Below are 288,358 nucleotides of genomic sequence, written 5' to 3' on the forward strand. Positions count from 1 at the left end.
AGGAATGGATCTTGAGGGCTCTGGACTGGTGGAGACATTCCATCAGACAGGATAGGGAACATTTACTGACAGGAAGTTGCTCTTCTACAACTCAGGAATTAATGACTTGTCAAGAACACTTTGGAGTCAGTCCTAATGTGCAGGGGGGACAGTTTCTTTAAGTTTGATTTTTTTTAAAAAAATGGCCAATAGTTAATAAAGTGGAGAGGTTAAAACTGCCTTGACAGAACATAAAACAAAACAGCGGCACAAAGATCAGTGTATATATACACAGAAAACATCAGGTGCCTATATTAACTGGAAAAGCTCAGAAGATATTCGCTTTACTACAACAAAGAGCAGTGTACTAGTGAGGGTGCTGCCAGCATCACTGAGGTCAACACTGGGTGTACTCTGTGAGCCAGGGTTGAACCTAAGGGATATTTTAATGGAAACGGGCTCTCTAGTGTCACTGAGTGTGATAGGATTGTGGAATAATAGAGGTCAGTTACTGTGTTGTTGTTTAGTAGCTAAGTCGTGTCTGACTCTTTATTTTCAGCCCCCTGGACTGTAGCCCACCGGGCTCCTCTATCCATGGGATTTCCCAGGCAAAAATACTGGCGTGGGTTGCCATTTCCTCCAGGGGATTTTCCCCACCCAGGGATCGAACCTGCATCTCCTGAATTACAGGCAGATTCTTTACCTCTGAGTCACCAGGGAAGCCCATTAGAGGTCAGTAGATAACACTTAACTGTCACAGGCCAGGTGGGTGCAATTTCCATATGAGTTTGGGGGCAAAAAGTGCCAAGTGGCATCTAGGAAGTTCTGACCCATGATGTCTGAGACTATGGAATTCCTAAGGGGGAGATGGTTGGGTAGCCAGTGAGAGCATTGTCTGATATTGATACATAACATACAGACCAAGAGTGAATGAGCAGAAAGCAAATGATGTCAGTCAGAGCAAAAATAGAGAATGATGATCCCTTGCTCAATTTTCAGTCTTGAGCTTGTTCCTGATCCAAAGCCCACCAATTAAAAGGGAGGGTAGGGCCACTTGAGGAAAGACTTGCAATGTTACTGCAGGTTGGCATAGTAATGACTGCCCCATTTCTTTCCCAAAGGACTATGGCCATTTATCAGAGTAATTGTATATTATAGAGAAAAGGATATCCAAATCATTTAGGGGATGTAGGATATAATACATGAATTAACACATACCAAAAAACTCACCCACCATTGTTAGAACAGGGGTGTGTGGAAGTCAGCTGGAAGATGTCCTGGTTCAGATGTATCTCACAGTGTGCCCAGTGGGTTCCTAAAACCACTTGTTGTTTTCCCAGTCCCTGAGTATACTGTCAAGATAGACATACTCGGCAGCTCATATTCTGTGGTAGATTAAGTTATTGTTCAAAGATGTGTACCACTTCCCTTCCTTATGCCTTTGCCAAGGCAGGCAAAGTATACCTGCCTTGGCCATGAAACTTGCTTTGACCAGTGGGATCTTAGCCAACATGATACAAGCAGAGACCTGAAATGTTAATATGCGGTTGGGACTGTTCTCTTTCACTTTTGCTATCACCCTGAGAAGAGGTTTTTCTATGTTGTTTCTGCCACTTCAGCCAGAGAGAAAGAATGAACTAATATGGAATGAACCCAAGCCCAGCTAGACACATAGAACTTGATGCAGAGCTACCCAGCTCATCCCAGCCTAAATCAGCTGAACCCCACGCAACTCACAAATTAAAAAAAAAAAAAATAACAATTGCTGTTTTAAAGTACTAAGTTTCTCTGGTGGCTTCTTTGATAATGATAGATATGATTCCTAAAAATAGATTCCTAATACTAGTTTTATAATGTTGAGAGTGGGCAGTATATAAATGGTAGGGAAAAAATGGTAATGAAGCTGTCTTATAAGGCTCAAAAAATGGTGGCCTCTGTTATGTGGCAGCAACATTTAAAACTAGTGCCTGCAGCGGCTCAGCTGGTAAAGAATCCACCTGCAATGTAGGACACCTGGGTTTGATCCCTGGGTTAGGAAGATCCCCTGGAGAAGGGGAAAGTCTACTCATTCCACTATTCTGGCCTGGAGAATTCCATGGACTGTATAGTCCATGGGGTCGCAAAGAGTCGGACACCACTGAATGACTTTCACTTTCATATCAGTATAGGGGCTTCCCCAGTGGCTCAGATGGTGAAGAATCTGCCTGCAGTGCAGGAGACCCGGGTTCAGTCCCTGGGTCAGGAAGAGCCCATGGAGAAGGAAATAACCCACTCCAGTATCCTTGCCTGGAGACATGGACAGAGGAGCCTGGTGGGCTACAGTCCATGGGGTCAGAAAGAGTCGGACACAACTGAGTGACTAACACTGCAAAATACATGCACAATGAACTAGTAGAGTTAGGAGAAGTCAATGAAACTTTAAAGAATGAGGTGGTTGCTACCAGCACATTTGACAAGGTACTATAAGAATGAGGTATGCTTAGAAAAGAATTGGCTACTTCCCAGACTCATTTTAAAGAGGCTATTGAAACCCATAAACCGCAGCACTGAAAATTTTAACTATTTCCCACCAGATAAAGGCTATATATCCTTTATAATACAATCTCACCAAGTCCAGGAGTTTCCAAACAAACATAAAGAGTAGGACCCTTTGTTAAGACTCGTGACAGAATTAAATTGGAGCCTTGTTAATTCTCTCAGCTTAATGAAAGAATTCCTAAGATGATTTAGGGCATGGTCTCACAGAATCCTAACATGTCTAATAAATACATAATTGAATCTAGAAGAATTATGTCCCAGAACCGAATTGTATGAGTCAGTGTAACATATATATAAAGTACAAAATTCTTGAGAAGTCTGTACTTATTAAAACACTGTCAACATGGACTAAATGTTATTGAGACAGAAATGTAAAAAGACCTTTTCAGTTTACAACTTTCTGTTGTAGTCAAGAAAAAGATTGAGAAAGTTGCCTAGCCATAAAAAAAAGCATTATTCTATCTTGCTTTCTTCAGAAATTATAGAGGGGGATACTAGTAAATAGCTTTAGAAACCAGAGCTAATAACAGATATGGAAAATAACAAAACTGGAAGCTACTTCCAGGAAATAAAATCACAGGCCAAACAAAGCTACATCCTTGTATCCTTGGGAAAGGTTCCTGACACATTTTTTTCTCAGAAGAATTTAAAAAATGCTATAAACTATTTAATTTGTCTTACTATTTTTCCATTTTCAAATGGGGATTTTTTTTTGGTCTCTCCTGCCCCCACTTCACCACTGTGTATTGAGTATGCATGGATCACATAATTTTTTAGTTCATTGTTCTCCAGATCAAGAGGAGCCACGTCTGGATGATAAATTCCTGGTGAAGCTCATGCCACAACTAGCTAAGAGTTTGGGGAGTATTAAATGGGGGTGACTGTATTTAGCAGTTGGGAGGGATAAAAATATTTATGAACAAGAGAACAGACTGTGGTATATTAAATTATTCTACCCCTTGACTCATGGCACAACTATGTGAATAACTTGGCATGAGTTACAGAGATATTATCAACATGAAACTAGCAGAGAATGAAAATGTGCTTGCACAGTTGAGCTTTCCTTCTTGCACTCTGCCATTACCATGAGAGGAAGACTGTAGGGAGGCTGCTACCCTTCAGCCTGGGCCTAGGTGATAAAGTTACTTGAAACAGACCTCAGCCCAACCAGCACTGGGGGGCCAGCAACTCTTTCAAGAGCTCACAGAGTGTCTGCTTTATTTTCAAGAGCCTTCTTGTAATATTGCCCCGGATAAGCCACTCACTTTTTGTTGAAGGAAATTCAACAGTTGGTACATGAATACAGAGTCCACTATAAGTGGTGGGGGGGTGGAGCACTACCTGATATAGTCTCATAGAGGTATGATTAAGGGATTAGATTGGGCATAACACCTCGTATAGTTCTGCTATCCTTTAAGATGTATTATATGCATTAGTCATGGCAAACAACCTCTTCCAACAACACAAGAGAAGACTCTACACATGGACATCAGGAGATGGTCAACACCAAAATCAGATTGATTATATTCTTTGCAGCCAAAGATGGAGAAGCTTTATACAGTCAACAGAAACAAGACCAGGAGCTGACTGTGGCTCAGATCATGAACTCCTTATTGCCAAATTCAGACTGAAGTTGAAGAAAGTGGGGAAAACCACTAGACCATTCAGATATGACCTAAATCAAATCCCTTATGGCTATACAGTGGAAGTGAGAAATGGATTTAAGGGACTAGATCTGATAAGAGTGCCTGAATAACTATGGATAGAGGTTCGTGACATTGTACAGGAGACAGGAATCAAGACCATCCCCAAGAAAAAGAAATGCAAAAAAGGAAAATGGCTGTCCGAGGAGGCCTTACAAATAGCTGTGAAAAGAAGAGAAGTGAAAAGCAGAGGAGAAAAGGAAAGATATACCCATTTGAATGCAGAGTTCCAAAGAATAGCAAGGAGAGATAAGAAAGCCTTCCTCAGCAATCAATGCAAAGAAATAGAGGAAAACAAGAGAATGGGAAAGACTAGAGACCTCTTCAAGAAAATTAGAGATACCAAGGGAACATTACATGCAAAAATGGGCTCAATAAAGGACAGAAATGGTATGGACCTAGGAGAAACAGAAGATATTAAGAAGAGGTGGCAAGAATACACAGAAGAACTACAGAAAAGATCTTCATGACCAAGATAATCACGATGGTGTGATCACTCACACTCACCTAGAGCCAGATGTCCTGGCATGTGAAGTCAAGTGGGCCTTAGAAAGCATCACTATGAACAAAGCTAGTGGATGTGATGGAATTCCAGATGAGCTATTTCAAATCCTGCTGTGAAAGTGCTGCACTCAATATGCCAGCAAATTTGAAAAACTCAGCAGTGGCCACAGAACTGGAAAAGGTCAGTTTTCATTCCAATGCCAAAGAAAGGCAATGCCAAAGAATGCTCTAACTACCGCACAGTTTCACTCATCTCACATGCTAGTAAAGTAATGCTCAAAATTCTTCAAGCCAGGCTTCAGCAATATATGAACTGTGAACTTCCAGATGTTCAAGCTGGTTTTAGAAAAGACAGAAGAACCAGAGATCAAATTGCCAACATCTGCTGGATCATCAAAAAAGCAAGAGAGTTCCAGAAAAACATCTATTTCTGCTTTAGTGACTATGCCAAAGCCTTTTACTGTGTGAATCACAATAAACTGTGGAAAATTCTGAAAGAGATGGGCACAGCAGACCCCCTGATCTGCCTCTTGAGAAACCTGTATGCAGGTCAGGAAGCAACAGTTAGAACTGGATATGGAACAACAGACTGGTTCCAAATAGGGAAAGGAGTATGTCAAGGCTGATATTGTCACCCTGCTTATTTAACTTCTATGCAGAGTACATCACAAGAAACGCTTGGCTGGAAGAAGCACAAGCTGGAATCAAGATTGCCAAGAGAAATATCAGTATACCTCAGATATGCAGATAACACCACCCTTACGGCAGAAAGTGAAGAACTAAAGAGCCTCTTGATGAAAGTGAAAGAGGAAAGTGAAAAAGTTGGCTTAAAGCTCAACATTCAGCAAACTAAGATCATGGCATCCGATCCCATCACTTCATGGCAAATAGATGGGGAAACAGTGAGAGACTTTATTTTTTTGAGCTCCAAAATCATTGCAGATGGTGATTGCAGCCATGAAATTAAAAGACACCTATTCCTTGGAAGGAAAGTTATGACCAACCTAGACAGCATATTAAAAAGCATAGACATTACTACCAACAAAGGTCTGTCTAGTCAAGACTATGGTTTTTCCAGTAGTCATGAGAGTTGTACTATAAAGAAAGCTGAGCGCTGAAGAATTGATGTTTTTGAACTATGGTGTTGGAGAAGACTCTTGAGAGTCTCTTGGACTGCAAGGAGATCCAACCAGTCCATCCTAAAGGAGACCAGTCCTGGGTGTTCATTGGAAGGACTGATGCTGAAGCTGAAACTCCAATACTTTGGCCACCACATGCGAAGAGCTGACTCATTTGAAAAGACCCTGATGCTGGGAAAGATTGGGGGCAGGAGGAGAAGGGGACAACAGAGGATGAGATGGTTAGATGACATCACCGACTCAATGGACAGGGGTTTGGGTAGACTCCGACAGTTGGTGATGGACAGGGAGGCCTAGCGTTCTGGGGTTTATGGGGTTGCAAAGAGTCGGACACGACCAAACGACTGAACTGATACGCATTGTACCAAAAGTCATTATATCTTGAGACATCCCTGAAAATTAAGAATCAATAGAAACAAATAGGAGTGCACCTCTCACCATCAATCTCAGAGACCCAGGAGGAAAAATATGCTTCCATGCCTACAAATTTGGCTTTTCTTGATCATCGGTCCTTATTCCAAGCAAGAGATGTTTAGGGACTTTTATCAGTGAACAGAATAAGGGTTCCACTAATCTTAAGGTTATGATTACCACATGATCATTTGATAGACCCTTCATGACAGGGAACTATATCCAGTCTCATTGGATAAACCATAATAGAAAACAATGTAAAAAAGAATATATATGTTTGTGTGTTTGTATATGTATAACTAAGTCACTGTGCTTTATAGCAGAGATTGACACAACATTTTAAATCAGTTATAACTGATTTATTTATAACTGATAATTATTTATAACTGATAAATAATCAATAAATAAAAGATCTTGTCATCTGCAAACAGACAGTTTTACTTCTTCACCTCTGATTTAGATGTCTTTTATTTCATTTTCTTGGTTAACTGCTCTGGCTAGAATTTTCAGTACTATGTTGAATAGGAGTGACAAGCATGGTCATCCTTGCCTTGTTAAAAGTCAAATATTGTGTGGTAGCTATCCCTCAAGATGGCCCCAGGGATTCTTGTTTCTGGTATTCGCACCCCTTGAGTGTGGACTGATTTAGTGATTCATTTTAAGCCCCTAGTGATTCACATCCCTCTCACTTGCAAAATGCACTTAACTACTCCCAAGGCTCTTAAAAGTCTTCTATTATCAGCTCGGAATTCCTAATATTTTTAATTTAAACTGGGTTCAAGTGCAGATGGAGTAGCCAAAGTAGAACTTCTCTTGGTACGTGGACTTGTGAAACTAAAAACTGTCTGCCCCACATACACCGAACATCCAGTAACAAAACAGGCATAGAATAACTGCTCTGTTACTTTTCCATTGCTGTGTAGCAAATTGCCGCAGGTTAGCTACTTGAAAGAATGCACATTTATTTAAACCTCAGAGGTGAGGAATCCAAGCATGGCTTAGTGGGACCCTCTGCAAAGCCACTAATAATATATTGACCAGGGCTAAATTCTTATTTGGTAGCTCTACTAGAGAGGGATCTGCTACCAAGCTCACTGAGCTACTGGCAGAGTTCATTTCCTTAAACTATCTGACCTTAGGACATGCTTCTTGCTGGTTATCAGCAGGAGGTCACCCTACACTGCTAGAGACTGCCCACTGTTCCCTATTGCATGGCCCTCTACACAGGCAGCTCGCAACATGACAGGCTGCTTCTTCAAAGCCAGACAAAGAACAAGAGATAATCTACTAGCAATATAAAGTATTTAAAATGTTACTTAATCACAGGAGTGACATCCCATAAAATTTTCATATTCTGTTGATTGGAAGATAGTCACAAGTTCTTGCACTCCAGGGCTTTACAAAAAGGTATAAATACCCAGGAGTTAGGGATCATATGACCACTTTTGAGTCTATTCACCACAACAGCTGTAGACATTCCTGTTCAAAAATGGGGGAAATGGTAGCTCAAAGGAGTCACTGGTTCTTAGCAATTCCAAGTCCAGCTGAAAAACATTGGTTAGGTGTCATGGCCTGGAAATAATTCTCCATGACAGCTCCACCGTCTGGGCTCTTGGTTCTACATTGTGAGTCATCCTTCCTTTTCAAAGAAAGTGAGGACATGTTTGAAAGACCCTGATGCTGGGAAAGATTGAAGGCAGGAGAAGAAGGGGCAACAGAGGATGAGTTGGTTGGATGGCACCACCAACTTGATGGACATGAGTTTGAGCAAGTTCTGGAAGTTGGTGATGGACAGGGAAGCGTGGCGTGCTGTAGTCCATGGGGTTGCAAAGAATCCAACATGACTGAGCAACTGAAGTGAATTGAACTGAGGACATATTCATGGCTGAGTAATTTTCTCTGCTTTACTCCTATAAGAAGTTTCGAGGTCCAATGGCCTCTCTTTTATAGTGTCTATTTTATACTGTCTCAGTCCCTGTTAGTCCAAGCTGGCAGCATTTATCCAGATATATCAAACAAAAGTTAGCCAGGTCTACTGCATTGCCAAAAAAGCCACACCCAAAATCTCTACATTTAAAATAATTTTCACATAAAGTTAAGTTCCATACACTTTATTTTTATTTTACACATGAGTCAGGGATCTAAACTAGCAGGACCCTCAGGTGTTCACTTACATGGATATTTTCCATGTGTTTAATCATGGTCCTGGACTACCTCAAAGGCAGAGGGAGTAACTAGCACTTCAGGGATTTGTATATTAGTTAAAGGAATAAGAGAAGGAAAATGTCTCACATAGTGGTTTAATGGTCATTTGTTCATCCCAGTTTGTGGAATCATCTATTCCTAACTTAATCAAATGTGTTTATAATTAGAGCAAAGATAATCTTGGCCATAGAGGAAGGGGGAGAATTGCAGATAAACAGTTGACCCCTGGTGAATACTGTGGGTTTGAATTGCACTGGTTCATTTAAACGTGGGTATTTTCCAACAGTAAATACTATGGGACTACACTGTCTCTAGTTTGTTAAATGCACAGATACAGAGGAACTGGGGTTACAGAAGGCCGAGTATAAACTATATGCAGACTAACCACTGCATTGCTCAGAGGTTAACTATAGTGCGGTACAGGGTTGCTTGGGCTCAAGATGCTTTACGTTTACGTCAGTAACCTGGATATGATAATCTGGTCATGAAGTTTGGATCAGGATTTGAAACTTCACCTTCATGGTTGAGCATGAGGATAGAAGAATTCACCCAGTGGTGAGGGTTGGGTAAAACCAACTGGGAATCAAAATTAGGTTCACTTCTGTTAGGGATGATTTAACATAATCCTACCTGAAGGCAGGAGTTTTATGAATCATTTCCAATTCTTTGATCTAAGATTTAACAGGAAGGGGAAACTTTGAAAAAAAATAGGGGGTATAACTTGAAAGGCTGTATATTTGGACTGATAGAAAATTTTACCAATTCATTTCAAATATACAAGTGTTTAAAATGTAGTATTAATAGGATTTGTGAATATCTAAATTCTCAAATACCTGCAAGTTTATTTTTAAATACAACCCTTCTAATTTCTAAGGGTTACAGGAAACTTTAGGAATGAAGGATGTGTTTGATGGTCCAAACCCAGCAAACTGTATACAGTAAACATGTGCAGTTTTTGTGTACCCATTATACTTCAATAAATCTGTTAAAAAATTTTCTATTGGACCCACACAAACTGCTGCTGCTGCTGCTAAGTTGCTTAAGTCGTGTCCGATTCTGTGCAACCCCATAGACGGCAGCCCACCAGGATCCTCTGTCCCTGGGATTCTCTAGGCAAGAGTACTGGAGTGGGTTGCCATTTCGTTCTCCAACCCACACAGACTACTTATTCATAAACATTTCGCCTATTCTTCCTGCATTTCCTTCTTCCTTCCCAAGTGTCACAGACTTAGCAGAGATCAAGGAAGTGGGGGACCATGGCATGCCTAACATGATCCGTGTTCAATGGTCTTTTTTAAATTTTTAGATAAATTTCGTAAAGTGCAGAAACATCTCTGTTGTCTAATTTATTTTATCAGGAGGGCTTTGGTCCAACTAGGTTTGGTTTAGTAAGTTCACCAAGCATGAATCATCAGGCAGGCCCTGGTGAAGATCATAAGGATTGGAAGTTCCTTGTCATTGGAAAGCAGAAAGGGCAGAAAAACATTATTTTTTGAAACTTTGAAAAGAAATGTATTTGATGCCACATAAGTAATTTCAGATGATTTATAAAATACTAACATAAAAGAGAAATTTAGTCACGTTGAAACCCCACCACCCATAGTAACTACCATTCTTAATTTATTATATCTTTCTCATTTTCTCTATGCATATTTAAGCACATATTTACAAAAGTTATTTTGTAGACACTATTTTGTTGTCTGCCTATGTCAACAATATTTTAGAATCATTTTCCATATCGATAAACATCTTTTCTATATTGATTTTAGTGGCTGCATACTATTTCATGCTGCATATTATGAATGAGCCTTAGTCTGTTGAACTTTATTTTCTGAAATCTGGCTAGTCAGCATTTTACTACTGTAAACAAACATCCTTCATTAGCCCTACTTTTTAATAAAAATGAAATCCTGGTTTTAAAAAAATATGTCATGTTTTTAAAGCTTTTACTACATCTTCCCAAACTGCACTGTTGTTCTTGTGATTTTATAAAATTACCCAATCCTAATATACTCATTCAGAAAACTAAGATCATGGCATCTGATCACATCACTTCATGGGAAATAGATGGGGAAACAGTGGAAACAGTATCTGACTTTATTTTTGGGGCTCCAAAATCACTGCAGATGGTGATTGCAGCCATGAAATTAAAAGACACTTACTCTTTGGAAGGAAAATTATGACCAACCTAGATAGCATATTAAAAAGCAGAGACATTACTTTGCCAACAAAGGTTCGTCTAGTCAAGGCTATGGTTTTTTCAGTGGTCATGTATGGATGTGAGAGTTGGACTGTGAAGAAAGCTGAGCTCTGAAGAATTGATGCTTTTGAACTGTGATGTTGAAGAAGACTCCTGAGAGTCCCTTGGTCTGCCAGGAAGCATTTAACTAGAGGCTTCCTGTGTGCTGTTTCGGCTCTGTCAGGAACCCTCTGGCCCTTATTAATTCCTGAATATTCAGGAATTAAGAGGAGAGGCACGCCTTTCCCCGGGGCTGAGGAATCCAGGAATTTCTCATTAGGTGATAAGTACCCTCTTCCTTTTTATGAGCCATACGGTGAAAGGTGATTGTTTGCAACTCTCTCTTTGATGCGGATCGTCTTATGTTTTGTAAGCCTGGAATTTTAATCTTTATCTTTGCTGAGAATAACCACCTTGTAAGACAGTATATATGCCGACACCATGTTGATTAAAACACCTTTGCTCCATCAGAGCTTTGGTCCCCGTGTCTTTCTTTCTTTCTTTCTTTCTATTCCTTCTCTCTCTCTCTCTCTCTCTCTCTCTCTATTTCTGGCTAATTCCTTGGAGCGCGGAGGCCCGCTGAGCTCACTTTCTTGCCCGGGCTTCTAAGCCCCTCTGGAGAAGGCGCGCTGCGCCTTCACCCACTCGAGAGGGCGCCCGGTGCCTCCGCGCAGCAGCGCCACCCTGAGAACACGGCTCTATTGGCTTTCTGCGCCAACCAGGGGATACCAGCCTCTTCTCTCTCTTACTCTCCAGACCACCAGGTTCCGGTCCGTTAAAGGACCAACATTGGACTGCAAGGAGATCCAACCAGTCCATCCTAAAGGAGATCAGTCCTGGGTGTTCATTGGAAGGACTGACGCTGAAGCTGAAACTCCAATACTTTGGTCACCTCATGCGAAGAGCTGACTCATTGGAAAAGACCCTGATGCTGGGAGGGATTGGGGGCAGGAGCGGAAGGGGATGACAGAGGATGAGATGGCTGGATGGCATCACCAACTCGATGGACATGACTTTGGGTAGACTCTGGGAGTTGGTGATGGACAGGGAGGCCTGGCATGCTACGATTCAGGGTGTCACAAAGTTGGACACGACTGAGCAACTGAACTGAACTGAACTGAATATATTCATTGGGCTTCTATGGCAGTAAAGAATCCACCTGCCAGTGCAGGAGATGCGGGTTCGATTTCTGGGTTGGGAAGATCCCCTAGAGAAAGGAAATGGCAACCCACTCCAGTGTTCTTGCCTGGGAAATCCCATGAATAAAGATGCCTGGTGAGCTAAAGTCCATGGGGTCACAAAACGGTCAGACATGACTTAGCAACTAAACAATACACTCATCATAATAAAGACAAATACTCAGAATAGTATTTCCTGAAGGATGCTGGGCAGTCTTGCCTGCTGTCACTTGGTGCTGCCTAGGAAAAGAGTATGGTTCAAAGAAGTTTGGGGAACATGATACTTCCTGCATAGATATTCACAGCCCATAGTAGCATTTCAAAGGCTCTGAGAAGTCCAGCCCTAAAGAAACAGATTCAGTGCTGCTGAAGTCAACATTATTAGCCAGGGCGCACACTGTTTGGTGTAATATTTACTGACATGCTTTGGAACATCCCTTGCTGCTATAGAAAGTAATTTGGAAGTGCCCAAGTTTAACACTCAGATTTTTACTAAGAAAAAGCAAAATTTATATGATTTACTTAGTGATTAGCATTTGAAAGACAATTTAGGATAATTATAACCATAAAGAAATAAACTGGTACCCTTGAGCATTATGGAATGTCTTAGTCTAATTTTGTTTCACATTTTATTGACCACTATACTTCAGAACAATATTGTTACTATTTCTGAATCCACATGGAAGTCAGTTATATTTCAGTGAGATTCTATAGTATATCTAAAAATTGGATCAAGTCTGGTAGCATAAGTACTTCAACAGCTAAGTACAGCTCTCATGTATGATACTTAGAAGGTGCTCTAAAATGAATCCTAAAGTAAAATTAATTTCATGACCATTATATATTAACAAAAAACACATTAAAGTATAATCAAATGATTGCTGACCATCTTTCACTGCTTTTTGATATTATCAACTTACATGGAAATATATAGATATATTGATTTTTTTTATGTCAATCAAATACTAGTTAACATGAGTAAAACATCACATTCATGTGTAAAAAACTGCCTTGCCAATCAATATCTTGTTGACACAGGTCTGACATCAGATTTAAGTATAATGAGGCATAAGATTGACAACTAATTAGTCAAACATGAAAAATAAATCATCCTTTGTTTTCCTTTTCTTTTTTAAATGAAATATTCTTAGCTTTTTATTCACTTATTGCTAGTCCAATTTGTAACATTTCAGTTTTACTGCAGTGCCTGTGCCATAATTCCCTTTAATCTTTTGTGCCATTTTTCATACATTATTGGCATGTAGATACACGTGATCTACACTGATAACTGTGGTATGAAATAAAGGTCACATATTAGTGGCTATACAGTTATATCAAGAGAATTTTAAAAAATTAGACAATGCTTCACAGATTATTCTGAGGAATAACAGCAATAACTGAAGAAAATTGCACCCCCAAAGAATACACAAATGTTTAATTTTTTTACATTTACTACCAAAACTCAAGCAAGGAGAGATGAGAAAGCCTTCCTCAGTGATCAGTGCAAAGAAATAGAGGAAAACAAGAGAATGGGAAAGACTAGAGATCTCTTTAAGAAAATTAGAGATACCAAGGGAACATTTCATGCAATGTTGGGCTCAATAAAGGACAGAAATGCTAGGGTTCTAACAGAAGCAGAAGATGTTAAGAAGAGGTGGCAAGAATACACAGAAGAACTGTACAGAAAAGATCTTCATGACCCAGATAATCACAATGGTGTGATCACTCACCTAGAGCCAGACATCCTGGAATGTGAAGTCAAGTGGGCCTTAGAAAGCATCACTATGAACAAAGCAAGTGGAGGTGATGGAATTGCAGTTGAGCTGTTTCAAATTCTGAAAGGTGATGCTGTGAAAGTGCTGCACTCAATATGCCAGCACATTTGGAAAACTCAGCAGTGGCCACAGGACTGGAAAAGGTCAGTTTTCATTCCAATCCCAAAGAAAGGCAATGCCAAAGAATGCTCAAACTACTGCACAATTTCACTCATTTCACACGCTAGTAAAGTGATGCTCAAAATTCTCCAAGCCAGGCTTCAGCAATATATGAACTGTGAACTTCCAGATGTTCAAGCTGGTTTTAGAAAAGACAGAGGAACCAGAGATCAAATTGCCAACATCTGCTGGATCATCGAAAAAGCAAGAGAGTTCCAGAAAAACATCTATTTCTGCTTTAGTGACTATGCCAAAGCCTTTTACTGTGTGAATCACAATAAACTGTGGAAAATTCTGAAAGAGATGGGCATACCAGACCACCTGACCTGCCTCTTAAGAAATCTGTATGCAGGTCAGGAAGCAACAGTTAGAAATGGATATGGAACAACAGACTGGTTCCAATAGGGAAAGGAGTACGTCAAGGCTGATATTGTCACCCTGCTTATTTAACTTCTATGCAGAGTACATCACAAGAAACGCTTGGCTGGAAGAAGCACAAGCTGGAATCAATATTGCTGGGAGAAATATCAATAACCTCAGATACGCAGATGACACCACCCTTATGGCAGAAAGTGAAGAGGAACTAAAGAGCCTCTTGAGGAAAGTGAAAAAGGAGAGTGAAAAAGTTGGCTTAAAGCTCAACATTCAGCAAACTAAGATCACAGCATCTGGTCCCATCACTTCATGGCTAATAGATGGGGAAACAGTGGAAACGGTGGCTGACTTTATTTTCCTGAGCTCCAAAATCACTGCAGATGGTGACTGCAGCCATGAAATTAAAAGACGCTTACTCCTTGGAAGGAAAGTTATGACCAACCTAGACAGCATATTAAAAAGCAGAGACATTACTTTGTCAACAAAGGTCTGTCTAGTGAAGGCTCTGGTTTTTTCAGTGGTCATGTATGGATGTGAGAGTTGGACTATAAAGAAAGCTGAGTGCTGAAGAATTGATGCTTTTGAAGTATGTTGTTGGAGAAGACTCATGCGAGTCCCTTGGACTGCAAGGAGATCCAACCAGTCCATCCTAAAGGAGACCAGTCCTGGGTGTTCATTGGAAGGACAGATGTTGAAGCTGAAACTCCAGTACTTTGGCCACCTGATGTGAAGAGCTGACTCATTTGAAAAGACCCTGATGCTGGGAAGGATTGAGGGCAGGAGGCAAAGGGGATGACAGAGGATGAGATGGTTGGATGGCATCACCAACTCGATGGACATGACTTTGGGTGGACTCTGGGAGTTGGTGATGGACAGGGAGGCCTGGCCTGCTGCAGTTCATGGAGTTGCAAATAGTCAGCCATGACTTAGCGACTGAACTGAACTAAAACTCATAGCACTCCCATGTGCCAACAAATGTCATTAAACTTATACTTATTCTCCTTATCTTCTAGGACTTTCCTGGGCATAGCAGGATGGATCTCATCTACTGTGGAACTTAGTGTCCTGTTTTGGCTTAAAACTGTCCTAGCAGCAATTTTGTGAATGTACGCTATTGGTGACAGTTCTTTAGGTTTGCATAAATTGAGAAAAGTTCAGTAGTCTGGAAAGAGATCAAAACTGTGCCATCACCTTGGTCTTATAACACTCCCAGTGTTTAAAGGAAGGCAACTATTAGGTGATTTTTTGGAAACAGAAGCATTAAGTGCTGTGAACTCAATGTCATGGATATAGGACTGAGTCAGGGAAATTAATTCAAATAATAATCTATTAAGTTCTCTCCTATTGCAAGGCACAGCACTAACATTTTAAGGTACAAATAACAATCAGTAGGGCAGAATGCCTGACTTCAAACTGTTTATTCTAATAGGAGGTTGGGACAGGAGATGAAAGAGATACATTTTTTAAAAAAAGCAAAACCTTACATATACCTTCAGAGAGGCACCACAGATATCATGAGAGATTGAAGAAGGAAGAGTTCATATTCATGGCTGATCATGAAAATTTATTACTTGAGCTAGGTCTTATAAGGGAGACTATATATAATTTTGAGTCAGAAAAAAAGGGGAAGACCAAATATCATGGTTTGTAAATTCCAATGTACTGATTTATGGGGACCAGGGAGAAGTTTAACTTTAGAGAAAGAATTTGAAAAGCTGAAAGATAAGTTGTTCTACTCTTGTAAAGGGGCTGAATGAAAGCTGAGTTCAAGCTGAAGGCTGCTGGGTTCAGTAGGTATTCAATAATAAAGTAACGCTTTTTTCTGTTGATTTCAGTTTGTTTTGCTTTGGACAATGACAATAAGAAACAGAAAGGCCTCTGGGAGGCTGCTGTATCATTCTCAGGAGGTGGTAATGAAAGTATAAATGAGAACAGCCAAGAGGAAAGTCAAGGAGAGAGAACAGAGATGAGAGGTATTTCAGATACTAGACGGAGCAAATAACTGGATGTGAGAAATAGGAGAGGGAGACAGCAGAGATTGTCTCAACCCGTTGTAGTGAACAATAGAAAATGAAATGCCGAACAGAGAGCTGGAGAAAGAATGTAGAGAGTTAAGACTAGGAGAAGATGGAAAACACAAAAATTAGTTAGAGAAGGTGATTGTGCAGGTGATGAGAGTAAGCTTAGAAAAGTTAAGAGATAGACTAGAGATAAAAAAGTTGAAAAGGAAGAAAGCAAAATACCATACATAATTGAACGTATGACATATGACAGATACAGAAATGAAATAAAAATAAAACTTCACACTCTACTAGCATTTCTTTACCTCTAGTGAAGGCACCACAATCCTTCATCTAGAGGTAAATGGTTGCCTGCAGATAAAGATGCCTTCCAGCTCCAGCAAAGGGAATCATACTCCCTTTCCTTTTTCCCCTCGCAAACCCATGGTGTGTGAATGGCACAACCAATCCCTCAATTCAGCCATATTCATTTTCCTCTGGCAAGATTATAAAGCTGAAAATAGAAGTTTTCAATGGAATATGGAATAAAAAGCTAATCTTTACAGCATCTTGTGAACATGACACCCAGACTATATTATGGTCATGAAAGACTTTTTCATACAGGACAAAGATGTGTTTTCTCAGCCACACTCATTGTGACATCCTGGGACTGCATGTCACAAGAGTATTTTTTGGTAGAGCCTAATCACTTTCTAACAGCTGCATGCTCTAAACAGTTTTTGAAGGCTAGTACCTAAAAGAAAATTTTCACTTAAATCTGGTAAACATTACATTGTAGCAAAGATATCTTTAAATGTACATAGCCATTTATTCTGGCTTACCCTGTAATAATCTTTTCTCAGACTAGACGGCATTCCTTAAAGTAAAGAACTGAATAATGTTTATTAGATTTTAGTTAAATGTATGACCTGGTCAGGTAGAGTTATTCTGGCAATATAAATATGGAGAAAGAGAGAGTGAACTGGAAACTGGCAGAAAGCAATAATCTATTCTGACATGTGACTTTATCAAATTTATAAGTTTATATATATCAAGTCATCATTGTCATTCACATGTTCTGTGAAGAGATGATTTGTTATTTTAGGAGACTGATTATATTTATTAATTGAAAAAGCTTTTGATGAACTGGTAGAAAAGAGAATTTATAGAAATAGGAAGGGAGCACAGACAGAGGTATTTGAACAAACACCTACAAATTGAACCTTGAAATCCAAGTGCTTAATTGCCATTTAGTCTACTTGAATACAAATTGAGGGCATGCAATCACCGAATGTAATTCTAGCTTTAAGAAACTGTCTGTCCAAATGTTAAACATATACTCCCACTTTCTTTGTATTTTGTACACTAGCATTTTGCTTCAAAATAATTTGAGTAGAAAGATTAAAATAAAATTATTTCTCCTTTTTGATTAACAATAATCTTGCTTTTCCTGTATTACTATATGATATGCACTAAGTAATACTACATACAGGTTTAAAGACACCATTTTTCCTAGGCCTTGTGATTATAAAGTTAATTCAGTATTTTCATTTACTAAAAAATGTTATTATTACATGGAATTTTATAATTCTGGTAAAAAATTACCTGAAATTCCACCCACTATTTCTTAGCATTTTTCAACTGAAGGCATTTCAGTGTTACAGATCTACATTGGTCAGATAAATATTTTGATTTCTGAGCTGAAGAAGTTCTGCTGAGGTCCCTCAAGTAATAGTACATCTGTTTTGTTGGCATGGAATTAAAAAATTTAATATGCATCTATCTAGCAAAGGTATTTGGGGTTATAGGATATACATGGAAGGGTCTGTTTCCAGATTTATACAGGAATTCAAAGAATATTTATCTGCCAGACTCTATTCCAGGCAACAGGAACACATTTGGGAACAAAATAATCTAAAATCCCTGTCCTCGTTGTAGATGATAAAGTGTCAACAGGAGGTGAGGACTAGAAAAGAGTTAGGGATGGGCCATGCTGGGGGTGGGGCTTGGAGAGTTCTGTTCTAAAGAGCGATCAGGGCTGTCTTGGGCACGTTATTATTGGACACAGCCGTGAAGATGGTGAGGGAGGCAGAGGAAACAGTCAGTGCAAAATCCCTAGAATAGGAACATGCCTGGCATATTCAGGAGACGGTAATGAGTGGTTAAAGGAGAGTGAGCAGGTGAGGGAGGGGAGAGAGAGTGTGAGAACACAGAAGATGGGGGTACGGGATTCTATTTCTCTTCTATGTCACTGCATTCTAAATGAAGTGGGGAGCATGGCAGAGGGTTAGAAGAGAGGTGACATGACTTGACTTAACATTTTTAAAGTTTCACTCTGACTTCTCTGGTGAATTGTGTGGAAGAAGGCTAGTTTAGAGACAGTCGCTCTAGTGTGGATAAATGACGATGGGAGCTCAGAAGAAGGTAAAGCCAGTGGGTTAGTGGATCTGTTTGGGATAGTAAAAGTTACTGATGGATGGGGAGGTGTTGGGGAAAGAGAAGATTGAAGGATAACATCAAGTCTTTTGTCCTTTTCCTTGGAAGGATGTAGTTGCCATTTACTTTCTTTCGGGAGGTCTGCTTTCAGCTTGTACATAACAAAACCAAATTTAATACATAAGAAAATAATACTTCTTTGGGGCTATTTATTGAAAATGTGTTGACAGGCTCAACTAGTTCAGAATTTATGATGACCCATCAGTGTTAGACTGGCCAGAGACTTCCTTTGTGTTCCCTATAAAGGAAAGATACTGTCTGTAACATTTTAGGGAAGGAAGAGGGAAACATTATATTAACTTGGAAAAGAAGCTGTTTTTTAGAAGGAAATTTATATAGGAAGATTTTTCTCTGAATGGAAATCCTTAAAGGAAGGCTCTGTGAAACCTGAGCTTGGCAGCACATATTTTTGTGTAGCTGTGAACAGCTGCTTTGCCTGAGTCAGCCATAGAGCTAATCTGTCTCCCCTAAAGTCTTCCCATATACATGGAAGAGTAAATTAATAAAAAATGTTCAGACTTTCTAGTAATCAAAGCCATATGAATTTAATCAACAATATAATTCCATTTGGCATCAAATTAGTAAAAGTTTGAATTTTTCAAAAGAAAATCTGATCTTCAGGTTCAGAATTAATTGAGTGCTTGCATTTGTCTATCCGCTCAGCCAAAATCCCACCGAAATTAGAGCTGAGATGTATACATACAAGATGTATAATGATAATACCAAGGGTAGTGAGGACTATAAACAGATAAGAAATTTGACAAACTTCTAGAGGATAAATTTCAGATAGGATAATTTTTAAAGATATTCTGTAATATAGAAAGCAGAAGTTCAGAATGTGCATATGAGAAGACATGGAAGGTGAAATACAACATTTCCATCAATGCCCTGGAGAGGTTCCAGCCTTGTAGTTGGCAGATTTGTAGAACAGCCATGAGCTCTAGAGCTGAGATTAGTATAATCAGTAATGAGATTACCTGCAGAACAACTGGAAGAGCCCTGGCCACAATACCGTCCTCTGTACGTACAAAGTGCTGTCCTGATGACATTTGGCCTCTGGACAGAAACTATAGAACTCTTCTCCAAAGAAATGTGACAGTATTGGGAGATAGTGGGGGAAAAAAGTATGAATAAATTTTAAATAATGTCCTATTATTCACCGAGAAATGACATCCATGAGAGGGTAGTTTTTTCAGCAATGTATGCTCATCTCAAAAATACTTAATTTCGGATACTCAGATACTAGTGTATTGAACTTACTATTGATAAAGAAAAAAACTTTAGGGGATTAAAACTTCTCAGGCTTAAGTGTTCACATGATTACTGAAGGATCAAATTTTAAAGTTAAGTACAAGTTCCAGAAAAATTCAGTAGGTTGGCAGTGGGACCTAGGAATAAGGGTTTTGGAGAAATACTAGTTGTCTATGATGTAGAGAGTGGAGAAAGAATACAAAGGAAACAAATAGCAGACACATTTCATGTGCTCTTTGTATGAGTATCTGGGTCCTCAGTATTCTCTTTTTATAGAAGACGTTCCGTATTAGTCTGTATTTATTCATCTCCTTTCCATACTTCAAATCCAGCTAAGAGTCTTCACCTGCCTCCGCTGAAATCCCTCTCCTCTGAATGCCCATACTGCTCCCTTTTTTCCCAACCATACAGCAACTATGCACTTTTTAAACATTATATTGTATCATTGAAATGTCACTGATACATTCCCATGTTTATTAATATAGTCTCGCTCATAGAAAAGCAAGAGGGTTCCAGAAAAACGTTTACTTCTGCTTTATTGACTATGCCAAAACCTTTGACTGGATCACAACAAATTGTGGAAAATTCTTCAATAGATGGGAATACCAGACCGCCTGACCTGAGGAAAAAAAGATGCAGGTCAAGAAGCAACATTTAGAACTGGACATGGAACAACAAACTGGCTCCAAATCTGGAAAGGAGTATGTCAAGGTTGTATATTGTCACCCTGATTATTTAACTTATATCCAGAGTATATCATGCAAAATGCCAGGCTGGATGAAGCACAAACTGGAATCAAGATTGCTGGGAGAAATATCAATAACCTCAGATATGCAGATGACACGACCCTTATGGCAGACAACAAAGAAGAACTAAAGAGCCTCTTGATGAAAGTGAAAGAGGAGGGTGAAAAAGTTGGCTTCAAACTCAACATTCAGAAAACTAAGATCATGGCATCCAGTTCCCATCACTTCATGACAAATAGATGGGGAAACAGTAGAAACAGTGACAGACTTTATTTTCTTGGGCTCCAAAATCACTGCAGATGGTGACTGCAGCCATGAAATTAAAAGACGCTTGCTCCTTGGAAGAAAGGCTACCACCAACCTAGACAGCATATTAAAAAGCAGAGACATTACTTTGCCAACAAAGGTCCATCTAGTCAAAGCTGTGGTTTTTCCAGTAGTCATATATAGATGTGAGAGTTGGACTATAAAGAAAGCTGAGTGCTGAATTGATGCTTTTGAAATGTGGTGTTGGAAAAGACTCTTGAGAGTCCCTTGGACTGTAAGGAGATCCAGCCAGTCCATCCTAAAGGAAATCAGTCCTGAATATTCATTGGAAGGACTGTTGTTGAAACTGAAACTCCAATACTTTGGCCACTTGGTGCGAAGAACTGACTCATTGGAAAAGACCCTGATTCTGGGAAAGATTGAAGGCAGGAGTGGAAGGGGATGACAGAGGATGAGATGGTTGGATTACATCACCGACTCGACGGATGTGAGTTTGAGCAAACTCTGGGATTTGGTGATGGACAGGGAAGCCTGGCGTGCTGCAGTCCTTGGGGTCACAAAGAGTGGGACATGACTGAGCGACTGAACTGAACTGAATGTTTCTCTTTTGCTTGCCATATAGTGTACTTAGCCAAGTGCTTGGAATATGTTAGCAGTACCAATATTCATTCAGTAGTGATTAACTTACTGTCTTTATAGTCTAAATTAAGTTGCTACTTCATCCCTCCTATGCTTTCTATCATGTTGAAAGGTAAATCCTTGGAACCCGTGAACCAATATTGATCCACATGTTTTTCCAAAGTACTTACTACATATAGAAATACAGAAAACAACAAATACCTATGTCTCCCCAAACTTATATCCTGAGGGAAATAACATACTAAAAGATAAAATTCAACATTAAGTTCACTAATGAGAATTTAGAAACCTAAATACACAAAGCATTGGTGTATTTTTTAATGTAAATATCTTATCAACATGATTAGATTTTCAAAACATTTAAGACCATAATAATATTGAATTTGAAAATGTTTTATTTTGATTTTTAAAAAGTGATTGTTTAAATTGCAAAAGCAAAACATACTCATGTTACTGAACAAAGATACTGAAGTCTAATAAGTAATAGGGCTCCTCAAATTCCTCATCGTCTTCCACTCGTTACATTCCTCTTCCCAGGGAAAACTACTATTAATAATTCATGTATATAAATTATACCAAAGTAGTTTACTATACAGTCACACAATAACAGTGATGACATTCGTGGGGTGTTTTCTTTTTGCAGAGCACCTGGCTGTGTGTTTTTCTCAAACTATCTCATAGACTTTCATAACTGCTGTCTGAAATACAGACCATTCATATCTCCATTTTGCTAGTAAATAAACAGAGACTTGGAGAAATTAGCTTTGTCCATTAGGCATGAAGCTAATAATCAGTGAAACCAAAATTCGAATCAAAGTAGAATGGCTCCTACCTCTGACATCTCCACACAATTATGTAACTGCCAAGATATATACCAGATCATGAAATACACTTAAGTGTATGTTACTTTTGTTACATACATGAAATCATCATATATATGATTATGAGGATTAAATGGATGGGTCAAAAAAGTACCAGACATGGTATATGGTACATAGTCTCAAATAGTCTCCCATCTAACTTCTAAATACAAGGAGGCATTGAACTTGAAGTTATTTCTGTTCGCCACAGCACATATCACTAAGTGCTCAATAAATATTTCTTTCAGCATTGCTTCACTTCAAGACAGTCTTCAATCTAGGTTTTAAGGAAAGACTTTTTCCTTCCTACTTCTATGGCAAACAGTTATTGATTTTGTTTGTATACATTAACTTTTAGAAAATAAGTTAATCTAGGATCTCATGTTCTGAGTATTAGCCTTGAAGCCAATTTATTATTCTCTCTCTCTCTCACACACACACACACAAATATGGCAAAGAACTTAATGATGACATCAAGAAATAAGAACTGATGGCACTATGGTAATAGATTTTTGATACTCTGTAGTAAAAAAAAAAATGTGTGTGTGTGTGTGTATGAATGAAGGTAGGAAGTTAAATGTCCATATGTTCTGCCAGGCTTTAGTTTTTAAAGAGAAGGGATAATGAAGAAAACTGACCAATTGGAATGGATCAGAGTTATTAAGTGAGGTGCAGGAGTGGTTTCTATTTGTAGTAATTTTGACTTAATTTGTAATTTTGAAAAAAATAAATTGGTGACCATGTTATTATATTACATCTCTTTCAAACTAGTCTTGGCTAAGAACATCTTTCTATATAAATTGAAACTGATCCCATCAAAGCTACATTAAAAGGTTGACGGGAAGATGGGTGATAGGAACCTGCCTGCCCCTTCAGATTCATCTCTAATGGAACTAGAGGCCTCCCAGGTGGCACTAGTGGTAAAGAAGCCACCTGTCAATGCAGGAGACTGTAAGAGAAGTGAGTTCAGTCCCTGGGTCAGGAAGATCCCCTGGAGGAGGGCATGGCAACTCACTCTAGTTTTCTTGCCTGGAGAATCCCATGGACAGAGGAGCCTGGAGGGTTATAGTCAATAGGGTCGCAAAGAGTCTACACGACTGACGTGACTTAGCCCAGCACACACTAATGGAACTAAAGAGATTTTTGGAAGCCCACACTTCCGTCCCATTTTCATGAGGCCACTTTTAATAGCCACTGCTATAACTAAGAAATGACAAGGTATTTAATTAAGGGTGATTTTGTTTTTTTTTTAGTAGATCCAGTGGTCTTAAATTTACGTGCATGTCTTATAGGGAATTTAGTCTGTCTCCAGGAGTGGTTCATACACAACCTATAGCAGGATCACCTGGAGTGGTTGTTAAAAACGATCATTTCCTGGGCAGATGTAGAATATCTCAAGTGTGATCTAGAAACTTGCATTTTTAATAAGCATTCCACTTAAGCTTATGTTCCTGAAATTTTAAGAAGCATTGATTCAGATTTTACAGTAGAACTATGTTGCTGAGAGTCTCAAAATACATTGAAAAAATGTTTAAGCCAAATTTTTCTAATTTTTAATGCAAAAATAATAGAAATATGACTTTTGCCAGGAATCTTCCCGTTGAATGAATGACTTCATTGAAATGCCTTTGTGTGTGGATATAAAAGGGCGTTAATATACATTTTGATGCAACATGTCACAACTCCTCATGTCTGGATAATTTTGCCAGCAAAAGCAAGTATAGCCTTCCTTGAAGAAATTAAATGTTAGATTTTTCACACTTTGTTTTGGTTTCCATAACAGGCATCTTCTCTGCGCAGGGCGAATTATCAAGTCTTCACTGGTTTGTGTTTTCCTCTATGATAAGAAATTGCAGTTTTTGCCTCTCTTACTTTAGAATGTGTTAAATCAAGTCCAATTTTTTTGAGGAAACAGTATACAGAATGAATTTGAACTGAGTCTATAAGCAGGGAGGAAGCCCAAATTGAATCAGAACTGAAATTACACTTTGATTTAGTTATCTCACTCTCCCTAGAAAAAGTGTTCCACAAATGGTGGAAAACAATGCTTCTAACTTAATTTGATTTCCTGCTTAAGTTTGGTTTTGTGGCATATGGGTCCACTGAAGGTTTGAGAAGTAAGGCATGGTCTCTATTCTCTGTGTGTGCATGCGCACTCAGTCATGTCCTACTCTTTGCGACCCCCTGTACTGTAGCCATCCAGGCTTCTCCGCCCATGGAATTTTCCAATAATGGAGCAGGTTGCCATTTCCTACTCCAGGGGATCTTCCTGACCCAGGGATCGAACCCATGTCTCTTGGGTCTTCTGCATTGGCAGGTGAATTCTTTACCAGTGCGCCATCTGGATTGTACTCTGTAGGGTCAACAGTCGGTAAGTTGAAGAAAAGCATGATATGACATAGATGGTAAGAAAGGTTATAAAGCAGGCATGGGTAAAATGAGAGGGAATTTCATACAAAAGCAAGATTGTTTTTGAATGCAAAAGCATTTTCAAAGTCTTTACATAAAGTTGACACTTGAAATTTATTTTGAACAATTAGAAAATGGAATGAGAGGGAATTCCCTGGAAGCCCAGTGCTTAAGACTGCATTTCCATTGCAGGGGGCACAGGTTCGATCCCTGGCTGGGGAAATAGGATCCCTCAAGCAGTGCAGTGCAGCCAAATTAAAAGAAAGAAAATAGAATGAGAGTCCAAAGTATAGGGTTTTGACAACCCTACTTCCCCTAATATTTTTGGTTGTGCCATAGGCGTCTTGGTGTAAGAGAAGAGCCAAGCAAATAGAAACTTGCCACAATAGTTTGCAACTCAAGGCAGTTATAAAAATTCTTACACTGAATTAGAATAAATTATATTATTGCCCATTCATGGGGCCTCTTGCCCTACATCAATAGGCAGTAGGTAGAAGAGGTATCACAGTAGAGATATAGCAATATCCAGATGTTCATACTATCAGTGGGAAACACTATCAGGTCTACTGAAAATCTACAAGCTCATGGGAAATCAGTATTACAGATGAACTACAACTTTTCTCCTATGAAATTCATCCTTTGCCTGACACAGTCCTCTCCTAAAGTCCTCCCAGACCTTTACTGAAAAGAGCTTTTTAGATTAGGTGTTTCTCCTCCTGGATTACTGTTTACTTTGTACACATATGGTTTAGGTCATTATAAAAAACAAACAAACAACAACAACAAAAATACGGTAATCTGGAAAGGGGTTCTATCACCTGACAGTGTTTGTATAACTCAGTTAAATAGTATTATAGGTACTATCTGGTCAAAGTCCAACAAAGATATTGGCCCATCAAGCTCTCTTGATAATATGAATGTAACTGTTTTTCAGACTTCCGCTCCGGGTCTTCCCCCACCTCCCCACAGTATCTTTCTGACCTTACACTATCCCCTTAACCCACTAATTTGTTATAATAAAGCTAAATAACAACCCGTTATAAAACCTTAGTAGCACAGGACAATGTGTATTTCTTTTGCTCCTTCATCTGTGGGTCAAAGAGCTAGGCTCAGCTGAGTAGCTCTGCTGGTTTTAGCTAAACTTGCTCACACATCTTTCATCCTCCTCCTGGAACCAGCAGGCCTACTTCAGGCATGTATTACTCATGGAATGGCAGAGGTGCACAGGAGCAGGTAGAAACGTTCTGGTCTCCTTAAGGCTGAAACTGGCGTTCTGGTACTTCTAGCGTATTCTCTTATCAAAAATAAGTCACAAGTCTCATTCTGTTACCCAAAGCAAATCACAAGGCCAAACCCAAATCTACGAGGGAAAGAAACATGCACTCTCTCTTCAGTAAGAGGTACTGTAAAGCCAGATGGCAAAATGCAGAGATATACCCTACACATGACTTAGGTTTTTCACTTATATGTCCTTAACACTCCATGCTTTCTGCTAACCCAGCAGTGCAACTTAGTACAGTTTGCTTCCTCCCAAAAAGGATGATCTTCAGGGCGAGTACTCTGCCATATTCATCATCAGCATATCTTTAGAACCTCAGATAAAGTCTGACATGTAGACACTAACATTTCCTGATAGATGGTGGGGAAGGGGGGGCAGAGAGGAAGGAATCTAGATTATCCCAAGCACAAGGTATAATTGCCATTAAACAACTACCCTAAAGGTAAAACATGATTCTATTTGCCAAGTTTTTTCAGTCTGGTACCACTTTCTTTTGTTCGTTTTTACTCCCTCAAGAATATCTGCAAACAAGTTCTTAATAATACCCAAAATGATCAGTGATGAACAGACTATACACTTAATTTTTCCTCCTGAATTTCCTCCATGAAAACTTGGATCAAAATACTCCCTCAGTCTTTAAGTCTTCCCCAGATCTTGGAAGGATTACTATCGATAGTCATTGCCAATGTTATTGGATATGAGATATGGCAAGGAAAGGCGCTCACTTTATCACTTGACTGCGGTAAGAAATTACGTATTTTTAAAGGCCACTAATGTAACCAGGTTTGATGTATTCAGAGGTCAGGATTTGTTGAGAGAGTAGGACATTTAGGATTAAGAAATGCGGATTTCTTCACAGATCAATTTGAGTAAGCTTCTTAAAATTAAACCTCCTTAAGGCTCCTCCAAGCTTCAGTTGATTCCATATGTACAGATTCTATTACTAATAATGGTCACTTCTTTGTATTAGTAGGGTATCTTTTTTTTTTAACCCAAAAAGTTCAAGTTACTTAAAATTAATAGTAATTACCAGATAATAGTACTGCTGACCAAATTTAGAGTCTGGATGGTGTGCCTGGCAAAGTGCTAGGGGATTTACGTACATTATTGTGGTTTAATCTGTAAAGTAACCCATTGAAGAAACATCTTTTATCCTTCTTTACAGGAAAGGAAACTGAGGCTTTGAGAATTTGTGACATGCTCAAAGTAACAGGAAAAAACACTAGAGCCAAAATTTAAAAACAGATCAACATAATTCTAAGGTTTGTAGGTTTTCTTTATGATACTTGGTTATAGTCTGCAATTTAAAGCAGTGTTACTCATTTTTTAAAAATCACAGAAACAAAATACCTTTTAAAGAAATACAGAATAAATCCTTGAAGTTGCAGGTAATGCTGAAGTTTCTAACTTGCTTCCTGTCTGACAACCTGTGGGTGCTAAGCTCACACGTAGTTGTCGGTACTCATACAAAATGATAACTGCTTCAAAGTATTTGGATTGAGACATGCTTGGAAGACAAAGCACACTGACAGTGCAGAAGCCCCTGAAGTCTAAGGTAAGACCCCATATACTTTAGCCACAGTCTTAGGGCTTTAGGTCACATTTTTGGTGCCTTTATTTTTAAAGTTCTACTTATGCTTATTAGGAATATAAGGGAAGATGTGACAGAATGAAACAGATCTGGAGAATGTGATTTTATTTCAAATGGCAGATTAAGAAATTAAATGGATAATGAACTCATATCAATTTCCAGAGTTCTCAGATATCAAAAAAAATTCCTGTTTCTTTTTCTGTTACTCTGTCCCCTTCCTCCTTTCCTTTTGCTTTTAAGAGAGGAAGGAAGAACAATCGTTTGATTTTTAAAGTTCATTTATTTTAACAACATTCATGAAGTTTTAAATAAATGCTGAAAATCATAATACACAATCCCATCTTTTCTCTCCCAAGCCCTGTTAGAGGTGAGGAGAAAATGAGATGACATGGGTAGACTGGAATAAACACCAAATAATTATCTCTCTAATGAATTGTTAAAGTGCACAGAAAGGACAGTGCAAGTCAATGAATATGTCTTATCAACACAGTAAAAAGGCATTCAAAAGTGAACTGTGATCTTTCGTCACCATTGCTTCAGAATTGCAAATAGCAAGATTAGAAACACAGGGCAGGAGGTGGCATTAAACTGAAATAAAGAGAAAGATTGGCACTGACTGTGTTTTTGTTTGTTTTTATTTGAATCAGGGCTGCCCTGGAAGGCATCAAACATGTGTAAATACACACACTGCATTCCAAAAAGGATTAATGACTGTGTAATCGGTGGTGTTAAAAATGCCTGAGTCCACACGTAAGGTCAGGAACCTTCACACAAAAGGCAAACTGGAAAGGACCCAGATGGGAAACCTGAGTGGCAGAGCAGTCAGTGACTTAGACCAAGGTTACTTTGATAGACAGTGACTGAACCATCATCAGACACCATACAGATAGAGAACAAGTCCAAGCAGCAAATAAGCACATGCTGTTTTCCTGTGTGTCATTTTAATCCTAAATACAACTCCCAGTGACACGTAATACTAAGCAAAAAAAAAAAAAAAAAAAACCCACAAAAAAACACAAAACATATTTCTCTAAAGAGACAGTGAGTATGCAGCAAAGATAGGATTCTAGCTATGTCTGTCTGTCATAGAATACTATGCCTCTCCAACATCATCTTCCTCTTTTTGGAACTTTATTCTCATCATCCATTGTATTAGTAACTCCTGATACATGGTTACTTTCTGCCAATCTGACGCCTGAAGTCTTAATTCCTTTATCTAGGATCCTATCAGAATTGTCACATATGGTGAATTTCTGACCTGAATACATAATATCATTGCTGGCTATACTACTGCTCCTGGTTGCCTGATTTGCTTCCTATAATTACTACCCTTACACTGCCTATAAAAATGGACTGTAGTCAGCATTATATTTCTTGAATGTGAAACTAGAAAACAGACTGGAATCTGAAATAGAAATAAAAGGATTCTTAAATAGGCAGTTACAGAAGTAATGATGAAAACAATAGGAGATGAAGAAGTGTACTACTCAATAGCATGACACGAGCTATGCAAATATCACTTGCCTGAAATTCAAAGGGTAACTTTTTCCTTTACAAGTAGGAGAAAAGAAAAACTGTGTCAGGATTTCGAGATACGAAAATACTCTGCTAGGAAATTCAGCTGTCTCCCATTCCTCTCTGTAGAAGAGGTATAGAAGATAACATTATTCTCTGTTAATAGACAAGGAAAATGAGGATGAGAGAGCTTAGTTAAATTGCCAGGGTTATGGGGCTAATAAAATAGAGAATTTGGATTTCTAAAACAAAAGTGATGTATGTATGCTACATTCAGATAAGAAAATTAAATATAGCCACACCAAAATGAGAAAATACCTTCTTACACCTGAAGGAAAAATCACAGAAACAAAAACAAGTTGGGGTAATCATATCTTTTGTGATGCCTTTTTTAACCTCCAAATTGGTTTGAGTACCCTTCCTCCATTGATTCCTTCCTTACAGCATTCACACTTTACAATCCATTATCTGGATTTTGCCTTTCTCATTTTACCAAACTACAGGAAGCCAGAGACCAGTGAATTTAGGATCTTATTTACCTAAAATTGTTTCTAGTAAATGAGCTCACTGACTGAACTAATTGAATCATCCCCGTTGGGATCTGCAATTTTGCCAGCATTTTGAGAAATTTCAACGTTTGTTTAGTCCATGATGAACTGGAGGACCTGTAACACATTATCCAAGGGACGGTGTGGTAGTTTTCTATCCGTTGGTCACAGCATCCAGTGGTATAGTAGTAGCCATCTAGACACTGACACTCCCCGAAGTGAATTAAAGCACCCTTCTCTCTCTTTCATGGTTATCCTCTCATAAAGGAAGGCAGGGATGTTGGGAAATATTCACGCATATTCACGCCCCGTTTACCAGAACAAAAGGGTCTCCGTGCACCGCTCGGGCAGTGGGGCGCAGGTACCCTCTGCTCTGGCTGCCATCACAGCATCTCTGCACAGGCTCTTCGAAAACCAGAGAAGATACAGAGCCTCAAGGCTCACCCTCACATCACAGACAGATGTGAAATATAACCACCAGCCTCCTGAAATAAGTTCATCAGCTCAGAAAAGAACGAATGAGACTTGACAACACTCTTGTCAAGAGAATTGATAGGAAAGGCCAGGGCTTTGCCACATGAGTACACGCTGATTGTTGCTCGGGGCTCAGAGGATGATGAGCAAGTGGAGGCTCTTTGCAAGGAATGTTAGCCTCGAACATTTAGAGAAAGAAAAGGGTGATTAGAGGAGGAAAGTTGTGCCCTCTTGGATGCCACTGTACCTGAGAACAAGCTAATTCTGAGTTGTTTTTTTTTTCGTTGCTAACCAAAAATGAAAAAAGAAAGAAACCTGCACATTTTTTCCTTTTCATTTGTGATACTGTTTCAATGCCAAAGAGAAAATGTGATGAAAATGCCAAAGAAAAGAACCATGGAATCTATAGCATTCATTGTGTTTATATAGAGATTATGCTTCTGGTTGTTAACAGCCTCCAGAAGGTAAGCAAGTACTGTATCTATGCATTTAAAATAGAGGAGAGCAGGCGCCCTTCCCAACTTTCAGTAGAGCAAAATGATTTGGGAGCTGAATATAATTTCCTTCTCCATAAAATAAAAACTTGACAAGAAGTTACTGAGTTCCTTTAATATTTGTCTCTCTCCTTTCTAAAAAGTCTTCATTACAGAAACCCACAACCAGGCAATTTTGAGTTTTCACTGCAAGATTACAACTTGAAACTGTGATGCAGTTAGAATCTTGGAAAGGATTAGCAGAAATATATTCTTGCTCTTGTCTGTCTGCTCTGTTTATCGCCACAAGTTACTCCCAACCTCTCCTCAACCCTCACCACACACGTGTGTGCATACTGGGACATATATGCCCATCCATTATTTCAGGCTTGAGTATAAGTTTATGCTTGATGCACTCAGAGCAAAACATAATGTGTTCTATTTCTCAGGGCTGCAAATAAATCAAGTTGGAGAAACAGAGTAAATGCAGATATGAATAAATTATTTCAAGTAACTCCACTTACCATATCCCCAATATTATTGCATCAGGAATGTACCGGCTGTACTGGTTAAATGAATTATGGCACAGTCATGCAATGGGCTACTATTGAGGCCATTAATAATGGTGTTTTAGAAGAATATATAATGGCTTTCAAAGATGTCCATGATGTATTGCTGGTTGAATAAAACAGACTACAAAACACCTACAGTTTATTCCCAATTTTGAAACTACAAACATATGAGATTATTTTACTACTAGTCTCATCAGCATCTAACAGCGCAGAAAATATATAGTCTGACCTGAAACTTTAGAAAATATGTATTTTGACAAAAGCTTGAAAGGAAGGATATTCACAAAGAATAAGGTGTTTTTTTTTTTTTCTTTAGGTGGTAGAATTATCTTCTTATGCTTATCTAGTAAGCTAAAAATGACAAACAGATGACAAAGAGTAAGACTGCCTTTTACCAAAATCAGTGAGTTTGAAGATTTTTTTAAAAAATAACCAGACAACAAGCAAACTATCATTAGATATTTTTAAACTGAGCTATCTTTTAGTTACTCAAGAGAAATTTCTTACTGATCTCATCTACCTTAAAGAGTAAAGTGATAAAATACATAACCTAGCCAAAGCCCTATTAAGCACCATCAATACAATTGTTAAAATAGACAACAAAGTGCAGAATTTTCTGTAATTTGGAGTGGTGAGAAATAGGAAAGGAAAATATGAGGCTAATGGAAATCAGTAAAAAATTTATCCCCCTACAACCTATTTTCCAAGTTTCAACTTCCCTGTTGATATTTTAAAATGAAATTATTTCAAAAATAATTACATGAAAGATAACATGTAAAGATAAATCATTTATGGTTCATAACATTTCTACCTTCTTCTTTTGTGAGCAGGCTGAATTCTCATCTACTGTGCTTTTCCATTGTCCACCTTAGAATAACTAAAAATGACTAATACAGTTACAGGGGAGTATTATCTGATGTTAAGTTCTCTAATTTTTTTTTTCCCTTCAGTGAATTTGAGCCTATACTTTAGTGCTCATGCTGATTTAGTATTCAACAGGCCCTAGAATCCAAACAAATAATAATGATAAACCATCAAAGCCACAAGAATAATCAAAGCTTCCATGGCTTTATCTGGGCTTTTCTTGGGCTCCAAAATCACTGCAGATGGTGACTATAGCCATGAAGTTAAAAGATGCTTGCTCCCTGGAAGAAAACCTATGACCAACCTACACGGCATATTAAAAGGCAGAGACATCACTTGGCGGACAAAGGTCCGTCTAGTTAAAGCTATGGCTTTTCCAGTAGTCACGTATGGATGTGAGAGTTGGACCATAAAGAAGGCTAAAGCCAAAGAATTGATGCTTTTGAATTGTGGTGTTGGACAAGACTCTTGAGAGTTCCTAGACTGCAAGGAGGTCAAACCAGTCGATCCTTAAGGAAATCAACCCTGAATATGCATTAGAAGGACTGAGGCTGAAGCTGAATCTCCAATACTTTGGCCACCTGATGTGAAGAGTCGACTCATTAGAAAAGACCCTGATTCTGTGAAAGATTGAAGGCAAGAGGAGAAGGGGATGACAGAGGATGAGATGGTGATGGTTGGATGGCATCGCTGACGCGATGCACATGAGTTTGAAAAAGCTCCGGGAGATGGTGAAGGACAGGGAAGCCTGATGTGCTGTAGTCCATGGGGTCACAAAGAGTGGGACCCAGCTGAGTGAACTGAACTGAACATACACATATACACATATTTGTGTGTTGTATATATACACACATAATATATGTGCCTGTTGTTGTTCAGTGTTGTATGTGTATATACATACAACACACAAATATGTGTATATGTGGAATGAACACTGACCTTTTCCAGTCCTGTGGCCACTGCTGAGTTTTCCAGATTGCTGGCATATTGAATGCAGCATTTTCACACCATCATCTTTTAGGAATTGAGATAGCTCAACTGGAATTCCATCACCTCCACTAGCTTTGTTCATAGTGATGCTTCCTAAGGCCCACTTGACTTCACATTCCAGGATGTCTGGCTCTAGGTGAGTGATCACACCATCATGATTATCTGGGTCATGAAGATCATTTTTGTAATGTGTATTCTTGCCACCTCTTCTTAATATCTTCTGCTTCTGTTCAGTCTGTACCATTCTGTCCTTTATTGTGCCTATCTTTGCATGAACTGTTTCCTTGGTATCTCTGATTTTCTTGAAGAAATCTCTAGTCTTTCCCATTCTATTGTTTTCCTCTATTTCTTTGCTTTGTTTGCTGAGGAAGGCTTTCTTATCTCTCCTTGCTATTCTTTGGAACTCTGTATTCAGATGGGTATATCTTTGCTTTTCTTAGCTGTTTGTAAGGCCTCCTCAGACAACCATTTTGCATTTTTGCATTTCTTTTTCTTGGGGATGGTCTTGATCTCTGCCTCCTGTACAATGTCATGAACCTCCATCCTTAGTTCTTTAGACAGTCTATCAGATCTAATCCCTTGAATCTATTTGTCACTTCCACTGTATAATTGTAAGGGATTTGATTTAGGTCATCCCTGAATGGTCTAGTGGTTTTCCCTACTTTCTTCAATTTCAGTCTGAATTTGGCAATAACAAGCCCATCATCTGAGCCACAGTCAGCTCCCAGTCGTCCGAGGTCAGGGACAGCGGCCGAGAGGAGCTACCCCACTGCCCGAGATTGGGGGCAGCGGCCGAGAGGAGCTAACACAGGCCCCAGGTAAGGGGGCGCCCGAGAGGAGCTACCCCACCTCCAAGGAGTGGTGGCTGTGTGGGTGCAGGAGTGCTGAGAGGAGCTACTCCATGTTCAAGGTCAGGAGGGGCGTCCGTGAGAAGATAACCCTCGTCCAAGGTAAGGAGCAGTGGCTGCACTTTGCTGGAGCAGCCGTGAAGAGATATCCCACACCCAAGGTAAGAGAAACCCAAGTAAGATGGTAGGTGTTGCTAGAGGGCATCAGAGGGCAGACACACTAAAGCTATAATCACAGAAAACTAGCCAATCTGATCACAGGATCACAGCCTTGTCTAACTCAATGAAACTAAGCCATGCCATGTGGGGCCACCCAAGATGGTCGGGTCATGGTGGAGAGGTCTGACAGAATGTGGTCCACTGGAGAAGGGAATGGCAAACCACTTCAGTATTCTTGCCTTGAGAACCCCATGAACAGTACGAGAAGGCAAAATGATAGGATACTGAAAGAGGAACTCCCCAGGTCGGTAGGTGCCCAATATGCTACTGGAGATCAGTGGAGAAATAACTCCATAAAGAATGAAGGGATGGAGCCAAAGCAAAAACAATACCCAGTTTTGGATGTGACTGGTGATAGAAGCAAGGTCTGATGCTGTAAAGAGCAATACTGCATAGGAACCTGGAATGTTAGGTCCATGAATCAAGGCAAATTGGAAGTGGTCAAACAGGAGATGGCAAGAGTGAATGTTGACATTCTAGGAATCAGTGAACTAAAATGGACAGGAATGGGTGAATTTAACTCAGGTGACCATTATATCTACTACTGTGGGCAGGAATCCCTTAGAAGAAATGGAGTAGCCATCATGGTCAACAAAAGAGTTCAAAATGCAGTACTTGGATGCAATCTCAAAAATGACAGAATGACCTTTGTTTGTTTCCAAGGCAAACCATCCAATATCATGGTAATCCAAGCCTATGCCCCAACCAGTAACACTGAAGAAGTTGAGTGGTTCTATGAAGACCTACAAAACCTTTTAGAACATACACCCAAAAAAGATGTCCTTTTCATTATAGGGGACTAGAATGCAAAAGTAGGAAGTCAAGAAACACCTGGGGTAACAGGCAAATTTGGCCTTGGAGTATGGAATGAAACAGGGCAAAGGCTAATAGAGTTTTGCCAAGAGAATGCACTGGTCATAGCAAACACCCTCTTTCAACAACACAAGAGAAGACTCTACATATGGACATCACCAGATGGTCAACACCGAAATCAGATTGATTATGTTCTTTGCAGCCAAAGATGGAGAGCTCTATACAGTCAGCAAAAACAAGACTGGGAGCTGACAGATCAGATCATGAACTCTTTATTGCTAAATTCAGACTTAGACTGAAGAAAGTAGAGAAAATCACTAGACCATTCAGGTATGATCAAATCAAATCCCTTATGACTATACAGTGGAAGTGAGAAATAGATTTAAGGGACTAGATCTGATAGAGAGCCTGATGAACTATGGATGGAGGTTCATGACATTGTACAGGAGACAGGGATCAAGACCATCCCCATAGAAAAGAAATGCAAAAATGAAAAATGGTTGTCTGAGGAAGCCTTACAAATAGCTGTGAAAAGAAAAGAAGTGAAAAGCAAAGGAGAAAAAGAAAGATATTCCCATTTGAATGCAGAGTTCCAAAGAATAGCCAGGAGAGATAAGAAAGCCTTCTTCAACAATCAGTGCAAAGAAATAGAGGAAAAAAAAAAAACAGAATGGGAAAGGCTAGAGATCTCCTCAAGAAAATTAGAGATACCAAGGGAATATTTCATGCAAAGATGGGATCGATAAAGGACAGAAATGGTATAGACCTAACAGAAACAGAAGATATTAAGAAGAGGTGGCAAGAATACACAGAAGAACTGTACAAAAAAGATCTTCATGACCCAGATAATCATGATGATGTGATCACTCACCTAGAGCCAGACATCCTGGAATGTGAAGTCAAGTGGGCCTTAGAAAGCATCACTATGAACAAAGCTAGTGGATGTGATGGAATTCCAGTTGAGCTATTTCAAATCCTGAAAGATGATGCTGTGAAGTGCTGCACTCAATATGCCAGCAAATTTGGAAAACTCAGCAGTGGCCACAGGACTGGAAAAGGTCAGTTTTCATTCCAGTCCCTAAGAAAGGCAATCCCAAAGAATGCTCAAACTACGGCACAATTGCACTCATCTCACACGCTAGTAAAGTAATGCTCAAAATTCTCCAAGTCAGGCTTCAGCAATACATGAACCATGAGCTTCCAGATGTTCAAGCTGGTTTTAGAAAAGGCAGAGGAAACAGAGATCAAATTGCCAACATCCACTGGATCATTGAAAAAGCAAGAGAGTTCCAGAAAAACATCTACTTCTGCTTTATTGACTATGCCAAAGCCTTCGACTGTGTGGATCACAATAAACTGTGGAAAATTCTGAAAGAGATGGGAATACAAGACCATCTGACCTGCCTCTTGAGAAACCTGTATGCAGGTCAGGAAGCAACAGTTAGAACTGGACATGGAACAACAGACTGGTTCCCAATAGGAAAAGGAGTACGTCAAGGCTGCATATTGTCACCCTGCTGATTTAACTTATATGCAGAGTACATCATGAGAAACGCTGGATTGGAAGAAGCACAAGCTGGAATCAAGATTGCTGGGAGAAATGTCAATAACCTCAGATATGCAGATGATACCACCCTCATGGCAGAAAGTGAAGAGGAACTAAAAAGCCTCTTGATGAAAGTGAAAGAGGAGAGTGTAAAAGTTGGCTTAAAGCTTAACATTCAGAAAACTAAGATCATGGCATCTGGTCCCATCACTTTATGGGAAATAGATGGGGAGGCAGTGGAAACAGTGTCAGACTTTAATTTTTTTGGCTCCAAAATCACTGCAGATGGTGATTGTAGCCATGAAATTAAAAGACTCTTACTCCTTGGAAGGAAAGTTATGACCAACCTAGATAGCATATTAAAAAGCAGAGACATTACTTTGCCAACAAAGGTCCATATGGTCAAGGCTATGATTTTTTAAGTGGTCATGTATGGATGTGAGAGTTGGACTGTGAGGAAAGCTGAGCACTGAAGAATTTATGCTTTTGAACTGTGGTGTTGGAGAAGACTCTTGAGAATCCCTTGGACTGCAAGGAGATCCAACCAGTCCATCCTGAAGGAGATCAGTCCTGGGTGTTCATTGGAAGGACTGATGCTGAAGCTGAAACTCCAGTACTTTGGCCACCTCATGTGAAGAGTTGACTCTTTGGAAAAGAGACCCTGTTGCTTCGAGGGATTGGGAGCAGGAGGAGAAGAGGACGACAGAGGATGAGATGGCTGGATGGCATCACCGACTCGATGGACATGGGTTTGAGTAAACTCCAGGAGTTGGTGATATACAGGGAGGCCTGGCGTGCTGCGATTCATGTGTTCGCAAAGAGTTGGACATGACTGAGCGACTGAACTGAACTAATAGAGCTTCTTAATCTTTGGCTGAAAAGAATAGAATCAATCTGATTTCAGTTTTGACCATCTGGTGATGTGTGTGTAGAGTCTTGCGTTTTTGGAAGAAGGTGTTGGCAATGACCAGTGCATTCTCTTGGCAAAACTTTGTTAGCCTTGACCTGTTTTGTTTTGTACTCTAAGGCCAAATTTGCCTGTTAGTCCAGGTATCTCTTGACTTCCTATTTTTGCATTCCAGTCCTGTATAATGAAAAGGGTATCTTTTTTGGGTGTTAGTTCTAGAAGGTCTTGTAGGTCTTCATAGAACCGTTCAACTTCAGCTTCTTCAGCATTACTGGTTGGGGCATAAACTTGGATTGCTGTAATATTGATTGGTTTTCCTTGGAAATGAACAGAGATCATTCTGTCATTTTTGAGATTGCATCCAAGTACTGCACTTCAGATTCTTTTGTTGACCATGATGGCTACTCCATTTCTTCTAAGGGATTCTTGCCCACAGTAGTAGATATATTAGTCACCTGAATTAAATTCACCCATTCCAGTCCATTTTAGTTTGCTGATTCCAAAATGTTGATGTTCACTCTTGCCATCTCCTATTTGACCACTTCCAATTTGCCTTGATTCATGGACCTAACATTCCAGGTTCCTATGCAGTATTGCTCTTTATAGCATCAGAGTTTACTTCCATCACCAGTCATATCCACAACCAGGTGTTGTTTTTGCTTTGGCTCCATGTCTTCATTTTTTCTGGAGTTATTTCTCTGCTGATCTCCAGGATTTTGGGGCACCTACTCATCTGGGGAGTTTATCTTTCAGTGTCCTATTTTTTTGCCTTTTCATACTGTTCATGGGGTTCTCAAGGCAAGAATACTGAAGTGGTTTGCCATTCCCTTCTCCAGTGGATCATGTTTTGTCAGAACTCTCCACCATGAGCTGTCCTTGGATGGCCCTACATGGCAAGGCTCATAGTTTCTTTGAGTTAGACAAGGCTATGTTCCATGTGATCAGTTTGATCAGTTTTCTGTGATTGTGGTTTTCTTTCTGTTGGCCCTCTGATGGGTAAGGATAAGAAACTTATGGAAGCTTCCTGATGGGAGAGACTGTGGGGGAAACTGGGTCTTGTTCTGATGGGTGGGGCCATGCTCAGTAAATCTTTAATCCAATTTTCTATTGATGGGCAGGGCTGTGTTCCCTCCCTGTTGTTAGACCTGAAGCCAAAGTATGGTGGAGGTGATGAAAATAATGGAGACCTCCTTCAAAAGGTCCCATGCATGCATTGCTGCAATGAGTGTCCCTGACACTGCAGCGGGCTACTGCTGACCCATGCCTCTGTCAGAGACTCCTGGACATTCACAGGCAAGCCTGGGTCAATCTACTTTGGGGTCACTACTCCTGTCTCCTGGGTCCTGGTGTACACAAGAGTTGTTTGAGCCCTCTGAGTGTGTCTGGTGGGTATGGGGTTTGATTCTAAATGTACATGTGTATGTACATATACATATATGCATGTGTGTGTGTGTGTGTTTGTGTGTGTGTACACACACACATAAAATCTTAATTATACTTGTAAGGTATTTTTATACCTACTAAAGATTAAAAAAAAAAAAACAACTTGAGGCTGAGGCTCATTCCAGTTCACCTAAGTTCTACTGGCAACCCAGCAGTGGAACCTGAATCAAGTGCAAGTTTGTCTAACTCAGAACCTATGCACCACACATTGATTTCTACCGTACTTCAGGCAGCTCTTTGAACAGTACCTGGTGAGTAATTCACCCTCCAAAGTGTCCTGTAAGTTTAATTACTGATTCTCCCTTAAGTTGCACAGAAGATACCATTGGGTGTACATTCAAATTATAATAAACAGCTAAACATGAGGTCACAGTGATTACCACCTTAATTTTTCTGGTCCTAATCCATTGTAACTTGGTTCAAAATAAGCCCAATATCCATGTTTTTGAAAGTAGAATGCATGCCACAAGTGGATACTAAATGAAAGCATTTATGATTAGCAATTTAAATGGTGTATCTCTATGAACATTTGCATTTAAGGTGGTTGAAATATAGCTGTTATGCTTTGGGAGAAAAAGAAGTAGAAAAAAAATGAGGCAGGAAAAGAAAAGATAATAGGGAGATTCATTTTTCTTTCCCTCTGCCTACAGCATCCAGTTCATTAATTTAAAGTTTCTGAGATGTGATCAGTTTTTTAAAAAAATTCAGATTGTCAAAAGTGCAAAATAAATCAACACTGATGTAACAAAACAAATCAGAAAACGAGAAAAAAAATGACATCTTTCAAGATCAAGTGTTCCACAGAGTACAGAACAAGCTGGCAGTCTGCAGAACATCATACATTAACTAGGATAAGCACTCAAAAAATATCTGACAGTCAATGCATATCAGAGTTAGGAGGCAAAAGAATCAGTCCTCCCTGGGGACTGATGTGTTGTGATATCTCTGACTGTAGGAATTTCATAACCACATCCAAAGGTCTTATATTATTGTATCTACCATAGTACACATTTACTGTGTTTCTTCCAGAATAGTATCCACAGCCATGGGCAGAAAAAAAAGAAAAAAAGAAAAAGATCACATAGAACAGTATAAATAAGAGTTTAAGAAATCCAGAAAATCTGAAAGTGCAAATCACTTTTGCCCATTTATGAACACTTTACAGAATAATTCAACAGTGGGTATTATGGACAGGGGAAAAAAAATCTTGGAAACTAGGTAAAACATAATCACTTGCATAATGCTCAGTCAAAAGGTCATCATTTGTTTCTTTCCTACTATACAAATCTTCTTTGCATTATTTTCAGTGTTTTTTCAACAAATGTGTATTAGATAGTCATGTACTAAATATTAAACATTTGATAGGTTTTAAAGAACTAGTGATGCAGTGATAACATAGATTCTACATCTAAGGGGCTCAGTTGAGTGAGTAAAATTTTTGATGCAAAAATTTTTGATGCAAAATGTTGATTAATCTTGTAAGAAAAAAGTGTCTTAGAAATTTGGCTCAAAAGCTTCTGAATGAGAGTCAAGAAGAAAGAGCAAAGACAGGATGCGAAGGTGAGAAGTTGAGAACAGGAGGGAAGGAAAGAAAAGAATAAGGAATGGGAAATAGGGCCATATAGAGGAATAGGAAGGGCTTGGCACAGATAGCACTGATAAGAGAAAAATCACACATTGGAAACTAAAATAAGGGACACAAGAACAGACATCAGTGAGAGATAAAGGAAAAATACAAGAATGAGACAACAAAAGATTCAAGGGAGGATGCATGAAAGACACTTAGTGAGGGAATAAAAGAGGCATAATGGATATGGTTGAAGAAATTAAGAAGAAAGAAGTGTGTGAAATAAAGGGACTGTTGATTGGGCATGAGACATTATGAGACTGAAATCATCTTTTTTAAAAACAAGTATTTATTTTATTTGGAGGCTAATTACTTTACCGTAATTGTGGTGGTTTTTGCCACACATTGGTATGAATCAACCATGGGTGTACATGTGTCCCCCATCCTGAACCCCTCCCACCTCCCTCCCCATCCCATCCCTCTGGGTTGTCCCAGTGCACTGACTTTGAGTGCTCTGTTTCATGTGTCAAACTCGGACTGGTCATCTATTTCACATATGGTAATATACATGTTTCAATGCTATTCTCTCAAATCACCCCTCCCTCGCCTTCTTCCACAGAGTCCAAAAATCTGTTCTTTTTATCTGTGTTTCTTTTGCTGTCTCATGTATAGGCTTGCCATTACCATCTTTCTAAATTCCATATATATGCATTAATATACTGTATTGGTATTTTTCTTTCTGACTTACTTCACTCTGTATAATAGGCTCCAGTTTCATCCACCTCATTAGAACTGACTCAAACGCGTTCTTTTTAATAGATAATATTCCATTGTGTATATGTACCACAGCTTTCCTATCCATTTGTCTGCCGATGGATATCTAGGTTGCTTCCATGTCCTAGTATTGTAAACAGTGCTGCAATGAACACTGGGGTACATGTCTCTTTCAAGTCTGGTTTCCTCGGTGTGTATGCTGAGCAGTGGGATTGCTGGGTTGTATGGCAGTTCTTTTTCCAGTTTTTTTTAAGGAATCTCCACACTGTTCTCCAGAGTGGCTGTACTAGTCTGCATTCCCACTAACAGTGTAAGAGGGTTCCCTTTTCTCCACATCCTCTCGACCATTCATTTTTTGTAGATTTTTTTGATAGCAGCCATTCTGACCGGCGTGAGATGGTACCTCACTGTGGGCTAGTAAAGTAATGATTAAAATTCTCCAAGTCAGGCTTCAGCAATACGTGAACCATGAACCTCCAGATGTTCAAGCTGGTTTTAGAAAAGGCAGAGGAAACAGAGATCAAATTGCCAACTGGATGATGATGATCCACTGGATCATCAAAAAAGCAAGAGAGTTCCAGAAAAACATCTATTTCTGCTGTATTGACTATGACAAAGCCTTTGACTGTGTGGATCACAGTAAACTGTGCAAAATTCTGAAAGAGATGGGCATACCAGACCACCTGATCTACCTCTTGAGAAACTGGTATGCAGGTCAGGAAGCAACAGTTAGAACTGGGCATGGAACAACAGACTGGTTCCCAATAGGAAAAGAGTACGTCAAGGCTGCATTTTGTCATCCTGCCTATTTAACTTATATGCAGAATACATCATGAGAAATGCTGGGCTGGAAGAAGCACAAGCTAGAATCAGGATTGCCAGGAGAAATATCAATAACCTCAGATATGCAGATGCAGATATGCAGAAAGTGAAGAAGAACTAAAGAGCAACTTGATGAAAGAGAGAGAGGAGAGTGAAAAAGTTGGCTTAAAGCTTAACATTCAGAAAACTAAAATCATGGCATCTGATCCCATTACTTCATGGCAAATAGATGGGGAAACAGTGGAAACAGTGGCTGACTTTATTTTTCTGGGCTCCAAAATCACTGCAGATGGTGATTGCAGCCATGAAATTAAAAGACGCTTACTCCTTGGAAGGAAAATTATGACCAACCTAGATAGCATATTAAAAAGTAGAGACATTACTTTGTCAACAAAGGTCTGCCTAGTCAAGGCTATGGTTTTTCCAATGGTCATGTATGGATGTGAGAGTTGTACCAAAAAGAAAGCTGAGTGCCGAAGAATTGGTGCTTTTGAACTATGGTGTTGGAGAAGACTCTTGAGAGTCTCTTGGGCTGCAAGGAGGTCCAACCAATCCATCCTAAAGGAGATCAGTCCTGGGTGTTCATTGGAAGGACTGACGCTGAAGCTGACACTCCAATACTTTGGCCACCTGATGCAAAGAGCTGACTCATTGGGAAAGACCCTGATTCTGGGAAAGATTGGGGGCAGGAGGAGAAGGGGACAACAGAGGATGAGATGGTTAGATGGCATCACCGACTCAATGGACAGGGGTTTGGGTAGACTCCGACAGTTGGTGATGGACAGGGAGGCCTGGCGTTCTGGGGTTCATGGGGTCGCAAAGAGTCGGACACAACTGAGCAACTAAACCAATAATGACTGATGCTGAGCATCTTTTCATGTGTTTATTAGCCATCTATATGTATTCTTTGGAGAAATGTCTGTTTAGTTCTTTGGCCCATTTTTTTTTTTTTTTTTTTGACTGGGTCATTTATTTTTCTGATATGGAGTTGCATGAGCTACTTATATATTTTTGTGATTAATTCTTTGCTGGTTGCTTTGTTTGCTATTATTTTATCCCATTTTGAAGGCTGTCTTTTCACCTTATAATTTCCTTCATTGTGCAAAAGTTTTTAAAGAAATAGATGGAGAAATACACTATGTTCATGGGTTGGAAGAATCAATATTGTGAAAATGAATATATTATCCAAAGCCATCTACAGATTGAATGCAATCCCTATCAAGCTACCAACAGTATTTTTCGGAGAACTAGAACAAATAATTTCATGATTTGTAGGGAAATGCAAAAAAAAAAAACCTCGAATAGCCAAAGCAGTTTTGAGAAAGAAGAATGGAACTGGAGGAATCAACCGGCCTAACTTCAGACTATACCACAAAGCTACAGTTATCAAGACAGTATGGTACTGGCACAAAACCAGAAATATAGATCAATGGAACAAAATAGAAAGCCCAGAGATAAATTCACACACCTATGGACAGCTTATCTTTGACAAAGGAAGCAAAAATATACAATGGAGAAAAGAAAATCACTTTAACAAGTAGTGCTGGGAAAACTGTTCAACTACCTATAAAAGAATGAAACCAGAACACTTTCTAACACCATACACACAAAAAAACTCAAAATGGATTAAAGATTTAAATGTAAGACCAGGAACTATAAAACTCCTAGAGGAAAACATAGGAAAAAAACACTCTCTGACATAAATCACAGCAAGATCCTCTATGACCCACCTCCCAGAGTAATGGAAATAAAAGCAAAAACAAACAAATGGGACCTAATTAGACTGAAAACATCTTACAAAGATGTTAAACTAGCAACATTACTGGCTCTCCCCAAGGTCAACTGCAGAGTAATATATAGAGATATCTAATTTAAAAAGAAAAAGTTTTAAAGTCTTGTGGAGGGTAGAGGTGATATTGTATTAATTGGTTTTCTGAAGCTGTGACTCTGGGTTGGAGAAAAGGGAGCTCAGCGTGGATATCATGTGTTAGTTGCTCAGTCGTGTCTGACTCTTTGCAACCCCATGGGCTGTAGCCCACCAGCTCCTCTGTCTGTGGGATTTCCCAGGCAAGAACCTGAAGCGGGTTGCAATTTCCTTCTCCAGAGGATATTCCCTGACCCAGGGATGGAACCCAGGTCTCCTGCATTGCAGGAGGGTTCTTTATTGTCTGATACAAGAGGAAAATATAGGAGTTGTTGGCATTCATTTTTGTGTTTCCTCCACCATTGCTTTGGATAACTTGTAATTGTTTCCACAATAGAATTTCAGACCTATAGTGCAAATGTCAACAAGAGAAAAATCAGGAAGAATAAGAGCCCTGTTTTTATTAATAAGTTGAAGGAATCAAGGGACAGAATGGCCTAGGGTAGTTGCTTCCCCATTCTGTCCTCTTCAAATCCCCAGACATAAGAATTTTCATTTAAAAATTTCCTTCTAATAGTGCTTCTGCCTGATGGGGCTAAAGTCCTGACCTGAGGAGTAGTTCTGGGGAAAGAGCAGTAATTGAAAGTGTTTTTCAAGGCCAGGTCTCTCTTTGCAAGGTCTTAAGTATCTCTTAGGTCAATTCAACACCTCCCCCTGCCCAGCTCATGTGGTCAAAAAATGAGCCCCCAATTTCCACCCCTGCATGCACATTGCCTGCCACAGGGGAGAAAGATCTTAGGAGAAGGTGGGCTCACAAATCCAAAAGCTAAGACAATTGATGGAACAACTGTTTTGAAAGAAAAGCCATAACCTGGATTATACATTAGAGATATCAAAGTCTAAAATCAGAACAGGTGCACTAGAATTTAAAATAAGTAATAAGCATGCTAAAAATGGTAAAAAATATTAAACCTATGAATAAAGATAAATCTTAACCAGATAGAAACACAGTCTGGAAAAAGTATTATTGATACAAGAATTATAATAGATACCATTTTATTGCTTATCCTACAAATGGGAAACAAATTAGTAATTTGGAGATAAAACTGAAAAACTTTCCAAGAAAGAATATGTGTAAGAAAAAGAAATAGAGGATATAAAAATAAGTTTAAGAGGTAAAGAAGATAGATCAAAAGTGCTAGGATCCAGAATACAAGAGATTCAGAAAAATGGGATTTAAAAGCAGTGAGAAAGATATACTTGAAAAATAAGAGTAATTTCTCATAATTCAAAAGAGATTAAAAAAAAAAAAGATTTGATGGGTCCACAGAGTTCCAGGGCATAGGGCTTAAACTCACATGTATAGAAAATTTTAAACTGTCACAAAATTTAGAATTAATTTCAAGAATGAAAAAGCAGGGCACATGAAAAGGAATAAAAACACTGGAGGAAATAAAAAATGGAGTAATGTTTTCAAAATACTGAGTAAAGAATTTGAATCAAGAATTTTCTATTTGGCCAAACTGTCATTCAAACAGAGGGTAATGATAAAAAAAAATTCTCAGCCATACAAGCTTTCAAAAATTTGCCACATAAATACCTACTTGTAAAACAGTCTTGGATTAAGTACTTAAGATGGAGGAAAAATAAATACAAATTATGTAGGAGATATATGAACCAAAAGTGAAAAAAACATTAGGTAATGTTTGTTGTGGTCTTTTAAAAGTAGATGAGACTAAGTAAAGAAAAAAAAGTAAATAGAAAATATAGTTATAAAAACTCCAAGTCACAACATAATTTTCAATAAAGTGGGGTGGAAGAGAAGACCAAGAAATGTGAGAGCTTTCTAAATTCTTGTCTTATTATTCAAAGGTTATAGATTTTAATTTTTTAATGGGTGTGTGCATGTGGAGATTTAAAAAAAAATAAAGTGAGTCGCTTTCTCTAAAAGTTGACTGGGTGAGGTGAAGTGATGTCTCATTGAGAACCACCAAAGAACTTGGTCAAAAGATATTTTAAATCTGTTAAAAGATATTGCAGAGTTTAAAAGGCAATTAGGAATTAGAGGACAACAGTCTGGGGAAAAAAAGAAATGCAGAAAGATGAACTAGGCATTTGGAACCATTTTTTACCTCTGTAAATATCTGCCTGTTAGAGAAGAGGAATCTGAGAGACTTGAGAAGCACAGCAGAACATCAATGAATTTGGGCCCAAGAGCCCGCAGAGGGAGGTAAGGTCAAACCTTAGGCTTTGAGTCAGGAATTAAAAGAACTTGAGTTTAAGAGTGAATTAAAATAGACTGGACAGCATAAAGTCCAGAGCCCTCAAATAATTTTCAATACCTAATTGAAATAAGGTAATCCCTGCTGAAAATAACATAAATCCAGCTGGAAAAAGAATTAATTTCTAGTCCTCCTTGCCTTTGGTCAAAAGCAAACCTAAATTTCTCTGATGAAAGATAAAGTGAATGTAGGTTTTAAATTGTCTCTACACTTTTTATATACAGTATCCAGCACACAGTATAAATAATCAAACATGGAATTAGAACTCAACAGGATCATAAAGCAAGAGGAACATTAGACAATAGAAAATCACCCAGAGTGATCTAGTCCATTATAAGACACAAGATGATTAAAAGGAAAGAAAATGCTGTCTGTATATGACCAAAATAATAATAGATAATAATACATGTGATTAAAACATATAATAGGACAGAGTCATAGTGTTTTCAAGTCCTTACATTTTCTGGGGAAATGTAAAAATATACATTTATGTTAAGTATGCAAGCTGTAATATAACTATTGAAACAAAGAATACTAATTATAAAGGTAAAGGACAATTGGAACAATAAAAAATAAGTCTAAAGCAAGTATGAAAAGAGAAAAAGTGACAGAAAAGAAGTGAAACAAATAGGTAGGTAATAAGAGGATAGATATAAACCTCTCATAACACTGAAAAGTGAAAGTTGCTCAGCCATGTCTGACTCTTTATGACCCTGTGGACTGCAGCACACCAGGCTTCCCTGTCCTTCACTATCTCCTGAAGTTTGCTCAAACTCAGGTCCATCGCGTCACTGATGCCATCCAACCATCTCAGCTTCTGTCACCCCCTTCTCCTCTTGCCCTCAGTCTTTCTCAGCATTAGAGAATGAGTGGGTTCTTTTCACCAGGTGGTTAAAGTATTGGAGCTTCATCTTCAGCATCTCTCCTTCCAATGAGTATTAAGGGTTGATTTCTTTTAGGGCTGACTGGTTTAATCTCCTTGCTTTCCAAGGGATTCTCAAGGGTCTTCTCCAATACCACAATTCGAAAGCATAAATTCTTCAGCGCATTGCTGAATGTCAAAAATTTCAGCATCTATATAGAACGTATTTTTTCACCATTCTATTAATTATATTCACAGGTTGCTTAGTGCTGACCATCACTTTTATTCCTAGGATAAACACTAATTATCTGAGGTATAATAATTTTTAATATACTACTGTATTTGATTTTTCAATTTTGATATTTTTAAAAAGATTTCTTGTGAGACCTAACATACAATATCGTTTCTACTTTGTGTATTTTATTTATTTTAAATTGTCCTTTCACCAGTTTATGGTGAAGATGACAGTGTCCTCTTAGAATGACTTAAGGAACTTTCTCATTATTTTATGTTCTAGAATAGCTCTGAAGCATTTCAGTCTCTTCTTTCAATGACTGTTGTACCTTTCACACTTGGCTGCTGGTGATGACAATGAGAGGTGTCATATATCAAGTGTCATTCTGTATCTGTATCTGTTTTGGACTCTACTTGTTCTATTTGCCTATTTGTGTACTGTTGTGTAATTATTGTCTTAAGTCACCTAACTGGAATGCAGTTTTCTATTCCATGAACGTGGTGTGAACATAGCATCTTTCCATTTATTTAGACTTGTTTTGTCTAATAATAAATATGGAGTCTCATCTTTCATCAATTCCTACATAATAATTTTGATGATATTTTAAATGGCATTATTATATACTACTTAATTTCTGATTGTATGTTGCAGGTATATAGGGAAATCATTCATTTATTATATTGGTCTTATATATAGCAATCTAAATTTACCTAATTCTAATATTTTATTGGATTTTCTATGTACAAACATTTTTTACAAATAAAAACAATTTTGATTCTCTCAGGGTTATGCCTTTCCTTTCTTCCTTTTCTCCCTCTCTCCTTCTGTTTTCTCTTTCTTAATCCGCTTCCTCAGATCTTCAGTATAATATTGAATAAAAAGGATCATAGGGGACATCTTTATCTGTTAGTGACCTCAGAGGGGAAAGGGCTCAATATTTTACACTGAGTGTGATGTTAGCTATCAGAAATTTCTTAATAGACACTCTTTATTATATAATTCACTTCTATTCCTAGTTTGTTGAGAGTTTTACCATGAACAGATAACTAAAGTTTAGTAGATGCTTTTTGGCCTCTATTGAGATGACATTTCCCCCCCTTTATTCTGTTAATGGGGTGAATTACATTGGTTAATTTTTGCATGTTAAACCAAACTTGCATTCCTGGATAAACCCCAGTTGTCATGATGTTGTCCCCTTTACATGTATCTCTGGACTTTTGTAATATTTTGTAATATTTGATCTAGGCTATTTCTACACTCACGAAGATAATGGTCTATATTTTTCTTGTAATGTTTGGAAGAACTAAATCAGCAGTCATCTGGATCTAAAGATTTCCTTAAGCAGCTGTTTTAAGTTACAAATATTGTATTTTTGTTTAATCAGATATTATACAATTCAGATTGTCCTTTTGTATGTTTTGATACTTCTTTCAAAAAATTTACTCACTCACAGAAGTTGTGAAATTTATTTTTATGTGATCTGAAGTGGTGCCACTCTTTGTGTTTATTTTTTTGTGAGCAGTCAGTCTTGCTAAGGGTTTGCCAATTTTATTAATCTCTGTAATGAATCAACTTGAGGGAATTTAAGGTTTTATTTAACTTATGCTTTCTATTTATTTGAGTCCTGATTTAATTTTTACAATTTCTTTCCTTACAGTTTCTTTGGTTTTGATTTGTGTCTTAAAAGCTAAGTTAGATAATTAATTCTCAACATTTCTTCTTTTTAATATACACATTGAAAGCTACACATTTTTCTATAAATACTGATATAGATATATCCACAAATACTAATCTGAAATATTTTATCACTTGTTCAAAATAGTACTTAAATTTTCCTTGTGGTTTCTTCTTTGAGCCATGATTTGTTTAGGAATATATTTAACTTCCAAGCATGTAAAGTTTTCATTCCAATCCCTAAGAAAGGCAATCCCAAAGAATGCTCAAACTACCACACAATTGCACTCACCTCACATGCTAGTAAAGTAATGCTCAAAATTCTCCAAGTCAGGCTTCAGCAATACATGAACTGTGAAATTCCAGATGTTCAAGCTGGTTTTAGAAAAGGCAGAGGAAACAGAGATCAAATTGCCAACATCTGCTGGATCATTGAAAAAGCAAGAGAGTTCCAGAAAAACATCTATTTCTGCTTTATTGACTACGCCAAAGCCTTCGACTGTGTGGATCACAATAAACTGTGGAAAATTCTGAAAGAGATGGGAATACCGGACCACCTGACCCACCTCTTGAGAAACCGGTATGCAGGTCAGGAAGCAACAGTTAGAACTTGACGTGGAACAACAGACTGGTTCCCAATAGGAAAAGGAGTATGTCAAGGCTGCATATTGTCACCCTGCTTATTTAACTTATATGCAGAGTACATCATGAGAAACACTAGGCTGGAGGAAGCCCAAGCTAGAATCAAGAGTGCCAGGGGAAATATCAATAATCTCAGATAGGCAGATGACTTCACCCTTATGGCAGAAGGTGAAGATGAACTAAAAAGCCTCTTGATGAAAGTGAGAGAGGAGAGTGAAAAAGTTGGCTTGAAGCACAACATTCAGAAAACTAAGATCATGGCATCTGGTCCCATCACTTCATGGGAAATAGATGGGGAGACAGTGGAAACAGTGTCAGACTTTATTTTTTCGGCTCAAAAATCACTGCAGATGGTGATTGCAGCCATGAAATTAAAAGACACTTACTCCTTGGAAGGAAAGTTATGACCAACCTAGATAGCATATTATAAAGCAGAGACATTACTTTGCCAACAAAGGTCCATCTGGTCAAGGTTATGGTTTTTCCAGCGGTCATGTATGGATGTGAGAGTTGGACTGTGAGGAAAGCTGAGCACTGAAAAATTGATGCTTTTAAACTGTGGTGTTGGAGAAGACTCTTGAGAGTCCCTTGGACTGCAAGGTGATCCAACCAGTCCATCCTGAAGGAGATCAGTCCTGGGTGTTCACTGGAAGGACTGATGCTGAAGCTGAAGCTCCAATACTTTGGCTACCTCACGCGAAGAGTTGACTCATTGGAAAAGACCCTGATGCTGGGAGGGATTGAGGGCAGGAGGAGAAGGGGATGACAGAGGATGAGATGGCTGGATGGCATCACCGACTCGATGGACATGAGTTTGAGTAAACTCTGGGAGTTGCTGATGGACAGGGAGGCCTGATGTGCTGTGATTCAAGGGGCCGCAAAGAGTCGGATACGACTGAGCGACTAAACTGAACTGAACTGAAGAATTTTCTATTTTTGTTCCAAACACTTGGGAATTTTCAGTTATCTCTTAGTTGCTATTGCCACATTAATTCTTCCATGAGCAAAGACCATATTCTGTAAGCCCAAGCCTTTAAGACTCGTTTCATTACCACATATATGAGCTATTAAAAATGTTCAATAATGCTATAAAACACTGTATGTTCTATAGTTAATTGAGCAGTATTTTATATATACAACTGTATATACTTTATTACTTATCATTTCTATAGTTTCTGTTTACTGACTTCTGTGGGATTATTTGTCCAGGCACTGGGCATACACACACACATACATGCTGCTATGCTGTGCTTAGTCACTCAGTCCTGTTTGATTATTTGTGACCCTGTGGACTGTAGCCCAACAGGCTCTCTTATCTATGTGGATTCTCCAGGCAAGAATACTGAAGTGGGTTGCCATGCTCTCCTCCAGGGGATCTTCCCAACCCAGGGATCGAACCCAGGTCTCCTGCATTGCAGGCAGATTATTTACCATCTGAACCACCAGGGAAGCCCATGAATTCTGAATTGCATAGCCCATCCCTTCTCCAGGGATCTTCCTGACCCAGGAATTGAACTGGGGTCTCCTGCATTGCAGGCAGATTCTTTACCAGTTGAGCTAGCAGATAAGCCCACATAAATATGTATATTACAGTAAATATATATACAATAAAATCAACTTTAATATGTGTTTTAAACCTTACTCATCCTTCCTGAGTTTTGTCTGTGTATTCCATTGTGTGTGCAAAGACAAATCTCTATGACTAAGGAGTTATCTATTTTACTTTATATTCTGTCAGATTTTATTTTATATATTTTGAGACTGTGTTAATAGCTGAATACATATTTAGGGTTTGTTTCATGATTGGTAGACACTGTTATTATGGTATATCCCTCTTTATTTCTACTTGCTTCATGTTTGAAATATACTCTGATAACTGAATTTTTTCTGTTTTCCTGATACGTCTCTATTACATTTATTGATCCTTATTCTTTAAATAGGTCTCATAAGCAGCAAGTTCTTTTTTTAATTTGAGCTGACAAGTTTTGGTTTTAAAGATTTTTTACCTTTACTGTAATTATTGTTAATATATTTTTGTTTGAATTTACCATCTCACTTTCTGTCCTGTTAGTTTAGTTGTCTTTTCCATTTTTTCCTTTTCTTCTATCTTGGTATTAATGAAGTATTTCTTTAGTGATAACTTTTGCCCTGCTGCTACTAGTCTGTTGTAAATATTTTTATATCTCCAATCATAAAGATTTATATCTGAAGATTTAAATAATCTGCTTAAAAATATTAGAAATATTGAACATTTATAAAGTGTAGCCAAAGAATGGAATAGTATATAGCTATTATGAGTCCTAGGCTTCCTGGTGGCTCAGACGGTAAAGAATCTGCCTGCAATGCAGGAGACCTGGGTTCAATCTCTGAGTTGGGAAGATCCCCTGGAGGGGGCATGGCAACCCACTCCAGTATTCTTGCCTGGAGAATCTCCATGGACAGAGGAGCCTGGTGGGCTTCAGTCTCAAAAGAGTCAGACACAATTGAGCAACTAAGCACAGCACATTATGAGTCCTGGTTAAGATAGGGAAATTTTTATATTGTGAGCAAAAATAAAAAATATATGTATGTGTACATATGTGTGTATTTTTCTGTATTCTCATAGACATATGTAAAAAAGTGAAAAATTGGAAGTAAATACCAAAAACATGAACATGATTGTATCCGCAAAGTATATATTTTCTTGTTAAAACTTTCCTGTATTTTTTATTCTGGGAATAGTACATTATTTTATATGTGTATATTTTATATATATTTACACACACAGACACAGAGGAGGAGAGACAGAGAAACAGAGAATAAGAACTCAGGGAATTAATTTCCAGTCCCTAGAACTGAATCCGCCAAATTTTTCTAAATAAGCAACACTATCTTTTTTAAACTTTGCCCTTTTACCCACTCATATGGAGTTAAGTGTTTGGAGAAGAGCTCTAATTCACTCTTATACTATACATTTAGAACATTTGCTAAGACATCTTTGTGGGGCCATCACAGTCCAGCCTAATTCCCTTTAATAAAATCAAAAACATTTCTCCTCCCAGAAAATCTCTCATAAAAGAAATCTAGCATTTACTGCCAAGCCCTTTTCCTCAGTAACACTGAGAATGAGGTCTGTGTAAGAGCACCCTTCAGCAACCCCAGCAAGGAGGAGCAGTCCTGGAATTAAGCTGGCAGAGCTAAGATTTACACCAGAGGTAATCATGTCCCAAACTCATTAGAGAATGTGAAACACCTACTGGGTCATAAGCAGAAACACTGTACAAAAGAAGTATCACTCTTTCCATCCGGGGAAGAATCAAGGAATAAATAACTTTGGTTCATAACATCTAAAATGTGAAACAATCAAATAATCATTTCCATTTACTAATTCAGGCTATATAGATGGTCACATATTACACATATTCTGACTCTTGACAGTAAAGCCATATCTGAAGTGTTATATGGTGTTATCTTTTTACACCTTTCTTGAAATAAATCTCAGAAATACCTACAAAACTAAAAATCGAGATCATAAACTTTAGTTCTCTCACAGCCTCTGCATATAGCTTGACAGTTCTTCAGCTTCTGAATTTGCAGAACCAGCACTTCAAAATGATAGGTAAATAGAGCCCCCAGTGACACTCCGTGACAAGCTCATCCTTCACCCAAAGCATAGCCAAGGGAAAAATCACTGTGACCCAAAGCTTATGCATGCCAGTTGAGACATACATCAGAAACAAACGTCTTTCTCACATAAACCAGTTTTAGAAGAACAAGTATCTATTCAAAATCAAAGAAAAAATCAAGAGATGAAGTAAACATCCAACTAATCTCAGTAACAAAGCTATTTGGGGTAATTTTTAAAGTTTAGGTTTGCATTTTCTTAAGCCTGGGTTTTCCAGATGACAATCTCATTCACTCATCTATTGTAATGATAGTGCTAGATTAAAACCACATTAAGAAAGGACTCACGAATACAGATAAATAGACAGACCAATGGGAGATAATAATGAAAATATGAAAATGCATAAAATACAAGGTCATGAATCAGTTTAGAAAAGACATATTATTCACACAGTAGGGAAAAGACAATTAGATAATTATTTGGGAAACAAACTTTAATTCCTATATCATAAAATATTTTAAAAGGAATTCCAGATGGATTCTAATTATGAAATACATAAAGTATTAAAATATAGGTTATTAGTCTCATAATTGTGACATGAAGGAGATACATGTGACACAGTATCTAACAATGACACCAGACATTTAGTTATAAAATATTGATAGGTTTGACTACACAAAAATATGCAATATTCTCAAAGACAAAATCGCCTTCATAAATAAGCAAGTCTATTTAGTAAGTTAGCTAGTTAATGATTCAGCTAAATATAGCTTTCTACCAAGTGACATTTGAGGTAACTCAAAAAAAAATATAAACCTCTATGAATATTTCACTGTTTTAAAAATACACACATGAAAAATGATAGAAGTTAAAAAAATGAGGGTTGAAAATATGGCGGTTTAACAAAGTCACAAAACACACCGATGATTATGGCCTAGGTCATTGCACTGTCCTGAACTGTCCCTTTCTGGAGCAACATCAGCTCCCATATATTTTAAATGATCCCAAATCTCCACTGTGACTTAAAAGAACTTGCACTTGAGAGTAGCATTAAAACACATACATCATCATACGTAAAATTAGACAGCCAGTGGAAAGTCATTGTGCAAGGCAGAGAGTTGCTGGTGGCTCAGACAGGAAATTATCCGCCTGCAGTGTGGGAGACCTGGGTTCCATACCTGGGTCGGCAACATCCCCTGGATGAGGGATAGGCTGCCCACTCCAATATCCTTGCCTGGAGAATCCCATGGACAGAGGAGCCCGGCAGGCTATAGTCCACGGGGTTGCAAAGAGTCAGATACCACTGAGCAACTTTCACTTCACAGGGAGCTCAAGTCTGGTGCTCTGTGATAAACCAGAGGAATGGGATGGAATGGGAATGAGGGGCCATATGTATACCTGTGGCTGATTCATGTTGATAAATGGCAGAAACCAGCAAAACATTATAAAGCAATTATCCTCCAATTAAAAACAAAGTTTTTAAAAGATATGAAAAGAAAGATGTCCAAGATGACACATAGTTAAAACACTGATGTCTACATCCTTACAATGCATTCCATTTTGGCTAAGACACTAACATGGTTTCAAAACATATTTCATGTATGATTAGATCTATAAAGAGTTCTTCTAAAACCAATACCTGCTGGGGAAAAGGTGAGTGTGTTTTTGAGAAAAATTATTGTAATATTTTCAGCCATATGAGATAGAGTAAGAAAAACTGTGGTGATAGAACAGTTTTCACTGTATATTTCAATTGTCTGCAAACAACTCAATAGTCCAGAAATACTTTAAAATACCCCAAAGTTTTGCCCATTTTGTTTTTCTCAATGTGTTTTCATTATAAAATAATGCAAACACATTATATAAAAGTGGCAAAAATGAAGGGAAATTACATATAATTCCACCACATAAACACAACCAATTTCACTTCTTCTCATCCAGTATCTTTCTCCTTTTTATCTGTTCAGATTTAAGAATTTCAGCATCCATTTTACAATCTTTTCTATAGTTACTTTTATGAGAGAATTTTCTGAGTTAGCATCACTTTCATTAGAATGATCACCAATTCTAAACTAGAAAAACTTCCAAGGTACTAAAGTTTTACAATATCATAGAGAAAATCTCTGGCTCCCTAAAGTACAATACTTTTGAATAGAAAACACCTTATAGGATAAGCTGAACTTAACACAAAGAAGTTAAAGTAGTTAACAAAAAATTAAGGTCTCCTATTACATTTCCCCCTCTTCTGCATGTCAGTGCTATCTGGGCTAATTTTTAAAGAAACTTATGTTTTTATTAATCAGCAGCATCACAGATTAGTCACTTAATCAGGGCAATGTGAAGAACATTTTTTAATTAATTTTTTAAATTGAAGGATACTTGCTTTACAGAAATTTGTTGTTTTCTGTCAAACATCAACATGATTTTTGTGTGTTTTAAGTTTCACTTTCCTATTTGCCTAGTTTGGGTGACACGTGAAGAAAGTGAACCTTTAAAAAGTGTTTATAGGCAGGAAAACCCAAGATACTCAACTTAAAGCTTCCGAAACTTTTGGGCACTTAAACAGAATTCGGTTTTCAGTGTATGAGATCTGCATATAACTAGTAGTGACATTTTACAAATGCAACATGGTCCAAATGTTATAAAAACTGATCGTAAGGCTGTGTTAGTAAAATATTCAACTTGGTGTGAGTGAAATAACATGTTTTTCCCACATAAAAAGACAGTTATACTTCTTCCAATACATGAGGGACTATATGCAATTTCTGACTTTGAATAGAAAAAATATCTATTTCTTATAAAATTGCTACTTTTACCTTTCCAACATAATTTCACTTGCACAGACACATGAAAATTGGGTAAACTGCATTAATTTGTATCAGTATTTCCTAGAAATTTGACTCCCCCTATTTTCACATGATTAATTTCCTAGTGTTATCAACTAATTAGCTGAAATTTTTTTTCTATTAAGAATTAGCAATTATAAAATATAATCAGTGTTTCATAGCTATAAACGGAATATAAACTTTAGATACTGTGAATCACTATAATGTACACCTGTAACATATAATATTGTACATCAACTAAACCTCAATGAAAAAGAACAATTCATTCTAAAATTTCCTGTCATATCTTAGGCATCAATCTTGATTGATTTGAAAGCTCAGAGACTAGATTAGAACACCAAGTTGTGCATAAGTATGCAAATATGAAGATGTCTTGCTGACATCTCATAATTCCTTATTCATAATCACTGGGAACCTAGCATCAGAGAGTACAGAGAGGCCCTGGCAAAAGCTCGGGCACACACTTCACATAGAGTTGCTGGGAGAAAGACCTCAGTCCACCGTGGCAATGATATCACAGATGTAGCCCTGGTTCTATTGCTGACTATCTGAATCTGATCTTGGACTAGTTCTTTCACTCTCTGAGCTGTGATTTTATGAAAAAGTGCTAATGCTACACAGATTCAGGAATGAGTCAAGTAGAAGAAAAATATAAAATATTAATGGCATCAAAAACTTTGAAAAGGGAAAAATCTTACCCCCAGATGCCTTGGGGTAAGCTCTCTCTCAAGTAATAGACAGAGCTTGTTATTTTCTGACTTGTGAGCAGCTCTTGAAATGAGATGGCTTGCCAGTATTTTTCTGGGCTGGGGCAGGGGGTGGGTGGGTGGATGGTTAACTGTCTTCCAAAGGTGAAAATCTCTCTAGAAATTACTTCCGTATCTTCTTTATTTTGACTCAGGTTCTTTTCTCCATTTTTCCTTTTTTTTTCCTCTTTTTAAAAATCACTTTCGCTCCAACTTATTTTCCTCTTAATTCTTCCTAGTAAAAACATAAGTTAAACCCCTACTCTCTCAAGCCTGATCTTGTACCCCTGGTTTCATCCCTGTCTCCATGTTTTTCTGCTTGATGATGAGCTGAAGTTCTAATTCTGACCCATCTAGAAGAATGAAGAAGCTGGGAGAGCCACGTGGGCTAGAGAGAGTTAATCCTCCCATGAAGATCCCTACCTTGAGTACTGTCTGGGATATTTTCCTGATATTTCTATGTTATTCTACTTGACAAGAAACTTTCCCCACTCTTCCACCCCAGAAACAAAACAAAACAAAACAAAACTCTGTGAAGTAGTTTGTCAGAGTTTGAACAATTATTACCAACAGAAATGGAAAAGCCAGCTACCCAGTTTTCTATTCTTCTTTTGCTGAGATTCTGTCTAGGCAGTTGTGTTTCTTAGAATGTACTTCAGAAAATATGCAGATAATTTCTTCACATTCAATACCATCAATTAGCTCCTATTTAAAAATGGATTTTCCTGCCTTCCAAAATAGTAAATGTTCATTTACTTTGATCTCTTTATAGTTGTCCTTCCTCCTTAGCTAGAAAGTCTTTCTTTCTTGTTAAGTATAATATTTGCCAACTTGGAAAGCTAAAGTACCCAAAACTGGCAGAGATACATTATTGTCATCCCTATGCTTCACTTTCCCAGAACCTAGCAGAAGAGGAAAAAAATAAAAAATAAAACCCTATTTTCACATGCAACTGACACTAGCTCGGTTGCTGAGATTAGCTCATGAGGGTGGGGAAACGTGTACCAGTCCCCTTTCATATATGTATCCTTTTTATCCTCTTCCATCTGTGACTCAATGGATAGAAAATGTGATGGGTTGGAGAAATCTGTTCATCCTGGTAAACTGTTTGGAGGTGTCAAGGCTAAGAATAGTCACGGGCTGACATTAAATAGTAGGGACACATGCTGAGCTGGCTCACCCAAAGCTGGTGTCTACAGCAGCACACCAAATTAGAATTTAGATGGGAGACCTTTTTTAGAATATTCTTGGATCTGATTGCTCAAAGACATTTTAATTTAGAAATGCGATGTGACCCTTGGGGGCATGAGTTCCCATGGACAAGACTGATTCAGGTGCCCTTAAGCTAGAACACAGAGGCGAAAACTATCGCAACAATCCCCCACTCCCTCATATTTAGGAGGAGACTCTCCTCTGAACACATACAAGGGCAAGCAGGTTAAGCCACAAACCCAATCTAGGAGAAATTATAATGCTTTTTAAAATCAGGGAACAGCCCATACTTGGATGTTTTCTAACTCACATTATCTGTCTGAGAGCTTAGCTGATTCACATCTTGGCAGCATCCATATTCAGCGAGGTTAAATACATGTCTAAATCTATGTCACTATAAATGTCATGATTATGGTGAAAATATCAATTTCCTTTAGAAGCCATGTTTCACTTCCAGTCACTGCTCCTTTAAATCACTTGCACATGTTTAGACTCAGACAGCGAAGTGGTTAAACTGGTAGATTTTGAAAAGAACAGGTCATTCTTTAGATCATATTTGGGAAACTGTTTGTGAATGTAACTGTTCTACTCTAGAGATTTTTCTGAGTTCTCTATTAAAAAATGAGTCTTTCACATGCCTTCAAATTTCACCAAACTGCTCTTTAAGTCTGTTTTCTTTCACAAACTATCAAACAAGTTTGTTCAAAGAGATGTGTTAATTCACAGACTCGCAGGGCAAGGAGCCTGAGGCTTGAGAGCGCATGTGGCATTCAAGTACATAACCATGTCTCCAGGCAGGACCCTGCCAACAACCTATCAAGAGAACTGAAAGTGTAACCTGCCTTCTAGAGCTGGCGGGAAGAAATTTTCAGTGATTCCAGTGTTTAGACACCCCATGCTGCCCATCTACATGCCTGAAAGGGATTCCCATCTTGTTATTTAAAACTATTCTTCACATTTTGTTCACCGGAGTTAGAACGCTAAACTGATAACCATGCTATTTCACAGACATTAGGTCACACAACCCCCATAGCTTTCCCCCTGTTCTCAGAGCTCCACATACTAATATTTTAGTCAGCTTCATTGCTTTGTGTCCTTACATTGCTATGGCAAGAATTAGAAAAAACTACATTTTTCTAAGCGAATGAAGTACATTTTGGATTCATCTATTCATTTTACAAACATTCCTAGAAAGGTCCTATGAGTTGGAAAAGTTCTAGGAACTGATATTACAGGGGTAAACAAAATAGAATTCCTATCCTCTTTAAGTGAAGAGCCAATCTAATGAAAGGAGATAGACAGTCAACAAAGTATATGAGAAAAAAAAATATATAGGTGACAACTTTTCTTAATGAGAAGTGAAAGCCCATGGTGAGTAAAGGTTTAGGAGACAAGTCAGGATTTGGGCTTTGGATATATTACTTGAAATGCCTGTTAGATTTCCATTAGATTTGTCAAGTAAACAACTGGATATAGAAATCCAGTGCTGAAGGAAGATATCTAGTAGATATAAATTTTGGAGTCAACTGTTGACTAAGATTTCACTTAGGATGAATTTACTCATATCATTTATTTTGTAATAAGAAAACTATCAGTTCCATTTCAACCAATCTCCCCATTCTACACTTCATTTTTCAGTCAGAACAACTACTTAATTTCATCATTTTTTCTAATTTTCAATTTGACAAGTATCTACTGACTATATTTAATTTCTAAGCTTAATGAGAGATTTCACCCTCTGCCACATTATATTTTTATTAAAAGTTAAGTGTTGACTTTGTATCTTGTATTTTATTAAGCATTTACTGTGTATCATGTCATTTAACTTTCCAAAATCTTTATAAAATAGGTATTACCACAATCTATGTTTATTAACGAAGAACCAGAAACATTAAGCAAGTTGCCTCAGGTGATAAAGCCAGTATCTTAGAAAAAATGTTATACCAGTTGTATAATATCACAACAGCTGGAAATGTTACCTGACACCAGATTATTCCACTCCTTAGATATACGTGTGTTAAGTCTACAGATAAATACTGAGAGCTCTTTCAATGCAATATAGTTGTACTCAAGATAAGCAGACATCCAGAAAAGGACTGCTTAAATGAAGAGGGGTGAAAAATTATGTATTGCTAAGTGTCTTTGAAGAATTACCTTATTCAGTCTTCACAATAAACTAGAAGAAGAGATAATATTATCCGAAGGCTCAAACAGTTCAAGCAACCAGTCCAATTCTTAGAAAATGTGCAAAGCTGGATTTGATTTAAAGCACATCCAACTCCAGGGCCATATTCTTCCCACTGTGATTAGCTGCTGCACCACGGAAATAACAGTGGGTCTTTGTAGTCTTCTACTGGAAGAATCCAAACAGTAGGCTGAGTATGAAGGATGGTGAGTGTAAAGATTAAAATCTCTTTTCTAGGGCTTCCCTGGTGGTCTAGTGATTAAGAATCTGCCTGCCAGTGCAGAAGACAGAGTTTCAATACCTGGTCCAAGAAGATCCCACATGCCACAGAGCAACGAAGCCTGTGCACCACAGCTATGGCCCGTGCTCTAGAGCCCGGGACCCACGAGTACTGAAGCCCATGTGTCCTAGGACCTGCTTCCCACAGTAAAAGAAGCCATCATGAAAGCCTGTGTACCGCAAAGAAGAATGTGTACACACATTCACCACAACTAGGAAAAGCCCATGCATAGCAATGAAAGAAATAAATATTTAAAAAACTTTTTTCACTACTACAATGGTGAGCTTGTGAGATAACAGAAAATGCATGTATTGATCTCTGTCCCTGTTGCCAGCACATAGCTCCTGCAATTCCTGAAGTGAGAAGAACGCACTTTGTTCTAATGTTTGGTCTTTGACCCTGTCCCTGACACAGGGCTCTGAAACTCTTCCTAAAGGGAAGGTAACTTCCTCAGTGGTGATAGTACTAGGAGGCTTCCCTGGTGGCTCAGAGTTAAAGAATCCATCTGCCAATGCAAGAGATGTGAGTTTGATCCCTGAGTTGGGAAGATCCCCTAGAAAAGGAAACGGCAACCCACTGAAGTATTCTTGCCTGGGAAATCCCATGGACAGAGGAGCCTGGAAGCTACAGTCCATGGGGTCACAAAGGGTTGGACACGACTGAGCGACTAAACAACACTAGGAGCATCCTTTGTTCTCTTGGGGATGCCTCTGGGTGGGTTCCTAGATGGCTCCTGGATGGGAGCAGCTCACCAGAAAGACCAAGATATGATTAGAAACTTGAAATTTTCAGCCTTATCCCTTATTCTTCAGAAGGGAAAGAGGGGGTGGAAATGAAGGTAATAATTGATTGTGACCACATGAGGAAGCTTCCATAAAATCCCAATAGTATGGTGAATTCCCCAGTAGGTGAACACATCTACATACTGGAAGTTAATGTGCCTCAACTCCATGGAGGTAGGAGCTCCTGTACTCAGGACTCTCCAGACCTCATCTTACTTATCTTTTCTTCTGTGTCCTCTAACATACCCTTTAATAAAGTACAAACACGTTTCCCCTGAGTTCTGTGAGCCCGTCTAGCAAGTTAATCGAATCCAAGAAGAATCATAGGAGCCTTATATTGATAACCAGTTTTGGCCAGAAGCCCAGGTGACAACCTGGACTTATGGTTGGCATCTGAAGTGGAGTGAGTGTAGTGGGACTGAGCCCTTAACATGTGGGATCCAATGCTATCGGTAAAGTGAACGGTATCAGAATTGAGTTACATTGTAAGATACCCCATTTGTCTCAGAATTGCTTGGTATAGGGGAAAAAATCCACACATTTGGTGACCAGATGTATCAGAAGTGAAGTTTTTTATGTAAAGACACACTGGAGGGAAAAAATTAGGTTTTCCTGAAAAACACCATTGCTCTGTGGATGATGGAAAATAGCTACTGCTTACTGAGAAGATAAGATATATATACTCAACTAGAAAGAAAGCTCAAATGAAGAGCAATTAAGTGACTCACCCCATGTAGCACACAAAATTAAGGACAGGACTGGGAATAGACACAGATGTTTTGCCTCTGATCCTGTTTTGTATGCTGCCATCAGTTCAGTTCAGTCGCTCAGTCATGTCCAACTCTTTGCTACCCCATGATTTGCGGCACGCCAGGCCTCCCTGTCCATCACCGACACCTGGAGTTTACTCAAACTCACGCCCATTGAGTCGGTGATGCTATCCAACCATCTCATCCTCTTTTGTTGTCCCCTTCTCCTCCTGCCTTCAATCTTTCCCAGAATCAGGGTCTTTTCTAATGAATCCCTTCTTTGCATCAGGTCACCAAAGTATTGTAGTTTCAGGTTCTGCATCAGCCTTTCCAATGAATATTTAGGACTGATTTCCTTTAGGATGGACTGGTTGGATCTCCTTGCAGTCCAAGGGACTCTCAAGAGTCTTCTCCAACACCACAGTTCAAAACCACCAGTTCTCCAACTCAGCTTTCTTTATAGTCCAACTCTCACATCCATACATGACCACTGGAAAAACCATAGCTTTGATAAGGCAGACCTTTGTTGGCAAAGTAATGTCTCTGCTTTTGAATATGCTGTCTAGGTTTTAATATGCTGCCATATATGTATATTAAAAAAGCCATTTAACTCAGGTTGTACAGCGAAACAGGAAACCATGAGAACTAAATTAACTTTATTTTCTCAAAGCCAACATTAGCCTCTCTGCTCCTTTCCTCAGTTAGGTCCTGAAAGAAGCCCAGAAAACAGGTTAATTTCTAAAATGGATTAATTTGTGGAATTTATACACATAACAAAATTATTTGGAGTGCAATATGATGTTTCTTCTTCCCCTCCCCACATCTTACATGTTCTTTCTAAAATAAATACACATATTATGTAATTACACTAAATTATTATAATATTCAGAATTGCTCTATTTCTGGGTTTTCTACTGTGAAGACAACTTCCAGGGAAGTTTATTAATAATTGGGTCATTTTAAAATCTCAGTAGCTAATCCCCTTAGATAGGTTCCAAGATATACTTGTCTTATGGTGAATTTTTCTCTCTCATGAATAGAATCCCAGAATATGGCAAGGTTGGGTTTAATACATTACTATTTCAAGGCATAGAAACAGATGAATTGAGACTGGACTTTTATATGATAACTAGGACCAACATTTTTTCCCCAAGCTGTGAAAAAGGAAAAGGAAACTGATTGTGAGAACAAAGTCTCTTTTACAGAAAAGAAGTGATGGAAAGTAGTCTACAATCATTTATAGCAATATATAACTGCAAGTGCCTTTATTACACATTCTAATGTTTGGTCCTGACAATAACCCAGTGAGATAAGCAGGAAAGGTACCAGGTACCATTATGTTCAAACTACAAATGAGGAAATTGAAGCCAAAAGAGATTGAGTGGTTCACCAAGAAGACCCCAAGGTAGGATTAGAATTTATGAGATGTGATGGCAAGGATGCAGCAAAAGTGAGGCGAGCCTTCAGAATGCAATGCAGGTCTGTCACTTATGGCAAGAGAACGAGGGAAGGACGGTTGGGTAGAGAGACGCTTGAACTTCAACACCACGCTCTGTCTTTGGCTGAGAGCAACCCATAGGAAGGATGGCCTCAAAGTAAACGCAGTGGTGGGTCCAGAGGAGCAGGAGCTGGGAGTATTAATCAATTATCTTGCTCATAGCTGGAGATCTGACCAGCACATTTTCATGACTGCCACAATCTCTGATGATCACCCACATAGCAAGTAGAAATGTGATCCCAGAAGTCTCTTGACATCTAGTATTTTATACAGTCTTTTTGTTTTCAACTGACATGTAATTGGCTTAAAATTTTGGTTTCAGATGTTCCAGTAGTGATTTGGTATTTTATACATTACAAAATGATCACCAAGTCTAGTTACCATACAAAGTTACGACAATACTACTGACTATGTTCCCTATGCTGTACATTATATCCTCATGACATTAAGTTTAGAACTGGAAATTTATCCCTCTTAATCTCCACCCCAATTACACTTATTTCCCCACCTTTTCCCCTTTTGGTGACCACCAGCTTGTTCTCTGTATCTATGAGTCTGTTTATTTTCTTATATTTGTTTTTTTTGGATTCTACATGTAAGTAAAACCATACCATAATTGTCCTTCTCTGTATGACTTATTTCACTTAGCATAGGTACATAGCACATAGGTACATGTGCTCAGAGATGGCAAGATTTCATTTTTTTTTATGGCAGAGTAATATTTCATTATATTTACATGCCACATTTTTTTTATCCGTTCACCCATCATTGGATACTTAGGTTACTTCCATATGCTGGCTATTGAAAGTAATGCTCCAGTGAACATGGTGGTGGTGGTTGAGTCACTAAGTCATGTCTGACTCTTGTGACCCCATGGACTGTAGCCCGCCAGGCTCCTCTGTGCATGGGATTCTCCAGGCAAGAATACTGGAATGGGTTGCCATTTCCTTCTCCAGGGGATCTTCCAGACCCAGGGATCAAAGCCAGATCTCTTGCACTTCAGGTAGATTCTTTACTGACTACGCTACCAGGAAAGCAGTGAACATAAGGGTACATGTATCTTTTCATTAGTGTTTTTGTTTCCTTAAAAAAAAAATACCCTGAAGTAGAATTAGTGGATTGTATGATATATGTATAACTTTCTGAGAAAGCTCCACACCATTTTCCACAGTAGCTGCACCAATATACATTCCCACCTACAGTGCATGAAGGTTCTCTTTTCTTCACGTCCTTGCCAGCACTTGTTTTTCTTGTCTTTTTGATGATAGCTATTCTGACAGGTGTGAGGTGATATCTCATAGTGGTTCTGATTTGCATTTCCCTAATGATTACTGATGTTGAGCATCTTTTTGTATGTCTGTTGGTCATCTCTATATCTTTTTAAAATGTCTAGTGAGGTTCTCTGCCCATTTTTTGAATTTTTTTTGAAGCTGAGTTTTATGAGTTCTTTGTGTAGTTTGGACATTAATCCTTCTTAGATATACCACTTACAAGTAACTTCTCCCCTTCAGTAGGCTACCTTTTATTAAAATTTTGTTGATAGTTTCCTTTGTTGTGGGAAAACCTTTTATTTTGGTGTAGTCTGATTTGTTTATTTTTGCTTTTGTTCCCCTTGCCTGAGTTGTTCAGTTGCTAAGTCGTATCTGACTCATTGTGACCCCCATGGACTGCAGCACACTAGGCTTCCCTGTCCTTCACCATTTCTTGGAGCTTGCTCAAACTCAAGTCCACTGAGTCAGTGATACTATCCAGCCATCTCATCAGCTGTTGCCTCCTTCTCCTGCCCTCAATCTTTCCCAGCATCAGTGTATTTTCCCTAGAAGTTGGCTCTTCGTTTCAGGTGGCCAAAGTGTTGGAGCTTCAGCATCAGTCCTTCCAATGAGTATTCAGGGCGGATTTTCTTTAGAATTGACTGGTTTGATCTCCTTGCAGTCCAACGGACTCTCGGGCATCTTCTTCACCACCACAATTGGAAAACATCATTTCTTCAGTGCTCAGCCTTCTTTATGGCCCAACTCTCACATCTATACATGACTACTGGAAAAACCATAACTTTGACTATAAGAAACTTTGCCAGTAAACTGATGTCTTTGCTTTTTAATATGCTGTCTTGGTCTGACATAACTTTTCTTCCAAGGAACAAATGTCTTTTAATTTTGTGACTACTCCTATGTTGGGACCATATATATTTACAAGTTTTATATCCTCTTGTTGAATTTATCCCTTATTTGTTATACAATGTCTTTGTCTCTTGTTTACAGTGTGTTTTAAAGTCTATTTTGTCTGATATAAATATAGCTGCCCCAGCATTCTTTTTGCTTCCATTTACATTGAATACCTTTTCCATCCCCTCACATTTTTTTTAACGGTTTAAAATCCAGTATAACATGGTCATACAAAAGCATTTGTTACAAATATAATTCACATATACAAAACAGGCTATTTTATTTTTTGTCCCTTTATATTTTAGGCAAAATGACAAAACCAAGAAAGTATTGTTTTTTTCACACTATTTTATAGTGAAATTGTAAAAATACAACTTTTGATGATTTGTGCTTTTATGGTATGTATATAACCTTTTATTTTCCAACTGGTGATTCACTTAACTTTTTCACATTTACATAATTGCCAAAAGGCTTGCAAATCTGTATTTAATTATATTTTAATTGCCAAATTTTATATGTGGTATCCAGTTGAATTGTACAAAGAAAATCCATTTAAGCATGTTTCTAAAGTTTTAGATTTTATACATTTAATAATTTTTCACCTTTTGGCTTTGTACTGCATAAACTTCTGTTCAACAATTCTGAACCTTTTGGTATTTTATATAATAGTCCAAAACAATGTTTTAAAGTTCAGTGCATTTCCTTTTAATATTGTCTGGGCTTTCTTTTTTTGAATATTTCTTTTGTATGAAGTGTTCACACTTATGAATAATTTTATGTACTCTTTCTACCTGGATTTGTAACTACTTACAATGTATGATTCAGATGAATCACACAAAGATTTATTTAAGTTGATTCTAAAAGTATAGTTCAATAAGCCTCATTGTTTAGAATTTGAGAGGGAGTATAGATGATTGGATATATTTCATTTATAAAATTCTGCTTACTTTTAGTCTGTCTGTGTTTTAGATATAAGTGAATCTCTTTTAGATAATATATACAGGTCTTCTTTTTGTATCCTTTCAGCCACAATATATCTTTTGATTGGAGCATTTAATCCATTTACATTTAAAGTAATTATTGATTGGTATGTACTTATTGCCATTTTATTAATTGTTTTCTGGTTGTTTTTGTAGGTTTTGTTGTTCCTTTTTTCTTGCTTTCTTCCTTTTGATGAGGTTTGATGATTATCTTGAGTATGTTACATTTGAATTCCTTATAGATTCTGAGTCATAATTACATATATGAGGTTCATATATAATTATTTCAAGTTGATGATCTCTTAAGATCAAATGCTTTCTAACATCCATATATTTTATTACATCCCACACATTGATAGCATATTTTTCATCTTTTTGTTTTGTATATCCCTTAAATACTTATTACTAATATAGCTGCTTTTACTACTTTGGTCTTTTAACCTTCCTACTAACTCTGTAAATGATTGATCCTCTACCTTTAATACAATTTTGATTTTATCAATGAGATTCCTCATTTTTTAATTTTCAGATTTCTAGTTGTGATCTTTTCTTATCTTCTTAGAGAAATTTCTTCAGCATTTCTTGTAAAGTCAGTTTAGCAGTGCTGAACTCTTTTTTTTTTCTCTTTTCTTTTTTTTTTTTCTTCCATTTATTTTTATTTGTTGGAGGCTAATTACTTTACAACATTGCAGTGGTTTTTGTCATACATTGAAATGAATTAGCCATGGATTTACATGTATTCCCCATCCCGGTCCCCCCTCCCACCTCCCTCTCCACCCCATCCCTCTGGGTCTTCCCAGTGCACCAGGCCTGAGCACTTGTCTCATGCATCCAACCTGGGCTGGTGATCTGTTTCACCCTAGATATACATGTTTCGATGCTGTTCTCTTGAAACATCCCTCCCTCGCCTTCTCCCACAGAGTCCACAAGTCTGTTCCATACATCTGAGTCTCTTTTTCTTTTTTTGCATATAAGGTTATCGTTACCATCTTTCTAAATTCCATATATATGTGTTAGTATACTGTAATGGTCTTTATCTTTCTGGCTTACTTCGCTCTGTATAATGGGTTCCAGTTTCACCCATCTCATTAGAACTGATTCAAATGAATTCTTTTTGATGGCTGAGTAATATTCCATGGTGTATATGTACCACAGCTTCCTCATCCATTCGTCTGCTGATGGGCATCTAGGTTGCTTCCATGACCTGGCTATTATAAACAGTGCTGCGATGAACACTGGGGTGCACGTGTCTCTTTCGGATCTGGTTTCCTCAGTGTGTATGCCTAGAAGTGGTATTGCTGGGTCATATGGCAGATCTATTTCCAGCTTTTTAAGGAATCTCCACACTGTTTTCCATAGTGGCTGTACTAATTTGCATTCCCACCAACAGTGTAAGAGGGTTCCCTTTTCTCCACACCCTCTCCAGCATTTATTGCTTGTAGACTTTTGGATAGCAGCCATCCTGACTGGTGTATAATGGTACCTCATTGTGGTTTTGATTTGCATTTCTCTGATAATGAGTGATGTTGAGCATCTTTTCATGTGTTTTTTTGCCATCCGTATGTCTTCCTTGGAGAAATGTCTGTTTAGTTCTTTGGCCCATTTTTTGATTGGGTCATTTATTTTAAGTTTTGAAAGTGAAAGTCACTTTTTGCGACCTCATGGACTATACAGTCCATGGAATTCTCTAGGCCAGAATACTGGAGTGGGTAGCCTTTCCTTTCTCCAGAAGATCTTCCCAACCCAGAGACTGAATCCAGGTCTCCCTCATGGCAGGCAGATTCTTTTCCAGCTGAGCCACCAGGGAACCCCAGGAATACTGGAGTGGGTAGCCTATTCCATCTCCAGCGGATCTTCCCAACCCAGGAATCAAACAGGGGTCTCCTGAATTGCAGGTGGATTCTTTACCAGTTGAGCTACCAGGTTGTCTGTAAAACTCTCTCCTTCAAATAGGATTGTAGTCTTGCTGGGGAGAGTTTCTTTGTTGTCGACTTTTTCCTTTCATTACTTTGACTGTAGTGTGCCAGTCCTTACGGCCTGCAGAGTACTGTTGAAAAGTTAGCTGTCTTATGAGAGTTCCCCTATATGTAACTAATTGCTTTCTTCTTCCTGATTTAAAGATTCTTTATATTTAATCTTTGCCATTTTATTTATAATATGTCTTGGTGTAGATCTCTTTGGATTCATCTTGTTTAGAAATCTCTCTGCTTCCTGCACTTGGATGTCTGTTTCCTTTCCCAGGTTAAGGAAGCTTTCAGCTATTCTTCGGATAAATCCTCTGCCCCCTTCTTTCTTCTCTTCCTGGGATACCTATGATATTAAAGTTAGTGTGCTTGATGTTGTCACAAAGGTTTCTTAATCCTTGATTTTTTTTTTTTTTCTGTTCAGCTGGGATAGTCTTCTGGTTCACTGATCCATTCCTTTGTGTCATCTAATCTACTGTTGATTCCTTCTACTGTGTTTTCAAGTTAAGTGTTGTATTCTTCAGCTCCTTGATTTCTAATTTTTGTTAAACTTCTCCTATATTCAATCATTCTTTTGAGTTTGTTGAGCATCTTTATAATCATTACCTTAAACTCTTTATCTGATAGTTTGTGTATCTCTACTTTGCTTAGTTCTTCTGGAGTTTTGTCTTGTTCCTTCACTTGGAACTTATTCCTCTGTCTCCTCATTTTGCCTGGTTGTTTTCTATGTATTAGGTAGGTTGGTTAATTTTCCAGTTTTGGAGAAGTGTCCTTGTGTAGAAGATATATGGACCATAAGTTCACTCTTCCCTGGTTACTACAGCTACATGCACCAGTGGTGTCCTCTGTGTGAACCCTTCTGTTGAGGTGGGGCCAAGGACTGTGGGCAAGCCAGTAGGCGGGGCTGGCTTCTGGCCTTGTTGGTTGCCAGGCCCTGGCTCACGTGGTAGTTGACAGCTCTCTGGTGGGCAAGCCTGTATTCCGGTATAGGTGCCTGTGGGGTTCTCAGCAGACCCATTATTGGGCAGGGCCAGGGTCTTTGGTGGTAGCCGACTGCTCATCCTGGAGAGTCGTAGAACTGGTCCCAGTAGGCTAGAGGGAGGGCTCTAAAACAGAACTTTTAAGCACCCACATCCTTGTGGTAAAAAGTTTCCAAAAATAGCTGCTACCCATGTTTCCATCCTAGGGGAGTCTTAACTGCCTCCTACCACTCTAGGAGGCTCTCCAAGATGAGCAAGTTGGTTGACCCTGGCTTTTATCAAGCTATTACCTTTTTGCTAGGACTCAAGAGCGTATAAGATTTTGTGTGTGCTTTTGATGAGCTGAATATCTGCTTCCTATAGCTCCCTGACTGTACTGGTTTTCAAAGGCAAACATCTTGGTATAGGTCCCCTGGGCTGGGAGCCTGATGTGGAGCTTAGTCTCCTTGCTCCTTGAGGAGATCTTCTGCAATTGTGATTATCCTCAGTTGTGGGTTGCCTATCCAGGGCTGTGGGTCTTGGCTACATGACATCTCTCTCCCTCCCACTCATTTCATTGTGTTTTCTTCTTTATACTTTTAGTTGTAGAAAATAATTTCTGCTAGTTTTCAGGTCATTCTCATAGATAGTTGCTCTGTAAATAGTTGTAATTTTGGCATACCCATGGGAGGATGTGAGCTCAGGGTCTTCCTACTCTACCATCGTGGCCACACCTCTATTTATTCAGCTTTTAATGCAAATGATATGTGATACTAATAAATATTTTTGCTACTACAGTCAAATGAGGTTGAATACAGTTAAATTGTCATATTCTGTTATTTTTTAAAGCTGAATCTATAATAATTATGCATGCAAGCACTAAATTGTAGAGAGAATCTACTGAAAAGTTTCAGATGCAAAAAACTATCTCAAATACAAGGGGAAAAAAATCATTTGTCATAATTTTTGAAAAAATACTATCATAGATTAGTTTTGTTGTCTCCCACTATAAATTGTGATTCGAGTGTCTTTTACTCAGTAGTAGGTGAAACTTTGATGGATACATAACACTTCAAAGCCAATTTACTATCACTCATTTATTTAAGTGAATTTATGTAAATGTTATTTAAAATGAAAAGTCATTTCTCATAAAAATATATTTATATTTATCAAGCCTCTGGGATAGCCAGGAGATCAAACCAGTCAATCCTAAAGGAAATCAACCCTGAATATTCACTGGAAAGATTGATGCTGAATTCTTTGGCCACCTGATGTGAAGAGCTGGCTTATTAGAAAAGACCCTGATGCTGGGAAAGATGGAGGGCAGGAGGAGAAGAGGGTGACAGAGGATTAGATGGTTAGATGGCATCACTGACTCAATGGATGTGAGTTTGAGCAAACTCTGGGACATAGTGAAGGAGAGGGAAGCCTGGCATGCTACAGTCCATGGGGTTGCCAAGAACTGGACACGACTTAGCAACTGAACAGCAACAACAGTATTTATCAAGTACCACCTATTTTGGCATTGCAAGGAAACCATCCTTTTGTCCTGAAAACAAGTCTGTAGATATATATATATCAATCTTTCAAAATATACATGAAGAAATTGAGGCTTAGGGACATTAACAACTTGATTAAGATCTAACAGAGAATGCCAAAGTCTTAATTTGAATTTGATTTCACTGCCTACCAAAGAGAGGGGCAATATAGCCAATAAAGGGCTTCCCAGGTGGCACTAGTGGTAAAGAACCCGCCTGCCAAAGCAGGAGACATAGGAGATGTGGGTTTGATCCCTGAGTTGACAAGATCACCTGGAAGAGGGCATGGTAACCCACTGTAGTATTCTCTCCTGTAAAATCCCATGGACAGAGGAGCCTGGCAGGCTACAATCCACAGGTCACAAAGAGTTGGACAGGCTGAAGCAATTTAGCACACATAGCCAATAAAAATACAGATTAAAATACTGTAGCCTTATATACATCAGTTTGATTGCTTAATGTTCCTTATTACCTGACTGATACATACAGTTTATTTTTTTTAAAGTAGACCATGAGAGATGGAAATAGTTTAGAAGTGATACATTACCATGATTATTTTTATAACATGGAAGAATCCTTCTGCACCTGTCCCCACTTCCTGATAGGAAATCTTCTTGGTATTATAGATCAAAAAGAATCCTATTGAATTATATTTTTGTTTGGACCTACTTTTTGGAGATTGCAGAAGAAATCAGGTAATTTTTTTTACTCGAATGGAGTAAAATTTTTCTCTGTCCACAAAGATGTAGAAGGTTGGATGAAAGAAATCAAATATAATTTTCAGTTTTTCTCCCATGTCACCATATCCATGCCACTGGATGCTTATTTTTGTGCCTATAATACTCTTTCAATATTTCTACCATTAAAACCAGTCTTTAGGATTCCCTTTAAGTCTTTCTTTTTCTTTCCTGTGAAACCCCTGCACTATTCCTCAGCCCGCCCTTCCTTATCCTACCTGGAAGATGGTTGACTGTCTCTGCAATACCCCAGTGGTTTGCACAAGACCTGCATTACAGCTGGCATCAGACCTCTGTGCACATAACTTGTCTGCCTTAAGTGGCAGTCAAAGAGTCCCTCGAGCACTGAATCTCTCTTTTGTTCAGTTTTCTGGTTTTGGTGCTTAACATTGAAGAAATATTTGTCCATTGAAGGCATGACTACATGGTAGAAAGCAAATGATATGGAGAAATTAACTATAGATCTCAGGAATCTTAATCAAGTGATGCTCCTTTATACCTAATCTTCTCATTTTTTTTTTTACAAGTGTAATCATGTAATTCTTGCAAGGGAAATTTGATGTTAAACTTTTGTTCATTTTTATGTTATTATTATCAAGACAAACCATAGGGAATAAGTCATAATTACATTATATTCTTAAGATAACACTCAACATAATACATACAAGATAGAAGGAGAGGTATCTAGAAGGATAAAGTATGTCAAAAGCAAATATTTGTAACACTCCCCCAAAATAACCAAAATTTTGAAAAATATTGAATGATTTCATATGAATAGAAATGCCATACTGAGTACAGCTTTAGTATTAAGCAAACTTTCTTATTTGCACTAAATATTTGTTAACAAAACTCAATTACAGCAAAAATGAATATTGAAAGAGAAAATAAATATATTTAAAACAAAAAACAATGAATTTGGAGTTCTCTTCAGCCAAATAAAAACCACCATGGGTCTTAAAATAGCCATATACTGGTTTCATCATTTCTGCTGATCACCAAAAAGGCTTCATTCATAGAGCATTAAGCTCATCTGAGTATTACCTTATGAATCTAGAGATATAGTATAGAAAATTGATATGACTTGCCTTCTGATAATATCCTTGAAGAAGAACAAAACAACCTGGTCATCAGTTAAAATGAAGTCATAAATATTTCTGGGAATCAGAAGAAGGAAATGTTTTATATTAATTCTTAAGGAAGCATGACTCAGTGCAGTTATAAGTTTATGTATTCTAAATGTGTTTGTATGGGAAACAGATTGTTTTATGGTAAAAACAGACTGTTATATAGTAGAAATGCAACAGAGTTGGATAAGGCAAGTCTATTGGTGTTACCTAAATGACCTCACATATGTCCATTAATCTCAGGTTCAATTTCCTTTTCCATGGATCTCTACCTCACAGAGTTTTTCTTATGGAACAAATGATATAATGCACATTAAACTCATGTGAACTCTAAACTAGAATCCTTGGAAGCTATTACTGTATTCTGTTTATAAATTCACATAAACACATAGACACACAGTATTCATAGGGAATTAAAATATATCCATTGCACGAGCATATGTGCATTCCACAAGTAGCGCCATGTCCTAACAGATTGCTGTCACATTGCATTTGTACCCATAAGCATTAGTGCCATTTTCACATACCTGTTAAGCAATCTTCTGTTATTACTTTGCAACACATCATTTGTGTCTCTCTCTTTACTAACATAAGACCATTATCTTGCCATTCAGCAATGACAGAAAATTCAACTATGATTCCAAATGACACTTTTGTGATCTAAGGGGGGAAAAAAGAAACAACTTTGTTTCTTCTTTTTTTAAAAAAACAGATATATTCTAGATGTACCTTGGATTAGTTTCTGAGGAAAAGTCACAAAACTTATTTAGTGGCACAAACTACTAGGGATTCATTATGTAGGATAGAGGATAGAAGAGACATTTTCTTAAGAAATTTTCATTACTTGTAAATTTTAAAAATATAGACTGTGCTATATGGAGAATTCAAATTGGTACAAGTTTGCCTAGGGGAGGAGTTTGGGAGGAGGAGTGAAAAAATTTATTAATTTAGTAGCACAATATAAATCTAGGGTTCATTTTTCCAGCTTGTCATCAGGGCAAAATCAGAATGCCTAACAGGCAAAAGGGGTTTTCCTCTAGGTTTTGATGTGGTGGTCTTACTTTCTGTCCCAAGTTACTATTTACTATCTAAGTGTGACTTCTTCTTTTATTTGTAAATTTTATATGAATATTTATTATCAATTATAGCTAACTTGCACTGAATGATTATTACTAACCATAATACCATCTCATTTGATCATTAAGAAAAACTTTACACAGCAAGTAAATACAAGTGAATATGTCTTAGGTCACATTGATGATTAGGGAAAAAGCATGGATTCAAATCTAAATGTATATGAATCCAAACCTTCGGCTCTTAACTACTTTATTTGGCCAATTAGGGTAAAATGGAAAGGTTAAATCATAGAAAGCATGAAATTAATCAACACTTACAGAATTCTCCAGGCACAAATACTGGAGTGGGTGGCCATTCCCTTCTCTAGAGGATCTTTCTGACCCAGGAATTCAACCCAGGTATCCTGCATTGTAGGCAAATTCTTTACCATCTGAGCCACCAGGAAGCCCAACACTTAAGAATACAATTATCAAATACTGTAAGTTCCCTACATAAATGAGTTCTGTTTCAAAAGCTTGTTTGTAAGATCAGCAAAGTTAACCTAGGTATACAACTAACACCATCGGCTATACGGTACTGTACTATAATAGGTTTATAATGCTTTTCACGGAAATAATGAATGAAAAAACAAATACAAAAAATAAAGAAAGCATTTTTAATCTTACAGTATAGTACCTTGAAAAGTACAATAGAACAGTACAACAGCTGGGTATGTTTGCATCTTTGAAAGTTCCCAACTTGTAGGTTCATATGTAGTGGACTTACTGTACCCTTTATTGAAGAGTTTCTTTTAAAAAGGGAGAGGGTTCTTGTTATTGCCATTCCTTTGTAAATATTGGGGCTTCCCTGGTGGCTCAGCTAGTAAAGAATCCTCCTGCAATGTGTGAGACCTGGGTTCAGTCCCTGGGTTGGGAAAATCCCCTGGAGAAAGGCAAGGCTACCCACTCCAGCATTCTGGCCTGGAGAATTCCATGGACTGTTTAGTACATGGGGTTGCAAAGAGTTGGACACGACTGAGCGACTTTCACTTTCATTTTGTAAATATTAACCTCATAAGTACTCTTAAACTTTGTGGATACAAAGTCACCATCTATTAGCAAATCTGTGTATGTAGGAAGACACACATGGGAACAAGAAAACAAAACAATACATACAGCCTGATATACAGAATAAGGAAAGCATGCTCTGGTTCCTGTAGGAGCACAGAGATGGCCAAACCATTTGGTGGGGCTTAGGAAAGCCTCCAAGGAAATCGATTCAGATCAGAATTGTGAAAGGAAAATTTTCTAGAGGTGTGTAGTAGAAAGGGGAGGTTTGAGAAGGCAGAAAGCACTTAAGGCAGAAGGAACAGAATGTGAAAGAATGGAGGTATGAAAAAAGCAAGGTGCATTTAAGACTCGTGGCATGAAGCTCCCTCAAAAGGGAATGAATGGAGACAAGATTTTAAAAGATGGCTGGAGCCAAATCATGGTCTTTATGTCATGTAAAGAATTTGGAATTTAGGTTTCAGGCAAGATGGAGTTGTTGAAGGATTTTATATAGCTCTATGAACTGAACAGACTTGTATCTTAGATAGATTATTTAAGTCTTAGTCTAAAAGTCTAAAAATATATGTAATGTTGAGATCAAAACCGTAGATAGGGAGACAAGGTGACCAAAGTTGCTCAAAGCAGACTAGATTTTAAAAGTAAATGAATTCTTAAACATCGAGAGGCTTAAAAGTAAAACAAGAAAATAATGTTTTGAACATATGAAGGACAATCTTATATCCAGGTACTGCCTTGGAACCCCGTTGTTGCATTTGTATTCTTAATGCCAAAATGACAACAAGGTGTCAGGCACAATCCCATATTCCTATTGTTCTTTTTACAAGTTAATAAGATAAAATTCTCTTTTGCCATTATAATTCTCAGCTGAAAGACATTTTTCATAGAATAAGGCTTTAGTTTCTTAAGTTATTTAATAAAATGAGACTTAGATTTGATATCATGAGAATGAAGTAATAGACAAATTATTTATATACTATCTTCATTGTCTTAAGTCAAATAATAAAAGAATGAAGACAGATTTTTAAATGATGAATTTTCAAATGAGCAAAGGTGATAAGAAAATTTGATTATCTGTAGCATATACTTTAATAAACACAAAAGATGCAGTGCTGTAGCATCAAAAGTACAATTCCTATTATCATACATACCAGTTAGAAGGTTATCAGTAAACATACAGTAAAAGAACTTTCTATTACATTTTGATAGTAATTAACTCTGTGATACACCATTAAGTTGATAGACCTATTAAGATAATTATTTAGTCATTAAGGTACCATTGTTTAAAAGGTATCTAAAATGATCATGATGAGAGTGACTATGATATAAAGCACAGTTTATTGTTAAAGTCAAAAGAATTAATTGGACAATAAATAAAACATGGACCTTTATAATACATTTTCAATAGTAAATCTAACTTTGGCACCTTGGTTTAAGCAGGAAAAAAAGGCCTGTGACACTATATAAATGTTATCTTAAATCCTATTGTTTTGCTGTTTTATTTGTATTTAATTTCTACATTTGTTTTGATTTGAGATTTAATTAGAAATTATAAGCATAAGGGATTTATGTTTAGTGTTATCTAATGTGATAAAATTTTAAATAAACACTTGGTGTTTGTAGAATTTTTTTCCCTGGAAGGAGACACAAACTACTGACATTGTGCAAAGCAGTGTTTCTTATGATGAGGTCTTAAACTGAGATATTTATGGAAAAGTCGGTAATGATCTTGTTTTATTGCTTGGAAACTGAATGGATAAATTCAATTTTTTACTTCCAGCAGAGAAAAATCTCTCTCTTTGGCCACCCATAGTATAGCCACCATTATTTTCAGTATGAAGAATATAAAGATAAAAGCGATAGTCCTGCTCTGGAAAAATACAGAAGTTCTGTGTGCTCCGTGTTCACAGTATGAAGTGAAGCCCGTGTTGCTCCAGGATTTTATCCCAAGGTTGCTTCAGAAATCCCAGGTGATTGGAAGCTCAGAAGAGGTGTTTTCATCGTTTCTCTCTAAATCAGCAAAAAATTTTCCCTGCTAGTCACTATTTCCTTTATAATATTAAAAATACAAGAGGCAATAGCCTAAAACAGCCTTCAGGCAACTTGAAATATTTACTAAGCCCTAACACTTTGTCCAATCTTGAGTATTACTAGGAGAGACACAGGTAGCCAAGTACAGAAGAAATCACAGCTCTCTCTTAATCAGCCAAGGAGAACTGATGACTATGCTCAGATAAATGGACAAAACCCACCACAACTTGTAATTAGCCTCCAATTAAAATAAATTAATTAAAAAATACAAGTAATAGTTAAAATTGTTTCTTCCAATTTTGAAGCCAAAGGAGAAAAATAAAAGATTAGAAAAATGGATATTTGTCTTAAAAACTGATTTGGTTTATGGTCACATGTAACTTATGTTTATTTTAAATAATACTTTTAAATATATCTATTAAAGGTTTTGGATAAGAACTATTTTCCCTTTCTATTTTAGTAAATATGGGCTTTGATAAACATTTTAAAGTATAACAAAGGAATAAAGAAGAGAGGGAAGAAAGAAAAATGAGAGAGGTAGGGAGAAAAGAGAAGGAAGGGAAGAAAGAGAGGAAGAGCCAGAGAGAGAGGAAGAGTGATACATATCAATAATAGGAATGGCTTATCTCTAAATAGACATATCTTGAAAGTGTAATAATATAAAATCCCCATCATCTTCATCTTTAAATTGACAGAGCAAAGAGGAGCACAGTTACTTGTTTTAAGCTATCACTGGAGATGTTTTCCTGGAGCTCATATCCAATCTTATTCCAGTTCTGGTATTTATTACTTGCTCTTAATATTTCTGTTTTCAGTTTCCTGATCAGAAAAATGGGCATGGAAAGGAATCTAACTCATAGAAAGAATAAGAGGATTAAGAGTTAATGCATGTAAAGTGCTTCAACTGCCACCTGGCATGCACATAATGAATAAAAGTTTATTATTACCATTATGTTATTTATTGAATGGCCATTATGAACAGAACACCATCCTGGTGGCTAAATGGAGCTCCTGGAAAATTGGCAGTCAACCTCCCCACCCTCCAGGGCCAAGACACACTGCTTTGGAACCAACGGTGTGATGAAATGTTTTACAGGGTAGATCTAGCTGAACTAATTACCACCTACACCCATCTGTGCCATTTGGGTCCTAGCCAAAAACTCACATGTTATTGTGTAGATATGGGCATATTCTGTCATAGGTTTGATTTAAAATAGCTGTTTCAGAAGCTTATCTGACTAGTAACTGCATCAGAACCTCCTGGGGAACTTAGGAAGAACGTAAATATGTAGGTCCCACCCACAAAGAATATAGATCTGGAATCTTTAAAGATTGTACAAAAATGTCATTTATGTGCATATTACTCATCCCCAGACATAGAGCATGTGGGATAGTGGAAAGCATTTCGATTTACATGCTAAAGAAGACCCAGAACACACATTCACATTTAAGTGGAAAGGAAATAACTCCGTATCATTTTATGACTCACAGGGCACTGCTTGGCCCTGACATTAAAAGGCAGCACCTTTTATTTTATTTTATTTTTTTTAAGTTGTATAGTTTCTTTTTTTTTTTTAAGCTGTTCTTTCTTTTTTATTTTTTTTTCCCATTTATTTTTATTAGTTGGAGGCTAATTACTTTACATCATTGCAGTGGTTCTTGTCATACACTGAAATGAATTAGCCATGGATTTACACGTATTCCCCATCCCGGTTCCCCCTCCCACCTCCCTCTCTACCCAATCCCTCTGGGTCTTCCCAGTGCACCAGGCCCGAGCACTTGTCGCATGCACCCAACCTGGGCTGGTGATCTGTTTCACCCTAGATAATATACATGTTTCGATGCTGTTCTCTTGAAACATCCCACCCTCGCCTTCTCCCAGAGTCCACAGGTCTGTTCCATACATCTGAGTCTCTTTTTCTGTTTTGCATATAGGGTTATCGTTACCATGTGTTAGTATACTGTAATGGTCTTTATCTTTCTGGCTTACTTCACTCTGTATAATGGGCTCCAGTTTCATCCATCTCATTAGAACTGATTCAAATGAATTCTTTTTAATGGCTGAGTAATATTCCATGGTGTATATGTACCACAGCTTCCTCATCCATTCGTCTGCTGATGGGCATCTAGATTGCTTCCATGTCCTGGCTATTATAAACAGTAAGGCAGCACCTTTTAGTGAAAGCTCTGCAACCAGGCAGGCAGGGTTAAATCTGACTCCTCCATTTAGCAGCTGTGTGAACAAGGGCACGGTCCTTAAATCCTCTGTGTCCCAACTACTCCTGTGCAAGAGAAGCACTATAATCATAGGGCTTATCTCACTGGTTGTTGTGAAAAATTAAATACAATAAATATAAAATACTTGAAACACTACCTAGCTATAGTATACCTTAAATAAATGTCAGATATCATTATTAATATCAGGAATTACTATTATTAATCTAATAATAGTAAGTCCAGGACAAATAGCCAGTGTGTGCTTGGCAGTCAGGGGTTTTCCCTCTTCTATTTATATTTTCAGTAATTTTATGAACTAGGAAGTCCTTCTTTTGTAGCTGTTCCTGAAAGTAAGCTTACCAAAAAAAAAAAAAAAAAAAAAAAGGAGCTAATATGGAAAAAAATTTTCAGTAGCTCAGGAATTGATCTTTCCACATATTCTTTTTAATCTGGCATGTTTTAAAGCAACATAGGAGAGAGAATTGCATAGCAAATACCAAGCATTTATTATGGGTAATTTAAAAAAAAAATCAAAGAAAAACACAAAGAAATTATCCAAAATGGGTAAAAGTAGAGGCAAAAATCAGTGGAATGGAAAAGAAATGAATCAATAAATCACTCTTTAGAATGAATTCCATTTTCTCTATGTGGATTTGTATTAAAAACAAAAAAGGGAAACAATCTGTTTGCTAAAAGTACACAGAAAGTCCGATTCATCCCTGCCTAATAGACTCCAAAGAATTCACATATCCTCTTTGTTAATATAGAAAATCCCTTGATTAATCTCTGCCTAATAAACTAATGTGAATCAGAAATTGGGGAGTTACTTTAGTGAGATTACACTTTGTGAAATGCTTCTTCACAAATACCCTTCACACTTCAGGCCCCCTTCACACTTCAGGCCCATAAATTATTAATGTGTGTTATGGTTGTTAGGGGCAATGTACAGAAATATATCCAGATTCCAAAATCTCAAATAAAAGGAAATGGTTAAAAATGAAAGTGAGAGAAAGGAGGAGACCATTATATTGGTTTGGAGAGAGTTGATGCAGTTCTATCTCTCCATCTGCACGGATTTGAAAGATCTGAAGGACATACAGATGGATGAATAATTCGGATTTTATTTATTAGTCCACTGACCCTAAACATGGCTTCATAAAAATGAAAATAACGTTATTCTCCCACTTCATCCTCTGTAGAATGGAATATGTGTATGTATCTGGGTAGAATTTTTGTGATGTAGTTTGCCCCAGCACATTGTATATGCATATATTTGCATGTCATACATTTGGAAGAAATGTTGAGACAAGCAATTTCAAGAACATATATAAAGGAGCACCTTTTGCCTCTTACAGGCAGATGACTTGGGCCTGTGGGGAAAAAAAAACAATGCTGATTATCATGTAACAACTGGTTACCTGGCAACTAGAAACTAGACAATGTAGCAATACAGTTCTACCTCCTTAGTCTAGGATTGACACAAAGGGAAGTGTCACCAATGCATCTGCAGAGTTATATTCTGGAAGATTACGAGTTTTCTTCCATCGTCTGTTCTAAGAGCTTAAAGCATTCACACTGCATTTTCTAGCTTGGGAAATAGAGTAGTTCGTGATGCTACATGCATGCTCAGTCATGTCAGACTCTGCAACCCCATAATCTGTAGCCTGCCAGGCTCCACTATGCGTGGCATTTTCCAGGCAAGAATACTGGAGTGGGTTGCCATTTCCTACTCCAAATTGGTGATGCTATTAACTTAAATAGAGATTCTAGGAAAAGGAATACATTTGTTTGGTGTAAGATAAAGATCATTCTTTGAACTGGTTGAGTTTGAGATGTCTCTGGGGCACCAATGAGAAGACTATTAGGAAGCTGAAAATTTTGCTGTTATGGGGGTAAAAATATTAACATGTATACTACTGTGACTGTTCATTTGAAAGTCATTTTATCTACAGTAATATTAGGCAATCTGTTATTTCCTTTATTGGTAGGTTCTGTCTCACTGCCTTCTTTGGGTTAGTTCTTCTTTCCCGATGTTCAAGTGTTTTTCAATAAATTAAATAAACTGAAATTTTGGCTATGACCCTTTGAGAATAGATAACTAGCTACCAAAGGCATTTGTAATATAGAGTTTCCTGTGAGAGTTTCAAAAATAGATGTGTGAAAAATATATGTAAGACTCTTGTGTAAGAGAATTCTTACTTCCATTTTAGTTGTATAAAAGGGCTGAAAACAAAAACTGCCAAAGAATTGTGCATGAAACTCTTGTTTTGAGAGGGTGCTACTCTGGTTTCTATTGCGCTCCAGTGGGTGACCTACAATGTGGGTGGGGAATTTAATATGTGTCTCCTATAGAACAATGCACTACTAATTAGGAGGCTGAGCTAATGAGCTAGTGATAGCAGACTAAAGGACCAAGACATAAATAACTACACTGTAGAATTTTCTGAAATAAAAGATCTGTATTTCTGTGGGCCAGACAAGGCCTTCAAACCCAGCAGAAAGAAAGCTGGTGGGCTTATCACATCCTGTCCACATAACTCTTAAAGGACAAAAACTGCTGTCAACAGAAGGGTGTTAAAGGTATCCTCAGATTCCCAGGGAATGAAGAAGGAATAAACACGAAGCTGAAGATGATTTTATCACCTCAAAAGAGCAATGCAAGTGAGAACTCTCTCAAGATAAACAACGTGCCTGTGGGATGCGCCTCATCTAAGAAGTGTCAAAACCAGATCACCACAACTATCCTAGGCAATAACTATGTCTCAGCTCTCTTTACCTCATTACTCTCTCAGCTTTCATTCCAAGGAAGCCAGGAATCTTGATTCATAAGATGGGTAAGGAGAAGGAGAATGGTGAGCTAATGGAAAGATATCGAATCTTTCCCCTCTAAAGTCTTCCCCTTTGCAACAGGCCCAACACAGAAGAAAAGAGGCAAAGCCACAACCTTCTATCACATTTGCTGTTATAACAAGGAACAGAACATTGTAATTATGGAATTGGAAATTCTTTTCTGCAACTAAAAATTACTGCACTCCTTTGTATTTCCTGGTGGCTCAGATGGTAAAGAATCTGCCTGCAATGCAGGAGACGCAGATTGGATCCCTAGGTTGGGAAGATCCCATGGAGCGGAGCATGGCTCTCCACTCCAGTGTTCTTACCTGCAGAATCCCATGGACAGAGGAGACTGATGGTCTGCAGCCCATGAGGTCGCAAAGAGTCAGACACGACTGAGTGGTTAACACTTTCACTTTTCACTTTTTTGTATTTCCTTAAGAGAAATCTAACTGTCTACCCAAATGCTCATTCAGGGTCAGGAGCGAATTTAGCCCCAGTGAGCAGATATACAGGAACTGTGGAAGACCAAATAAGTTGCAGTGCTTGTGCGGTGTCCTTGTTACCATGACAATCTCCTCACATGATCAGAAGTCTGAGGATTCTTGAGTGATCGGGTCCACGGCCCACCCCATGCCGTATCTTCTCCTCTAGCTTTCTGATTTACCCAGTCTCTGCCCACATACAAATGATGCAAGATGAGTATTTTGCAAGTGTGCCCTTTCCATTTTTTTCAGTTCCTATTAAAAAATAATCCTTTAGTGAATTTAAACCTACTTCCCTGAACCTTCTATCATGTTGCCCTTATTTCTGCCTTTTCTAGTTACACACAATAAATTAAGTGCCTCTTTCATATGATAGCTCTTAAGGTTCTTGCAAAGAGCCATCATTATACAATTTTTTTCCAGCCTGCTATTCTCCACATTAAACAATTCTAGTTTCCCTGCTCTTGCTCAGTACTTTTCATCACTTTCACAGACAGATGTCAACAGGTTAGAAAGCATGCCGCCTCTCCCAAAGACAAATGAATAGCACTTGTTCTGCAACTATGAGCTATAGTGGACATTTTCATAATGATATACTGATATGCCTTACGAATTTAAGATTTTTGATAAAATGGTAGATCTCTGGAGTTAATAGTCAAATACTTATTTATGAGAACTAAATGCCAGTTCTTCATTTCCCCTGTTCTGTGTGGGCCTTCCTAGAGTAATGCTCTTGGCCTCTTGCCCATCTCTTACTCATGCATCCCAGGAGGATGTGAGCTGCCAATTTCATGAGTGATGACCATTGCTTTAGTTTTTATAACAGTAATCTATTAATAGGTCATAGGCAGTGGGGATTAAGTCTCTTCCCTCTCAGCCCAATACTAGGAAAAGACAAGGACTTGGAGAAAATCAAATTTTCCTTGGGGTAAACAGTGCTAAAACATAGACTGACAATAAGGCAAGAATGAGAGCTAGCTGGTGGGGAGGAGAGAGACTAGAAATAACATTTTATGATCACTTTCTAAGCCATATTTTTCAAACAGAATTAACTGTGATACTCCCATCAAATTTTATTAATTACTAGTGAAGAAAGATGGAGAAGGCAATGGCACCCCACTCCAGTACTTTTGCCTGGAAAATCCCATGGACGGAGGAGCCTAGTGGGCTGCAGTCCATGGGGTCGCTAAGAGTCTGGCATGACTGAGCGATTTTCCTTTCACGCATTGGAAAAGGAAATGGCAACCCACTCCATGTTCCTGCCTGGAGAATCCCAGGGATGCAGGAGCCTGGTGGGCTTCCATCCATGGGGTCGCACAGAGTCAGACACAACTAAGTGACTTAGCAGCAGCAGCAGCAGTGGAGAAAGAATGGGCATTAATTACTGTTCTTGTTCAGTTGCTCAGCTGTGTCTGAGTCTTTGCGACCCTATGGACTGTAGCATGCCAGGCTTCCCTGTCCTCCATTATCTTCTGGAGTTTGCTCAAACTCATGTCCATTGAGTTGGTGATGCCATTCAACCATCTCATTCTCTGTCACCCCGTTCTCCTGCCCTCAATCTTTCCCAGCATCAGAGTCTTTTCCAGAGAGTCGGCTTTTCCATTAGGTCACCAAAGTATTGGAGCTTCAACTTCAACATCAGTCCTTCCAGAGAATAATAGGACTGATTTCCTTAAGAATTGCCTGGTTGGATCTCCTTGCTGTCCAAGGGACTCTCAAGAGTCTTCTCCAGCGCTATAGTTCAAAAGCATCAGTTCTTCAGTGCTCAGCCTTCTTTATGGTCCAACTCACATCTATACAAGACTCTTGGAAAAATCACAGTGGGTTTTTATTAGCCCCTAAAAACTCAGTATTTGGCCCTCTGATTTGGTGTTTAGGAAAAAAGACTATGAATTGTATTTGGAGAATGCTTGGACCACAGGGACTTTGACAAGGACTGACCACAGTAGCTAATTGTGGCTAATACTTATTAGATGGGGGCTTCCCTGGTGGCTCAGTGGCAAAGAATCCACCTACCAAAGCAGGAGACGAGACACAGCCTCAGTCCCTGGGTCAGGAAGATTCACTGGAGAAGAGAATGGCAACCCACTCCAGTATTCTTGCCTGGGAAATCTTGTGGACACAGGAGCCTGGCAGGCTACAGTCCGTGGGGTTGCAAAAGATCAGACATGACTTAGCAACTAAACAACAGCTTATTAGCTGAGGTTATTTTTAATGGGTTAGAATGTTTTGAAAATTCAAGATAACAAAGCATTAATGTGTGATCCTCAGCAAATGACCTTGAAATATACAGGTATAACTTTTATCTAAATAGCACAGCTGAGGCAGATTTAATTATATAGCAAAGAGTGTTTGTATAAATGGGCTTTTTAAGAATTAGGAGAATGACTTTTTAATGACTTATTTTTCTCAGTGTGATTTGCAGACAAGAAGGCCAGACCTGCAAAGGCAGTTGAGTTATGCTAATGTCACAGAGCACTAATAAGACTGTAGGTTCACACTGCTAGTGCCATGCCTAGGTAGAGCACACCATTAGCTGGAGGCTTCCCTGGTGTCTCAGTGGTTAAAAAAAAAAATCCACCTACCAATGCAGGAGATGAGATACAGCTTTAGGCCCTGGCATTAGCAGTGTGAACCAGAAGAGTAAGGTACCCAATAGGTGAAAGATACCCATGGTCCACTTTTCTCAGTTCTTAGAATTTAATCTATTAAAAGAACAAAATGTCAATGATTTGGTCTTTTTCATTCCCTCTCTGCCTGTGACCATGAGAACATGATACTGGAAAATGAATCTTTGGGGAATCAAAGCTTCTCTCAGATGTGCTGTTTCTACAGCTAGAGGGAAAGTAGAAGGGGATAAAGAATTAATTATTGTATCACCTGGTCCTTTTGTCTAAGCCAAAATGAGGGCAAAATAAACAAACTAAAAAATGAGAAAACATGTCCTCACTAGACATGCAAAAAGGAAATGATAAAGAGAGTTCTTCAGACAGAAGAAAAATAACCCCTAATTTAGAAGCATGTAAATTCAGGAAGAAATAGCAAGCAATGGAAATTGCAACCACATGGGATAAACCAAAATAAATCAACTCAAAAAAATGTGTCACAGTATAATTGTTATTGTTTTTTTGTCACTAAGTTGTGTCCAACTCTGGCTTCTCTCTCCATAGGATTTCCCACGCAAAAATACTGGAGTGGGTTGCCATCTCCTTCTCCAGAGTGTCTTCCCAACCCAGGGATGGAAATCCATGTCTCCTGCATTGACAGGGGGATTCTTTACCACTAAGCCACCTGGGATTGAATATTGTTGTACTGAAAGCTGCTCAGTTGTGTCCAACTCTTGGCATCACCATGGAATTCTTGGAATTCTTGGAATTCTCCAGGCCTGAATACTGGAATGGGTAGCCTTTCCCTTCTACAGGGGATCTTCCCAACCCAGGGATCCAACCCAGGTCTCCCACATTGCAGGCAGATTCTTTACCAGCTGAGCCACCAAGGAAGCCCAAGAATACTGGAGTGGGTAGCCTATGCCTTCTCCAGCAGATCTTCCTGACCCAGGAATTGAACCAGGGTCTCCTGCATTGCAGGTGAATTCTTTACCACTGAGCCACCTGGGAAGCCCCGCATTTTTAGACTGGATAAAATAGTAAAATTTTATGACATGCTGTTGTAAGAAAACCACTTTAAATATACAAATTACAAAAAAAGTGAAAATAAAAAGGATATACATTAACCAATAATAAACTTGTATAACTATTAGTAATATCAAAAACAATTTTGAGGCAGTGAGGGAGAAAAAGATATTTCTCAATGATAAAGAACAGTAGACCAGGTATTATTTTCATCTGCATCAAGTAAACCAAATACATAGAAATAGATCCAAAAATATATTCAGTAAAAAATTTAAGATCTCATTGGGAAGAAATTTTTAAATCTAAATAAACAAACATAGGTTGCTCACAGAGTAGAAGCCTCAATATTATAGAGATATCAGTTCTCCCCAAATGATTTTTAGATCCAGTGCAATCCCAATCACAATCCTGAAAGTTTTTTTTTTTTTCTTTAAGACAATGACAAGTTGATTCTAAAACTTGCATGGAAAATAAAGGCCAAGAATAGCAAACATGGTCTTGAAAAAGAAAAAATTTATAAGATTTATCCAAATATCATGGCTTACCATAAAGTGGTAGCAATTTAAATAGTATGCTATTGCTAAATGCAGTTAAAAAATACCAGTGTAATATATAGAAAGATAAAAAGACACATGACATAGAAGAGAGAGTACAGACACGTACGTACATAAATGTGATTCTCTTGCCTATAACATAGGTGATGCTACAGTGCGGTGAAGAAAAGATAGTCTTTTCAGTAAATCATCTGGGTCAGTATATGTTGAAAACTAAAGTTAATCTTACACTAAACACAAGTATCATTTCCAGATGGATTATAAACCCCACTGTGAAACAGTGTATTGTATTAACAATAAAGATTTTAGAAAAATATTTTCAAGAATTTGCATACTCTTGCATTTTACTTAAATTACTTAATAAGGACACAAAACAGTAACTGTGAAGGAAAAAATAATTGGACTATGTTAAAGCTTTGATGAGTTTAATAAGACACATTTAAGAGAGTCAAAACTATGCTACATGGAAGCAACCTAGATGTTCCTTGACAGATGAGTGGATAAAGAAGGTGTGGTACATATACAATGAAATAGTACTCAGCCATAAAAAGGAATAATTTGAGTCAGTTGTAGTGAGTTGGATGAACCTGGAGCCTCTTATGTACAGTGAAGTAAGTCAGAAAGAGAAAAACAAGTATCGTATATTAACACATATACATGGAATCGAGAAACATGGTGCTGATGAACTTAGTAGAGAACGGACTTGGGGACTCAGTGGGGGAAGCTGAGGGTGGGGCCAATTGAGAAAGTAGCATTGACATACATACACTATCATGTGTGAAACAGATAGTGGGAAGTTGCTATACAACACAGGAAGCCCAGCCTGATGCTTTGTGATGACCTAGAGGGTGGAGTTGAGGGGACGGGGGGAGGTTCAACAGGGAGGAGATACATATCTATCTATCTATATGACTATTGTGTGTATGGCACAAACCAAGAAAGCACTGCAAAGCAAATATACACATGAAACTAATTTACACATCCACCAATTAAAACATCAAAATAAAAAAGTCATGCTACAAAGTAGGAGAGAATATTTGTAAGACATATACTGACAAGATTAATATACAAAAATATATAGAATTCCTATAAATCAGTTAAGGCAGTGGCAGAAATGTGTACAAGACTTCACAAAAGAATCTCTCTAAATGGCAATAAACATACAGAATAGTGCTAAATATGATTATGTATGAGGAAAAATAAAAATAACCGCAAAACATTCATGGCCAGTTGATTTTTACCTAATGGGCCAAGAAAATTCACTGGGTTGAAAGAGTGGTCTGTTGAATAAGTGGTACTGAAACAATTGGATATCCACAAGCAAAAGTATAAAGTTGGAACCCTACTTCACACTGTATACAAAAATTAGCTCAAAATGGATCAAAGATCTAAATGGAAGTGCTAAAACTATAAAATTCTTCAATTAAAAACACAAGTGCAAGGGGAATTGATCAAGATCATGGAGGAGGATGATATAGTTCCTGCCACAAACACATCAAATACATCTACACATGGAATAGTGCTCACTGAAAACTGACAGAAACTGCAACCAAGGCTGTAAAAAAGATTGACATGAAATCAGATAGGAAGTGAAGGGAAGGGATCAGGTTGGGACCTGTGCTTCTGGGAAGGGACTGAGAGGAACAAGGAGATCTGCCCTGGGGAGTAAGCGGTTCAAGCCACACACTGGGCATTGCAGTCCTGGCATCTAACCCAGGGAAGACAAGTCCCCTTCGTTGGTTGGAGGGCTACAGGGATGAACAAGGAGGCTGTAGGAAGCCTGCCCGTGAAGAGGGCATGAATGCTGGCTGGCTCCTGAGGCAGGGCACAGAGGGTGGTGGACTGAGGACTATTCCAGCATCTGCCTGGTTTCCCCTGATGGCCCTGGCACATGCCCAGTCTGAGCTGAGCAAATGCTCCAGCCCCGCTGACTTCGCCTCACAGCTGGAATTAGCACTGCCATGGACGGGGAGAGACCTTGGCCACGGGACGCAGGGGTGACTTGGACTCATGGTGGCATCTGAGCACAGCAGGGGCAGCCATTATGGGTGCTTACAAGCTCACCAGGATGGGTCCCAATCTCTGATGCTGGCTGGACCACCACAGTCTCCACTGACACACATCAAGAGCCCACGCAGGCCTTGCCTGCCCGGCAGCAGGATTTCACAACAGGATGGGGTGGCGATGGCTGGGGGAGTGATTGATTGTGAGGGACCAAGGAGACTCAGATGCAGGAGGGGCTGGCGCCTGCACAGGTGGCACATTGGAAGCAGACCAGACATCTGTCTGGCCAACCTGCTACAGCCCACGTCCCCTCATGAGCTGAGAGTCTTCATGGGCTCCTCTTGCTCTAGTACTGCTCCCCTTGATGCTTTTGAACTGTGGTGTTGGAGTAGACTCTTGAGAGTCCCTTGGACTGCAAGAAGATCCAACCAGTCCATCTTAAAGGAGATCAGTCCTGAGTGTTCATTGGAAGGACTGATGTTGAAGCTGAGACTCCAATACTTTGGCCACCTGATGTGGAGAGCTGACTCATTTGAAAAGACCCTGATGCTGGGAAAGATTGAGGGTAGGAGGAGAAGAGGATGACAGGGGATGAGATGGTTGGATGGCATCACCGACTCAATGGACATGGGTTTGGGTGGACTCTGGGAGTTGGTGATGGACAGGGAGGCCTGGCGTGCTGCAGTTCATGGAGTCTCAAAGAGTCGGACACAACTGAGTGACTGAACTGAACTAAACTGGGACAAGAGTGCTGGTGCTGGGAGAAGGGAGACCACATACTGAAAGGGAATCCACCCAGTTACCCAACCCTCAAGGCTACTGCTCCATCAACTTGGGACCTGTCCTGCCCGCTATAGAGCAGTGATGGCCACTGAACAGAAGGGAGGCCCCATCTCAGCTGGCTCTGGCCTTAGCTCCTTCATCTTTGGCCCCACCTCATACTAAGGTGAAAGTTGCCAGTGCACCCTGAGGAAAGACATGACTTCTGTTCACATCAAATCCATCTCTCCCACCTAAGGTACTGGGTATACACAGACTGGGCTTCCCAGGTGGCTCAGTGGTAAAGAACCCACCTGCCAATGCAGGAGCCACAGGAGATGCAGTTCAATCCCTGGGTCGGGAAGATCCCCTGGAGAAGGAAATGCCAACCCACTCCAGTATTCTTGCCTGGAGAATCTCACGGACAGAGGAACCTGGTGGGCTACAGTTCATGGTGCTGCAGAGAAGACACCACTGAGTGACTAACATGCACATCATTTCCAATACCTCGGCCACTGATGTCAAAAGACTCTTTGGAAAAGACCCTGATGCTGGTAAAGATTGAAGACAAAAGGAGAAGAGGGCGGAAGAAGATGAAATGGTCAGACAGCATCACTGACTCAAAACTCAAACGCTGAGAGACAGTGAAAGATAGAGGAGGCTGGTGTGCTGCAGTACATGGGGTTGCAAAGAGTCGGACATGACTTAGCAACTGAACAAAAATAATCAATCACTTGATGACATTTTTGGACCAGAGATGACAACAATCAGACTTTATGGGGAAATTTATTAAAGACTATCCCTTCAAATTGAGAAAAAAAATTTAATAATATACTCTTGTAATAGTTGACAATTAATTTCAAATGTTTTTAAGAATATTGGTCATTTGGTCATTTGATTTTTTTCGTTACTATCTATGACCATGATATTCAATGTCACTAATCCTCTCCTGCTAAAAAACTTAGCAAGTCTCCAAACTGGAAATGAGAATAAAGAGACTTTTCTTAGTGAGTTGATGCTGGTCCCTGGGGATTACCAGTCTTTTTCTAGACTTTCTCATAGAACTCCAAATATTAAAGAGACTGAGTTCAGAATTATTTGCCTAAAGTTTTAAGAATCTACATTAGCCTATGTGAAAACTTGGAATTTACTCATCTCCAGCTTTGAGGGTGTTTCCAAATAGTAATAATCAGCATGTTTCCATGTTAATCTGTATATGTGCAAAGGAGTTTAAAATTCCGTTTAATCCCTGTCTTTATAATCAGCTACTACCTCTGATCATTCATGCTTATACTAAAATAAATAATTTTGATATTTATAATATTACAAGCTGTGCATCTCCTTAAGGGGATTAAAAAATCTTTTTATTAGCTACTAAATTTTTTACACTCATAACAGTCCACAACATTTTTCAAGGCTGAATTCAATTCCAATTCCCTGCCTTCACATTAAAGCCTACATAAACTGCTCCATATGAATAGTTATTTAATATTTTATTAGAGCTTTTAATTTTACTATCCCCCTCAGTAAGTTATTCCCCTGCTTACAAACGTTATGGTCAAAAAATTCTTCCCAAGAGCTAATATGATTTTCCATTCTGTGTTTCCTACTATTCTAAAAAGACTAGTTACATCTTTCCTAGGCCCCTGCACATTCTTCTCTAACAAATACTATTTCTTTATGTCCCCCTTCCCATTTCTAATACCAACTGTTCCCATGAACTCGCAAGCAGAACCTGCCCTAACTGAGCAGAGCATATATGCTAAGATCATCAGTGTAGAATCAGAAAACCGGGTTTCAACCTAACTCTTGAGTATAATTTTAAATTACTTAAATTCTGGTATCATTATAATAATATTACAATAGAGATAATATTTATTATCTATTCTATAAGGTTATCATGTAGATTATATGATACAGAATATGAAGTCAATACTTACTTGTACTAAAGCTCAATAGTGTTATAGTTATTCTTGTAGTAGTTAAAATGTTGTTGGTGGCAATAAAATAGCCAATATTATTAGTCAATAAAATAGCTAGATTAATTAAAAAGGGGGAGGGAAGGGAAGAGTATTTGAATGACACAGTGGAAGAATTTGAAAATCGGTGCTTTATATACACAGCAATTAGGGCCACTTAGGGGCCACAGCTTCAGGGGTCTAGTGCCATCAGCATTAATGGCACACAATACCAAATGTGTTCTAGGTCTTCATTCTAAGATTCAAATTTGAGGAGATAGCATCTTATTGCTCCAATATGGTTCAGGATATTTAGTACTCCTGCATCCATGCCCCTAGAACAGGAATACACAGACATCATCACTAGAGATCCACTCCTCTGTATGAAGCTAGCACCAACAAAGGGGGCACTGGGCAGCCACCCCTCCTGCTACTGTCTTCCATTATATATGTAGTCTTCTATTATATGTATATACATATAATGTAAAGAAATTGAGGAAAACTATAGAATGGGAAAGACTAGAGATCTCTTCAAGAAAGTTAGAGATACCATGCAAAGATGGGCACAATAAAGGACAGAAATGAAAAAGACCTAGCAGAAGCAAAAGAGATTAAGAGGAGGTGGCAAGAATACACAGAAGAACTGTAGAAAAAAGGTCTTAATGACCTGGATAACTATCATGGTGTGCTTACCCACCGAGAGCCAGATATCCTGGAGTGTGGAGTCAAGTGGGCCTTAGGAAGCATCACTATGAACAAAGCTAGTGGAGGTGATGGAATTCCACTTGAGCTATTTCAAATCCTAAAAGATGATGCTGTGAAAGTGCTGCACAAAACATGCCAGCAAATTTGGAAAACTCAGCAGTGGCCACAGAACTGGAAAAGGTCAGTTTTCATTCCTAATCCCAAAGAAGGGCAATGCCAAAGATTCTTCAAATTACCACACAGTTGCACTCATTTCACATGCTAGCAAGATAATGCTCAAAATCCTTCAAGCTAGGCTTCAATAGTATGTGAACCAAGAACTTCCTGATGTACAAGCTGGATTTAGATAAGGCAGACAAACCAGACACCGAATTGCCAATATCAGCTGGATCATGGGAAAAGCAATATAATTCCAAACATACATCTACTTCTGCTTCATTTGACTATGTGAAAGCATTTGTATAGATCACAACAAACTGTGGAAAATTCTTAAGGAGATTGGAATACCAAAACCACCTTACCTGCCTCCTGAGAAACCTGTATGCAGGTCAAAAAGCAACAGTTAGAACCATACATGGAACAATGGATTGATTCAAAATTGGGAAAGGAGCACGTCAATACTGTATATTGTCACCCTGCTTATTTAACTTCTTTGCAGAGTACATCACGCAAAATACCAGGCTGGATGAAGTGCAAGCTGGAATCAAGATTGCCAGGAGAAATATCAATAACCTCAGATATTCAGATGACATCACAATAATGGTAGAAAGCAAAGAGGAATGAAAGAAACTCTTGATGAGGTGAAAGAGGAGAATGAAAAGCCTGGCTTAAGACTCAACATTCAAAAAACTAAGATCATGGCATCTGGTCCCATCACTTCATGGCCGGTAGATGGGGAAACAATGCAAACAGAAAGAGACTTTATTTTCTTGGGCTCCAAAACACTGCAGATGGTGACTGAAGCCATGAAATTAGAAGATGCTTGTTCCTTGGAAGAAAAGCTATGACAAACCTAGACAGCATATTAAGAAGCAGAGATGTCACTTTGATGACAAATGTACGTATTGTCAAAGCAATGGTTTTTCCAGTAGTCATGTACAGATGTGAGATTTGAACCAAAAAGAAGGCTGAGAACCGAATAATTGATGCTTTGAACTGTGGTATTGGAGAAAACTCTCCAGAATCCCTTGGACTGCAAGGAGATCAAACCAGTCAATCCTAACAGAAATCTTTCATCAGATTAGAATATTCATTAGAAGGACTGATGCTGAAGCTGAAGCTCCAATACTTTGGCCACCTGATGTGAACAGCTGACTCATCGGAAATGACCCTGACGGTGGGAAAGATTGAGGGCAGGATGAGAAGGGGTGACAGGAGATGAGATGGTTGGATGGCTTCATGGACTCGAAGGACATGAGTTTGAGCCAACTCCAGGAGATGGTAAAGGACAGGGAAGCCTGGTGTGCTGCAGTCCATGGGGTCATGGAGAGTCAGACACAACTGAGTGACTGAAGAAATACAACTACTAATTTTACAAGTTTTACTACTCCTGGTGCTACATCTCATTTTATTATCATTGGCAAGCCATTCTCACACTTTATCTAGAATCAATTAAAAGCCAGATAGTAAGTACTACAAAAATGCTTGCCCCACAGATCATGCTGGGCTGAAAAACTGTCATTGTTGTCCCTTGTGACAGAGTAAAGAAAGAAAAGAAAATCACATTAAAAGATTTATTTGGAAAAATTTATCTCTATCATTTTAAAGAACAATAATTCTATTCACAGATGTGAATAAGGCTAATGCACCAAACCTGAAAAAATGCATAACAATGATAACTAGCTTTTAGAGACTTTGCTATGCCCTCTAATTTGCACATTATTTCTGACTTTACCTTAACAGTCTAAACAATGTTAAATTTATGCATCATTTCTGCCTCTACCTGACATAGTATTGCAAATATGTGTTTATAAAATAAGACAATTAAGGTAGGTTTAAATGATCCAATTTGGATTAAATTATTTATTTAAATCATTATTTACTTAAACAAGTAAGTTGCCATGGCTATTACATTTCTTTGGGTAAATATTGCCAAGCACTTTCAGCAATATTTACCAGAATAAGTATTGATAAATAAACATGTACCTGATAGATAACTATAAGGTATAATTATAATTAGGAAACTATAACTAGAAAATAGGAAATTAAAATGATTGATCTAGTATTGTCTTTACTATTTCCCCTAATTGAAGGCACCTTGCTGGTACACTAAGGAAAAAAAATCCTTTTTTGATGGATTAATCCTATTAAGAGTAGCGGCTAAAATGCAAGGTGGGGGGAAGAATTAGCAGGTGAATAAGAAATTATTCACAATTGAGTATACACATCTTCCTTGATTTATGATGGAGTTACATCTCCATCCTAAGTTGAAAAAATCCTAAGTTCAAAAAGTTTTTAATACACCAATTACCAAACATCATACTTAGCCTAGTTTTCCTTAATTTTGCTCAAAACACGTGCATTACCCTACCTACCTACCCTACCTACCCTACCCTACCATTAGGGCAAAACCATCTAATACAATGCCTATTTTATAACAAGGTATTGGATATCTCATGTAATTTATTGAATACTGCACTGCAAGTAAAAAGCAGAATGGTTGTATAGGTACAGAATGGCTGTTAAATGAATCAGTTGTTTACCCTCCTGATTGTGTGGTATGGCTGACTGGGAGCTGTGGCTCACTGCTGCTGCCCAGCAACAAGAGAGAATAGCATACTGTGTATTGCCAGTCCAGAAAAGATCAAAAGTCCAAATTCCAAGTACAGTTTTTTTTTTTAACTGAATGGATATTGCTTTCACATTCTTATTAACTTAAAAAAACCTAAGCCAAATTCTTATTAAGTCATGGACTGTCTACATACGTGGTAGTGGAAAAAGCAATGACTTTGGAGTCCAAAAGCCCGGGGTTCAATTCTACCTCTGCCATTCAATTGATGTGCATTCATAAATTCATTCCAAAGTTTATTTGATCCCCAGTGTCTTCATCTGAAAAACAGGCACAATAGAACCTACTTCAAGTTATTACTCTGAGAGGACAATGCATCAGTGGTGCTCAGGGTCTAGAATGGAGCATGGCATCCACATATTGTTGGATCACTTCTTTCTCCAAGGGAAAGTGGAAACCAACTTATTTAGCAGTTAAAGAAGGTAAAATAATACATGGGGCTTCCCTGGTGGCTCAGATGCTAGAGAATCTGCCTGCAGTGCAGGAGACCTGGGTTCAGTCCCTCTAACATTTACCCAAAGAAATGTCATAGCCATGACATTTACCCCCAAAACGGTGCAAAAGACCCCTGGAGAAGGGAATGGCTACCCACTCCAGTATTCTTGCCTGGAAAATCCCAGGGACAGAGGAGCCTGGCGGGCTACAGTTCATGGGGTCACAAAGAATCGGGCATGCCTAAGCAACTAAACACACACAGCACATAAAATAATACATACAATTTAACCCTTTCAGAAGCACAGAACACGTTATATTAAAAGAGCACTCAAGCTTTTTATTAAAAATTGTCAGGACTTCCCTGGTGGTCCAGCGGTTAAGAACCTGACTGTCAATTCAGGGGACATAGGTCTGACCCCTGCTTCAGGCAATTCCACATACTGCTGGGCAACTAAGCCCAAGCGCCACAACTACCGAAGCCCGCACGCTCTAGAGCTCACACACCACCGCAGCTACGAGCCCAAGTCCCGCAGCTACTCATGCCCGCGTGCCTAGCGCCCATGCTCTGTATCAAGAGAAGCCACTGTGCATTGTAACTAGGCAGTAGCCCCTGCTCGCAGCAGCTAGAGAAAACCTACACGCAGCAATGAGCACCCACAGCAGCCAAAAATAAATAAATAAATGTCAGGCATGGCATCTCAATGAGAATGCAAAGTACAGCCGTATTTAAAGACTCAGATTAGTCAAGAGATTTGCTCAAGGCCAGATGGAAATCTGTGGTCAAGTCAGAACAAAGGCCAAAGTCTACTGACTTTAGCTAGGTGCTAAAATGTACACTTTGCTGAGCTGCAGGTCGCATCTATTCCAGGGTTTGGGGTGCTAGCCACACATTAGCCCTCCTCTCTGTCCTTGAATATCAGAGCAGCAGCAAACACAAGTAGGTAGAAAATCAAAGATCTGTGTTGAGAGCATCCACAATGTGTTGCCTGTGTAAAAAAACAAAGTTACATCTGTGTAAGCAAAAAGAACAAACAACATACTGAATAAAGGAATCTTGGTTTGGGGAAGAGGAAAAAAGGATGATGTGTATGGAGGAAAAAAATACCCACTAGTGTAGTTTACCTTGCCAATTCAGCAAGGGCCAATCACCTCTCTATTTGGATGCCTTTTTACCACCTCATCCCATCCTCTCTCAAAAGAATAGCTTAGTTATAACTAAAGAAGCCAGTAGACTCAGGGTAGCTTCTAGATGAAAACATACAAAATGGGGAAATGAAGGAAAAAAAAAAAAATCTAGGCTATTTTGCCCAAAATATTTATGGAAATCATGCTGCAGAGCTCCTCAAGAAAAAATAAAAGAGGATTATGCTGAGGTGAAAGGAATCAGGATGAGGATGAAAGAAAAATAAGCGTGGAGAAGAAAGGCCTTTCATGGGATTTGTACTGCACATGTGCACTTATTTTATTCAGAAGAGTGTTGCTGCAGAACCCAGCAGGGGTAACTGTTATTTATCTCTGGTTATTAGCCAAGCCTAAATTGTGTAACAAAAATAACAAAAGATTTTCTTTACATCTAATTAGACATAAAGGCTAGAACAATGTTCTTGTGAAAGGATGCTTTTAAGATGCTTTTTTGGAATTGAAATAGTAACAACATTTGTTTTGTGTGGTAAACAGAAGCCTTTTGGCAGTGCAGTTGCTTTCATTTTGAAACTGCCAAGAATTATTTGCTTATCTATGGAATTTCAACTACTTTCTGTGCCTGTGAGTCATGTGGATATTAGAATAAATGGGGCTACAGAGAACATTGGGGTTTACTGTGGCCATAGGCAACTTCCCCTACAGACACACAAACATACACACACACACACACCAGGTACCCACACTACCCCTCTAGGAGCAGAGGGTAGAAAAGATAGAAGAGAATGTAAAAGAAGAGAAAGAAGACAGACAGAAGTATCACCAGAAAAGAAATGCAGTGAAGGAAGGACAGGTGAGAGAAGGAAGGAAAAGCAATGTCAGGGAGAATGACAGAATTCCTAGATGCAACATTAAGGTAGAAGGGAAAAGTGTCAAAAATGAATAAAAAGGAAGAACAGAAGGGACAGATGGGAATATCAAGACGGAACATAGACAGCGAAGAGAGTAGTAGGAAAAAAGTGGGAAAAGGCTTGGAAAGACTTCATGAGGCAAGAATAGCCTAATACAATTTGAAAAGAACTGTGGAGTTCTCTAAATGATAATGGTATTTGACAGTATGATATTTATAGCTGTTTCCAGCTCTCTCTGAATACTATATAGGATTATCCAGATTTTCTGGGGTTTATCACCACAGGCATGTAGGATTAACAGCCTGATGAAGTAAAGAATTATTTTCCAATCCAGTTCTTAGGCTTGTATAGCACTCTTCCCTGACTTTGGTACATAAAATACAATAACTGAGGGAAAGGAAGGGTGTATAGCTGTATATAGACATTCCCCAACTTACAGTGGTTCAATTTAGGGTTTTTTGACTTTATGATGGTACAAATTTGATATGTACTCAGTAGAGATCATACCTCAAATTTTGAATTTTGATCTTTTCCCAGGCTAGATACAATACTATGTGGTGATACTCTCTGGGCCACTCCTAGTCACCTTCTTGGTCAGGGATGTCAACAACTGATAAACATTTGCAACCATTCTGTACACATACAACCATTCTGTTTTTCATTTTCTGTATTCAATAAATTACATGACATATTCAACACTATTATAGACCACATTTTGTGTTAGATTATTTTTTCAGCTGTAGGCTACTATTACTATTCTGAGCATGTTTAAGGTCAGTCAGGCTAAGTTCTGATGTTCAGTACATTAGGTGCATTAAATCAACCTTTGATATTTTTAACTTAGGATGGGCTTATTGGACATAATTGCATCTTAAGTTGAAGAAGATCTTTAAACGAAAAGAAGAAATTCTTTAAACTAGGTTTAATAACTACGAGGTTCAGAGAAATCCACTAAATTAACAAGCATTATGCAGCACCTACTGTGTGTCAAGCTTTGTGAATTCAGTGGAAAAAAATGTAGACAGCCTCTGCCTCCCAGGGTGAGAGCCCAGAGTGTGTAAATGGCATCTCAGAAGAAGTACGTAGCCATAGGTAGCAGGTAACCAGAGACTCAAGTCAATTCAAGTGGAAAGTAATAAAACTGAGTCAAAATTTACAAAAATAGATAGCTAGTGTGAACCTGCTATAAAGCACAGGCAGCTTGCTACTCTGTGATGCCCTAGGGGTGGGATGGGAGGAGGATGGTGGGAGGGAGATCCAAGAGGGAGAGGATACTTGTAGTTGACTCACTTCATTGTTCAGCAGAAACTAACACAACAATGTAAGTAATTATGCACCAATAAATAAAATAAAATGAAATTAAAATATACCAAAAGTGCCCCCCCTCCGCCCCCGCCCCAAAAGATGGTTGAAAGCTAATCAGGCAAAGACTAAAAGGAAGGGAGGGGCGTTGTGAGGAAACAAAGGGAATGTTCAAGGTGGAAGGATTAACTGAACAAAAGAGTGGTCTCTTTGCTTTATAAGAAGTCTCTATCTGCATCCATTGGCATGATGTATGATGTTGAGTTACGATGCCGTAGGGAAAGCAGAACCATGTTGTGAAGGGACTTACTTGTTTGCTATGAATTTAGGACTTTATAATAAGGACAATAAAATGCTATTGAAACATTGTTCAGTGGGGATTAACACTACAAACATTTTTACCTTCTAAATATCATTCTTTGGAAAGTAGATGAGAAGTAGCCAAGACTAATGTCTAGTAGTTCAGTTAATAAGCTCTTACAATAACCCATAAAAATAGAAGAAGGTAGTCTAGACCAAGGCAGGAGCAATGAGGTGAGAGAGAAGGATCTGGATTCTCAAGATAATAATCTGCACTATCAATGAAATTCAGTAATTCACTAAAAGTGGAGAGATCAAAGTGAAGCCCAGAGTCAGTGTAAACAGCTCTGAAAATGGTGTTGCTTTGTATAAAAAGGGAGTTGTTAGTAGAGAAGTTAGAGGAATGTCAAAAATGACAGCAAGAGGCATTCATCATCCTTAGCGATTTGTTAACAGAACTGAATAGTCCTGTGTCGAGTTTTTCCTTTTATAGACGTATATTCATTAACAAATTCAATAAAGGTTTACTGAATGACAGACTGAATTCCAGGATGGATGTGAGGGAATAAACACATGAAGAAATACATGAAGAAATGACGGAGTAAATAGATGAGAGAAAATTCACAGAAGGAGGAAGACAAAGGGCACAGGAAAATATTTTTATTCTCATTAGCAAGGGTGGTAAATCTTACACTAAAATGGAGTCAGTCCCCCAGTTTCAGGTAATCTAATATCCGTGATACTCAATGCAGAGCAAAAAATAAAATCCACAAGAGAAACACTACTGAGGCCTGATGAAACTTCATTTAAGAATGCAAACAGAGGTTTGCATACTTTATAGGCATTGATTTTACCCAAGGAGATGAACAGTTATAAATAATGGTATCCTTGTTAATGCTTTCAAAGAAGCCCAATTTAGACTTCAGACTCTGGCATAATGAGTGTTGACGTCTATCTCACTACCTCCTCAGATGTGTACATGCTTATTTAATGATCATTTTTAGTATGATTTATAAAAGACAAATAAGATAGCAACATGGTTTCATTTCACCCTCTGGAAACAGAACTCTCTGGGAGTTTTAAGGTCAAAATGGTGAAAACAAACAGAAAGATCTAATAGAAATTAATTCTTGACTTGCTGCATTTTAGCACCTCTCTGGCCACACATACTTGCACACATGTATAAGTCAGGGTGGAGAAGGGGCGTCAGCTAGTGTGTGTGGAATTATCACATCATCACCTGAATGAACCCTTCCATCCCTTGCTGTCAGTGCCACTCAGACAAACTCAATCTCTCTCAACTGTCAGCACACTTAAGAATTCAGAATGCAGACAGGCCTACTACTAAAGGATAGGCTGCTTTCACTGATAGCAACGTCAGTATGTAAGAACTTATAAATCTGTCAGGAGAGTGCATAATCTTAGGAGCTCGTGACAGAACATGTGGCCATGAGTCAAAGCAGAACAAACATGACTGTTCTTATGCTTAAATTATCCTGGAAATTTCTACATAAGAATTTCTATTAATATGGCTAAAGTTCCAGTTTGTTCAAAATTTCTCCCCCAAATAAAACTTTTTGTTCTTAAATTATTAGCTATTAGAGAAAACATTCAAAACAGAAAACTCTAAAAAGGATTTACCCTTATTTCATCATGATATGTTATTTGACCTTTACAAGCCTTTTTTTCCCCTCATTTATTTTTATTAGTTGGAGGCTAATTACTTTACAATATTGTAGTGGTTTTTGCCATACCTTGACATACAAGCCTTTTTCCTCTTCATTTTAAAGTGGCAATTCTTATTTTAGGGGATTATTGGAATTGATAAATGCTTTAGCACACGTAAACACTTAACAAATGTGATATTGACCCGTATGAAGTGTGCAGTAAAGGCTGACATAAATGATATATATTTTTTAAAAATCAAGCTAAACACTATGGAAAACAATCCAGGAACACTTTCCCCCCCAACTACTGCCTTAAAAACGTGCTGGGCTAGATTTCTTTGCTGGTCCTAGATAACACCTGGAGTGATTCTTTTGGCTTTCTGGTCACTTTCATTTACACAGAAAAAAAATCACACTTTGGCAACAGAGAATTTCGGCTATTACACAGCCTAGTCAAGTCTGAACCAAAACTGCAGTTTCATACCCAATTCAGTCTCTCCTCACATCAGTTTATATATGACACAGGCTGAGAAACCTCTACGGGAAAACAGGTTTTTACTCTTTTTGCTCTTAGACATTTTCTTCCCTCCTTTTATGTGCCCCTCCTTTCCTCTCAGATGCTATTTGGTCCTTTTCCTCCTGCGTTATATCAGGACGCAGGAGGAGGCTGGGTTTGGGAAATGAGCATAAAGGGTTGCTGTTACCTGACCACTCGTTCTCTTAGAGTGGCAGATGCCAAACACCTGTTTTCTTACCAAGCACATTCTTGGCTCTTTCATAGGCCCCGCAGTGATCTTCTTCTGACACAATTTCCTCAAACAAACAAAGCAATAACCACCTGAACTCTTGCCACTGTTTATCTCTAGCTTCCAGCTGATAGCCTAGAGCCTAGAGCCAGGTGCTCCTTGCCCAAGCAGGCTATGCTCATGAGCATAGTTCCATCAAACAATTTTCAACTCAGTTACCTTTTAAGGTAGAAAACTCAAGTCTTCCTGTCAAACCAAAACTTGAAGATTCCATCTGCTTCTCACTGCCTTCCTCCCTTGGCCTGTTGTCACAGACCTCTCCACCCATTCCCAATTTAAGAATTCTCCAGGCAGGAGCGAAACTGCCTGTATGTACTCATATACTCTCAAGCTCTCCGAATGCATGTCAAGCACTTCTAAGAACCTCGTCCCTCTCTCTACTCCTGTCTTAGAAGCGAGTAAGTAGACTCGTCTCTCGCTCAGCAGACATTCAACTCGGGTGTGAGATGCCATTTCCCCAGCTTGCCACTACTTCCAAAAACTTCAAGAGATTTTCTTGGAGCCTCCATCACTCAACCTGGGGTAAAGGAGAAGACAAAAACAAAAATACTTTATGCCTAAGCCTATTACTCCTAACTTCTACAACTTTTTTATTCATTCTCTCTCTGTTCATCATATCGGTTGAACAGTGAGAGAGAAAAGAAGTTAAAGGATTTTCTTAAATCTTAGAGGTAATTTCTAATCTATAGCATTATTAACACTCTGGATAAGATCTTTGTGGAGGCAGAGCTGTACATTTTAGGATATTTAACCAGGTTCCTGCTTCCTACTCACTAGATGCCAGAAGCTTTCTTCCCAAATATGTCTCCAAACATTGCCAGATAGTCTTTGGAGGCAAAATTCCCCCTCGTTGAGATTCACTGTCTTAGAGGCATGGCACCCAGTTGCATCTGTGTGTTTTCTCAGAGATTTTTTGCTTGCTTTGGGGTTTGACCTAAAATTCTGAGACAACAGAAAAAATCCATATAGTTATACTACTTTCCCAACTCCTACATCCATTAATTTAGTGGAAAGTCACTTTTTACTCACTAAATAAATCTTCATGTTCTGCTAGGTACCAGGCACTATCACAGGCATTAAATGAGTTAAGACTCTGGCTTCTGGGAGCTTACAGATTAGAGATACTAGAAGCAAAAATACAGCATTCAGCAGATGGATAATATGATCAAAGTGGTTTCTGAAGGAGACTACCTGGGCATCATTATGTATGATGAGAACAGAAGGAAGTTTCAAACCTGGAAAACCAGTTAGGAGGTGGTTGCTACAATAAAACAAACAAAAGAATTTTAAAGGGAATAATGATCTGGATATGACTCCAGGTCATGAAGAGCAAAGAATAAAAGAGTGAAGTTCGGAAAAAGTGATGGCATTTTATAAAGTGGTTGGTTAGATGGAAGAGAAGAAATAGATACATGTCTTCATTGGTTTCCTTCATAGGAAATTATCAGAGTTTTCCTTGCAGATATGGGATTGCTGGGATGAAAAAAAAGCAAAACCTGCAAGGCAGATGACTGTGGAAAAAAACAAGAGTTTTCATTGGGTTTTTGGATATTTGTATGTGGTAATTTTGATTTGAAGGCAGATTATTCAAGGTTATTCTGTAGACAGAAATTCAAAGTGAGGACTTCCTTAGCAGAGATGTGTTGGTCTTCACCTCATTTTTCTCTGAAACCCCTAAGATAAATATAAATGAACTGGCTGATCTTTCAACTCTGTTTTGAGAAAAATAACTTATTGCCAATTCAGATTCACAAAGTAGCATCCAGGCCATCCAACAATAAAATCCAATCTTTAAACCATCTCTGATGACTTTACCTAAGCAGAAGCAGCCTATTCTGCACAGATAGGAGATGTAAGTCTTCAGAGGCCCTTAACAGGACAGATATTTTAGAAACAAAGACTAGTAAGAAATGTAAGAAGCTTTCATTTTAAATAATATAGTCAATGGTGAGCACTTGTTAAAGTGGAAGCTAAAGTCGCTCAGTCGCGTCTGACTCTTTGCCACCATGGAATTCTCCAGGCCAGAATACTGGTTAGTGGGTAGCCTTTCCCTTCTCCAGGGAATCTTCCCAACTCAGGAATCAAACCCAGGTCTCTTACATTGCTGGCAGATTCTTTACCAGCTGAGCCACAAGGGAAGCCCTGTTAAAATAAGCAGGTTCCAAATATAGTATAAAAATGTAACTCCAGTAGCTATAGGATTGTTTAGCTAAAAAATATTTAAAAATTAAAAATTTAATAGAACTAGACTTTGACCTATTTCTTCTTCCTGTCACTTCTCCCTTTGCTCAACTGCATTTTCTCAAATTTTAGATCAAGATGGTTAAATTGAAGGAATTTTTGCTCTTTGGATATGAACCCATTATCTCATTATCCTCTCATCCTTCTGCCAGTCATTCTCCAACTTTCATTCTGGTTTCTTCATTCTTTATTTCTCTCTTGCTTCTGTTGAGAAGTTTAAGAACATTTTTAGGAGTTTTGTAGTCCTGGGTTCAAATCTCAAGTATACCTTTAGAAAGTTATTCTATAAATTCAGGCAAGTCTTTCTCTAAGATTTCTTTGAGATTAAGAGAACATTTCCTTACAAGGCTTTATGTTAATTAAATAAATTAAAGATGCACAAGTATAGAATTCATTTTAGTTGTTTTTTTCCCCTTCCCTTCTTCCTCTGCTAAGTGATTGGTAACAGGAGCTACAAAAGGCATGACATGGCTATTTTGTACTTGCTTTTACATGAAGGCTTCCCTGGTGGCTCAGATGGTGAAAAAAAGTCTGCCTGCAATACAGGAGACCTGGGTTCAGTTCCTGGGTGGAGAAGATGCCCTGGAGGAGGAAATGGCATCCCATCCCAGTATTCTTGCCTGGGAAATCCCATGGACAGAGGAGCCTGGTGTGCTGCAGTCCATAGGGTTGCAAAGAGTTGTACATGACTGATCAACTTAACATTTTCACATGCTGGAACAATAGTAAAGCTATAGGTATTTTATGTGCAATCTGAACAATGTCAAGCCTACAAAACAATAAAAATATGTATAGAAAAGAAATGCAATAATGCAAACAGTTATTAACAGTGATAATTCTGGATGATGAAAAAACAGATGTTTATCTTTTTCACCATTCTGTTTCCCTATCTTTGTATAATTAATATTTAATTTCCTAATGAAAACCATAAATGAACTTCATGGCAAAAGAAAGGAAGTTTCTAGAGTAAAAGAAATTCCAATATTCTCATTAATGAAAAGAGAGGTTATTGGATTAACTAGTAACTCAGAGAAATAAGCCTCACACTAAATAAGATAATGTTCTTTCAATTTTCTCTATACTATAAGTGGAACAAATACTAGTACCCATGGAATATATCCTCAATCTCTGTTTATGGTACTGACTTTGGGCTTTTTAAAAAAAAATTAAAATAAGTATTTTCCAATCAAGATAACAGCATTAATCTAATCAGATTTTAATATATCAATTTTTCTTATACAGATAAATACTAAATAGTATGATCATCGTTGTTGTTGTTCAGTTGCTCAGTCATGTCCGATTCTTTTTGAACCCATGGACTGCAGCATGCCAGGCCTCCCTGTCCTCCCAGAATGATCATCACTGTGGCTTAGACAAGTCTTCTTTTATAACACAAGTACAGAACAAATCTCGATAGTTAGGAATATATATCCACCACTCTCCAGCTCAATTGTGTCTTCATTTTGCTGACTTCCGAAGAGGTACTCAAAATGTCTAAGTACTGCAGCAATGGAAGTCTAATTTACATACTACTTTATAATTTTAATTCAGAATCACATGGACTCTATTTAAATTACTGCCTCTCTCCCCTGCTACCCCAGCAATGACCTTCAAAGAGAAAAATGAAGACTTCAGGAACTTTCTTACCATGTTGCAATTACTCATTTACTCATCTATTTTCTTATCACAATTCATTCTCCTTTAAGACAAGGGAGATGTTTCAATCTTTTTTGTTTCACCCCCATCAGTTGACAAGGCTGTATATTGTTACCCTGCTTATTTAACTTATATGCATTGTATGTCAAGCAAAATGCCAAGCTGAATGAAGCACAAGCTGGAATCAAGATTTCTTGAAGAAATATTAACAACCTCAGATATGTAGATGACCCCATTCTTAGGGTAGAAAGCAAAAGGAACTAAAGAGCCTCTTGATGAAGGTGAAAGAAGAGGTTGATAAAACGGGCTTGAAACTCAGCATTAAAAAAACTAAGATCATTGGATGGCATTGGATCCCATCACTTTATGCAAATAGATGGGGGAAAAGTGGAAAGTGTCAGATTTTCTTTTCTTGGGTTCCAAAACCAGTTCAGACAGTGACTCCAGTCATGAAATTAAAAGACACTTGCTCCTTGGAAGAAAAGCTATGATAAACTTAGATAGCATATTAAAAAGCAGAGACATTACTTTGCAACAAAGGTTTATATAGTCAAAGCTATGTTTTTTTTTTTTTTTTCCCAGTAGTCATGTACAGATGTAAGAGTTGGACCATAAAGAAGTCTGGGTGCCAAAGTATTGATTCTTTTGAATTGTGGTGCTGGAAAAGACTCTTAAGAGTCTCTTGGACTGCAAGATCAATGCAGTGAATCCTAAAGGAAATCAGTCCTGAGTATTCATTGGAAGGACTGATGCTGAAGCTCCAATACTTTGGCCACCTGATGCAAAGAACTGTCTCATTGGAAAAGTCCCTGATGCTGGGAAAGATTGAAGGCAAAAGGAGAAGAGGGCAGCAGAGGATGAGATAGATAGCATCACTGACTCAGTGGACATGAATTTGAGTAAACTCCAGGAGATAGTGGAAGACAGAGGAGCCTGGCATGCTGCAGTCCATGGGGTTGCACAGAATCAGACATGACTTAGTGACTGAACAATACCACCACCAACACATCGGTTGCTGAAACAAAAGATATGCTCGCTTATAAGTACTTGATGAGTGAATGCATCAAAGAATGAATATTTTAAGTGGAGAAAACCTTAAATATCATACAGCCCTAGTTTCCACAGACTTTTAGAACACTTCCCATAGCACAACCTGACAGGAAATGATCTGTCAGATTTTCTTTGGCTCTCATTATCCTGTGACAGGACTATAAGACTGTGATCCTCTTCACTCAATTTCAGAATCCAGGTCCATCTTATGCCTGCTTTTAACTGAAATATGTGATTTGTTGATTATCTTTCACTGGCACTTCCTTTATTTGCCTCCCCTTTGTTTTTCTTAGACTAAAAACATCACAGTAGTGTAGCTCTCCCTAAAGGATTCTTCTATACCACAATTCTAAAGAGCACCACTTTGAACATATCTTGTCCCTATTTGGGTTTCCCTGGTAACTAAGTGATAAAGAATCTTCCTGTCAAGCAGGAGACGTGGGTTCAATCCCTGGGTTGGGAAAATTCCCTGGAGAAGGAAATGGCATCCTATGCCAGTATTCTCGCCTGGGAAATCCCATGGACAGAGGATCCTGGTGGGCTGTAGTCCAAGGGGGTTGCAAAAGAGTCAGACACAACAACATCTCTATTTAAACTGGTTTTAATTTCTCAGAAGGCAATGTCCAAACTACTCAGTCTGCAAGTTAGGAAACAACTGTCAGTTTCCACCTGCCTGCCTTGCCATTTATTATTTTATTTTTATAATCATGAAGAGCTTGTTGCACATGTATTACATTCCTGCCCCTGGATCCTGGGGAGTAATTTTGACCTGCCTAGAGCATAAACCCCAGAGACACCACGTAACAGAGCTTTAGCATAATGCTGTTCCTGATTTCACTTCCAACTGAGAAACAAAATGGATAAGAGGTTACCAACATAAAAGTATGACAGATACTCCACCATGCGCAGAATTTAATCAAGCATATTTTAAAAGTCAGTTTTCCACTTCTGACTGTGATAAATAAGTGGTACAAGACTTGCCCTCCCACCATAAACAACCAGAAAAATGGAAAGACTATATGAAATGGCTGTTTTCAGTTGGTGGAAAATAGGTAGCAGAGGACTATTACCCCCGAGAGAAGAGAAAGACAAAATGAACTCTAAGATCACATCAGCTTTAGGAGGCCTAAAGGTACTTTTTAGACTGCAGTCTGGAGAGCAAGATTCCAAGCAAAGCCCTATGGCTTTGCTGAGTTAAGGGGACAAAGACTGGAGTTTAGAAAAGCTAAGGTGGCTTCAATTTGCAGGGCAAAGTACCAGAAAGAAGGGAATTATGCACAGAAAGAGCTCTAGATATCTTCATAGGGATCTACTTAAATCTTGGCTGAATATTATGCTGTACTTATATAAAGGAAAGGCCTGTGAGACAGGAAACGAACAATCAGAGAGACTTGAGCTGAACACCCCTCAGAGCTTACATAGGGCTAAGTGGTATTAGCACTCTGACTAGACAAAGTAAAGAAAACTGTTGAAAACTAAGATTCAGGAGAAACTCCAGAAGGGTCACATCTTAATAGTGAACTAAGCCTGGAATACAGGTTACTCTAGAGATAACAGAAGAAACCCTGAAGAAAAGCAAGACTCAAAATGATCACACTAAGCCATAAGTTACTTAGCTGTCAGGAAAACAAATTTTAGCACTCTTTAAAAGCTGATAACAAATAATAAAATCAACAATGTGAAATTCACAATGTACAGCTCTCATAAACAAATGACATCAAGATTCTGCTTCTACCTGTGAAGGAATAACTGCTACAGGAATGTTTCCACAGTAAACTACTACAAACAGTGAAAAATATATGAAACAACTGTTTTTCAGTATTTCCAACAAAATACAGGATGCTGAGTTAAATTTGAATTTCAGACAATTTTAGTATGAGTATGTACCATGCAACTTTTCAGACACATACTGAAATTCAGATAAATTGTTTATTTGAAACTCAAATCCAACTAGATGCCTTGTATTTTTATTTGCCATGTTTAGTGATTCTATGTACACTGGAAAACAGTCACAGTACAGTCACAGTACTGTAGAATGTTGAAAGGAGGGAAAATAATGAAGTTGGCATTTCTAGTTTTCAGGTTAGAGACAATTCTGGACTATGGTTCTGGATAGGGAAACCCAAACAGAGCCAGGAAAATTTGCACCAAAGTGAACCTGTAGACAAAAGTTGGATTTCAGGGAGATCAATGTGGCTGAACATAGGCCAACATACAATACTGGAAAGAGCTATGTGGAAACATCTCTACAAATCCAATATCCATTGAGTCCTTGGCTGTGATTGCTTAGGATAAAATTTCATGAGGCAAGGAATATAACAACTTCTGAAGAAAGAAAAATAACAAGGGACTGTAAGCTAAATAATTCCCAGAGCTCACATAGGACCAGAGTTTCTATCAGTCAGGGTAGAAAGATTCCACTAAGTACATAGAACTTTTAGTAAAGACTTTGGAAGGATAGACTCTTAATAGTGGGGATGAACTAACACTAGACTAAATGCTACTCTAGATATATCACAAAAAGATAAATGACAAGCTTCAAAAGAATGAAGCTCATCTATAAGTATCTTAATTGCTGGCCGGACTGAAGTCCAACACTGAATACCCCAAAGTTTACTCCTCAGTGTAGTAAAAGTTTACTACCCAGTGTATAATTGGGCTTCTCAAGTGGTGCAGTGTTAAAAAACCTGCCTGCCAATGCAGGAGGCACAAGAGTCCCCAGATCCCTGAGTCGGGACTATCCTTGGAGTAGGGAATGGCAATCCACTCCAGTATTCTTGCCTGGAAAATTCCATGGACAGAGGAACTTGGGGGGCAACTGTCCATAGGGTCACAAAGAGTCGGACAAAACTGAGCACCACCACCCCACCCAATGTACAATTAATAATCTTGGGCATCTGATCAAATATTCTTAGACATGAAAGAAGCAGGAAAATATCCACCATTAGGAGAAAAAAGGCCAATAGAAACAGACTGGAAAATGACAGAGATAATACAATTAGCAGGCAAGGACCTTTACAAAGCTATTGTAAATATGTTCAGTGTACACAAGGATATAACAATAATGATGAGAGAAATGAAAGCTAAGGAACCACATGAAGCTTCCAGACCTGAAAAATATAATGTATGAAAAAAATTCCTAGATGTGATTAACAACAAATTAAATCCAACAGCAGAATTAAAGAGATTAGTCAACTTGAAGATTTAGCGATAGAAAATATCTAAACAGTTATAGGGAAAAAAAAAAAAGAGAATGGGAAAAAAGGACTCAGTGGCATGTGCAACAATTTCCAGCAATTTAACATGTAAGTAGAGATTCCCAGAAGGAGAGAAGCAATTAGGGTTACAGGGGGAAAAAAGATTTGAAGAAATTACAATTAAATTTGTCCAAACTTGATGAAAAATGTAAATCTGTGGCGCTTACAAAGAGGAGAACCACTGAGAAAACCATATTTAGGTACATCATAATCAAATTGCTGAAAATTAGTGATAAATAACAGGTCTTAAAATCAGCAAGAGGCAAAAGGTAACACAGCACATGGGGGGAAAATAGGTAAGAATTCTCCCTGATTTTTTTGTTATCAAATGAAAAACTTAACAACTTTAACATAATGAGAGGATAAACAAAACTTCCAACTTCTATTTTAAAAAGAAGAACTCCTTCATGAATATAGATAACCAAAGTTTTTTTTTTTTCAGAAATACAAAAAGTGAAAGAATTCATTATTCAGCAAAGTTGTAGCATGAAATCTATTAAAGTTCTTCAGGTAGAAAGAATCATGTATCAGATATAAACTCAGACCTATATAAAGGCATTAAAAGCACTAAAATGGTAAATATATGGGTAAATGCAGACAACATATTCTCATATTTTAATTTCCTTAAAGGATTATTTGAGAAAGAGAAACTCCCAAAATGGTAGAATATCAAATCCTCTCCCCAATAAGCAATAATAAAACTGGATAAAGTTGTCAAAAAAATCCCCAATAATTTCAGGGCTCTGGAAATCAACAACAGGCCTGCAACAAATTTAGAAGTGTTTGTTCAGGAAAAGCAACTGGACCTTGGCTAAGAACCATAGGAGTCTGTGGTGTTTTAATGTGGGAGACAATCATACAGCCACCCTCCTAGCTTCATCAGAATGGTAATCCTACCACAGCAGAATAAGCTCTGATAAACAGAAGCTTTGCTGCCAGAGGGGGCTGAATTGATGTTTAAGTAGACTGTAGGAAAATGACATGTTCCTGAATATAGTTGGCAGCCAAATGGGAAGGTCATTCATATCTAATGTGCAAATGCAATCTTGATTTTGGCAAGCAGCAGACCAGCTTAATAGCTGGAAATATAGTAGAGAGATCCATGGAATGAATGGGAGAGTCATCGTAGGCTTTGAGAAGTTCCCATACACTTTGGTGGTCTGGAAAACTGTGAATTTACAAGGTTGTTCACAGGATCAGTGGAGAATGTGTGTGTGTCGGGGAGGGGGGGGGCGGCTAGTCAGCTACACATACCCTGAATGAACATAAACATTTACGTGTACATAGAAGAGATAAGAGAGCAGAAAATAAAAGTTGGGCCAAATTTGTAAATTGCCTGAACTTTGAATATTCTCCCCTAATATAAACACAGATCCATAGGCAAAGTGGCAGAAACCTTACTGACTCAATTTATGTTGTATTTGAGTACAACCTTGGACTAATTAATGGTTGATCACTACATTATGCTGACATAGGGTTGACCCTCCCACCAGAAAACTGGAACTTAAAATTAAAACGTGATTTGTTTTTTTAATCTGAGCAAACATCTACGGCTACACACCATCACACACCATGGGGGGAAGAGCGTATCCACAGTATTAGTACAGGCAAGTCACTAAACAAAACCCAAACAAACAGCAATAACAAAAATCCTGGGAGGATTCAGATATAGAGTTGCTAGAAAATATTATCTAAAATATCTAACTTTCAGACAAGAAAACTGTAAGGCATGAAGAGAAATAGGGAATATGACCATACTCAGAGGGAAAAAGTCAATAGAAACTGTCTCTGAGAGGGCACAGATGTTGAACTAAGAAATCAAAGACTTCAGAGGAACTATTATAAATATGGTTCAGGAACTAAAGGAAGCCACATGTAAAGAATTAAAGGGAAAGTATTACAACTGTGATATAATAGAGAATATCTATAGAGATATAAATAATTTGAAAGACTCAAGTTACACAGTATTTTTTAACCTTTATTTAGATCTTCCTCAATTTCTTTTATTAGTGTCTCATGGTTTTTCCCATACAGATCCTGTACATATTTTGTTAGACCTATACCTAAATACTTTATTTTTGGACACTATTATAAAGGCCATTTTTTTAAAGTCTCAAATTCCACATGTAATTGATGGTATATGTAGGGTCACGGCTGACTTTTGAATATTGACCTGGTAACCTGTGACCTTGCTGAACTCATTCGTTTCAGAAGTTTTTGGCAGATTCTTTGGAATTTCCTATATCCAAATAGTATAAGCATTTTCACTGTCATCTTTATAGTGTTGCTGATAAAAATTCTTGGTTTACTTTTTCTTTCTTTCAGCACCTACTACACTTTGGCCATCATTTTCGGTGAGAAGTTGGCTGTTAATAATATTGCTCTTCCTTTATGAGTTGTTCTGTTGCTTAAGATGTTCTTGTTATGGTTGGCTTTGAATACTTTGACTATAATATTGCTAAGTGTGTCTGTCCTACCTCAAGTGTGTTGACCTTATTGGAAATCTAAATTGATGTTTTCTTCATATTTGGGAAGTTTAAGCTATTATTTTCTGTAAGTATTTTTCTCCCATTTTCTCTTTATCCTCTCTTAGGAGTCCTCTATGCATATATTCATAGTTTCTTACAGGTCTTTGAAGCTATTTTTAAATTTTATTCCCTCTGTTCAATTGTTTTTCTTCAAGTTTGCTTTTTTCTTTTACTATCTCAGACCTGCTGTTTATCCCTCCAGTAAATTTATTTGTTTTATTTTTTTATCTCCAAAATTTCCATTTGGTTCTTTTGAGTAGTTTATATCTCTCAGATTTAATTTACTACATTAATTTTAATTTACTACATTAAAAGAATAACAAAAGTATACAAAACATTTTAAGACACACAAAAATATTTGGAAAAATTAAATATCTATGCTAGATAAATCTCTAAACAAACTAGGAATATAAAGAATTTTCCTCAACCTGGTAAAGCATCTATTAAAAATCTATAGTTAATATCATATTTAATGAGAGAGATGGAACGTTTTCTTCCAAAATTATAAACAAGTTCACTTTCGTCATTATATTCAACCTTATACTGGAAGTCCTAGCCAATGTAATAAAGCAATATAAATAAATCAAAGAAATCCATGTAAGAAAAGAAAATCATCTTTACTTGTAAGCAACATGACTTTGTATGTAGAAAATATTAAGGGAAAAAAACACATTTGAATAAAAGAGTTCAGTAAATCAAAGGACCCAAGATAAATACAGAAACATCAATTAATTTTATGTATCAGCAATGAACTATGCATATTTTAAAAATAGGATGACAATCTGTATACCAAAAACGAGACATTGCTGAGAGAAATGAAAGGATATATAAAGAAATATTCTTTTTTCACGTTCAATACTGCTACAGTGGAAATTCTCCTCAAATTGACCTATAAATTCAAAGTAATTTCTATTGAAATACCATCAGGTTTATTTTCAGAAATTGACAATCTGTATTTAGAACGTATGTTGAAGTGCAAAGGACTGAAAATAGCCAAAATCAGTTTGAAAAAGAACAAAGTTGGAGGACTTATACTTTCAATTTCAAAAATTACTATAATCATACAGTAGTCAAAATAGTGTGGCACTGGAAAAAGATATATAAATCAAAGGAAAACATTTGGGAATCCAGAAGTAATTTCTTACATTTCTGGTTAATTGATCTTTAACAAATGTTCCAAGACAAATTCAATGGGGAAAAATAGTCTTTTAATAAATAGTGCTGAAACGATTGAATATTCACATATAAAAAGATGAATTTAGACCCTTACACTTCATACCAAACACAAAAATTAACAAAATGAATATTATACCTAAATGAAAAAGCAGGAACTATGACATTTTTAAAAGAACATATAGGAAAGATACCCTCGAGACCTTGGGTTAGGCAAAGAGTTCTGAGATACAAGTCCCAGAGCATGATGTATGAAAGAAAAAATTGATAAACTGGACCTGATCAAATTAAAGATTCTGTGCTATTAAGAAAATGAAAAAATTAGCCACAGATTGAGAGAATTTGCAAATAAAATATTTTATAAACAACATGTGTCCATGATACATAAAAAACCACCAGTCAATAATAAGATAAACAACCCAGTAAAACAAAAAAAATGTTGAATAGACATTATACCAAAAAACATATGAATTAGATAATAAACTCTTCACACTTTTATAAGCCTGAACACCCTTAGGAACACCCTCAAGAATCTCTTCCTCTTCAAACTCTTCTTCTATATTTGTTTGCCATATTATTCATTAGCACCCACTGGCTATCATGTGTTGTTACCTGTCCTTACATATGCATGCCTTGACTACTAAACTGGTATATAGATTTGGAAATGTCACTAAATAGTATGTTATAAATCTTTCAGGAACCCAGATTGGTTCCTCAAATGTACTGTGGCACAGTACATTGCAAAGAGTAGCTGTTAAATACTGATGATTAGGGAATCAGAAGACTGCCAAAGACCTTTTCTTCCATGGAAGATCAAACATAGCTATTTTTTTTTCTCTTCCTATCTACAAAGGGGAAGTTTTCAGAGCTTCCTTTGCCTGTTCTTCTGAGTGTTAACAACTCTCACCATCGACCAGTATTATACACAGTTGGTCTGATACTTTTAAGTTTTATTCCAGTTGATGTATGTTCTTTTTAAAAAAATAGCAGTTTAATTTGGTCGCTTGACCAAGGTTATCATCAGCTTCAAATTCTGTTCTACCATGCTGAACTGCTGAGACTATCATTAAATTCACAGAGCCTGGAGAAATACCAGACAAGAGCTGGATATTCTTTAAGTCCAATATCTTCAAGATAATATGACATCCTAGGAATTCTAGTGGTATGCCTAGGTGTGTGGTCTATCAATAATTATTTTTTAATCAAACAGTAAAAGACACTGCTTTCCTGAACTGAGTACAAATATAAAATAAATACCTAATCCTTAATTATGCATGACATTATATACCAATTATTTGTGAAGAAGCCTGAGAGTGTTTTAAATATAGTCTCATTAGTTTTCTCAAATTTTCCCTAAGTTTGAGAGGTAGTCACTATTATCTCTATATTTAACACGTTACTATATTAATAAAAACTAGGCTCCTTACATTTTATAATCACATTTACGTTTGTCATTCTACTAGCCCTTTCGTGAAAGATACTGTTATCTTCTCTTTTCAAATGAGTAAACTGAGGTTAATCACTTCCTAAGATCTTTGCAATCGTTAATATCATTGAGAGCTAATCTTTACTTCTGAGGAAGTGCGCCTGATACAAAGCATCATCCTAATGTAAACAAGAGTGGGAGTATCGGATTTCGTATTAAGAAATGGGACAGTAGGGGCAGAAAGGGAAACTTTAGGTACCAAGGCTAAATGCTTTAATCAGCATTTCCGTTAAGGTCAAACACCTGTTTTGCTATTACTGTCCTGGGCCTTCCCATCAAAACTTGAACCTATATGTTTAATCCTTAACAGTACATTTTAGAATAGAGAAAGTATGAGTAAAAAAGCTACGTTGCCTCAAACAATCATTGAATGGAGGGCACACATAGCAAGGTTAACAGTCTTCAAACTTCCTAAAATGGTCTTCCTATTTGCCATTCAAAAGGCTACTCCCTCCTAGTGGCAGATATGAACAGATGCTACGGAACGCTACTGGAGCAGGCAACCAGGGTTGAACTAGCATATAGTAACTAGTGTATCTGTCCATATGAGTTAGCTCCTTCTTCCCTTTTATGCTTAGCACCCCAGCATTGCTGTTGCATTGTGACACAGTGACACTTTGGGGGTTTTAATATTTATATTTGAGTCTTAGTAGTTCAGGCAAATGCTAATTATTATAGCTTAAAAAAAAAGGCAAAAAATTGAAGAAGAAAACTGATAGCATGATATCTTTTGCCAGAAATAGTCTCTGGTCATGCAACTCCACAGGAATTGCTAATCAAAGAAGAAATTGAGAAGACAGCAGAGGCAGTATCTAAAAAGCTCTGCTACTACATAACTTCTAAGCCCAACTTGTGAGGTTGAACAAGCTATAATTTATTGATTTGTACAATAGGAATACTATTTTTATCTATTGCATTCATATTTAATAGGAATATAATATTTTGTATATATAAGCTTATAAAAATAGTTGATTGCAGTATTAGAGGCAAAGGTCTGTGGTTAAGATTCAGTTGTGCCACTTACTCATTATACTGTGGGCTTTATGAATCAGTTTTCTTAAATGAAAAGTGAAGCTAGTTGTGTCTACCAGCCTCAGTTGTCTGATTATGTTTTTATTTAGAGAAGTAACTGAGACATTGCTGGCAAACAAACTATATTGATGACAATGCAAAATTCGAACTATGGAATTATAAGAATTTGTTAATCTCTTGGTATCTGATGGAATCTGGCTTCCCAGGTGGTGCTGGTGGTAAAGAATCCACCTGCCAATGCAGGAAATGCTAGAAACACAGGTTTGATCCCTAACTGGGAAGATCCCCTGGAGCAGGTAATGGCAACTCACTCCAGTATTCTTTCCTAGAAAATTCCATGGACAGAGGAGCATGGAAGACTGTAGTCCATGTGGTTGCCAAGAGTCAGACACAACTGAGCATGCACACATCTGGTGGAATCTCTCACACTCAATCAAAACATTTACTTCCTGTTCTGCCACCATCCTCTCAGTGCCATTCTTGTTATGATCGTTATAGAGAGGAGGTGTCCTATTCCCCTTAAATCAAAGATAGAAGTCCTAAGAAGTCCACCTGTACTACAAAATCAGCATGGAGGAACAGGAAAGCAATGATAACATGTACATTAGAGGATTTATTTTGAATTAATTATTCCACACACTGTACTGCATCCTTAACAATCCATTAGATGACCACCACATCTTTCTCTATACTCTCATACTCTTGGCATTTGCCACATAAACCAGATGTTGAAGCATAATAGATTCAACCCATGTTGGGTGAATAATATTATGGGATTTTGTTAAGTACTATTCAAATATTGGATACATGCTAGCATTACTATCTATATTAACATCATCAAAATGTTTATAACATGTTTCCAGGTCATGTTTACAATCAAGGTAGGGGGGGCTTTCATTTGTTCTTTAATTTGCTAAAAATTATTTTTTAAGTGCCTATTGTGTTACGCAATTAGTTAATTTTTAAACTCACTGATGAATCAAGCATAGCTCCTGCTCTTATACATTTAATAATCTAGTGGGATAAAGATAATAAAGAAATGAAACAAGCAAGTTAGTATATGCATTGATCAGGATGTGTCAGATTATGCTGGGGCTAATGAGAAACCACCAAATCTCAACCACTTGACACCAGCAAAGCTTGTTCCCTTGCTCATGCAGTTTTCTCAGTGCAAGTCTATAGGAAGGGTCTGAACATCTTTGTCACTTAGGGACTTAGGCTGACAGAGGCTTTGTCTTATCATGTGCTCCCCATAATCTCCACAGTAGTGGGAAATGAGAGTGGCAAATCCCACACTCATTCTTAAAATTTCTGTTCATGAGTGACTCATATCCCTCCCTGCTTATGATTCCTTTTCAAAGCAAGTCACATGTACATACTTAAATTGAAAGAATAAAGGAGTACAACCCTACAATGTGTCCAGATGAAAGAAAGTAAAAAATATTCAATGAATAGCTTTACATTATGATTTCCACAATGTAAAATTTCAAATGAAGAGAGTCTAGAGAAAGAGACTATAGCAGTAAGATAAGAAAAAAACAAACAAACAAAAAACCCAACCCTTACACGTGGGCTGTCTGAATATTCTTTTGAGTCTCAAACAGATAAGAATTCAGCCAAGTAATGAGCAAAAGAAAAAAACTCTATCAACATGGGTAAAAATTCTGAGGTTGGCAAAAGTTGGACCATTACAAGGAAATGAGAAAGATCTGGCATAATTGAAGCATGATAGGTAAGGAAGGGACTATAAAAAGGGGCTGGGATGAGGTTTTTAGGGCTCATATGCCACAGTTACGAGTGTGAAGTCAAGGAGAGCTTTAAGCCATGGAGTTACATCATCATAGCATCACCTGATTTATGACTGCCATGTGGGGCATAATGCTGCAGGTCAAGAGTAGGAACTGTAATGATGCAGGGTTGTTAAAAGTGGAAGGAGCCAACAGTGATTGTGGCCCACCTACACTAGCTGGCCATACAAAGCTTACACAGGGGATTGCCCGGGAACGCCTGGCTCTGGGGGCCAGGCGGCATTGCAACCTGGGTCCCATAGGACACCTTACTTCTTCATGAACAGGAGATGCAGCTGATATACCTAGTACATAGGAAAAAAAACAACAACACAACAGGCAAGTGAAGAGACAAAGGAATACCTTCCAAATGAAAGAATAAGACAAAACCTCAGAAAAAGAACTAAAGGAAACAAAGATAGGCAATTTATCAGATAAAGAGTTCCAAGTAATTGTCATAAAGTTGCTTACTGAACTCAGGAAAAGAATGCATGAACAGAGTGAGAACGTCAACAAAGAAACAGAAAAATATAAAAAAAGAACAAATCAAAAGAACTTCAGAACACAGTAACTGAGATGACAAATGCACTAGAGGTAATCAACAGGATGCAGAAGACTGAATCAGTGATCTGGAAGACATGGCAGTAGAAATCACCCAATTAGAATAGCAAAAAAAAAAAAAAAAAAAAATTGAAAAAAATTAAAAGAGGATAGCTTAAGGGATCTCTGGGATAGCATCAAACAAATGAACATTTGTATTATAGGGATTCCATAAGGAGGAGAGAGAAAAGGACAAAAAACTTACTTGAAGAAATTATGGTTGAAAACACCCCTAAGCTGGTGAAGGAAACAGACATCCAAATCCAAGAAGCCTAGAGAATCCCAAACAAGATTAACCAAAGAGATCCATAACCAAAACATACTCAAATTAAAATGTCAAAGATTAAAGATAAAAATAGAATCTTAAAGCAGGAAGAGAAAAACTATAGGTATACCTTAGAGATACTGCAGGTTCAGCTTCAAACCAGAGCAACAGAGTGAATATCCCAATAAAGTAAATCATACCCAGCAAGCAGAATACACATTCTTTTGAATTGCACTTGAAATATTCTCCAGGATAGGCCATATGCTGGACCACAAAGCAAGTCTCAATCAAGAAGATTTAAATCATATCAAGCATCTTTTCTGAACTTAATGGAATAAAATGACAAAATGAAGCATTCATTTATGATAAAATTTCTCAGAATGTGTATAGAGGAAACATACCTCAACATAATAAAGATCATATGTGACAAACCCTGTGAAAAACTGAGAGCTTTTCTTTTAGGGTAAGGAACAAGACAAGGATGCCCACTCCCACCACTTATATTCAACATAGTCTCAGCAATCAGGCAAGAAAAATAAACGGCATCCAATTTGGAAAGAAGTAAAGCTGTCACTATTTACTGATAACATAATACTATTATATAGAAAATCCTAAAGATGTCACTAAAAAACTACTAGAGTTGAGAAATGGATTCAGTGAAGTTGCAGAGTACAAAATCAATTCATAGAAATATATTGCATTTCTATACACTAATAAATTTTCAGAAAGACAAATCAATAATCCCATTAATAATTGCATCAAAAAGAATAAGACACTTAGGAATAAATTTAACTAAGGAGGTGAATTATTTGTACTCTGAAAAGTATAAGGCACTGATGGAAAAAACTGAATATGACGCGGTTGGATGACAGAAATAAAGAGTGCCCGCTTAACTAAGTCACCTTGACCCTAAAAAACAAAGCAATTGATCTTCTTTTAAAGAGTAACTTACTCACAGGGTTATGATCATACGGACAATGATCACAACTGCACGCCACACCACTTATGGGCCATTGAAATGATTATATAGTTACCCTAGAGTATGATGGTAGGTGCTTTGAAATAGGATGTGCTTTCCTAAGTCAAAATTTATGAATGAATAACTCATCTTGTGGGTACCAGGAACACATTAGTGAAGGTTTTAATCATTGCTTGGGGACTAAGAGAGCATAGAGGCCACCTGGTCCTAATGATTATTTAACATACTTATTAAGTACCATCCTAAAGGAAATCAGTCCTCTTGAATATTCATTGGAAGAACTCCAATACTTTGGCCACCTGATGCAAAGAACTGACTCATTTGAAAAGACTGTGATGCTGGGAAACGTTGAAGGTGGGAGGAGAAGGGGATGACAGAGGATGAGATGGTTGGATGGCACCACCAACTCAATGGACATGAGTTTGAGTAAACTCCGGGAGTTGGTGATGGACAGGGAGGCCTGGCATGATGCAGTCCATGGGGTCGCAAAGAGTCGGACATGACTGAGTGACTGAACTGAACTGATTGACTACCAGGCTGTTGATGACAGAATGATAATTTACTGCACAGTACAGTCCTGTATAGCATCAGCAGAAAGACAGAAGTAAGGACTCAAGATAGTGGCCATTATGCTAACAACCGTACATGACACAAATAAATGGAAAATTATACTGTGCTCATGGGTTGTAAAAATTAATATGTTCACAATTTCCATATTACTCAAAGCAATCTAGAGATTCAATGAAATCTGTATCAAAATACAAATGAGATTTTTCAAAGAACTAGGACAAACAATCCTAAAAATTGTATCAAACTACAAAAGACCCCAAATGCCAAAGCAATCTTGAGAAAGAGGATGGAAGTATCACACTTCCTGATTTCAAGCTATACTACAAAGCTATAGTAATCAAAACCTTATAGTACAGGCACAAAATAGACATATAGCTCTGTGGGATAGAATGGAGAGCTCAGAAACAAGTCCATGTTTACATGATCAATTAATTTACAACAAAGGAGCCAAGAATATACAATGGGGAAAAGCTGATCTCCTCAGTAAATGGTGTTGGGAAAACTGGACAGCTACATGCAAAAGAATGAAACTGGATTACTTTCTTACAATGTACACAAAACTAAGCTCCAAGTGGGTTGAAGACTGAGATGTAATACCCCAAACCATAAAACTCACAGAAGAAAACACAGGCGGTATACTTTTTGCTATCAGCCTTAGTAATATTTTTTGGACATGTCTCCTCAGACAAGGGCAACAAAAGCAAAAATAAACGGGACTACATCAAACTAAAAATCTTTTGCAGAGTAAAGGAAACCATCATCAACAAAATTAAAAGGTAACCTCAATGGGAGAAGTTTTTTTGCAAATAATGTATGTGATAAGGGTTAATATCTAAAATACATAAAGAACTCACAAAACTGAATATACGAAAACAATCAGATTAAAAAATGGGGCAGAGGACCTGAATTTTTCCAAGGAAGACATACAGATGGGCAACAGACACATGGAAAAATGCTTAGCATCATGAATTATGAGGGAAATGCAAACCGAAAACCACACTGAGATGTCACTTCATACTCATCAGAATGGTTATTACAGACAACAAATAGCAAGTGTTGGTAAGATGGTGGGGAAAAGGAAACACTTCTGCACTGTGGGTGGGAATATAAATTGGTGCTGCCACTATGGAAAATAGTATGGAGCTTCCTCAAAAAATTAAAATAGAATTACTATACAAATTAGCACTTCCAATTCTGGGTATTAAAAAAACCCCACTAATTTGAAAAGATAATTACCTCTATGTTCACTACAGTATTGTTTATAATATTTACAACCTAACGGTCCAACTATGAATGAATGGATAAAGAAAATGTGATACAAACACACACACACAAAATGGAATACTACCAGCCATAAAAAAAATGAAATCTTGTCATGTGCAACAACATGAATGGACCTAGAGGGTATTATGCTAAGTGAAATAAGTCAGATAAGGACAAATATCATACAATTTCATTCACATGTGGAATCTAAAAAACAAAAACCCCAAACAAAACAGAAAGAGACTCATACAGAAAACAAAATAATGGATGGTCAGAGGGAATAGGGTTGGTGAGTTGGGCGTAATAGCTACAGGGAATTAAGAAACACAAACTTCTGGTTATAAAATGAATAAGTAATGGGTATATAATGTACAGCACGGGGAATAGAGTCAGTAATATTTTAATAACTTTGTACTGTGACAGGTGACTTACCATGATGATTAATTTGTAATGTATATAAATTTTAATTCACTGTTGAGCCTGTGAAACTAATATAATATTGTATATAAATTGTACCTCAACTTAAAAAAATGCTTTTAGTTAAAAAAATAAAAATGGAAAGAAATCCACCTGTAGTAGAGAAAGAAAAGAAAATTTCCAGATAATTTTTGATGGTAGAGACCATAGGACATTCAGATAGAGTAGCTATGTGAGTTACGGAAAAGATGACTCAAGAATGACTGGTAAATCTCTCATCTGAATTATTGTGTGGGAAGAAGTTTCATTCACAAAGTTAAGACAGGGAAAAGAGGGTTTTGTTTTTCCATTTTTTCATTCACTGGCTTGTGAGTGAGGGTGGCTACATGATAGTTTAAGAGTTTGATTTAAAAGTTAATTTTAAGAAACCTGAGACATTCAAATGCAGATCAAGCAGGAAGTTGTCTATTCAAGTCCGGAATCCATGAGAGACATCCTGGATGGTTATATATTTGGGAGTTGTCAGTATCTATGGGGTAATTTAAGCCAAGGAAAGAGATATTTCATGGAGAGAGTGAATTTAAGAAAGAGAGAGGGCTCAGGACAGAGTCCAGGAGAGCTTAAATATTTAGAGGTCAGGGGAGGAAGACTGGCAGAAGCATTTGAAAAGACAAAACGTCTTATCATAGAATCCAAAGGCAGCGTGAGCTTCCTCATGGAAAGGATGATAAGTTATTTCAAGAGTTCTGGGAAAGGCAAATCAGACTAGGACAGAAACAGCAGCACTGGGTTTATTTGTTGATTTATTTGTTCAGTTCAGAACAGTATTTCTAGCTTTGTTTCATTACTTCATTTAATCAAATATTTATTCTATGCCTACTGTAGACCAAAAACTATTCTAACTTCTTAGAATATGATGGCAAGTAAGACAGCCGTGGTTTCTGCCACCAAGAAGCTTACATTCTGTTAGCATAAACAAACAATAAACAAGGTAAATAAATTAGATAATTAACTAGATAGTAAACTAACAAGTGCTGTGAAGAAAGGCAAATGTTATATAGTATTATCAGGCTAACTGATTTAGTTTTAGGGAAAAGACAATGGACATCAAAGTGTATTGTAACATGATTATAAACGAAGTGTGCTATCTCCTTGAGTTCAGTTCAGTTTAGTTCAGGTGCTCAGTCAAGCTGAGTGCCGAAGAATTGATGCTTTTGAACTGTGATGTTGGAGAAGACTCTTAAGAGTCCCTTGGACTGCAAATAGATCCAACCATTCCATCTTAAATAAGATCAGTCCTGGGTGTTCATTGGAAGGACTGCTGCTGAAGCTGAAACTCCAATACTTTGGCCACCTCATGCGAAGAGTTGACTCATTGGAAAAGACCCTGATGCTGGGAGGGATTGGGAGCAGGAGGAGAAGGGGACATCAGAGGATGAGATGGCTGGATGGCATCACCGACTCAATGGACATGAGTTTGAGTAAACTCCGGGAGTTGGTGATGGACAGGGAGTCCTGGTGTGCTGCGATTCATGGGGTCGCAAAGAGTCGGACATGAAGCTGGATGATATCAAATATGACTTAGTTCAAAACTTCATAAACAATATAAGTAGAGACAATAGTGGGAAATTCATTCATTAACTGGAAGTGACACTTTTAATGACCTTAACATTGGTGCTAGCTCTGTGAGGAAAAAAGCAGGGTGTTAGAAGGCAATTCAAAGGATACATTTCATATTCATAGGATATTCCCACCATATCACAAGAACTCTGAGGTTTTTCAGATTGATGTTAACATGTTTTCTGTAATGTGTTTCTAAAGAGAAGCAAATATATATTCTGGGTCATCTACAGATGTGCTCCATATAATTAAGCCGTGTGACAACTATCTAAATGTATGTGTTCCAAGAAGGCAGTCTGCCAGGAAATACAAGGAAGAAAATGTCATTTGTTCTATACTCTGACCATAACCCTCCTCCCAAATTGGCTATTTCTGTCCCTGCTTCAGGGAAGACCATTCAGTTCACCGAAGAACCTAGAGGCCCAGGGAAGGGAGATATGACAGTGAAGTCGTCTGAACCTTCTCTTTGGTGGAGCAAATTTGCAAAACTCCTCCCGTTGACCACTAGATGTGAGCAAGTTTTCCAGAAATCAAGTTATACAAGTGCTTCTCTTGCAGGACAAAGCTAGTCTTCTTGGAACCATCTGAAGAATTGCAGAATGTAGGGCTCTATCCTAGACCACTTCCTAAAAGCAACTGGGGTTTGAATTTAAATCTGCAGCAATTAAAATTGTTTCCCCTATTTTGTTTGGAACTGGATAATATAAACATCTCTGCCATGTAGTCTTAAGAAATTTCAGGGCTTTAATTTTCTTCATTTACTAGAGAGCACTAACTCATGATAACCTGTACTCCCTTATCACTTCTGATGATTTTTACCTTCCTAGAGCAGATAACTGAAGTTTAAGTCATTTTAGTGTTCATCTGATCTGTTAGCATTGCCTACAAACTGTACAGTTGCTGCTAAGATATTAAGAAATACCTATTTCTTATGGGCAAGAATTTAACGTTAGAAGGTACCTGGAGCTTGTAAGGAGAACACGCATGGGGGGACTTGATAGGGTAAACAGGTTCCAGTGAAAGTCTAAATCACTGACTCCTCTTGTCTCTCCTGTAAGTATTTTCCTTCATGCCACACCCTCTCAAGTAACCACATTGTCTGGAAGCTGAAATATTTATGTAAGACTAATTTAATAATTGATTTCTTTGATCTACACTTGTTTTCTATCCAACAGACATAGTTTTCAAATGGTCTTATCTAGTTGCCTATCTCTCATGAAGCGTGTTTGCTTCAAATTATAATAGATTTTCTTAAGCTTCTGAAAACCAAGTTGGTCTTTTTCTTTGTTAAATTACCCCAGAAACTCAAAGGAATGTGAACAATGAATTGACATCATAAGTACTAGACACCAATTTTTTTCCATTTCACCCAAGCCCAAATCTGCATGTCCCTGTGGGGGACGTAGGATAGGAGTGAAATTTGCCATCATGCTTCTTTTTATTCCTCCTCCCATAATTGACAGCCCTCAACCAGTTCCTTTGAATATATGCTGTCATCCTGTCAACTGTGAGAAAACCATAGCCTAGAATTATTTCATTCTTATAAAATCTAAGTCACCAAGTGGTGAATGCCATCAGCTCACCACAACACACAGTCTGCATGCTCAGTTGTGTCTGATTCTTTGTGGCCCCATGGACTGCAGCCCATCAGGCTCCTCTCTCCATGGAATTTTCCAGGCAAGAATACTGAAGCAGCTTGCCATTTCCTGCTCTAGAGGATCTTCCCAACCCAGGGATCAAACCCATGTCTCTTGTGTCTCCTGCATTGGCAGGTGCGTACTTTACCCCTAGTACCACCTGAAGGAGAGAAAACCACTGCTAAACGACACAGCTTATTTGTTTTATAACCCAGTGGTGACCTATAGTGTGAACTTCAAGCAGGGGTGAGAAGGGTACCATACCAAGCAAGGCAGAACACTTAGGAGTACGTTAGAGTCCAACCTAGTCATCTACCTTACATGGTGCACGACTGTCTCTGAGATGGGAACCAGAGCAACAAGCCAGATGCTTCTCATTAAATCTTCATCTATGTCATCTCAAAATTATCTATTTGTATTAATAAATATTCTACAGGGCAATGATGATAACATTATGAACAATTTGACCAATATTTGCAGTTATCTAACCTCATGTACTCTTGCCTGGAAAATCCCATGGATAGAGGAGCCTGGTAGGCTGCAGTCAATGGGGTCGCCAAGAGTCAGACATGACTGAGCGACTTCACTTTCACTTTTCACCTTTATGCATTGGAGAAGGAAATGGCAACCCACTCCAGTGTTCTTGCCTGGAGAATCCCAGAGATGGGGTCACACAGAGTCGGACACTTCTGAAGTGACTTAGCAGTAGCAATCTCATGTAAAACACACATAATAAACATGGAGAGGATCCCACTCCTAAACATCTATTCTTTGCATTGCCTAACTATGTCTCATTCTCACTTCTCAGGTGTGAAATTCCACAACATCAAGATTCATTTTGGTTAACAAGACCATTTTGAAAGGTAAATAACTAACAGAATTAGTTTAACAATTAGGTCCTTTATGGAGAGTGCACAGTTGCCTTAAATTACTTCCCTCCTAAACTCCAGTTGAGATATCCCCAGAGTAATGAGCACTTTGATAGCAGAGACTTAGAAAACAGAAGAGCAATTTTGGAATATGAGTAGAAGGGCTTATATAAAGACATGCTTAGGTTGAACTTAAAAACTGAGATTTAGAGCAGTCAGAGAGAGGCGTGATGAAGTAGGGACAGAAGTAAAGAAAAAAATAAAAGGAGGAGGAGGCCCTAAAAAAAGAAGGGATAAATACTAATACTTCAGAAATTTGTCCTGAACTTGACATACTCCCAGTTTTCAGTGTAATATTGACTCTTGACTATTCAGATATTAGACATAACAGTCTATTTCCCTGGTGGCTCAGATGGTAAAGAATCTGCCTGCAATGCAGGAGACCTGGGTTTGATTCCTGAGTCAGGAAGATCTTCCGGAGAACAGAATGACTACCCACTGCAGTATTCTTGTCCAGTATTCCATGGACAGAGGGGCCTGATTGGCTATAGTCCATGGAGTCACAAAGAGTCAGACATGACTGAGCAATGAACACCAAATGGTAACTGTTAAAATCAGCCTTCATCTCCTCAGATGCCATAGCAACAGATATATCACCTCAAAACTCATTATTATGTGATTTTAAAAATCTCTATATAAATTTATATTCTAAATTTTGATAACAGTTAAGAGGCACAAGGTCTTCCCAGGTGGCACGAATGGTAAAGAATCTACCTGCCAATGCAGGAGACTTAAGAGATGTGGATTCAATCCCTGGGTTGGGAAGATCCCTGGAGGAGGGCATGGCAACCCACTCTAGTATTCCTGCAAAATCCCACGGACAGAGGTGTCTGGCGGACTACAGTCCATAGGGTCACACAGAGTTGGACACAACTGAAGTGACTTAGTAGGCAGGCAGACAAGACGAATAAAAACTTTGATGTTTTACAATAGCCTGGCTGATTTAAATGAAAAGGAAGTCAAAAAGCCTAGCAGTTTATGCAGCTGGGTTGTCAAATGTGGGAGTCACATATGAGGCATTGTCTTAATTCTCCATCTCTTGCATACATTTCTCAGATCATCATGCTAGTCATTCAAGGCCAGAAATTAACATATTTTCACTCAAATACAAACTATCTTTCCTTGAATATTCTTGAGTCTGAAAGCTCTCCAGAGAAGTTATAAACCAAGCACAGAGGAGGCTTAAGAAAACTGTTTTCTTTACCAGACTTGAGTCAAATAAAGGCATTTTTTACTCTGTTACTTACTCTGCAGCTCAAATATATTTTGCCAAAAGATTATTTATAGTTGTGGACATGAAATAGCTGATCTGTGAACTGCCTTTGGCGAGAGTCACTTTAAGAACCACAGACCTCGCTTGGGGAGGGCAGCGCTGGGACTCCGTGGGCTGAGCGAGGCCCCCAGGGACTTATATTTTCATACCAGCTCTGCCCCCACAGCCTTGCCACAAGGCCCTGGGCAGTGTGTTACCCTGTTGCAGCTGTACTTTCCTCCAGAGTTTGTGAGTTAATCAGCAGCCCTCCAGAGGAAAAACTAATTTAAATAATGTGTAAACAAAAGGTCTTGTAGAGTACAGTTAATAATAAATAGCCAAAGCTTGAAGCCCTTGATTGCACCAGTAAATCGGTTAGCCCCTTATCCAGCTCTATCAGCAGCCATCATCTGGCAGTTTTTACAAAATGTTCACATCTCCTGTCAGACCAAGACTGCCCAGCCCTGTAAAATCCAAGGATTTAAAAATTACCACCTGAGTCCTTCTCCTAAGTCCTTCAAAGAGGTAAATCTAGAAATTAGCAACTTTGTTTAGGGCCTACTGACAGTGGTCACTTTGTACCTTCCTTGAGCAATAGACCCAGAGCCAACAAGAGCCATACCCAGGGGTTGACTGGGAATCCCAACCAACCAACACCAAATGAGATCCTGAAACAGTTCCAAAGGACATGACTGAAGCAACTTAGCATGAATTGCACAGCCTTTTTCATGAAAGTGAAAAGTGAAAGTGTTAGTTGCTCAGTCGTGTCTGACTCTTTGCAACCCCATGGACTGTAGCCTGCAAAGTTCCTCTGTCCATGGGATTTCCCAGGCAAGAAGACTGGAGTGGGTAGCCATTCTCCTCTCCAGGGATCTTCCCAACCCAAGGATTGAACCCAGGTTTCCTGCATTGCAGGCAGATTCTTTACTGTCTAAGCTACCAGCCTTTATCATATCTACCCATTAATAGCCGACTTGACCTACATTCTTATCTCTGCCAGTCATTCCATCTACCTTCACAGGTCCCCAACATTGGTGCTAGGACGATTGCTATATCTGCTTTTGCTAGGTTTTCAATGTGTATCACTGAGAAAGGAGCACGCTGAGTAGAAACCACAATAGCTGTTAGTGCCCACCTTGTTTATCCCACTGAGATCCAGAGCCTAGATTTCAGCCATCAGTCAAGTGTGCACATTTCAAATACCATCTATATCAATACCAAAGGTGATTGTTGTAGTTGTTGTTGGTTGTTTTTTTTTTTTGTTTGTGTTGTTTTTGTCTGTAACTAAGACTTCATGAAAATGATGAAGACATTTTTTTAAAAACATCATGTACATGGAATGAACACTATACGCAACTTATTGCCTAGCTAACTCGAGCATCATTGTTCAATCATGGGTCAATCCTCATCTCAATTCCCAAGAAGGGCACTACTAAAGAATGAACTAGTGTACAGACAATTGCTCTCATCTCCCATGCTAGTTCAGTTCAGTTCAGTCGTTCAGTCTTGTCTGACTCTTTCATGACCCCATGAATCGCAGCACACCAGGACTCCCTGTCCATCACCAACTCCTGGAGTTTACTCAAACTCATGTCCATCGAGTCGGTGATGCCATCCAGCCATCTCATCCTCTGTCGTCCCCTTCTCCTCCTGCCCCCAATCCCTCCCAGCATCACGGTCTTTTCCAATGAGTCAACTCTTCGCATGAGGTGGCCAAAGTATTGGAGTTTCAACTTCAGCATCAGTCCTTCCAAAGAACACCCAGGACTTATCTCCTTTAGGATGGACTGGTTGGATCTCCTTGCAGTCCAAGGGACTCTCAAGAGTCTTCTCCAACACCACACTTCAAAAAGCATCAGTTTTTCAGTGCTCAGCTTTCTTCACAGTCCAACTCTCACATCCATACATGACCACTGGAAAAACCAGAGCCTTGATCAGATGGACCTTTGTTGGCAAAGTAATGTCTTTGCTTTTTAATATGCTATCTAGGTTGGTCATAACTTTCCTTCCAAGGAGTAAGCGTCTTTTCATTTCATGGCCGCAGTCACCATCTGCAGTGATTTTGGAGCCCCCCAAAATAAAGTCTCTCACTGTTTCCACTGTCTCCCCATCTATTTCCCATGAGGTGATGGGACCAGATGCCATGATCTTAGTTTTCTGAATGTTGAGCTTTAAGCCAACTTTTTCACTCTCCTCTTTCACTTTCATCAAGAGGCGTTTTAGTTCCTCTTCACTTTCTGCCATAAGGGTGGTGTCATCTGCATATCTGAGGTTATTGATATTTCTCCCAGCAATCTTGATTCCAGCTTGTGCTTCTTCCAATCCAGCATTTCTCATGATGTACTCTGCATATAAGTTAAATCAGCAGGGTGACAATATGCAGCCTTGATGTACTTACTTCTTTTCCTATTTGGAACCAGTCTGTTGTTGCATGTCCAGTTCTAACTGTTGCTTCCTGACCTGGATACAAGTTTCTCAAGAGGCAGGTCAGGTGGTCTGGTATTCCCTTCTCCTTCAGAATTTTCCACAGTCTATTGTGATAGACACAGTTGAAGGCTTTGGTGTAATCAATAAAGCAGAAGTAGATGTTTTTCTGGAACTCTCTTGCTTTTTTGATGATCCAGCAGATGTTGGCAATTTGATCTCTGATTCCTCTGCCTTTTCTAAAACCAGCTTGAACATCTGGAAGTTCTCGGTTCACGTATTGCTGAAGCCTGGCTTGGAGAATTTTGAGCATTATTTTACTAGCATGTGAGATGAGTGCAATTGTGCAGTAGTTTGAACATTCTTTGGGATTGCCTTTCTTAGGGACTGGAATGAAAACAGACATTTTCCAGTCCTGTGGCCACTGCTGAGTTTTCCAAATTTGCTGGCATACTGAACACAGCACTTTCACAGCATCATCTTTCAGGATTTGAAATAGCTCAACTGGAATTCCATCCCCTCCACTAGCTTTGTTCATAGTGATGCTTTCTAAGGCCCACTTGACTTCACATTCCAGGATGTTTGGCTATAGGTAAGTGATCACATCATCGTGATTATCTGGGTCATGAAGATCTTTTTTGTACAGTTCTTCTGTGTATTCTTGCCACCTCTTCTTAACATCTTCTGCTTCTGTTAGGTCCATACCATTTCTGTCCTTTATAGATCCCATCTTTGCATGAAATGTTCCCCTGGTATCTCTAATTTTCTTGAAGCGATCTCTAGTCTTTCCTGTTCCATTTTTTCTCCTTATTTCTTTGCATTGATCACTGAGGAAGGCTTTCTTATCTCTCCTGGCTATTCTTTGGAACTCTGCATTCAAATGGGAATATCTTTCCTTTTCTCCTTTGCTTTTTGCTTCCTTTCTTTTCACAGCTCTTTGTAAGGCCTACTCAGACAACCATTTTGCCTTTTTGCATTTCTTTTCCTTGGGATTGGTCTTGATCCCTGTCTCCTGTACAATGTCATGAACCTCTGTCCATAGTTCATCAGCTCTCTGTCTATCAGATCTAGTCCCTTAAATCTATTTCTCACCTCCACTGTATATTCATAAGGGATATGATTTAGGTCATACCTGAATGGTCTAGTGGTTATCCCTACCTTTTTCAGTTTAAGTCTGAATTTGCCCATGCTAGTTAGGTCATTTTTAAAATCTTGCATGCTAGGCTTTTCAGCATTATGTAAGCCAAGAACTTCCAGATGTCAGAACTAGGTTCAGAAAAGGAAGAGGAACCAGAGCTCAAATGGCCAACATTCAATGGATCATAGACAAAGCAAGGGAATTCCAGAAAAACACCTTTCTCTGTTTCATCGACTACACTAAAGCCTTTGACTGTGTGGATCATGACAAACTGTGGAAAGCTCTTAAAGAGATGGGAATACCAGACCATCTTACCTATCTCCTGAGAAACCTGTATGTGGGTCAAGAAGCAACCCTGTATGGAACAACTGATTGGGTCAAGATTCAGCAAGTTCAACAGGCTGTCTGTTCACACCAGCTCTGCCCTCACAGCCTTGCCACCGGCCCTGGGCAGCGTGTCACCCTGTGGCAGCTGTAATCAAGATAGGAGGGAGAAACAGCAACAACCTCAGATATGCAGATGATACAACTCTAATGGCAGAAAGCAAAGGGGAATTAAAGAGACTCTTAATGAGGGTTAAGGAGGAGAGTGAAAGAGCTGGCTTAAAACTAAATATTAAAAAACTAAGATCATGGCATCCAACCCCATTACTTCATGGTAAATAGAAGGGGAAAATGTGGAAGTAGTGACAGATCTCCTCTTTTTAGGACTCTCAAATCACTGTGAATGATGACTGCAGCCTTGAAATCAGAAGATGATTGCTTTATGGCTGGAAAACCATGATAAGCCTAGACAGTGTGTTGAAAAGCAGAGACATTACTCTTCTGATAAAGGTCCATATAGTCAAGGTTATGGTTTCCCAGTGGTCACGTATGGTTGTGACCTGGACCATAAAGAAGGCAGAATGACAAAGAAGTGAGGCCTTCGAACTGTTGTGCTGGAGAAGACTCCTGAAAGTCCCTTCAGCAGGAGATCAAACCAGTCAATCTTAAGGGAAATCAACCCTGAATACTCATTGGAAGGACTGATGCTAAAGCTGAAGCTCCAATATTTTGGTCATCTGATGTGAACAGCTGACTCATTGGAAAAGTCCCTGATGCTGGGAAAGACTGAGGGCAGAAGGAGAAGAGGGCATCAGAGGAAGAGATGGCTGGATGATGTCACTGATGCAGTGGACATGAACTTGGGCAAATTTTGGGAGATGGTAAGGGAGAGAGAGAGCTGGTGTGCTATAGTCCGTGGGATTGCAAAGAGTTGGGCATGACTGGGCAACTGAACAAAAACAACTTGAGCATGGGGCTTCCCTGGTGCCTCAGGTGGTAAAGAATCTGCCTGCTATGGAGGAGACCCGGGTTTGATCTCTGGGTTGGGAAGATCCCCTGGAGAAGAGAACAGCTGCCCATTCCAATATCCTTGCCTGTGCTGTGTGTCTTTAGTTGCTCAGTTGTGTCTGACTCTGTGCGACCCCATGACTGTAGCCCTTCATGTTCCTCTGTTCATGGGATTCTCCAGACAAGAATACTGGAGCAGGTTGCCACTTCCTTCTCCAGGGGATCTTCCAGACCCAGGGATCAAACCCGTGTCTCTTATGTCTCCTGCATTGCAGGTGGATTCTTTACCCACGGAGCCATTCTGGGTTTCCCATAGACTGTATTAAACACAAAAGTAATTTTCAGATAGGTTCACAGCACGTCACATACAGCAATCTACCCTTTGCTCAGCACAGAGCGATATCCACATTATCTAACATCACTTGTAACTTTTCTGTGAACTTTAGACTTGGGTGTATTAGACTATTGGTCAAGAATGATTAGACTATTGGTCTAGGATGTGTTAAGACTTCTGAACTAGGACGTTTAGCCTTTGACTTTTCAGTTTCTGCACAAATTTGTTTTTTCCTTGAGGTACTTAAGAAAAAGACTTTCCTCCCCACATCTGTCTCTGGCTTCAGGTCAAAACCACCAACATCACAGCTGCCTACCATTGTAAGCACATGCTGCCCTCAGCTCTAAGAAATTCTAGCATCCCTCATGCCATCCCCTGGAGACTTGATTCATCATTCTCGCTTCAGGTGAAAATTGCTCAAGTTATAACATCCTTACATTCCTCTAACTTAACTTAGCTCCAACCTTAAGGATCTCCTGCCTTTCCCCTCCCTCTAGTTTGTACTAAATTCATGAAAAATGTCTTAGATTTCCCATTTCTTTCTAACATTTGCCTGAACTAGAAAGGAAAATAGTCCATCTATAGTGCCCAGAAAGATAGCACAAAGGGGAACATTTATAAACATGGGGTGAGCATAGCCTTGAGAACCAAGCAATCCTAGTTGGTGCTTTTGGTCCATTTATAAACTCATCTGTAAAACATGATCTTAAGACTTCAAATATTTGCATTATACCACTTATTCTGGTTGTTTCTATCACCAAGAAGTCTGTTCATTATAGGTTGCCTTCCTACATAGCTTTTTGACAATAGGCATATCAGCTGAAACAAGTATAACAATTTTCTTGAAAACTAAATTTCTCATTATAAATGTGTGCATTAATCTGGTCTGTCCATCACTCTTGTATGAGTCTGGTTACTGTAACTGACCTAGAAGAGATCACTCCTGAAAAATAAACATTCAAGTTTATGGACATGAAATCTTAGATTTTTAAGGACTCATAAAGGTATATAGTAATGAAGGTTAATAGCTCAGTTAAACTATATTCCTGGGAGCTGTCATAGTTTCAACTTTAATTACCACAAAATCACACCTATATAATTTTTCTATAATTTGGCCCTTGTGAATGAAATTATCTTTAAGTTAATCCATTTTTAGTTCTTTGGCTATGTCTAGTATTGGTATCCTTAAAGTTAAGTCCTGAGTCATTTTACTTTGCCAGTAGTTTGATAAATTTGCAAAAGTCTTCATTTCTTCACAAAGTATAATACGTCCCCCAAATTTTAAGCCAAGAACTCTTCTGAGGAGGCCGTTAATATTTTTATTGAGAAATCAATGCAATGTTTCCTCTAACAAGTATATTTCTAATTATCTCTTTTTTTCTTAAATCTTCTATCTTTCCTGATGATTACTTAAAAGCTATCTTTCTTCAAGGCATCCCCAAACTTAATGATAGATTGATTGATCTACCTTAGCAAGCAGCCATGTATTAGGCTTTTCTTTTTTAACTGTAAATTTTTCTCTGATCCTAGTTCATTTATTTACTTCTTTCTACTTAGAGCCTCTTGCTAACTTTTAGTCCATCCACATTCTATATAGCCCTTTGCTGTCTTTGAGGAACAGTCAACACTGGGGATAGTTCTGTTTGTGTAATTCCTATTTGGCTATTCCAACCTTGGTTTTATTTTTAAATACTTCCTTTTCCTGCTTCCTCCCTTTCTCATCACACTCGTTTACTCTATGTAGAGGCAGATAAAGGGTCTGAATTTCGAACTTATGTTTAGGGAGAAATAACTATACATATTGCACTATGCTGGATTTGTTTTCTGTGGACACATCTACCACCCCCTACTCGGTACCCACCCCCGGGTCCAGCCAAACATATACACAATGAAAGGTGAAAAGTATTGGAGGAGTAGCCCAAAGGTAGCCCCACCCACATTCAGCCTTTAAGAAGACTAATTTTTTTTAACCTCATTTATATAAATTATATTAAAGTTCTCTCAAGTCATCCCTCAGTAAACTTTTAATGCATTCTCCATACTGCAACCAGAATGATCTTTGCTAAGACACAACGTTGGCCTTGCGATATGATGATGATTGAAATCATTTCTGACTACCCTATCTGTACAAAGTGAAACTCTGAGACAAGACAGGCTATCCACATCTGGTTTTCCTTTCTCTGGGCCCCTTCTTTCCCCTGGAACTTCCCCCAGAGCCTGCTTGCTCCATATATTCAACCTGAAACAAGCTGCTAGTGTTTGAGAACCGTTTCCCTTTCTCCTATTTCCGCTGAAACCTTAGTGATTTTCACAGTATATTTTGTGTTGTTTCCTCTACCCAAGACATTCCTAAATCTACAGCCATAGTAGTCCTTGCTTCATGCCCCCAACCTACTTTCATTTATAGAGACTTATCAGGACTCTGATAACTCTTTATTATGTTCATTTACTTATAATACATGTCTCTCTTTAGAAGTCTCTATCTAAGTTCCTTGTCGGCTCCATGCATGTGTGTTTAGTCACTCAGTTGTGTCCAACTCTTTGTGACACAGTGGACTATAGCCTGCTAGACTCCTCTCTCCATGGGATTTTTCAGGCAAGGAAACTGGAGTGGGTTGCCATTTCCTTCTTCAGGGGATCTTCCCGACCTAGGATCAAAGCCATGTCTCCTGTGTCTTCTGCATTGCAGACAGATTCTTCACCCACTGACCCTTCAGGGAAGCCCTGTAGGCTCCATAGATGTATGCAAATCACATTTTACCCAGAATGCATGATAGCATATCATTGGATATAGATATTTTGCTTCAGGAAATTATATTTGATAATACTGCCCTATAAGGCAACCATCAATCCATCAATCCACAAGCATGAATCTCAGATTTGTTTTTGAACAATGTACAATTTTCCCATTCTTTAACAATCTCTGTGGTTAAAAACACTCAGTAGTAAGGTAACTAGCAGGGATTATGATGTGGTTAAAAAGCAAAGAGCTTCCAGGTGGTACAAGTGACATAGTCCAATAATCAGCCTTGTGTTCTCACCAGTGGAGCAGGGTATTGCAGCACAGTCAACACACTAACAGGTCTCACACATACACACACACATGTGTGTGCACACACTCACACACCCACACTCTCTAGGAGTTGCGTGCAGATCTGTTGATAAACTGACAAAGTGTGAAGGGTTTAGGGCATATAGTTACCAAAACTGGATTCCTAAATTTAGCTAATACTATCTTAACTAGCAAAGTGATATTTACCTGGTAAACTTCAAGTTAAAAAAAATTTTTAACAGTCTGACCTCTTGAGAGTCTAGATATAAAGAGGATGAAGAAAAAATTGCTTTTCCTAATTTCCTTCAAGTACACTTTGGAAACTTTGCCCCAATTATTTTTTGCACTACCTCACTTTCAGTTAAATTCAAGCTTGACTGTAACCTTTTAAAACCTGTTCTTTTCCTTGAAATTAATGGAATACTATGATCTTGAGGAGCAAAGACAATGCTGTTTCTACTTTTGTCTTCCACAGAATTAGTAGTGTCCTTGTATATCACATTTGATATATATTTATAGACTAGATATAGAAAACATCTCATTACCACTCTCTGTTCCATAGATAAAGATGAGAAGTGGCATAGATACATAGGCACACATACATATGTAACACAGACATATACTCTGATAAAAATTCAACTGGAAAAAAAACTCCAAAAAAGGATAAAATGAGCTAAACTAAAACACATTTTCTTCTTTACTATTCCAAATGTCTTCTTAAATTTCAGAGTTCTTTGAGTATTAGTCTAGTTTATTCCATATAGATCATATTGTTTAGGGGTTTATTATTTAGAAGTTCTGTATATTCACGGCATTTTATCCCAAAGTAGGATTTTGTCAGAATATTCTATGTTTTCTTCTTTTCTTACTAAAGATTATCTCAGGCTCAAATTAATAACTTGATTGCAAAAATTATGTCCCTAACTATTTATTTGAAGACCTTCAATACAAATTAATTGAGTAAATAAAATGAGTTATTACCATATAATAAAGGTAATTTTTGCCAATCCCCAAATGCAATATGTCTGACCACTAGAAATATACCTGTGAAAGAATTCCCTGATCTAATTAAATGTAAGTGTGTAAATAAATTTTATCATAAAAAGGGGTCAGTTGTAAAAACAGGGGAAATTCTCCAGGTATTTCAAAGAAAGAACTGAATACAGAGAGTTAGTGCTTACAGAGCTGATAGGAAGGTTGGCAGCGGGGAGAAGACTGCTAGGTTTTAGGAAATTAGGATGGTAAGGAAATTGCCAGGTGGTGCTAGTGGTAAAGAACCTGCCTGCCAATGCAGGAGACATAAGAGACATAGGTTTGATCCCTGGGTCAGGAAGACCCCCTGGAGGAGGGCGTGGCAACCTACTTCTGTATTCTTGCCTGGAGAATCACACGGACAGAGAAGCCTGGAGGGCTACAGACCGTGGGGCCACAGAGTTGGACACAACTGAAGTGACTGAACACACACACAAGGAAACTGCCAGTAATGAACTCAGCTGACTGTCCCACTGAAGCAGAGATCTGTCACATGCCCACTGTTGCCTGCTAACAGAAGTGACCCCTTTTCTCACTCCCAAATATCATGCAAGTATCTCTTCGGCAGAAATTAACCTAGAATCCTATTAACCAGGGCTCATTGCTATGAATAATCAATGGGCCAAAACCAAACATATAACAGGTCCTCTGAGCAAGTCTGAATAGTGTTACTTAATAAAAATAGCATCTTTTGCCTGTTTTAAATGTACAGATATGGTGGCCATTTTTTTAATGGATGCAAATTCTTTGACATCTCTCCCATCCAGAGGTGTGTTTATGTTTTCTCCCTCCCCTAGAATCTTGGGATCCTTATGATTGCTCTTGAAGATAAAGTACAGGAGAAGTGAATTCACGAGACTTGTGGGCAGGGAGGTGGGGGGTGGTGGGGGGTAGGGTGGGGTGGGGGGTGGTGGGGTGGGCTCTAAGACCAGAGAACTTCTGCTTGACTCTCTGGGAATGCTTGGTCCCAACAATGTCTGTCTCAGAACCCAGCCACAATGCTGAGGGGGCTGTGGAGACAGTCCAAGCTGAGCCCAGCTTGGAGTCACCCCAGCCCAGACATCAGATATGTGAGGAACAAAGCCTCCAGATGTTTGTCCCCACTGTTCCACTCACTCCTAGCAATGTGAAGCTTGTTATATCATAGAACACAGACAAACCATCCCCCTTCCACGTCTTATCTGAATTTCTGATCCATCAAATTTGTAAAAGTTACAAAAGAGGAGTTTTACATCACTGAGTTTGGGATAGTTTATTACTCAGCAATAGTTATACTTGAGCAACTCTTGAAAACATGAGCAGCAAGAAAAAAATAATGAAGTGAAAGGAGACTTAGAGACCGTGGAATTCATCTTGAGTATGCAAATTTGAAAGTTGCCGCAGTAGACAAACAGGTAAGGTTTATGCACAGAGCTATGCAGTTAGGTGCACAATCATTTGTTATAAATCTGTGGTATTTGTCTTCCTCCATTTTATTTCTTCTCCAGTTATATATAATCTTAAGTCTGGGCCCTGAAATCTCAGTGGGAATAGATTGGTAGGTCTGGGTCTTCTTTAGCCATTCCCGTATCATCACCCAAATTACACAGCTCTAGTGCAATTTGGGTCTTTATTAACAAGTTACAATTTTCAAAGATACTGCACAATCTTACCACATTAATTAACTCTCATCCACACACTCCCAGAGGAAAAGAAGGAAAAAAAATTCCAATTACCGAATCCATTTGCTAAGAAAACCAAGTTTCCTGCAAGTGGAGCTTATCATATTTTTCTAAATCTTTCCCTTGAGTTTGGCAATTCAGTTATACAACGTTCTTATGGCTAAGCTTCTCATCTCTTCCTCTCGCTTTTGATTCAGATGTTCTCTTTGTTCTTATCTCTTTGTTCCTTTTGCTGTGCTATTAAGAGTGATGGTTGTTATAAGCTTTTATGTGACATTGTATGTTATCAAGCACCTGAGGGATTAGATCTCTTCATTTTTCCATTCTGTACTCATTACTACCTCTTTTTCTACATGTTTGAGTGTTAGTGTGTATAAAACTGTAGCTTGGTCCTATGGCAGGTGAAAGAAGTACCGAAGACATAGTTACTTGCTCAAAGGTACTTACTTTCTGATGGAAACTGCTGTTGTTTGTTGTTTTAGTCGCTGTCATGTCCAACTCTTTTGCGACCTCATGGGCTATAACCTGCCAGGCTCCTCTGTCCATGGGATTACCCAGGCAAGAATACTGGACTGGGTTGCCATTCCTTTCCCCAGGGGATCTGGAACCTGTGTCTCCTGCATTTGCAGGCAGATTCTTTATCCCTGAATCACCAGAGAAGCCCTCTGATGGAGATACATATAGAATATACAAATAGCATGAGAAATGTTTACATAAGAAGCACAAGTTAAGGGGGAAAATCTGCTGTTATTATGACCAGGCTTAGCTTCAGAACACAGTGGGAATTCTGGCTTGAATGATTGGCCCAAGAAGGATTGAGCTTGAGTTCCCTACTACTTTCTTTCCACATAACTGAGCCGCTAACGCGTGCCAAGTAGTATCGTAGCTAGTCTGCATTTTTATTTACCTGATTCAGTGCTTAGGTTGCCACTAACAATATTGGCCAATTATCTAAAAAATCAAGCCAAGACACACAAATCTAAGGTTTGTTCAAGGCAAGGGAAGACAGTTGGTTTAAAGGCAACAAACTGTGGAGAGGCAATGATAGTTATAGGTGATCAATCCATTGAAAGCAGCATCCTGGTCAGGTCTTTCATATCCTGGCCACCTACTCTGTAATCAAACTGTGCTAAACTTGGAGACAAAGGATGGCTAAGCCATAAGTCTCTGCCTACAAAGAGTATAGGTATCACAGGAGAAGGGTATATGAGATTCAGTGGAGGTACAAAGAACAGAAAAATCTAATACCTATGGGAAGGTGACTAAGTAAAGCAGGGATACAGGGTATCGAATGACCCAAGCAGCTGGATTATAGTTTACAATACAGCTACATCTCCCAAAATAAATTAGCCAATCTGAAAAGTAAACAGATATGGGTATAAACAGCAACATGGATGAATATCAAAAACATTATGTTTAATAAAATTAGGAAGACATAAATGTGCTTTATGTTCTATGACTCCATTAGAATTTCAAGAGAAGTCAAAACTAATCTATGATGAAAGAAATCCTAACAGTAATTGCCTCTGCAGAGTATTGACTGGAAAGAAGCACAAAGGAATTTTCTAGGGTGATGAAATATTCTATATCTTGTTTGAGTGTTGGTTACAAGACAGGATACATTTGTCAAAATTCATTACATTGTGAACTCAATATTGTCTCAGTCTTTTAGTCCGCTTTATGCTGAGCTTCTCGGCGTCTCATCCCTGGGCACTTATATATCATCAAATTCCTTGAGGGTAAGGACAACAGTGAGTATTTGGTTCATTTCAATGCATTTTTCTGCTCTCCAGTAAACGGGACCCTCAAGCCCCAAAGGACATGAAAGCTCAACAACACCTGTAAACAATTCATTTCATATATTATTATTATTATCATTTTTATTCTACTGTTTCTGTCTTATTGAGGGACAAGCTAGTCATTCCATCCAGAAGTAAAGGTCTAGATTTTAATAAACACTTGTGCCAACTGAGCAGCCATATAGAAAAAAGATACAACTTAATATGTTCTTCATGCAATATACCTATATGAATATCAAATAGATCAAAATAAGAAACCACATACATAGGAGGAAAAATAAGAATGCATTCCTTTATTAGCCAAAGGTAGATAACATTTTCCTTTGATTCAAAATCTAGAAGCAACAGAGGAACAACTTGATAAATTTAACTATATCAAAATTAAAAACTAAAAAATCTGCATTATGAAATGCTATATACAGAGTGAAAAAGTAGATAAGCTTTCTCTCCATGATGATAGTGTCTCACTACACTAGGTAAATGTTCCTAAGACCTGCGGGACTTTCTGTGACACATGTGGCAAGCACCAACCCCACAAAGTGGCACCATATAAGAAAAAAAGGCAAGGATTTTCTGTATGACCAGCGAGAGAGGCTTTATGACATAAAGCCAAATAGTTGTGGCAGGCAGACGGAGCCAGTTTTCCAGAAAAAGGCTAAAACTGAAGAAGACTGTGCTCAAGTCTGAATGTGTTGAGCCCAACTGCAGATCTGAGAGAGATATAAACATCTTGAAATGGGAGGAGTTAAGAAACTAGAAGGCCAATGATCCAATTCTAAGCTTCGTCTCTTGTTTTAATATAGAGGTAATAGAAGTTCGAGGTTATGTTCAGGTTTTACAAAAAGGGTTAATGATAAACTGAGAAAAATGTTTGAAACTTAGAGCTTTGATATCCTTATTAAAGCACTCCTGATAATTAAGGAAATGATCATGCTTCATACAGAAACTGACAAGAGGTACAACATAGAAAGAAAAATTAAAATGCATCTGTGTGTGTGTGTGAAAATAATGCTAACTTCTCACCCTTAACTAGGGAAATAGAGATTTTAAACTATGTTCTGGACACTTACTTTGAGTACTAACATTATTTTTTCTATTTTTAAACCATTATAGTTACATTGGATAAATTAAGTAATTATTTTAATATTGGTGAAGATAAGGATTTTCAGTTTGAGAGAGAAAAGTCCTAGAAATAAAAAAACTGTACACCTTAAAATTGAATTAGAAATTAAAAATTAATTTCTTTTGTTTTAAAACCATGTACTGACTAGTTTAGCTTACTAAAAAGACCTAGAAACAGTGACAAGTCAGGATGAATGAGCAACCCCAGAACCCAGGCTGTGATCTCTAATTCCCATTCCTCACAGAAAGGAAAGATGAAGTTCTTTGGGAAGGGGTTGAAACCAAGTCCACCATAGCTCATACTCTCTTGATCAAGTGTATGAGTGGCGATTTTTCTATACAGAATAATAATAGCAAACAAATATATGAGGAATGTTACAATTAGAAACTTGTCATTTCATAAGGTCTAATGAAAAGTCATTTTCAAACAACTGTCATAAAGGCACACTATTGAGAGAAAAGTTGAAGTGCCCAATAATTATTTAGCATTACCAAACATTAGGAAACTAAATATTTTACTCACCTCTAAAGATGAATTTGAGGTACACAGTACCAGAGGTTTAGGGAAAAAATATACTGTGATCCAATCATGCCTTTATGTTTAAATTTATCCTGCAATAATGTGGAACATGAAGGAGCAAATAAAATTGTGCCACTTAGAAGGAAATCCAGTTGTACAAGGGAACTGGTCCAATATTTTCAATAAGTCAATGGCATGTGAGAGAAAAAGGGAAAGAGTATTCTAGAGAAGTATTTAAGAAGATGCTTAAGAGCCATGACAATCATATGCAATGAGTAGATTGCTTTGGGTTTTTTTCTGAGAAAAAATAACTAAAAACATTTTTTATATCACTGAAAAAGTTTTAACATGGTCTAGACATAAGTTATTAGTGAATTATTTTTTTTTGGTATTATACTAACAGTATTATGGTTATATGAGAAAATACCTGTTTAAAAAATATATAAAGAAGTGGATTAAAATGACATGATATTTATTGTCAGTGTTAAATGCTATATGTGCTTCATTACACCAATTGTATACATTTTTAGATGTTTTAAATTATGCATTAATGACCAATATAAGTACAATGTAAGTTTTTATAACATTTATTTATACCTCCTCAATTCCTAGCTTATCTTGAGGTGGGGTAGTTCCTATTTCTGAATAATGCACAGAAAGCAGGAAATGAATTTATAACTTACTTATTAGACTGTGAGGCATTATCAACTTTTACACATATTCCCATTAAATAATTCATCTCTGGTGACTCTTTTATCCATGGGTCACTGTATAATAGAAAAACCTTTCTCGGACTAAGAAAAGGGGACTGGAGTACCCTGTCTTTAAACCAAGAAGAAATGGACAGTTTTCAGCTGATGGGATCAGAACTCAGGATAAATGGAGTCGTCTCCAAGGATTGTCAAATGGGATTCTCTGCAGATGGTTGCACAGGGTGACACTTCATAAAACATCATTTCTCAGCTAAGCTGCACAGCGTCTCTGGTGCTTCAAGCATATTGTTTATCTCATCAAGAGGAGCAGGTTCTGAAGGTAAGAACTGAACAAGTGCCGTTGAGCAGGAAATGAAGCAGATGGTCCATCTAGGATGGTCTGCCTTTACTTGATGAGAGGCTGATCCAATCCCACGCAGACCAGTTGCCAATTAAAAGAGGTCTTGGCTGAGGGAATCTGCACTTTCCTTTAACAGACAATCGGCTTTTCCATTTTCTGACTCTGTCCACTATCCTGTTCCATCACTGCCCTTTCCAGGAATAAAGAAACCCCTTAAACGACCAGTTCTGTGAAATATTCCACTGGTACTGACTAGTGAATGTCTGGATTTTACCCAAACTTCTTGCCCCAGTTTTAGGCTGCATTTTGTTTGCACACCCCTTCTAGCTTGAACACTAAGGAAGAAATATGCCCATGCTTTGTAAAAGAACTTTGAAGACATGGATTAACCATGAGATTTGTTTGGACTTCCTTCTGCCCCCAAAATGGGCTTTATTAGCTGTTCTTTTTAAACACATTTTAGGATTGTATCATTTTAGATAAATAGAATGTATTTAAGTTTTCACATAAATAGCTGTATAAAGATACTTTGATTAGCAGGCATATTTTAACTTTCAAAGTTTAGGATCCTGAGTTCTAGTGTTGTTTAACAAAAACAATATGAGTCTGAAGTTCATCAAGATCAAAAGTCTAGTACCAAGAAGCAGAAGTCTACCTTGAAGGAGAAGGGAGTTTTCTGTTTATAAGGGGATTCTTCGACTAGGTCAGCCAGGTCATGACAGTAGATTGACTGAGTAACAAGGAGCCAGGTATGAGCTACATAGCAAAGTCATAGGCCAAAAACTTGCCACACCTGAAGAAAATGTGAAGGAAATAGTAAACTGGAAGAGGGTAGTGGTTTCGATATAAAAAAGTAGGGAACAAATAAAGTATGCATGCATATTTACATCATCTCTGGAAAGAACTTGGCCCCGTGTTTCTTTTAAACTTTGATTAGTCTTTTTTTCAGTTAAAGTTGGGGCATTTTCTTGCCATACCCCAAGTCTGTTAGATAATAAACCCTCTGGAAGCAGCTCCATATCTGTTTTATTCACCACTTTTTCTCTAATGGCTATAATAGTGCTTGATATCTATAGGTGCTTGATAAAGTCCTTCAATAAAGGACTATGTAGCACAATGCAGAAACTGAGTAATTAACCTCTCTCAAATAATAAATGAGTGTTGACTCACATTCTGGGCATAACTAAGCTGGAACACTTTCATTTTTATTTCTGTCTTACATTCCAAAGAAACAGGAGGACTTCTCTCTAGAATTCAGAACATTAAGCCTGGGTTTAATTCTTACTATAACCCAGGCGTTGAAACCATTTCAACTTACAGTTAAGTGCTTGAATAGTTAGAAATTTCAAGGGAATCAAAAGTTTTTTCTTATAAAGGAACTTAAAATATTCTGATCTTGCATATAAATTTTTTGGACTCTTTTGACTTATTAAGAATTGGGTCTTTAACTTCTTTTTTTCCTGTATTTCATAACAGACTTCAAAATGATCTCCCTGCCTCCAGGCTTGCTTCCTTGCTCTTCATCTTCCACACGCCTCCAGCATAACCTTGATAAAACTCAGATTTGATCAGGTCACTAACTCTTATGTTCCAAAATCCCTTCATGGTTCATAATTCATGCCTTAGCGTGGCAGCAAATGCCCTTCAACTTCTATTTTCAGCCCCATCTAGGTCAGCCTCTTCACCCACAGATCTCATCCATGTGCCATGCTCCTGCCATATCACGTTTCACCAACCTCGAACTCCTTCATACCTTCCTCTTGCTCTTTCTTCTGTCTTACATGCTTCTTTCCTCATTTTCATTCCTGACAGTATCCAACTACTCTGTCAAAATCTAGTTTAAATGCCACCTTCTCTGTGAAGCTTTCCTTGACTCATCCAGATAGAATTAACCACAATTTCTGTGTTCCCTTACCTTAATGTAGGGTGAACAGATGGAAGCAGAAGTTTGGGAGCCAGAAAGATCTCGTTTCCAATCCTGGCTCCTCTGCTCACTGTGACCTTGGACAAAACACTTGAGGACTCTATTTCTCATCTATAAACTGGATATTATCATATCAACATGTCAGAGTTTCTGTAAAGATTAACTGTGATCATGGATACAAAATGCTTAGCACAGGTCTTGGCTACATAGCCAAAACTCAAAGGAAGTTACTTATGTTGCTTTCATCCTTGTATTAGTATTTTCTTGTTCATCACAATCTGATTGGTAGTATAGATAACTGCATGCCTGCCTAATCATTGATATAATGATTTTCTAAGCTTGGCTGGGAAAATATACCTCTCTATCACAATTGTTAATTCATGTGTGTTATTTTAACAGTATAAATATAGGCTACTATAAATTGTCCTCTTTATAATTTTCACATAATAATCCCCCCAAAAGCAGCATGACAGAGACTAACCTGTTTTGCCTCCTTTTCACTGCAAAGTATGAAATTACCATGACTTTATAAAGGTTTTAGAAAATAATATATAAATCCACCTCTAACCTATATTTCTAACAGCATAGCTGATGCAGGTTACATGGGCTGAAATGCATTGAAACTCCTCAATGATTCAGCTCACTCAGTTCAATTGCTACTTAAGGATGTGCTATGCCCAGTTCAGGGCTTTCCAGGTGGCACTACTGGTAAAGAATCTACCTGCCTATGCAGGAGACACAGGTTTGATCCACAGGTCAGGACGATCCCCTGGAGGAGAAAATGATGACCTACTCCAGTATTCTTGCCTGGGAAATCCCAAGAACAGAAGAACCTAGTGGGCTACAGTCCACGGGGTCCCAAAGAGTTGGACACACATTCATGTCATGCCCAATTCATTGGGAAAGCAATGTAGAACAGAACACAAAAAAGCATTCTTTCTAATTCACTTAAAGTAAATAGTGACATGTGCTCTGTTGAAACAACAACAGTCCCATCAAATTCACCTAAGATATCTAAATGGGACATGTTTGTGTGATGCAATTGTGTAAGTCTCAGCAGATAACATCTGTGTCTCTAGTCTCCAGAAGTCCTCCTACTCTAACAGTGTAATCTTTCCAGTTGTGTCACTACCCTGACAAAACTCTTCTGTGATTTCATATTTCTGACTTGCAGCAGCATACAATCCAAACTTTTAGCATAGCACAAAAAGTCTTGGAGAAATGTTACCACACCTATTTTTCTAGCTTTGCCTCTCTTACTTAGCTATAATTCCTAAATTCCAGCCATAGGAAAATTGTCTCCTTGGACTTTCAGTTTCAACTCCAAGAGAGCAAAGAGTTTAGAGGTTATCAATCCCATCCTCATAACAACTAAAACCTAGAAAAACTGAAAACTGTTTTACTTGGGAGCAAAGAGAACTGATGCTGCTGGTTGCTATAATGTTTAAGTTGGAGAAATAGGCTCATCCAGAGACACACAATCAAGGTCTTATCTGAAGCAGAAACCCGCTGGAGCCATAAAATGGTAGTAATACTTGAATGGTATTTTGAGGAATTGCTGGAGCTAAGAGTGGCTTAGCCAGCGAGTGAGAAACTCCTGAAGGCTGCAGTCTTGGGGGCTGGAGGAGCCCTTTCAGGGCTTTACTACTGAGAAACTCACCGGATGCTCATGGCGAAGATCTAAGAAAGATCTAATGGCTCTGGTAGGGGGAGGGAAAGAGTAATTATTGTGAAATATGGACAGAGATTTATCGATTATAAATTTATCCATTATAAATTTATCCATTATAAAACACTCCAAGTGAAAAGCTTTCTAGAACATTTTTCCTGCTAGGGTCGTGCATGCCACCCACTCCAGTCACTTCCAGTCTACTGGTGTCCAGACCTCAAAACATATTTTGAGAATTCTGCAACCAAGAAGAAAAGAGAAAGTGGGGGTATTGGAGGAAAGCTATATCAATGGAAAAACACTTGTGAAAGTCACAGAACCAAGATGCAGAGTGTGCAAAACAGATTTAATTGAAAGATTATAGAATGCTCCTCTCCTCCGTAAAATACAGCTATACCAATAGTGTTCTGGTATAATAACAGTGGATTGCAGCTGAATGAGCAGCAAGACATGAACTCTGCAAGGAGTACTGAGGGAAGCTCAAGTCACACAGGAAGACAAAAACTCAGACATTACAGGAATTTGAAGACTTTAGTACATAATGCTAGAGCAAACACTAAACACAACCAAACTCCTAAGCAGCTAACATAAATCCTCAGACCAAATACCTACATACCTCCATTCCTATTACCTATTTAATGGCTTAACATAAAAACACCGACTTTCAACAGAAGCAAAATAACTATGAGATATTTGAGAGAAAAAATAGTATGAAAAGGTAAAGAAATCATCAGAACCAGAACTAGAAATAGCACGGATTTGGGGACTATCAGAAAGGGAATTTAAAATAACTGTGATTCAAATGTTAGGGACTTTAATGGCAACATGCAAGAACATATGGGTAATGTAAGCAAAAAGATACATAATCCAAAAAAGAATTAAAAGGAAATTCTAGTAACCAAAAAAAGCGTAACAGAAATGAAGATTGTATTTAATGGAATTATCAATAAACTTGGCATAGCTGGAGAACAAGTTAGCAATTTTGTAGTCAGGTCAAAAGAAATTATGAGCTGAAATCCAGAGAGAACAAAGAATTTAAAAAACTGATGAAGCATGTAGAAACTGTAGGACAATTTCAAAAGGTGTATTGAACACATTCTTGAAGCATTAGAATGAGAAGAAAGAGAATGGAGAACTTTCCAAGTACTTTCAAAATTGATGACAGATACCAGACCACAGGTTCAGGAAGCTCAACTAAGTAAAATAATTACAAACCACCTCCTTTCATACAGCAACCCCCCCCACCCGCAAGGTATATCATATTAAAATTACAGAAGATCAAAGACAATAAGGAAATCTTAAAAGATACCAGAGGGAGGGGAATCAGTTCAGTTCAGTTCAGTCACTCAGTCGTGTCTGACTCTTTGCAACCCCATGAATCACAGCACACCAAGCCTCCCTGTCTATCACCAACTTTTGGAGTTTACCCAAACTCATGTCCATCGAGTCGGTGATGCCATCCAGCCATCTCATCCTCTGTCGTTCCCTTCTCCTCCTACCCCCAATCCCTCCCAGCATCAGGGTCTTTTCCAATGAGTCCACTCTTCTCATGAGGTGGCCAAAGTACTGGAGTTTCAGCTTCAGCATAATTACTTACTAATAGAGGAGCAAGTATAAGAATGACAATGGACTTCTCATCAGAAATCATATATTAAGTAAGAGACTAGAGTGACATATTCAAAGTGTTGAAAGAGAAAACCACCAACCTAGAGCTCTATATTAAGGGAAATCATTCTTTACAAGGGAAGAATACAGAATTTACCAGACAAGCAAAAGTTGAGGGAATTCATCATCAACAGACTTACCTTGAAATTAAAAAAAAAGATTTTCATGCAGAAAGTAGATATACAGGTCAGAAACTTGGATCCCCTAAAGAAAAGAGAGAGAGAGAAAAATAATTTTGATTTGCTTATTCTTAATTGATTTAATATATAACTGTTTTAAGTTATAATAGTAAAAATTTATTGGATGACTGTAGTATGTGGCTAAGTGAAATAAGTGAAAACAGTACCGCAAAGGATAAAAAGGAGAAACTGGCAATACTCTGTTATAAAATACCTGTTTGTGAATACCTGGTGCACTGGGAAGACCCAGAGGGATCGGGTGGAGAGGGAGGTGGGAGGGGGGACCGGGATGGGGAATACATGTAAATCCATGGCTAATTCATTTCAATGTATGACAAAAACTACTGTAATGATGTAAAGTAATTAGCCTCCAACTAATAAAAATAAATGAAAAAAAAGATATAAAATAAAATAAAATACCTGTTTGTGAATATAAAGTACTATTTATAAGTGAGTAAGTGTAGTATTATTTGAAAGTGGAGTTAGATTGTTAAAAATGTGTATGTAAATTGTAGGTCAATAAGTAGTTTGAAAAGATGCATAATTGTAATGCTGAGGAGTTACTAAATATTTTGTGATTTTACTTTAAAATGAGAGAAAGTAAAAAAAGGAGGGAAAACAAAGTGGAAAAAAAAGGAGGGAAAACAAAGTGAAAATAGACAGCAGATACAAACACAGTAGATGTTAATGCAATTATATCAATAATTACTTTAAATGTGAATGGTCTAAATACACCTATTAAAAATATACATTGTCATATTGGATAAACAACACAAGACCTAACCACATATTAGAAAGCCACATTAAATATAAAAAGACACATAAGTTAAAAGTAAAGAGATTGAGAAAAATATACCAGGCTAACACTAACCCAAGAAAGCTAAAGTTGATACACTAATTTCTAACAAATCTACATTCAGAAAAAGGAAGATTGTCTGGGGTAAAGAGAAGTATGACATAATGACAAAGTGATTAGCTCTCTAAGAAGACACAACAACTCTAAACAGCTATATACCTAACAAGAAAGCAATAAGATATATGAGGCAAACATCAATAGAATTGAAAGGAAAAATAGATAAATTCACTACCAAAGATTTCAACACACTTCTGTCAGTAATAGATCAATATTGGCAGAATATGAGTAAGGATATAGCTGACCTTAACATAACTAGGCCATAAAGCAACTAACACAAATAGACTAGACGCTTTATAAACTATGTTCTCAGACTACAATGGAATTAAAGTAGAAATTAGAAACAGAAATATAGCTGGAAAATCCTAGTCATTTAAAAACAACAGATTTCTAGATAACACTGGGTCAATGAATCAAGAGAAATTTTTATATATTTAAACTAGATGAAAATTAAAAAGCAGTTTATCAAACAGTGTGGGATGTAGCAAAAAAAAAAGTGATTAGAAAGAAAATTATAGTATTAAACCATATCTTAGAAGATAACAGAGGTATAAATTCAATAACCTGCTCCTCCTCCTTAGGAAACTAGACTAATTTAAGCATAAAGCAAGAAGAAAAAATGAAAATTAGGGCATAAATCAATAAAACTTAAGACAGGCAAATGATAGATGAAAGACATTAAAACCAAAAACCGTTTCTTTAAAAAGTTCAATAAAATTGGTTAAAAAAAAAGACAAAAATTAACAATATCAGACAGAAAGTGTTTATCTTGTGTACATTAAAAGGATCCCAAAGAATACTATGAACAATGCTGTTCCTACAAATTTAACAACATGAAATGGACCATTTCCTTGAAAGACATAATCTACCAAAATTCCCACATGAAGAAGAAACTTGAAAAAACTCTATTAAACAAATTACATTAATTATTAATAAACTTCCAAAAAGAAAAGTACCAGGTCCAAATGGTTTTACTGGTGAATTTTACAGAACATTTAAGGAACAAAAAACACCGACTCTCCATAACCTCTTTCAAACAATAAAAGCACAGGGAAGACTTTCTAACTCATTTCACAAAGGCCAACACTGCCCTAACAACAAAACCAGATTAAAAACATTACAAAAAAGAAAACTATGGATAAAACACAAGCCTATATGCAAAATCATTACTAAAATATTAGCAAACTGAATCCAAGAATGTTAAAAAAAAATTAAACATGGTAACCAAGTGGGATTCATTTCAGGTATGGAAGGATGATTCAATATTTAAAAAATCAGTGTAATTGATGCTTTTGAACTGTGGTGTTAGAGAAGACTCTTGAGAGTCCCTTGGACTGCAAGGAGATCCAACCAGTCCATCCTAAAGGAAATCAGTCCTGGGTGTTCATTGGAAGGACTGATGCTGAAGCTGAAACTCCAATACTTTGGCCACCTCATGCAAAGAGTTGACTCATTGGAAAAGACCGTGATGCTGGGAGGGATTGGGGGCAGGAGGAGAAGGGGGGAGACAGAGGATGAGATGGCTGAATAGCATCACCGACTCGATGGGCATGAGTTTGAGTAAACCTCGGGAGTTGGTGATGGATAGGGAGGCCTGATGTGCTGCGATTCATGGGGTCACAAAGAGTCGGACACAACCGAGAGACTGAACTGAGCTGAACTGATGACTGTCTAGGTAGGAATTTCTGAAGAATCTACAAGAGGAGAATACTGGAATGAACCATGTTGTATGGATTAGAGTTTGGGACTTTAATATGAATTCATGCTTAGCTCACTATTGATCAGATAATTACATACAAAAATATCTTAAATCTACACTGATTAATTTATACATACATATTTTTTCTTTCTCTGTCAGCTGAGAAAGCCTAGCAGCAATGATGTCACAGTAGCAACAAGCATAACTAGCACCCAGATCTTGATTTCTAATACCATTGTCCAATAAAATGAGTCACAGATCCTTGGATGATGCTAGGATACAAAATAACAAGATGAGCCCGGAGTGTTGAGTAGTGTCAGAAAGAAAATATGAGGAAAAAACACAATGAGAGGAGTAAGCCAGAGTTATAGGAGCCAACTGAAGGAACTCCTGATAGCAAGGCTGGAACAATTTAAACAACAAGTAAAGGAGTATTGTGTCAGGTTGGCCAAAAATTTCACTAGGTTACTTCTGTAAGATAGTACAGAAAACTCAATGAACTTTTTTGCCAACCCAATTTATAGTCTAAAGTATAAGATAAATTTCCACGGGTTCATCAATTCAGTTCAGTCTCTCAGTCGTGTCCTACTCTTTGCGACCCCATGAATCGCAGCATGCCAGGCCTCCCTGTCCATCACCCACTCCCGGGGTTTACTCAAACTCATGCCCATCGAGTCGGTGATGCCATTCAGTCATCTCATCCTCTGTCTCCCCCCTTCTCCTCCTGCCCCCAATCCCTCCCCATGATCTCCTGGAGGAGGGCATGGCGACCCTCTCTGGTATTATTGCCTGGAAATTCTCATGGACAGAGGAACCTGGCAGGGTCCTCAGGTCCATTGGGTTGCCAAAAGTCAGACATGACTGAAGTGACTTAGCTTGTGTACACATATATATATTGATTGAATAAGTGAGGATAACAGGCAAATTACCCATGCAAAATAATTTCAAGTTATTTATGTAGCTACTTCACCCTCAAGGAAGTGGCACATAATTCTTCACTCTTTTTGTAGGGCTATGCACAGTGAGTTTCTTCTTGGAAGTTTAGTATCAAAAAGGGAGAAAAGGAAAAAATAACATAATGGAGAAATGTAACACTATCTAAAGCTAGGTGATCAATATTAATGTAAAAAATGACAAACATGTTGAAAATTCAGTCAAAGTAAACAGAAAAATCCCAAATGAGGAATATTCTACAAATTGCCTAACTAGTACTCCTCAAAACTTGTAAGGTCATCAAAAACAAGAAAACACTGACACAGCTAAAAGGAGCCTAAACAGATAAAACTAAATGGGATGTAGTACCCTGGATTTGAATCCAGAACAGAAAAAAGGTGTTTGGTAAAAAATATGGAAATCAGAATAAAGCATTGACTTTCATTAATATGTCAATATTATTTTATTAATTCTGAAAATTTTATCATTTGTTCAGTCACTCAGTCATGTCTGACTTCGTGCGACCCCATGGACTGCAGCACGCCAGGCTTCCCTGTCCTTCACCATCTTCCTGGAGCTTACTCAAACACATGTCCATTGAGTCGGTGATGCCATCCAAGCATCTCATCCTCTGTCATCCCCTTATCATACTAAGATATTAATAAGAAAATGTGGGTACAGTGTATACATGAGAATTCTGTGTTATTTTCACAAGTTTTCTGTAAATCTAAAATAAAAAGCTTATTTTAAAATACTTAAAAATATCTTTATTCTAACTTACCATATTCATCTCATCTCTCCTTCTCATGATGTTTTATTGGTCAGATATGAGCCTGCTTCTCCATTTGACAAAAATCTAACATATTGTGTCTTCTATAAAGTAATCATCAACCTCTCCAGATGGTGTTCATTGTTTCTCCTCTTGATGCCATGGTGCTTACCTCATTACAATGTAATCATGTGCTTCTCCTTTCCCAACAGGCTGTGATGTCTGTGGTCTCCACCATGTCTTATTATTCTAACACTGTACTAGCAAAGTGTGAACACAATGGAAGTTAATGTATATTGCCTAAATGAAAGATTGTGTTAGTAATGCTTTTGAATTTTTAAAGCAAGTTCACATACATTATTTTGTATGTTCATCTCAACCTATGTGTTGACAGGCCACTATTTTTGCCATTTCAAATGAGTATATTGAGACTCAGAGAATGGAAGTCTTATTCTAGTTATTCAAAGTGCAAAAAAGGCATTAATCTCAGTTCTTAGGACTCTACATTTACTTTCCCCTCCCATGTAGAGATAAATTGAGGCTCTTTATCTGGGTTTAAAGCCTGATTCTGTCCACTTCTATCTCTCTGATCTTGGGCAAGTCATGAAATCTAGGTGAACTTCAAAACCTTAATATACTTTTAGTGGAAGCAAATAATAGTATTTACCTTAGAGTTTTGTGAAGATTAATGATACATTGCTTGCAAAAAGTAACTTACTTGGTAAGAGCTCAGTATACTGCAACCGCTTCTACTATTAGTAATATCAGTGAAAAAAAAAAAAACTACTTTAGAATCAACCAATCAGCTTCACCAAAATACAAAAAAAAAAAAAAAAAAAAGAAAGTAAGGCCCATTTTATTTGCTCTATTTGGGCCAACACATAAGCTCTTACTGTTTTACGTGTCCTCTCCTTTAAAATAGAAGTTCAGGGAGGGGGGATCGGGATGGGGAATACATGTAACTCCATGGCTGATTCATGTCAATGTATGACAAAACCCACTACAATATTGTAAAGTAATTAGCCTCCAACTAATAAAAATAAATGAAAAAAAAAAATAAAATAGAAGTTCAATGGCAAAGAACCAGTGTTCTCTTTGAGATGGCCATTTGGACTGCATGACCTCTAAGTTCTTTTCTGTACGTGTATTCTTCCATATTACTTATTTCCTTTGCAATCCCTCAAGTAATGCAGCATACAATATCAGAGAGAGGCTCAATAAAGGATGACTGACTGAAGCTTTCAAACTCCCAACACAATCACTTTCATGTTGCCAACTTTGATCCGGTTTGTGATTTATGGGCATATGGAGTGTTTTGGATCCCAGAATTTCCTCTTTTGAGTCATGATTTGCAAATGGATATAATAACCCATAAACTGATATCAGCACCAAAACAGAGTCATCCAACTTGAGTAATAAATGGCCCTTGGAGGGAAAAGATACCAGTCCATTAGGAAGGGCACAAACAACAAGCTAGGGCGTGTGAACAATAGCCTTCATAGAGTCAGGCTTTCTCAGTTCAATCCACACATTCTGTCCATTCTAAGACATTGTGTATAATGAGCGCCTAATGCAATCGGACGCTCACTCTCCTTTGGCAAGGCAGGCCTGCAACAATAGACTAAACCTCAGCCCTGCCAACCCCAAACAGACATGCTGGTCTGCCTCATTCCAGATTTGTGGCTTGTCTCCACAAAGTAATAGTGATTCTCTTGTCTGTACCAATTGCAGGCTGCAGATGGGTAGCCTAACGCTGTAATGTCAGACTAAATTCTCCACAGATGAACTGGAAAATTTCCTTACTCATTCAGAAATCTGCCAGCCAGCTGTCAGGTCTCCAGGACTCACTCACTTGCCCAGATCACCAGCAAACAGACGGTGTTCACCGCAATGATTAGTCTGTGTTTTCAGTTTAAACCCTTTTCTCCTATCTAATGATTTAATCCATTCTTCTTTCTTCAAAGACTCTGAAAAAATGATCATTGGAAATTTCTTAACCAGATGGATTCTTCAAGAAGGCAACTGAGAAAAGTGTCAAAACTGCCTTGGAGTAAGGGATAAAAAGTGTACCTCTATGAGCTATGCATTGGCCATGACCTCACTCCATGCCCAATCATTCTTCCAAGGTGTCCAGTGAAGGACTCCCTTTTGTGCCAACAGAGATGGGGAACTGGGAAGCAGATGCCAGCTCACTAGGTACTTGACTGTCACCACCAATAAAGGACACAACATAATTTCAGGGGACTTTAAAAGCCAAGACAACATTTAAATAGAACAGGAAATAAGTGGCAAATGGGCTACAAAGAAGAAAGAAGGATCTATTTAATTTTGCATTTAGAAAATATGAGAATACCACTCCATCTAAAGAAATATGTTTTGTGCCTTCATTATATTTGAATTAATAAGTAGAACATAGAGATCATCTGTCTGTGGGCTTTGGGTGGTGGTTTTTGTTGGTTTTATTTTGTTGACGGTTGTTCTTCCTCTAGCATTCACTCTGGGTACAATTAGCTCTAAGAATGCCCATTCACAGTGTCTTTCTCTATAGAGGAGGGATTTTGAAAAATCCAAAATTCTTTCTGAATACATTTCTCTCAGGGGTCTCCTTGTTCATCATTCACAGTCTGCATTTTCTCTCTCTTTACTCCATTACTCTCTCTCACTTCAGAATTTTTGTGGGAAAACCTAGAATTACTTATTCAGACACTTTTCCAGGGTATTTGATTCAAAGAATGTTTAAAAAGCAGAACAAAGCATAGGGCATAGAGTGTGAGGTGAAAATGCTGATTTTCACCTGATTTTGATTTGCTTGGTCTAGGGAGTTGAGCAATTATATACTTAAGCAATTATGTGGTAAATAAGACCCAAAGAGTTTGTGGGTAGATTCTGATGATGTCTTTCCTAATTTTACAATTCCATCTTGTCTACTTCAGCATTTAGATTTTCCTTCTTTCTCCCTCTGCACCATCACCCTCCCCCCAACCTGTCCAAACTAGCCTAGTTTTCACTTCCTGTAAATTCTAGCAGTGGGTACTTTTCCCAAACACTATACAAGAAGGATATACTGGTTTACACTTCTCTATGGAAGTGCTTTGCTCAGAAAATACTCACTGATAAACCTCATACCTAAGGGGACAGTCGTCACATGACCAAATCCAAAAAATTGCTTCCAAAGCTTTGTTTTTTAAGCTAGTATCCATGACGACATCTTTTTAGGAAATTCACAAAGGCTTTGAGGACTGGAAATTATCATGTCTGTTTTTCAAAATGATTTTAAAAATTAGTACAAACATAACCTGGACTATTTGGAAGGCTAGATTTTAAACTTTCCTCTTGATCTGTGACCAAATTTGCAATTGTCTTTTCAACTGTACTCTTGCAAGTAATCAAAAAAAAGCTGTCATATAAACACTAAATGTTCTGCTGCTGCTAAGTTGCTTCAGCTGTGTCTCACTCTGTGGGACCCTGTAGATGGCAGCCCACCAGGCTCCTCCGTCCCTAGGATTCTCCAGGCAAGAACACTGGAGTGAGTTGCCATTTCTTTCTCCCTAAATGTTCTAGATGTGCCAAAAATAGATGAAGGGGTATGGACATTCAAAGACTACTGATTAAATTCTTCATTATTCTTCTGGAGGGCTTCTCATGTTCAAAGTCACCCTCATCCTAAAATTCTGAGCTTTGAACTTAGTAAAGTTATATCTTTGTTGATCATTAATAGGAGTAAGTATTGCCTTTCACATCTACATTTAGGGTTTTATCAAAGAAATTATTCTCCTATCTAGTTTCAAGAAAAATTAAATTAACCTACAGTTTGGGAAACTGTATGACAATCAATCATAAATGCTATCTAGAGAACAATGGCACTCTTTTAATGGAAAAAAGTTAATTATCTAAACATTTGCAGAATATTAAGATGTGAGGATAACATACAAAATTTATTGAAATGTAGCTGCACCTTGAAATATTTAAGCTCTCTCAGAAGCCTAAAAAACATTTAGGTTTTGGAGCTTGATCAAGATGGCAGAGCAAGAGGACATGCTCACCTCCCTTGACAGACACAGCAAACATACATTATCTATATGGCACAATTCGCACTGAAAGCTGTCAGAAAACTGGCAAAAGGACTTCTATACAATGAAGGCTGTAAAAAAGGGGTACACGTAATTAGGGAGAAAGGGGAGAAGAGCAATTGGAGTCAGGGCCTGTGTCCCTGAGAGGCGACTTAGGGAAAGGGAGAATACAGATATGGACCCCCCACCCAGGGAAGTGAGTGATAAGAGGCACAGATCGGGCACCCGAGTCCTGGTGTCCTAAGATGAGCCCATTTGGCTGGTTGGATGACTTCTGGGATTACCTGGAGGGCCAGACAGAGCCTGGACTCCACCCATGAGGAGCATGTGCAGGGAAGAGAGAGATGTGTTCTTGCTGCCATACCCCTATTAGACAAAATAGATTTGAAAACAAAGGCTGTAATGAAAATCAAAGAAGGCCATTATATAAGGATAAAGGGATCAATAAGAGAAGATGATATTATACTCATTAACATATATACACCCAATATAAAAGTGAAAGTGAACTGCAAGTCACTCAGTCATTTTGACTCTTTGTGACCCCATGGACTATACAGTTCATGGAACTCTTCAGGCCAGAATACTGTAGTTGGTAACCTTTCCCTTCTCCTAGGGATCCTCCCAACCCAAGGATCGAATCCAGGTCTCTCACACTGCAGGTGAATTCTTCACCAACTGAGCTACCAGGGAAGCCAAATATAGGAGCACCTAAATATAAAGAGGGGTCATGGCAACCCACTCCAGTACTCTTGCCTGGAGAATCCCATACAGAGTCTGGCAGACTACAGTCCATAGGGTCACAAAGAGTTGAACCTGACTGAAGCAATTTAGCATGCATAGCATAAATATATAAAGCAAATACTAACAAAGGGAGAAATTTACAATAAGACAATATGTACAAGAACTTTAACATCTACTGACATCAATGGACAGATCAGAAAATCGATGAGGAACAGGTCTTAAATGATGCAATAACTAGTTTGACTTAATAGATATCTACAGAACATTCCTTCTAAAAGCATCAGAATACACATTTTTTTATATACACATGGAACATTTTCCAGGATAAATTAGTTGATAAGCCGCAAAAGAAGTCTTGACAAATTTAAGATGATATAAATTATACCAACTATATAAAATAAGAAATGAAAGAGGCAAAATAAAAATTGATACCACAGAGATAAAAAACATCATAAGAAAATTCTATGAACAGCTATGCCAACAATATGGACAATCTAGAAAAAATTGGACAAATTCCTAGAAACACACACCCTATTAAGACAGAATCAAGAAGAAACAGCCAATTTGAATAGATTTATCATTAGAAGGGAAATTGAATTGGTAATTTAAAAAGCTCCCAGAAAATAGAAGACCAGGACTGGATGACTTCACAGGGGTCATCTGGTGATCCCTACCAAAAATATAATGAAAATTAGTATCTATCCTCAAACTATTCCAAAACACTGAAGAGGATGGAATACTCCCATACTCATTTTACAAAGCCATTGTTACCCTGATATCAAAACCAGACAAAGACACTACAGTAAAAGAAAATCACGGGCCATTGTCTTTTATGAATATAGGCACAAAATCCTCAACAACATATTAGCAAACTGAGTCTAACCAACAATGCTTGAAAATGATCATACACCATGATCAAGTTGGATTTATCCAGGGATGCAAGGATGATGTGACATGGACAAATAAATTTGATTTATCATATTTAAAAAGGAAAGACAAAAATCACACAGCTATCTCAATAGACATATAAAAAGCATCTGACAAAATTCAACATTCATTCATGATAAAAACTGTCATTGAAGTGGGTACAGAAGGAATGTATCTTAACATAATAAAGCCCATTTTGATAAACCCACAGCTAATACACTCAATGGTGAAAAGCTGAAAGCCTTTCCTCTAAATTCAGGGGTAAGACAAGGATGCCCACTTTCACCATTTATGTTTAATTTAGTATCAAAGTCCTGTTCACAGCATCACATGTGAAATAAAAGGCATCTGAACCAGAGGGAAGAAATAAAACTGTCACTATTTGCAGGTGACATACTTTATATAGAAAGCCCTTACATCTCCACCAAAATTTATTAGGATAAATGAACTCAACCTATTTGCTTTGGTACAAGATTAATATGAGGAAATCTATTGCTTTTCTATACACTAGTAAAGAGAAAATAAAAACCAACCCTGTTTTAAATCACATCAAAAAGAAGAAAATACCTAGGAATAAACTTGACCAAAAAGGTGAAAGACCTATATTTGAAAATTATAAAACATTGATAAACCAAATTGAAGATGATACAAAGAAATGTAAAGATATCTTGTGCTCTTTGAAATAATTAATATTTGTTAAAATGTCCATATTACCCAAAGCAATCTACAGATTTAATGCAATCCCTATCAAAATACCAAAGATAGTTCTCACCAAATTAGAACTAATAATTCTGAAATTCATATGGAACCATGGAACATCCAGACTGTCAAAATGATATTGAGGGGGAAAAAAAAGGCTGGAAGTATCAGCTTCCCAGACTTCAAACTATCCTACAAAGCTACAGTAAGAATAACAGTGTAACTGGCACAGAAACAGACACATATTATCAATGCGAGAGAACAGAGAGCTCAGAACCAAACACACACACTTATGTTGAATTAATCTACAACTAATGTACAATGGTGAGAAGACAGCCTCTTCAATAAGAAAACTTAGTGAGATAATTGGACTGCTACATATAAAACAATATTAGAATCATTAACTAATATTATATACAAAAATAAACCCAAAATGGATTAAAGACCTAGATGTAAGACCTGAAACAATAAAACCCCTAGAACACTATTTTACATATCATAGCAATACTTTTTAAATCTATCTCCTAAGGCAAAAGAAATAAAAGCAAAAGTTAAACAAATGTGACCTCATTAAACTTAAATGCTTTCGCACTCAAAGAAAATCATTAACAAAATGAAGACAACTGACAAACTGGCAGAAAATATTTGCAAGTCATATGACCAACAAAGTGTTAATATCCAAAATATATGAACAGCTCATAAAGGTCAGTATCAAACCAAATAACCAAATCAAAAATGGACAGAATACGTGAATAGACATTTTTCCAAACAGGAGATAAATATGGTTAATAAGCAAATGAAAAGATGCCTAATATTGATAACTATAGAAAAATGTAAATCAAAACAATGAGGTTATTAATTCACATTTTCAAGAGTGGATATCATCAAAAAAGTCTACAGATAGCAAATATTGGTGAGGATGTTCAGTTCAGCTCAGTCCAGTGGCTCAGTCATGTCCGACTCTTTGTGATCCCATGAACTGCGGCACGCCAGGCCTCCCTGTCCATCACCAACTCCTGGAGTCTACCCAAACTCATGTCCATTGAGTCGGTGATGCCATCCAACCATCTCATCCTCAGTCATCCCCTTCTCCTCCTGCCCTCAATCTTTCCCAGCATCAGGGTCTTTTCAAATGAGTCAGCTCTTCATATCAGGTGGCCAAAATATTGGAGTTTCAGCTTCAGCATCACTCCTTCCAATGAACACCCAGGACTGATCTCCTTTAGGATGGACTGGTTGGATCTCCTTGCAGTCCAAGGGACTCTCAAGAATCTTCTCCAACACCACAGTTCAAAAGCATCAATTTTTTGACACTCAGGTTTCTTATAGTCCAACTCTCACATCCATACATGCCTACTGGAAAAACCATAGCCTTGACTAGACGGACCTTTGTTGGCAAAATAATGTCTCTGCTTTTTAATATGCTGTCTAGGTTGATTATAACTTTCCTTCCAAGGAGTAAGGATGTGGAGAATAGGAAACCCATGTATAGTGTTGGTGGCAGTGTATATTGGTGCAGCTATTATGGAAAACAGTATGGAGGTTCATAAAAAATTTTAAAAAGAACTGCCACACGACCCAGAAATTTCATTCCTGGGCATATATCCCAGAAGAAGAAATACTAATTAAAAAGATACACATTCCTCAGTGTTCATAGCAGCACTATTTATAGTTGCCAAGGTATAGAAGCAATTTAAGTGTCTATTAACAGATGAAAAGATAAAGGCAATATGGTATTAACATATATACACAATGGATTATCACTTAGCCATAAAGAACAATGAAATTCTGCCATTTGCAGCAATATGGATATAGAGAATATTATGCTTTGTGAAATAAGTTAGAGAAAATGTACAAACTAAAATATCAGATGAATGTATATTGCAAAGATAAGCAGATTTATAAATACAGAAAACAAACTAGTGGTTACCGTTAGGGAGAGAGGAGACAGGAGAGGCAAGATGGAAGTATGAGATTAAGTGATATAAACTACTGTGTATAAAATAGACAAACAAAAAGTATATATTATATAACACGGGAATTATAGCTATTATTTTATACCAGTTTCAATGGAGTATAATGTATGTATGTGTGCTCAGCTGTGTCTGACTCTTTGTGACCCCATGGACTGTAGCCCGCCAGGCTTCCATGAAATTTCCTAGACAAGAATACTGGTGTGGGTTGCTGCTGCCTACTCCAAGTGCAATGTATAAAAATACTGAATCAGGATGCTGTACATCTAAAACATACTGTAAATTAATGGCACTTCAATTAAAAAATTAATCATCATATAAAATTGAGGTTTTGGTAACCTTTTTATATATCTAAAAATTAACAATGTAAAATGGCCAAGTAGCAAAATTCCAGGTAAAGCATCTCTGAGAAATCAGCTCTAGGGAAGTATGTAGACCCTGCTGATATAGGATAGCATAGGTTTTCATTGCTGACAATGGCAGTGTGCAAATATAGTTCTTTGAAATACAGGTATTATTTAAGTTTCAAAGGAATTAGGCAACATGGCAAAGCTAATTTAATATTTGCGTAAGAGATTTTCCTTCCCTTCTTCTGTATATCACTTTCCCTTCAGGTCCAAGAGGCCAGATTTGAGTCCTAGAAGTGTGATACTGTGCAAGGCACTTAAACTCTCTGAACCTTTACTCCTCCTCATCAAAACAGTGTTGATAACTTTTCATAGGCTTGTGGATTAAACAAAGTTATAAAACGTGGCATATACACTCAGTAAATAAATATGTGCCCTCTTGATCAGTCCTCATAGCCCTTACTTCAATAGACAGATCTTTAACAAATTTCAGTATACCAACTCCAAAAAGTTCTGCAGTAGTTCTCAAAACTGAGTAGTTCTCAAAACAGCCACCATTTAAAATAAGGGGTGTGGGAAATAACACGGGTGAGCACAACTGTGGTCACCTGAGCACTGAAGTTACAAAAACAATACCGAAGTAAAAATACTTCCTCTTTCAGCCATCACTCACAACAATGTGATTACAAAGACAATTGCGAATTTGGTCTTGATTTGGTCTCCACAAATCAAGTGGAGAGTTAAACTAGCCATCCAAGTAGGACAGGTTATGTTAATATTTATTTCCAAAGTCATTTGGAAATTAAAACCCAGAACTTTTCAGTCCTCAAAGCTCTTATGGATTCCCTAAAAAGATGTCATTGTAGATACCGAAGTCTGAAAACAAAGTTTCACAGGAACAGAACTTTGTCTTTTTTAAAAAAAAGCAGATTTAATTCTTCAGGGGCAAGAGCTGAAACTGAATGGTATCACATTTTACAATTAGCGTCTGTATCCTTATTTAAAATGCATTTTAATGCAAGTGAAAATCACTGCTTTGAAGAAAGCAGGGTAAAAGGAATGATGAAAACACAACTTACTTTATACTTTATTCCTACTTTTGAATTTTTGAATTAATTTTCAATTATTGTTTGGGAATTTGGGTCATCCAAAGTCATAATTAAACCTATGCAGCTAAACCAGGTATATGATAGAATGTATCCCTACATGTAAGGAAATAGGGAATGGTAGGACCTGGGGTGACCTGAAGAAGGGGCAACCTTTATCCAGTTCCCAGTTACCGTACTATCACTACAGAAAGCACATGAACCTAGTGTTCCAAGCCTTCTATTTCTTCAAAAAAGTCAGAAAACTAGATTTTTACATAAAACCTGATTTTTCAATGAGGCAACAATTTCAGTGAAGAAAACAAAGCACTATACAAACTAAATAAAGCATATCCATGAGCCAAATTTACCTCCAGACCCGACTGTGACAACCAACATTTACAGACAATTTAGGAGTTTGGGATGGCCAAGTATAATGGAAGTTGAAGGTGATATACAGACAGTTTAACTCTTCCCTACATCCCATCTCTCCTGGAAATATTCAGCTAAGTGTATTCTTTACAGAAATTTCTTCTATATTGGCAGAGGTTTGATTTAAATTCATGAAGATTATTTTATTTGACTGGCAGTCAGGTGGCTCTAGTGGTAAAGAACCTGCAGCAGACCTAAGAGACGCAGTTTTGGAAGATCCCCTGGAGGAAGAAATGGCAATCCACTCCAGTATTCTTGCCTGGAGAATCCTACGGACAGAGGAGTCTGGCAGGCTACAGTCCTTAGAGTCACAAAGAGTCGGACACGACTGAAGAGACTTAGCACACACACGCTCAGAAGCTAGGTAGCCTTGCAAGTGCGTTTTTTTTTTTTTTAAGATGATAGTTTGTTGGAATTAAGTCCTCATAGCTAGAGTTTTAGGCAATGGCTCTTCCAGTGGCATCACTGTGACATCTGATTTAACTAAAACGCCACTCCCATGGGTCCTCCACTGAGAGGTAATAATGACTTGACTTGGTTAGTTGCCAATTATTACACAAATTACACTCCACCCGAACACACTGCCATCACAGACAGGAACTTTATTGCTGACAACTTTGGAATTTATACCTTAAGTGCATTTATCTTAGCTTAATTCTATATATTTATATCCAGTTACCTGATTAGACCACTTCCATGTACAGAGAATTTTCACTCATTGACCTAATATTCCATTTTGTGGTTTCTATCCCCTTGATATCATACAAGTCCACAATCATCTTTTTGCATTGTCATTGTTTTAGTTCAGGCTTTTTTCACTTTAATCTGTTCTGGGAAGACTTCTTGCTAAAGCTCAATCAGTTTCCATCACCTCTTAAGTTTTATCCAGGAGGTCAAATGATTTTTGTCACTCCACTATTTAAAACCAGCAGTTACCAGCTGAACTCAGATAAAGTCCAAACTTGTGATCACAGTCTATAGGATCATTCACGGTCTGGCCTCAGCTCACTGCTTTAGCCTCATCACCCCCAAGTCTTCCCTCTTAATCCTATATGCTTTGGTCACTCTGAACGTAAGTGTAGTTGGCCAGGGCATACCAGGTTCCTACAGCTCAGACTGAAATAAATGAATCAACATCTCAACTACCCGGAGAGTGGAGTGACGGTGATTTTTCAAACAAAAAATAGGGGATGCTACTACAGAAAAAGACAGTGATTTCTCTCCTACTTGAAATGTGTTTGGACATACAGGTTCTATCACCTAATAATACCCCACCTAATAATTCTGCTGATCTACAGAATTCATATACTAGGTATGTCTGTAGATCCAGGTATCTACCTTATTCAGAAGTCTTAATCTTTGATAGTGTCTGCTTTAGAAAATGTGTTCCTCAGCTATGTCAGTTCTCTCTTGTCTCTGCCATTTGTAATGCAGCTCTCACTTGCTCTAATATACTTCTTTCTCTTTATGGTTCCCTTCGTCTTCAAGATTTGGCTCAAGTGTCACCTTCTCAAGGAAAACGTCCCTTCCTCTGATCTTAGATGTTCCTCTTGTGAACTTCCTTAGCACTTCATGCTTAATTATCAGGGTGTTTATAAAAAACTAACCTTTACTATGGAATTCTGACACAGGCTTAAGGGTTCAATAAACATTTAGAGAATGAACAATAAATGGTCAATTTATATTTAATAAAAGTTAGCTACCAATCTAGTTTATCCCATCTAATGCTATGTAATTCACCTTCTAACAAGGTCTGTTCCCTATACACACATATATGTGTTCATACACATATTTACTGACATACCCCATCTCCTCACCTTATCAGGGCAAACAGAATCAAACTGCTGGGTGGCCCATAGAACTGATGTATCTCTGTGTAGGATGGAAAGTTGAAGTGTTTGAGATCTACCACCTTAGCACTATAGCCTGAATGCACATGATCTCAACAATGATATCTGGTGGTTATCTTAGAGGCTTATTTACTCTAAATTGGATAAGGGTTAAACTTAATTATAGACATCTAATAGCTAAATGACTCAGTGATCACTGCCTGGAATGATCCTTACGTCTTGGCATCTATCAACACATTCAAACCACCCATCAAGTCAATAATTGGCACCCTCTGTAGAAGTGTCTAGAGAGAAGCTAAGAAACTAAGTGCTCTCTGGCTTCAGCATACTCTTGAAGCATGCTTTCCCTGGAGATCAGAGCTGTCAAAGGGCACCTTGATTAGGGGAGACCATCAAGGCTCCTCCTCAATTTCCATATGTCAGGATTTTAACAGGTACACGATATTGTACTAAATCCAATGCCATCTCTTTAATACTTATGAGGAAGTGAAATGGGCAATTAAAAATCTATGAAGGTGATTGATTTTCTCTACTAGCAATTATGCCTTATAATTGTTGGCTGAAAGTGGGATTGGCATTTCACAAAGCTAATGATTGGCCAGGGTTTTGTGCTTACTAAATCTCTATGGGCTCGGAGTTTGGGTTTGGAGGAAAACCAAGAGGTGAGCAGCATTTGAGAAGCCTCTCCAAAGCCTTTCATCTAGAAGCTGGCTGGTGAGCTCTTGAGGTTTCTGACATTTCCCCACTTCCAACCGGGTTGGAACCCCACTGTAATCAAAATTCACAATGTTCCAGAACCTAGGCTTTGGTCCTCATTAAAAACCCAACAGACAAAAAAGTCCAGGAGGCCTGCGAGCCAAACCTTTTCACACGGCAGGGAAGGTGAGCATTTGGTTTTATTTTTAAGTTAGCAGACTGGGTTAGGGCTCATTTTGAAGGCTGATGAAAGACTGAAAGCCCACGTTTCATCTTCTGATTAATCCGAAATTAAACAATTCAGAGATTTTGATCGCTTAGTCTTTTTTTTTTTAAACAAATGTGACAGATAATAAATAGCTTTCTCTAGTATACTTAGAAGGACACACTGTGTTTGCCGGCAGGTTCTTGATGGACCGTTCTTCAGCTTATTCTAAGATCAGATAGTAAACCACAATTTCCTTTTAAAGCACCGTTACAATTTTCACCTCTTACTGAAACCAAAGTGTGTGTATGTGTGTGTATTCTACTCCTTTAGGCGTTACTTACCTGCTGTTCATATTCCCAGTTACAATCTATCTTACTTTTAAAAAACATTTTTGAAGAAGTGGGCATGTGATTTATGTAAGCCTTGTAGTACATGAACGGGGAAAGGAATTAGGCATCTATCGTAAGGCTCATTAGCCGCATTTGAATTAAACATAAATCTTTGGAGAATAACAAAGTATTTTGCATTTCCCAGGTTTTTCCCCCCCCTTGAATTGGAGCTTGAAAATTAAAAGATTTTTAAAATAATAATAAATCCCAAAGGAAATAAATGAGAACTCTAACACATCAAGCAAGATCATGGATGTTTCAGGGAGACAGATGATGAGACCTCTATATTAAGTGCCTGTGACCACCCGATCTTAATAGTCTCACCCTCTGTGACTACCTCAGTCCTCTTCACCTCTGGCCCCTCTGAACACCCACCTCTGAGCACAGTAAGGAACTCCATCGCTCAGGCTCCCCCAGGGCATTGTCTATATCTTCTTTATAACTCATTACAATGCACTGCGATTATTTGCTTTCCTTGAACACCTTCCCCACAGTCTGTCATTTCCCCCAAGGACTAGGACTTAACTGTCTTCATTCCCAGCATAGAGCAGAGCACCTCTCATATTTATTTGCGTATGCATTTGTTTATTTACACCTCAACTCTCTGCCAAAGAATTTTTGAGGCGCTTTATAGAATAGAGGTATTTATAATTCAAAGGAATAAAAGATAAATCCATAAATAAAAGAGAACAGAGTAAAAATCAAAGGCGGTTAGTCAGTGCCTGGCACAGTTGCTAGAGTCTATCCGTCGGGGTCTCAGCAGGAATCTGATGGCACATTCAAATGGAATCTATTAAGGAGAGGTTGAATAAAGGGGCGATTTGCCAAAGTGTTAGAAGGCTTAAGAAATGGGAAAAGTGGGTAGTGAAGTACCTCTGGGAAGATAACTTAACCAACTCCACCAGCTTTGACTTCTAAGGCAATGGCACCGCACTTCAGTGCTCTTGCCTGGAAAATCCCATGGACGGAGGAGCCTGGTGGGCTGCAGTCCATGGGGTCGCTAAGAGTCAGACACGACTGAGCGACTTCACTTTCACTTTTCACTTTCATGCATTGGAGAAGGAAATGGCAACCCACTCCAGTATTCTTGCCTGGAGAATCCCAGGGACTGCGGAGCCTGGTGGGCTGCCGTCTATGGGGTCACACAGAGTCAGACACGACTGAGCGACTTCACTTTCACTTTTCACTTTCATGCATTGGAGAAGGAAATGGCAACCCACTCCAGTGTTCCTGCCTGGAGAATCCCAGGGATGGGGTCGCACGGAGTCGGACACGACTGAAGTGACTTAGCAGCAGCAGTAGCAGACCTGAATGCTGGTGACTCGAACCCAGAGAAAGAACTCTAAGGCAGCCTGACAGGAGCTGTGGACTTCCCAAGGGAAGGAGCTCCCCTGCAGTGTCCAAACCTGCACAGGTCATGGAATGAGTACCTAGTCTCTCTCTTCTCAACTTTAGATCTTTTTCTTCGTACCTTTCATGGACCAAATCTAATGGAAGCCCAAGGACAGAAGGTCTCAATATAGTCCATCCAGGTCAGGTCCCAGAGTCCCAAGCTATGTGCAGTAAAGAGGGGTGAGAAGATACTTAACACATCATACATACTTGCTAATTCTGTTACAGACACATTAGCCACCAGCCAGAGCAAAATGAGAAACATAATTAGTTCCCCAAATCAGAGCATTTATTACTAATAATATGTCTGTGGTTTATGAAAAGGTCTGAGATTAAAAATCTCCCATGGGAACTCCGAAGAGTGACTTCCACAGAGCTCCTTCTTGTAGCATGCCTGGAGGCACACAGAGGGCCCAGTACACCGAACAGTTAAGAAGCAATTTCACAAAGTTACAATAACGAGTTATAAACCTACCAGTTTCATAGCCTGATGAACTGGGGTAAATTTTAAAGAACTTGGAGGAAATGTCAAACTGATTACCTTTAATGTAATTCTCCAATAATATCAGTCACTTTGTTTTTAACAAAGATTTTGATAAAAGTTGAACAACAGGCAATTAACATAGCCTGGCAAAACCAAGGATTACATATGAATGATAAAGCTTCAGGCTTCAGTAATCAAAAGAATGGAGGATAAGGCTAGGTTCTTTTGTGAAATGTGCAGTAAGGAATCTGCCTGCAATGCAGGAGACCTGGGTTCGAACCCTGGGGTGGGAAGATCTCCTGAAGGAAGGCATGGCAACCCACTCTAGTATTCTTGCCTGGAGAATCCCATGGGCAGAGAAGCCAGCTGGGATACAGTCCATGGGGTTGCAAAAAGTTGGACACAGCTGAGCAACTAACACTATTTTCAAGGTGTAAGATGCCTAACCCAGATATGTATCTACATAGATGCCCAACACACACACACACACACACACACAATCAAGCTGGTAAAAGACTGAAAAAACTCAATAAACATCTGTTTTAAAAAGCAGATATTGAAACATGCAGAGAATGAGTCACTCTTTGAGTCACTCTTCCGTTTGTGCTTTCTTCATCTTTGCTACTAAGTAGACTCCATTTTCCTCTCCTTAGTATATACTCAGATGGAAACTAGTTATTTCATTCCTTGCTATGGTACAAAGAAATAATGTTCTTCCTGCTTTTTTAATCATTGTCATCATCATCACGAAATTTAAAATCGCTTATGAACAGCGGTTAGGAAGTCTACTGGGTACTTCACATGCCTAAACCTCACGTAACTATCACCATCTGCATTTTACAGGTGAGGAAACTGAGGCACAGAAAGCTTCAGTGCCTTCCATGAACGGTCCTTGTCTCTCTCTCCAGCTATATCTAGCATTTATCTTTTCCTCAGTGTCCCCACTTGGAAGACGTGGACCTTTTGCAGTTCATCACACCTGCTGGTTTCATACCTAGGATGCTAGCACAAGCTATTAATCTACCTGGAATGTGTTTTTCTCTTTTCCTCTTCACTTAATAACCACTCATCCTTCAGATTTTATCTGAGCATCACTTCTTCAGAGATGTTTATTTCAATTCCCATATGAGACTGAACCCTCCATTTTAGAATCCGATGAAACTACATACCTATCCTTTATAGCATTTGTCTCACTGCAGTTTTCTATTTTTGGCATAATTATTGGCTCAGTATCTCCCTAGTAGACTGAAAGCTACATGAGGGTGAGCTATGTCTTTTCTGTTTACTAATGTATCCTTGGCACCTAGTACAGCTCCTTGAGCAATATAGGTGTTCCTGGAGCCAGGAGTGTGCTGGGAGTTATAGATAGAACATTACAAAAGATGGACTTCATCTCTTTGCTCATAGAGCATTTGGTGTAAAAGAAACGTAATCAGTAAGTAAGTACAATGCCATTTATGGTAGGGGTTAAATCAGGAGAGGCTCCAGGGAGAGCCAAGATGTAGAGGATTCAGGAAGTTTTCTCAGAAACAAAAGACCTAAGTAATAGTGATCACGAGGTTCTTTATGTAGAGTGATTCCTACTAATGTTAAGAAGGAAGTAAATAAGGAAACTGAGGAACAAGGAAGGTATGTGGCTTGCCAAGTTTGCTCAGCTAAATAGAAGAACTGGATGCAAACCTAGACAGTCTTGCTCCCACATCTGTGTTATTATTAATAATTCCACACCGCACTGAACTTTGAGTTGCCTGGGCAAAGGAGAGACCAGACACAGGCAGGGCTCCACACAAAGGCTAGAGCAAAATGATGGCTCAGAGCAAAAAAGAACTTTAAGCTTTTAGGAAACTGATTGATAGCATTTCTAGAAAGAAAAAACAAAAAATAAACCCAAACACTAGCTATAATGTGGCAACTAGATTGGAGCAAGGCCAGCCAAAAGCAGGTTATCCTTTACTCACATCCACCCATTAAAATCCTAGGGACCTGTGTTGCTTGGAAGTCCACACAAACCACAGACGGATTAAGGCTTGATTTCTACATGGGTCATCTCTCTCTTGCAAGACCACAAATGGAAGGCTACATTGAACTCAACATTTTACCATATGCATGCTTTGGTCACAAAAATGGCCCCCAAAAGGGAATCTGACTTGGTTCAGAACAAATCCATTTTGAGAAAGTTCACACAACCTCACTGCTTTAGAAGTTTAAAGAAACATGATCATATCAAGTCCATGTGTAACAATGAGGAAAAAAGTAAAAGGATAATTATCCTAGTAATTACTTCCTTCTCTAAAAAGAAAAATTCAAAGAGGATGTAGTTTATAAAAACAGTGGGCTGGTTTTTCATCCTTACTTCTTTGAAGGACTACGCAGGGTTGGAGGGTGGTGGTGCTGGATCAGGCATTTTTGTACATACTACACCCAGGGAAATCTAAATCTATAAACATCATCATAAAATAAAACAAGAAGCAAATCAGAAAGGAATGAATGAAGGGCAAGTGATAGCCAAGGGGTTTACAATAATCAATTATTAAAATGCCTTAAAAGAGCAAAGAAAATGCTTATCAGATCAGCAAAGCACCTTTTAATAAATAATATGATTTGGGTTTAATTAATGGCCTAATTACAGTTTTACCCAATAGGCTTAAATGCGCCAAAGGAACAGTTTGAATCTCTCTGGTAGATAATCTGTGTTTTAAAAAATGTTCTAATTACATATTTGCTTGAGTAAATAATGTGAATTTTACAAAACTGCCTAATGATATATTTATGTGGCTGTATTTACCCAAATGGCCTCTCATTCTGTACTAATGGAGTTGGGCTTACCGTTCCTGAGAGACATGGAAACTTGGGATGGCTCCAGCTTTCACCTGACACCCCTGTTATTCTGACTGTTTTTGTTTTCTGTCACCCCAAAAGACACCAGTGAAAGCACGTGGCCCACTTATTCATCATCGGTTTATTTAGGAAAAGATTCTTGCTCAACTTTTTGTGTAAACACATTTTGCAGAAAGGGTACAGACTTTAAAAAATGAGTATTAATGCAATACAATGGTCCATTAAAAGTGGATAATGAGACTATGACCAAGAAGGACTTTCAAGGTTTAATTAGCTGCATAATTTATTCTCTTCTTTATATAGTATCTTACAATGCATTACAAAAACTAAAAAAAAAATCAGACTCTGTCTTAGAGTCAGATTGTTGAGACTTAAAGCCATATAATGGTCTGTATTAGGTAACAGACATTATAGAAAAACTGTTTGAATATCCTAGCTTTGGTGGGTGGGGGAGCATGTATCCATTCAAGAGTTTTAAATCATTTTCATGTTTTAGAGACATAACTCTACAAAAAGTGGATTGCTATCTATTCATAAAATTGCATGAAGGAACTCAGTTTCATTTCATGGTTCTTATAAAATCTAACTCTTAGCAGACATTCACTTAGTGTTTCAATCACAAAATATTAATAGCATGGCTCTGGGAAGGAAACACAGTATTTATATTTCCAATGATGCTACAGACAAGATGAGATAGTTTACCAAAACACATACAAAAAAGGATAAAATAATTGAGGGAACAAGGGAATGAGGAAAACTAGCTGTGAATAAAATGTAGGAATGAGATTAATATCCTACCCATATAGTCAACAGTAGGCTATAGATATGGAGCTTCCAACAGGCTAAAGTGAAACAGAAACCAAGACTGTTTATACAAGTCAATAGAGTCAGATAATCAACAAGATATAAAATTGGTTCACAGCAGGGAGAAAAGAGTAAACTGGGAGATTGGGCTTGACACATACACACTACTATAAATAAAATAGATAGCTAATAAGGACCTGTTGTATAGCAGAGGGAACTCTACTTAATACTCTATAATGGCCTATAAGGGAAAAGAATCTTTAAAAAGAGGGGATATATCGATACATGTATAAGTGATTCACTTTGCTATACACCTGAAACTAACACATTATAAATCACCTGCATGCCAATAAAAATTTAAAAAATAGAAATACATTTAAAAAATTGGTTCATGAGAATCACAGGTGAAATTGATGCCCTGTGTACACAGGACTCTCAGCAGTATCCCAATAGAAGATACAAGAGTAAGTTTCATATGATTGTCAATTATCATTAGAGGACTAAGTTCTTTTAAAAAGGAAGTATATAATAAATGTAGTACTGACTCTGCTGATCACAGTGGTATCTCTCTTGGGTGATTCAGAAGTCATCCCATAATTGCAAGGATTCAGGGCCCTCATTATAGGCATTAATTGTGTTTTACTATAGTTGGGCATAATTGCTACTTAATTGAGGGTTCAAGCTGATAGAGTGCCAGTTTAACTAATTTTCACCTTAACAAAGGTGTAATTATTTATTAAAATCTTGAATTCCTCTGCTGATGCCCTTCACATTATTTCTTGCCCTGGGCACTATCTCAGGTGATCCCATTGCTCAGACTGAAAGGCCTGTGATTCCGACTTGGAAAGATGTGGACAGCATGGATCCTGAAGCTCTACAATCCTAGCGTTTTCTTCTCACCCAATAGCATCTAAGGCTGCTGGCCTGGGGGAGGTCTGTGGCCACACCATCTGCTTACTCTGGCCTCATTTGCCTGGATCAAGTGTAGGAAGCTGAAGGCACTAAGCTGAATATTGCAGAAACTTGCAGTGATTGAAAAGAGAGGGTGATAAGGCGGGGTGGGTGGGAGGCTCTTTGGCAACTTAATTATACTGGTCACTCATGGGCTGCGTGATAAACTTAAGGCATATTTTTGAAATAGTACCAGGCTAAGAGCAAGCCATAACTCCAAATGCTTTGAAGAGAAGCCCATCCACTCAAGTCGTCATTTATAATTAGGCTGTGAAACTCAGTCCTGTAGTCATTTATTATTGAAATTACCTTAAGGTGGTCTCCAAAACAACTTCATCTCTTGATTTACCTCTTCCTCCCTTTGTAAAATTAGCAAATGGAATTCGTGGGATTAGCATAAGAGGAGCAAATAGGCAGAGGTGAAATGGAGCCAGGAGCTAATGCTCAGCAGGACCCAGAAGGGAGGTGCCAGGAGGACATGGGTGGCTCATTGGAGAACTGATGGGAAAGACTCTCTGCTCCCAGAAAAGAGTGGGCTTCAGTGGTTTCTCTCAAGTTTAATTGCACATTAGCAGAACCATATTATCTGTCCATGTGGGCAGCACCTGGAGGGAGTACATCAGCTTCCGACCAAGTGGAGAGTTGGGAAGATTCTGTTTAGAAAATGGGATGTAGTATGACTGCAGGGGATGTGCCTGTCCTCAGCCTTCACAGAATATATTTCTTTGAATTTTTTTCATTCTATGTCCACCAAAAGAAAAAAAAAATATAGTAGGTGGTATTATGTGTTTGGCTTCTTTTGCTAAATGAAATGTCAGCAAGATTTATCCATTTTGTTACACAGATATTTATTTTTTAATTTTAATTTTTTATTTTTTAAAATTCTTATTGTAGTTACTTTATGATGCTGTGTTAGTTTCTACTGTAAAGCAAATTGAATCTGCTTTATGTATACATATGTCACCTCTTTTTTGGATTTCCTTCTCATTTAGGTCACCACAGATTATTGAGTTCCCTGTGCTATTCAGTAGGTTCTCTTATCTATATTACACATAGTATCAACAGTGTGTGAATGTCCATCGCAATCTCCCAATTCATCCCACCCCTCGTACTGTATGATTTCTTTTATACAGAATTCATTAATGGGCAAAAATAATTCATAAGAAGTCAGAATAGCAGTTTTGATTGAGGAGGGGAGTGGATCTTCACTGAAAAGACCATGAGGGAACTTTCTAGAAAAAATAAAATATTTTAAAACTTGTTCTAGATTGTTTTACGTAGGTATGTGAACATTTATTGAGCTGGACACTTACAATATGTGTATTTTAATAAATAAAATGTATTACCATCTAAAAAAAGGAAAAAAAATAACTTTCTATTACTATGGAACACAAAGAAGAAAATAATCTTTTTTTTTTTTTTTTTTAAAGAGGATGGTGGGTAGCTGGAGGGAGGGAAAAAAGGAGAGAAGAAAATACTCTTTCTCAGATTTGAAATCAATACACCTTTATCAAACCCAAATCAAATTGTATATGCCAAAGTTATTAGACCCAGAGTCTACTTGTTAGAAATAAATATTTTGCCAAAGGATTAAATTCCATTATGTCATGGAGGCTGAGTTTCTTCAGCCAACCAGAAAAACCATGACAGGTAAAACTTGATAGCATCTATACAGAGGGAAACACAGGAAGCACAGAATCCCCAAGCTTAAATGAGAAATCTTGCAGTTTCCTGTGTCCCAGATCAGAACCAGGCCTTTGTGGGCAGCTCTGGATTCTCAGACTTGCATTTGGGATAAGTCTTCTTGGCCTCTAGTGCCCATTCTGGCCTCTGCCCTTCCTCCTGCGTGTCTCCCCACTGCCTCCCTGGTACTGTCATAGCTCACCCATTCTGAAACCCATCCTCTCAAACTGCTCTTCCAGGTATTTTCCTATTCTCCAGTGTTTCCTGGCTCCTCTCTCACCATCAAACCTTGCTGTTTCATTTGCTACATTCTCAGGAGCTTGGTGACACATGAGTTTTATTAAATGCTGAGATAAACAGTGAATGTGTTACACCCTCCAAAAAGCAGATCTCTAGTCAACAGCAGCCTCAATGACATAACTCAGAGAAGAACATATTAGAATCATGGCAGCATGGAAAAAAAATCTGTGATATTTTTCAGCCTACTCCAGCAAATGGTACGTCAGTGATTAGGATGACTTTGGCTGCAAGTAAGAAAATCTGACTTGAATGGACAAAATGATGGGAGTATTTTATTATGCCATATGAGAACTGAAAAAAGCACTGAGTAGGTAGGTGCTTTGGTGCCCATTTCTTCACTTTGCCCAATTCATCCTGTTCCCCACCTTGTCCCAGCTAAATGTTCTTATGTTGGCAAGATGTCCATCATAAAGGTATCCCATGATGACACAACCAAGTTCAGAAAAAAAACAGATAACTCATCCCCTTATTTATCAGAGAGAAATGCTTTATAATTGCTCACAAGCAATATTCTCACCCCATTTATGGATCACAGCCTTGTCATGGTAAAGGGGTTTGTGTAACTCAGTGAACTCTGAAGGATGCCATGCAGGGCCACCCAAGATGGACAGGTCATAGTGGAGAGTTCTGACAAAACGTGGTTCCTGGAAGAGAAGTAGCAAACCGCTTCAGTATTCTTGCTGCAAGAACCCCACTGACAATATGAAAAGGCAAAAAGATATGACACTGGAAGATGAGCCCCCCAGGTTGGAAGCTGTCCAATAAGCTACTGGGAAAGAGAGGAGGGAAAGTACTAAGAGCTCCAGAACAAAAGAAGCAGCTAGGCCGAGGCAGAAATGACCCTCAACTGAGGATGTGTCTGATGGTAAAAGTAAAGTGGTAAAAGTAAAGAACAATATTGCATAGGAACCTGGACTGTTAGTTCCATGAATCAAGGTAAGTTGGATGTGGTCAAGCAGGAGATGGCAAGAGTGAACATCAGCTTAGGAATCAGTGAACTATCATGGATGGGAATGGGCAAACTTAATTCAGATGACCATTATATTTACCACTGTGGGAAAGAATCCCTTAGAAGGAATGGAGGAGCCCTCAGAGGCAACAAGAGAGTCTGAAATGCAGTGCTTGGGTGCAGTCTCAAAAATGACAGAATGATCTTGGTTTATTTCCAATGCAAACCATTCTACATAACAGCAATCCAATCTATGCCCCAACCACTGAGGCTGAAGAAATTGAAGCTGAACGATCATATGAAGACTAACAAGATCTTCTAGTGATTGAAAGTCGCTCAGTCATGTCAAACTGTTTGTGATTCCATGGGCTATACAGTCCATGGAATTCTCCAGGCCAGAAAACTGGAGTGGGTAGCTTTTCCCTTCTCCAGGGGACCTTCCCAACCCAGGGATCCAACCCAGGTCTCCCACATTGCAGGTGGATTCCTTACTACCTGAATCACCAGGGAAGGTTCTAGAACTAATACCAAAAAAGATGTTCTTTTAATCACAGGGGATTGGAATGCAAAAGTAGGATGTTAACAGATACCTGGAGTAACAGGTAAGTTTGGCCTTGGAGTACAAAATGAAGCAGGGCAAAGGCTAAGACATTTGTCAAGAGAACACATTGGTCATAGCAAATATACTTTTCCAACAACACAAGAAATGATTCTAACAATGAACATCATCAAATGGTTAATACCGAAATCAGATTTATTATATTATTTGCAGTCAAAGATGAAGAAACTCTCTACAGTCAGCAAAAACAAGACCTGGAGCTGATTGTGGCTCAGATCATGAGCTCCTTATTGCCAAATTGAGGCTTAAATTGAAGAAAGTAGGGAAACCCATTATGTCATTCAAGTATGACTTAAATCAAATCCCTTGTGATTTTATGGTGGAAGTGATGAATAGATTCACGGGATTAGATCTGGTAGACAGAGTGCCTGAAGAACTATGGATGGAGGTTCGTGACACTGTACAGGAAGCAAGGATCAAGACCATCCCCAAGGAAAAGAAATGCAAAAAGACAAAATGGTTGCCTGAGGAGGCCTTACAAATAACTGTGAATAGAAGAGATGTGAAAGGCAAAGGAAGAAAGGAAAGATATACCCATTTGCAAGCAGAGTTCCAAAGAAGAGCAGGAGAAATAAGAAGGTCTTCTTAAATGAACAAGGCAAAGAAATAGAGGAGAAAAATACAATGGGAAAGACTAGAGGTCTCTTCAAGAAAACTGGAGATATGAAGGAACATTTCATGAAAGGATGAGCACGATAAAGAACAGAAACAGTAAGGACCTAACAAAAGCAGAAGACATTAAGAACAGGTGGCAAGTGGAATATTACTCAGCCATTAAAAAGAATTCATTTGAATCAGTTCTAATGAGATGGATGAAACTGGAGCCCGTTATACAGAGTGAAGTAAGCCAGAAAGATAAAGACCATTACAGTATACTAACGCATATATATGGAATTTAGAAAGATGGCAACGATAACCCTATATGCAAAACAGAAAAAGAGACACAGATGTATAGAACAGACTTTTGGACTCTGTGGGAGAAGGCGAGGGTGGGATGTTTCAAGAGAACAGCATCGAAACATGTATATTATCTAGGGTGAAACAGATCACCAGCCCAGGTTGGATGCATGAGACAAGTGCTCGGGCCTGGTGCACTGGGAAGACCCAGAGAGATTGGGTGGAGAGGGAGGTGGGAGGGGGGATCGGGATGGGGAACACATGTAAATCCATGGCTGATTCATGTCAGTGTATGGAAAAAACCACTACAGTATTGTAAAGTAATTAGCCTCCAACTAATAAAAAAAATGGAAAAAAATAAAAGAAGCTCGACAGCTCAAAAAAAAAAAAAAAAAAAGAACAGGTGGCAAGAATACACAGAAGAAGTATACAAAATTTCTTAATGACCATAATAACCACAGTGGTGTGGTGACTCACCAAGAGCCAGACATCCTGGAGTATGAAGTCAAGTGGGCCTTAAGAAACATTACTACAAACAAAACTAGTAGAGGTGATGGAATTCCAGCTGAGCTACTTAAAATTCTAAAAGATGATGCTGTTAAAGTGCTGCACTCATTATGACAGCAAATTTGGAGAACTCAGCAGTGACCACAGGGCTGGTAAAGGTCAGTTTTCATTCTAGTCTGAAAGAAGGGCAATGCCAAAGAATGTTTAAACTACTGTACAACTGTACTCATTTCACATGCTAGCAAGGTTATGCTGAAAATCCTTCAAGTTAGTCTTCAGCCACATGTGAACCAAGAACTTTCAGATGTACAAGCTGGGTTTAGAAAAGGCAGAGGAACTAGAGCTCAAATTGCCAACATTCATTGGATCATAGAGAAAGCAAGGCAATTCCAGAAAAACATCTACTTCATTGACTACATTAAATCCTTTGATTGTGTGGATCAAAACGAACTGTGGAAAATTCTTCTTTTTTAAAAAAAAATATTATTTTATTATTTATTTACTTGGCTGTGCCAGGTCTTAGTTGCAGCATGCAGGATCTAGTTCCCTGGCCAGGGTTTGAACCCAGGCCCCCTGCATTGAGAGTGTGGAGTCCTAGCTGCTGGACCACCAGGGACGTCTCCTGTGGAAAATTCTTAAAGAGTCTGGAATATCAGACCACCTTACTTGTCTCCTGAGAAGCCTGTACCCAGGTCTTGAAGCAACAGTTAGAATCTTACATGGAACAACTGACTGGTTCAAAACTGGGAAAGGAGTACAAGACTGTTTACTGTCACCCTGTTTAACTTCTATATACAGTATATCATGCAAAAGGCCAGGCTGGATGAATCACAACTTGGAATCAAGATTGCCAGGAGAAATATCAACAACCTCAGATATGCAGATGATACCACTCTAATGGTTGAAAATGAAGAGGAACTAAAGAATCTCTTGATGAAGGTGAAAGAGGAGAGTGAAAAACCTGGCTTAAAACTTAACATTAAAAAACTAAGATCACTGTATCCTGTCCCATCACTTCATAGCAAATAGATGGGGAAAAAGTGGAAACACTGACAGACTTTATTTTCTTGGGTTCCAAAATCACTGCCAATGGTGACTGTAGCCATGAAATTAAAAGATGTTGGCTCCTCGGAAGGAAAGCTTTGACAAACCTAGACAGTATATTAAAAAGCAGAGACATCATTTTGCCAACAGAGTATGGTCAAAGCTATGGTCAAAGCTATGGTTTTTCCAGAAGTCATGTACGAAAGTGAGAGGACCATAAAGAAGGCAGAGCACTGAAGAACTGATGCTTTTGAATTGTGGTGCTGGAGAAGACTCTTGAGATTCCCTTGGACAGCAAGATCAAACGAGTCAATCCTAAAGGAAATCAACCCAGAATATTCAAAGGACTGCTACTGAAGCTGAAGCTGCAATATTTTGGCCACCTGATGCATAGAGAAGACTCATTGGAAAAGACCCTGATGTTCAGAAAAACTGAAGGCAAAAAGAGAAGACAAAAGAGGATAAGATGGGTAGATGGTATCACCAACTCAATGGACATAAATTTGAGCAGACTCTGGAGATGGTGAAGGACAGGGAAGCCTGGAGTATTGCAGTCTTTGGGGTCTCAAAGAGTTAGACATGACTTAGGACTGAACAACAATAATAGTTTCAGATGTCATATGCTCCTTCCTAACCCTTAATTGTCACAGACAATGTGAAATTATGTCTGGCTAAGACTACTCACACTACCATTTAGTCATGTAGGAGAGGGCACGCTTCCCAAACAAAATCTAGAGTCTTTGCATGTAATGTAAACTTATTAAATTTAAATGTCAGTCTGGTCTTTTACCTTAATTTACTTTGCTCTCAATTTAGTAATCATATCCTTCCTTCTGTAGAAGCTTTGCAATGCTGATCTGTAAGAATTTCAGTGTAAGAAAAAGAGAAGGAACAGAGGAACCAGAAGACAAGACAAGACAGTTTTGTAGAGTTTAAATTTTGTGACGTCTAAAAGGTTTTATTACATGATTGTGTTTCTCATTACCATTGGCCTTTCCCAGTAACTCAGAACTCAGAAACAATCAAGTATCTAGACCACAAAGATCACAGCAGGAGCAAGTGAGTACACATTTACAAGAGTACAAGAGGTTCCCTGTGGTCCACTATGTTGGTGATGCAGGAATGGAGACTATTTTCTTTTCTTTTCTTTAAAATTTATATTAGTTGGAGGTTAATTACTTTACAATATTGTAGTGGTTTCTGCCATACATTGATATGAATCAGCCATGGATTTCCATGTGTTCCCCATCCTGAACCCCCCTCCCGCCTCCCTCCCCATCCCATCCCTCTGGGTCATCCCAGTGCACCAGCCCCGAGCACTTGTTTCATGCATCCAACCTGGACTGGTGATCTGTTTCACAATTGATAATATACATGTTTCAATGCTATTCTCTCAGATCATCCCACCCTCTCTTTCTCCCACAGAGTCCAAAAGTCTGTTCTATACATCTGTGACTCTTTTTCTGTCTTGCACATAGGGTTATCATTGCCATCTTTCTAAATTCCATATATATGCGTTAGTATACTGTATTGGTGCTTTTCTTTCTGGCTTACTTCACTCTGTATAATGGGCTCCAGTTTCATCCACCTCATTAGAACTGATTCAAATGAATTCTTTTTAATGGCTGAGTAATATTCCATTGTGTATATATACCACAGCTTTCTTATCCATTCATCTGCTGATGGACATCTAGGTTGCTTCCATGTCCTGGCTATTATAAGCATGGAGACTATTTTATAGCGCTGATGAGTGAAAGCACTAATCACAATGAAGGTGATGTTTTTTCCGGAAGTTGAAAAAGCTGTAAAACTGTGTCTTAAACCTTCATTTCATTTATCTAGAGTGAAGAAAATCAGCCAGGTCCACTGCTCCTAATTTCAAATTGACTTGACTAGACTCCAATGACTAAAAAGTGAGCTGAAACCTGAATATTTTTCTCCTGAAAAGTTCTATGAGCACAACTGGCTAGATATAGGGTCTCTGGTTTACATCTCTTCTACTAATGAACTCACAGCACTTTGACCTCTATTACATGGCCTTCCACAAACAGGCTTGTACTATGAAATACATAGCCTCAATGTATCTCAAATAAGGACAAGATCTTCCCCATCTTTATAGTACTCTCTAGTGCTTGGAATAGTGCTAATTAATAGCTATTAATATAAATTTATTAAAAAATAATTGCTTGGTTTGAAAAGCTGTTGAAAATAACTGACTTGTTTATAGTACACTCTAACAATATAAGAAAGAGATCTGCCTAGAGTGTTTCTTTGAAATACATTAAGACAGAAAGTCTAAATCCTTAATGTTTAATCTTTTATTAATTGAAAAACCAAGACTGGTGGGATGGGGGGATGGGTGGGAGGGAGGCCTAAGAGGGAGGGGTAATGTATACATATAGCTGATTCACTTTGTTGTATAGCAGAAACTGATTTAAGGTTGCAAAACAATTATACTCCAATTAAAAAGAAAGAAAAACCAAGATTGCCAGGATAAAGACTGTAAACTAGTTGTACACTAATTGTACTGAAAAATCAAGAACTATTAGTAATTCTAGATGAAAGTTTCACTTCCAGAAATCATGTTTCTTGCACAGATACATCTCAATAGACTAACAGGAGTGAAGTAGGGTCTTCCCCAAGAGCCAACATTGGAGCTCTGGCTTAAAAGCTCTTCACAAAAGATAAGAGTTAAAAGAGTAGGGTGAAACTCCTGCATTAGTCTCATGGCATCACTATTTGTCTAGGTAAAACCATGTCATCTAAAACAATACCTGTGGCCAGAAGAACACAACATTTACTCAATGGATTTCTGAACAATTACATCTTACTAGCTGGTTAAGTATTCAAAAATCCTTTCCTACTCATTTTGACCAGCAATTTTGTCTCCTACAAAGTTAAGGTATAAGACTGACTTTTAAAGATATTGGTATGAGTGATCACAACCAAACCAGCTAAAACTTGATTTTAACTTTCCTTGAGGGGCTGTTTTACCTGACTGTTTGTCCTTTCTATAAGCCATGTTTGGCATCCACTTGAATTAAATAATCTGTGAGGCAAAAATGCCTTCCTTTGCTTCAGTTTGCCAAAGCACTTAAAATTCTAACCACTAGTATCAAATTACTCAATTAAACAACCATTGAGAACTTACTACATGAATGAAATGTATTAATTAGTTTTGAGAAAGTTAAAAAAAAATCTGTTTTAAAGAGTATATAACCCACGGAGGCAAAGGATGAATAAGATAATAATTATAATTCAGTATATGTACACATAAAATACATATATTCATAAAGATATACCAGAGGGGATCAAAGCTATAAGAGATATGATCCAATTGAGAAAATCAACTGGGGAAATCTTTGTAGACAAGAAAATATGTGCAAAGAATCTTAAAATACAGATTTAAAATTTTTTTTATTTTCCATTGGAGTAGTTGATTAACAATGTTGTGTTAGTTTCAGGTGTCTAGTAAAGAGATTCAATTATAGATATACACCTACCTATTCCTCTTCAAATTCTTTTCCCATTTAGGCTGTTACATAATATTGAGCAGATTTCCCTGTGCTGTACAGTAGGTCCTTGTTACTTATCCATTTTAAATATAGCAGTGTGTATATGTAAATCCCAAACTCCCTAACTATTCCATACCCTACCCCATAAGCATAGGTTTGTTATCTAAGTCTGTGAATCTGTTTTATAAATAAATTCATTTGTAAAAAGATAGATTTTTAATAGAACTGATAGTGAAAGCAAGTAAAACAGGCATATGAGCAAAATCAAAGAGACATCTTGGTTTTTATGTTTCTTTCAAAATGGGCAAATTCAAAATGGATAAAACCTAACCCAAGGACACTGCAGTGAACAGCTGACAGACAACAGGATTCAGAGGAAAGAAGATAATTGACAGGGAGGTTTTAATGGTCAAGAGGAGCCTTTGAAAGGTCCAGAACACGAGGTACACAGGAAGATCCTGAAGTTTCTGTGGGTGGCAGGAGATGACTGGTCAATGACATGGCGATCCCAAAATGAGTTTTTCCTTCTCTACCATTTATTCTCAGGCAGTCTCTAACCTCCATGTGCATTAATCTGCTTTGACAAAGCAAAAAGAAAATAAATCCGATGATGCACTTTGCTTGAGAATGTGGAATCTATATTGAGGCCAACCTTAGGGAAACAGGAAATCAGAGTGAAGGTTATAGCTCTGACAGCGACCTGGGCTGGCTGCGCTTTCATTCCTTTCTAGGTCACACTGACATGAGGCCCACAGACAGCTTTGAAATCTGCCAAAGAAGTCAACACATGCCAGGATGGAATGGGATTCCACTTCCCTTTGCTTTTTGTAGCAAAGAACTCTCGTCAGATATAGTCTAGTCTTTAAACAAAGTGCCACTTAGCTTAATCATTCTTATAATTCTAAAAAAGCCTTTTGATAGCCACAAATGGGTAAGGAAACAATAAAATGACAACAGACAAATGTACTAAAGATATAAATACTAAATTAAAAGGAAAATTAAAAATAGGGAAAAAAGTTCTACTGACTATAATCAGTAAAAAGGAAATTCAGAAAGATATATCCTATTTTTCACTTATTAAATTATCCACTGATACTATCTGATAGAGAAAGCTCTTTGCCATAGAGTAGGAACATGAGATACTGGCATAAGGTTTTGATTCAGTAATTCAACCTCTGGAAATTTATTCCAAGAAAATATATTCTATTTGTAGATCATATTCACATTATTTCTAATGATGCAAAACCATAGACAGCTTTAATATAAACCAAAGACAATGATCAAATTTATTTAGAACAGTAACATGAAAACTATGCAGAACATGTAGTGGTGGTGGTTTAGTCGCTAAGTCTAAAGAGTTGAACACCCAATTCTTATGACACTGTGGGCTGTAGCTTGCCAGGTTCCTCTGTCTGTGGGATTCTCCAGGCAAGAATACTGGAGTGGGTTGCCATTTCCTTCTCCAGGGGATCTTTCCAACTCAAGAGTCGAACCCTGGTCTCAAGCATTGCAGGCAGATTCTTTACTGACTGAGCTATGAGGGAAGCTGGGAAGTGCTTATGAAATGTATCAGGATACAAAATTAAATGTATAGCTGTTATGATTACAAGACTATAGCAAGCATACTGATAGTATGTAAAATATAAAACAATGCTTGTTTTACCTGACTGTAGTATTTACAAATAAACTTTCTTTTGTCTTTTTGTATAGTTTCTCTGGAGAAGGCAATGGCAACCTACTCCAGTATTCTTGCCTGGAAAATTTCATGGACGGAGGAGCCTGGTAGGCTGCAGTCCATGGGGTGGCGAAAAGTCAGACACGACTGAGCGACTTCACTTTCACTTTCATGCACTGGAGAAGGAAATGGCAACCCACTCCAGTGTTTTGTCTGGAGAATCCCAGGGATGGCGGAGCCTGGTGGGCTCCCGTCTATGGGGTTGCACAGAGTCAGACACGACTGAAGAGACTTAGCAGCAATAGTTTCTCTAGTACTGACATGCTGCTCTATTAATTTTTAAAGGCTTTATATGATTTAAAGTCTTATTCATGAATTTCTAACTGCAATTGGATTAGGAAAAACATTTCATCACAGTATTTAAAGAACCTGAGAGTATGTATTTGGTCCCATTCAGTTTGTTAAATAAAGAAGCTATTGCCTAAGTAATAGCACTTGGGAAGGAGTCCTGTGTCCCCATACTAATTGAGAAGGATCCAGTAGACTGTATACTGTCACTCTGCTTATTTAACTTATATGCAGAGTACATCATGAGAAATGCTGGACTGGATGAAGCACAAGTTGGAATCAAGAATGCTGGGAGAAATATCAATAACCTCAGATATGCAGGTGAAACCACCCTTATGGCAGAAAGTAAAGAAGAACTAAAGAGTCTCTTTATGAAATTGAAAGAGAGTGAAAAAGTTGGCATAAAAGCCAACATTCAGAAAACTAAGTTCTTGGCATCTGGTCCCATCACTTCATGGCAAATAGATGGGGAAAAAATGGAAACAGTGAGAGACTTTATTTTTTTGAGCTCCAAAATCATTGCAGATGGTGACTGCAGCCATGAAATTGACAGACATTTGCTCCTTGGAAGAAAAATTATGACCAACCTAAACAGCATATTAAAAAGCAGAGACATTGCTTTGCCAACATAGGTCCGTCTAGTCAAAGGTTTGGTTTTTCCAGTAGTCATGTATGGATGTGAGAATTGGACTATAAAGAAAACTGAGTGCCGAAGAATTAATGCTTTTGAACTGTGATGTTGGAGAAGACTCTTGAGAGTCCCTTGGACTGCAAGGAAAGCCAACCAGTGGATCCTAAGGGAAATCAGTCCTGAATATTCATTGGAAGGACTGATGCTGAAGCTGAAATGCCAATACTTTAGCCACTTGATGCGAAGAGTTGACTCACTGGAAAAGACCCTGATGCTGGGAAAGATTGAGGGCAGGAGGAGAAGGGGATGACAGAAGATGAGGTGGTTGGATGGCATCACTGACTCAATGGCCATGAGTTTGGGTAAGCTCTGGGAGTTGGTGATGGACAGGGAAGGCTGGCGTGCTGCAGTCCACGGGGTCACAATGAGTTGGACATGACTCAGTGACTGAACTGAACTGAATAGTAAGGCACCCACCAGGCCTGTTTCTCCCTTAGCAACATACCTTCCAGTCCCAGACACTTTCTCTACTTACTTCATTAACCTGTATTTTAAGAAATAAAATTTGTAAATCTAAGGCTTTGTAGAGTACCTATTCTTAACTAAATCAGGCATGGGTATCTGCAACACACATGTATTTATCTGCAGTACTATAAACTTAATTGAGTCAATTCAGTTCTGATCTATCACCTACGATAAAGATAAAAGATTTCATGTTAATTGACCCATGTAATGAGATAAAAACTTTATTGCAGTAATGCATGGCATCAGAGTTCTTTGTTTTATAAAAAGGAGTTCATTGTGATAGAAAGTTCAGTTCAGTTCAGTCGCTCAGTCATGACTGACTCTGCGACCCCATGAACCGCAACCCGCCGGCCTCCCTGTCCATCACCAACTCCTGGAGTTCACCCAAACTCATGTCTATTTAGTCAGTGATGCCATCCAACCATCTCATCCTCTGTCATTCCCTTCTCCTCCTGCCTTCAATCTTTCCCAGCATCAGGGTCTTTTCAAATGAGTCAGCTCTTTGCATCAGGTGGGCAAAGTATTGGAGTTTCAGCTTCAACATCAGTCCTACCAATGAACATCCAGGACTGATCTCCTTTAGGATGGACAGGTTGGATCTCCCTGCAGTCCAAGGGACTCTCAAGAGTCTTTTCCAATACCACAGTTCAAAAGCATCAATTCTTCGGTGCTCAGCTTTCTTTATAGTCTGACTCTCACATCCATACATGACCACTGGAAAAACCATAGCTTTGACTAGACGGACCTTTGTTGACAAAGTAATAATGTCTCTGCTTTTTAATATGCTGACTAGGTTGGTCTTAACTTACCTTCCAAGGAGTAAGCGTCTTTTAATTTCATGGCTGCAATCACCATCTGCAGTGATTTTGGAGCCCAGAAAAATAGTCAGCCACTGTTTCCACTGTTTTCCCATCTATTTGCCATGAAGTGATGGGACCAGATGCCATGATCTTAGTTTTCTGAATGTTGATCTTTAAGCCAACTTTTTCACTCTCCTCTGAGACCTTGAATATTAGAGATAAAGTGCTCTCCTTAAGAAATTAGAGGAGTTTTCAGTTTTGTTTTAAGCTTGTCAATTAGAAGCAAAGAGCTCCAGTATTAAAGGAGGGAAGTGCTGTGCTGGGGGAGAAGTCCCTGGTGATGATGTGGAAAGAGGCATAGTTGTAAGAGTTGAGCTGTGTGCAATATGACCGCTCCCTGACACTGACAGATGTTTAGAAGTTGCGCTGTTTGCAGCAGCCTTATGTTTGTGACTGCTGTGAGTGACTCTCATTTGTATTGTGTGCATGCTGAATTGTGTCTGACTCTCTGTGACACCATGGACTGTAGCTTGCCAGGTTCCTCTGTCCATGGGATTCTCCAGGCAAGAATACTGCAGTGGGTTGCCATTTCCTACTCCAGGGGATCTCTCTGGCTTCTGCATTGGCTCTCATTTAGTTGGGCATAAAAGATTTAGTAAAGAAAACACATTCAGCAGTGCAGAAAATGGAGTATAAGGTGACCATAAAAGTATAAGTTCCCAGGGAACCTGATAAATTCTGGGAAGGGCTTCAGTCAGACTTCCACAGTTCTTGGAACAAGGTTTTAATTAATCTTAGAATCCCATAGACTCCCAGCTGGCTTCGCCAGTAGACAAGCTAATGACAGAGAAAAACATTGCATCCAGGCTTTAGCGTCTAGGTCAGTTTTTGTGCCACAACTTCATGCTGCCTCTTAATTCCACTTTCTGTTCCTATCTGTACTAAGAGGCCATAAAAAACATAAATATCATGGGACAAAATACATGGATAGTAAGAAAATGCTATGGATAGTAAGAAGGAAATGCTCTTTTAACTGAAATATACTTTTTAGGTACTGAAGATACCGTCAAACACCTGCTATAGAATGAAACATTAAATAGTAATTGAAATGGCAAACATAAAAGATAAATGAGCCTTCTCTATTGCTTTTCTTCTTCCTTCCTTTTTCCTCTCTCTCACTTTCCTTTATTTTTTTTTCTTTCTTTTTAGTACTTTTTCACTGCTACTTGTGAGATGCTGAGTTTCACAAGGCTTAAATCCATTATTTGAAGATGGGAATCTTACATAAATATAATTCACTACTTTCTGATCCATAAGCCAAAAACCAGGACATACAAATAAGCAGTTTGGGAGGCTGGGGTGGCCATTTGTGCCATTTCTTGTGTACATTTTCACTGAGGGTTCTGCTCCAGCCCTGAGTACTAAGATATCCTAGGTTTTGCAACAGTTTGGACCAGGCATGAAGAGTTTGGGAGAAGAGAGGACATCATCTCACCTATCTCTAACTCAGAGTTTTGTGTAGAGGAAGAGCTTTGACAAAAGACTAGATCTCCAAGAATGATCAAAATGAAAGGAGATTTTTATGTGTGGTCCTTCTTCTGACACAACAGCCAGCTAAATCAGTGAATCTGTATTGAGAAATGAAAAATAACACAGCATGCCGAAGGCAGTTACTGCTGATGGAGGGTATGGCAGACAAATCTCCACTTTATTTCTTTCCTGCTTTTATTTCTTTCCCCCAGTGTCATCAATCTCTCCTTCCCTTATAAGCCAGCATGTCCTCAAGAGCAGCACCAAGCATGACAACAGCCACTTTTTCCCCCCCTAGGGTTTGGCACTGTTTGTTGTTTGGGAACAGTTTGTACCTTGTTTTATCTATCACAGCGGAGATTAGCTTGAGTAGTCTCTTATGCCTTTTAGTGAAGTGTGGTCTGTAGACCAGAAGCGTGGCCACCACCTGGGAACTTGTTAGAAATGTGAAATCTTGAGCTTCACATTGAATCGGCAACATTTTAATAAGATCCCCAAGTGATTTTGAGGCATATAAATTTTTAGATGTGCTTTAGGGAAAAATTGGAAGGTTGCACCTTTTATCAATTCTGAAGTTACCAGCGAATGGATAGCACTATTCTGGAAAGCATGGGCTTTGCAGGAGGCATTCCTAGGCTTGACATGCTGTGTGTCACTGGGCACATGACCTCACATCTCTAGTTCTCAGTTTTCTCATGTTAAGTAATAAAGAAACCCCACAGAATTGTGAGGATTAAGTGAAACAATATATCTAAAATATATACTTCAGGACTTGCAATAGTAGTTGTTTTAAATTGACTCCCAGTATGAGCTTCAACCAGTATCTGAAGCTGATTAATGTCATCTCACGTGCAATCCTTTACTCAAAAGCTCACTTCCCTTTAGGTGAAAGGACTGACTACTCAAAACCATTACTCCTAGCAGACTTCCATTGATCTTGAGATTCATGCCTGAGTGTTTTGCTATCCTGCTGTGTTCTGTTTTGCTCTGTTGGCACTGCTTTCCTTTTAGTAAGGAATTCCTCAGAAGAGAATTGCAGTAGCCCTAGAACAGGGATGCCCCAAACTAATGAACAACTCAGTGGTGATATGTACTCAAGATCCTATAAAAGGCAAAAATATATCAGTTTAGTACCCCTGAAACAGGGAAGAGATTAACTCTTACTTCAGAAAACCTGGACTGATTTTGTGGTCAGTATTATGATAAGAAATGGAGACAAAACATTCTTTGCCCTCAAAAATCTTAGTTTGTATGAAGGCAATTTAATAAATGCCATGGAAAAGGAAACCCATGGAATTTGGGGAGCTCATAGAAAGGGACATCTAGACTATATTTCTAGGGTTAGAGATGGAGTGATTTGAGAAGACCTCCCAACTGACATGTTATTTAATGTGCACAATTATGAACAGGATGTTTACACATCTGTCAGCTCACTCAGGAATAATAAAAAGCCGGTTGGGTTTAAATCTTAATTGGAATGTTGAACAAATTATTAATCTCGGTATGCTTCTTTTCACATATCAGTGTAACAGAGAAAACATCACAGCATAGATTAGTTGTAAGAATAAAATAAAATATAAATATATCTATACCTGGTACTTAAGAAATACTTGCTATTTAGTTCTTTCTTTTTGTATAAATTGGTTTCAGCATAGCTATCCTATCTCTTACCAGAATTTCTATGTGAAGCAAGTGGTTCAAGATTGCAGTAGAGTCCCCAAAGGGATAATATCTCAAGTCAGTATATATGTATACATCTGGATATACACACATTAGTATATACACATATGCACACATGTGCTTAGTTGCTCAGTCATGTCTGACTCTTTGTGACCCCGTGGACTTAGCCTGCCAAGCTCCTCTGCCCATGGGGTTCTCCAGGCAAGAATACTGGAGTGGGTTGCCATGCCCTCCTCTAGATATACACACATACATACATATATTTTTGTGCATATGGAAAACATTTAAATTAAATTAAGAAGAGGCAGAAATGCTGACGTAGGGAGTCAGCAAAAGCATCTGAGAAAAGTAGGTCTCAACAATGCCTCAAGGTCAACTCATCCAAAATCAAACTATAAGTGCCTCTGAAACTTGCTCTTCCAGCATTTTCCACCTCAGTTTGTAACAAAACTCTCCAACCACTGTCAAGTCAGACATAGGAGTCATCCTTTAGATCTTCTCATTTATGCCCTCCTCACACCCACCACTGAGTCCTGATGCCTTGATGTCCTAAAAATTTCCAATAACCACTCCTTCTTAAATTCCTCCTTCACAATGTAACCCAGTCACATGGACATCAGGATTGGACACAGTGTTTGGTATCCAGTACGCTTACCAACATTGCTTTAGAACATCAGAGGAAAAGTGCTGTATAATTTTTAGACAGTATATATTTAGGTAAATAACACAAATTGTGACAAAGAGGTCAAGAGTCTTCTCCAACACCACAGTTCAAAAGCATCAGTTCTTAGTGCTCAGCCTTCTTTACAATCCAACTCTTACATCCATACATGACTACTGGAAAAACCATAGCTTTGACTATATGGACCTTTTTTGGAAAGTGATGTCTCTGTTTTTTAATATGCTGTGATTTAGGGTCAAACTTGAAAGGTAAGAAGCATTAGTTGATAAAACCAGCACATCTGGGCTCTAAGTCATGCCCCTCCTTGAGAAGGAGGAGCATATAGTTTATATTAAACAATATATTTTTATTGTTTAATAAAATAAATTTAATATTTATTTTAACGCAAATTAAATGCATTAAAATGCAAATAGATTTCAAACCACAGTACTTCAATAAATAAGTGCTCTCACTTGACAGGGAAGGGGGTACAAGGGGACAAAACACCGTCACAAGAGAGGAAGGGTCTCAGCAAAGGAAGTTAACATGAATGGGGAGAGAGGAGTCTGGGTGTGGGAGGCAGACCCCAGTGGCTTCACAGTGTTCCTCGATTTGCCCTTGTCAACAATTAGGCAGAGGGGAAAGCAGCCAGCAGACGTGAATTCGGTGGAAATATTCGTACAATCTGACCACTTCTCAGCACCTCTCCTACTACAGTCCCCCTCAAAGTCACTGTCTTCTTGAACCTGGACTCAGCTTTAGCCGCACACAGGCTTGAGCGCTCTCGCTTTCCTGCCCTGGGGCCCATCCTCAAGGCGAGCACCAGAGGGATGTTCACCTCTGCCACACCGTGTTATTCCTCTATTCATATCCTCCCCAGGCTACCCGTCTCACTCTGAGCAAAGGCCCAGAGGGATGGGATGGGGAGGGTGGTGGGAGGGGGGATTGGGATGGGGAACACATGTAAATCCATGGCTGCATGTCAATGTGTGGCAAAAACCACTACAATATTGCAAAGTAATTAGCCTCCAACTAATAAAAATAAATGGGGGAAAAAAAAAAACTCAAGTCCTTATAATGGCTTCTGTGGCCCTACCTGTCCTGACCCGACTTTGACTCCATCTCCTACTGCTTTTCTCCTCCATTCTCTCAGCATCAGCCATATTGGCCTCCATATGCTTTTTCAATCCTTCTGCCTTGGCCCTAGCGCTAGTCATTTTCTCTACACCCCACCATATCTGCTGGAGAGGTCTGTTCTTTTCCCTCCTTCAACTTCATGATTGATTCTCATCTAATCAACGAGACTTCCCATCAACATCCAGATTAAGGTTCTGCTGCTTCCTCCCCAAACCCATCTCTGGCACTTCTAATTCCCTTCAGTTCTGTTCAGTCACTCAGTCGTGTCCGACTCTTTGCGACCCCATGAACTGCAGCACGCCAGGCCTCCCTGTCCATCACCAGCTCCCAGAGTTCACCCAAACCCATGTCTATTGAGTTAGTGATGCCATCCAACCATCTCATCCTTTGTTGTCCCCTTCTCCTCCTGCCCTCAATCTTTCCCAGCATCAGGGTTTTTTTCAAATGAATCAGCTCTTCACATCAGGTGGCAAAAGTATTGGAGTTTCAACTTCAACATCAGTGCTTCCAATGAACACCCAGGACTGATCTCCTTTAGGATGGACTGGTTGGATCTCCTTGCAGTCCAAGGGACCCTCAAGCATCTTCTCCAATACCACAGTTCAAAAGCATCAATTCTTCGGTGCTTAGTTTTCTTTATGGTCCAACTCTCACATCCATACATGACCACTGGAAAAACCATAGCCTTGACTAGACAGACCTTTGTTGACAAAGTAATGTCTCTGCTTTTTAATATGCTGTCTAGGTTGGTCATAACTTACCTTCCAAGAGTAAGCGTCTTTTAATTTCATGGCTGCAATCACCATCTGCAGTGATTTTGGAGCCCAGAAAAATAAAGTCTGATACTGTTTCCCCATCGATTTTCCATGAAGTAATTCCCTTCACCTACTCTTTATTTCATGGCATGTTACACTCCCTAAATGTTACATTATTTATTGCCTTGTTGACTGTCTCCCTCCATCCCAACCCTTGGGAATATGGAGCTCTGTGGGGTCAGGGATCTTTGTTTTCTTCACTGATGTGTACGATACCTGGCATTTAGTAGGTGCTCAAAAAGTCGATACTGAATAGTGAATGAAGGCAAATCAGGACATTTCTCCAAAATCAACAAAGTTAACACAGAAGATAATAAGGCAATGCTTTAAGGTATTACCACACATCCTTGAGCTATGAAACTAGCTTCAAGAAGAGTTACTACCATTCATTCATGTATTTAATAAATATTTGATGAGGGCCTGCTCTATGCCAAGTACTGTTCTCAGTTCTGGGGATGTGACAGTTGGCAAAAAAAAAAAAAAAGCCTCTAGAAGGTTGAATTCTAATAGGTAAGACAGACAATTAAAATAAACAGGCAAAATACTTAGAAAGTTAGACGGTGGTAAGTGCTAAGCAGATAAAGCAGGCGGGAGGCTAAAATGATTAACATACTTCCCAAGAAACAAAATGATAGTATACAATAATAGAACAGTTTACAGAAGTATTAGGCAGGGTTGAAAATCCTGTACCATTGAAAAAGTTACATTTCTCCTGTGTTTTGGTTTTACTGGAGGCAACTTCTAGGTGTGCCACATGCCTCTCACAAAGTCACCAAGTGGCTGTTGGATTGGCTTCACAGCAGATTCTTGTTTCTGACCCACAGAGAGTGCTGTCCTTTCTATGCGCCGATGCGGTGCGCTACCCAGGGCAGGTGCAGTAAGCAGGACATCACGCATTCAAGAATCCCCACTGTCTCCAGTAATCCTGAGATAGTGAGCAGGGTATGAGACACAGCGGAGTCACCTCACAAGCTGACTTCCACTACTCCAGCCACTCCCGCGGCATTTCACACTCAGAGTGAAGTCATACATGGCTTTATCTCTGCAAGGGCATCATCGGTTCCAGGCTCATGCCTACTAATGGCAGTTTCCTTAGCTCCCTGGAAAGAAGCAATAAATGCCACAAAGAGAAAATCAATTTTGGGAGCTCTGGGCTCCAGCCCACTCTATTCTCTTCCTAAGCGACTTGCTGGCCAACTCCCCATCCTCTTACTTCCAGAATTCACTAAGATTCCTGTTTAAAGACTTTCTTGTTCCAGTGAAAGGAAACAGAAGTGATGAGTCTCAGTTCCCGGAGGGAGTGTCTAAGAGCTGTGTCCACCTATGCTCTTTCTCTATTGCAGTGAACCCTGGACACCATGGTGAGATGGACGCTGCCTAAGACAATGAAGATTCATTAGGCAGAGCCTCTAACCACAATACAGTTATCTGTGGACATGGAGTATAAGCAAAAAATGACCTTGTGTTTTTTGCTGTTGTTCTTTTAAATATTTTGTTTTTTGATGTGGCTCATTTTAAAAATCTTTATTGAATTTCTTGCAATATTACTTCTGTTTTATGTTTCTTGGATTTTTGGCCACGGGCCATCTGGGATCTTGGCTCCTCCGCCAGGGATCGAACACACACCCTCCATCTTGGAAGGCAAAATCTTAACCACTGAACTTCCAGGTAAGTCCCTGACTTTGCATTTTAAGCTACCAAGATTTTAGGGTTGTTTGTTACCATAGCATGACATAGCTCATCCTAAATAAAGCCAAAACAAATCCTTTTGTGAGCACCTGGCACTCTTTCCTCCCCACCTTAGGGAGAATAGCACTAAGGAATCCAGCGTGTCTAAGGAGAGATTTCAACATTTTTAAAAATGAGGGAATTTATGCAGATACATGAAAGAGTCGAAGTGCCTGGTATCTATCTTGGGACTCTGATCCTAGAGGTGGTTACTTTGAAGGGCAGTATAGAAATATGCCCCTGAAATCTCTTCTGATACATCCCAAGAGAATTTATTTCAAGTTTTTCCAGAAAGTGGGAGGTTAACCTAAAAGTTTAATTAAAAAATAGGTGTAACAACAGAAACTCTCTGGGTAATGGAGAAGGAAATGAAAACAGAAGAATTTTATTGGAGCACCTTTTGTTGCTTCAGCAGTTCTTAAAAATGACCATGGAAGCAAGAGCAATGGCTGGGAGACCAGGAGGCCCCACAGCAATAGGAGGCGTGATGGTGCCCATGTGTGTGGCAGTGACATCTTAGGAAGTGAGCTGCAGGATGGGTGTCAGATGTTAACACCGTCTATGGCTGGAGCAGAGATTAACCCCAGAGCCTATAACAGGTCTTTATTTGGTCCAAGAAGAGCTGATGAGCTATGCCAGGATGTTGCTTAAGGGGAAGGAAGGAAGGGGCCTTATGGGAAATTTCAACATGAAGGCTCAGACTCAAAATAGGATTTTATTGTCACAGTGATTGCTACACAGATTTTGACAGGCTTCCCCTTGACTGGACTGGGAATTAATAGTCCATGGAAAAAAGGATGTTTATAGAACCATCCAGAAGGATCTAGAATCTGTTGCAATAATCTGGCACACAAGTTTAAAGGAAACAATGCATTCACTGCATCTTAACAAAACTAGGGATACATTGGGTCTTAAATCATGACTTTAATGACAGCTCTTTGGAAGCCAAACCCATCTGCCCCCAAACAGGAGATATCAAAAGTAGTAAAATGGCATACAAATTGAAGCCATGGGATGCCACACCAAAAAATCATACTTTTAAGGACATCTTTTATTTTCACAGTATATTTTTTGACGTGTATATAATAGTGAAAATTATGGAAAAACATGGAAATTATCATCCAAATACCAAGCAGGCACTACAGACAGTGCTAGGCTTCACATTCCCATCAGCCTATAAGTCGCTTCAGGGTAGAAATGGGTGCAATGTCTAGAAGAGTCATTCCAGGAGCTGTCTGTGAGCTATGGCTCCCATCACAGCTCACAGGCAGCAGCCTGAATCTGCTTCACTGTAATCAGAAAAGGTAGATGGAATGGAGCCCACTTCGTTGATGGCTGCCAGCCCTCTGCGTCTCCCTCCCACAGACACGTGTGCAGGAAGCCTGGCAGCTCCTTTCTCCCTTCCTGTCATTCTCACTAGGCTGAGGAGGAGGCAGATGCAAGAGTGGTGGGGGGAAGCAAAGGCTGCCAGAGCGCTTGCCACATTCAGACGTGCCAGGACGGGCCCCCTGCGCGGTGCCCGGTGCTCCTCAGGAACGCGTTCTGGGGTCAAGACTGAGAAGTGGGTCTGAGCACCTGAGCTAGGTGTCCCAAAGGACAGGCAGGCCTTAACAACTGGGGCTGTCTTTGAAAAGCAAATAAATGAGATGATTTTACACCCTAATTAAATCCTCTTATCTTTGAAAGAGACAACTGGGAGTTAGGCAACACTCTGTACTCAACACAGAAAATCTGCCTGAGAGTTCAGAGAATCAATGAACAGTTTGGTGAAGAGGGAGTGAGAGGAGCAAATGGGAAAATAAATTTCAAACACTGATGAACTTTTCCAGTGTCCCCAGTGGGAAGAATCCCAGTGGGGGAGAGTGACACAGGCCCAGACAGGCAACTTTAATTGGGAAGACAACAGACAAACTTAGGATCATGGTCTACTTCCCTTACTAATAAATGTCCCAAGTGCTCCCAGCACAAACTGTCAAAACAAATCTAGCTTTACTCTGACTTTTGTTGATAGGTGTTAACACTCCACTCAACCAGACAAATTATGAGGCTGCTATATCAATGTAACCTCCTTTCTCCCAACAATCAAAAATGTCAGGAAAAATCTAGAGCAGAATCCTCAACTTTAAACACACACTCTAAACAGAGTGAGGATTACAGCCCCTCAAGTTAAATGACACAAGGCAAGCTAGATGCGCAGTTCAAAGTTCTCACCTAGAGCTACAGAACTGCCTTCTTTAATTTATTCATTCATATGCTTCTTATATGGATGGATTAAGCTTGATATAATGGCTAAAAAGACATATATGTTGTACACTTACAGAGTTTATGAAATGGAAGAAAGACAATAATCATATGACAAGGTGATATGTCCTCTGATTATAGGTTTCTAGGACAGCCTAAAACCATAAGTCCTAGCATGATTAATTAATATAGACAAAAGTAGAAACAATCCAAACATCAATTGATGAATCAATGAACAAATGTGGTATATCCATACAAAGGAATATTATGCAGCCATAAAAGGAGTGAAGCATTAATACGTACTACAAGATGGGTGGACATTGAAAACATTATGCTAAAGAAGTCACATATTGTATTATTCACTTTATATATAATGACCATAATAGGTAAGTCCAGGCAGACTAAAGCAAATTAGTGTTTACCGGAGGCTGGAGGCTGGGAGGAGTGAAAAATAACTGCTAATGGGTTCAAAATTTCTTTAGGGGATAAAAGTGTTCACAAATTAGAGGATGAAGGGCTGAACAAACTTAAAAATGTAAACCAAATGTAAAATGAAAACCACTGACCTGTATACTTTAAGGGATTTCCCAGGTGGCTCAGTGGTCAAGAATCCACCTGCATATGCAGGAGATGCAGGAGGCAAAGTTTCATTTACTGTGTTGGGAAGATCCCCTGGAGGAGGAAATGGCAACTCACTCTTGCATTCTATGGACAGAGAAGCCTAGCAGGCTACATATAGTCCATGGGATCACAACAAGTCAAACACGACTGAGCAAAGGGTGAATATTATGATATGTGAATTCTATCTCCATTTAAAAAATAGTTAAAGGAGAAAAATCCTTAAAGCCTATAGCCTTTTGTGAAGAAACACTAGCCTGATATACAGAATCAATGTTTCTTGTGTGGGTATGTGTGAAGTAGGAGGAAGAGCTTTGGCTTCAAGATAAGGACCATTATTTTGCTTCTCATAACTATTTTGCTGGCCATGGCTTCCTAACCTAAAAATTAGGGCTTCTTGAATGCTGTTCAAAAATGTAGAAATAACATGTATAAAATCATCTGTTGTAAAGTTGATTCTCAATTAACAATTGACCAAGAATATTACAAAATTTACATACTGAGATTCACAACTAGGATGAGATTTCTCTATTCCTCTAGGCTACCAAAATAGCATCTAGAGATGTGGTATCCATTGGCATGTGTGTGTTCGTCACTCAGGCATGTCTAACTCTTTGTGACCCCATGGAGACTGTGGCTCGCAAGGCTCCTCTGTCCATGGAATTCTCCAGGCAAGAATACTGGGCTGGTTTTCATTCCCTTCTCCAGAGGATCTTCCTGACCCAGGGACTGAACTCGGGCCTCCCACCTTACAGGCAGACTCTTCACCATCTGAACCACCAGGGAAGCCCCATCCAGTGGCATCATTACATCAAACCAAAAAAAAAAAAAAAAAAAAAAGCAGAACTGCGATAGCAGGACTACATGCACAGAACGTATTAAGGGCTACTACTTCCTCACCATAACATGGCAAGAATTAAATGTCAGTTCCTAATTTATGAGTATCTGTGCATCCTGGAAACTCCCTAACTTTATACCATAGTAATTTAAAGTCTGCTATATTTCCTCCTACATTTTGGAGATTCTATGCTTTGGCAAATTAATTAGCTGAAAAGAACAACTACAAGAACACTGTAAAGATGCTTCCTATTGGAAAGACACTGATCAATTTCAATCAAAACCCCAGATGTATCTTAATTGAATAGATGATGAATTTTGATTAAAATATAGAACATTTAATTAGGAAAAAGATGGTTATACTTCATCAGTTTCCATTGCTTCCCCATCTATTTGCCACGAAGTGATGGGACTGGATGCCTTGATCTTAGTTTTCTGAATGTTGAGCTTTAAGTCAACTTTTTCACTCTCTTTCACCTTCATCAAGAGGCTGTTTAGTTCTTCTTCACTTTCTGCCATAAGGGTAGTGCCATCTGCATATCTGAGGTTATCGATATTTCTCCCAGCAATATTGATCCCAGCTTGTGCTTCATCCAGCCTGGCATTTCACATGATGTATTCTGCATATCAGTTAAATAAGCAGGGTGGCAATATACAGTCTTGATGTACTCCTTTCTTGATTTGGAACCAGTCTGTTATTTCATGTCCAGTTCTAACTCTTGCTTCTTAACCTGCATATAGATTTCTCAGGAGGCAGGTCAGGTGGTCTGGTATTCCCATCTCTAAGAATTTTCCACAGTTTGTTGTGATTCACACAGTCAAAGGATTTGCCATAGTCAATAAAGCAGAAGTAGATGTTTTTCTGGAACTCTTTTGCTTTCTCGATGATACAGCAGATGCTGGCAATTTCATTGTGACTGCAGCCATGAAATTAAAATATGCTTGCTCCTTGAAAGAAAAGCTATGACCAACCTAGACAGCATATTAAAAAGCAGAGACATTACTTTACCAACAAAGGTCCATGTAGTCAAAACTATGGTTTTTCCAGTGGTCATGTATGGATGTGAGAGTTGGACTATAAAGACAGCTGAGCGCTGAAGAATTGATGCTTTTGAACTGTAATGTTGGAGACGACTCTTGAGGGTCCCTTGGACTGCAAGGAGATCCAACCAGTCCATCTTAAAGGAAATCAGTCCTGAATATTCATTGGAAGGACTGATGCTGAAGCTGCAATACTTTGGCCACCTGATGTGAAGAACCGACTCATTGGAAAAGACCCTGATGCTGGGAAAGATTGAAGACAGGAGGAGAACGGGATGACAGAGGATAAGATGGTTGGATGGTATCACTGATGTGATGGACATGAGTTTGGGTAAACTTTGGGAGTTGGTGATGGACAGGGAAGCCTGGCGTGCTGGAGTCCACAGGGTCGCAAATAGTCAGACACGACCAAGAGACTGAACTGAACTCTACCAGTTATAGTTTCCCGATTTTATGTTATATATAAAAACCCAAGTTGAGATGGTAACTTCATCTGAGACTTCTTTATAGCAAATATATTTATCACAGGGCAGAGTACAATTCTAGGTGTATAGTGGGAGCATGGTAAACACTTATTGCAATGAAAAAGCATTACATAACAGACTAGCTTCCATCCAAGAAACTGAAATGTTTGTTATATGAATTGTTCTTCCCTCCTAAGGAAGACACATCCAAAGCCCTCTGTCATCTGGCTCTTGCCTCTCTCTTCAACATCACCTCTTCCACTTGCTCCACCACACACTAGTCTATAGTCACACTCAACACTGTCTCCATTTCATAGTCTATAATCAAAGTAATATTTGGAGTGCTGTAAGTATGTCATGTCCTTTCTTGCTTCTATGCCCCTAATGATGCTATTTCCTTGCTTTCATCTTCCTTTGCATTTCTCTACGAGGTTAAATCTTAACGTGTCACCTGTGATTCAACTCCAGTGTAGTCTACCCCAGGAATTCTCCTGATCTCCCCAGCCCTGCTCCTCAGTGAGGCTGAGAGGCCCCTCATACATCCTTATTATCTAATAGCCTGTCTGATAATTATCAGCCTACTTATATGCCTCCCATCCTAGACTGTGGACTTATGGCTTTCCTATTCCTAATACAGTATCAGACACTGAATAAATGTTAACTGACTTCAAGAATAAGTGGGTGGATGAATAAATAAATCCATAGTTTAGTTCTAACGGTATTCAGCAATGCATTGCAACAATTTTGATTATTGCCAACTTCCGAAGTTTCCTTAATTTTAATACTTAAAGTCAAATAATTACATTTGATGAGAAAGACCATTAGCCTCATTTAAATAAAACTCAGCATTATTATCACATGTAATTTATAACAAAGTTGATCCAACTCATACTTAATGATATGAATAATTGCTATCATGGCATAAGTTCACTGGGCATAAAGTCAGACAGTTAACACAAACAAATGTAAGTAATGTTGCTTTTATTTAAGCCAAGTAAGTAATTCTACCAAACCATTGAGGGAAAAGAAACTGGGCAAAGAAGGAGGCTACTCTGCCTGATTCCTTAATCGGAGCTGAAGTGGTTTGTGAAGCAGGAACATCCAATATCCTTCACTTTTAGGAGCTAAGGACCATAAGATTGTCATTCTCAGCTATTTGCTGGTCCACTTATTAATGCTAACAATTACCTAAAGGAAGGATGGGAAGATGTTGGCAATTGCTAATAAATGTCTTTCCTCAATCTATCTCTCAAACGGGCTTTCTTTTTGAAGCTCAAAATCTTTGAGCTATGAAGCTGCTTTTTGTAGCTGAGTGCCTGGGTAGCATTCCGTGGTTCAAGAAAGAAAATGTGACACATATGTACAATGGAATATTACTCAGCCAAAAAAGGAATGAAATTGTGTCATTTGCAGAGATGTGGAAGGACCTAGAGACTATAATACAGAGTGAAGTAAGTCAGAAAGAGAAAAAACAAGTATCATATATTAACTCATATATGCAGAATCTAGAAAAATGATATGGATGAACTTATTTGCCAAGCAGAAATAGAGAAAGATGTAGAGAACAAATGTATGGACATCAAGAGGGGGAAAGGGGAGGATGAAATGGGAGATTTGGATCGACATATATACACTTCTACGTATAAAACAGATAGCTAATGAGAAGCTACTGCGCACAGGGAACTCTCCTCAAAGATCTTTGGTGACCTAAAGGGGAAGGAAATCCGAAAACTAAGATCACGGCACCTGGTCCCATCACTTCATGGCAAACAGATGGGGAAACAGTGGAAACAGTGACAGACTTTATTTTTTTGGGCTCCAAAATCACTGCAGATGGTGATTGCAGCCATGAAGCTAAAAGATGCTTGCTCCATGGAAGAAAAGCTATGATCAACCTAGACAGCGTATTAAAAAGCAGTGACATTACTTTGCCGATCAAGGTCCATCTAGTCAAAGTATGGTTTTTCCAGTAGTCATGTATCGATGTGGGAGTTGGACTATAAAGAAGGTTGAATGCTTAAGAATTGATGCTTTTCAACTGTGGTGTTGGAGAAGACTCTGAGAGTCCCTTGGACTGCAAGGAGATCAAACCAGTCAGTCCTAAAGGAAATCAGTCCTGAATATTCATTGGAAGGACTGATGCTGAAGCTTTAATACTTTGGCCACCTGATGCGAAGAGCTAACTCATTGGAAAAGACCCTGATGCTGGGAAAGACTGAAGGCAGGAGGAGCAGGGGACGACAGAGGATGAGATGGTTGAAGGGCATCACTGACCAATGTACATGAGTTTGAGCAAGCTCCGGTAGACGGTGAAGGACAGGGAAGCCTGGCATGTTGCACTTCATGGGGCAGCAAAGAGTCAGACATGACTGAGTGACTGAACAACAAACAGCAATAACTGATTCACTTTGTTCTACAGCAGAAACATAACATTGTATAGCAACGATATTTCAAAAAAAAAACAAAAAAAATGAGGCAGTAGAGTCATTCCAGCAGCCTCAAGAATTGGATAGGGACCTGGCTTATTTGATCTATGCAGAAGGAAATAAGCCTCTTGACTTGAGAATTCTAGAAGCAGTTAAGTCATAGGAGAAGGAAATGGCACCCCACTCCAGTATTCTTGCCTGGAAAATCCCGTGGACGGAGGAGCCCGGTAGGCTACAGTCCATGGGATCACAAAGAATTGGACACAACTGAGTGGCTTCACTTCACTTAACTTCACTAAGTCATAGAAATCATGTGTTGAAAGAGGCCTTAAATTGTCCACGTAAAAAACCCAGGAATCATGAGAAATAACAAAGGACCATTTTGCTCTGTCCCGATTCTCCTTTTTTTTCCCTCACAGATATCGACTGTACTCAAAAACTGGTTTCAATTCCATGTGTCACTCATTAATTACAATCTCAAAAGTTAGCTATTACCGTGGAGAAACTGCAGTGCAGAATGTGCTGAGTTATACTCCTGGTACCAGCTGCCTCCCAGAAGGAGTAAAAAGTCCTTACTCCCAGAAGGTGTAAAAAGTCTTACTTGATCCCAGAGATTCATTTGGATCAAAAGAAATTAAGAGTGTAGAAGCTGAGGTTTTTGTACGGTTCACTCAGTTCTTGAAGGGCGAAAGAGAGACCCTTAAAAGTTGAGAGAAAGAGAGTGAGGGAGAAGGTAAGAAAAAAACTGAACATCTTCCTTCTGTATTTAGGTTTCACAAACAAGGTGCCAATCCATAATTGTGTAGACAGAACTCATTGCTTGGGGAAAAAAAATAAAAACTCGTGTCACCTTCTCAAATATGTTGGTCATTAAAAGGAATCAAACCAATGCATTTACTCTCTGTCCAATAATACCTGTACTTCAAGTTACATATAGATAGCGGTGATTTTTTCAAGTTGATTCAAGTTGATTCAAGTTGATTTCAAGTTGATTTCAACTTCAACAAGATTCCTTGTTGAAATATGAGTTTAATAATTATGACTTGATGTGAATGAGATTCTTTTCAACACATTTACTGCAATTTTTGAATTTTTTCCATTAACATGAGACAGTCATATTTAGGTTGTTTAAATTATTCTTAAATTGGCTTTATTGCAGACTTAGTATTTGGGGTAAAATTTGAACTCCTACACATCTTAATTCATTTGAGATCCAATTAAATTATTTTGATATTCCAAAATTCTTAGCTCCCACTCATTTTTCTCATTCCAACAGTTAATCTCTTATTTACAACTACTTTGTCAGAGAGGAAGTCAGGTCAATTAAATAAGGCACCGGAAGTGTAGTCAAATGAATCTCTTCTGCTCGCAACTGATAATCTACTTTGCACTTGGGCTCATCATATCACCAATGCATCTGTGTGTTTGTGTCCTTATTTGATAAAAAGAAAAAAAAAAAAAGATTGGTATCAGTGATTCCCTTGGATCACAAGCAAGATACTTAATACAAATCTTATTAGACTGAGAACTCCTTGAGGGCCACAGTCATTCTTTAACACTGAATACTACTGTTCTAGCATTGGAACACTAAAATGCATTAGAATTTAATGCATCTTTAATGCATTAGCAGTTAGTGTTCATTTATTCTCCCCATGTATACTATCTGATCTAATATTCTAGAGGACAGAATAGAGTTGACTAATTTGTTTGGCTTCCTTGGTTTGCTTTTTAAGACAAGGACATGTAAAGTTTGGCTTCCCAAGTGGCTCAGTGGTAAAGAGTCCTCCTGCAGTTCAGGAGATGTGGGAAGATGCCCTGGAGAAGGAAATGGCAACCCACTCCAGTATTCTTGCCTGGAAAATCCCATGAACAGAGGAGCCTAGTGAACTGCAGTCCATGGGGTCACAAGAGAGTCAGACATGACCAAAGGATTAAACAACAAAAACAGCAAGTCTGTAAAGCTCTCTAGAGTGAGGTACTGCTACAAGTTAGGCTTGCATAGTGGTTCTGATGTAAATTGTGCTCAATTAGGCACAGATAACCTAACTTGTTTTGCAAATAGCAACAACATGCTAAGTCAACTTAACAATAAAGAAGACTGACACGCTGGTTAATAGGTTCTCCCAGAATATATGCTGGATTTTACATTTTTCTGTTGGAATATCACTCTTCATATTTGTATATTAAAAATTTCAAGAAATCTTGCATGTAAAAAGTCATGCTAAACTTTGTTTCACTCCTAATATCCTAAATTTATTGAACCACAACAACTTTTTACAAGAAATATAAGGAACATCCTAAGGAACAAACTCTGGACAAGCTTATCGTAAAGCATGCTATTGAAGATTGATTATCCCATTGACAATTTGTGTCTTTTCTGATAGCTTGAGATGAGTATGCACATTTTAAATGTTTTTTTCTCCTAAAAGGGAAAATTTTTATTTTGCAAATTTTAGTAATAAAATTTTTTAAAATTGCAAATAAGGAATAAAATTAGTAATCACCAAAATAACACAAAAAATCATACTAAAGATTTTGATCTATATCCAGTGAGAGTATCTACATGTGTTTGTGTGTATAAATTCATTACTCTGACAAAAAATAGAGAATGTCCATCAGAAACCTACAGCAGATATATATATATATATACACACATATGTATATACAGATATACAAGAGTAAATCATTGAGGCATTCTCCTTTAAAAGGATACAGAAAACATATTCCCTGCCATTATAGATACTATTGGAAACTGAACTGTTAGAAAAAGATACATAAAAAAACTGTTGGAAAAAGTTTGGTAGACAAAGAGATCACTTCTGATAGATGATTGCTGTCTATTTACAAATATCAATAAACCAACTGGCAAATTACTTTAAAAATTAGATAATTAAGCAAAGAGGCCATATTATGATCAATATATAAAAATCAATGACTTTGATAATAATTGGAAAAGGTAGAAAAAGAAGCAGTGGAAACAAGAATTATAAAATATTAAGAAAAATAAGTGTTCAAATAATTATGTAGAAAATGAAGCTTTATTAAATAACACAAGATAAAACTTGATTACTGGAATATTTCATGTTCCTGGGAAGGAAGATGTAATAGTGTAAAGCTGTCAATTTTTCACAAATTAATGTTTAAATTCAGATAAATTAAAATGGATATCTTTTTATGATATCATCCAAATATCTTTTTATGAAATCATCCAAAAATGTATGATTTTTCAGGTATAGTTGCATACCTATTCTAAATTTAATATGAAAGATTAGATTTTTAAGAGTAGACAAGAAATTTCTAAAAAATAATCAAAAAGGTAATAATTTCTTGTCAAATATGAAGCCATGGCATGTTAACTATTGTAATTAGAATATTGTCATTTGGGTTCCAAGTTAAAAATAAGTAAAGACCAAAGCCCAACCTCTGGATATATGGTAAAATATATTTAAAATATATTCAAAACCTTTAATATTATACAGCTTAACATTTCAAACCAGTGGGGGGAAATTATGGAAATAATTGGCTCTACATATGAAGGTAAAGCAAGATTTTAACCTTACAAAATTCATAAAAACTAGTTTCAAATAGATTACAAACATAAAAGTGGAGAAGTATGAAATAAATCGTGAAGGATATCTTAATCCCTTAGGATGTGATAAGCCTTTTTAAATCAAACACAAAGAGAAAATCATGAAGTAAAAAGCTAACAAATTTGGCAATTTCAAAAGTAAATTTTTGGAAATAATGACACTACAAATATATTAAAAACAAGCTGATTCATGTCAAGGTATGGCAAAAATCACTACAATATTGTAAAGTAATTAGCCTCCAACTAATGAAAATAAATAAAAAAACAAACAAACAAAAAAACAAGTAATTTACCTGAAGAAATATTTGCATCTTATATAACAGGAAAGGACTAATACTACTAAGACATAAACAACCTTCAATAAAAATAAACAGACTTCTAGAGCAAAGAAAAAAACAGATAATTCACAGAAGATGATATGCAAATAGTCAATATACATTTTTAAAAATAGATGCAACACAAAAATTAACTTGTTAGGACAAAATTTAACACCCATTTATGATTAAAAAAATAAAACTCTCCAGAAAGTGGGCACAGAGGGAACCTATATCAACATAAGAAAGTCATATATAACAATCCCACAGATATTCATTCTCAATCATGAAAAACTGAAAGCATTTCCTCTACGATCAGGAAGAAGACAAGGATGTACATACACTCTGACCACTATTATTCAGCATAGTTTTGGAAGCAATGAGACAAGAGAAAGTGACAAAAGGAATCCAAACCAGAAAAGAAGTAAAACTGTCACAGTTTGTAGATAACATGATACTTTACATAGATAATCCTAAAAATGCAACCATAAAACTACTACAAATTAATAAATTTGGTAAAGTTGCAGGATATAAAATTAACACACAGAAATATCTTGCATTTCTGTACACTAACAGTGAAAGATCAGAAAGAGAAATCAAAGAAAAATTCTATTTACCATTGCCACAAAAAGAATAAAATACTATGAATAAATCTACCAAAGGAGGCAAAAAGACTGGTTCTCAGAAAACTGTAAGATATTGATAAAAGAAATCAAAGATAACACAGATGGAGAGATATACCATGTTATTGGACTGGAAGAAATCTGTATTGTCAACGTGATAATATTCCCCAGAGTCATCTATAGATTCAATACAATCCCTATCAAATTACCAATGGCATTTTCCTACAGAATTAGAACAGAAAATTTTACAACTTACATGGAAACACAAAAGACCCTAAACAGCCAAAGCACTCTTGAGAAAGAAAAAGAGTTGGAGGAATCAGGCTCCCTGACATCAGACTATACTACAAAGATATGGTAATAAAGTGTATGAATTTGGCACAAAAACAAAAATATAGATCAACAGAACAGGATAGAAAGTTCAGAGATAAGCCCACTCACCTATCATCACCTAATTCATGACAAAGAAGGCAAGAATATACAGTGTGGAAAAGAAAGTATCTTCAATAAATGGTGCTGGGAAAACTGAACAGCTACATGTAAAAGAATAAAATTAGAATACTCCCTAACACTACACACAAAAATAAACTCAAAATTGAGTAAAGATATAAATGTAAGGCCAGGCACTATAAAACTCTAGAGGAAAACATAGGCAGAACACACTTTGATATAAATTGCAGCAAGATATTTTTGGGTCCACCTCCTAGAGTAATGGACATAAAAACAAAAATAAATAAATGGGACCTAATTAAATGTAAAAGTTTTGCATAGCAGAGGAAACCATAAACAAAACAAAAAGATGATACACAGAATGGGAAGAAATATTTGCAAACAAAGCAACTGACAATGGATTAAATGCCAGAATATATAACAGCTCATGCAGCTCAGTATTAAAAACAAACAAACAAACAAACAAAACCCAACCTAATCGGAAAACGGATGAAGATCTAAATAGACATTTCTCCAAAGATGACATGTAGATGGCAAAAAAGCACATGAGAAGATCCTTAATATCTCGAATTAATGAAGTTTCACCTGACACTGGTCAGAATGGCCATTATTTAAAAATCTACAAACAATAAATGCTGGAGAGGGTATAGAGAACAGGAAAGACCATCTACATCGTTAATGGGAATGCAAATTGGTACAGCCAATTTGGAGGCCAGTATGGAGGTCCCTTAAACTAAAAATAAAGCTACCATGTGACTAATTCCACACTTGGCATGTACCCAGAGAAAACCGTAATTTGAAAAGGTACATGCACCACAATTCATAGTGGCACTGTTTCCAATAGTCAGGACATGGAAGCAACCTAAATGTCCATCAACAGAGGAATGAATAAAGAAGATGTAGTGTATATATACAATGGAATATCACTCAGCCATAAAAAGAACAAAATAATGGCATTTGCAGCAACATGGACAGACCTAGAGATTGTCATATTGAATGAAGTAAGTCAGAGAAAGATGCATATCCTATGGTGTCACTTATATGTGGAATTTAAAATATGACACAAATTAACTTATTAATATTTAAAGGACAGAAATACACTCATTGACATAGAAAACAAACTTATGGACCCAAAGGGGGAAAGGGGGAGGGATAAATTAGTTTAATATTAATATCAGTTTAATATTAATTAAATTAAATTAATATTTAATTTAATATTAACACTACTATATATAAAACAAACAAGGACCTATTGAGTAGCACAAGGACTATATTTGATATTTTTTAATAGCCTATAATGAAAAAGAATCTGAAAAAGAATATATCTATATATAAACACACACCTGAATCACTTTGCTATGCCCTTGAAACTAACAGTTGTTAGTTACACTAATAGTGTAAAACAACTGTTCTTCATATATATGATGGAATATTAGTCATTAAAATGAATGAAATAATGCTATTGCAGCAACATGGACGGATCTAGAGATTGTCATACTGAGTGAAGTAAGTCAGACAGAGAAAGACAAACACTGTACATCCCTTATATGCAAATCTAAAAAGAAATGATACGAATAAACTTGTTTACAAAACAGAAACAGACTCACAGACTTAGAGAATGAGCTTGTGGCTACCAGGGGGAAGGGTGAAGAGGAGGGATAGTTAGAGTTTGAGATGGACCTGTGCACACTGCTGTATTTAAGAGGGATAACCAACAAGGACCTAACATATGGCACGTGGAACTCTGCTCAGCATTATGTGGCAGCCCAGAGGGGAGGAGAGTTTGGGGGAGAATGGACACATGCGTATGTGTAACTGAATCCTTTTGCAGTCCACCTCAAACTTTCACAACATTGTTAATCAGCTCTACTCCAATATAAAATAAAAGTTAAAATGCAAATAAAAACACAAACAAAACTATATTTCAATAAAAGAAACCCATTGTTCTGATGTAATCATGACCCTCTGGACTAAATTATGTCCAAAGCTAGTGTACTTCTGGGCTTTTCTGTTAGGCGAGGCAATGAATTTTCTTGATTGAAAAAAGAAAAAAGAAATTAAAAAATCTGAGTTTGTCTCTAACCTGTAAAGCCCAGGTCCAGATGGCTTCACTGGTGAATCTGTCAAATGTTGGAAGAATTAATGATGATTCTTCATCAACATTTTCAAAACAGAGAAAATGGTAGAATACATCTTAACCCATTCTATGAGATCAGCATTATCCCAATTTCAAATCAGTCTTCAATTTCAAAGACATCACAAGTTAAAGAGATATTCATCTATAATTTTCTTAGGAATTAGTTGCAAAAATCCTCAATGAAATACTAGCAAACTGAATCTAGCAAAATACATAGAGGATTATAAATCATGATCAAATGGCACTAATAGCTGGAATGCAAGGTATAATGTTTACATCCAAAGAAAGAAACCAATGTAATATGCCCTACTAAGATAATAAAAGCCAATACCAATGTAACCATCTCAATAGATGACATAGGAAAAATATTTGGTAAAACACATATTTTTCATTACAAAACAAGAAGTAGAGAAGCACTTCTTCAATGTAATAAAGAGCATCTACAAAAAATTCCACAAACAAGATACTTAAGAAAAAGACAAGGATGTTTGGTTGCAACCCTTTCCTTCAAATATTTTGTTGTTTAGTCATTAAGTCACATCTGAGTCTTTTGTGACTTCATGGATTGTAGCCCATCAGGCTCTTCTTTCCATGGAATTTCTCAGGCAAGAATACTGAGGTGGGTTGCCATTTCTTTCTCCAGGGGATCTTCCCAATCTAGGAATCAAACCCATGTCTCCTGCATTGGCGGGCTGATTCTTTACCACTGAGCTACTTGGGAAGCCCTAAAATATTTCAGTTAGAGCAATCAGGTAAGACCGAAATCCAGATTGGAAATGGAACTAGCAAAGTTATCATTTGCAGATAATATGATTTGGTATATAGAAAATTCTAGGTCTCTAAGTCACTAAAAATCTTTCAGAATTAATGTATTCAGCAAGTTTTTTTTTAAGTCAATATACAAAAATCAGTTATATTTCTAGACACTTGTAATAAAAATCTGAAAATTAAATTGAGAAGACTATCCATTTACAATAGACTCAAAAAATAATAAAGTACTTAGGAATTAATTTAATAAAACAAGTACAAAACATATTTTGAAAACTAAAAAACATTGTTAAAAGAAAGCTAAGTTCTGTATAGAGATCTCAGCTTCATGGAATAGAAGGCAATGTTTTTCAGATGGCACATCCCCCAGATCTTTTGATCTATGGAGTTAACAGAATCCTATCTAAACTCCAGTTGACTCCTTTACAGGAATTGGTAAGCTGATCCTAAAATTCATATGGATGAATCATCCAAAACAATCTTGAAGAAAAAAACAAAGTTGACAATAAAAAGGAGAAGATGGCCATGTAGGAAGATTCTGAACTCACCTCCTCCCACAGACACACCAAACCTACAGCTACATATGCATTAGTTTCCTCTGAAAAAGACCTGAAGACTAGATGAACTACTTTCCACAAAGGATAAAAGGACCACATTGAGATGGGCAGGAGAGATACAACTTTGGATTAAACAATTGTTTCTTAGATATGCCACTAAATGTGCAAACAAACAAATACAGGTAAATTGTACTTAGTCAAAATTAAAAATTTTCTTAGGTCAAAAACACTGTGCAGGAGGTGAATATAAAACCTAATACCCACAGACTGGGGAAAACATTTGAAATCTTGTATATGCTTAGGTATTTGTATCCAGAATATAAAGATCTCTTAATAGTAAGGAAAACAATCAAATTTTAAAATAGGTAAAGGTCAAAATAGACATTCATGTCAATGTATGGCAAAAACCACTATAATATTGTAAAGTAATTAGCCTCCAACTAATAAAAATAAATGAAAAAAATAAATTAAAAAAAATAGGCAAAGGTCAAAATAGACATTTTTCAAAAAGATAGGCACATGATCAATAAGCAACTGAAAATATGCTTAACTTCATTATTCATGATATTAATGCAAATAAAAACCACAATGAGATACTACTTCTTATCTACTAGAATGACTATAATCAGAATGACAGATAGTAACAAGTGTTTGTAAGGATCTGAAAAATTGTAATCTGTATACACTGCTGGAAGGAATGTAACATGGTACAGCCTCTTTGGAAAAACAGCCTGGCAGTTTTCAAAATGTTTAAATATAGTTACCATATGACCTAGGGATTCCACTCTCAGGAACAAACCCAAGAGAAAAGGAGATACGTTTATGTAAAAACTTGTACATGAATGTTCATAACATTATTCATAATAAGCCAAAGACGGAAATATCCCAAATGTCCATTAACTGAAGAATGGATAAACAGAATGTGGTATATCCATACAATATAGTGTCATTCATCCATAAAAAAGAATGAAGTGCTGATTTATGTCACAATGTGGAAGAATCCAGAAAACATTATACAAGTTAAGGAAGCCAGATATGAAAAGTCACATATAGTATAATTCCATTTATATGAAATGCCCAGACTAGGCAAATCTATAGAAACAGTGGGTTAATACTTGCCTAAGGTTTTCAGAGCTGGGAATAGAGAGGACTACTTATGAATATGAGATTTCTCTTTGAGATAAACCATTCTCAAGATGATTGTAGTGATAGTTCCATAACTCTGGGTATACCAAAAAATGATTGCATACTATAAAGGAGAAAATTGCAAGAAAGCATGAATTATATTTCAATAAAGCTGTTTTTAAAAAGGATAAGACTGCACAATAAACCACATTTTCCACTCTTAGGCACAACTAGTGTTAAAGTAAATTTCTACTATACTTTATGATTTGTTCAACATATGTTTTTTTGTTTCTGTGTAAGACCCTATAGTTCTCATTTACCTCTTATCTTGGGTAATCTGAGTTCTGTATACATTTGATTTCAAGGAGACAAAATTAGAATAAATAACAATTATTGTCTATTATTGGGAGCTTTGCTCTTCTGTTCCAGAGATCACTCTGGGAAAAAATTGGTCAAGAACAAGTAGGATGAAATTTGGATATGCTACTGCTTCCAAGGACAAAGAAGTCACCATCTGTAGCACACAACTTTATTTAGCAATAAAGAACTTGCTCCTAAGAGGAAAACACCTCTTGAGCTAAAGCAAATAGACCCCTCCACTAGAAGAGTGGATTTGGTCTCCCACTTGACTCCCCAGAAGTGGATTTCACAAGTCTACATGCAACTCAGAATTGAGCCACATTATCTACTCACAATAAAAAATGTGGGCCTTAAGTACCCAATTTTTATTTCTTCATGTTGCCTGATAGAGCTTCTATTGATGAGCCAAATAATAGAGGAAAATGTGGATGACCTATGGTTGCTTCCTTGTCAAAGAAAAAAAAAAAAAAAAAGAAAAGAAACGGTCTCCAATTATACACATTAGCCTTAATTTTGGCCTTTGGATGATCAGATAATGTTTCTACCCATGAAATGAATTCTTGTGGCAAGCCCGTGCTTTTCAGTGTCAAAAATAAAAGCTTCCAATTAACTGTCAAAAGCTTTTCCAGCATCTGGAGACAGGAGTAAATTGGAGTCTTTTATATTGGTAGCTTTTTGACATTATATTAAACAATCTTCTAGGGTTGTCACAGTCCATTCTCCTTTGTACCTATCCCCATTGGTTTGTGTTTACCAATTGTTTTATTAAGCAATCTAATCTTTTGGCTCAATTTCTACATTTCTTATATTGGGGTGAAATCAAGGGACACTTCTGCTACCGTGTAACCTTTGCATCCTGTTTTCGAGAGAATAAAGCTGTGGCTATCTCTTGGAGTGCATGATGATTTTTTCCTCTTCTTCCCTTAAAGTCACTCCTGCATGGGGCTATGTACAGCTGTCTCAGCAGTGGCAACCCTAGAGGGTGCTATGCAGACAACTAACCGGATATTGTAGGTTGGTGTAATCTTTTCCACAAGGAAAGGTAAATATCAGAGCCTTTGATCCATACTTATGTACTTCTCTTCAAGTCTAAGAGATTTTCTTTTTAAAATAGAAAATGCTGCATTTTCCATTCCCTCATACCTTCTCTACACTCAAGAATTTTCTTTGTTTTACATTTTGAAAAGGTAATCAAGTCATATAAGTGAGCTAAGGATTTTTTATTTGCTCTTAACTCTAAAACTTTAAGAAAAGTTGGAAGCAGAGAAGCCTCTTTTTTTATTCCTTCATATGTTAATATCTGGGGCTATTTTCTCACTCAATTTCTATTCTCTTTGTTCCTCTTTCATCAGAATGTCTGCATTTACCAAATTTAACTTGGGTTCCTTTTGGATTCATAAAAGCATATTTTTCTTTAATCAAACTCTGTTCCCTCTGGAAAGTTAAATATTATTCTAGGCTGAGCATATTCTGTATTAAAAAATATATAGTGAAATAATTTGTATTTATTTTTCAAAATACTTCTTAGCCCAGTTTAGAAAATCTTTACTTTTTTGGGCTTGTTCATTTGAATTTTTTTATTAGTGTAATTCAAATATGCAAATGACCAACCATATGGGCTCAAGATGAGCTGGAGCAATTGTACCTGGATAAGAGAGGGGTAATTCATTTGGAATAGATGAGTAAAGAGAAGCAATCTAATGGCAGACATTTCTTGATGACCTTCCTAACAGTCTCCAAGCACTTTTTGGCTGAAACAGATTAATAATTTTTTTTTTTTAACCTGTCCTCAAGCTTGTAGGGGCAAAACAAACACTTTGGGTGTATTAACCAGTTGTTTATACCAAGTTATTGGGTCCTCTGGGGACCAGGATGGACAAGGTCATGTGCGAACAGAGGAGGTTCTTGTCTAAGGCCAAAAGTAGTCATAGGTCCAAAAAAAAAAAGAAAAGTCCTAAGTACGTATGAGAATAATGTAGACAATACCTGAGAAGAATGGAAATTGTTCAGAACTGAGTGCAAAACAGGTTAGAACAAGCAGATTAGACAAGAGACCATGAAAATTTGAGGTGACAACTGTATTTGCACCCTGACTGCCCATTCACAGTGGCAATGTGAGGGTTTGAGGGAACACAGCAGGATCAACCCCACTCTTCCATGGACTTCTCCTCAGTCATGACATTTAGGAGGTCCCCTCAGAGGCAGCTTGTGCCAAAGGGCGATGCAACACCAGGTATTGTGGCTTAGCTTCTCATTTTGCTTAAAAAATAAAAGCACTTTTGCCTATTTCAAGAGCCGGTGTTCAAAGGTTCTCACACCCTAACTCCAACTTCCACTCCTTAGTTATTTGCACATTAATGTCGATGAGATATGCAGATATTGCTCCTAAATCTGCTGCATTTTAAATTCTTTGAGTTTGATTCTGTTCTCTTGCCGTGGATTTTTTTTTTTTAACCAACACTGACATTCTAACAGAGACTGTAGGTTGAAGGTCTGTTCAATCTTCTGTAACCCACTCTCCACACTTTCCTCCTGTCCCAAGTCCCTAGACACCTGAGATTCAACCTCCATTCTCCTCTAAAAGTAAAATGGAAGTCTTAATTATGGGGATGGGAAAAATTGAAATGATTTAATATGTCTAAGCTCCCCTTCGAGCCCTTTGGATGGAAATATGCAGCATTATTCTCTAGCATTTTAGGTTTTGTTTCAGAAGGCTAGTTTATTTCCTACCAGTCCATATTCCTACATTCTTTTTTTTTTTTTTTTGATGCAGACAATTTTAAATTCTTTACTGAATTTGCTACAGTATTGCTTCTGTGGTTTATGTTCTGGTTTTTTTTGGCAGCTAGGCATGTAGGATCATAGCTTCCCAACCAGGGATCAAATTCGCACTCTCTGCATAGAAAGGTGAAGTCCCAGCCACTGAACCACCAGGGAAGTTCCCTACACTATTCTTAACCCAAATGTGCATGAAATCAGATGGGAACAAGAATCCCATCTTTCTACTTTTTAATATAAGGCAGCTCTTTATGAAAACCTTCATACTTAACAAAGTTTAGCTATGCCAGAAGGCTCCAGATGCCTTTACATGAAACGGAGTTGAAAAAGATGATTTAACAGCTAACATTTATTGGATACTTATTAAATGGGTCAAACACTACTAAGTTCTGTATTCCATGGACTATCTCATTTAAACCCCAGAATGACTATTATCCTAATTTTATACATGAGAAAACTAGGGTCCACAGAAATTAACCTGCCCAAGAGAATGAAGTAGTCCAAATTCAAAGACAAAAACTTAATTGTGTAATGTGTAATAAAGAGAATTAAAGGAATTAAAAGAAATGCCTATGAAAGGACATTACTAATAATAATGGTTAAGTTACTTAATGTGCTCAAGGCTTTCACATTAGTAAACTGGTATCCTGGAAGCCTCTCTGCACAGACATTAGTGTATATCCCTTGTTTTAAGAATGTCACAATACTGGGTCAAGGTATTGGCAGGCTTCCTTCTGGATGCAGTAAATGAATGAGATCTGAAGGGCTTCCAGCAGCAGGAAGACCTTCAGAGAATAGAAATTCTTTTCTGCAAGACCCATTTCCATCCCTGAATGCTCCATGGCCTGGATGTGGACCATATACTTTCAGGAATTGCAGCTGCAGTCAGGAACATCGACCTGGTTTAATGCTTTAAGATTGGAGGCCTGCTGCAAGGGCTCATGTGATCGAGCTGCCATTACTCGATCAATCAAAAAGGGAGTTCATGTATGGACTTAAGTACAGGGTAGAAGAGAGGGAACCCACAAAATTTGCTCTTAATACCACTATCATTAATATCACCATGGAACAGTGGTTAGGAGTGCAGACTCTGGAGCCAGCCTGGGCTTTGAATTTAGTACATACTACTTATACTAGAGTGTATTTTTGGGTAAATTATTTTATATTTCTCTACCTCCATTTATCTGAAATATAGAGGTAATGACGGCATCAGTTTTGTCAGACTGCTCCGAGAATAAACTATGAACTCTAGTTTATAGTTTAATAAACTATACTTGTGCTTGCCACATGTAGGCTCTCCCATAAATGTTAGCTGGTGTCATTTTGATGATCATCACTATCATCATCACTGCCCTAGGACCTAGGGGTGACTGGAAGTCACTGGGTGGGGATACAGGAAGTTACAGCAGCGAGGATGGCTATCAGTGTAAGCAAATCTCTCACCAGCCAAACCCCAGGCTTAGACACTGACCCGAGTCTCCTCTCCTTTTCCTTTGTCCTCATCCTACGGCAGACCCTCATTACTTCCTACCTGTGCTATTGCAAAAATCCTCCAGACTGGTCTCCCCAAGTCCAACCACTTACATTTCTCAAACCAGTCATTGATATTACTTAGCAGATCCGTCTTTTTGCTTGAGGCCAGAGTTTCTATCTCATGTCCTTCCTAAAGCCCTGATACCTATTGTACTAGATCACATACTATGGAGATATTAAGTGGGTGTTTCCTGAGATCACGGTGTGACTTCCCTTCATAGAATGGAAAATAGTGCCAGTAATTTAAAAAAAATATAGAAAAGGATACTATCATTAGTAATGGTGGAGCCACATTAGTAGCAGTAGATTCCACAGACACTGTGCTTAACCATTTCCAAAGCACTTTCACATACTCTAGAGGGAGAGGCAATGCAAATGATAACTCTTATTTTAAAGGGATAGAAACTAAAGGTTGATTACAGAGGTAATATGGCCTAGGTAAGACTTCATTACACATTGAGCATTGGGTCCCAAAGCCCCTGGGCTAGTTTCACATTGTCTCTTTTCAGTAATTATTCAGAAAGTAGGGTCATCTTACATTTCCTGATGAATTATGCCACGTGTGATTAGAATGTTAATGTTAACAGAGATTGAACTTTCTGTGTCAAGAACTGTGCTGAGCATCCTACATGAATTATATAATTAGATTCTCTCAACAGCCAGGTTTGCCTATTTTTCTAGTGAAGAAACATGAAATTTGCAGATATTAAATCACCAGCCCAGGGTAACTCAGCTATAGCAAGTCAACAGAGAAAGCAGCCAGCACCTGTGCTCTCAACCCCATTCCTCCTGCCTCCCATCACACGGACTCTGTGTTTCTGACAGCTGCAAGGCAGTAACCTGAGGTCACCCGAGAGGATGATTTGAGCTTTTCCTACATCAGGTGTAACTCACACAAGAATTATGGGACAATTTAGAAATGTATCTAAATTACACTTTGCCAGTTTAAAAATTGGCTCAACTAAATTCACCTTTTCCATATTCATATTTTCCTCTCTATTTTTTCACCTGAGAGTCCCTTAACTAAAAATATTAAATATAATTTCACTCCAAAAAACATTTTGTAAAGAGTGTTTTTGTTTTGCTTGGTAAGCTTTCTGTAAAGCTTTCGATTCCTAATTCTTTCTTATTTGGGGGTTTGATGTCATAGCCGTGATCTAGGAGTGACTGATATCTAAGCCATCAGTTTTGTCACAATAGCTATGTCCTACAATTGAACAAGGAACAGGGCGACACAGGAGGACAGAGAGAGAAGTGACTTACTCTTCATACAGGTAAAGGGGGGCGGGTAAGGGAGGCTTCATCAAAGAGAACACACATTAGCGGGACTGTAGTATGTGAAGCATTCCTCAGGAGGAAAAGAACGAAAAGCCACTCCAGGCCCAGGAAAGACCATGTGTAAGCGCAAAGACTAAACAGGGTGTTGATTTGAGAGACTTGCAAGTATCTGGTAGATTGTGCTTCTGTGTGATGGCAGGAGGTGAATCTGGAAGTAGCGTAAGAGCAGGATTTCAGATGAGGGGCTTGAAACTCACCCTGTGAGGGAGAGCTACTGAAGGGTATGAAGCAAGAAAGTGACATAATTCAGTTTGACTGTTGAATGATCTTTCTATGCAGTAAACACAGATTGGACTTGGGATGGCCTGTAACTTAGGCTGAGGAGGTCACTGCACACAGGTTCCCGTTAAAGCAGTTGTCACAGAGACATTTCGTGCTCTCATAAATAAAATGGCCATCCACTGTTTTCCTTTCTGCTTTGACTGTCAGGAATTTCAAAGCCACATTTAATCCTCATTCACATAACTGTATCGGCCCTTTGACTCAGCCTATTTTGCTGCACCTCCATCTCATGGTGTATTAGTTTTATATTGCTGCTATAACACATTACAACCCCTTTAACAGCTTAAAACAACACAAATTTATCTCACGATCTCCACGTATCAGAAGTCTGACACGTTCTCCCTGGGCTAAAATCAAAGTATTGCTACATCCAAACTTGTTCAGGCTGCTGACAGAATTTAGTTCCCTGCAGTCATAGAGCTGAGGTCCCAACTTCCCTGCTAACTGAGAGCCAGGGACTGTTCTCAGCTTCTAGAACTTACCTGCTTTCTTTGACTTGCAGTCACCTTCTTCCATTTTCAAAGCCAGAAGTGGTGGTTTGTGTCTTTCTCACGCTGAGTTACTCTGACATTCCCTTCTACTGCTTCTCTCTGACTCTTCTTTGCTTCTCCTCTGATTACGTGGTTACATTGAGCCCACCTGTACCAGGATCATCTCGCTGTTTAAATATCACCTGATTAGGACTATTAACTCCAGCCTCAAAGTTGCCTCACAGCATACTTAAATTAGTGTTTAATTAAATACCAGATGATGGGAGTCTTGGAGGCACATCATTAGAATTTTGCCTACCAAACGTAGTTTTAATTTTCAATTTCCATTTTGACAGTTTAATATTTAATATTTATATAACTGCCACACAATATTACAGTGCATGAATGTACTGTACTTTAAAGGTGTATGGGATGCTGGAAATTTTTCATTATAAATAACATTGGGTTACACAATTTTACACCTTTGGCATTTTGGATTTCTTTCTGGATATATACCTAGGTGTATTGAGTTGGTGTATTATGTCTGTCTTTTTTAAAAAAATTATTTCTTATATTCTAAAATGTATTTGCAAACTAATAAGCTTATAAAATATCAAGTCAGAATAAACATCTAGTTATGACTACAAGTGTCTATCATTTACAACTCCACTGAAAATATGCATAAGAAATAGTTCTTCTCCTTGTCTTTTCCTAGCATATGGTACCCACTTCTGAATGCACTGTAGCCTACTATAATAAACCTCAATTTACAAATATCTACTATAATAAACCTCAACTGACAAATATCAGTTAAAAGGTCACTTTTACTGCTCATCAAATAGTTCCTGCTCTCTTTACAGACATATCATATGAATGTACTTCTCTGCTACCTTGATGCAGTTGTGCCATTTGATTTGTCCAAGGTAATGTAGCTGAACATGTGTGTGTCACCTATGAGTGAAAGTATAAGGCCAGTATGTGGTTAGTCATACATTCTTTCCCTATGCCTTTGAGCCTGGCAATGCTGCAGCATGTGCTAACTTAGATTCTGGAGTTAAAAATGAGGCAAAGCAGACCCCCCCAGTATAGATACAGTGTGAGTAAGAAAGGTATTGTCCTCTTTAAGTGATTTAAGATTTTAGGATTGTTTGTTACATAGTATAATCTCTCCCATCTTGAGTAGATTGGATACAGATCCTAACCAATGGAAATTAGTACAGAGAAATCAATTTCTACAATAACAAAAATGTAACATTGATTAGAAACTATGGTGAGAGTGCTGTCTGTGGCACTGGAAGAATGGTGACCCATGTTGTGGGGGAACAGAATATTTGGTAAAGGTCATGTGCTCTAACTCGGAAGACATACTATACATCTAATAAGCTTGGAGAACTAGGGGAGCAGGTTGGAAAACAAAGTATTAGTAACATTAGTAACAGTTGACTGATTGGCTCCATATGACAAAGTATTGTAGTACAGAGAAACAGAAGAAGAACTAGTTGGTTTACAAGCCATAATACAAAGAAAATTCACAAATTTAGGGGCATGTAGTGTTAGAAGAAATGACCATTTCTCATACTTAAACAGTAAAATATTTAATTGAGAAATGGTCTTTTAGCAACAAAGGCTGATTAAAACTCAGTCTTACAGCTAATACTAAATTAAGGGTATGGTAACAGTGTTAAAAGCTAATGGTGAAAGCTCTGAACAGATTCAAGATGTGTATTAGTTTTCTGTTGCTTCTGTAACAAAGTACCACTAACTTGTTGGCTTTAAATAATCTATATTTACTCTTAAAGTTCTGATAGTCTTAACTGGGTCTTTCTGGGCTGAAATCCAAGTTTTTCTGGAGGCTCTAGGGGGTAATCCATTTTCTTGCCTTTCCAGCTTCTAGGCTGCCCACATTTCTTGTTTCCTGGCCTCCTTCCATTTCCAAAGTCAGGAATGGCCAAATCTTTCTCATATTGCATCATTCTAACTCTGACACTGACTTCCGCCTCTCACTTCTGCTTTTAAGGACTTTTGTGATTACATTGGACCCACTTGAATGATTTAGGATTCTCTCCTTGTTTTAAAATCAGCTGATTCACAAACTTAATCCATCTGCAATGTTAATTCCCCTTTACAACATGATATATCATATTCACAAGTCTTGGGATTGGGGTGTGGACATCTTTTGGGGACCGTTATTATACACAGAGACCTAGAAAATGCTTTAAAATTGCAAAATTGCATAGGGAAGACAGATGAAAAGTGTGATTCTGGACATCTGAGAGACATAGGGTTCCCACGTTAAAATCAAGAGAGTAAGGGCAAGAGAGAAACAGGAGGAGGCACGGGAGTGAGGAAGCAGAGATACCGGATGCTCATGAGTTCTCAGTTGTGTCCGACACTTTGTGACCCTGTGGACTGTAGCTTGGCAGGCTCCTCTGTCCATGGAATTATCCAGGCAAGAATACTGGAGCGGCTTGCCATTTCCTTCTCCAAAAGACACTGAACAATATGAGTATTTGTCTAGAGAGGAACTGTCATGCATTTTTTGGTACATGAAGCTGACTGAAATCAAAGAGAGAAATCCAGTGAAGTTTCTGAGTGAGTTATATTGCCAAAATAATCAGCCTGAACTAAAAGAAAATGTGATAGTTTATGACTTAAAATAACCCTGAAGTTTCAACCGTTATTGGATCAGATGTAAGGTAGAAGTCTGCCTAAGCCCCACGGGGGAGGTATACTGCCTGACACCCACTTCAAATGTAGTCAAGGAAGATCATAGAAAGGGAGACTCTCCCAGAGGGTAGAGTCAAAGACCACGTGGATAATGAGTCGAGGAGCCCTTCTTGCTCCAGGAGAGGACACCTTGATAACATCCACCCAGGAGGATTCTGATATACCAGTGATGGGGATGCCTTCCATTTGTATCCTTTAATATTTGTTGAAATTATTCAAGCCCCTTTTTTACCACCATCTATTGGGTGTAGGGAGATGGGTGAGTGAGGAGGCTGATGATTTGCTTTTTTAACTTACATGTTTCTGGATCATTGGAAACCATATCTAGATCTGATGCAAATGTCTTGTTTCATTTCTGATACAAGATTACTGGAGATTCTAGACTTTACACTTGATGTTACTATGACTGAACAGAATTGGAGTCGTCTCTCTCAGGCATTAGAGAGAAAGAGTGTATTTTACCTGGGGAATAAGGAGAGAGGGACAAAAATTTAATAATCAAAAGGGCATACTGTGATAGTCACTACTGTGGCCCATTCTCCTTTCCTTCCCCCATACAGAAGACTATCTTAGCCCTTTTTGGTTGGGTAGGACAATGAGAGGAGGTCTGGACAAGGGTCCAACATTTCCAAGTCAGAACTCATTAGTAACTGCTGGTGTGAGATGCTCCCGAGTTCTCTCCCTGCTGTTGGAATGATCCTGGAAGCATGTGTGAAGATGAAGCTCCCATCAGCTTTCCAGGGCTTCCTGACCAATCCACTTTGGACAAATGTTTGAGGAATAAATATATTTGTTATGACTGGGGAGTTACCATAGCATGAACCAGTCTGTTCTGACTGATACAGAAGACAGGGATTTTTTTTTTTTTTTTTTTTACTTTGTAAAGATTTATCCTTAGTTTTCCTTAAATGCTCCCTAAGATATTTAATAAGAATTCATGTACAGGCCTTATGCTTACACATGATTTAAGGACTACACCTATTGGAGAAAGTAAACTGTATCTTTGTTGCTGCCTTCATTTATGTAAGTTTCAATAAATTTTACTAAATATTTAACAGTGAGACAGAAGTAAAGAATTTGTAAGAAAAGCCAGATTCATTATATCTGGGGTAATCCTTCCCTTCATTGCAACAGTCAGGCAAGGATTTATTGAACAGTGATTATAGGCCATATTTAATTGTGAAAAGGGGGTTTAAGGCTTGGGTCTGCCAATCAAGCACTTCTTAAAGGTTGGGATAGGAAAAATGGAAAACCAATCCCATCAAGCAGTTCCAGGATTGGGTCACAAGGGTCATCACTTAATTATGCTACATACAGAAGGAAAAAATCACAAATTACCCCAAATAACAGAAACTAAGTCTATTAACAGACCCAATATGGTGAGGCTAATGTCTAAGTTCAGAGAAAGCAATGGCACCCCACTCCAGTACTCTTGCCTGGAAAATCCCATGGGCAGAGGAGCCTGGTAGGCTGCAGTCCATGGGGTCGCTAAGAGTTGGACATGACTGAGCGACTTCAGTTTCACTTTTCACTTGAAGTGGCAACCCACTCCAGTGTTCCTGCCTGGAGAATCCCAGGGATGGGGGAGCCTGGTGGGCTGCCACCTCTGGGGTCGCATAGATTCGGACACGACTGAAGTGACTTAGCAGCAGCAGTAGCAATGTCTAAGATTGGGAGAAAAGTTATAAAACTTAAGCAACTGAACAACGGCACATAAAAAATATGGAGCAGGTATAGCAAAAAATGAGAAGGTAAAAGATTTCTGTATTGAACAGAGCTGGGGCAATTGGCTTGTCTATTATTGGGTGCTAAGTACCTCATCCAGAGGTGGGCTGGTCCAGGTTACAGACACACAGTGTTTCAGACACAGTGTCCAAGCTTGGGATGTCATTGAAATACCCTCTAGTAAAACAGATAAGTTTCTACAGTGTTGTTTTAGATTGTCAACTAATACCCTGAAGACTTCTATGATTTCACTAGAAAAGATTGGTACTAGTGCAAAATAAGAAATTAACTACAGAGAAACTGTAAGAAATAGAGGATGGCAAAAAGAGGAAGGAAAAAGGAGGAGGAAGAAAAGGAGGAGGAGCAAAAGAAGAAAGAAGGGGAGATGGAAGGGGAAAAGAAATGAATGTTAAAAATACTATGATAAGAAAAAGCTTCATTTGTCCTGGAAAATTTGAGGACCACAATAGGCTACTGGGAGAGCCAAGGGAAAGGACCCAGATAGGACTGAGGCAACTGGAAATACAAGGGTCAGGTTTGTTGGTGATGCAGGCAGTGAGATCTGGCCTGGGAACGGAATAACTATGTAGTTGTATTAGTGGGCTTCTCAGGTGGCACAGTGGTGAAGGATCTCTGTCATCGTAGGAGATGCAAGAGACACAGGTTCAATCCTTGAGTTGGGAAGGTACCCTGGAGGAGGATATGGCAACTCTCTCCAGTATTCTTGCCTGGAAAATCCCATGGACAAGGAGTCCATGGGATCACAGAGAGTCAGATAACTGAGCACACACACCTAAGCTAACCTAATCCAGAGCAGAGCAATCTCAGTGAAAAATCTACCAGCTGAGCCAGTACCCAATTTGTCTTTTGGTTCCTATTTCTTCACAGCCAGTAAAATCTCTGGGTGCTCCCCAGCAGTCAGGCACCCCTGCCCGTGGATGGGAGGAAGTTTATTACATTTGACACAAGAAGTAAACAAAGTGTTCTGAAGAAATCCTAAGAAAGGATGTTTAGTCCTTTCCAAAGGTGCCAAATCAATCAATTTACCCTGAGAAAGGAGGGCAAATTTTAAAAAATAAAACCAATTCATTTTATGCTTATTCTGGGGAGGAATTTGAAAGAATGTCTTACTTTCCAATCAACAATTTGCCTCATCACTGAAGAGTATAGTGGTCTTAGGACTACACCTGAGGATTTATTTGAAAGTTGGCATAAAATATTTCATTCCAAACCAATGCCATTTGAAATAAAATTCATTTGAGTACAAAAATTGAAGAACTGCAAACACAAAGTTAGCATTCCTCTAACATTTTCAAAGATAATAAAAGTGTATAGCAACTGCTTTAACCTAACAAAGCCAGCCAAAATGTTGGTGATATTGTTTTCAGCTGTTTTCTAGCAGTATCTCTCATTTGAAATATTTTTCTGTTAATTTTTTCTGTTTAATAAAAGATTTTTAGCATTAAAAGCCTTCAAATTGTGAAGACATGTTTTTTGGGACCATGAAGCTAATATTAAACCTCTCCTAATGACTTAACAAATCTTCAAAAAAGCAGCCACATTTTGTCGTAATTGCTTTCTCACTTGCCCTGTGTTCATTTTTACTTGATTTAGTTTGTGCAGTAACAGAAGAACTGAAGTGAAAGGATGTGCCAAGTGTACTCTCTGGGAACCACATTTATCATTATGAGCTTCAGTGTAACAGAGAAGAGCAAAACTGACTCCATATTGGATCTTCTCCTGTGCTTAGTCATGCTGGCTTTACACCTTTGTCAAAGAATGCTGCCTCTAGCCTGAAATATACATGATCACCCATTCTTAAGGGTATAACACTTTTCCATTCACAGAGATAAAATGCTGCAGAGCAGAAAATAACAGTTGTCTTATTAGAGGTTTATAGGAACATTTTGACTAGACCTACCTGGACAGCTCCAAGAACAAAGGATTCCTGCACTAAGAAGTTTGCAAAAACTGGACACTCCTCCTCCTCTTTTAGTATAAAAGAAACTTAAATTCTAACTTAAGTAAGATGATTCTTTGGGACACTACTCCACCATCTTGTCTGAATAAATTTGCTATTTCTTGGCCCAACGCCTTGTCCCTCAATTTATTGGCTTGACATGTGATAAGTAGTATAAACTTGGATTCAGCAACATCAATTCTTCATCAGCAAAAGAAGTATAAAAATACCACTTCATGGCAAACAGAAGGAGAAAAGTGGAAGCAGTGACAGGTTTTATTTTCTTTGGGCCCTAAAATATTTATTGGAAGGAGTGTTGCTGAAGCTGAAGCTCCAGTACTTTGGCCACCTGATGTTAAGAGCCAACTTGTTGGGAAAACCCTGATGCTGGGAAAGATAGAAGACAAAAGGAGAAGAGGGCAGCAGAGGATGATGTGGTTAGGTAGTATGACTGACTCAGTGGACACGGATCTGAGCCAACTCTGGGAGACAGTGAAGGACAGAGAAGACTGGAGTGCTGTAGTCCATGGGGTCACAAAGAGTCGGAGTGGATTAGCAAATAAGCACCACCACCACCGCCAGTTCTATCCCCTTCACTGAGTTGTTTAGGAAACACAGTTGCTGTTGTTCAGGAAACACAGTTAATATAATAAATTCAAATGCTTCAAAAAGAGAAAAGTATAATGGAAATTTAAGGCAGGTATTATTGGTGGTACTATGATTTCTCTTCTTAAGTATAATTTATATGACAAACTGCAACATAAGGGGTCATAAAAGATCTATTTATTGTACATTCAGGCAAGTTTATGTATGTGACTGAGAAGACTATGAGGCAGGTGTCACAGAGGACTTACAGCTGTTCATAGAACTAAGACCTTCATGTGTTAGCGTTCAGTTGTATCCAACTCTTTGAGACTCCTTCTCCAGGGGATCTTTCTGATCCAGGGATCAAACTCAGGTCTCCCTCATTGCAGGCAGATTCTGTACCATCTGAGCCACCAGGGAAGCCCTTTAAGACACCAAGAAACTCAGTTATGCATAAACACTGAGGCAAGAGAGGGTGGCCAGTGATGAAAAAGCTAACTTGGTGTCCTTCACCAGGGAGAAAGCAGGAAAAACTGCTCTAATCATCTAGGAAGGCTTCTCAGACATCAATGTATTTCATATTACCTGAGATTCACATTAAGATACATACTCTGATTTGGCAGGACTGAGGCAGAGCCTGAGAATCTGCATTTCTAGAAAGTTCTCAGATGATGCCTATATCGCTGTTCCACAAACTACATTTTCAGTGGCGAAGATCTATTCTAGACTGTTCTTAAATTCTGGTGAAAATTTCCTATTCTTAAAGGAAATTTTATTTCTTCTTTATTTATTTTTATTTATTTATTCTTAAAGGAAATTTTCACCAGGATCCTAAAGATGAAGCTAGAAGATTAAAACTTTCACTGGTCAATTTAAAGAACTGACTCCAGAAAGGGTTGACATTGATTTATACCTGATGTCCCACCAGGTTCCGACAAGTGGAAATTGCTTGTATTGTCAGGGCAAATTATGACCACTCTGTGAGGTTGAAGCAGTGGAGGATTGTCATGGCCAGTCAAGAGAAGTGAGATTTTCTAGTGATACCCTGAGGCCCATTTTCTAAGAAAACAAAAGGTATTTGAAGGCTGAGGCAGGAAAGGATTAGTATGTTCAAAAACCAAAGTGAAGCCAATGTGATTAGAGACCCAATAATATAAGCCAAATGCATCACAATAGAGGATATAAGGGTTTATTCATTTGCTCTAGGCTGAGGTTCCAATGATACTGATGAAGGGCACTGAATCAGAATGCTTCTTGGTATTATTGTGAGTCTGGTGGTCTCAGGCTGAACGCCACTTGGGGGAAATGTGGGTTATTTGATCATGTATATGTTGTCATTTACAAATATCTTTCGTATCAACATCCTTACTGTAAGAGAATGACATCCCTGAAATGGTCACTGGAAATAAAGCATTCCGTAAACCACTCTACTTTTGTGGACAGGTGTACTCTCTCCTGTTTCCTTAGTGTCGGTGAAGCTAGAGAGTCAAGTGGGGCACAATTTTCAAATATAAAATTCTTGCATGAATGGAAAAAATAATGCGTAGCAAGTAGAATATTCAGATGATGAGCCTAGAATAGAATTTCAGCATTCCTGTAGCAGGAAACAACTGAGAGAGCTAGGAGAGAGAAGAGAAAGAGGGAGAGTGTGAGGAGGAGGGAAGGAGGAAGGGGGAAAGAGAGAGAAAAAGCGAGAGAGAAACAGAGATGGAGACAGAAAGAGAGACAGATAGAGGTGAAGAATTCAGATGACCAAAAAAAAAAAAAATCTAAAACAGTAAGCCACAAGAGGTTATCAACATAGGTGCTTTCCTGTTACATACTTCACCTTCCCCTATGGGATATTCTGTGCTAAGAAAATGTTCTCCTTTCTGTTCCTTGGTAGCCATATACTATATCCAAGTGGTTTTCTGCCATGGGGTCTCAAGACACCAAATTGCTAGATCACTGAAAAGAAAAGGTGTGGAGTTAAATCTTGTGCACAGGAAATTATGCAAAAATCTGTCTCAGTCTGATAGTAAATTTTACTAATGAATATGTCCTATACAAGAGCATTATTTATTATTTTAACCAATATTTGTTGACTTCTATGTATTCAGCACTATGCTAGGCACAGGAGTTGCCAGAGTGGACATTAAAGACATATGCCTGACATCATGAAGATTATAATACAGCAGATATGGGGTGGAAGATGAAAATAAATAATAATGTAACATTATATAAGCTATTATGGAAAAAAAATGACCTAAGCTAGTAGCAGAAGAAAGGTCTTTAGACATGGTGGTCAGAAAAGTTCTTAGGAGGTGATGGTGACAGAGGACAGGCTACAGGAGAACAAGGAGGATTTTCTAAGAAAACAGAAGGTATTTGAAGCCTGAGGCAGGAAAGAGATTGGTATGTTCAAAAACCAAAGCAAAACCAATGTGGTTAGAGATGCCCAATAATATATGCCAGATGTATCACAATAGAAGATAGAACAGTTTATTCATTTGCTCTTCAATTCATTAAATGCTTATTAGCCACCAAGCCCATCAACTACTCTATTAGAATAAGACAAACCCCCATTCAGCTTATGTTCAAGCTGGGAAGATAACCACTCATTATGTGTCATCATAAGCTGAAGTACTAGAAGTTATTGGAACACACAGGGGTTGGGGGAGGTGCTTTTCAGGATACTGTTTTTAATAGTATGGACTTCCCTGGTGCCTCAGACAGTAAAGAATCCGTCTGCAATGCAAGAGACCCAGGTTCGATCTCTGGGTTGGACAGATCCTCTGGAGAAGGGAATAGCTACCTATTCCAGTATTCTTGCAGAGAATTCCATGGACAGAGGAGCCTGGTGGGCTACAGTCCATGAGGTTGCAAAGAGTCAGACATGACTAAGTGACTAAGAGACGCGCACACACACACATGTCTTCATAGTATACAATTTTCTCATACAAAATCAGTTATATTACCTTAAAACAATATATACACCAAAACGTTAGATATTTCAAATCATTCAAAAGGCTGAAATATGTGCTCCTCACTTCTAATATTTCTCCTCCAACTGAGAATATGTGTAAAAGGTTTAAAGGAAACTTTTAGGGAAAAGGAAAAGTTTTAAACTTTTAAGTTGTATTGACTGATTCTTAAATTTTGCTCTGCATGAGATTTAGAAATGTCAGCTATTATTTTTTAATTCCTCTATCATTTCATAGCTGACCCATTCATTGCACAGTTTACACTTTATATGCAAATTATCCTCTCTGCATCAATTGATTATAAGACTATTGAGGGCTAGGATTCAATATTTTCACCTTCCAAATGACTTAAGACAATGTTTTGAATAAAATAAGGTCCAAATAATTTGACTCATTCAGCTTTACATAATATTTCAAAGTATCTCATCTTGATAGAACAAATGTGTGATTAACATAAAATAAATTTTACTACTTTCTTTTCAGGTTTGTGGTTCAGACCCTGGCTGGTTTCAGAGAGAAAGTGACCCTTACCACCAGCTCTCTCCCAGAGCCTTGAGAGGAATAAAAGCCGAAGAGTGAAGCTTCATCCACCAGAATCTGATACTAAATCTCACTTCTTTACATCACCAATAAATTCAGTCATTTCTTTTCTTTTCTTTTTTTAAAAATTCAGTCATTTCATGATAATACAATTAAATAAAGGTTCTTCAACACCACTTGGCACATAAATTATATGATTTCTATTAAAAGTCAAGTCCATACACAGAGAATATTTTGAGGCAAATCTACTGGGTTGGCCAAAAATTCATTCAGGATTTTCCATAAGATGTTATAGAAAAACCCAAACAGATTTTCTGGCCAACTCAAAATTTTGAGAAGATATTTTGATTGTTCATAATTTTATCATAATTTCACTCTTGTCTCTGATGATTTTCTTAAAGATTCTGAGGCCAAGGATGATTTTTGTTTTCCTCTAAACTTTGGTCAGAATAATTCAAACATACATGAAGGCAGGAATATCCTGTATTATTATTATTATAAGCAGCATGAACACTCAGTTTTGACACTGTTCTGAATAAGAAAAATAATATCCTCATCTTTTGAATTTAAATTTTTACTAAATATTGTAACTTTCTGCTCAAGCAAATGAAATCTTAAAATTTCCATGTAGCCACAGGCAAACCCCTCCGCAAGGTTAAAATGTCTTACATTTCAGCAGAAACTTATTTTTTAAAAGGATGAAATGCATATGTAAATTGGGGAAACCACATATTGACTGCTTTTTTGGGATATCAAAGTGAACAATGTTTGGCAAATATTCTGGCATTTTGATACCACTTGTTTGAATTTTGCCATATTTTACAATGATCTTAAGTTCCAAATTTGTGAGTGCCATTTCTCAAGATAATATACACAAAATCTTCAAAACTTGACTTTTAAAGATATCCATAGTTCCGTAATTGCTGCAGAAACTGTGATAATGGTAAATAAAAGGCTGTGTGACGGTTGTCCTCTCCTCCTCCAGCTATTTGAGTTTACAAAGCATATTGTTGTGCTCAGGGCTAGCAAGTTTAATTTGTCAACTGAGGCAGTCTCAGGTCAGTAGTCATGCTCCAATTAGAGCAGCAATCACTTTGAAAGCATCCTGGCTCAGCAGCTAGCTCATGCTCCAAAAAGAACTTCAAAAGTAACACCTTAGCTCCAGCCTTGGAGTCATCTGCAAAAATGTTCTTGGGCCCCATTCATTCATTCAATGAATATTTACTGAGCATCTACTATGTGCCAGAGAGTATATATAGAACACATAGATGAAAACTGATGATCCCTTTCCCCAAGAGGCATGCCCTTCAGTGAGAGGGAAAAAAAGAAGGTCTATTAATTACTTATTTCATCAATTTAAGAAGTGTTTATTAAGCAGCTATTATTTACCAGGCTTGATTTTAGATTCTGAAAATACAGCAGAGAATAAGACTATCAAAGCCTCTGTCTCAGGAAGTTTACTCATAAATCAAGGTGGACATAGATGGTAAACAAATAAATGAACCAGAAACTCAGGTGTATGAAAAGTGCCATGAGGAAAATAAAGAATGATGTGATGGTGGATGTGGATGGAGTTGCTACTTTAGGATTGAAAAGTGAGGACATCTCTGAATTGGTGATAACTGAGCTGATACCCTCTGAAGAAGGAAGTCAATCTAAAATCCTAGGGTAGCAAGTTCTTTGAAACAAAACAGGGTTGAATGAAAGGGGAAAAGATATCAAATGGGGGAAACAACACATATAATGAAATGAATATGCAAAATAAAAAGACATGTTCTGGGAACCACCAAAGGGTGTTGCGAGCCAACAATTAAATGGTGAACCTAGCATACCAGGCAAAGAGGTTATAGGGAAGGTAATGGGGAGCCCACGACTCAGGGCTTTTATAATGGCCCTCTTTCATGCCTGGACAGCTTGTTCCCCATTTTTCTGAGATGGCTATTGGTAGGTTGACCCTAAGTGTGAAAATTGCCCCATTGTGTCCAACTCTGCAATCCCATGGACTATATCCTTCCAGGGTCCTCTGTCATGGAATTCTCCAGGCAAAAATACTGGAGTGGATTGCCATTTCCTTCTCCAGGGGATCTTCCTGACCCATGGATCAAACTCAGGTCTCCTGCATTGCAGGTTGACCATACATACAGTTCAATTCCTCATGTTAATCCCCCATATGCTTTCTTGTCTATGATCATGTCACATACATATTTTCAAATTAGTGCTTTTACACCAAATTTTAACTCTCTGCTTCTGTATTTATTTTCTTCATTTATTTCCTTGAGGTTAGGAACAATTACTATTTAATTCTGCATGTCCAATATTTAGCACAGCATTAAACATATAATACAAGCTCAGCAAATATTTAATGAGAGGTGTATAGAAGAATGAGTGGATGCCTTAGAGTCTGTAACACCTTTGAATTAGTCTCCAGGGATGGAATCAAGATTTTAGAACTATAGCTTGAGCAAATAACATTAAGAAGATTCTAATATACTTTGGGTTTCCAATGATTTTTAAGTCTACAGGTTTAGGATAAATTGCTCAGCCCCATCCAATCTTGACAGCATATTAATGCCTAGACAGCAGAGTAAAAAGCAAAGATATCACTTTGCTAACATATAGTCAGAGCTATGGTTTTCCCAGTAGTCACGTATAGATGTGAGAGGTGGACCATGAAGAAGGCTGAGTGCCAAAGAATTGCTGCTTTTGCATTGTGGGGCTGGAGAAGACTCTTGGGAGTCTCTTGGACTACAAGATCAAACGAATCAATCCTAAAGAAAATGAAACCTGAATATTCATTGGAAGGACTGATCCTGAAGCTCCAATACTTTGGACATCTGATGCAAACAGCCAACTCATTGGAAAAGACCCTGATGCTGGGAGAGATTGAGGACAGAAGGACAATGGACTGAGATGGCTGGATGGCATCAGCAACTAAATGAAATGAATCTGAGCAAACGTAGGGAGATAGTGAAGGACAGGGAAGCCTGGTACACTGTAGTCCATGGGGTCACATAGAGTTGGACACGGTGTAGCGACTGAACAACAGCCCAGTCTTGTGATATTGCCTACATTCAAAGCTTCCTCACTAGTTTTTGACCAACCTCAATCTCATATCTGATCAACTGCTCCCTCTCAAGGAAAGCCTGAAACAAGTACTTAGCCCTACTCATCTTCCTCAGGTCTGTTTTCATCTGTTTACAGAGACTGACCACAGTATTTCTGGCAACCATTCAATGACTGGTTAGATTCATGTACCATTCTACAGGAGAGATGACTTCTCAATTTTTAACACATCAGTATGTCACCCACAGATTAGTAGTCATTCCTCAGGGGGCCTCCCTTCTGTAAATTACCCAGATAGGAGAGAGATGAGAAGAGGGGAAAGGGGAAGGAGAGGACAAACAAGCTGGAGGAAGGGAGGGATGGATGGAGGGAAGAACAGAGAGACTATGCTTTCTTGTTCAGGAGACATTTCTGCTTCCAGGTTCACTTATTCATATTTATTTTTGCACATGACACAGTGTTACATAATCTGTGTGCAGCAAGGTTCCCAGATCACAGGCCTCAGGAATAAAGCCACAGCAAATTTGGATATGCCATGTTGGCCACATCTGGACACACCAGTAGGGCAGCAAAGACGGCATAATGAACATCAGAGAAGAGGTAATATTGAAGAAGTGCACAACAGTTCCTAAGTTCAGACTCCGAATTAGTATTGAGTAATGGCTATTCTTTTTTATCTCTGGATGGAACTGAATGGAGAAGTTCTAGATAGGAAAGAAAGATACTCTCAGAGAGAGATAATTGGGTACCGATCTATTTGTGGAATATTAGTTGGAGGTTGAAAGGAAAGAAAGATTTGGTGTGTGACCCTGAGCAGTATTTAACAAAACTGTCTTTCTCTGCAGCCTCCAGGGACTTGCGATGGGTTCCCAGGGAAATAAAAGAGTGAATGAGATGGAAAAGCTGTACAATATGGGCAACTGAGAAATATGAGAGGTCAAAGCCATTCTGCTTTTAGCCTAATAGCCTAGTTTAAAGTAAAAGAAAAGAAAAATGTCTGCTTATCAGGTAAAAAATGATATGAGGATGAGAGAGGCAGGTTAAGAGGTTTTCAAAAAAAGTTAATTTCCTTGCTCCCTCCATCCTTGTCTCATTGCCATCTGCAGGCTAGAGTAACCACACACACGGATATAGACACACACTCCTTCAGGAATAAGACCCTGAGGTGAATCACTACCACACCCTTGGCTTCATGTCAATAGAAGCAAACCTAGCCAGTAGTAACCTCTTTTCAACTGCTTCTCTTAAATAAAGCTTATATTGACCAACTTCATATATGAATGAGAGAGAGAACATATGCACAATTTAGTAAATTTCTATTTAAATCTGTACTTGATATTCTGAGACATCTTACTTATTTAATCCTTATCACACTTATGAAAAGGAATTATTGTCTCCATTTAGAGATGAGGAAACTGAAGCTTATAAAAGGAAGTGGCTTCCTTAAGATCCTAATGGAGGAACTATAGAGTTGAGATTTAAACGCAGATGATTTGATGTGAAGCCCATTTCCTTTTACTTTATAACCAGCTTCAGTGTATAGCTGCTTTTACTCAGACACAGCATCAAGTCTAGTCATTGAAAGACAAAGTTGGATGAAAGAGGAATAAAGCATTGTTGGACAGCTAACCTAAAACCCATTCCCAAATACCTAAACAGTTAGTCTCAGGTTATTTGCAGCTAGGGATGAGCATATACCTGAATTCTAACCAGTGATTTGTAAGTGGAAGTTTGTGGTGGATCTGAAAAATTTGCTTTATGATAAAAGAAATTTACTTCTCTAGCAATGTATCTGCCCGTCTAGATCATGCGTGAAGAGAGGCAGGCTATCTAGAGCTACAGCAGCCATCTTATGACTATCGGGAAAAGGTAAAGAAAATTGCAGAGATGCTGCTTCTGACATTGAGCTGCTCAGACAACAAGGAGTAGCTTCTTACATCATGACTCCATATGTAAGAAAAATAAACTATTTGTTTAAGGCACTATTAGCTGTTCTTGTAATTACAGATTGTAAAAAAATGATACAGGAGAATGTTTAAAACAATGTCTCTAAAGTATCCAGATTAGTGAGATAACACAGAAACGCAACTTTAATCTTATTATAATAAATATCTATCCATGCATAAAAAGCATATTCCCAAAGTTGTGATTTCCTGCTCTTAAAAAGATAATCCATGTTCAGTTCATCCTAAACTCTAATGAATATGAGTGACAAAGAAAAATTTTATGAAAATTGAATTATTAAGATAAAGACATTTACTGATTTTTCTAAACAGCATCTAGCACATGGGTGAAGCTCAATAAAGACTGAGAGCTAAAAACTCTGTTTCATATTAGCAGCATAGCTCAGTACTATGATTTGGAAAAAGTTTTTTCTTTCACAAATCAATATGATGAAAAATTAGACAGCAGGTGGAGAATGTAAAAATGAATCATTTTGCAGTAACTTCTTTCAGTGTGGAAAGTTTCACATGTCTAGACGTATTTTGCTATTGAATCCCACACTGATATTTAAGGGGTTGTTTTTTCCCTATTGCACACAAATGACCCTAATTATAGCAAAGCATTTTACTCAAATGCTGCCAATCCCAGGCGAAGAGAGAAGTCCATCCGTGTCCTTCCCTGTGGTTCCAGTTAGTATATCTACCTCAGTCATCAGGTATGGGCCGAGCAATATGATGTTTTCTCTGGTATGAAGATGAACATCATATGTTCTTTATTTTTAGAATTGAGTGGAAACATTAAAAATTTCACAATGGCATTCCATGAAAAGTTTAACCTATTGATTAGTAGTAAAAATGTGATGAAAAACAAGTAACAAAACTTTGACTTAAAAATTAATATTCAGTGAGACAATAATCTGAAAGCACTTTCATGCTCATGGTTTCTTTATCACTCTCAGATAATTGGGTGTCAGTGACTTACAGATTTACATCCATGTCATATTTGAGAAATTTTCAAACAAACTCAGCAGGATGAGAAAGTCTAGATACATAATGATACCAGGGATGTACCCGGAGCTTAGAAGAGACAAGGGAGGAATGAAAGAACAAAGGATTGGAAGGCCTGCTTGTCTTGGATGACAAGAGTCACCTGGACAGGATAACCATAATTGCTCAGGTCAAACGATTTCTGAAAATGATTTCAGAGATGTTTGATACAGTTCATGAGATGTTCCCCTATACACAAGTTCACCATTTAGATATATGTGAAAAGATTATCTTCATTAACACAAAGGAAGAAATTAGATTTCAAAGTTTCCAACAGGTCACAACACTGCCATTGAAATACCAAGTGTCATCACCCCACTTTTCACCATCATGCTTCTTTAACTCTTGATCCATATTTGCCATCACTTCAAATAAGGATAGTCTACTTTGGGCTGTTTGTAGGTAAATAGGCAGTTTATCTTTTCCTTGATAACTAACGGGATTAGGCAATTTGATACTTTGACTTGTCCAAGCAGTATTTGATGTCTCTGCTCCTTCCCTAACAAATCATTGCTGCCTCTCATTTAAGACAATGTATTTCAATGACTCATAGCCAAAATGGTAGTAATTTCAGTGGTGCAGCCCATTAACATCCAAGCTGGGATGTGCTGGCTTTCCTGCAGAAAAGATTTTCTGGAATAATGGAAAGTCTTTGGGACTTATTATCATCATATGTCATGGGTTTAAATCCTAGCTCTGCAATTTAACAGGTGCATGAACACAGAGAAAGTACTTCACCTCCTTGAACCTTACCCTTCTGTTTATAACTGGAATGTTAATTTCTAACTCACAGGACTATTAAAAGGTTGAATTGGGAGGTTTTTTTTTTTTTTTTTTTTACAGAGTGCTTGACCTAGACAGCATATTAAAAAGCAGAGACATTACTTTACCAGCAAAGGCCCGTCCAGTCAAAGCTATGGTTTTTCCAGTAGTCATGTATGGATGTCAGAGATGGACTATAAAGAAAACCGAGCACCAAAGAAGATGGTGCTTTTGAACTGTGGTGTTGGAGAAGATTCTTGAGAGTCCCTTGGACTGCTAGGAGATCCAACCAGTTCATCCTAAAGGACATCAGTCCTGAATATTCATTCGAAGGACTGATGCTGAAGCTGAAACTCCAATACTTTGGCCACCTGATGCGAAGAACTGAATCATTTGAAAAGACCCTGATGCTGGGAAAGATTGAAGGCAGGAGGAGAAGGGAACAACAGAGGATGAGATGGTTCAATAGCATCACCGACTCGATGGACATGAGTTTGAGGAAGCTCTGGGAGCTGGTGATGGACAGGGAAGCCTGGTGTGCTGCAGTCCATGGGGTCACAAAGAGTCGGACATGACTGAGCAACTGAACTGAATTGACTTACAGTGGTTTTAAAATAAACTTTCACTGAATCTGAGCTGTTTCGCTTTCCAGTAACACCAGAACAAATACCAGGAACCCAGTAACTTCCTAGCATGCAGAGACTTAAGTGTACCTCGCATGAAAATACAGATTCTCTTATGTATACAGATTCTTTTATATATATATGTACTGTCACAAAAAACAAATGCCACATATCCACCTAATAGGACTGGAATGACTGACAGATAGCATTGACCTTCTCCCTGGAAATCACAGATTTTCAAAACAAGCACTTTTTAAAATTACATAAGTATGCAGTATGAATCAGAAAAGCATGAGGCTGTGTTTGCTTGTTTTATCAGTGCTTCATTTTCTGTAGCTTCCATCTTTTATTGCTCGGCCAGCTATTTCACTCCACAGAAGAGGAAGGCTATTGGGATGTTTGTTATAATCGTCTGCTTAAGGTTCTTTGGCAGATCACATGTTTTACTTAATTAAATAATGTCCCAATTAATTGATTTGTTTGTAGACATTCTTAATTTAGTAAACGCTGAGCAGAATGCTAAAAATACCATTATATTTCTGACAGAGGCACCACTAAAGTCTGATAATTGATAGCTTTGCTGTTTTCTCTGATGGCCTGAAAAGCTTTTAAAGCTAAATTCTGTAATCATGTTCATCTTTGGAAATTAGTTTTGTGAAACCACACATTTAGTTCTTGCTGAGAAATCTCATTTTAGTCATTTTAACATAATTTATAATGCATAAACTAAATTAGCTTTTGTAGCTAAGCCAGCACATTTTTCTTTAATTTTTTATCTCATCCTAATATATTTTTGACCTTGAAAACTGTAATGTCTGTTGGATATTGAAGCCTCTGAACAAAGAAAATCATTTCCATTCCATCACTATGGTTACACTTTCTTTGCTCTCCAGCACTGAACAGCGCTGAAAGTGTTGAATCTGGATTCCTCAGGAGGGCAAGGAGAACTTCATGTAATATCATTTAGTTCTGATTAAATAAACACATATACATAATGGAACCCAGGAAAGTAGCAAATTGCTTCACTCTGTTTACACTGCATATGATATGACTGATGGTAAGGGGTGATATATCCCCCAATGTTATTCACTTCAGGTTCTGTTGTGTGTGGTTTTTTCCCCAGGCAGTCACACATACATATTCGTCTCAAAAAACACAGTCAAAATGCCAGGCAGCTCCTAACACCTCCAGTACTACTGAAGTCAAAGTGTTTTCATCCGTTTCTAACAACAGAGAACTTCAAATGTGAATCATATAGTTCCCTGGGCAGGAGAGATGTTTCAAATAAGCTCGCAACCTCTCCCACCATCCTAAATTGGCTTTGGCTGCCCTACAAAAGCAAGATAAGGGACTGGTCATTCAAATAAGCACTATACTTTCTGCCTCTCATAGAAAAAGATACACTCTTTTTTACAAATGGCAACATTTGGTAAAATGTTGCTTGAATTTCTTTTATTACATAGTTCACCATGTCAACTGCAAAAGGTTTTCTGTCTTTTTTTCTCCTCAGTGGTTCAAGTGTCAAAGCCTCTTGAAGAAAACTGTTGGCAATAGTCAGTATCTTCAAGTGGCCATAACATTTAAAAGAGTATGTCCCATCAGCAGTGTGGCAAATTAAATCTGTATCCATGCTAATGGAATATCTTATTTCTAAAACTCATATGCACACAGATTTCCAGGTACCTTGATTGAGTTGAACAAAAGCAATACAGAACTATTAATTTCAGCAACGAATGATAAAAAAAAATTAAAAAGTGAGGTGAGGTGCAGAAACACTTGACAACATGCAAAAGCTCAGATAGGAGAAAAATCTGCCTCTTCAGTGGCCTCCAGGTACCATAGTAATCACCTCTGCCGCCTGCCGCAGGACTTGTTCATAGTGAAAAGGCAGTAAATGTTTGCATGTGAACCGACAGGTGGATGGAGGAAAGGGCTCACTGTTTCGTAAGACTTAAGGAATCTTTGATGGAGGGATGTAACACACTGACGCTCAGACAGGATAGACGAAAGGAAGGGCCCTGTATACAGCTTACAGTTCCAAATGAGAGAAGGCTGTCAGACAAGGTCATACAGGGGGCTGCACCCAGGACAGGATGACAGCAAGCTGGAACTAGAGGGAGCAGCTTACAAGTGGCAAATGGAGTGTGGTTAGCTAGCTTTCCTGGACTCCCTGTGGACTGGCAAATTTAAACGATCCTGTGAACTCCAGGGCATAGAGGTTAGTGGTCTGATACCTGGCCCCTAGGTAATGAGGGCTATTGTGTAGTGGCCTACTGGCCCTCAAGTGTAAGAACCTGATGAGGGAAGCTGATTAATCAACTGCTCAAGCAGGGGAACTGACCTATAGCCAGAAACTCAAAGCTGGATCAAGACAGGATTTTACTTTTTAAACTGTGCTATGCTTACTTGTCCATTGAAAGGAAGAACCCAGATGAAATTCAGGAAAGCACTCTGAGATATTTAAAAGCAACTAACAGAAGTCCAAAGTGAAAAAGAAGAAGCAAAACCATCATTGTTTCCAGATAACATGATATTATACACAGAAAATCCTAACGATGCTTCCAGAAAACTACTAGAGCTCATCAATGAATTCAGCAAATTTGCAGAATACAAAACTAATACACAGAAATCTCTACATCTGTGACTGTTTCCATTTGTAAATAAGTTAATTTGTGCCATGTTTTTAGATAGCACATATAAGTGATACCATATTTGTCTTTCTCTGTCTTACTTCGCTCAGTATGAAAATTTCTAGGTCCATCCATGTTGCTGCAAATGGCATTATTTCATTCCTTTTTATGGCTGAGAAATAACCCATTGGGCTTCCCAGGTGGCACCAGTGGTAAAAAGTCTACCTGCTAATGCAGGTGACATAAGAGATATGGGTTCCATCCCTGGGTTGGGAAGATCCTCTAGGTGAGGGCACAGCAACCCACTTCAGTATTCTTGCCTGGAGAATCCCATGGACAGAGGAGTCTGGTGGGCTTCAGTCCATAGGTTCACAAAGAGTCGGACACAACTGAAGCGACTTAGCACACACCATGACCCACTGTATGTAAGTACCACATTTTCTTTATTCCTCTGTTCATGGACATTTAATTTGGATATTCATGTCCTGGCTATGGTAAATAGTGCTGCAATGAACACTGTGGTGCATGTATCTTTCCAAACTATGTTTTCTCTGGGTATATGCCCAGGAGTGGGATTGTCAAATCATATGGCAGCTTTTAGTTTTTAGGGAAACTCCATACTGCTCTTCACAGAAATAGAGTCACCTATGTAGAAAACAATCTTACAGTTACCAAGAGGGAAAAGGGAGGAGGGGCAAATTGAGAGACTGAGATTGATATATATATATACACAACTATATATAAAATAATGGGCTTCCCAGGTGGCTCAAAGAATCTGCCTGCCAATGCAGGAGATGTGGGTTCGATCCCTGGGTCACGAAAATCCCCTGGAGGGGGAAATGGCAACCCACTCCAGTATTCTTGCCTGGGAAATCCCATTGACAAGTCTAGTGGGCTACAGTCCATGGGGACTCAAAGAGTTGGACATAACTTAGTGACTAAACAACAACAATATATATAAAATAGATAACTAATAAAGGCTTATTGTATAGCATAGGACATATGCAAGGTGGCTATGTGGTCATAGCATCAGTCCTTCATGGGCAGGATATTCTCTAAATTGGTTACCAGGCTTCTAAGTATTATATCAAGAAGTGCATAATCTAGAGACAAGATCACTGAGTGGACAGTGAAGTCAAGCTGCATAGCGATGCCAGCTCTGCTCCTGATGTTTTGCTCGGGATGTTTTCATGTAATCTCCCTCTGGTTCTGTGCGTCCTTCCTCCATTTCTATGACTATATCAAAATGCTTCCATAGCTTGCAGGGACACCCTAGTCCCTCTACTTTCCATAGTTTCCTGTTAGGGAGTTCTTTAATCTGTCTCTCCTGCTTTTTTACTTTCTGAGTTCAGAAACCTTGAATATCTGATTTCCTTCTCCTTTATCTCTCTTATCCTTCCAATCTGATTTTTAAATGTTTCAGTCAAGGATATTTCATTATTAGGCTTATCTTCATTTTCTTTTTTCTTGAGAGAAAAGGTTCTTTAAAAATCTACTTTATAACTTTGTTTACTTTTCTTGTTGCTTTTAATAACAGAACTTTATATATCAGATGAAGTAGGAATAATTAAATCTCTAGAGGCATATTTAGTCCTTCTTTCAGCATCTTTTCACTGAATGCTTACTTCATGAAAGCATTTACTCCTTTAGGGAGGAAAGGTTAAAAATACAAAAGAGGTAGTGCCTACCTGTAAGAAATTCACCAACTAATAAATAAGAAAATATGAAAACAACTGTATTATAGAAAACAGATGAATGTGATGATCACTTCCTGAATTTCCTTTCCTTTTTTAACATCATTTTTGGACACTAAACACCTTGCACATTGGGAATTTCCTGGTGGTGCAGTGGCTAAGACTCTGTGCTGCCAATGTAGGAGGTTCGATCCCTGGTCCAGGAACTAGATCCTGCATGCCTCAACTAAGAGTTCTCAAGTTGTGACCAAGAGTTCACAGGCTGCAACTAAAGATTCCTCATGCTGCAACTGAAAGATCCGCATGCCACAATGAAGATCAAAGATCCCTGGCACTACCAAGATCTTGAACTGACAAAATAAATAAATACCAAAAAAGATAGTGGACCTCAGTCCAAATTCTCTCAATTGAAATACAACCTAAGAGATGAGGAAACAACAGGCACCCATCTCATCAGCAGCCCACAAATGCCTGAAGTTGAAATACTTCCTGAGAAAAGAGAATAAGGAGTACTAAATCATGATAAGTTATCTCCTCTCTAGACCATTCTCAGGACTCTCACAAGCCCAAAGCACCCTTTCAAGTTATTGAAAATTCTGCCTGGTTGGGGGTGGGGACAAACAAACAAAAAACATGAAAAGGTTGACATATGAAAAAAAGTGAATTCTGACTGCTGGACTCTTCAATCAATAGATAAACTTTCTCCACTACACCTGGCAAGAAAATGTTTTTAGGTAGATCTTAGAGGGTCATCAAATATACCTTTATTCCCACCACTAAGCCTTTTCTTCTCTCCATGCATTTATTTGTTTCTTCAGTTTGTTTTTTTCTAGACAAGTAGGCTAAACATCTCAAGTCCACCTTCAGTCCTCTTCTTACCTCATACTACTCTTTAAATTAGTCACTAACTAAAATTGATTCTGAGGCTTCCCAGGTGGCCCAGTGGTAAAGAATCCACCTACCAACCGGGAGATGCAGGTTTGATCCCTGCATCTGGAAGACCCCTGGGAGAAGGAAATGGCAACCCACTCCAGTATTTTTGCCTGGGACATCCCATAGACAGAGGAGCCTGGAAGGCTACAGTCCATGGGGTCACAAAGAGTCGGACATGACTTAGTGACTAAACAGTAATAAAACTGATTATGCCTTCGTAATGTTCAAATTTATCACCACCTTTGAACTGGTGAGTAGAGTTTTATTGCATGGACACAACACAATTTATCCATTCTCTTGTTGGTGGCTATCAGAACTGTTTCAGGTTTTGGTGATTATTAATAGACCTGCCATGAATAAATTTATACAAATTGTATAAAAGTTTTATTGTAGATATATGCTTTTATTTATCTTGGATAAATACATGGGGCTTATGTGATCATAAAGTAAGTAGTATGTTTTGATTTCTAAGAAACTTCCAGATTCCAAATGGTAGTTCCATTTTGCACTCCTGTTACCAATGCATGGGGATTCTACCTGCTTCACATTCTGGACAACATTTAGTGTTGTCAGGTTTTTAAAATTTAAGCCATTCTAGAAGGAAGTATAGTGATACTTTAACATTAATTTATATTTCCCTTATGAAAAATAATGTGCTATTTTTCAACTGCTTATTAGTAACATATATATATTCTGTTTCAAAGTATCTAATTTGCCTATTTATTATTGAGATGTTATCTTATTGAAGATGTTCTTTATATAGTCTGTGTACAAGTCCTTTGTCACAATTTCTATTGTGAATATTTTTTCCTGTGCTTACCTACTTATTTTCTCAATGAACACTTTCAATGAGCTCATGTCTATAATTTTGAATAGCAATGTATCAGTTTTTTCTTTTATGGTCTGTGTCTCCTAAGATCACTTTACCTTTATCACTTTATGAAGACATTGCATTAAGCTTCTGCATTTGCTTTGTTACTGACTTTATTAGTGTATATTTCATTCCCATATAAAGTATATTTATTTCATTCCCATATTTTTTCATGAACTTTTTTTCAAAACAACTTTTTTTTCAAAACAGCTCATGCCTGTTTAAAAGGTGAACAACATAAAAACGCATTAAAAAGTAATAATTGCTTTTTCCTACTCCTTGATGAAAATCATTAATATTTAGTACATAGTTTTACATATATTTAGTTTAAATGATTTACTTGTAGACACATACAAACATGTCTTATTGATATTATTTTATATATTCGCTTAGTTATGTGTACCTTGATGGACATAGAACTATTTATTTATGAACACTTACTGTGATGTCTACCCTGTCACACATTTTGAAGTGAACAATACAGTATTATTAACGATACAATATTGTGTCCTATACAACTGATCTTAGTACTATATAATTGAGAAGTAATAACAAACATCACAGTGAAGGACTGAAGGTCTCTTTTATGCTGATTATTATCATCACATCACCTGAATACTATTTTGAATTTTACAGATATTTATTTTTATTTTGTTTATAAAATATTTAACTATGGTTATGCTTCCATTCAAGGCTAAGGCCTAAACAGTAGCCCATATTTTGAAGGACATCATGATACCTATGAAAAAAATGAGTTGTCCTGTAATATTTGAAAGTTGACAACTATGAAAATGGTGAAGGATGAAGAGAGATAACTGGTATAAAATGTAAAGAAATCTTAACCTTTCTTACAACATCTGTCTTTATAAGATAGTGGGAAGAAAGAACTTATAAATAATATAGCCATGAGCAAGTCATTCCATCTTCTTTCATAGAGATAAATGTCATAATAGATCAGTGCTCTGCCTCTATTTTATATATTCAATGTATATTTTTTCCTTCTCTATTCTTTGGGGCTGAAATTACTTTAGAGAGTAGTTGGAGAAAATTGAGAGTGTTTTGGAATGTGTAGAATAAAAGGTTCAGACTGCACTGAAACCTTTAATAACTTGTGAGTTATATCATCTGTGAAATAACAATAGATGACAAACTCAGCTGTGAGGAGAATAACTGTATCTTTTTCTTTAAAAAAGAAAAAAGACAGTCTCATTCTGGAATCACACCAGCTTTAGAATTTCAACAATCTTTGTGTAGTTTTGGTGCCCCATAAAGTATATCTTAAGTACAATAAAGATAACATCATTAATACAGTCTGGGGTTCAAGACCTAGTTTCTGAAGTGTTAAATTTTGGTGGTAAATGGTAACTCACTCCAGTATTCTTGCCTGGAGAATCCCATGGACAGGGGAGCCTGGTGGACTGCAGTCCATGGGGTCGCAAAGAGTCAGACACGACTGAGCGACTAACACATCAACATGTTAGCAAGGAATTTAGATCGTCTATACCTAGATTATTTTTACTAATTTACTAATTGACTATCTCTGCCATATGTAAACTAGATTTTCTGATAAAGAGGTTTCTTATTAGAAATTCATCAGGTAATATTATGAATACTGCCCACTTGATATTATTTCCTGTCACTTGATTAATAAACATCTCATACTTGAAATCTCCAAAACAGATCTATTTACAACCGAAATCAGCTTGGCAGCAGAATTCAGTGGCTCTTTAATATTTCATTTTCAGAAAAGTTTCTCTTTCTATTGAGTATACAATTAAGCTTTAAAAGTCATGCGTATGGATTGTTCTCTGGTAAGAGATTATAATCTTTTTCTTTAAAATTTTAATTATCAGAAATTCTAACTGCTTAAAAAATACCTGTTTCATTGGTTTATATGTCTGTGCTCAGTTTGGCAGTCAGATTGCATATATCTATTAGTAACACCCAGAAAATGAAACGTCCTGAGATTTCAACCAGTGAAATCTCAGGTTGAAGCAATCCAACTTCATCATGTAATACTGTAAAAATCTTAAACTTATATGCTGCAGAATTCTATTTGCTAAACATTCATTACAAACCCATGTGAGCTTGATTTTTTTTGAAATCTCAGTCCAAATAATCTGTCTCTGTTTTGAGTCCTATTTATTTTCTCCTTGCGAAAAATGACCCCTTTTTTCATTCTTTTATGAAACATAAGAGTTTATGGTATGCAATTTAAGTTATAGCTTCTACTCAACAATCTTATCAATAATTTCCCCAATTCAGTATTTTTCTCTTGCTTACCTTCAAGTAGCCATCCATAAGATCTTAAATAACAATCCAAGAGAGGTATACTATTTAGAAAATAGAGAAGCTTTATCCATTATCTTAATTAACTTGGTAAAACTACATTTATTTTCGCATGTTCCCTTGTCTTTTTTTACATGAACCTATTTCCATTTTGTCACAGGTGCCCTGATTTTCACTGGGTAATATTTAGTTAGTGTTATATTACTCTTTATAATGACCATTTATAACTTCATTTTGACTTAGCATTATCTAACATGCCTAAACTTCACAGTAATCACTTTAAACATCTTAATTTCTGTTTAATATTTCACATAACAGATATTGTTTAAGGAACCATTTTCCTGATGCATGCCATTTAGAGGTCCCCCAGTTTTCAGCATTATAAATTATGCTCCAATGAATAGCTTCTAATATCTATGGAGGCAGACACGGTCATAGAGAATGACGATGTGGTAAAATGCTAACATTTGGATAACCTGGGTGAAGGATACAGAGGAATTCTCTGAACTACTTATACAACTCTTCTATAACTTTGAATTATCTCAAAATAATTTAAAAGAGTACATTTGAAGAAGTGGAATTATTGGATCAAATGTTATACATATTTTGAAAGCTTTTTTTTAATGTGGTCATTTTATATCAGTAAGTGGTACAGCAGTATGTGAATATCTGTTTCATTGCTCAATTAGCAAGTTATCTATGAATAATCCATGTATAAAAGAGATTTCTACTCTTTACTAAATGTATCAGCAATTCCTTAATTGAAGATGGGTGACTAAGGAAATGTAAAACCTGTACAGTTAAAGGAAAGAGACACTGTATTTAGAGAAATATCCATGTCAATTTCTTTTCCAGTTTTTTTTGAAAGTAAACACAACAGAGCAAGAATGGAAGTAACAGTAGACTGTTATTGTTCTGTTTTCCTCATTGGTGAGTTTCTATCTGGCATATATGCTCTGTAAAAATAATTCCATCATTGTTGGTAAGATTTGTAACACTGGTAAATGCGAAGTGGTATAATTTAATACTTAAAGCTAGAAGAAAACAGAGATTTCCTAGCCCAAATCCTACAATTTTACAGAGAAAAATATGGACACTCAGGATTGAGGAGCATGATTAATTTACAAAACTTATCAGCAGTAGAGCCATTTCTACAACAAAGCTTGTCATTTTTTAATATTTCTGGGACTTTTCCACAAACATCATAACTCTAGTAAGTATACAGAATGAAAATAGATTCTACTGGAATGTTCTTTTAGTTTTTGGTATTTCTTAGACTTAAATCAGTGGCCTACCCAAATTAACCAATCTTCTTAAGATAAATATGTAAAAATGTACACAGACAAGTGTGAATTCTGAACAAAAGTTAAATTATAATTTTATAGAACAATGTAGTTCATATTAGAAATAGTTACAACTGAAGACCTTCCTCAGAGATAACTGATTTTTCAGCAAATGTATATTGCCTGCTTATTATGAGTCTTTTGTTCTTTCTCCAGGTATTAGAAATGGTGATACAACCTTAAAGAAAACAAAATCTAGCTTCCATGAAACTTACATTTCACTGAGAAATTTACATTTAAGTGAGTATCAGTTTGAAAATGAAAGTGAAAGTCTCTCAGTCATGTCCGACTCTTGTGACCCCATGGACTGTATAGTTCATGGAATTCTCCAGGCCAGAATACTGGAGTGGGTAGCCTTTCCTTTCTCCAGGGGATTTACCCAACCCACGGATCAAACCCAGGTCTCCTGCATTGCAGGTGGATTCTTTACCAGCTGAGCCTCAAGGGAAGCCCAGGGATACTGGAGTGGGTAGCCTATCCCTTCTCCAGTGGATCTTCCCAAACCAGGAATTGAACTGGGGTCTTTGCAGTGGAGCTATGAGGGAAGCCCCCAAGTATCAGTTTAATGTGTACTATATAAATTGTTCCTATGTGGAATCAAAATTAAATGTAAAGATGATTTCCATAATTATTTTGAGTAGAAGACTATATAAGAATCACTGTGCTTGGAACCATGATTTGTAAAACATAAGCATGATACGAAGAGATAGAAATAGACTTTCATGATAGCCAGGTGTCATGCACTTTTAAAAAATCTTTTTAAAAATTTTATTTATTTTAATTGAAGGCTAATACTTTACAATATTGTGGTGGTTTTTGCCATCCATAAATAGGAATCAGCCACGGGTGTACATGTGTCCCCTGATGCTGATGAGGTGGACGAAACTGGAGCCTATTATACATAGTGAAGTCAGAAAGGTGAACACCAGGTGTTATGTACTTTATAGCTTTACCAGTTCAGCACCAAAGAAATGCTAGTTCATTTATTCATTCTTCACATTTGGTATTGTTCCTTCCATCGGGTGTTAGAAATATGGCTGTCTCCTAACCCACATATGAGGGTTTCTCCACTTGAGATCCTCCTAGGGACTGAACGCTTAACCCAACCAGATTTAAAACTTTGCTTAAAGCAGTCAGATTTATTGTCATACATTTTCCACCAAGTGGTGGCTTTTCCTAGAGCCCCCAGTGTCCTGCTATTACAAACAAATATGACAGTTGTCATTTTCACGTTCACATATACAAGTAAATTCATAGAATAAATTCTTACAGGAAAGATTCTGCCTTTAAAGGTCTGTTAAAGATTAGTTTGATTTGACTGATAGTGTCGAAATGTTCTCCAAAGCAATTCCAGTTTACACCCTGATCAAAAATATATGAAAGTGCCAGTTTCTCCATTCACTTGCCAATACTGAATGTGTTAAAACTTTGTATTCATAACTGTTTTTTAATTTTTATTTATACAATTATAAGTAAGGATAAATGTCTTTCACTTGATATTTGAAGAGGTCTAGAGTTCATACTTCTGGATATTTGGGCAGGTTCTGAAAAGCACAGCTTTTAGCTTAAGAATTTGGAGCTGCATTCCCATTTATTTAGCAAAAGAAACATTGTCAAATTAAAAAAAAATACAGAGTTATTCATGTTAAGAGTACTCTGGGCATATCTCTATTTGACAAAAATACTTATTTTGGATATGCGAATATTTCTATTGACTTTGGTTTCATAGAAGTGTGTGGGTGTTTTCCTTCCATGAATAAGAATGAGATTAGTTCATTTAAAAGTATTGAAAGTAGATGGTGTCTTCCATACAAAAAACCAATCTTAATTTTCTTGCTATCTTAGGCTGAATCAATAAACTGAGGCTATGGAACAATGAATGAAACAACCCCTGGGATTTCCCGGAGGTGATTATTTTCTGAGAGAACTGTATTCCACTTGGCACATACCTTATTTAGGAGGAGAGGAATTCTTTTGGCTTACTGAGTTAGTTGTCCCACTTTTATGAAATCTGAACCCTCATCTACAAGTAATGACTTCCGTTTAACTCTACCATATGTTATTTTGGTGGTAGACAGCTAGTCACCTAAAGACTAAGCTAATGTGCAGGATAGAGATGACATAGAGGTTAAATTGTAAATTTCTTAACAGAACAACATCTATAATTTAATATAGTCCATCACAACATTCTTAAAGATAAACATTTGTGTCTAAAATGTATTAATTAGATTTCATGTCATTATTTATGGATTTCATGAATTACTGTGGAAAATATATCAGGTTATCTATTAGTTTTGGATGGCCACTGTACTATGAAGGCAGCTTTTCAATAAAATTTAATGAGGTTTATTCAGTGACAGGAACTGTTAGGATTAAAGATAGCACTTGGATCCACAGGTGGAAGTCAAATTCAAGAATCACATTGTGGTAAATAAGTGGGCCCCTCTGTCATTTTGAGGTGTCATATGGATGGCATAGCATTTTTGTAACATCAGGGATTACAGAAGAAAATATATTTCTTCTGAAACAGGGGGTTTTGGGATTATTTCAGCTCAGTTCAGTTGCTCAGTCATGTCTGACTCTTTGCGATCCCATGGACTGCAGCACGCCAGGCCTCCCTGTAAATTATCAATGCCCGGAGTTTACACAAACTCATGTCCATTGAGACAGAGATACTATCCAACCATCTCATCCTCTGTCATCCCCTTCTCCTCCTGCCTTCAATCTTTCCCAGCATCAGGGTCTTTTCAAATGAGTCAGCTCTTCACATCAGGTGGCCAAAGTATTGGAGTTTCAGCTTCAGCATCAGTCCTTCCAATATATATTCAGGACTGATTTCCTTTAGGATTGACTGGTTGGATCTCCTTGAAGTCCAAGGGACTTCAAGTAAAGTCACCTTTACTTTCTGAGGCCTAGTTATCCCACCTATAACATGAGGTAAGTGTCTAGCACAGTGCTTTCTACTGTATGTTGTATACAGTTATGTTTTCTTCGAATTTTCTCAAAGAAAAAAATTAGCTAATGTATGGAGCTTGAAAATAATCTGGGGGAAAAGAAAGAAGAACATTAAACACAGGACATTGACCAGAAGAGAAAATAAAAGTATTAATTCTGTAAACATGAATTAGCAAGTGGCAAATAAGACCATCCCCAAGAAAAAGTGGAGAAGGAAATGGCAACCTGCTCCAGTATTCATGCCTGGAGAATCCCATGGACAAAGGAGCCTGACAGTACAGTCCACGGGATCGCAAGGGTCGGATACGACTTAGCGACTACACCACCACCACCAAAAAAAAGAAATGCAAAAAAGCAAAATGGCTGTCTGAGGTGGTCTTACAAATAGCTGAGAAAGGAAGAGAAGAGAAAAGTGAAAGAGTAAAGGAAAGAGATACCCATCTGAATGCAGAGTTTCAAAGAATAGCCAGGAAAGATAAGAAAGACTTCCTCAGTGATCAGTGCAAAGAAATAGAGGAAAACAATAGAATGGGAAAGACCAGAGATCTCTTCAAGAAAATTAGAGATACCAAGGGAATATTTCATGCAAAGATGGGCACAATAAAGAACAGAAATGCTACAGACCTAACCAGAAGCTGAAGATATTAAGATATGGCAAGAAAACACAGAAGAACTATATAAAAATGATCTTCATGACCCAGATAATCAGGGTGGTGTGAGCACTCACCTAGAGCCAGATATCCTGGAATGTGAAGTCAAGTGGGCCTTGGGAAGCATCAGTATGAACAAAGCTAGTGGAGGTGATGAAATTCCAGTTGAGCTATTTCAAATCCCAGAAGATGATGCTGTGAAGTGCTGCACTCAATATGTCAGTAAATTTGGAAAACTCAGCAGTGGCCACAGGACTGGAAAAGGTGTTTTCATTCCAGTCCCAAAGAAAGGCAATGCCAAAGAATGCTCAAACTACTGGACAATTGCACTCATCTCACATGCTAGTAGAGTAACGCTCAAGATTCTTCAAGCCAGGCTTCAACAGTATGTGAACTGTGAACTTCCAGATATTTCAGCTGGATTTAGAAAAGGCAGAGGTACCAGAGATCAAATTGCCAACATCTGCTAGATCTTTGAAAAAGCAAGAGACTTCCAGAAAAACATCTACTTCTGTTTTACTGACTATGCCAAAGCATTTGATTGTGTGGATCACAACAAACTGTGGAAAATTCTTCAAGTGATGGGAATACCAGACCACCTGACCTGCCTCCTGAGAAGTTTGCATGCAGGTCAAGAAGCAACAGTTAGAACTGGACATGGAACAAGAGACTGGTTCCACATCGGGAAAGGAGTGTGTCAAGGCTGTATACTGTCACCCTGCTTATTAAACTTATATGCAGAGTACATCATAAGAAATGCCAGGCTGGATGAAGCACAAGCTGGAATCAAGATTGCCGGGAGAAATATCGATAACCTCAGATGTGCAGATGACACCACCCTTATGATAGAAAGTGAAGAGGAACTAAAAAGCCTCTTGATGAAAGTGAAAGAGGAGAGTGAAAAAGTTGGCTTAAAGCTCAACATTCAGAAAACTAAGATCATGGCATCTGGTCCCATCGCTTCATGGGAAATAGATGGGGAAACAGTGGAAACAGTGTCAGACTTTATTTTTTGTGCTCCCAAATCACTGCAGATGGTGACTGCAGCCATGAAATTACAAGATGCTTGCTCCTTGAAAGAAAAGTTATGACCAACCCAGACAGCACATTAAAAAGCAGAGACATTACTTTGCCAACAAAGGTCCATCTAGTCAAGGCTATGGTTTTTCCAGTGGTCATGTATGGATGTGAGAGTTGGACTGTGAGGAAAGCTGAGCGCTGAAAAATTGATGCTTTTGAACTGTGGTGTTGGAGAAGACTCTTGAGAGTCCCTTGGACTGCAAGGAGATCCAACCAGTCCATCCTGAAGGAGATAAGTTCTGGGTATTCATTGGAAGGACTGATGCTGATGCTGAAACTCCTATACTTTGGCCACCTCATGCGAATAGTTGACTCATTGGAAAAGACCCTGATGCTGGGAAGGATTGAGGGCAGGAGGAGAAGGGGACGACAGAGGATGAGATGGCTGGATGGCATCACCGACTCGATGGGCATGAGCTTGAGTAAACTCCGGGAGTTAGTGATGGACAGGGAGGCCTGGCGTGCTGCTATTCATGGGGTTGCAAAGAGTCGGAAACGACTGAGCGACTGAACTGAACTGAACTAAACATTATACTATGTTACTTCAATCAGGTTAGCTAGTAGGCAAATGGGGCTAATTGCTAGCTGCTTGAACAGATGAATGCAACTGTCTTAACTTACTGTGTCTTGCAGTGCATTTCAGGAACCTATAGCTTTGAAACTGGGGCAGATAATCATAGTGATTTTTTTCTTCTATTAGTTATCTGAGTGATGATGTCCTTGGATTCTTTTCACAAAGTGAAAGGGAATTTGCTTTTGTTGAGGTTCTTCTACATAACTATCATGCTATATATAACCATATTTTAATACACATTTTAAATCTCTGAGGTAATCATGGAGAAAAAGTGAAGTGAAAGTGTTAGTCTCTTGGTCATCTCTGATTCTTTACCACCTATGGACTGTAGCCCACCAGGCTCCTCTGTCCATGTAATTCTCCAGGCAAGAATACTGTAGTGGGTAGCCATTTCCTTCTCCAGGTGATCTTCCTGACCCAGGGGTTGAACTGAGGTCTCCTATACTGCAGGAAGATTCTTTACCATCTGAGCTACCAGGGAAGCCCAAACATGGAAAAAATGAGGCTTATCAGTTTGCCCAAGGGTGGCAAGTGTTCTAAGTGCAGTTCTAAATTCAGAAATCCCCACTATGCCCATGGTCAATATAAGGTTAACAAAATATAACCATTTTGTTTTAGAGAGACAAACATTATCAAAGGGTTTAAATTTTTCTGTTTATGACCCAGATCTAAAACACAATAAAGTTTTTATTTGTATCAAATCTAAAAAAAAATAAAGTTTTCACTATTTTCTATTTTTAAGTCATTTTAACTTGAGTTCTCTAAAGGGAAAAATGTGACAAAATCTCAAGATTTTAGGAAATACAGAAGCAATGATATTGTGACTCTGCCTTTTCCCACCAGAGTGGACCTAGTTTTCAGAATCAAAATATCATTAGTTTACCAGTGGGAGATTTGGGAAAATGTTTAGCTAACAGAATAGGTTATTTTGACTCATGTCTCCATTATTCCATTTCAGGTGTGCCTCAGGTCAAACACATTCTTTTGAAACACACTCTCTCAAATAAAAGCCCTTTCTAGAATATCCAAAGAAGAATCTGAAAGTATTTCCGTAAAACCAGTACCAAGGAGATGCTATATTCTGGTTAGAATATGCGTTCATGAATTGAAATGGGCTGAAATCATTTGAATGGGCTGAACTTGAACATTAAGCATGTTATTTTGAGAAGTATAAAAAATTACAAGCAAAGGGATTAACATTTTTCAGGCAATTAGACTTTGAGCTTAATTTAGTTTTATGAATTTAAAAGAAAGAGATACTTAGAGATTTAAAAAATGACCTCATCCTTCACATTAAAAAGTGAGTAAAGCAATCCAGTTCCACCATGGTAAGCTGTGGAGATGGGACTCATGACCTCAGTTATGAAATATCCACAATAAATATAGCTTTTCCTGTGCATCCTCAGTCTATTGCCTTTAACAAGAATTAAGTGCTCTGTACTTGTTATGATGTGATTTCTTCTGCGCTATGACTCCTGGTGATCTTGTGTGAAACTTACAGGATTTAAGCTATGTTAAACTATGTTAAGTAATCAATTGGAGTCACAGTGCCAGTGTGAACTTCTATATTAGTTGTTGTCTGCAATAGGACTATGAATGTCCTAGACCAGTAAACTAAGAGTATTATTTTAGGTGAGTTTGATGGGTCATGTAATGTCACAGAAACAGAAGGAGCAAATCATAGATCCCTTCCCCTGAGGTAAACCATTACCCCTTTAGAAGGAGCTTCAAAGAGTTGCAGAAAAGGAAAGGTTTTTAAAGTGGGAGGGACAGGGCAGTCATAAGCAAAAAAAGAGAGGATTATTTCAGTAAGGTCATCTTCCTTTGGGGGAAGGCAAGGGTGTAGTGAGAGGAAATTCCAGACTAAATAGTTAAGATTACCTTCTTAGAAGATGCTGAAACTATAATTAGGGTAGGTATTAAGTCTTGCTTTACTGACCAAGGGCTTAGCATTAGTGATTCCATTTTGGTCGGTTTCTTTTTTTAAAACTTGTATATCCAGTTGAGTAGTGTGTCCTATATTGTTGAAAACAAAGCATCTAATGGTGTATAAATCTTTGTTCATTTCATGAACGATCACTTCAGATGAGAATTCCTTGAAACTAAATTGTTTGAAGTATCTTCTATTATCATTAATTTTCATCTTAGCATTTTGTTTTCTGCTGACTTATACCTGATAATCCCCCAAATGAGAACCCAGTTGACTAAGGAATCAGCTTTATCAGAAACAAGTCAAAATTCAGAAAACAATGTTATACATGTGGATTATTTGGCATGAATCTTCTATATCAGAAAGAAATATCTGTCAGTAATAAAGGGAATCCCACAAGGAAATGAAAGCTGGCCATTTCACAACAGTATTTCTCTCCCTCTCCCTCTCCCTTGTGCTTACTCTACTGACCTCTTTTCCTCTTCCTCTCCCTCCATGAACCATCTCTCTCCTTGATTCTTCTTTGTCCAGTGACTATGCTGTTAAGAGTACAAATGCACAATAAAAATTATTTTCTGAAATCAATATAGTAAAAGCTTCATGTCAATGAAATACATCCTATGATGTGATAAAATGTATTTCTTATTCATAAATTCATTTAACCATCCTTAGTGACTATGTATTTTTCCATTCCAAGACAAATATTCAGTTTTTCAAAAAATTCAATATTTGGGGTTCTTATGTAATTCCATGCTGATTTGTTAAGGGAGACACAGAAAATACATAATTTATAATAGACTTTCCTATCTTCTTTAATTTCAAAAGTTTCAAAGGGGTTTTTTCCCTCTCACTCTTTAAATATCCCAATACCATATTGGAAAAAAACCACAATCTATGAAGCCTAGAACTACAGCTTGGATTAATAAACAAACCTGGTATAGAAAAGCAAATATGATTATTCTTTATGTTTTAAAATTGAGATATGCAGCTATGTCCATAGAAATAATTTCTGGACTTACACACAAGTAGCATTAATTTAATAGTGGCTCTCTTTAAGAGATTCAAGTGTGGGATTGTGGAAGACTTTAACTTCTCACTATATACTTCTTTGAACATGCATCATATCTAATGATGTGTATGCATAACATTTTTTAAACATCAAAGAGGCTAGTGAAATTATAGGCCAAATAAATATAATATGAAGAATATTAAACTTGTGGTTGACAATAGTAAAACATTGCATTATAAATCCAGGACTTTGTATGTATCCTCTATAAAAAGGAAGCTTGATCTTAAACTAGATACTCAGGATTCTTGGGACAGTTTTTTTTTTTAATTGAAGGATAATTGCTTTACAATATTGTATAGATTTCTGCCATCCATCAGTATGAATCAGCCACAGGGGTACTATGTCTCCCCCTCTCTTGGCCCTCCCTCCCACCTCCCATCCCATCCCACCCCTCTAGCTTGTCATAGAGCACCAGTTTGAGCTCCCTGAACCATACAGCATATTCCCACTGGCTATTTATTTTACATATAGCAGTGTATATGTTTCCATGCTACTCTTTACATTCATCCCACCCAGTTCTTTATCCCCATGTTCACAAGTCTGCATCTCCATTGCTGCCCTGCAAATAGATTCATCAGTACCATCTTTCTAGATTCCATATATATGTGTTAATATATGATATTTGTTTTTCTCTTTCTGACTTACTTCACTCTGTGTAATAGGCTCTACATTCATCCACCTCATTAGAACTAACTCAAATGTGGTCCTTGTATGGCTGAGTAATATTCCATTGTATATATATACCACAGCTTGTTTATCCATTCATTTGCTGATGGATATCTAGGTTGCTTTAATGTCCTTAGCTATTGTAAACATTGTTGGAATGAACACTGAGGTAAATGTGTTTTTTTCAATTATGGTTTTCCTAGGATATATGCCCAGTACTGGGATTGTTAGGTCCCATGGCAATTTTATTCCTAGTTTTTTAAGGAAGCTCCGTGCTATCTTCCTTGGGGCAAGTTTTAGAATGACTAACTAGAACTGGATATATTAGAGCTCAGAAAAATTGCTTGGTGACAGGAAAGAATGACCAGTTACTAAATGTGTGTTTGCTCAGGCCATGGCAGCCAGGGAAGGTCAGTCGGTTGCACGGAATCATGGAATTAAGCAATCTCCTATTCTCCTTGCCATCACTGAGTAAATGCTGAGTTTCTGCCTCTGGTCCTCTTGGCAGGCCCTGTGTCTCCTGCCCAGGCATAGCAGTCAGACAGAGGTTGCTTGGTCACATGGAAGTCTCCACTCTCCCTCTTTTGATGCCCCAGAGCTCACTGTATGGATGTGTAGATCCGTTGTTAGCAGTCTGGGCCCTGGTCCCTGCCAGGGCTGTGGCATAGCTGTCATCTCCTGCCAGCACCTTCACCAGGGATAACATGGCTGGATTTCTCAATGGCAATATTGAAAAGGGAGAAAAAGCAATTTTCTTCTGTTTTTAAGGAGGTAGTTTTATTTACAGGTTTTATTTATAATTAGCTTTTGGTTTTTTCTACTTAAAATATTAGAAATACTTTCTGAGAATCTCACCCTGATGCCCAATCTCTTTCTTTTTTTTTCCCAATATCTTTCTTTAAACTAATTAATTTTTAATTGGATTATAATTAGATGTTTTGACTTTCCCTATTAGGTCTAGACCAGAACAGAATTCACAAAACTATGCAGATGACACCAAGTAGGAAGAACTCAAAATCTTTCTTCCTTCTGACATCATTCCTTTTCCTACCTCTACACACAAACTGAACTTGCATACCAAGAAATCCTTTTCTTCTCAGCTTCAATTATATACTACCTCAAGAGGTTAGAGGTGAACTTGAATGCGTGGTGTATCAACTCTTGAAATGTGCTGTCAGCTTTAATAAATCTCTCAGTACAAGAAGATTTATTGTACTTTTATAAAACAAAATGGCAGCTCTTTTATCTACACAAATAGAATGGATCATATCAACAATGACTATGGCGTTGGTGACTACCTGATATTCCCCAAAACTATAACCGTTTTTATGAGGACCAAAGCAGAAGTCTACTTATCTAAAAATAACAAGACATCCCACATTCAGCATTGGGCATCTTGGAATCACTATTTTCCCACAACACAGGAGTAGTTGAAAGTGTAAGACTTAGGAGTTAAAGGGTCTGAATTCTGGTTTCTTCATTTGCTAGCTGCATAATCTAGTGAAAGTAAGTTATCAAATTTCTTTGGGTCTCACTTATCAACATCTAGGAGTTGGTGTGAAAAAAAAATGATTGTGAACTGTTTAGAACACATTACTAGGCACTTCAGTCTAATTTTCAGTCACTCAGGCATGTCTGACTCTTTGCGACCCCATGAACTGCAGTATGCCAGGCCTGCCTGTCCATCACCAACTACTGGAGTTTACCCAAACTCATGTCCATTGAGTCGGTGATGCCATCCAACCATCTCATCCTCTGCTGTCCCCTTCTCCTCCCGCCTTCAATCTTTCCCGGCATCAGGGTCTTTTCCAATGAGCCAGTTCATCTTATCAGGTGGCCAAAGTATTGGACTTTCAGCTTCAGCAACAGTCCTTGCAAAGAATATTCATGACTGATTTCTTTTAGGATGGACTTGTTGGATCTCCTTGCAGTCCAAGGGACTACCAAGAGTCTCCAACACCACAGTTCAAAAGCATCAATTCTTAGTGCTCAGCTTTCTTTATAGTCCAAATCTCACATCCATATAGGACTACTGGAAAAACAATAGCTTTGACTAGACAGATGTTTGTTGGCAAAGTAATGTTTCTGCTTTTTAATAATCTGTCTAGGTTGCTCATAACTTTTCTTCTAAGGAGCAAGCATCTTTTAATTTCATGGCTACAGTCACTATCTGCAGTGATTTGGGAGCCTCCCAAAATAAAGTCTCTCACTCTTTCCACTGTTTCCCCACCTATTTGTCATGAAGTAATGGGACCAGATGCCATGATCTTAGTTTTCTGAATGTTGAGCTTTAAGCCAACTTTTTCACTCTCCTCTTTTACTTTCACCAAGAGGCTCTTTAGTTCTTCTTTGCTTTCTGCCATAAGGGTGGTGTCATCTGCATATCTGAGGTTATTGATAATTTTCCCGGAAATCTTGATTCCAGCTTGTGTTTCATCCAGCCCAGCATTTCTCATGATGTACTCTGCATATAAGTTAAATAAGTAGGGTGACAATATACAGCCTTGATGTACTCCTTTCCTGATATGGAACCAGTCTCTTGTTCCTTGTCCAGTTTTAACTTTTGCTTCTTGACCTGTGTACAGATTCCTCAGGAGGCAGGTCAGGTGGTCTGGTATGCCCATCTCTTTCAGAATTTTCCACAGCTTGCTGTGATCCACACATTCAAAGACTTTGCCATATTCAATAAAGCAGAAGTAGATGTTTTTATGGAACTCTCTTGCTTTTTTGAAGATCCAGCAGATGTTGGCAATTTGACCTCTGGTTCCTCTGCCTTTTCTAAAACCAGATTGAACATCTGGACATTCATAGTTCATGTACTGTTGAAGCCTGGCTTGGAGAATTTTGAGCATTACTTTGCTAGTGTGAGATGAGTACCACTGTTGATAGTTGGAGCATTCTTTGGCATTGCCTTTCTTTGGGATTGGAATGAAAACTGACCTTTTCCAGTCCTATGGCCACTGCTGAGTTTTCCAGATTTGCTGGCATATTGAGTGTAGCACTTTCACAGCATCAACTTTTAGGATTTGAAAAAACTCAACTGGAATCCATCACCTCCACTAGCTTTGTTCATAGTGATGCTTCCTAAGACCCACTTGACTTCACATTCCAGGATGTGTGGCTCAAGGTGAGTGATCACACCATCATGATTATCTGGGTCATAAAGATCTTTTTTGTATAGCTCTTCTGTGTAGTCCTTCCACCACTTCTTAATATCTTGGCACTTAGCAAGACTTTTACAAACACATAGAACTTGAATGATTATTATTTTTTCTTAACTTCATGAATGGTACCACCTTACACAGGTCACCATATTCAGAAATATTTGAATATTATCAAAATCCTTCCTTCCAGCTTCTAAACTCAATCCATTGCAATGGACACTAGAGCCTGTTGTGCCTCTTACTAGCTGTGTGAGTTTAGGCAAGGTCATTAACCTCTCTGAATTTTATTTTCTTCATCTATAAACAAGATATAATAATACCTGGCTCAGAGAATGGCTGTATTGCATGAGATATTATATGTAAAATATCTGTTACAAAACAAACACTATATAAGTAATAATAAACCTGTAACATAATACATGGCAGGCTTCCCAGGTTGTGTTAGTCATAAACTATCCTCCTGCCAATGCAGAAAATGCAAGAGGCATGGGTTAAGTCCCTGGATTGGGAAGATCCCCTGGAGGAGGAAATGCAACCCACTCCAGTATTCTTGTCAGAGATTCACTTTTTATGTAATATCAGTTATTTGTAGTTAATTCATTAATTTTATACCTTAATTTGTTATGGTTAACAAATAACTATTATAGAACTAATAATTATAATATAATCATAATATGAAACATTACCTGTCTTTTTGATGATAATATTACTACTATAGAAAATTTTATTTATACTGGTTTTGTGGGAATAACATTTTAATCACATTCAACTTCTCTCATTATTAGTGATATTCAGATTTTGTGTTTTATCTTGTGAAAAAATAAGATAGAAAATTATAGAGAAGAGATAGAAGGAAAACAAAGCAAGAATGAGCAAGAATTGAAAAAATGGTGTGTAGAGATGGGTCTTGCACGGTGAAAGCAATTAACAGCCATATGGTCAGAGAGTTAGTTGTTTAGTCCACAGAGGTATACAAATGGAAATACAGAGATCATTCCAGATGTGTGAATGGAAGAAAAAGTATGATTAAATCATAAGAAAAAAAAAAGCCCAGAGTAGAAGAATCTATCATTCACTACATTTTGAAATATGAGGGTCATGGTATAAACCCTGAGAAAAAGAGAAAACGTACAGCTCTATATGCCAACATACAGGAAGTATACAAAGAAAAAGGGAAATATTTGAAGGACTAAGTGAAGTAGTAAAAAAATAAAGGTCCTAGAAATAGAAATTATAGAGCATTGATATAAGGAAAATCTGTAGGGAAATTGATTACCCAGGAACTGTTTGTGTCTGTGGCTTATAATAATGGTGAATCATAGGAAAATAGACAGAGATGGATTTACATTTAATTTACAAAATATTATTTAGAAACATGAAATTTATATGTGAAAACATTATCATAAGCCTGACTCGGGGAAGGGATACAATGATTTTATCATATTCTATCCTTAGAGTGGTTGCACCAAGTTAATTAGCACCAATAAGTAATGACTGTGTGGATCACAAGAAACTGTGGATAATTCTTAAAGAGATGGGAATACCAGACTACCTGACCAGCCTCCTGAGAAATCTGTATGCAGGTCAGGAAGCAGGAGTTAGAACTGAATATAGAACAACAGACTGGTTCCACATCGGGTAAGGAGTATGTCAAGGCTGTATACTGTCACTCTGCTTACTTAACTTATATGCAGAGTACATCATATGAAATGCCAGGCTGGATGAAGCTCAAGCTGGACTCAAGATTGCCAGGAGAAATATCAGTAATCTCAGATATGCACATAACACCACCCTTATGGCAGAAAGTGAAGAAGAACTAAAGAGCCTCTTGATGAAAGTGAAAGGAGAGTGAAAAAGTTGGCTTAAGGCTCAACATTCAGAAAGCTAAGATCATGGCATCTGGCCCCATTACTTCACGGCAAATGGGGAAACAATGAAAACAGTGACAGACTTTATTTTTTTGTGCTCCCAAATCACTGCAGATGGTGACTACAGCCATAAAATTAAAAGATGCTTGCTCCTTGAAAGAAAAGTTATGACCAACCCAGACAGCATATTAAAAAGCAGAGACATCACTTTACCAACAAAGGTCCATCTAGGCAGCTTTGGTTTTTCCGGTAGTCATGTATGGATGTGAGAGTTGGACTATAAAGAAAGCCGAGTGCTGAAGAATTGATGCTTTTGAACTGTGGTGTTGATGAAGACTTTTGAGAGTCCCTTGGACTTCAAGGAGATCCAACCAGTCAATCCTAAAGAAAATCAGTCCTGAATATTCATTGGAAGGGCTGATGCTGAAACTCCAATACTTTGGCCACCTGATACGAAGAACTGACTCATTGGAAAAGACACTGATGCTGGGAAAGATTGAAGGCGGGAGGAGACAGGGACAACAGAGGATAAGATGGTTGGATGGCATCACCAACTCAACTGACGTGAGTTTGAGTAAGCTCTGGGAGTTGGTGATGGACAGGGAGGCCTGGTGTGCTGCAGTCCATGGGGTCACAAAGAATTGGACATGACTGAGTGAATGAAGTGAACTGAAGTAATGATTCATTGATGATACTTATAATATTGATACCAGGTCAAATTTTATGAAAACAAAACTAACAGAAATCAATATAAGGTCCTGCATATCACAAGATCAAGTGTAGACATACAGAACTATAGAAAGGTTTAGGAGCAACTCAACTGCAAAGAACATTTGTAGTTGAGTGGACTTCAGGACATATTGACATATTTATGGAATGCATCATTTTTATAGGAGAAGGCAATGGCAACCCACTCCGGCACTCTTATATGGAAAATACCATGGGCAGAGGAGCCTGGTGTGCTGAAGTCCATGGGATCGCAAAGAGTCGGACACGACTGAGCGACTTCACTTTCACTTCATTTTTATAATCACTTCTATTTGTGATTCAAATTCAAGAAAACAAGAGAGTTGGAAAAAGTATTGGCCTCCCTGTATCACTGATTCTCAGGCTTTCCATTTATGTGGATTTCCAATAATGATTTAGTTTAGATGTAAGCTGATTCATACTTTCTTGGTAACAGCTGGAGTGGCACTGGCTTTTTTTTCTAACACCAGCCCAAATATTTCTTAAAAAGTTCACATACATCATTGTATCATAAAGAATTCAGTATTAGCCCTGACCTTAAACATATTGGCATAGCTATTTATTCAGTCCTGAGAATCATCAGGTATGTTGATGGTGTTCAGCTGAGATGCACTGTGGTTCTCTCCACACACAGCAGAGCTGAGTTTGCTGGGATTGGTGCCGGTTCAGCTCTGTCATAAAGGACAGATTCTCTCATTCCCTTTTGACTTTGCCTTTTATCCTTGTAATTAGGACTGCTTTGATTTTGTTTGGCAACTCACCATCCATGGAAAAGGAAGGCAAGCCCAGGAAACGGGCGCTCTCACAATTTCAGTGTCCTTGATTAAACTCCTGTTCAATTCTGAGTCTTAATCAAGGTAATTATCTGGCTGAGGGTGTCTGCATGTGCATGCACTCCTCTGGTGGGTCCCTCCGACAGCTGGAAGGTGCTTTGGATGTGGCGGCTCTCCATAACAGGCCCACTGTGGAGGAGCAGTGTGTGTATCAGTGGCTCTTTTTAGCGTAGTCCTGAGTGTATGTCTATATTGATTTGTTTTTAAAACCTTCCAAATATGTGCAAAGCAGGCTGCTTATTTTGTGCCAGAAGACTAGATTAGGTAATTTGTGATAATGCTGCATTCAACCCTTTAATATATTTCTCCATAATTCTCACACCAGAGTGCATGAGTTACTTATCTAGTGCACTCACTACCTTCCCCAAAATACAATAGGAAATTCAATCCAGAGAAAGGACAGAGGGCATCAGTCATTTTGTGCCATTTCAGGTTTACCAAATGCTACATGTTTTAACTTTGTTAATTAGCCAACAGTGCAGAAAATACAAATTAAAATAAATTGTAATGCTAGTAATGTTGCTGTCAAGGAAATATAAATTTCTATTAGTCAAAATAGTTTTGGGATCTAGTGTTGCATATAACTACTGAGCTTAGCATTTTGTTTGGTTACAGTGTTTTGTCCAAGAAAGTTCATCTGGAGTTGGGGGGTCTAAAGATTTTCTTAGAAATAATCCAGTCTTTTCCCTTTGGTTTATGCCTCATGCATGAATCTATCTAACCAGAGCTATTATCTCTTTCTGTTTTCCATTTCTTTCCATCAAGGCCTTCAGTGTGTGGATGGAGGCTAGATGAGAATCCTTTAGTCATGACCTTTCAGGAGAAGAAGGGCTTGGAGAGCCTCCAAACCAGCATTTTAGTTTCTCCATTTCAGTTTTTGATTTTATTTTTTAATTGCCTAAACTTATTCATAATAATATAATTCTAGTGAACAATTATGGAAATTTCTCATTAACTTCAAGTTTTTGGTATGAGTTACAAAGAACGTTTCTGTGAAGACCTACAAGACCTTCTAGAATTAACACCCAAAAAAGATGTCCTCTTCATTACAGGGGACTGGAATACAAAAGTAGGAAGTCAAGAGCTACCTGGAGTAACAGGCAAATTTGGCCTTGGAGTACAAAACAAAGCAGGTCAAAGGCTAACAGAAATTTTGCCAAGAGAACACACTGGTCATAGGGAATACCATCTTTCAACAACACAAGAGAAGACTCTACACATGGACATCACCAGATGGTCAATATTGAAATCAGATTGATTATATTCTTTGCAGCCAAAGATGGAGAAGCTCTATACACTCAGCAAAAACAAGACTGGGAGCTGACAGTGGCTCAGATCATGCACTCCTTATTGCTAAATTCAGACTGAAATTGAAGAAAGTAGAGAAAACCACCAGACCATTCATGTATGAACTAAATAAAATCCCTTACCATTAGATCTGATAGACAGAATGCCTGAAGAACTGTGGATGGATGCTCATGGCATTGTATAGGAGGCAGTGATCAAGGCCATCTCCAAGAAAAAGAAATGCAAAAATGCAAAATGGTTGTCTGAGGAGGCCTTACAAATATCTGAGAAAAGAAGAGAAGCTAAAGGCAAAGAGGAAAAGGAAAGATACACCCATTTGAATGCAGACTTCCAAAGAATAGCAAGGAGAGGTAAGAAAGCCTTCCTCAGCAATCACTGCAAAGAAATAGAGGAAAACAATAGAATGGGAAAAATAGAGATCTCTTCAAGAAAATTAGAGATACCAAGGGAACATTTCATACAAAGATGGGCTCAATAAAGGACAGAAATGGTATGGACCTAACCAGAGCAGAGATATTAAGAAGATGTAGTAAGAATACACAGAAGAACTATACAAAAAAGGTTTTCATGACCCAGATAACCATGATGGTGTGATCACTCACCTAGAGCCAGACATCCTGGAATGCGAAGTCAAGTGGGCCTTAGGAAGCATCACTACGAACAAAGCTAGTGGAGGTAGTGCAATTCCAGTTGAGCTATTTCAAATCCTGAAGGATGATGCTGTGAAAGTGCTACACACAATATGCCAGCAAATCTGGAAACCTCAGCAGTGGCCACAGGACTGGAAAAGGCCAGTTTTCCTTCCAGTCCCAAAGAAAGGCAATGCCAGTTGTACTCATCTCACATGCTAGCAAAGTAATGCTCAAAATTTTCCAAGCCAGGCTTCATCAGTACATGAACCGTGAACTTCCAGATGTTTCAGCTGTATTTAGAAAAGGCAGAGGAACCAGATTGCCAACATCTGTTGGATCTTCAAAAAAGAAAGAGAGTTCCAGAAAAACATCTACTTTTGCTTTATTGACTATGCCAAAGCCTTTAACTGTGTGGATCACAACAAACTGTGGAAAATTCTTCAAGAGATGGGATACCAGACCCGCTGACCTGCCTCCTGAGAAATCTGTATGCAGAAATCTTCTGCAGAAATCTAACTGCAGAAGCAACAGTTAGCACTGGACATGGAACTGTTTCACATCAGGAAAGGAGTACCTCAAGGCTGTGTATTGTCACTCTGCTTATTTAACTTATATGCAGAAAACATCATGCAAAATGCCGGGCTGGATGAAGCACAAGCTGGAATCAAGATTACTGGAGAAATATCAATAACCTCAGATATGCAGATGACACCACCCTTATGGTAGAAAGCAAAGAACAACTAAAGAGCCTCTTGATGAAAGTGAAAGAGGAGAGTGAAAAAGTTGGCTTAAAGCACAACATTTAGAAAACTAAGATCATGGCATCTGGTCCCATCATTTCATGGGACATAGATGGGGAGACAGTGGAAACAGTGTCAGACTTTATTTTTTTGAGCTGCACAATCACTGCAGATGGTGACTGTAGCCATGAAATTAAAAGATGCTTGCTCCTTCAAAGGAAACTTATGACTAATCTAGACAGCATATTAAAAAGTAGAGACGTTACTCTGCCAACAAATGTCCGTCTAGTCAAAGCTTTTGTTTTTCCAGTAGTCATTATCGATTATTGATATGAGAGTTGGACTGTGAAGAAAGCTGAACACTGAAGAATTGATGCTTTTGAACTGTGGTGTTGCAGAAGACTCTTGAGACTCCCTTGGACTGCAAGAAGATCCAACCAGTCCAACGTAAAGGAGATCAGTCCTGGGTGTTGGACTGATTGGAAGGACTGATGCTGAAACTGAAACTCCAATACTTTGGCCACATCATGCGAAGAGTTGACTCATTGGAAAAGACCCTGATGCTGGGTGAAGGTGGGAGAAGAAGGGAACGGCAGAGGATGGGATGGTTGGATGGCATCTCTGACTCTATGGACATGAGTTTGAGTAGACTCTGGGAATTGGTCATGGAAAAGGAATCCTGGTATGCCACAGTCCATGAGGTCACAAAGAGTAGGACAGGACTGAGTGACTGAACTGAAGTGACACAGACTATAAGTCAAATATTTTAAGTCACTCGGGTATAATATCTAATAGCACAATGTTAATTAAATAAAACATCCAAAATATCCATACATATAAAATTATGTTATCTCTTCCATTTGTTAATTCACATTAAATAAATATGTAAGAAAAATAGTTTTGATGACAAAGAAATGTGAAGGCTCTATTTTATATTTTTGTATTCAGATGAAATATGCTTTTATAAAAATGAATAAAACTGCTTTCATGTCCTCATGTTTGGAATTCTTAAGCAATTAAAACATGACTTAATAGAGACCATTCTAGCTACTTTTTTGCAAGTATTTCTCCTGTAAAGACATATTACCAGTATGAATCATTTTGAATTCTAATTTCCAATTTTATTTATAATGTATTTATTTCTTATATATGAAAATCACAATAGATTTACTAAGTATATTTTTCAACATTTTCTTGCTGTGCCATGTAGGAATTTGCTAAGATAAATTCAGTTGGGTCTGGCAAAAATTATTTTGACATAAATTTCCCATAGAGTATCTTTCCTATATTTTTATCTAACTTCTTGCTTTTCAATATTTGAAAAGCTCCTCATGCTATCTTCTTTAAAATAGTTATCTATATTCCAGAACAAATATATGTGGCTAAAATCAAACATTTCAAAATTATGTAACAGACTAAATAATAAGGCGGAAAGACAGGAGATGTGTGTGAGGGCAGTAGTTTCTGCAAACAGGAAGATAAAAGTGTCTGGAATAAGGGGAACTCTTGATTATTTTCAATTTGAAATAAAATATTCTTAATTTCAAACAGATGTTGCAGAATCTTAGCTATCATCAATTTTGAGTGGTCAGGATAAATATCTAAAAAAATTTAAGTGTCTATAACATTTGAGAGGATAAAGAGGATGTGACTACATTGAATCTATAAAATGAAATATCACTCAGCCATAAAAAGAATGAAATACTGCTATTTGGCAGCAAAGTAGCTAGTCCTAGAGAATATTATCCTTACTGAAATAAGTCAGAGAAAGACAAATAATGTATGATATCACTTATGGTAGGAATCTAAACAATAAAACAAACATGTATATGCAAAACAGTAATAGACTCACAGACATAGAAGACAAGCTTTTGGTTGTCAAATGGTAGAGGGGAGAAGGCAGAGGGGAGGGGCAAATTAGGGGTGAGGGACTGGAAGAAGCAAACTAATATGTATAAAATATATAAGCAACAGAATATGTTGTATAGTACAGGGAATTATAGCCATTATATTGTGATAACTTTTAAGGGAGTATAATCTGTAAAAAAATACTGACTCACTATGCTGTATACCTAATAATGTTGTAAATATTATTGTGCTGTAAATTTGTAATAATATTGTAAATATTATTGTGTAAATAATATTGTGCTATATACCTAGTAATATTGTAAATTGAAAATTTATAAATTTTTAATAATATTGAAAATATTACTGTGTAAATAATACTGTGCTGTGTATATCTAGTAATATTGTAAATCAACTATACTTCAACTAAAAATAAAAAGAAAAAATACCATATGATTTGACTTGTGTGGAATATAAAGAACAGATCATCCAAAATAAATGAACAAATTAAACAAAAACAAACACACCATAACAGAGCCCATAATAATGGTCAACAGAGGGGAAGAGGCTCAGTTCAATTCAGTCGCTCAGTCGTGTCCGACTCTTTGCGGCCCCATGAGCTGCAGCACACCAGGCCTCCCTGTCTTAACACCAACTCCCAGAGCTTACTCAAACTCACGTGCATTGAGTCGGTGATGCCATCCAACCATCTCATCCTCTGTCGTCCCCTTCTCCTCCTGCCCTCAGTCTTTCCCAGCATCAGGGTCTTTACAAATGAGTCAGCTCTTTGCATGAGGTGGCCAGAGTATTGGAGTTTCACCTTCAACATCAGTCCTTCCAATGAACACCCAGGACTGATCTCCTTTAGGATGGACTGGTTGGATCTCCTTGCAGTCCAAGGGACTCTCAAGAGTCTTCTCCAACACCACAGTTCAAAAGCATCAGTTCTTTGGCACTCAGCTTTTTTATAGTCCAACTCTCACATCCATACATTACCACTGGAAAAACCATAGCCTTGACTAGATGGACCTTTGTTGGCAAAGTAATGTCTCTGCTCTTTAATATGCTGTCTAAGTTGGTCATAACTTTCCTTCCAAGGAGTAAGCATCTTTTAATTTCATGGCTGCAATCACCATCTGCAGTGATTTTGGAGCCCCCCAAAATGAAATCTCTCCCTGTTTCCCCACCTATTTGCCATGAAGTGATGGGACCAGATGCCATGATCTTAGTTTTCTGAATGTTGAGCTTTAAGCCAATTTTTTTCACACTCTTCTTTCACTTTCATCAAGAGGCTCTTCAGTTCTTCTTCACTTTCTGCCATTCAGGGCAGTGCAAAATATGTGAAGGGGATCAGCTGTATTGTGATGGTTGAAAACTAAATTTTTGATGGTCAGCACGCTGTAGGGTCTTTGGAAACAGAAATATAGTATTGTACATTTGAAACTTATATAATATTATAAACCAATATTGCCTCAATTAAAAACAATACAAAATAGCCAGCAGTCAGAAACAACCCAAATATCCATAACTGATAAAAGGCTAAATGTTATTTTGCCATACAAAAGAAAACTACTCAGCAATAAAACAAAATGAAATACAAATGCATGCTACAGTATGGATGAACCTTGATAATACTATGCTAAGGAAAAGAAGACAGTCATAAAAGATCACGTATGAATTCATTTGTAAGATATGAGAAAATAGCCGAATCTATAGAGACAGGAGGTAGATTAGCAGTTGCCAGAGGCTTGTGGAAAGCAAGTACGGGGAATGACTTCTCATGGGTCCATTTCTTTCAGGAGTGATAAAGACATTATAAAATCAGTAGTGAAATTTGTGCAATTTTCTGAATCTACCAAAAACTATTGAATTGTACATATTAAATGGCTAAATTGCATTGGTATATGAATTATATGTCAATAAAGTCACTTTAAAAAACCAAAAATACACTGCACACACAAAAAAACCTGATTCATTTTGCTTTGAAAATCTACCTGATAGCTTTTTGTTCCTCTTGACTCTAAGAAAATGGTCATGTTACTTTACATTTGTGTGTTCACTGTATCACTCTATTTTATAGTATAATTATAAAGATTGAAAGAGGTAATATTTGGAAATTGATAAGCCCAGTACCTGATCCAAGTAACAAATCAAGATATTAGTTCCTTATCCTCCTCCTATTCTTATCTCATTGTTTCACTATTATGTTTACAAAATTTTCTACGTCTCTGTGGATTTTTTTCCTCCAATTCCTCCATATGGCTTTCAATATCTCCCTATTACTATTTCACAGTCCATGCCAGGTGGCTGCTAATTATCTTCTACCAATCACCTTGACAATATTCTCCATGAGCATTCCAACAGTGATTGCAAAACTCACTTTCTTTATACACAGCCCAGTGAATCAGAATACTTTAAAGACTAGTATGTTTTTTGTGCAGTAATAAAAAAGAAATTACAATTCAGAAGTTGATTTTTTATGTGCTCCAACCAACAATTCTTCAAGCACCCAACCATTTAACTTGGCATTTTTCCTTTTTCACAACAGAGAGTATTGGTAATGCTTGAGGAACATATATTTTCTTATAAAGGAAAATATAAGAATGGAATAAGGGAAGTTTTCATCAGAGAGTCAGTGTAACACCAGGATGATTCTTTTTTCACCTTTGAAAGGCATGTTTTATGTATTAATTAAAAGTAAACTAGTGTACTCCACTCTGTATACATTTTTACTATAATTATTTAATAATAATACAGAAAACTAAAACCATTCACATTACAGTCTACTAGAAAAGTACTCATGTTTTAGTGGTGATCTCAAAGAGGGATATCTTTCCTTCTCTCTTATTTGAGAATTTACAAATTTTCTATAACCGAGCATGTGTTACTTATGTACAAGAAAAAAATTATGTGAAGATTTAGAATAAGAAGATGGGTAGTATCTTAGATAACTTGTATTTAAACATATTTGTACACACAAAAAATTGAGGTGTCAATAGTCAGGGGGACTTATTACAGTGAATATAGTTGAACGTGGGTGCCAATTTCAGCAGCTTTCTGTAGAGACTCCCCACAAATCAATGAGACATGCAGTGACAATTCTTAGAACAAGTAATCAAGGTTATTTCAGCAAGCAACTGTCTTACAAACACCTCCAGGATACCTTTGAAGGTTGAAAGATGTTGATCAAAGCAAAGTCTCTTGTGAGACTTCAGAGACATTTCAGCAGGACATTAAAACAAAACGAGGGAACTGACATCAACTTAACTTCGCTCCCTGATGTGGTTGGTCCTATTGGCACCATGCCTCTCATGTTATGCATGCCCAGTGATTTAGATGACAATGCACTGCTGTCACCATAGCAAAAATAGGATAATAGCTATTAGTGTATACTCCATGGCCCATAAATATTTAGGAAAGAAAGCACCAGTTTACTAGGATTAACTTCTCTTTTATAGGGCAAAATGGTACATTTGAAACTTTGCCTTTCCACAAGGAAGGGCTAAGGAGAGGTCATTCAGTAGTACTACAGAATTAATCCTGCTTTATATCAACTTTTCACACATGGACAGACAAACAGAAGACCCCCAATTGCCTATCCCTATTTTGGGCTCCTGAAGAAAACACTTCACTCTGTGGACATTGATTTAAAAAGGCAAAGTCTTAAAACTCTCTAGTGAATAGATTTTCAAAGGTGAAAATCATTTCCCCATCCACATTCCATTGGGCACATTCGACGTTTTAAGAAATTCTATGAACAAAGTATAATATGGATACACACTACCAAGTGCTATTAAAGTCACAGCATTCCCAAACAGCCAAGAACAGGAAACATATCTGAAGGATGGCAATCAGAAATTTCAATGTTACAAGATACATATAATTAAATATTTAGTTTTTAAATTCTAATATATGTTACCTCTTCTCTCACCATGTTACTATTTCCCTGCACAAAAAGATTAACTCCAAGTCTCCACTAAAAGAGGAGAATACTGGTTATCCTATCACTATGGACATACCTAGCTCACTTGATACAGCTCTGCTGTGATCCGTCGCTGAGCCGTGTCTGACTCTTTGCAGCCCATGGACTGTAGCTCACCAGGTTCCTCTGTCCTTGGGGATTCCAGGCAAGGATACTGGAGTGGGTTGATATGCCCTCCTCCAGAGGATATTCCCAACCCAGGGATTGAACCCAGGTCTCCTGCATTGCAGGCAGATTCTTTACCAGCTGAGCCACCAGGGAAGCCCACTTAATACAGGGAAAGGGGAAACCATATTCACTTTCCCGCATGCTCCTCCTCCCTCCCTCCTTCCGCAGCACTTCCCCCCCGCCCCACACTCACACACAAACAGGAACATTTATGTGTACCAGAGAACTCTGATATAGCTAGCTCTCTTTCCTTTTTTTCTTTTGTCTTTGTATGAGAACAGAATCAGAAGGTTGATTTCAGTTCCTGTTCACATAATTATCAAGGAAAATTGGACATTGTCTCATCCACCAATAAGGTAACCTAACCTTTGAATCTAGGGGGAGTACAAGACTATAGTTGTGGCTTGGTACACCTCATGGGCTTCCCTTGTGGCTCAGCTGGTAGGGAATCTGCCTGCAATGTGGGAGACCTGGGTTCGATCCCTGGGTTGGCAAGATCCCCTGGAGAAGGGAGAGGCTACCCTCTACAGTATTCTGGCCTGGAGAATTCCATGGACTGTATAGTCCATGGGGTCGCAGAGTCAAACATGACAGAGTGACTTTCACTTCACTTCTTACCTCATGACCTAGGATTACATGGATTGTTCACTTAACTTAGTGAAATCCAGTCCATGTTAACTAGATAAAGGAGAAAAGATCCATGAAATAGAAGAAGTTCACAAAAGATGGTGGTCTTAATTAATAGACAGTGAACACACCGATACGAGAAACTGGATTAAAGTTTGAGTTTTCCTTACCAGAAACCACCACACATTGATGTTTTCTAATTGTGATTGTAAATTCCAAGACATTTCTTGATTTTGCCTCAAACCGTGTTTCCGAGCATCACATTCAACTTGTCATGCTTTTCCTAGAGTGACTTTTATGTTATCCCAAACCTGCCCCTGCATTTTCTTGCCTGAAGGATTTGGAGTAATTTTCATTGTCCCCAAAGAAAAGTGCAAAATGTAGAATTATTTCAGTCTGTCCTGTCTATGGACTTGGATCATGTCATTATTGTAGCATTTAATGCATTCTGATTTTTCTTAAACTGAGTTCTACATGTCTCTAAACTGTAAACTGCTTGAGGGCCAGAACCATTTGTTACTTGAAGTATTAAGAGAATGAATCCTGGAGTCATATAACCAGAAATAATACCTAGCCTTTATAACCTAGAGGCTGTTTGGATTTGTGCAAAATTCATAACCTCTTTGAGCCTCAGTTTCCTAATTAATGCCTCAGCAATATATCTGATACAGCTGTAATGAGGTTTAACCATGATGGTGTATTGAGTTAGGGAGTATGGGGTTGACATGTACACACTGGTATGTTTCAAATGGATAACCAACAAGGTCCTACTGTATAGCACAGGGAACTCTGTTCAGTGTTATGTGGCAGCCTGGATGGGAAGGGAGTTTGGGGGAGAATGAATACTCATATATGTATTGTATATGTATGTATGTATACATATACGTATGTAATGTATATGTATGGCTGAGTTCCTTTGCTGCTCACCTGAATCTGTCACAATATTGTTAACTAGCTATAGTGAAGAGAAAGTGAAAGTGTTAGTCATTCAGTCATGTCCGACTCTTTGCAACCCCATGGACCATAGCCTACCAGCTTCCTCTGTGGAATTCTTCAAGGCAATTATACTAGAGTGGGTTGCCACTCCCTGGGGGATCTTCCCAACCTGGGATCGAACCCAGGTCTCCCACACTGCAAGCAGGTTCTTTACCAGCTGAGCCACCAGGGAATCTAATATAAATTAAAAAAAAAAAATCTTACCACAGTGGCAAACAGTGAATACTATTATTATTATCTATACATCCCAGAGTGCCTAGCATAGGGTTAAGATCATATTGATCTTCGCCATAACAGTTTTAATTATTGAATGAACAAAAATATTTTCTTTTTAAGTCACTGAAGTTTCTTAGTCTTTTAAAAAGTTTGTGACAACTAAGAAGAAACAACCAAAAAAGTTAGTTATGTGTGCAACAAATAAGTCTGTGCAAACATCCAGACCAACGGGGAACACTGTAAGTGGTGAGCAGGATCAATTTTCTCCTGGAAGCACTTCCTTGGAAGAACAAAGAAATGCAAAGATATGCACAGGATATGATCTATCTGAGATAAGTGTGTTAGTACTCTCATTGACACTACCAGGAAGCCCGCCTGCTAAAGCCCTGTCTGGGAATCCTCAGGGAATCTGATGCAAAATAGCAGCCAGTGTACACAAGAAACCAGGTCACCGGCCTGGAATGGCCCTTATTCAGCCTGCTTGTTCTTGTTTGGACTGTGGTGCCACATATAAGAGAAAGAGAATTTTGGCTTTATAGATGAAAGAAAATGATTTACTTTTGCCCCATGGAAATATATCTTTATGATAAAACAAGCACATCCTATGGTTTGAAAGTAAACTGGAATGGGAATAACCTATCCAATGGAAACTGAGTTGTCCACTGACAAAGAAAAGTCTTTGAAGGTATTCTTGTTTATTAATCTTACCTTAATGTTAAAAGTATTTGTGTAGTTTTCTATTATAACTAAAATAGGTACTTGTGGTATTTCTTGACCAATGATGCTTCATTATTAAAATTGGCTAATATAGGCCATTCTCATCCTCAATTTATTGTGGAGAAAAAGAAAATATTTTTCTTAACTTAAAATGAAATGCTTTCAGCAAAGTGTTATAGCCACTATGGAAAATAGCATGAAAACGACTCAGAAAACTAAAAGTAGAGTTACTATATGATTCAGGAATACCACTCCTGTGCATATACCTGGACAAAACTGTAATTCAAAAAGATACATGCACTATTCATAGTAGCCAAGTCATGGAAGAAACCTAAATGTCCGTCAACAAATGAATGGATAAAGAAGATATAGTACATATATACAATGAAATACTTAGCCACAAAAAAGAATGAAATAATGCCAGCTACAGTAACATGGATGCAACTAGAGATCATCTTACTAAGTGAAGTCAGTCAGAAAGAGAAAGATAAATACCATATGATATAACTTATATGTGCAATCTAAAATATGGCACAAATGAACTCATCTACAAAAGAGAAACAGCCTCATAGAGGGCAGACTTGTGGTTGCCAAGGGGATGGGAGGGTGGGAGATGGATTGACTAGGAGTTTGGGGTTAGTAGATGCAAGCCATTACATTTAGGATGGATAAACAAGCTCTTACTGTAAAACTCAGGGAACCATATCTAAGCTCCTAGGACAAATCATAACTGAAGATAATAGAAAAATAGAATGTATGTATGTGTATAACTGAATAGCTGTGCTTACAGCAGGCATTAGCTCAATGTTGTAAACCAACTACACTTCAATAAAAGATTTTTAAAAAAATGAAACCCAAGTGTCTATTGGAACTCCCTTCCTCTTGAGATATAGAAAAGTTTTATTTTAACCACAATTCTATAGCCTGGAAGTCCAAAGCCTGATCCAAGATTTCTGAGACTACCTGGGATTATGATTAGCTGATCAATTCTAATTTGGGGCTCTTGTTCTTTTGTGTGTGTGTTTGTGTGCCCCCATGAAATCTACATTCTGTACAACATTAACCCAGAGGTAAAACTTTACCCCTTTGCTGTTTTGTACAAGACTATGATTTTACATTTACTGTTGATTTGGGCATCATGAGAGGGGCCACAATATGCACTGAAGAATTAAAGAATGTAACATGTCATGTAAAACACTCCTATTCTTATAACAGGGAAGAGAAAATCTAACTCCATATTGGATCTATTTTTTTTTTACTTTAACCTTTGTATTCTACTGCTTTTGCTTCAAGTTTAAAATATTGCTTATAGACTGAAATATATAGGATAGCCGAGTTCTCAAAGTTCTGACCTTTAAAGATATAACTTTCCTATTCATATAGGGATAAAAAGTTGCAGAACACGTAATAACATTTGTCCCATTGGAGGTTTATAGGAATATCTGGCCTGATCTATTTGGACAGCTATAAGAATAAAGCATTCTGACCCCAAGCAGTTTATAACAATCAACCACGGTCCTCCCCTTTTAATATGAAAGAAGCCTGAATCCTAACTTGGGTAAGATGGTTCTCGGTCCACTAACTTCTCAGTCTTCTGGATTTTGAAATCAAGTTCTTTCCCCAACAGCTTGTCTTATTGGTCTATTGTGCAACAAGCAGTATGAGATTGCACTTGATGAGTATGAGATTCTCATACTTGCACAGTATGATATTCTCTATAAAAAACTTTCAGTCACACCAGCTCTGAAGGCAGAACTTTTTTCCACCTCTATGGTTCCTTCACCCTCCAGATTTTTTCCATCTCTATGGTTCCTTTCTCTTACTGCTTCATTTTTTCTTCATTTCCCTTCTTTTTCACAGAAAAAAATACAAACAATAGTAAACACCTAAAAATTTTATCGATGAAGTCAGTATTGTATGCTGGTTGTGGCACAGACTTAGTTCAAATCCCAGCACTGCTTACATAGGCATGACCTTGGATAAGGTATTTAACCTCTATACCTCAGGATCATCATCTGTAAAACTGAGGAGAAAATAATTCATAATTCATAAGAGTAGTTATGATAATTAGATGAGTCAATATGTATTAGTACCTACAATAGTTCTTGGCATAGAGTAAGCAATGAAATGTTTATTTAAAAATTCATCTCCTTTGCTTTCATTGCTCGGACTCCCTCAGCACGTCAGTCTCCAGTGATTTATCAAAATACTTTCCGGCAGGAGAGTGGGCAAGATAGTTGAGTAGAAAGAGCCTGAACTCATCTCCTCTCATGAACACACCAAAATCACAACTATCTGCAGAATAACCACTGATAAGAAAAGATTGAAATTTACCAGCAAAGATTTTCTACAACTAGAGACAAAGAAGAAACAACATTGAGATGGGTAGAAGAGATGCACTTATGATATAATCAAATCCAATACCCTCCTGTAGGGGGACAAACCACAGATAAGAGAATAATTATATTTTCAGGAGTTCTCCCACAGGAGTGAGACCTCAGTGCCCTAGCCCAGGGGTACAGCACTGGGAAGACAAGCCCCCGAAGCATTCGGCTCTGAATGCCAAATGGAGGAGGGCTTAATTTCAGGCCCCAAAGGACTGGGGGAAATAGAGACTTTGCTTTTAAAAGGTGCACACAAAATCTTATATGCACTGGACGTAGAGCAAAAGCAACAATTTGATAGGAGCCTGGGCCAGACTACCTGCTTGGAGAGCCTCCTAGAGAAGTGGGGGGTGGCTGTGACTTACCTTGGAGATACTGGAGGCAAACATATTTGGGAACATCCAGCCATGTGAACACATCTGTTGCTGGCAGTGGGCACCTTGGCTCATTCATGCCAAGGCCTAGTCCTACCCAACAGCCTGTGGATGCCAGTGCTGGGATGTTTCAGGCCAAACTAGCAGGGTGGAGGCACAACCCTACCTCTTAGCAGACAGGCAGCCTAAGGACTTCCTGAGCCCACAGTTGCCTGTAGACATGGCCCTTCCTACAAGAGGGCCAAGACCCAGAGCCAACCACCAATGGGCAGTAACTGATTCCTCCTGCCAGGAAGCCTGCCCAAGCCTCTAGATGAGCCTCAGCTAACAGGGGGCAGACAGTAGGTGCAAGAAAACTATGAAACCACAGCCTGAGGGATGAGCTTGCCAGTATAGGCCAGAACCTATTTTGGGACCAGCTAGGTCCAGACTCTACTTACCAGAAGGCCTTCAGGACACCCTGGACAGGACACCATACACAACTCTTTTAGGAACTTCCCCTTCCCCACAACAATCCAAAATGAGCTCTGTGATTTCTGGGCCTTGCAGCCAGACTCTCTAGGAATCAGCTTTGCCTGCCAGTAGTCTGGCAGTAACCCTAGGAGCTGGCTTCACCTGCCAGTGGGTGGGCAACAGTCCCAGAGTCTTTGGGGCTCTGACTCCACCCCGCAGTGAGCCAACACTGTCCCTGGGGCCCCTTAGGTTTCCACAACCAGTCACTTCATAACCAGAACTTGCTAAACAGCATGTGGCAGTATCCATACAAAGCAGAGTCTGGAAACCAACTGGACTGTACACGTGCCTGCTAAGTTGCTTCAGTTGTGTCTGACTCTTTGGGATCCTATGAACTGTAGCCTGCCAGGCTCTTCTGTCCATGGGATTCTTGAGGCAAGAACACTGGAGTGGGTTGCCATGCCCTCCGCCAGGGGATCTTCCCAACCCAGGGATTGAATTTGCATCTCTTATGTCTCCTGTGTAAACAGGCAGGTTCTTTACCACTAGCACCACCTGGGAAGCCCACCAACTGGACTAGGGCCCAACAAAACCTACCAAACCTACTAAACTGACCACACAGTCGGTCCACCACAGCAGAAGGACCAGTGTAGCCCTATTAGGGGGAACTCCTGGAGAACACAGCTTAGGTGGTGAGAGCGGAACGCACTGCTGGGATGCATAGAATGTTTCCTACACAGAGAACCACTTCTCCAAGGTTAGGAACTTAACCAACCTACCTCATATGGGAAATATAAATAGCAACATAGATAAAATTAGGTAGTGGAGGAATGAATTCCAAAACCCTAGAAGAAGAATTAAGTTACACTTGGACATAGGCAATCTATCCAAAAAAGAGCTCAAAATATGATCATAAAGATGATCAAAGAATTCAGGAAGAGAATAGATACACAAAGAGGGGAAGTTAAAAGTTTTTAATATAGTTAGAAAATATAAAGAACAACCAGAGAAGAAGAATACAATAACTAAAGTGAAAAGTACACTAGAAGGAATCAGTAGTAGATTAGCTACAAGAGAACTGATCAGTGAGCTACAATTCAGGGTACTGGAAATCTCTGTCACTGAACAGGAAAAAAAAAAAAAAAAAAACACCAAACCAAACAAAACAAAACAAAAAAAGAAATGAGGACTGTTAAAGAGACCTCTGATGCAACATCAAGTGCACTAATATTCATATTATAGGGGTCCTAGAAGAAGAGGGAAAAGGCCTAAGAAAATATTTTAAGAGAAGTATAGCTGAAAAAGTCCTTAACCTGGGGGAAAAAAAAAAAGAAACAGTCACTAAAGCTCAGGAAGCCAGGGTCACATATAGGACTAAACCCAAAGAGGAAGAGACAAAGATAGACTGTAATCAAAATGACAAAAACTAAAGATAAAGAGAGAATATTAACAGCTGCAATGGAAAAGCAACAAATCATATACAAGGGAACACCCAACATTATCAGTTGATTTTTCAGCAGAAACTCTGCAGGCCAGAAGGGAGTGGCATGATATATTTAAAGGGATAAAAAGGAAAAACTTACAACTAAGAACTCTCTATCCAATAAGGCTCTTCTTCAGATATGATGAAGAAATGAAAAGTTTCACAGATAAGCAAAAGCTAACAGAATTCAGCATCACCAAACCAACTTTTTAACAAATGTTAAAGATACTTCTCTGGGCAAAAAAGAAAAAGTCACAGCTAGATATAAGAAAATTACAAAAAGAAAAATTCACTGGTAAAGGCAACCATAAAGTAAAGGTAGAAAGTAATCCACACACAAAAATAGTAGGGAGGTTACAAGTCAAAACTAGTAAAATCATTTGTATCCACAATAAGCAGTTAAGGGATCCACAAAAAAATTAGATGTAAAATATGATCTCAAAAACAGTAATCATGGAGGGAGGAGAGTACAAATAAAGGGTTTTTAAAAACTCATTTGAAATTAAGAGATCAGCAACTAAAAACAATCATGTATTTGTGTGTGTGTATATATATATATATATACTATTGAGCAAACACTTCATGATAATTGCAAACCAAAAATTTATAAAATTATATATATGAAAACAGAATCCAACATAACACTAAAGATAACTATCAAATCACAAGGGAACAAAAAAAAAGAATGGGAGAGAAAAGATTCTACCAAAAAATATGCAAAACAATGAAAAAATGGCAATAAGGACATACTTATTGATAATTATCTTAAACGTAAAGGGATTAAATGCTCCAGCCAAAAGACATAAACTGGCTGAATGGGTAGAAAAATAAGACCCATATATACACTGCCTACAAGAGACTCACTTCAGATCTACAGACATGTGCAGACTGAAAGTGAGGGGGTGGAAAATGGTATTCCTTGCAAATGGAAATCAGAAGAAAGCCAGAGTAACAATGCTCATATCAGACAAAATAGATTTTAAAATGAAGACTGTTAGAAGAGATCAGAAGGACACTACATAATGATCAAGAGATCAATCCAAGAAGAAGATATAACAATTGTAAATATATATGCACCCAACATAGAAGTACCTCAATATATAAGGCAAATATTAACAGGCATAAAAGGACAAATCAATAGTAACATGGTTGAGGATGTTAACACCTCCTTTATATATATGGATAGATCATTCAGGTAGAAAAATAAGAAGGAAACACAGGCCCTAAATAACTTATTAGGCCAAGTGGACTTACTGATATTTTTAGAACATTCCATGTGAAAGCAGCAGAATACATTTTCTTTTCAAGCGCACATGGAACATTCTCCACAATATATCATGTCAGGCCACAAAACAACTCTCAATAAATTTAAGAAGATTGAAATCCTATCAAGCATCTTTTCTGACCAAAACATTATGATATTTGAAATCAACTACAAGAAAAACTACAAAGTCCATAAACATATGGAAGATAATAATATGCTACTAAACAACAAATGTATCACTGGAAGAAATCAGAGGAACTAAAAAAGTATCTAGAGACAATGAAGATGAAAATGTGACAATTCAAAATCTATGGGATGTGGCAAAAGCAGTTTTAAGAGGGAATTTTATACCAATACAAACTTACTTCATGAAACAAGAAAAATCTATGTATAATAAGTGACCCAAGATTACAACTAAAGAAACTAGAGAAAGAAGAACAAACAAAACCCAAAGTTAGCAGAAGGAAAATCATAAATATCAGAGCAGAAATAAATGGAATAGAGACTAAAAAATAGAAAAGATCAATGAAATTAAAAGCCAGTTTTTTGAAAAGTTAAGTGGAATTGTTACACCTCTAGCCAGACTCCTCAAGAAAAAAGAAGAAAGAAGGGGGCCCAAATCAATAAAACCAGAAATGAAGTAAGGGGAGTTACAACTGACATCACAGAAATACAAAGGATTATAAGACTCTAGTACAAGCAACTATATACCAATAAAATTGACAGTCTAGAAGAAATGGACAATTTCTTAGAAAAGTACAATGTCCCAAGGCTGAACCAGAGAGAAGTAGAAAATATTAATAGACCAATTACCAGTACTGAAATTGAATCAGTAATTTAAAAGCTTCCAACAAATTGGTCCAGACCAAATGGCTTCACAGTTGAATTCTACCAGACATTTATAGAAGAGTTAATACCTATCCTTTTGAAACTATTTCAGAAAAATAACAGGAGAAGGAATACCTATGCACACTTTATGTGAGGCTATCATCACTCTCAAACTAAAATCAGAAAAATATATCACAAAAATGAAAATTACAGGTCAATATGACTGATGAACATAGATGAAAAACACTCAACAAAATACTAGCAAACCAAAGAAAGTGAAGTCGCTCAGTCATGTCCAACTGTTTGCCAACCCATGGACAGTAGCCTGCACCAGGTTCCTCCGTTCATGGGATTTTCCAGGCAAGAGTACTGGAGCAAAACAAATCCACCTCCCCACCCCAATCCATTAAAAAGATAATGCACTGCAATCAAGTGAGACCTATCCCAAGGAAGCAAGGATTTTTCAAAATCAGTAAATCAATTGATATATCATATTGTCAAAGTGAAGAAAAAAACTACATGATCATCATGATACAGAAAAGTTTTTGATAAAATTCAATATGCATTTATGATAAAAGCTCTCCCCAAAGTAGACATAAAGGGAACATACCTCAACATAAAAAAGGCCATATATGACAAATGCACAGCTAGCATCATACTCAACAATTAAAAAATAAAAGCATTTCCCCTAAGATCAAAAACAAGACAAGAATGTCCACTCTTACTAGTTTTATTCAACATAGTTTTGGAAGTCCAAGGCACAGCAATCAAAGAAGAAACACAAATAAAAGGAATCCAAATTGGAAAGAAGTAAAACTGTTGACAGATTATATTATAATATATATAGAAAATCCTAAAGATACTACCAGAAAAGCACTAGAGCTCATTAGTGAATTCAGTAAAGTTTCAGGACACAAAATTAATATTACAGAAGTCTATTTCATGTCTATACACTAACAACAAAAGATCAGAAAGAGAAAGTAAGGAAACCTTCCCATTTACCACTGCAACAACAACAGAAAAATAAAAAACTAAGAATAAGCCTACCTAAGAAGGCAAAAGGCCTTCTGAACTCTGTACTCTGAACATTATAAGACACTGATGGAAGATATCAAAGATGACATAAATGGAAAGATTACACTGGTTTCTTGGATTGGAAGAATCAATATTGTTGAAATGACCATACTACCCAAGGCAATCTACAGGTTCACTGAAATCCCTATTAAATTACCAATGAAATTTTTCACAGAACTGGAACAAATAATTTTAATATTTGTATGTGAATACAAAGAGCCCCAAATAGCCAACAATCTTGAGAAAGAAGAATGGACCTGGAGAAATCAGTCTCCCTGACAAAGCTACAATAATCAAAATAATATGATATTGGTACAAAAACACATAGATAAGTGGAATAGGAAAGAAAGTCCAGAAATAAACCCATGCATTTATGTTGGCAATCAACAACAATGGAGGCAAGATTATACAATGGAGAAAAGACAGTCTTTAGTAAGTGGTGCTGAGAAAACTTAACAACAACATATAAAAGAATAAAATTAGAATATTCTCTAACACCATATACAAAAATATGTCCTAAATGAATTAAAGACTTACATGTAAAATTGGATACTATAAAACTCCTAGAGGGAAAGATAGGCAGAACACTCTTTGACATAAAATGCAGCAATATTTTTTGGATTTGTGTCCTAGAGTAATGGAAATAAAGATAAAAGTAAACAAATGGGACCTAATTTAACTTAAATGTTCTTGCACAGGAAAAGAAACCATAAACAAAACAAAAAGACAACCTATGGAATGGGAGACATTTTTGAATGATTCAAAAAATAAAGGATTGATTTTCAAAATACAAAAACAGTTCATACTGGTCAATATTAAAAAAAAAAAAGCAACTGAATAAAAAAATGGGCAGAAGGCCAAAATAGACATTTCTTCAAAGAAGTCATACCGGTGGCCAAGAGGCACATGAAAACCTGATTAACATCAGTAATTATTAGAGAAATTCAAATCAAAACTACAATGAGACATCACCTAACTTCAATCAGAATGGCCATCATCAAAAAATCTACAAAAAATAAATGCTGAATATGGTGTGGAGACAAGGGAACTCTCCTACACTGTTAGTGTGAATGTAAATTGGTACAACCACTGTGGAGAGCAGTATGGAATCTCCTTAAAAAAACTAAAAATAGATATATGATCCAGAAATCACATTCCTAGGCATATAGCCAGAAAAAGACATGATTTTAAAGGATATATGCATCCCTCCTCATTGCAGCACTCTTGACAATAGCCAAGACACAGAGGAAGCCAGCTGTTTATCGAGAGATGAATGGATAGAGATGTGGTATACATATATAATGGAATGTTACTGAGCCATACAAAGAAGGAAATAATGTAACTTGCAGCAACACAGATGAACCTAGAGACTACCATACTAAGTGAAGTCAGAGAGACAAATATTATATGATGTCAGTTAAATTTGGAATGAAAAAAATGATACAAATGAACTTATTTGCAAAACAGAAACAGACTCACAGACATAGAAAACAAACTCCCAGGAACCAAAAGGGAGAGGCAGGAGGGATAATTTATGAGTTTAGGATTAACAGATATACACTACTACTATAGCTTCCCTGGTGCCTTGGATGGTAAAGAATCTGCCTGCAGTGCAGGATACGTGGGTTCAATCCCTGGGTCAGAAAGATCCCCTGGAGAAGGGAATGGCAATCCACTCCAGTATTCTTGCCTGGAGAAGTCCATGGACAGAGGAGCCTGACAAGCTATAGTCCATGGGGTTGCAGAGTCAGACACGACTGAGCGACTAACACAACACATATAAATTATAACTATGCATATATATTTTTATCCTAGAAATCTTATCATATTTGTATCTATTATTTTTTTTTCTGTTAGTCTTACTATAAGGAATAGATGTCTACACATAAACTGATAACATAACACTGTATGAGTCTTAAATCTATGGAACACGATTTCATAGGAAGTAAAATAATGAGAAAATGGATATTGTATAATTTCTAACAAGTTTATTAAGGGAGCAAAGCTTTTCAAATTCAAAGGCAACATCAGATCAAGACTCTTACTTTGGATTGTGCCACATAAACACTATCACCCAAAGCAAAAAGATTTTCTTGAGATACTGAAATGAAGCTGTCTATAATTCCAGCAGTTTATGGTATAATGACCAAGACCCAGAGGCTATTTAAACTTGTATCTATAGTAGAGTGTTTCTTTCAATGAAATGATAATCAGAACTACTTAAGGCCATCTTCTGGGTAGAGGAATAGCATGTGAATAGTAGCTCCCAGGGCATTTTAAAATAAAAACCGACATAAAAGCAGGTGTTGTTAAAAGTAAGGGAGAGTGGATGGAAGGGGGAAAACTGATTGAGGAAAAATTAGTGCCAACTGATCTTAGGGCAAAGACAGATTCCACTGGGAGTGCTGACTTGTAGCTGCTCCAGTTGGCCATAAGCACCACCTGGGAGCTTGTTAGAAATGCAAATTCTAGAACTCTCTTCCAAGTGAACTCAATCATACTTTTAGAATCTCTGCGGGAGGGAGGTAGGAATCTGTATTTTAACAAACTCTCCTGGTGATTCTTAAGCAAGCTCAGATTTGAGAATCAATGAGGTATATGCATTTTTGAGTTGCCTCAGTTCAGTTCAGTCACTCAGTCATGTCCAACTCTTTGCAACCCCATGAATCGCAGCACGCCAGGTCTCCCTGTCCATCACCAACTCCCGGAGTCCACCCAAACTCATGTCCATCGAGTCAGTGATGCCATCTAGCCATCTCATCCTCTGTCGTCCCCTCCTCCTCCTGCCCCCAATCCCTCCCAGCATCAGGGTCTTTTCCAATGAGTCAGCTCTTCGCATCAGGTGGCCCAAGTACTGGAGTTTCAGCTTCAGCATCAGTCCTTCCAATGAGCACCCAGGACTGATCTCCCTTAGGATGGACTGGTTGGATATCCTTGCAGTCCAAGGGACTCTCAAGAGTCTTCTTCAACACCACAGTTCAAAAGTATCGGTTCTTCTGTGCTCAACTTTCTTCACAGTCCAACTCTCACATCCATACATGACCAATGGAAAAACCATAGCCTTGACCAGATGGACCTTTGTTGGCAAAGTAATGTCTCTGCTTTTTAATATGCTATCTAGGTTGGTCATAACTTTCCTTCCAAGGAGTAAGTGGGAACTTCCAGATGTTCAAGCTGGTTTTAGAAAAGGCAGAGGAACCAGAGATCAAATTGCCAACACCACTGGATCATCAAAAAAGCAAGAGAGTTCCAGAAAAACATCTATTTCTGCTTTATTGACTATGCCAAAGCCTTTGACTGTGTGGATCACAGTAGACTGTGGAAAATTCTGAAAGAGATGGGAATACCAGACCACCTGACCTGCCTCTTGAGAAACCTACATGCAGGTCAGGAAGCAACAGTTAGAACTGGACATGGAACAACAGACTGGTTCCAAATAGGAAAAGGAGTACCTCAAGGCTGTCTTTTGTCACCCTGCTTGAGTTGGCTACATTCTCTAAAATAATTTAAGTGAGTAATTTAAGAGAGAGCAAACTCAATTTGGCATTTAAATTTTGCTGTTTAATCTTCTCACTTAAACTGAACATCTCCTTTCACTGTTTTGAAAATAAATTGGTCACTTGGAAGTTAGTGATTTAATGCAGAATTCTAGGATTATTTAAATAAATAAATTTTTATCAAATTTAACATTGGCGGGAAGTTCTGAGCAATTAGATGTCAATTTCTGTAGAAAGATGCTATATCTTCTTTATTTACCTGAGACATTTGGGACAATCTATATGGTATCAGGTTGTATGAAAGAACTGAGAAGAGGGGATCATTTTATCAATAATTCTATAGATGCTGATCTAAATCCAGGCAGAGATTAATGACTGTTTTGTTGGTTCAATGATAGCCCTAAAGGGCTGATATGGAATCTGCGTTTCCAACACTGAAAGTGACAGATTTTTATATATTGAATAATAAGACAAGAGTATACCGGGAGCAGGAGTTTAAAAATTTCTTAATAGAATCTAAATTTGAATAAAATGGTATAGAATTCATTATTTATTTAAAAAGGAAAATGTAGCCAAAGTAAGTGATTTTGAAGATGTAGCCAAAGGTAGGATTTAAGTACTAAAATTTTGAATGTATACATGATAAATATAATTAAATTGTAATGAAATGGTATAGGTTATTGATTTCAAATGTAAAAACTAACCACTTTTTATATACAAAAGCTTTCCATTTTTTCATAGATTTGGTTATGCATTAAAGCTTTGCTGTACTGAAATAGTACTGTGTTTATATCACAGTGGTTGTAGAATATTAGATTTTCCTTTGGAATATAGCTTTAAAATATCTGTCAAGCATCCTTAAGATTAAAAAATATAGAAACGTATTCTCATGTAACTTTTTAAAATCAGTTTTTAGAATTCTATAATGGTTCCATCTTTGGCCTTTGGGAATCTTTGACTTGGCTCCTGTCTTTTTGACATGATCCTGGTGGTCTTTGATAAACTTGCTTTCTGGTGTGACAAGATTTCCTGTCCTAGACCTGGTATCAGTCACTTTTCCCCTTCAGTAGACCTGATTCTTCATAATGGTGACTAGTTTTTAGAGACTGTAACTGTGGTTAGGGATTGCTCTGAACAATTTTGGAATAAATCTTAAAATGTTCAAAAGAACTTTTTTAGTTCATTAGAGTTGATATCAATTTGCTCTTCCTTACTCACATCCAAACTGGTTACTGTAATTTAAAAAGAGTCCCAATTTTATAAGGACAAGCTCAAGTATTTGAATGGTTTTATGAACACTTGCTAGCAAGATGGAATGTTCTGTTAGTGTTTATCAATTGTTTATACTGTTTTGTAACTTTTCTGTTCATGCTCTCACTTGATTTGCTATATTCTTTCTCCATATATCAAGATAGAACTTTTTGTCTTTCATTAATTTTTTAAAAATGAAGTCTTATATGTTGATTCTAAGAATCAATTTTTAATTAAAGATATTAGATAAACACTAATTGAATACCAATTCTTTGCCACACCACAAATATTTATTGGACACCTATGAGATCCTGGTGATGCAAAAATGAATAAAGCAGAAAATAATTCCTGTTCTTCTTGGGATTCAATTCTAATGGGAATATTAAAACCTTTATGATCTCTAAACTACTTGTGTAGGAAGGCCATTGTTATAAACAATTTTAAAATTAAGTAAGAATAAAAACCTTCACTTTGGTTAATGTTTGTCTCTTTATTTTAAAATGGCTTATCTGTAAATCCCAACATGATGTAAGTTGGGATACTAAATGTTTTTAAGGACTTACAATGTCCCATAAACTCAAGAATTAGAATTTCAATCCTTTGAGTGAAATAATACTTCCTGCTTTTTGTTTGAAACATTACTTCCTGTTTTTAGAACACACATTAGATTTAGCTATTATACAAATATTATTACGCAATTATTATGGTGACAATAATAATGAATATTACTATGCATTGCTATATATATACACAGATGATTCTGTTTGTAAATAATATTTAATGTTATTATTTGAAACTCTTATATTAGCTAATAGCAGATCTGTAACATATGATGAAGTAACATTTATTGTGGAAAAAACTTGCTTACTCACTCTGAAAATAAGAAACAGAAATTAGAAGTGCATTTGTAGATTTTTATCAAGCAATGAAACATGTATCTTGAATTTTCTTAGTCATGCTTTTTAACATCCTATTTCATTGATTCTAAAATTATATTCAGTATTTTCCAAAATCATGAATCCAATCTTTAGTCATAAAATACTAGCATTATTTATATTTTGGAATCATTATGGGAAATTATGTGAATGTTTTAAAGAGATAGATGCTTTCATTAAAAAAAAAAAACTGACTGAATATTAAGTATTAAATAGTGTAATAGTAGAAGTAGTTTGTTTAAAAGAAAGTCACACAATTTTTGTAAAGAGACCTGACCTAGAAAGGAGAATGCTAAGAAATTTATAAAATATTATTTATCTTCACTCTCAAAAAGTGACCACCATGAATTACATTGAGATGTGTATATGGGTTCATTTTAATTTCCAAATGAGCTTAAATTAGCAGAAGATTACTATCTGTGTATGACAGAAGCTAGTTGTACATTGAAAGCACGTGAAAAGATCCCCATGTTAGCAGATATACATATTAGCAGATATTTTTTGTTTACTTTACTATTTGATAAGATGCAAGTTGAATTTATGCTTAAGTCAAAGATATCTTCAAATCCTCTAAGATGGAAAAAACTAAATATGACCCACTGTCATGAGAAATACACAATGCTACAAATTAAAATGACAAAATAGGTTTATCTTAAATATTGAGCTTTTACCATCTTCCATACATTTATCAATTAAGGTCTATTCCCAAATGTGAGATTGCACAAATATATCAGTTTTAGTAAAAGATAAGTGATGCTTTCTTCTTCAAATTTTCAGGGTAATAAAAAAAAAAATGTGTTTTTAAAGGTGTTTTCTTAATGCTATTTTGTTTCTTCTGGAATTTTGCTGCTTTCAATGATGCTTTCCATACCATGCCCCCAGCACTCCTCCCCCGCTGCCCAAGCACACATTTGCTCTATTTAAAATAAAGATGCAAAAATAAAGCAATCACTCTTTTTTGAATGCCTCAGTCATGTTGGTATTATCAAAAGTATAACAAATGAAAACACTAACAGACAGGATTTGAATCATCACTATCTAGAGCGGAACTATGAGGAAAGGACTTGGGAATCTGGATTAGTTAATAGAACATTGCAGTTGCCTAGGCAAATGATAAGGAGAAGAGAAACAGCAATTGTATTATCAACAGAGGGAAGGGGACAAGTTAGCCAAACAGTATAGGCAGGAGGTGGTAGTGCTGTTTATCAGTAGGATTGTACTTCTTGCAGGAATACTAAAATTCTTCCACAGCTTTTGGTACATAGCTACTAGCCAAAGCCCCTGACTTGAATACTCAGCCCATTTCCTGAAACCTCCAGATTTCCCTATGAACCAAAAAACTGTAATTTTAAGAAACTTCAGGGTGGGAATCCTGAGTTCTGAGTTAGCCTGAAGGCTTGCAACCCTGCAATGCAATGTTGCCTGTTTCACTCAGATTGTTAACTATTTGAAGTATCACTTCTGTCTTTAAGAAATAGAAGTGGACTTTTCTATTTATCCTGAACAGTACTTGATATGCACTTTCAGTATAAGGATGCATGTGTCTCTTCCATTCAGGCAGATTCCTAGCTAGTGTCTCTTCAGTGATTCCCGCCCCTGCCACTTTCTTCTATTACCACTACTGGACTACTTTTGAGCTCATGAATCTTCTCTACATGTCTCTCAGTATGATTTTCCTATTTTTAATATACAGTTATTTTACATCATTAATACAGCATGTTAATATACACATTTAAAAGTCATTTTTGATTGTTCTATGGTTTTCAGTTTTTCTAGGGAGAATTCAGCTGGTTGATTTTATAGCTTCACTTGCAATCAGTTTTACTCATGTGTTTTAAATTGCTCATCGACAAGGAAACCTACATTCTCTTGCTCTTCTTTCTCCTCCTTTTCTCAAACACTGCAGTGTCTACAAATTTTGTAAATGTTTCTACCTGTCTCCCTAGGGGTCCCAATCCAGATGCAATCCCAACTTCATAGCTCAAAGTTCTTGATGAGGTGATAATTTGGGACCCCACAGCCACTGAGAGATACTAGCTTGTCTCAAGTCTTTATCTGCCAGGATATGTCCCACTACCTTCTCTCCTGAGTTTTCAGCTTCATGTTGTTTGGTCGCTAGGATGCATCCAACTCTAGTGTGATGCCACAGACTGTAGTCCACCAGGCTCCTCTGTCCGTGGGATTTTCCAGGCAAGAATAGGTTGCCATTTCCTTCTCCAGAGGATCTTCCCAACCCAGGGACTGAACCCACGTATCCTGCTTGGCAGATGGATTCTTTACCACTGGGCCAGCAGGGAAACTCAGCTTCATGTAAGCAGTCACAATTCAGGGCAAGTTTGAGAGGTTATTTTTGCCTCCTTCAGTAGGTAGAGAAGGAAAGCGCAACTACACTTTTCATGTAGGAGACCTAGACCCAGCCTGCCTTGCCCTCAGGTGAAAAACTTTTATCCCTCATTATCTAAAGGAATAGACCTCCTCACTTTCAAGCCTGAGGTTCTATAGATCTGCTTTTGGGGATAGATTATTACTCTTTGTGTCCCTCTTTCACTTGTGAGACGATAGCAGTGCTTTTCTTCATTTTTGGATACCAATATTTCATTCCATTTTTTATCATTTTATACTTTATTATTTCTGTGGGCTTAGAAGAAGGGGAGATGGTGCTTTTATCAGTCACGGTTCCAGCAGGAAACAGATGGTATGCTCAAATTAGGATAATTCAAGGCAAGTTTTAAAAAGGGACCACTGAAAAAAGATGTTTTCAGGGTGTAGGGAATCAAAATTGATGCTGTCACTTCCCAGAACACTCTCATATTT

General features: G+C 37.9%; 1 pseudogene; it reads left to right on the forward strand.

Moving 5' to 3' along the window:
- Positions 1 to 34,080: 34,080 nt before the first annotated feature.
- Positions 34,081 to 140,977, forward strand: LOC139039458 (large ribosomal subunit protein eL42-like; annotated as a pseudogene).
- Positions 140,978 to 288,358: the final 147,381 nt, after the last annotated feature.

This window comes from Odocoileus virginianus, chromosome 18 (assembly GCF_023699985.2).
Source record: "Odocoileus virginianus isolate 20LAN1187 ecotype Illinois chromosome 18, Ovbor_1.2, whole genome shotgun sequence".
Lineage (NCBI taxonomy): Eukaryota > Metazoa > Chordata > Mammalia > Artiodactyla > Cervidae > Odocoileus > Odocoileus virginianus.